We start from the raw sequence: 288,358 nt of genomic DNA, 5'->3' as shown, positions 1-288,358 counted from the left end.
TAACTTTTATCATTAATAAAATGTTAGTTATTGCATTATTGCATTTCACCCAAAAATGAAAATTACCCCATGATTTACTCACCCTCAAGCCATCCTTCTTTCAGACGAACACAATCAGAGTTATATTAAAAAATGTCCTGGCTCTTCCAAGCTTTACAATGGCAGTGAATAGAGTATGAGATTTTGAGCCCAAAAAAGTGATCCATCATAAAAGATAAAAAGGTTAATAAAGGCCTTCTAAAGCGACACAATGTGTTTGTGTAAGAAAAATATCCATATTTAAAACTTTAAGGGCCAGATTTACTAACAGCTTGCGCCAGCGCAAACCCTCTTTTGGTGTTAAAAAACTACTGTCGGAATTTACTAAAGACACGCAGTGCAAAATTAGCGCTGAAAAGGTGTGGACTGAGTTGTTTTTGCGGCTGACCTTATTGCATATGCATTTGTAGGAGTTTCTCTTTCAGGCGCAAAATTTATGGGAGGAGAGTATTTACATGAATCACGCAACGCGATTTACTAATGTTTGAGCTAGTCAATTTACTGGTATTTGCGGCATTATTTAACACCCAAAAAAGCATGTCTTAACCCATTTTGCGACGAACAGAGAGCATGTGGTAGAAGGGAGAAATATTTTCCACTTGTATTAATTTCTTTGGAATGCCAGAGGAAGACGTTTTCCGAACTTGGGAGATCTCTTGGGAGATCGCGTTGGTCATTATGTAAATAATTTGACTATGTTCTTTAATTTGCGCGTTAGCCGTAGATCACGCGCAAAACTTGCCACTCCCATCGGCGCATTTGTGCCGCATTAACGCTCTCACAATATTTTGCCCCATTTAGTAAATCTGGCCCTAAAAAGTAAAATAACTAGCTTATAGCAAACGACCGTAGACATGTCGACTTACGCCAAAAGAGTAACTCCTGACGCGATGTAGGAGTTAGTGTAAGCTTTTTGACGCCTCTCGCTGTTGTTACTGTACAACAAACTCAAGCTGCTCTTCTCTTATATCAAAATCCTCTGACATTTCTCTTTAAAAATTCTTGTTTTAGACTTCTAATTCATGACCAGTGTTTTGTTTTGCTCTAGCCTCTGTGCTTCCGTGTTCGTCAATATGTCATGAGTCGGGTCAGAGTTCACTCTTTCAATATAAATCGATGCGTACGGCCGTCTGTCGGAAGCTAGTTATTTTCGTTTTTAAAGTTTTAAATATGGGTATTTTTCTGACACAAATGGATCGCTTCACTTCAGGGGCTTTTATTAACCCCCCAGAGCCGTGTGGATATCTCTTATGATGGATGGTTGCACTTTATCGGGCTTCAAAATCTCCTCTATTTACTGCCATTATAAAGTTCGGAAGAGCCAGGACATTATTTAATATAACTCAGATTGTATTCGTCTGAAAGAAGAAAGTCATATACACCTAGGATGGCTTGAGGGTGAGTAAATCATGGAGTAATTTTCATTTTTGGGTGAACTATCCCTTTAACTAAAGATAAAGTATAGAACCTTATTGTAAAGTGACATTGCTTTCAGTATATTGTTGTTTTATCTCTATATCTTTGAACATAAGCATATCACTGGCGAACAGTCCGTTATACAAGTTGACAATCTGTCTGAGAATAAATTTATAAGCCATTTTTTGTAATTTTTGGTCTATGAACACGTCTTTGGCTGTTGCATTACATCTTGTTGCTTTTTTGGCACTCCATAAACGATACATAAGACATTGTCAATTTAAAATCATTTTTCGAGATTTTGTTTCATTCCGTTGCACTCCATCCAGCTGGTTTTGAATGAGAAAACACATCCAGCTGACAATTGACAGTCCTAATTTGTATATAATTTGCATATTACACATCACTACACATTATTAATTGTCTGGTTGTACATCATTTTTTATCATATGAATGTGAAATTTCATTAAAAAAGACAGTCTCAAAACAAAACTAGGCTGTAAGCCTGGAAGAGCAAAAAAAAAAAAAAAATTGTATCAAGAATTCATATTAAAAAATACGAGGGATGGTAATATCATAGCTTATTCTCACTTTTTTCTCATCTCTTTCTATATCCTTTGTGAGTGTGTCTGCAGGCTGTGGCAGGTGAGAATTGGGGGTGAGGGTTCTAAGAATTCATTATAGACAAATGATTACAAATCTCTCTCCAATGAGCTTTTTTAATCAGAGGTGGCAGCGGAGGGTGTTAATTCATTCTGTGGGAGGGAAAGAAGGAAGAGGAGATTGGAAGGGTAGTCTCTGTTCTCATGGGTTCCTCGTCTATAATTTAACCACCGCGTGCAGGAAGAGAGAAATCGCGCTCATCTCTCCCACAGCCCGCTGCACTTAAGTCCACCGCGTACAGGAGAGCGTTTATAGGCTGATTATGTTTTTGGATCAGAGGGAGAAACTAATTAGATTTGCTGTAGACTTTTCAAGGCCTGATTTGATCTCAGGTTGGAAGATCACCAGAGACTAAAGTGCATTTGTAAATCAGGATTTTGTTGATTTGTTGTGTAAGAAACTCAATCTCGTCACGCATCCTGTCGCAAAGCCCTTACGCTAAGTCCACATCTTATTTGTTGTTGCAAATGTAAATGTAAGATGTTAATGACACTCAAGCTGTTTACTTAAGCCGAAAATAAGCCCAAAAGACTCTTTCTCCCCCTTCCCGTCCCCGCGTTCCCTTTATTTCTCGGCTAAAATCTGGGCTTTGGAGCTCAGTGCTGGAATGAGCAGCTCCCAGATGCCATCCATGCTTAATAGTGTCTCTGAGCTCCCCTCACCACCCAGGTTGGCACCCACTACAAAGAGTGAGGTTGGCAGTAGCTGTGAGAGACTGGAGGAGATTACCACACATGCTGCTTAGACTCAGTCCATACTGCATTCATTGAGGATTAGTCCTCATCACAACCTACAGCCCTGGTTCATGGCCCGCAGCGGCACTCTGTAAAAGCCGGCTGCCTACCTGGTGCCATCCGTCTGCCTGGTCCATTTATCTGGCTTTATCTGATACGCATGGCCCACTGTTTAGGCCCCAGGGGTGGAAGACACATTAGCAGATAAAAGACGAAGGGTATTGCTTTCATATACGGCTATGGGAGGGGCCGGCCTGTTTAGTGGAAATGGATTTCGAATGGACGTGTATATATTGTTTTTCTTTTTCACATAGCAAGATTGGATTATAAATGAGAGCGACTTTATGGTCATTCTCTTGCATTAAGTTGTTAAACGTTTCCATCTGCAGCGAGCAGGTCACATTGCCATTATGATCATGTGCTGTTACGCTCCACAGATTCCATACAAAGCCGGTTACCTCTTTAGTTATAGGGATAGTTCACCCAAAAATGAAACTTCTCGTCATTATTTACTTTTTTAAAACCTGCATGACTTACTTATTTCTGTGGATCATATCTAACTATCCATCCATCTATCTGGCTTTTAAAACTACTAAACTAAAACTTTCAAACTGCTAAAACACACTAGCAACATGCTAATTCATGCTAACAACATGCTAATTAATGCTAACAACATGCAAAACATCATGACTGTAGCAATTTTTTTACTTTATCTGAGTAAAACCTTCAAACATCAAGCTGTTCAAAGTTATTTTAAATTTTCAGACCTGGCTTTGTCAAGCCAACGATCCCAGCTGAGAAATAATGGTTGGAAAAGTCACGTATCACATAGGCGGAAGTACCGCGGTAGGGCGAAAAAACTCCATCTCATTTCTCCTCCAACTTCAAAATCGTCCAACATCGTTGTTTTACTTTTTTTTTGTAAAGTCCGTTTGACTTAGTCTTTGTTGTTCACTTTGTAAACACTTGCTTGGTACTTCCGCCTATGTCACGTGTGACTTTTCCAGTGTCATTATTACATATCGCATTGCTGAGCAGTGCAAGACAAGCATTTGTGGTTAAAAAGTATATACATTTTTTTTTTTTTTTTTTTTTAGAAAATGACAGATCGTTTCACTAGATAAGACCCTTATTCCTCGGCTGGGATCGTGTAGAGCCCTTTGAAGCTGCATTGAAACTGCAATTTGTACCTTTCAACTGAAGAAAGAAAGAAATAAACATCTTGGATGACATGGGGGTGAGTAAATAATCAGGAAATTTTAATTTTGAAGTGAACTAATCCTTTAATCCTTTAAAAGCATAAAGGTTTAGAACAACATGAGGGTGAGTAAATTAAAGTATTTTTATTTTTGGGTGTGCTATCCCTTTAATACACAAACAGAGTGCACCCTAATTCACTTTCCCTGCCATTTCGGGCTGAGTATATTTTAAAACTCCACTCTAGACAGAGTGCATTCTACCAAAACTTTCCAGTGCATCATTGTAATGTACCCCTCCTCTCTGTAAATAGCTTGCTTTAGACAGATTATTACGAGTGTTTAATGCCACGTGAATGGAGAGTTTAAAAAAACAGAAAACCGAGCCAGATGAAATGGTCCAGCGCGTGAATTGGCAGCCGTCCACGTTGTAAGTGTAAATATAAACAGCATTAAACTAGGGTTGCAAATATTGAGTCCCTTGATACTAATGAGAGTGCTTTGCAGAGAGTGGGCCAGGATTACTGAGAGGCCTTTCACTGGTCCGCTCACTAAATGCTACGTATTGTAACAGGGAATCTTGTTTTCATTCTGGATGAAGTCCGCCGCCCCCTTCAGCTGCCTTTCATTCTGACAGATGCAAGCAGATTTTTGCTGAAACTGGATCTGTGTCCAGCAGCATCCCAGTACGTTATTTTTCCTTTCATTTGGGAGCAAGGCCAGCCTCCTGTGGATAGGGGTCCTGCACTCACACTCTCAGGCCTGTTATTTCTATCTGTTGCGGTCTGTTCTAATGACCCCACCTACTCAATCTCGTGCTCGGGAGGGCAGCACGACCGTAAATGTGTTGATGTGAAATCATCATAGCGTGTCAGCATGTGGGCTGCGGTTCTGTCAGAGCGCACGGCTTCTGAAAGAGCCAGAGTTCACTACACATTAATTAATGGGCTGAACTTTCCAGTGAGATTGCACAATTTTCCCGGCAATGGCTATATTTGCATCTGCTGTGTGGGCTAAGGAGGGTATTTATAGCTAAAAAATATTAGCCGAGGTGTCATGCAACTGATTTTGATATCCAGTTACGTAAGTGTTAACAGAAGGTCAGGGAACTTTGAACTCCATTAACACATGTGCAACTGATTTTTTTAGGTTAACAGGGAGATGCATTTTCTGATTGCGAGTTGCAACTACATAACAATTACATCATCACTGCTTTTGTGTTGCTTAGAATAGAGTGCATTACACTCAAAAAAATAACTCATTGGATGAACTCAATTTAATTATAGTAAATTCATTTTAACTATAGTGTCCATCCACTTTTTCAGTGGTGTTGTTTTTTTTTCCAGTGGTATAGTTTTTTCAATTCATTTTTTTCAATAGGGTTTTTTTGAAAACTGTTCATTAAAGAGTTATAAGATATGAACCAAGCCAACCAGCTACAAGGTGAATCATAACATTACAAACTTTGATTTAATTCATAAAAGTATTTGAAAATCGGACAAAAAGACAAATGTACAAGACTGAGTACTTGACGGCTTTACTGTGGGAAAGAACTACAATCCCATGAAGCACTGCAAATGATGTAATCCTATAAAAAATTATGGTGAAACATAAAACAGTTCATTTAAAGTTGGTGATTATATGTATTGACGCAATATATTTTAAAGGGTTAGTTCAAAAATGAAATTTCTGTCATTAAGTACTGACCCTCGTGTCGTTCCAAACCCGTAATACCGTCCATCTTCAGAACACAAATTAAGATATTTTTGATGAAATCCGAGAGGTTTTTTTAACCGTCATTCAAGGTGCAGAAAGGTATTAAAGACAGTTAAAATAGTCCATGTGACTGCAGTGGTTCAAACTTAATGTTATGAAGCGACGAGAATACTTTTTGTGTACAAAAACAAAAATAACAACTTTATTCAACAATTTCTTCTCTACCCTGTCAGTCTTGTACACAGTTGACGTAGTGAACGCAGTTCAGCGCTTCCGTGTTTACGTCAGAACGCCGGCTCAGTATTGGCCGACGCTGTTCACATGAGCACAGGTTTGGAACGACATGAGGGTGAGTAATTAATGACAGAAATTTCATTTTTGGATGAACTAACCCAAAATATGGGTATCTGTCAAAAGTTCGTGTCATTTGTTATGATTTACCACATTCACTTTCTGAAGTTGACAAGGTCAGGCAAAGCGAATACTATAGTAAACTATACAGCACCTTTTGTTGGCCCATATACAGTAGAGACAGTCCCAAGTACTATCTGCTCATCTCTGTCTGCCATCGTATGAGTAATCGAGTTTTGCTGAGCTGTAGAGGGTGGCATGAGGACGAAGGGGCAGGGCTTGAGGGTGCTGAAAACCAAGCTCTCAGGGTACACGGGGAGTCCTTGTCTTTCACAGCAGGGCACTGTTGTCACCTCTTCTTCTCTCTCTCTTTCTGTGTGTGATAGCAGAGGACTCTGAGCAGCTGAAGTCAGTGCTGGTCATCAGCGAGGGGATTGTGTGTCTGCTCTGCCTGCCTGTGTGACCTGTAAAAGAAGCCTGCATTGGCAGGAACAGCTTTCACCCTTTATATTTAGGTAGCTGCCGCAAAAACGATTGCATAGACCTGTTTTGTCAACACATTTTAGATTTGGAAATATAAATGATTGTATAAGGAAAAGTGTATATTAGGTGCTGCTTTTTTTTTTTCTTCTTTTTTTTTGGAAGAAAAATTCAGCTTTGCTATTAATGGCATTTTAAATTGTTTATTTTAAATTGTAATAATATTTCACAATATTTCCTACTTTACTGTATTTTTGTATCAAATAAAGCAGTGTTGATGAGCATAAGAGTGTAAATAATGTATTTATAAAATATAAAACATTTTGAAGTTTATAATAAAAGGTGCAATATGTAAGAATTTTGCTGTAAAATATCCAAAAACCACTAGGCCAGTGTTAGATTTTGTTCACTTGAGTACTTACAACATCCCAAATGTTTGCAACTATTTGTAAATCGTGAGAAAATTGCAATTTTAACCAAGGCTCTGGGACGTGTGAGGAGTCGCCTGTCAATTGCGTCATACCCGCGTTACCCTCGGTTTCCGGTTTTATTTTGTAGAAACCATGGAAACCCCAAAGACGCTTTAATATTTACATGTTTTAATAGGAAAGGGAACAACTGTTTTGATATATTTATAGACAGAAAACTAATTATTGTTATATAGCTCAACACGTTTAGTCTTATTGTTTAAATCTAATTTTCTTGATTTTTTTTGCAAGTACCATGCTTTACCATGCCTCAGAGAAAAACACTATTTTGTCAAGTAGTTAACATAGCATAATCAGATGCAGCTTTATTTTTAGTAACAGTAATACAGAATTTTCTCCATCATACAATACGTTTTAAAATTAATTGCATGCCATTTATCAACACAAGCCATCCAGTATTTAATATGATATACTAAAATCGATCTATCTTACTGCAGTGTGCAATAGTGTCTCACAGCAGCCGCCGAGTGAACGCACAGAGTAACGTTATATTATAACATCATTTTCAACACTCTCAAATGTATCTAATATAATAAACAGAGCTGCGTTACCGCATGCTCATGACCGGAAAAGCGGAAGCGGCGCCGGCGACTGTGACATAATAAAAGTTCCGCTGCTAGTGAAGAGTGTGTTGCACAATCGCTCCAGCGGCCTCGTTCAGCTCCCACAGCACTCGGTCCTGCTCTGCTTCATACTACAGTAACGTTAATAATCGCATCCATGAACATGATTTCTTCCCGAGTCCTATCCCAATTCTTTTCCACCGGCCGTTGAGGTGAAGACAACATATCCCAAGATTCCGCGCTCGAACTTGGCGTCATCAAGCTACGCCTTTGTTTTGAAAAGGCCTCTAGCGGACAGGAAATATTACATCATGCACATAATTAATAAATAATATGCTTACAAGTAAGTATAAATTAATAATAAATATTTGAATAAAATACAAACTAACATTAATAATGAAAAATCGTGAATTAACAATAAACAATAGTATATAAAGAATATAAATAAAAAAGAAATTGGTTCATGAGAGCTAGTTCATTAACTAATATTAACATGTAAAGTGTTATTAAAAGTATAATTTAAAAAAACTTTTTCTTAGAATTACATATATTCTACTTTGACTCTGATGTCATGAAAACAGCTCAATGATTTACTTTTAATAATTATAATTTTAGATGGAGTATAGCAGGTCACATGTCGGACATGTCAACACTGTTTTTAGCTTGCAGTTCTAAATGTTTGCTTTAGTGAACGTTTCAGCTTCACAATGATTCCGTTCCTCTTTGATTTGTGACCGCATTTAAAAAGGCAACACTCGATATTACAAACTTCTTGAAAATGCCAACACGCGAATATGTAAGTAGCTTTAGAGCTAAGCGTTTTTTCGCCCCCCTCCCTTGTGGTCCAGAGCAGTGTTTGTGTATTTTAAGTGCCTCTGAGAGTATAAAACTAGCAGCCGTTCTAGCAGGCCAGGGCAGACTGCGGGTGTCTGGTATCATGTTGAATTAAAGCACTGTCAACACATTGAGAATGGCAGGGTCACATTTCGTCTCGCTCCCAGCCTGCAGTTATGTGGGCAGATGAACATAGCTGCCTACTGCACATTAGACACACACAATTAGAACCCTGTGATCTGCAGTGGGATTGCACTATTCTTTTTACTTGTCGTTTGCTTTTGTACAGTTTTGTACAGTTCGGTTCAATACACGACAACCGGACATGATTTTCGATCCAAATTCCCCTTGTCACCGACTGTCAAGCTTTGTTTACCGAATATTCCCCGTAAAGACGTAAAGTAGGATTGAATGCCATTTCTTATTGATGACATCAAATGAGAAAGGATGACATCTTTTGTCCCGCTGCATTACCGTCAGTATGAATTATTAAGGATCTGGGGGGGTGGTTGGCGGCTGTTGCACTGTGGTGCAGCGTTTTAGTATTGATGTATTACGACACCATGTCATGTCTATAAAGGGGTGTTTCTGCTTCAAGGGCGAGAAGAGCGGCCCTCCCCTTCTCTCTCTCACTGTCTTCCACTGTTTCCATATCTCTCTCGAGCACTCTGGGTACCATTCCTCTTTATCGCTTTACTGCAGGGGTGTGCTTAGAGGAGCAACTATGGAAGATTGTTTCACCACGGAATTTAAAAAAAAGAAAAGTAATCACAACTTTTTCTCTCACAATTCAGATGTTTTGTCCTCACAATTGCGAGTTTATTTGTTGCAATTGCAAATAATAAACTTGTAATTGCTAGTTTACATCTAGCAATTCTGACTTTTTTCTCAGAATTCTAAGTTTACATTTTGCAATTCTGGCTTTTTTTTTTCTTGGAATTCTGAGTTTACATTTTACAGTTCTAATAATAACAGTAATCGCAACTTTTTATATCACAATTCAGACGTTTTTCCTCACGATTGTGCTTTTATTTCTTGAAATTGAAATTATAAACTCGTTATTGCGAGTTTACATCTTAGAATTTCTGAGAGAAAAAAGTCAGAACTGTGAAATGTAAACTTAGAATTTCCAAGAAAAAAGTCGGAATTGCTAGTTTACATTTCGCAGTTCTGACTTTTTTCTCGGAATTCTAACCTTACATTTCACAGTTCTGACTTTTTTTCTTTCGGAATTCTGAGTTTACATTTTGCAGTTCTGTTTTTTTGTGCATGTGTCCCCCATGGAATCTCACAATTCAGATGTTTTTCCTCATGATTGCAAGTTTATATCTTGCAATTGCAAATTATAAACTCGTATTTGCGAATTTACATCTAGCAATTCTGACTTTTTTCTCAGAATTCTAAGTTTACATTTTGCAGTTCTGTTTTTTGTGTGTGTCTGCCATAAAATAAAAAAAATAATAATAATAGAAATCGCAACTTTTTATCTCATAATTGCATGTTTATATCTCACAATTCAAAAGTTTTTCCTCACGATTGTGAGTTTATATCTTGCAATTGCAAATTATAAACTCCTCATTGCTAGTTTACATTTCGCAATTCTGACATTTTTTCTCGGAATTCTGAGTTTACATTTTACAGTTCTGTTTTTTTTCTCAGAATTCTGAGTTTACATTTTGCAGTTCTGTTTTGTGTGTGTGTGTGTGTGTGTGTGTGTCTGCCATGGAATATACAAAATGAAAAGTAATCACAACTTTTTATCTCACAATTGCAAGTTTATATCTCACAATTCAAAAGTTTTTCCTCACGATTGTGAGTTTATATCTTGCAATTGCAAATTATAAACTCATCATTGCAAGTTTACATTTTGCAATTCTGATTTTTTTTCTTGGAATTCTGAGTTACATTTTGCAGTTCTATTTTTTTGTGTGTGTGTGTCTGCTATGGAATAAAAAAATGAAAAGTAATCACAACTTTATACCTCACACTTGCGAGTTTATATCTTGCCATTGCAAATTATAAACTCATGATTGCAAGTTTTTTATTTCTCTGAATTCTGAGTTTACATTTCACAATTCAGTTTTTTTGTATGCGTGTGTGTCCGCCATGGAATAAGAAAATAAAAGTAATCGCAACTTTATCTCACAATTGCGAGTTTATATCTCATGATTCTGACTTTTTTCTAAAAAAAGCGTGAAAAAAAAGTCAGAATTGTGATGTATAAAGTCACAATTACCTTTTTTATTCTTTTATTCTGTGGTGTCAATAAGCTTGCATACACAACAGCACAAGAGTTAGTGAAAATCACTCCCAGAGCCCCCACCCCCCTTCCCCTGTGTGGATGGATAAATTTCAGCCTTCATCTTATTAAGCCTGACAGCTCTACCACTGTCCCCGGTCACTCATACATTATAAACAAAAAAAATCTCTCACTGGAGAGAGAACCGCTGGCCTTAAAGCATCCATGCGTGTTTATCTGAGCCTTACAGGCACAATCAAGCTGAATTATATGTGGGTTGAATTAGTTCTCACGTTCTGATTTGTTTGTTGTCTGCACAATCTGCAGTTTGCTGGTGAGCTGTATATGTGCACACGTTGTTTTTTCCCCCTGGAGATTGTTGCTTGAAGGTGACATCTGTCTGCAGCTCTGTCAGTGCACTATAAATATGCCTGTGCAGTAGGTGTGTGTGAAAGTGCACGCGTTTGTGTATGTGTGTGACAGAAAGCACAGTTGATCAGATGGTTTGGGCTGAGTTCAACTGCATACCTGCTACCCATTCTGTCACCTCCATAGAGCTCTTCATTATTCCGCTGTGGTGGCTCCCTCCTGTATGCAGGTCCAGACATGGCTGAGCCCCAGGCAAAACACAATATACACACAGGCACACACAGGGGAAGAAACAAACTTTGGCCCGTGTAAGCAAATAAAGTGACTGTATTTGGTTGGCTGGATGTGGAACAAATGGCACACTTCAATTGCAGTGAAAATCATATATCATCTGGCAGCTTTATTTGACAACGTACAAAATCTTAAAGAGTTAGTTCAACCAAAAATGAAAATTCTGTCATTAATTACTCACCCTCATGTCGTTCCAAACCCGTAAGACCTTCATTCATTTTCAGAACACAAATTAAGATATTTTTGATGAAATCCGTGAGCTCCTCCATAGACAGCAATTTAATGAGCACTGTCAAGGCCCAGAGTAGAAAAGACATTGTTACAAACAGTCCATGTGACTACAGTGGTTCAACCTTAATTTTATGAAGCGACCAGAATGCTTTTTATGTGCAAAAACAAAACAAAAATAACGACTTTATTCAGTCACTTCATAAAATTAATGTTGAACCACTGTAGTCACGTTGACTATTTTAATAATGTCTTTACTACTTTCTTGGCCTTGAAAGTGGTAATTAAATAGCTGTCTATGGAGGAGTCAAAAACTTCTCGGATTTCATCAAAAAGGTCTTAATTTGTGTTCTGAAGATGAACAAAGGTCTTACGGGTGTGGAACGGCATGAGGGTGAGTAATTAATGACAGAGTTTTCATTTATGGGTAAACAAACCATTTAAGCATTTGTTGATTTGTCTGCCAAGTACTAGAAGTACTAGACTTGTTACAGAGCAACATTCTTACAGCTTCAGCATATTATTATTTTCATCATCACACTGAATTTTATCATCATGAATACATTCCTTAGACTGCATCGTTTGGCTTCCCAGACGTCTTTACTGGCCCTGTGAGGAATGTGAGGACAACCACAATGGCTGTTTTGTCTGTCAGAAAGAACTGTTTGGGGTTAAGATGTGGTCTGTTAGGTCTTGTTGACTGGGTAATGTTTGTACTATCTGAAATGAGGCTGTTTCAGTATGTTCAGCATATGTATTTGTACGTGTGTGGCAGAGTAAAAAGACATTGAGACAAATTGCATGTTTCCATTAAGTAAGTCAAGAGTGTGAGTGAAATGAATGCACTGAGGTTCTCTTCTAAAGAGGGCCGCACTTTCAATCTACAGTATGTTTGTCAGCAGGTTGCTATACTTATGACCCTCACAATGTGTGTCAGTGTGGCTTTTGCCCCAGCTCGACTTTATACGGAAGAAAAAAAAGGGCTTTCTTCATGTAAACATTTTCATTGGAAAGATTTCTCCAACCACCTAAGGCCTGCTGTGGTTTTTGGCACAAGAGCTGGGCTCTTGGCATTTTTAGGATATGAGAGGTTTGTCTTGGCTAACTTGACTGGTCTTATGTCTACAAATGTTCTCTCTGTCTCATTGAGTGAAAGATTAATGTTGATGTTTCGGCCCAGCGTCGAGGGGAAAAGGTAAATTTACCATACGTCTCCAGGGAGGACACATGTTTATACTGCCATCTCTGCATAAACAAAAGTGGCACATGCGTCACAGGTGTCAAGCACTCACGGAGATCACAGCGGGCTTGACTCTGTTTGATGGGCAGGCCTATTAAACCAGCGCTGTGCAATTTCCATCCAGATTTCTTTTTTTATTTACACTTCAACCGATTTTTATGTCATGTTTATGGTGGGGTTTTTTATGCGTAATAGCTCTAATTCAGAGGAACTGTTTAAAGTGTTGCTGTTCATGTATGAATAACTGTTTATAGTCTACTTACTTTTTGGTTGGTCTTATGAAAATATTGTGTCTAAAAATCTTGCAAGAAGAGGGGCAAATAGTATGATTTAATGGATTAACACAACCCTGGGTCTGCCTTTTATCAAATAGCCTTATTTATTTTTTAAAAATACGCTGATGAGGGTGCCCTGCTTTTGGGGTCATGAGCCCTGCTCAGGGTTGAAGGAAATGAAAACAATCCCATAGTCTCTAAAAAAAAAATGATGCATTTGAACATCCTGAGTTTCTAAAGGCCCTTCTTAAGAGAATAAATGTCCTCACTCCAGATATTTTTGATTCCTTTAGTCATTGAAGGGAGAGAATGAGGTAATTTAAGGGCAGGTGTTGGGTTTTGCACTCACGGGCAAATAAAAATCTGAAATTGTGTGGCCATCAAAGGCCCTCGCTCTCTCCCAGTTCCCCAGATTCCACATGGATGTGGGCATGACATTTATCACTAACATCAAAGCAGAGTAGCTGAATACCAGTCAGTAAAATAGAGGAACAATTTCCCATCTAATCCCCGTCTTCATATTCTTCATCATTTTCAACCTTGACACATCATACTCACAGAGAACCATTGAGCAGTCAAATATTTTTTTCTGCGTTCGAGTTTTTTCCCGCTCTCTCAGAGTCCTTTGATACTTCTGTGGCAGTGCAATATCTTTTATGTTTGTAAATTAGATTCAGAAGGTCACCGTGCCTCATGTCTCTGTCAGTGAGACTGCGTGGAAAACGGCGAACCTTTCTTTAATCTCTTTTATCTGGAATCATTTATGTCGCATGTTGGCTTCTCTAAACTGATGCTTAGATATGGATGAAGGCCTTTGGCTCTTTGGCATATACAATGATGTCTCTAATGGCTCTCACTTCCTGGTGAAAGAGAACTGCTGTCACACTGGATTTAAATGCAAGTCTCTGTTTCAGTATTTTTATAGCAGTAAATGCAACTGAGAAAATATTGTTTTTCTGGTATTTATATTTTCAGTGTGTGTAATTGGTTTGAATTGCAGGTGTCACAGAAAGAGAGCTTTATATCAATGCAAACTTATACTGTACATGTCTAAAAATATATCATGCATGTAGATAAATTGCCGATGTATAAAAACTTTGAATTATTGAATGAACATCTAATTCCACTGTTGTCTGTACTTTTTATATATGGGTCACTGACAAATTTAGTTTTTAAAAGTGTAAAAAAAACAAAAAAACATAATGGAGATATGATTAATTTTAAAGTTTTATTAAGTGTTAACAATGAGATTATGTGTTTTTTATAATCAATTAACACTGCTTTTGTCATTTTTTACAAGATGGACAAAATTTGTCACCAAAAAAGTCATTCGGTTTAATCAAAAATTCGGTTTTACCGAATGACACTTTTGGTTATACCGAATGACGATATTTTCAAACAATGCTAACAGGCTGATATCTAGATAGCTAGCAAAAGGGCAATCAAACATTTTATATTTAGTACAAGTTTTTAAAATATTACAACATTTTCCATGTTTTATAGCGGTTGTACCAAATGACCTGATGTTTCGGGACATGCGTATGAGCAAGTGAAAACATGAATTTTTCAAATAATTAAAAGAGAGTGGTCTCTTTCATGTGGTCCTGTGCAGGTGTCTGAATGATGTCACATCCTGTCACATGATATTAACAGCATGACTTGATCCAAAATGGTCCCTTTATATTAGTTACTCCGATGACATCAATGAAATTCATTTTTCCAGACATTCTTTCTCATAACAAAGCAACGACTTCTACACATAATTTTTAATACAATTTTGCACTATGTTGATATATGATGTTATAAAATCATGCTAGAATAAAAAAAATATACATTTATTTCATTTTAAGACACAAATGAAATGGATGTATTGGCCTTTGGACAGTTAAACCGAATGACCTTGTGAAACTTCAAAATCTTTAAAATACCTTTATATGTAGCAAAATACAATTAAAACCTTTTGGATTCAATAAAAGAGATATAGTTGTACTTCCTTACATAATTTGGATGTCATATCTTTGTTTTTTATTATTATTAAGGCCTTTGGACAAAAAAATGACCCGTCACGTCATTGACCCATATACTGTTTTAATATATATATACATATATTATATAAAAGAGATGTTATATATATAATGTTTGTGGAAGTCATCACTGTCAGTGCAGTGTTGTAATGCTGGTGTGTACGCAGGTATAATATTTATGTTTTTGTTCAACTCATCTGTGACACGCAGACCCCGCTCAAGACTCACTGATTAGATGCCATGCTCCAGACACTTGGAGGACTTGTTTTGTTTACTGATGAAGATTTTGTTTACTTTAGTACAGTCAATTTGCTCTTGAAAGCTAGTTTTATTTGTATGGTATGTGTTTGAGCAGTCTAATTAAAAGATTGCACATGGGAAAACACTAAAAAGTGAGCAAAGAAAAAAATAAGTGCTACATGCTAATAATAAAATATCATCCATCACAGCATAAGCATTATGCCCTTTCAAAATTGCATCCTCAGGTTTAATTTCAAATTACAAAATGCACAAAAATAAATAATTTTTATCTTTGAAAATTAAGTTGCACGTTTATTATAGGTAAAAAAAAAAAAAAATAGGTTTATGTGTCTGAAATGCTGTGGCAAAATGTCACACAGAAAATACATAATGATCAAAGTCAAAGACACACTTTCACTGTTTATAACGGCAGATTGTTTTAACTAACAGTTGCCAGCACTGTGAGCCCAAAGGAGAATAACATGGCCATCATGCTGACTGTCAGCTCTGGAAGATGACCAACAAACCATAGCTGTGTGTGTGTGTGTGTGTGTGTGTGTGTGTGTGTGTGTGTGTGTGTGTGTGCGTGTGTGCGTGTGTGCACGAGTGCGAGAAAGAACGAGGGCACATGAAAAATAGAGTGAGCAATGGCATTGGATAGATGACCAAATATGGCCTGACCATGTGATTAGACCCCAGGGTCGCTGGCTAAGTCACTTCAAGTTCTATGTCTGGCCTTTTAATTATTCATCAAGGTATTGCTTGGGATGTAACCTCATTTAGAGCAGGCTCCAGGGCCAGGCCATGTGTTGTTAACACTGCACTGTGATCAGATTAACCACAGAGATGACTGCCAAGGGGAAGCGATACTGCTCGGCCTGGCGCAGGTCTGGAGACTTCAATTGGCTCGCATTAGCAGGGCTTCAAGTGTGCTTTGGATGTCTATTTGATGTTGAGGGACTGCGGTTAAGGCTGCAGGGGCTTGGGGCCATTTTAACTGCGCTTCACTATTCGCTCCTGTCATCGGACTGAGCTAAGCACAGGTATTTGGAGGAGAGAAAGCAGGAGTTGTAGAGAAAGAGGGTAACAGACGAGTGCTTTAATGAGCTTAAAGAAAGAATGGAGCGTGATGTACCCGCCTGGGACGGATTGGCTGCACTCCCACATTCTCTGACCTCTGAGGTGGCAGCAGTAAATAACAGGTGAGCTGTCACTGAAACAGATCCAAGATCAGCAGAGAACTATAATTTCCTCTCTCATCAATTCAATAACAACAATGGAGATGTCAAAATGTACAGAAATGGCAAACAGCTACATGCCAATTGTGATTTGCTAACAAATGATTCTACAGTGGAAGGAAAAATGGGAGATAAAAGTAGATAAATTCTCACAAGGTCGTTATGCTGCTCTGCCTCGCTGCCAAAGTCACCTGCTGGGAGTACATTCACCGGTGGGTTAACATGAACTCAGACTAATTAAAGCTGACTGACACTAACGTGATGCTAGCAGAAGGTGCTCTGGCAAAATGCAGCGCCTCCCCGCTAGTATTTGTCCAACACGGACTGTTGAGCTGATGCCCCTGCGTATGAACTCCTGCGAGTTGGTGGATGTTGATATTTTTGGTAATCAACAATCGCTCTCTTCTGCCCCCATCTGATACCTTAAAGGGTTAGTTCACACAAAAATGAAATTTCTATCATTAATTACTCACCCTCATGTCGTTCCAAACCCGTAAGACCTTCGTTCATCTTCAGAACACAGATTAAGATGTTTTTGATAAAATCCAATGTATCTTTGTTTTTTGTTTTTTTATCCAAGAAAGCAACATAATTACCGTCATTCAAGGTCCAGAAAGGTATTGAAGACATCGTTAAAATAGTTAATGTGACTACAGTGATTCAACCCTTAAATTTTATGACGCGACGAGAATACTTTTTGTGCACAAAAAAAAAATAATAATAATAATGACTTTATTCAACAATTTCTTCTCTACCCTGTCAGACTCGTACGCAGTTGACGCAGTTCAGAGCTTCTGTTTACGTCCAAACGCTGGCACAGTATTGGCCGACTCCTGCATCAACATCACACAGGCGTTGGCCAATACTTAGTCGGCATTCTGGTGTGGAACCTGAAAGTGCTGCAACAAAAATAGCCTTGGAGAATGACAGGGGAGAGACAAATTAAAAATAATTTTGTTTTTGTTTTTGCGCACAAAAAGTATTCTCGTCGCTTCGTAACTTTAAGTGTAGTCACGTTGACTATTTTAACAATGTTTTTACTACTTTTTTGGACATTGAATGTGGTAATTTCATTGCTTTCTATTTAGGATTAAAAAAATCCAACTCTTGGATTTCATCAAAAATATCTTAATTTGTTTTCTGAAGATGAACGAAGGTCTTACGGGTTTGGAACGATATGAGGGTGAGTGAGTAATGACAGAAATTTAATTTTTGGGTGAACTTACCCTTTAATCACTGATCCGAGGGATAATTCATCCAAAGATTAAAATTCAGTCATTATTTACTCATCCTCTTGTCGCTCCAAAACAATGTTGTTGTTTTTTCTTCTTCTTCTTCTTCTTTTAAACACAAAATTTCTGAAGAGTTTTAATGCAGCTGATTTGTCGTTAAGCCCAAAAAATGACTTGAAAAACAAAAAACGTAGACGTACACTACCGTTTAAAAGTTTGGGATAGTTATGATTTTTTAATATGTTTTTTTTTTTTAAAGTCTCTTATATTCACCAAGGCTGCATTTATTTGATCAAAAATACAGTTCAAATAATATTGTGAAATATTATTACAGTTTAAATAAGTGTTTTCCATTTTAATATATATTAAAATGTAATTTATTTCGTGAAGGCAAAGCTGAATTTTCAGCATCATTACTCCAGTCTTCAGAGTCACATGATCCTTCAGAAATCATTCTAATATGCTGATTTGCTGCTCAAGAAACATTTCTTATTATTATCAGTGCTGAAAACAGTTGCTGCTTAATATTTTTTATGGAAACCATGGTACATTTTTTTTCAGGATTCTTTGATGAATAGAAAGTTCAAAAGAACAGCAATTATTTGAAATAGAAATCTTTGATAACATTATAAATGTCTTTACTGTCATTTTTTTTTTATCAATTGAATGCATCGTTGCTGAAATGAAATGAAAGGATATGTGGGTATTAGGTTTTGAGCAACAATGGGTAATTTAATAGGGTAAGTAAAAAATAATAACTTTCAATGGTTAATTATGTAAATAATGGTTTTCGAGGAAAAACTATTTTTAAGAGGATTCCATTTTCTGACAGACGGAAGGATTTGGTGTTGGAGTGTTAGTCTGAGATGAAAACACATTCAAACTCAAAGCACGTAGACAGGATGTTTACCTTTCACTTCTTTGTCCAGCTTATCTTACCACTTCTTGTTCTTTATCCTTATCTTAGTGTGTGTGTGTGTGTGTCTCTGTCTCTTTGTGTTTGTGCATTCCTGCTTTAACAAAATCCTTGTTTTACCGCCTTCAGATGGATGATGTTTGTCATGGTTGGACAAACCCAATGCACAAGTGGAATTCTAAAAATTGAGTGTATCTTCCTATAATACCAGCCTTATAATATAAAATGAATGCTATGTCTATGTTGACACAGTATCCTCCCCTCTGTCCATCACTTGGTATGTTCCCAATGACGCATATATGTCCCCTGTTCCCTGTTCGCCCATCAACCCCTATCATGCATATCCAGGTAATGCTAATGAGCGACGCTGCCATGGAAATGTGTGACGAATGGTGCTTTCACGCTGCCTTAGATCTGGCCCTCGGCCGTGCCATTTCCTGTTCCCTGAGCTACTCGCCACTCAAAGCCTGACACTGATATCCACCATCTGCTCCACAACGACGGGACAAATCGCACACAGAGCCCTTCAATTTCCCCCTGCTGCCATTAAAGACAACTGATTCAATAGAGACCGAGAGTGCAGGCATGTGGGACTAATCTGTGAGGCAGTGCAGGAAAAACAACTCCTGCCCTGTAATTGACAAATGTCAGCCCCCAGCACTTATGCGCATTCATTAAAAGAAGGAAACCTTGTGATCCAGAATTTCGTTGTGTCCGTTGAATGAATTGTGTCTGCTGATAGAGCCATTTATTTGCACACATTGTCTGTGTTGTTTTAGCAGCCAATTTACTGAAAGAATGATGCAAATCCGCTTTTGCTGCACCATGGAACTGTATATACGTACCGGATTATGATACTCATCTCCAGCACTCGATGAATTACTGCTTCCATAAACTGTACAACCCCCACCCCCAAAAATTATATAAAATGTAATTGCAAAAAAATTTAATTTTATAAAATGCAGGCTGATTTCTGTGCAAGAAGTCAGTATTTTATGAAAGTGATATTTTAGTTCACCCAAAAATTAAAATTCTGTCATTAATCACTCACCCTCATGTCGTTCCACACCCGTAAGACCTTCATTCATCTTTGGAACACAAATTAAGATATTTTGAATAAATCCGAGAGGTTTTTTTTTTATCATCCATTGAAAGCAACGAAATTACCACATTCAATGTCCAGAAAAGGTGTAAAAACATTGTTAAATTGTCAATGTGACTACAGTGGTTCAACCTTAATGTCATGAAGCGACGAGAATACTTTTTGGGCGCAAAAATAAAATAACGACTTTATTCAACATTTTCTCCTCCCTGTCAGTCTGTTACGCAGTTCGCGCAGTGCTGCGTTTCCATGTTTACGTCCGAACGCAGGCTCATTATTGGCTGGCTCCTGTGTCAGCATCACACGCGTGCCTCGTGCTGCTCACATGACGGCCAATTCTGAGCCGCCGATTTGGACGTAGAACCTGGAAGCGCTGAATGAAAATAGCATAGCAGAATGACAGGGGAGAGACGAATTTGTTGAATAAAGTCATTATGTTTGTTTTGTTTTTGCGCACAATATGTATTCTCGTCGCTTCATAATATTAAGGTTGAACCACTGTAGTCACATGGACTATTTTAAAAATGTTTTTACTACTTTTCTGGACCTTGAATGTGGTAATTTCATTGCTTTCAATGGAAGGTCAAAAAAACCCTCTTGGATTTCATCAAAAATATCTTAATTTGTGTTCCAAAGATGAATGAAGGTCTTGCGGATGTGGAACGACATGAGGGTGAGTAATTAATGACACTAACCCTTTAATGCAATTGGCTGATGCTTTTATCCGAAGCAACTTGCCAGAATTTTCATCCATTTCTCATTCATTATGCTGGAGCTATAACTAGAACTTTATTCGGAGTATATGAGTCTTTGATTACACACCTCACTAAGAAAAAAACATCAGTGAGAGCCAAATGTAAACCTAAACAGACAATTACCATGTTATTGAAAGCTCTCACGCAGCATAAGGGGGGGTGGGAGAGTGTAGGGAGACTGTCAACAGACTCTCCAGCATATAAATATAATGGGGAAAGCAGAAGCCCCTTTGAGCTCAGGAAGAGGTTCCGTATTACACCCAGAAGTGCCTTACAGATGTCCCAGAGAAGTGTAAGCAGATCCAGGGAGCACATCCTGAAAGAGCCCTTACAGGAAACACGGCCAGATGGAACATCCTGTGTCATAAATAGTGAGTGAACTGTGAGGACAATAAAGCTCCTCATACACCACGTCAGATGACTAGTTTTTCTTTAATTCATGACAACAATGATTAGGGCGTGGACTGTGAAAATAGCTACATCCTGTTCGTGACTTTTTTTGGAGATGAGCTGTGTAGACAGAAACGTCTTCCTGTGAAACGCTAAAGGATTTATTATAGCGAACACATCAATTATGGAAAGGCCAAAAAAATCAAGAGGGGCATAGATACAAGTGGAAAAAATATCAGAAATGTACTCTTCTACAGTCAAACAGTTCATCAGAAGGGTCATAACTAGGCCCTGAATTCTGCACCAGCAGAATATATAAGAAAACTTCAGAATTGGAACGCCGGTCGTTCATAAAATCCTACATATTCATTGTCCCATGTTTTCTCTAATTTGATAGTGCTTGCATTATCAAATGTTAGTTGATATTACAGAATTTTTAAATTATTGAATACATTATTGTATTTTATTAGATAGGGTGAATTCAGGTTGATTTGGAACACTTTTTCCAAGTCATCTCAATGACAAAAAGTGTCCCAATCACCCTGAATTCACCCTATTTAATTATGCATAATCAAAATCTGAACCTCATGAGTCAAATGTCCCAAATGTATTTATAATTAATCACTACTTGTGTTAATGTTCTGTTCTCTGTTAAATCACAACAGTGTATAAAAGCAAGTTACACTTTTTTCTTTTTTTGAAAAATAATAATTTTATTCAGCAAAGATGAAAAGTAACAGTAAAAACACTTTTTTTTATATAAAAGATTTCTATTTCAAATGTATGGTTTTTTTTTTTTTTTCTATTCATCAAAGAATCCTGAAAAAAATTAGTTTCCACAAACATATTAAGCAGCGCAAGCGTTTTCAACATTGATAATAATAATAAATGCTTCTTGAGCGGCAAATCAGCATATTAGAATGATTTCTGAAGGATCATGTGACACTGAAGACTGGAGTAATTGCTGCTGAAAATTCAACTTTGCTGTCACAGGAAATTACATTTATTTTAAATTTTGATAAAATAAATCTAGCCTTGGAGAGCATACGGGACTGAAAACTTTTGAGCGATAGTGTAAGTGTAAACTATCATATATTGTGGCCCTCGGGTAAATTTTAAATGGTAAGAGACAGTAGTTTGACCCCATGAATGTGAAAATGAAAAAGTAGACATCCAAATTGTATTGTAATTTAAATTTGTGACTGGATATCTGAAAGTGTGTTTAATTGCTTACAGAGAGCATTTGGTGTTCTGCAGCAGCGGAGTTTGGCATAGCTGTGCAGTGCTCAGTGGTTGGTTCAAACATTGGCCTCTTTTCCAAAGGAGAACTAATTTAGTGCAGGCAGGCTTCACAGCCAGCAGTGCTTCACTTCTAACAAGAGCAGGGTGCCTGCAGTGCTCTGATACAACCATGTGCTTAGCTAAAACAGGAATGGCCATGAAGGTCTTTTAAACTGCAGCAGCCTGTCAGAGATGTATTGAAAATGCGGTAAGGGAAATTATGTCATTATAACAGCATACCTAACTTTATATGTACAGAAATATCTCAGTACCGTGGAATACATGCTATGCAGTGAATTACCTGACACAAAACTGTATTATACAGACCTAATAATTATCATGCAGTGATGTCATTAAAAATGTAAACTGAGATGCTTTAGACAAATTAAAGGGTTAGTTCACCCAAAAATGAAAATAATGTCATTTATTACTCACCCTCATGTCGTTCCACACCTATAAGACCTTCGTTCATCTTTGGAACACAAATTAAGATATTTTTGATAAAATCTGATGGCTCAGTGAGGCCTGCATTGCCAGCAAGATCATTTCCTTTTTCAATGCCCAGAAAGCTACTAAAAACATATTTAAACCAGTTCATGTGACTACAGTAGTTCAACCTTAATGTTATGAAGCGACGAGAATACTTTTTGTGCACCAAAAAAACAAAATAACGACTTTATTCAACAATATCTAGTGATGGGCGATTTCAAAACACTGCTTCATGAAGCTTCGAAGCTTTACGAATCTTTTGTTTCGAATCAGTGGTTCGGAGCGCGTATCAAACTGCCAAAGTCACGCCCCTCAGTGATGAACCATTGAAATTTCGAAACACTTATGACGTAACGAAGCCTCATTTACTGAAATCACGTGACTTTGGCAGTTTGATATGCGCTCCGAACCACTGATTCGAAACAAAAGATTTGTAAAGCTTTGAAGCTTCATGAAGTCACATGAACTGTTTTAAAATACGTCTTTAGTAGCTTTCTGGGCATCTGAAAGTGTTAATCATCTTGCTGTCAATGGAGGCCTCACTGAGCCATAGGATTTTATCAAAAATATCTTAATTTGTGTTCCGAAGATGAACGAAGGTCTTACAGGTTTGAAACGACATGAGTAATTAATGACAGAATTTTCATTTTTGGGTGAACTAACCCTTTAAGATTAAGAGTTTGTGTCCAGTCCCCTCCAAACCTCCCTGGTTAGCATGGTTAATTAAGTAGCTTCGGGTTCTGCTTTCTATCCACATCCCTGCGCAGCGGCTGCTTGTCTTTGTATGGGCATATTTTATCTCCTCCACTGCAACGCTGTAATATTCCCTTTATTGAGTGCATATCGCTTTTGTTCAGAAATATGAAGGTAAGTCGTGCCTTTGTCTGAGAGAGCCGATGATGAATAACTCCCAGGACCCATTTGGGGCCTGGCTTGTGTTAACGGCTTGTACGCCTGGATTTTCAGGGCGGCGCTGCTCTTTTCAATTGACGCTCGCCGCAATAAAGGAACGAACATTATAATAACCCAGCTGAAAGAGACGTCGGGTTAGCCGTGCGACAGCACTGGCAGCTATGCGCGGGCAGAGTGCCGTGATCCGGCAGGATTATCTGCGGCGGTGGTGTGGCAGGCGCTAAGGGAGAGGGGCTTTTATTATGGAGTGTTTTATTGCTGACGGGGGTAAGACTGGCAGGGGAGGAGATGCAATAAAAGGCAGCTGTAAAATATTGCGCCCTGAGCTTCTAGTTGTCCTGTCGCTTGGTGGAAGAATTACAGTGTGGTTGTGGGGGTGATTGAAGGAGGGTATGTGTATCTTGTCTATGAGTTTAATGTGCATATACAAACAAGTGGGGCTATATATGTGTGTGTGTGCTGGGTGTCAGGCAGAAAGCTGAAGTAGGTGTTAATATTGGAGTTAGGCCTCTGGAATATAATAACAATCCTGAAATATCTTTACCTGTGGCGTTACGAGATATGTGGCAATGACCTAAACCTAATTTCACTTTCACCTCAGACACACACACACAATATCCCTCACTGTATGTGTGAAAGATACTGAGCTCTGCTGGAAAATAGCTACATCTTTAGCTCATAATTTTAGCGCTTTTTTAGTGTTTTAGTATAAGGTGGCAGATTTGTAGCTGGCTGACCCGCTTGGACCAGCTAAAGACCTGCTTAGACCACCTAGAAACCAGCTGCTATATTCCAAAACACAGTTACCACTTTAAGCTGGGTTTTCCAGCAGGGCGAACTGGCTGGCATTTTAACACGCTGTCACCTCTGTTTTAGGACTTAAAAAAGGTCTGGCTATAATTAAGTGACCCAAATATCTCGCATCAATCTGCAGTGCGAAAGGGCATTAGTGGACCCATGCGTGAAATGTAAGAGCGCAATAAATCAGTCTTATGCTTGTTACATTGAGTTTAAAGCACTGTGACTGAGTAAATCAAAATAATAGTGACACATTTGCTTGCTGGTTAGTTCAAGCTCATCACTGCCAGTCACACTATTGTGTATGTGTGTGTGTACTTGTACAACTATCTTTGTGAGGACCAATTTGAGTTTTACACCATCAGAGTGAGGACAAAGAGAGTAAAGTGAGGACATTTTGGCCTTTTGACATTTGACATTTCTGAGACCCGTTTTAAGGCCTGTTTCAGGGTCGAGACTTTGTTTTAGGGTGTGTGTGTGTGTGTTTGTGTGTGTGTGTAACTTGGAACTTTTCTAGCTTATAAATATTAATTAGGTGAAGTGATTGGGCAATCGAGTAAAATTATCTTATAGAGTACAACAGTCAGGTTCTGGAAGAAAAAATGACATTCATTTTCTCCATAGGGGAATTGATTTTTAAAGATAAACCATTAAAGACAGACATACTATGAGCTCAGAGGTTGTTAATTGATGGTATGGTATATGCTTTTATTGAAGCCATCTGCCCACATTATTTCAACTTATTTTTTAAATATTCGTTTTCAACAGCGGAATTCCAGGTGTAAAACTACATTACCCATGATTCTGCAAAGAAATCTCCACCAATCAGAGAATCACAACAAACAAGCAAATCACGCCATAAGAACCACCCACTCCCACGAAGCACCGCAAATTATGTAATTGAGTCAGTCTCCCTACACTATATATATATATATATATATATATATACACACATATATACATACATGGCATTTAACTTTTAATATAGGCACAATATGTAAGATTTTTTTATTAAAATATCCAAAAACCACTGGAACAGGGTTATATATTTTGTTGACTTGTGTACTTACATAATCCCAAATGTTTCCAAGAATGAGAAAGAAGTAACAGGACACAGGACACGGACTGTGTCCGTGTGTCGCCTATCAATGACATCATACCCGCGTTACCCTCAATTTCTGTGAGCAACTGTTTGGAAACTAATCATGTTATATAGCTCAACACAGTAAGTCTTATTGTTTAAATGTCATTTTCTTGATTTACAGTGAGTACCATGTTTTACCATGCCTAATATTGATCTAGCTTACTGTAGTGTGCAACAAGTGTCTCATACTAGCCGCCGAGTGAACGCAGAGTAGCACTATAACAACTTTCAACACACAAATGTATCTAATATGATAAAACCCCACATACACATGACCAGAAGAAGCGGAAGCGGCGACTGCGGCATAATAAAAGTTTCACTGTCTCTCATTAGCAATCACTCCAGCGGCCTCGTTTCTGCTTGCACAGCACTAAAGTAACATTAATAATCTCATCCATGAACATGAGTCCCATCCCGATTCTTTTCCACCAGCTGTAGACGTGAAGACAACACCTCCCTTGCCTCAAAAATGTACATATTGTGCCTTTAAACAATGACTTTTTTTAAATCTCTATGGGAAAAATGAATGGGAAAAATACTTCAACGTCGCTGAAAAGCATGTGGGCACTGTCACATTCTATAACATCACTCTAAGATAATTAATATTAATGAGCTCAATATTTACCATATAGTGACATAATTACCAGTCCATCTTTGCTGGCCACAAACACTTTTCCAACACCTTACACTAACCGACGAATGTATAACACGGTATTTCTTCTATCATGAGAGCATAAAAATGAATAGGTAGATTATGGCTGGGATTCTGTCTGTGTGTGTGGCATGGTGTGTGATAGTGAGTTTGCTAGAGAGGGCATGTTTGCCGCTCGCTCTCTCTCTTTCTGTGTCTCTTATTACTGCTGTTTTGGCAGCTGACTGTGGGTAATGGACGCCGAGCTGTCAGGGAAATTTGTAGCTGTCTGCTTTACAGGGGCTCTCCATTCCAATCAGCAGCTGTCAGCCTGGGCCCGGGTGGATATTAATGACGGCCACTAACTGCCTCGCAAATTCTCCACACTATTTGGGAGCTGGCATGAAATAGGGTTGTGCTTTCTCAGTGCGCTGCGGTAGACTAATGGAGAGGGCTCAGATATCTCACTGCACCAGAGACACAAGCTCTAAAAACTCCAGCCAGCCACAGTCTCGCTCTTTCTGAAGGATTAGCACTGCCGTTGAAGGCTAAGGTGCCTCTTTAGCGGGTATTTACAGGTGAGTCCTGTTGCCCCCATAATTCTGCCCTCATTAATTGTCATGTACGACACAGTATGTAATAGCTATAATTGGGTAATGATCATAAATAAAGCTCGGCTGACTGGGACGTAGGAGGTTGAACTAATAGAAATGTTCAGGCGAGGCAATAAATGTGCGCCTGACGAAGAGAGCATGTGTGGGCTGACTGGAGAACATGGAGCACATTTGCTTTTAAAGGGACTTTTGGGAGCAGCTGACCAATAAATCCTTCAGGCCAGAAGGGTAAGGGTGGGCAGAGGCCGCAGCTCATGTGCTCGGCCACAGCGTGTGGGAAAAAAATGGCTGGAAGATGGATCGAGCATGTGATGGGACACCTGAGAATCTACTGATGACGACCAGATATCCCCTGTCTGTCCGAGTCACTTCCTGTTTGGAACTGGCTTGTCACAATTACAAGGAACTACTGAGTTAAGCTATGTCTTTTTTAGTTATCGCAATGTGAAGGTGAAACCCTACATAATCTTTTGAGACCACAAAGGAAAATTATAGGTCACATCAAAATGCAAACCTGTTTCATCTTGCCATAGCATCTCTGTTTTGATTTCATACAACCTCATTTTAACTGTGTTTTCATAAGAGTTTTCAGTTTTTATTGATTGATCTGCTGTGTGTGTTGTTCAGCTTTGTTCTGCTTTATCTTTCATCTCTAGTCTGTCAGTTTTCACTCATCCGATGCCTTGCGGTGTAATTAAGACTAATGCCAGTGGCCATTACACATTCCTGACCTGTGACAGCCACTTATTATACACTTACAAGGTGTAACAAACCGTTGTCTTAAGATTTATTTCCCAGTCTCCCTCTGGGGGAAATGCCAGAAGACGTCTTTGACTTTCTTTAGACTAAGAGCAAGCCAAATATGTAAACTGTAAGCTTTATTTGCAGGCTGTTAGTGTATGTTTAAGCAGTATTACACAAACAAGAGTTGTATGCTGTTGTATGGAACACAGTTATGATTTGGCCATAGGTAATTCAGCACTACAACACACTTGCTTTTATACAGTTATATAAAAAGTTCTATAAAAAAAAAAAAAACGTTAATATTGAGTACATTACATTTAAGACAAAATTTGGCCAGTTCATTTGTATAATTTTTCTCCACCAAAGAAAAGTTACGAAAAAGCCATAGTGTTTATAACACTCTGGTTGTCTTTGCTTGTGTGTTCCAAACAGGTTGTCAGTTTGTGTGTGAAATTATTAGTAATCATTCAACTGATTCGTTCAAAAACACTGATTCTTTCAGGAAACGAAACAAATGACCGGCTGCATCTGAAATTACATACTCAAAGAGTAGGTACTTATTTTGAGTAAGTACTTTGCGACTGTTACAAAAGAATGTTCTGTATATGAATGTGTGTGGTATGAATGTAATCCAGACATACTACATTCGTCATGTCATTGTCATGTGACTTATGGTGTCAGTTGTGTTTTTTTTCACTGCCATTTACATATCCTCCCTTGTGGGATAGTAAAGTGTCCATCAGATGCACATTTCAGAATCTCGTCAGAAGTAGTACACTGTAAAAAAAAAAATTGTTGGTTACCTGGTTGCCTCAAAATTTTGAGTTCATTGAAATTAAAAATTTGAGTTAATACAATTAAGGCGATTGGTTTAATCAACAGAAACTCAAAATATTATGTTATCTGAACCACATTAATTATTGAAGTTGATTTGACAAAAGAAAAAAATGTGGTGATAACAAATCATGAAAATAGTTTTTTACAGTGTAGGTCATCTGGGTACTTATTTTACTTTAGTTTATGCTGTGAATTCAGGTAAGTATAGTAGGGAAGTATGCTTATTCGGATGCAGCCACCATCTTTATTAGTGAGTCATTGACTCATTGATTAAAAAACACAGTTTCAAGTCATTCACTGTGGTGATATCGAATACTTTCCTACTATATAGTATTCAAAAAACAGTTGGTGAAAAGTCCCCGCATGACCTACTATTTCCGCCGAGATTCTGCAGTTTGCATTCGAAGGAGACTTTACTATCCCATGAGGCCACGGGAGTGGATTTATGAATGGAAGTGACTCAAATGATGCTGGTAGGTCACATGACAGTAACAACATGGCAGTTGTAGTACATCCAAATTTCATTCATACTACCCATATTCATACTATATAGAGCATACTTTTTTAATGGTCGCAAAGTAAATTCAAATTCAAATGTAGAACCTACGCGATTTCAGATGCAGCGACTATCTTTGAGTGAGTCATTGAATTATCCAATTTGTTGATCTCTCAACAGATTCGTTCAAAAGAATCATTAATGCCACTGCTGTTTTGCACAGATACACACATCGGTAAATTGTGCTGTAGCACTAGCTTAATTTGGTACGGTTTTTGATGGTGGAGCAAAAAAAGACAAAGAAACTTGATATATGTGACTCTGGACCACAAAACCAGTCATAAGTAGCACGGATATATTTGTAGCAATAGCCAACAATACATTGTATGGGTCAAAATTATCGATTTTTCTTTTATGCCAAAAATCATTAGGGTATTACGTAAAGATCATGTTCCATGAAGATATTTTGTAAATTTCCTACCCTTAATATATGAAAAATGTATTTTTGTGAGTAGATGTGCATTGCTAAGGACTTCATTTGGACAACTTTAAAGGCGTTTTTCTAAATATTTTGATTTTTTTGCTCCCTCAGATTCCAGATTTTCAAATAGTTGTATCTCAGCCAAATATTGTCCTATCCTAACAAACCATACATCAATGTTAAGCTTATTTATTCAGCTTTATTCATGTATAAATCTCAGTTTCAAAAAATTGACCCTTGACTGGTTTTGTGGTCCAGGGTCACATATTGTATCTAAAATGTAAGTTACTCAATAATAAATTCTTGTTAATTGAACTTCTTATAAAAAGCAATATCGATATCACAAATGTTATAATAGGAAACAACATCACTCTTGCTCATGTGATATTGCTCAAATTGTTATTCTGGCATACACTGACAATTAAATCAGGTTAAGCTTTAAACAGGAAAAACAGTAAGTTATTAAAGCTTGTAAAATGATACAAAAACAGCCCCAAGCAAATTAATCAGATTATATCTATAGATCTGCTTCCCAATACATCTAACCAGTGCAAGAGCAGATAAACACGCATGACGCATGTCAGTTTTTGCATGCACGGTAATAGGAGATTTAAAAGAAACTTTTTCTTGGCACAGATCTAGTGATGGGGAGAAAGATATAAGCTGGTGTTTATGAGAGCTACTGAAATGTGGTAAAGCAGGTGAGGTGAATTACTTGTGTTTTTACACAAGGTTTAAATGAAGGGTAGAGAGGTGAAGCCATTCAGCCTGGAGGCTTCCTACACCCTTTCTCTACAACACTAGAGTACACACACCCAACCCTGTCAGACAAGCACTTCATGTAACTGCACATTCGCACGCACACACACACACACAAAGATACACAGAATGTGGGCCTGGATGGATATCTCATCATAGACTTGTTGGTTGTTTTGGCAACAGCCAGAAAAGAAACGCAAAGACAACACACTTGATAACAGACAACAGTTCACAAAGAGACTTGTCATAATGATAAATCTTAGCATAGTGATTTGGCCTCTGCTTCCGACAGCCTCTTGTGTTTGTGTGTGTATCTGTCTGTCTGTCTGAAACGGCTCATTAAGAACTAGACCACATATGAGACACTGCAGAGATGCATTCCATCACACCTGGAGATGGGCAGCACTGAGTTATGAGTTTGTCTGATTATTCAAGCGGTCACAAAAGAGAGTACCGACTGCCCTTGCCTCAATTGGCTTTCTTCAAGAGTGCACTGGAGCGTATCCGAGCCCGTCCCTGGCACTATATTTAGTAAACTGACTACTTATTGTGACGCATGCATTCGTTTATAAAAGATCTGTGTAGCAGTACTGATTGTGCAAGTGGAGTTATGAGCCAAAGAGTTGTTTTGAAGGTATTTATTACACACCTGAGGCATCAGGTGTGTGTGAGAGCTTGAAGTCTCAGTGCTGAGGTTGAGCCAAAGGTCTCCTGAGGAGCTACATGTAGAATATTGAATTTCCGTGTTTTATAAAGTATTTGGCTCTGTCCTAATGATGTTTATGGGTCACTGACTTTTCTGTCTATATATATATATATATATATACACAGAGGCAAGAAAGGCAGTGTCTCCTAAAAAAAAAAATGGATGAGAAAATTATTGATATTACAAAAAATAAAATGCAAATATTAAGAAATGTGACATTAAAAAGTGCAAAAGTCATTTGTTTTTATAAAATAACAGTGTCCAACAGCGACACCCGCAGGTGAAGTTACAGCAGGAGGCTTGCCTCCTGTGTCCTCATTGAGTTAAAACAGAACCCCTAAAGCATGCGGTGGGTTTAGTGGGGGGTAATTACGAATGAATGGGGGAAAGTCACGAGAGGAAACAGTGCCTCCTTCGTGCTTTGATTGGATTATGATTGGATATGATTGGTTCACGCGATAAATCCCGCCTCTTGTTTTCGTGCGCGTTTTCATCAGCCTGAATGAAGATGATGGTGTTATAGGGTTAGTTCACCCAAAAATGAAAGTTCTGTCATTAATTACTCACCCTCATGTCATCCCAAACCCATAAGACCTTCGTTCATCTTCAGAACACAAATTAAGATATTTTTGATGAAATCCGAGGGTATCTGAACCACACATAGGCAGCAACATCATTGCACCTAATAGGGCTTTTCACACTTGAAATAGTTAACCCTGGGTCATTCTGAACCCCTGGTAAACAGAATCCTGGGTTATCTTTATTCACGTTTAACTCGGGGTTAACAGTTAAGCCTGGGTATTCATAAGCTGCCGTTTCTCACTGCGCATTCCTAAACCCCGGGTTAAATCCTCATTTGAATAATCGCAGTGTCAGTGTTACTGATTGGACAAACGCAGCACGTGACCTGTTTACATAAATGCTCTAGCCTTGCGTGTCCTCATATTACCCATTGTGGTAACACTTTATTTTAGGGTATTTTAACTAGTTGCTTATTAGCATGCATATCACTAGAATATTAGCTGCTTATTAGTAATTAATAAGAACATATTAATGCCTTATTCTGCATGACCTTATTCTACATTATTAATTCTACCCAATACCTAAACTTAACAACTAACTTACTAACTAATAATAAGCAGTAAATTAGGAGTTTATTGAGGGAAAAGTTGTAGTTAATAGTGAATACATGTTCCCTATACTAAAGTGTTACCCACATTGTTGACTGTAATATAAAGTTTTTCTAAATTAACTTTTCGAACTATAAAGGTAAGAATGAAACAGTCTCTTCTTCACTCCAATTGTTGCGTTTTCCATCGCCGTTTGACATTTTTCCTATCATACGCAGAAACGACTGTAGGCCTATACATCGCGCAGTGTTTCCGTGTCTGCCCAAAGCGCGTGAATATAAGGCATGCGATTGGTTGTCGGTTGCTAAGCATCAAGCTGTAACATTCTAACACCGCATCATTTCACACTGTACAAGTTTGGCACCACAAAAGCGGTGCTAACCCCGCATCTAAATTACAAGTGTTACCCGGGGTTAAAAGCGGTGTTTAGAATGACGATAACCCGGGGTTAAGCGCAGTGTGAAAAGCCATTTGAGGTCCAGAAAGGTATTAAAGACATTGTTAAAATAGTTCATGTGACTACAGTGGTTCAACATTAATGTTATGAAGCGACAAGAATACTTTTTGCGTGCAAAAACAAAACAAAAATAATGACTTTATTTAACAATTTGAACTGTTGTCTTACGCAGTTGACATAGTGTTTATGTGTTTACATCCGAACGGCGGCTCAGTATTGGCCGATGCTGTACACATGAGCAGCAAGACGAATGCGTGTGATGCTGATGCAGGAGCCGTTCGGTATTTTTTCTTCACTCATATTTTTTTCCCACCACCATGTCCTCTTAGGGGCTCCGTAACATTTACTAATACATTATTAAAATCACGGTTGTATCTGTTAATAATATTTAATGTATCTGAGCTAACATAAACTAACAACAATTTTGCATTTTTATTAATTAATGTTAACAAAGAAGATTTATAAATACTGTTATAATGTTAACAATGGAAACTTATAGTAAAATATCACCCTGTCCAGATATCATTAGGATGAGAAAAGCCTCATTAAAAGGGTAGTTTGGCATAATCTTTTTGTTGTTATTTTATATATATATCTTATTTATGATTGACCCTTAATCTTTGGAGATAATAGATGCAGACATATTAAAAAGATCTCTATAGATTTTATGGGGGGGAAAATGTGTCAGAGGCCCTTGGGTGTATAACAGTCCTGTAATACAGAGGAATAATAGGGCCGGAGGGACAGAGAACAGAGCTAATGGGCGGGCGTTGATCTGTTGGCCCCAACAAACCTGCATTTAGTGACGTGTGAGCTACGTGACTGAACAGAACATTGCGACCCAGCTGTACCACGGCATCATTAGTGAGGTATGTAATCTTAGATTTCATCAGATAGCATCGTCTATCTCTCAATAACAGTGTGCCTCTCACACCTGTTTTCCCAGTACACATTGAGTGAGCAGGCCTGTAAATCACTTATCTAAAGGCTTTCATTTGTTCAGGAGTTTAAATGTTTCTGTTTTCTTCTGACTAAGCTGGTGGCTGTCATAATGAAGTTAGTATACATAGCTTTTAGCATGACTTGATGGTTATGTTGTCCTTCAACCATGGTAGAGATATATAGCAATTTTTATGGTGGAAGTGTGGCTGTGATTGTCAGGTGAGAAGGTTGTTCCTGTACCAGACATGTTTTCGCAATGCTGTGGGATTTTTCATGCCTGAATGGCAGAGAAGTGATTTAATCTAATCCTCATTCCAAAGCGAAGTCGTTTTATTGTTTGGAAACTATGCAGAACCATTCTGGGTTCCTGTTAGTTCAGTGAAATTAATGCTCTGTGTCATCCTGCTTTACGCTTTCAAGTTTGCAAGTTACAGCCGAAGTGGTTTGGTTTATTCTAGGCCACAAGCACTAATTCTTATTTGGAAGTAATAAATGTGTCACTTCCTTTTTTTTTTATAGCCGTTTATCATCCATCTGTGGTGAGGATGATGATGCACACATACACAAATCCACCCAGAACGCTGTTATTTCACACAAACACATTTCACAGGAATCATATTTTGTTGGAGGAGACATTTTAACACTTGTATTTAGCCAACAGATCTAATTTCATAAATATGTTTGCCAAATCATATATCGTTTTGCAGGTAACATGCAAAAAATAGTGCCATTTTTCCCACAAACGCCTCTTTATTTCACAGTGGGTCTTTTAATAAACCACCTTGTACAATGATAATGCTGTTTAGATTATTCAGAATAAATTGCACTGTAAAAAATATTTTCATGATTTGTTATCACATTTTTTCTTTTGTCTAAACAACTTAATGTGGCTTATAAAACGGTTAGTTCCTGTCCTTGATTCTGATTGGTCAATAGGTGTGTTTTATTCAAGATAAAACATGGCTATAACCGCTTCACCCAACGGTTCTGTGTATCACTGCACAACACCCTTAGCAACCACTCTTAGCAACATAAACTGTTTGTTCTCAATTGATATTGTTCATTGAAGCTTTCTGTATTATGTAGAAGAGTATTGTGAGAAAGAGATTATTACCTGCATTCAGATTTTGCATTATCCTTCAGGTCAGTCCTATGTTCATAATAAAAAATCTGTTTAAATGTCCGATGTATTATCTTGTCCTTTTAACATTTAAGGGGTTTTCCCATGACTGACAGCGCTAGTCAAAGCATTTGTCAGTTGCATCTTGTTCAGTGTTCACAACAATTCAGTCTTTTTTTAATGTAAAAGTCTTCACTACTGACTGACACACTCATAAAGACAGTCTTTGCCGCCATCTAATGGCGTAATAATGTAACTTCTGTTGCTGTTCACGGTCAGGGACTATTTTTTCCTGATACAGCAAAGCCTCTCGTACCTATTGGTTACTTGGATAACATAATATTTTGAGTTTCTGTTGATTAAACCAATCGCCTTCATTGTATTAATTCAAAATTTTAATTTCAGTGAACTCAAAATTTTAAGGCAACATAACTTACTTTTTTAAGTTAAACCAACAATTCTTTTTTACAGTACATGAACGAGGATGCACTGTCACCTATACAAATTCTGTAGGGTGCTGTTGATTACCACAGAAAATAATTTAGACTCAAATAAACAAACGAAAATGTGTTATGCACTAACACATTTTATAACTTTTTATAAAATGGGTTACAAGTTATTTAGAAAAAAATACTTTCTGTAAATATTTTAATTTATCGATATAATTTAGTGCCTAAGTGCTGCTATGTTCATCTATTGTGTCCTGGTGGAATATTTCTTTGAGAAGAATAGTAATATGATCTTGACATCTTAAAAAAAAACATTTCATTCCAGAACAAGAAGCATTTGATACGTCTACTCAAAGATCAAAAGTAATAGCTGATTTAAATTTCCATTGAAACATGAACGTTGGCTCTTTCGTTTCTCACACCACAACACTTAAGAATCAGATGGCACTGTAATTACAGGTACAGTCTTTTCCATTTAAACATATCAAACTTGGAAACCATCAAGCGTGAGAGAACAGCCGTTGTTCTCTCAGATTGTGTTGAAGATTAGATTAAAAAACTCTGTTGTCTAGTTTGACATTAGAGAATAAGTTGTGGAGAGTCATATTGGCTCATGGTCAGTGTAAATCCAACCCTGTTTTTCCTTCTTAGTGATGTTCCATTGCTTTGAAGAGGTAGAGAAACATATTATTCATAGGTTTGCCCAGCCACACCATCTGCCAGCCCACATCCTGCATATTACCTCTCCATGGAGCAAATCAGTTTGCTTACCCCACTACAGTCTCCTCACACTTAAATTAGTCCTTTGGACATTATTGTACTGTCATAATTCATTGTAATAATTTGTTGAGTTGGCTCGTGCGAAAGCGTAGCTTAATTTGTTATTCAGATGCTTCACCACCTGTTTGCGAGCCTGTGATTCTTGGTGCACTGCCATGCAAGAAAGGCATTTTAGAACACAAAGGGACCTTTCGTCTGTCACAGAGAGCTAGTTATTAGCGTCTCAGGATGGGAACAGACTGAGAGAGGTCTGAGAGGAGGCCAAAGCTAACCGTTTTACCAGGCTGGAAAATATTGTAAACATCAGACACCCGCAGCCAAAAACCATGGTGGCCTATTACTGTATGTGGGCAAGTAATTGACCAAAATAGTGCCCATCCACAGACAAAACAAGAGAAGGTATGGTATGAATCAAATTATTTAAGATATTTAAGGAACAATTTGCCATTCAAAGGTTTTAAGACAGTAAGAAAGAAATTAGAATTGTTTTGTTTTAAAAGCAAGGATGCATTAAAGGATTAGTTCACTTCTGAATTAAAATTTCCTGATAATTTACTCACCCCCATGTCATCCAAGATGTTCATGTCTTTCTTTCTTCAGTCGAAAAGAAATTAAGGTTTTTGAGGAAAACATTCCAGGATTTTTCTCCATATAGTGGACTTCAACGAGTTGAAAGTCCAAATTGCCATTTCAATGCAGCTTCAAAGGGCTCTACATGATCGTCTTATCTAGCATAACAATCAGTCATTTTCTAAAAAAAAAAATTAAAATTGATATACTTTTTAACCACAAATGCTCATCTCGCACTACCTCTGTAATGCGCCACGCATTACGTACTCACACGTGACGTAGGCAAAAGTACCGATCCAGTGACTACAAAGCAAACGTGCAAAGACTAAGTCAAATGCCCTTTACATAAAAAAAGGTAAAACAACGATATCGGACGATTTTGACGAGTTTTTCGCCCTAAGACGAGCATTTGTTGTTAAAAAGCATATTTTTTTTTTTTTTTTTTTTTTTTTAGAAAATGACAGATAATTTCACTAGATAAGACCCTTATTCCTCGGCTGTGATTGTTTGAGCCCTTTGAAGCTGCATTGAAACTGCAATTTGGACCTTCAACCCGTTGGTAACTGTTGAAGTCCACTATATGGAGAAAAATCCTGGAATGTTTTCCTTAAAAACCTTCATATCTTTTCGACTGAAGAAAGAAAGATAAACATCTTGGATGACATGGAGGTGAGTGAACTAGTGAACTAATTCTGAAGTGAACTAATCCTTTAAATTGATCAGAAGTGACAGTAAAGACTTTTAAATTGGTATATATATATATACATATTTAAAAAATGCTGTTCTTTTCAACTTTCTATTCATCAAAGAATCTTGAAAACAAAAATGAATTCACAAATAAAAATTCACAAATAAAAATGTTGAATGTTAGTTTATGCAGCTCGAGTGCTGCTGCCATTAAAGCAAAAGGGAAATTGTGAAATTCATTATCATTTTTTTAAATTAAATTAAACTTTTTAACTCAAATTGTTATAATAATAATATTTATAAAGGAAAAAAATGATATAACATTTTTTTAAAAATGCAAAGCAGAAGCATTATCAACTCAGACTCTACAAAAGTAATGTATGTAATTTCTCAGGATCAGAAATCATCCTGCCCACACAAGCCTTGTTGGTCTCAAACATTCGGTCTCGGTTTGAGGCGAGCCTGTATGTCTGAGGAAGTGGAGCGGATCTATCTGTCCCATCAAAACAAAACACTCAGACAAAAAGCCCTTAAGCATCCGAGCCAGGTATGGCATGGAATTCAAGTTCAACCGCAATGCCACCCACTCGCTTTACCAGCGCAAAGACTACGGATCAAATGAATTCGGAAATGCGCAGTTTTGTGGCTGAGCTATTAGTGGCTTTCGGAGCTGGCAGTTGTGGAGATAGATGGATTAGCTGACTTTAATAGCTGGCACAGCAGCATTAGAGCCGAGCTGAAGCAGGAGAAGAGGAACAATACGGCACATTAGAGAGCCAGCCAGCAAACACGAAGCTAGTTCTAATTAGCATTCATTAACTGTAGGGGAAAGAGCGATTATGGTCTTTAAGAAGTGCATTAGCTAATGTTGCTTTTTCACATGTCAGCAGATCTGAATTGGGGCCGTGTTGCTACATCAAAAGGTATTTGTGTTACGCTCTCGAGATCGGTTTAGGGGTGTTATCTCAAACAATGCTCAGCATTTGTTTGTTTGCTTCGTATGCAACTCAAGCTCAACCGGAGCTTTAGGCCTGACCCTCAACTTAAACGTTACGCCTGCTTATCCATATCAAATGACCCAAACCAAACACACATGCAGGGAAAACGAAAGCGAGAGTCTTTTCAGTACCTGTAATATTCCACATGTCGCACAGCCGAGCCAATTATTTGCTCAAATTAGCCAGTCTGACTTATGCATATCAGCGCAAATTGTTCGCAGTTCGCCCCATGGCAAGAAAATATATTTTCTTTTGCCATCATGTTGACAGTTTCCCAGAGCCTTGAGGAAATTGCTTTGGGTGTATGTGTTGCTGAGTGAGGCCTATTCCCAGACGGTCAATATTTGTCTGTTTGTTTGCCAGCGAGGCCTATAGATTAAATGGGACAGGTTAGCAAGCCTCATCTAAACAGTGAGACACTGTCATTTGAGAAGTTAATCTTTTCCCCTTATTCGCATTCTCTAATGGGACGCAAGTCAAACATTAGTCAGCCGCTTGTTGTTATTAGCGCATTCACCTGCACAATCACTTCTATGTTAGATTATGATTCATGCGGAAAGCTTTCGGTGCGTTTAGGGTCACATGACAGCCACTGTTGATTCTACCAAACCAACTGTTTGCACAGCTCTCAGGGCATAAAAGTGTCTGTGATTACTGAGCAGACGTGTTGATACGGCCATAGGTGGGGTGGGCGTGGAGCTTATGATTCAGTTACCTTTGTAAAGACAGACAAAGAGCTGACCTTGGGTCTGTTGTTTGTGTCCTTTGACAAATTGACCTTCCCCTGCAACCCTGAGAAGACACAGCCCTCATTAATCCCACAGCGCGCTTATAATAGGTTGTAAATATGTGCGATGCGGATGGAACGACGGGAATCTCTGACCGATCTTTGTTGGATCACCGGCTCCTTCAGCAAGAGCCAGGAGCAAAAGAAGGAGAAGAATGCTTTGTTAAATTCCTGTCATCTCTTTATCCCATGCTTTGTTGCCTCTGTTGTGAACGGTCAAGGTTCACCAAGAGCGCACACTAGGCCCCCTCACACACACACACACACACTTATAGACGGTGCACTCCCCTCCCCCACCTTCCTCTCGCCCTGTTTGCTCAGCTAATATTGACTCTCCTGGCTAACACTGCCTCTATTGAGCTGAGCCATTCACAATAATGTTTGACCAGCATTAGAACATCATTGAGATAACAGGGGAGGCGAAGACCAGGCCTCGCTAAGGTTACACGGCTAATGAAAACCAGAAGGAGAGTAAATGACAGGGGAACTGGGGAAAAACCACCTCAAGATGAACATGGCTTCCAAACCATACCGTATTTACAGTGTTATTTACTGTGCCATTTCATTGAACAATAATGAGGAGGAACAAACAGCTTAACAGCGCCTTTTCCATCCCATTCCAAGTACTTTGCAGTCGTGTATTCACTTGTATTCCATTACTCTCTTGGATGTATTTCAAAGGGTTTCTTATCTGTAATCTTGGATAATCATGCTATGTTTTTTGCTAAGAATTCCTAAATAGGATGTTTCATTTGGGATAAGTCACTTTAAGGATGATTAGTTCACTTGGTGGCCATCTTAGTAACGTCTACAGGCAGCTTTTTTTCTATGTAGGTAATAGCGTGGGAAAAAATTATTTTAGTATATTATTATATTATATTAATGTTATTTTAGTATTTTTAAATATACTATTATAGAATGGACTTTTGAATTATGAAATTGCTTTATTTTTATATATTTTTTAAAGTTTTATTTTAGTATAGATTATAGTAATTTAGTAATAAATGATGTGCTTCTGTAATTTTTGTAATTTCTATTTGGCTTTCATTTATATTTAATTCAGTTTTAGTACTTTAACTTATATATTTCAGCTAGTTGCCAAGACAGCATTGTTAATTTCTTTCAATATTTTTAAATTAGCTTTTTATCTAATCTTTATATTTTATTTCAGCTTTATTTCAATTAACAAGATTTTTAATATTTTTAATACATTTTATTATTTTAGTTTTAGTTAACAATAACAATCCTGGGATAATTGAATAAGGAAAGGACAAAATCTCCAAAACTATATGTCGTAATTACATTTCTGGTGGGTTCAGTTAATGCTAAAATAAAGTCTAACCAAAAAAAAAAGTTATCTTATAGCATACTACTATTTCTGTCATATGGTAATATGCTGAATTCAGCCTCCCATTCATTTTTATACAAGTGGTCCATCTCCTCCCTGACAATGTTTCTACCCAGCAGAGCGGAAATGAGGAGAGGAGATGGAGGAGATGCGGTGAGAGCGGAGGACAGTGCTGCCATCTTATGGTCGTATGCGGTCCTGCTCCTGACTGCTGCTGGGCCCCAGTTCATGCCTTGTTTGAATGGCTTCAGGTTATATTTCCACTCAGCCATGTAAGCTAAATGAAGCATATATAATGCAAATGAGAGACTGAGTGAGAGAAAGAAGGGGAAAGAAGGGAGGTGTGGAGGAGAGTGATAGCAGAACAGCCCTATAGTGCTGCTGGTTGAGTCAACAGAGGGAGATGAAAGCATGTTTGTGTGTGGAAATCTGCCAATTTTTAGGGGAAGAAAACAGAGAAAACTTTCATTAAAAACAAAAGATAATAAATAAATTTTATTAGGCCATATTAATTAGACTATAGAAGGTTTAACTATAATCTAGTCAATTCGGTAACACATTAATAATGTCTCATTTGTTAACATTAGTTAATGCATTAATGGTAACACTTCAGTATAGGGAACAATTCTTACTTATTTCATGATTTGTTATCACAACATTTTTTCTTTTGTCAAATCAACTTAGATAATTAATGTGGTTCAACATAATATTTTGAGTTTCTGTTGATTAAAACAATCACCTTCATTCAACTCAAATTTTTAATTTCAATGAACTCAAAATTTTAAGGCAACCAGGTAACTTATTTTTTTCAAGTTAAACCAACAATTCTTATTTACAGTGTAGTTGCTTTTTAGCTTGCATATATTGGCTGTTTATTAGTACTTATAAAGCACATATTAATGCCTTATTCTGAATGACCATTTTCAACACACATAAATCCTACCCCATACCTAAACTTAAACGCTACATACCTTACTAACTACTAATAAGCAGTAAATTAGGAGTTTATTGAGGCAAAAGTCATAGTTAATAGTGAATATGTGTTCCCCATACTAAAGTGTTACCACATTAACTAACATGAACTAACAATGAGCAATATATTGTTACAGCATTTATTAACTTTTGTAAATGATAATAAAAACATTCATGTTCATGTTAGTTCACAAAGCATTAACAAATGTTAACAGATGCAACTTTAATCTTAAAATGTATTAGTAAATCTTGACATTGACATTAAGATTAAATAAATTCTGAAGAAGTATTGTTCATTGTTAGTTCCTAACTAATGCTAACAAATGAAACCTTATTGTAAAGTGTTACCGTAAATTCTGATGTTGTTTGAGGGAGTTTTATATATGAATAGACAGCATGAAAATATGGGAATAATCTAAAATGGCTGCATGTCAGCGTAGGTGATTGTTATTTAACTTGACTTGGCAAGGCTGCCTCTGTGATATTTAGAATTAATTATTCTAAATGTCTATCAGCAGCGATGGCAGACCATATGCGTTCACATGACAGGTAGTATCTTGCATAACAGTGCAGATTTAACCTTTGTCAACAACCAAGTTTGTAAATTTTTGAGATTTAAGAACTGACTACAAGATTTTAACATGCGCCATATATAGTAAGTATAAGTAAGCTGAGCTCACTGAGCCTATATTCTCAAACTGATTTTATTATTTTGCAGTATATGTAGTAATACCTAGCAAATAGCTTGTACTAGCTATTTGGAATGTGTCCAGTGGACAAAAAAATCTGGTAGTGGCCTTATATTGGCTTTGACAGAGACGAGAGATAACAGAGAGACATTGGCTGTTCTTCATTAGATTCTCCTCTGCCCCTCAGCAAACAGAAGTAGCTCCGGCCAAACAAGCTCAATCAAAAGGTGGCTTCTCTGGACGATGTTAGCTCAGCAAATCCAGCTCTACACACACGGCTTCAAAGAATAGGCCCATCTCCACCTAACCTTTGATGTATTGTGTATTGATCACGAGGAGAGCCGGGAGAGAGTGATGCGATGGATGCCCTAAGAGGGATTAGTGGAGGCCTGGCCAGGCTCAAATACAAATGTTCCTAAAGAGCAGCTTGGTCTCTGGGGCTTGGCCAGCTGCCCTGTCCACAGAACAACACTATAGGAGTGGACGCTTTAAAAATGGCGGATTAAAAAAAAATTCACTTTTAATTAAAACAGACATGCTTTGGTGGAAAAGAACTAATTCCTTTTAAGTCGGTTGCTCTGAAGTAACTTCAAAATCACTCAAAGCACAAAATGACTCCATATTTCACACTATTTTGCTGGTCTACTCCAAAGGGCTTCATAGACTATCATGTATAAAAAGCTCTTGTGAAGTAAAGGCCCAGTGATGTAATCTAGCGCAGTCGTGCATGGACAGCGCAGCACTCATCTCCCTTCCCCAGATGTCTTTATACCTTATTTTTTTGCCACAACTGACAATTGGAACGGCCCGTCTTGGAACAGTGTGCTCACACCTGTAGCTGACAGCCAGTGTGACAGGTCTCTTCAAAGTCTGTGTTTACAGAACGGCTCCTCACGACTACATGAAAGAATGGAAGAGATGAAAATCCTCTTTGAAAGACAAGAGCTGGGTATCTAAGCAGCAGCCTACAACATTTCATTGAAATAATATTTTTATTGATAAATGCTCACGGGGTAAAGGCACAGTGCATGTCGCAGCCTGCCACCATTTGCTTTCATTTTAATGAAATCAAACAGATTTCAACAGGCAAAAAAAAGCAAGGCATGCAATGGCAATTATGCAGGACACTCAATGCCTAATTTTAAGGAATGAAATACTACGTGGTAGTGCGTACAGTTAGTATACACAGTGCATACTAGAGGTAGTGCATACAACTTTTGTAGTATGTTATAGAATGTTTATGATTTTTCAGGAGACTCAAGAGCTTTTTTGGACATATTACACCAGTACTAAACTTATTTTGATCAGTAAGTGTCCAATGGAAACATGGGGGTTAACATTTAGACTTTATTACACAGCGCTGTGGAATACTTGATTCTGATTGGTCAATCGCGCAATCCAGCAGTATGTTATTCCCTGATAACAACCGCTGAAAACAGATAAGGAACTTGCTAGGACCGGTTTTTCTTTGTTGAAGTTTGGCGTTTGATGAGCTGATAAAATATTAAAACTCAGTCAAATCAATATTCTGTGTACAGTTATTTAACTGTCATCCAGTATTGTGGACTCGCTCTCTTGTTTCATACAAGCGCAGCAGCTGCCATTTTGCGACTATTGTTTTGTACGCTACTATTGGATTATAAGATAACAAACAGGTACAATTTTAAAACAGTTTCATCTCAGATCAATATCCCTTATCCCCATAATTATTTATGTGGTGAAATGCTGTTTAACGAGTGGTGTGACTGTACTGTATCCCTTAAATGTCAGTCTAGTCGGGCTTCGCGTCGGGGTCCTGATCACCCTGTCGGAGTTTATTCTGAGATAACAACCGGCTGGATGTACATTATCCCTTACTTATAACAGTGATTCTCAACCAGGGGGCCTAAACAAACTTCCAAGGGGGCCTCAAGATGACTTAAAAATTATTTAAAATATGTCAAAACTAGCATTAAAATAAGGTAAAATTACTATATTTTTCTGTATTTTGTTATCTTTTATAGCGTTCTAGTTATGCCAAGCTTTGAGTAAGCAATAAGGTACGAGAGGCTGTGCTGTATCCGCTTCGCGTCGTGCCTAACAATGCCTTTCAGCCATGACTTATTCACGATACAGCACTAGCCTCGAGTAGCCTACCTTATTGCTTTTATAAAACGGTTACCACACAATAAAAATATTAAAGCCAAAAAATATGTATCAATGTAACTTTCATGAAGTAAAATCACTAAAAGCCTTCCTTCCGCCAGAAAAAAAATAGACCCTGACCGTGAACAGCAACAGAAGTTACATTATTACGCCATTAGATGCGGCAAAGACTGTCTTTATGAGTGTGTCAGTCAGTAGCGAAGACTTTTATATTGAAAAGACTGAATTGTTGTGAACACGGAACAAGATGCAACTGACAAATGCTTTGACTAGCGCTGTCAGTCACAGGAAAACCCCTTAACTGATAAAAGGACAAGATGTTGCAGCGGACATTTTTTTATAATGAACATAGGACTGACCTAAAGGAAAATGCTAAATCTGAATGCAGGTAATAAACTCGTTCAATCGATCTCTTCCTTACAACACTCTTCTACATAATACAGTAAGCATCAATGAACAATATCAATTGAGAACAAACAATTTACGCTGCTAAGGGTGGTTGCTGAGGGTGTTGTGTAGTGAAACAGAACCGTTGGATGAAGCGGTCATAGCCGTGTTTTATCTTAAATAAAACACAGCTATTGACCAATCAGAATCAAGGACAGGAGCTAACCATTTTATAAAATATTTTATTGTGTAGAAATTGAGTGTGTGTTGAGATCCACTGAATAACACACTCTTGCTCTCTAATAGCATTGAAAATTCTGATTAATTTTAGCCGAATTGGTTCATTTGAACAGTTTGTTTTGATGAATCATTTAAAAAACAAGATTCACTAATTTAATTGTCATCACTTCAAAGTAAAGTTCCTGTGTGGCATCTGAAATACACTTAAAGTCATGACGTAACAGAAGTAGCAATATTATTTTCTTTCAGATTGCTACATATACATCTAAGTGAAGCGGATTATCAAAAAATAAAAAAATGTAGAGCGGGGACTCAATCTATTGGTTGTTGATTGGAGGAAATGGGCAGGGTTTACGCACAATAAAAGATCTGAGAATTCCAGCATATGTCACCAGAGAGAGAAACTGTCATTTCACCGAAAAGATCGATAACATGAATTTAGAAAACAGATCAGACTTTATTATTTTTCTTTCCTTTTTGTATTTTGTGTAGCGGCTGTCACTTTAAGATCCTGATTGTTTGGGTCAGATAAATGAACACATTAATTAATTTTTTTTTTTTTTTTTTGTAGATAGCTTGCCTGCTACATTTTACAGGTCTCTTGCCCAACACTACACAACAATAACTGGATGAACCCAACAAGCCATGTAACCGTGCAGCTCTGTGAAGGACTCACTGTGGTCACAGCAAAAGTGAGTCAACGGAAATCAGTTCTGGCAGACTGTCACCGCTGCGAGGTCACAGCCTGTTAGAGTGTGGGCAGCACATGCACTAGACTTCAAGAATGAAAACAACTGACAGCTGCAGAGAGTTAAAGCACTGTCAGAAACAAAGACCCTGAGGGGAAAATAATGAACAGTTCATTCATCCTCATATTGTGATACACATGAAAGGATATTTATTCTGTGGAAACTACTTGTTTCTTATGCTGCTTATGCTGGAAGACTTCCATGTTTTTTATTATGAGTTTTTTGGCTTTTGCACTAGATCTGTTAATTGTAACATTCCTCTTCTTGGACAAATATCCTTTATAGAGAATCATTGTCTCATTTTTACAAAGATAATTACATTTCAAAATATAATGAAAGTTTCCAAACAGATGTCTGGCAGGCGTCCATTAACTCCATTAAAAAATATTTATCAGTATCTGTTTAAGGGATAGTTCGCCCAAAATGAAAATTCTGTTATCATTTATTCACCCTCATGTCATAAGTTATTTAAGAATATCCAAGCTGCTTTGTTCCCATCTTTTTAAGATGAATTTTAGCCTGTTCCTCACGCTATCACTTCCAAATACTTGAAATACGATGCATATGGACCTATTTTATGGTGTTTTTGTTGGAGCTTGACAGCCCCATGCCAAAAGAGCATCATCAACATTCTGTTAAACTTCTTCCACATAGGTTTGAGTAAATCAGGGCTGTAACCACCAAAGACATTAAAGGGCCAAATAATTAGAAATGGCCAAATTGTAATATTTGATTCTTTTGATTTGATTCTTTTGATTTGATTTGATTTGATTATTGATGCTGTTCACAGAAGATGAGTGCGAATTCCAACGTATGTAAAAATGTGTGGTAAGATGTAAGTAGCTAGACATTTAATATTTGACATCTGTTTTATGATAGAAATGTTCAATGACTGACAGAAATAGCCTATCCAATAATGCAAACTACTCAACTTTTTTATGAAATTTTGCCATTTTGAATTGAAAACATTTTACATGATTAATGTAATTCATAACTTAAGGTGACAAGACAAGAAACGTTTTGAGTTTTATATAAAACTATATGTTCATTGGTATGTTCATATTAGACATACCAATAATAGTGAATGTATTCCCTTTATTCCCTTAAATCCCTTTTAATCCCTTAAGGAATAATGGCCTTGCAAATAGAGTGGTGGAACTATGACGTCACTTTGTAGGCCACTCGCCAGTTAGCATCACGCTGGTTCCCTCGATAAAAACCCAATAGGATTTTCCCATAGGCTTTTGGATTATAGCAAAAACACAACACAACTTTTATGAATTTTGAAGCCTAAATGCAGTCGCCAGAAGCAAAAAGCTAAAGGTAGGCTATAAGCGAACTACATCACGGTCACATGATTTCAACGTCACCACCGCTAAGCTTCCGAGAACTTTTTAAGTCTTTATCTAAAGACATTTTCCCTGAAAGTTTGAATTAGAATAGTTTGTCAGAGCGCAGTTATAAGCATAACGAGGCTGTAAAAGCGGACTGAGCTTATGTTTAATGTTCCCGACAGCCTCTGTAGTCCGATTTAGCCACTTGTTAGCAACCATCATTTTCAAGACATGTAACAGCTTAAAAAATCATGGGTAGGTTAATACTGATGTATTTTATGAAGTAAAAAAAAACCCATGAAAGTATCTTGAGCTTGTATTAACCACGGACCTTATTTTAGCTATTTAACCAAAAACCCACTGACTTTGGGACGATAGAACCGGAAGTGCTAAAATGCTAACTCGCTTCCGGGTTTTGGCCTACAAAAATGCGTCACAGTTCCACCACTCTATAATGACAATTTTAATTTTTTGGTGAACTATCCCTTTATTAATCAGTAAAAGGAGTAATCACCAAGGAGGTAAAATGTGTTAAAATTACACCCTTTTTGTTTCATGAGAAACAAGAAATACAGAGCATTTTAGATGGTCACATGCAGCAGCGGCAGCTCAGGCGATACAGAACACATTTTCAGTCAGTGCTCTGAACACGCCTCAGGACAAGGCAAAATAGACTAACCCCGGTGTATTAAAATGCAGCTCATATCTCAATTTACCCTGCGTATTGGTATGCGTGATGATGAGCAGAAGCCAAAGAGGAGTGAAGCACCACAGTAAAGCGAGATGAGACCCCAGGGAGGGCACGAGACACGCTGAATGACAATTGCACCCGACTGTCAACACTCATCTGCATTTTAACCTCCCTTTGGACTGACATACTGGCTCACAGACAGCCACGATCCTGACATATCAAGATGTAGAGCGGGAACCCTGCTCTGGGCCTTCATTAGCAAAGCGCCGGGCTCATGCAGTATTTACAGAGTCGTCCACTAATTGAGTTTTAATGTCAGTGACTGCTCCCCAGGACACATCTAGATAGGTATATGGGCCTTTAAAGGGCAGGCTCATCTGCGGTTCAACCGCCACCAACACCAACATGCCCTTCTAAACCTCATCGCCCCTGAGGGGATCCTGCCATCATGATATGCAAGAGGAAAAACTCCCCCCTCATCTAATTCAGCTAAAAGGCTGGTAGAAAGCATCCTTAGCTGACCACCATAACCAGCCTTTGTCCCAGTGGTTAAATGATTAATAGAGTCGGCATGGCAGCCTTGTTTACAGCATCTGAAGGAAGGTTTCCACTGCATAATGCCAAACACTAAGTGTTGACAATCCACTCCCTGAGCGTCTACATAATACATAACATCAGCCAAACATGGGAAAATAGCAACAGCCCGTGCGCCGGAGACGAATCCACTGACATGACCTGACAGGCCGTGAAGCTCAAGGACACCTGGTTTACATGTCAGATCAAAACGCCGATCAAGTCAACAGGCTACACACAGACTATGATGAAAATCTTCCATTTTACCTGCATCTGTGGTGTCGGTTGAAATGGGAGTGGAATGATTAATGGCAAACTGAATATTGATATTATATTAATGAGAAAATGCACCTGTGCACAGGTTGATTACATACACACATGAAATAAACATGGAGAAATTTGCATCTGTAATGGTATGGTGTGGTGGGGAAATGCGGTGAGAAGCTCATTAGACGGTCTGCCTTGCTCCAAATTATTTTGTGTCCGTTTCTCCAGCGGCAAGCGATAGACTAACAGAGGACAAAAAAGGAGACTATTTGCAGGAATTAATCATCCAAATAGCAGATAAACCATGCAATCATTTATTTTGAAAAGCCAAGCTGACTAATTAGTGTGAATTCAAGCAGGCAGTTCTCCAGTATTTTCTCTCTAATTCTTTATTGTGTATTCTGGAGGTTAAGCACTTAAATGGAGAATTACTTTCACTTTGTTAAAAGAACTTCCTTCCTTAGAAAAGAGCCAAAAGACTACTGATGCATTCTGGTAAGCGGTTCTCCCCTGGCTTAGAGAATGTAATTGCTAAATGACTTTCATTTCCTTTTTTGAAGTCAACATAAAAATAATTTTTTACTTTCTTTTTTCAATTTTAATTCATTTGTGCACATTATTGCCAACTTTTTTTGTGCTTGCAGTCGACCATGTTTACTTTCTATTTTCTATTGTAAATATTGCAAATAACTGTTTTGTCCATGTAATCTTTAATCAAAATATAATAACTTGCTCCTTTCTGAAATTACTTTTCTTTTCTGCTAAAGTCACTTATTTCTAAAAAAAAAAAAAAAAAGTCACTAAAAATTATTTCTGCATTGTTTTAATAGCGGCACATTCAGGTCTTAAGGCCAGTTCACACCAAGAACTATAACTATAAAGATAACGAAAGATATAGTTCTAAAAATCGTTCTAAATATAAAAGAATAGCACTGTCCACACCACAGCTATAACAATAATGATATAGAGAAACGATATTGTTGGGATCACTTTCAGAACGATTTTATTCCAACGATAAACACTGGACAGCCAATCAGAATCCGTTGTAATGCATTTAAAATGGCAGATGACATTGCGGAGAAGTTACCAAGGTCTAGAAAAATTCATCACTGTTTGACAAATCAAATCCCCTTTTCAAAGATACTTTAAAGAAAATGGATTTATGGAAAACAAATACCCTATTTTTTTTACAGTCTATGGTCGTAAAAAAATGGTGAGAGAAGTATAATTAACGGAGATGAGATCATTAAGCCAGGCTAGCAAACACATAAAATTACCTCAGGTATCCAGCGCTAGTTTCGACAATACTGTCTTAATGTTACTTCCTTTGAAGTTGCAGTGGAAAACACTAGGCGTTTTTATTCCACTATATTGACTTCATCAGCTAAATTCACTGTTAGATTAGATCGATTACACTAGCTATTCACTCAAAACATAGCATGCTGAGGACATCTGCTGTTTAAAGCCATGTAAATGCAACAAGAACAGCAAAAACATGTTGTACACATTTTGAAAATGCAGCGTGTGAACTTAGAATAAACAGACTATTATAATTCGTTGGTGTGGACGCAAATAGTTGTTGGTGTGAACGGGCCTTATTCTATTCTGGTATATGTAAAGGCCACTTTTAACCATAAAATGAAAAAAAAGCATCACTATACAGAGGTAAACTAACAGGATTTCATGTTGACTATAAATAAATTAGTAATATTTTTTTTCTTTTTTAACAGTGGAATTCCATTCAATTCCATACATTAGCTTAAAAGCTACGAAATTCTAAGTTTTGCTTTTACTGTGGTAAATCTGTCAGATCAAAAAACCCTTTCAGCAAGGTGAAACAACAACAAAAAATATGCAGTCAAAAAATATTTGCAGTCAGCCATGTATTTAATGAAAGTAGCTGGTAACGGGGGTTAATGAGATAACGCGAGTAGTACTTCACTCATCATGTGATCTCAACACATCATCTCCCATGAGGGAACCCGCTTCATTTAAAATACATTGTTTCCTAATGTGTACATTTTTTAATGAAGGAAAAATTACAATGCAACTGCCCTAAAATTGCTTTTCAAAACTATTACAACATACATAAATAAATAAGCTCACCATAACAGTGAAGACTTTTACAGTGCTAGCAGTGCTTTTCACCTCAGATCTGCTAGCATAAGTGAGTGATATATGCTTATTAGTTTGAAATTGCTATATTTTCAAGTGAGGAGCTCTCTTAGTGGTAGTTGCTCATGTGTCTCTCTCTTTTTCTTTTTCTCACTTCATTGGATCATAATCCTAATGCAGTAATCTAAAGCTCTATCATAGCATAACATTCTCGCTAGCTCCAGAGCCATTGCCAGCCGAGCCAAATGATTATATTGTAGTGTGGCTCATCAAGCTGTGTATGGTCAAAAAGCAGAGCACTTGATGGCTTGCACAAGTGAGTTTAATGTCTGCTCGTTGCTTGGAGCCCTTGACCCTCTCTTGGAGGCGCTCCATGTTAGTCACTCTCTAGTGCCTCCAAATTGAAATCGAGTCAGAGAAGCAGATGAGATATCCACCATCAGGCTTTGGCTGTGGAGGTAATAGAGAGATAGATACAGGGCCTATAGCTGCTTTCCTTACACGACTGAGACTGAGATGTCACAAAGGACAATTATTGTGCAATCCATGGTTGTAGATAGTTTAAAGTGCCCTTATTATGCTTTTTTGGATATTACCTATCATGTAATGTGTTGTATAGCTGTTTGTGAAAGGAACTCTTCTCTGACTCATTTCGTCTGTTTGAGTTTGTCGAGGTAAGATCTCTGCGTTATGAAAACGTGAACAGACTGGATAGCCACTTTATAGTACAAAATGAAGTTGTGCTTCCGATGAAATTAGGCACTGACAATTTGATACTGTAACGCTGCCTGCTTTTAAGCGATCATTTGAATAAAATGGCATACAAGTAAACGTGACGTGACTTTACTGGAGTGCTAATTTGCAGAGCTCGTGCTAACATACCCATGTTATTATGATCAAATGCTTTCTATAAAAAATGCTTGCTGTTTTCTCATTTTTGTTGTGTTTATTTTGTTATTGAGAGGAAAGCGCGCAGCACATATTTGCATATTCATCTAAATGTCGCTCTCAGCAGTGTGGGCTGCCTCAGATGTTCGATAACAGTATATTGCTGGTCACGTATTTTAAACTTCGTTTCACCCCTAAACGAAGAATGAAAAAGAAATTCGCTGGCAGGGTTCTCAACAAAACCCTCCCAACTGCTACTCAAAACTAGCCCAATTGCATTTCAGGGAGGGGGTACCCCGGTAAAAATCGTGTTCTGGGGGTAAAATCTGCTTTTCTGGAGGGGTTCCCCTGGTAAAATATGCATTCCAGAAAGTAAATATCATGTTATTTGGGGTCGCTTCAACCCGCGGCAACAGTGTTAAAGAAGCCCAATTCCGCGGGAAAACCACGGACTTGGCAACACTGTTAGCCAGGGCCTTTACTTCCTCCACAAACCACATGTAGGTTTGAAACAAATTTGCATAATCCCCGCCTACATTGGCTGCCCGTGAATAACAACTACTTTGACCTCCCCTCAAACACTGACGTTGTAGCTGAGACCTGGAAGAGGTTCGTTAAGACTTTTTTTGCGCTGCGAAAGCAAATCCACACTGCATGCACTTCCCTCATGCTGGAATTGAGAAGGTAAAACCAATGCCATCGTTACGGTTTGTATCACTGTGTAGCAAGCGCTGAGGAAGCCTCTGGAGCTGAAATTCAAATATGGTAATGGGCGTTTCGTTTTCAACATGCGCTGTAAGCAGTAGACCAATCAGAACAGACTAGACCAGCTGACCAATCAGAGCAGAGTAAACTCTGAAAGGAGGGGTTTATAGAGACCGGATCCTTGATCTAACCATTTCAGACACTGTGAGCAGTGATGATGCTGCAGTGTATATAACGAAAAAAAAAGTGTTTGTTTTTGACCTTGGATGCATAAACCTATTGTAGCAGACCTTCAAAACAAAATTAGAAACCTTTAAATTAGCATAATAGGGGCACTTTAATCTTGTGAGAACACAACTGTGGTTTTATTCTAAGCTGAAGGAGAAATCCCAAACACTTCAGAAAGTAAAGGCGGATTCAGTTACAAAAACATTTTTTCTCAGAGCAGGAAAACCTTTGCATAATGTCCACAAACCTCATTTCAGCTTGCTGTGGGAAAGAGTGGTAGAATACGAAATTCTTTCGAAATTAAATTTGCAGTTTGGGCCTTGTAAACAATCTTTTTAATCAAAAGGTAAATCCAGGAAGGAAGCTGAAATATTGGGAAAGTATTTTGGAGGAAGTTTGGCTCATTTGAAATGGAATGTCTGGGCTCCAAACTCTTTAGACATGGTCCACTTCAGGTACTTGAGCAGAATTGCTACTGCTCTGATCCTCTTGACCTGTACACACTTTTTTTTATCCTGATACAAAATTGCTTCCACTCAAAGCAGCAAACGCTCAATCGCCTGTTAACATCTTAATTCTGACCAACCGTAACCCACCAAAAAATACAATTACAAACATGCAGGATGACTGTATAGTCTTACATTTTGGAAAGAAAAGCAAGGAAAGCCCTAAACTTTCCAGACCCAATAAGCAAATGACCCATTTTAATAACAATTTACAACAACCTAATGTAATAGATACTGTGCTAAGCACGAAGACAGCAATTTCTGCAGTATAATACATCGGTCAGTCCTGGTGTATAAAGTAAACCGTTGAACTCAGGAAAAACAACTGATGGTCATAAAGACGTGTACAAAGGTTTGTGTTCATACCACATGTGGGAGATGTGTGAACAGTTTCAGATTATATGAAGGTAAGTCTCATTCAAATCCAATATCTTTGTAAGCCTGAGACTGTATTAAATATTTAATTGAAAAGAGAATCATGACACCATACAAACACAGAGAGTTCAATGACTCAATATTCCAGCCAAAAAAAAAAAAAAAGCACTAATGTTTTTCTTCGTTACTGCCAAAATTGAAGAAAAGGTCCAAATCAAGTGTTTCAACACAGCTAAGCTTTTGTAACCTGTTTTGTTCTTCTGTTATACTCACGTCACTTGTAATGTACAAACAACAGCAGTGCATAATTTCAGTAAGATGCATGACATTGGCACATTTACTTCCGCCCTGTGTGAATAGAAGCTTTTAACACATTTCATTGAGGCTAAATCAGATTGACGTTTATTAGATTATGAAATTGTTTTTTACTAATCTAGTTCATAATCAATTCTTTTAGACTGGATTAGAAATGTGTAATAAGGCGACTAAAAGATATTTTGTGAGCAGAATAAGCTAACAAAGGCATTCAATAAAATGTCCATCGATATTCTAATGTATTTATCTTTTTTATGCTTATATTCTTCTTAATGTGATAATCAGAACAACAAGAGAATACAAAGGCCTAATGTGTTAAGCATGGGTTCCTGTAGGCCAAAGTAATTCTGTTGCCTTTTTAATTAGCTTTCTCTTAACTATGGCCTGTGAACATTTAAAATATAAACAGCTCTTAAAACACTCATTTGTCTCAGTCTCTACACAAACATGCATGACTAGAAAAATGTCCATTCTTGTATTGTTTTATAATATTGTTATTGAAATATTTATGAATGAATATCTGATGAAATTGAGATACTCAAGTAGTCTTTCATAATCTGAAAAATACATATACACACACACACACATATATTATATATATATATATATATATATATATATATATATAGTTTTTTTATTATTATTCTCATATACTTCATCTTAAAGTATCCATTGACAACATGAAAAATACTACTGATGACAGCCTTAGTGTAGGAATTCAAACAGCTGACCTCAATAGTTTAAACACTGCTGCCATCTACTGATTTCTTATAGAACCATATCAAATGCTCTTCATGGCTGAGAGAAAATTGCAAACAGACCTAAAAGGTAAAAGGAATAGTGTGTTAAAATTAACCACTATGAATCAAATGAGTATATCATATGCTGTTTATTAACTGTTTTGACCGCAGCAATATCATACAAATGAAATTACATGGAAACAGTGCATTTCCAAGGGGCTGCCTACTGAAGTCATGAGAATGACTCTTACTAAAGGACTTTTAAAGAAACACCAACAAATGCTTTGATTGTCCTAACTGCCCAATTTCAAAAGAGTATACATTGACAAAATATATATATATATATATAAAATACACGCAAATAGCTAATGTGCTTGAGACAGTTAGAAAATAAAACATTTGTAACTTTTTTTTTTTGTTTGTTTTGAAAACCACCCACAGTTACACTAAATGTGAATTTTTACATTTACAACACCCAGGTAGAAAATGCAGTACAAAAACAGCTTTGGTGAACTTGTGTAGAGATCTATATATTAAAAAAAAAAAAAAAAAAAAAAAAAAAAAAAAAAGTACACATAAAAAGCATTAAAAAGAGTTAAATATTATAAAGTGAATTTGCTATTGCACACAGTGAGGAGAGGCTTCGAGAGGAAAGGACTCGTCTGTGATGGCAATGCGAGAGCAGCATCAAGGCTTTCTGCGTCTAGAAAACAAAATGGGGGGAGGGAAATCCTCAGTTTTTAAAGTTACTTTTTACCTGTGTGACTAAAGATGAATGAAACGACATGCAGATAAAAAGCTTACTTTGGATATCCGTGATGCTGGTATCCAGGTCCCAGGTTTGAGCCAGCTCTCATCTCCACAGCCACAGAGCACTAGAGTAAAGACCACAGATGGATTAGGATTTATTTTTTAGTTATTTAAACACACTTAAAAAAGGATCCATTAAAAATCAATCAAAAGTGACAGTAAAGACATTTATGTAACAAGATTTCCATATTAAATAAATGCTGTTCTTTTAAGTGTTCTATTTACCCAAAAATTACATTTCTGTCAATAATTACTCACCTTCATGTCTTTCCAACCTCTTAAGACCTTCGTTCATCTTTGGAACACAAATTAAGGTTTTTTTTGTTTTGTTTTGTTTTGTTTTTTTAAATCTCCCACAGAAAGCAGTGAAACTATCACATTCAAGGTCCAGAAAAGTACTAAAGACATTGTTAAAATAGTCCATGTGACTACAGTGGTTCAACCTTAATGTTATGAAGCGATGAGAATACTTTGTGCGCAAAAACAACTTAACAATTTCCTCTCTACCCTGTCATTCTTCTACGCAGTTTACGTTAAAGACACATTGCAGAGCTTCGTTTACACCAGAATGCCGACTCTGTATTGGCCGGCTCCTGCGTTAGCGTCACACACATGCGTTGTGCTGCTCATGTGAACAGCGTCGGCCAATACCGAGTCAGCGTTCAGATGCAAACACAGAAGCGCTGCACTGCATTCACTGCGTCAAGTGCGTAGGAGAATGACAGGGTAGAGAAGAAATTGTTGAATGAAGTCGTTATTTTTGCGCACAAAAAGTATTCTTGTCGCTTCATAACATTAAGGTTGAACCACTGTAGTCACGTTGACTATTTTAATGCCTTTACTACTTTTCTGGACCTTGAATGTGGTAATTCTGTTGCATTGTATGGGAGATAAAAATAAAATAAACTCTGAAGATGTGTTCTGAAGATGAACAAAGGTCTTAAGGGTTTGGAACAACATGAGGTCGAGTAATGACAAATTTTATTTTTGGGTGAACTAACCCCTTAAGCAGCACAACTGTTTTAAATATTGATGAGAAGTGTCTTCAGCATATTGGAATTATTTCTGAAGGATAATGTGACACTGAAGGCTGAAGTAATGATGCTGAAAATTCAGCTTTGCCATCACAGAAATAAATTACTTTTTTTAAATTGAATTTATTGTAAATTGTAATATTTCACAAGGTTACCGTTTTTACTGGATTTGATTGTGAGCTTGACCAAAAAACAAAAAAAAACAAAAAAAAAAACCCACACATCTTTTGAACAGTACTTTATATACACACTTAAAAGTAGGCAATATTTATAAAAAAGGGGTTTTAAATACCAAAAAGTAATTGTTGACCTTTAAATGTGGGCATTTAAGTGTTAGTGTACATATTTAGCTAGTTGACAACGTTTTTTACCCTTGTCTCCACATCAGTCCAGTCTCCTTCCATAGGTTCAGCGTCTGGGTCAGCCTCTGATGATCGCCTCTTACGGCTACTATTTATATATAAAAAAAAAAATAAAAATAAATAAATAAATAAATAAATATAATAATTAATGAGCATTCAACAACGAGACCTAGAAGTTATGCATCCATGACCGGAGCATTCAAATTTGGCAACAATCACCTGGCTGCAACAGGGTTTTCCTGCTTGAGCGTTTCAATATCCGTGAATTGAACAGACTGTCCTCCACCTCTAGTTTTGAAAACTTCACCCTAAGGAGCAAAAGGATTTTAATTTCAACTGACAAACAAAACCAGACTGGAGCAAGACCACCCAAAAAAAAAAAAAAAAAAGGAAGCTACCTTGATTAGCTTGGTCTGAATCTCTCCATCCGAGGCCACTTCCTGGTGCGTCAAAACGTACTTGTCACACTTGGACAGAGCTTTCTCATTGGGGGCATTTACTTTGATGGCATTGGGGATGTTTGGCTGGAGAACTGTATCCAGGTCCACATTACTGGTGGGTTTATGATCAACCCACCTCTCCCCACCTGCGGAGTGCGAGCGTCTGTGTAGAGGCCGAACCGGCGGCCCAGTCTATGCAATTAAAACACAAACACAGTAAGATGGGCCTCAAACATGCTGAAGCGTTAGTGTGTTAGTGAATTTCTAAGCACAAACTAAACGTACCAAGCTGTTAGGAGGGGGGGGGAAGCTGGACATTATGAGTGGGACACTTTATCTTCAAAAAAAAAAAAAAAAAAAAAAATAATAATAATCTGCTTTTCAGTCTGCAGATATTAAAGCCTAAAAAGTTTAAGCTTCTATACAACTTATACGCATAATTTGTCTCAAGTGCATGAAGAGCACCTAAACAGCGTTATGAGTAACGGATGACATTGAGAAGATGAAAACTCAAATTTATTCATCTAAAAGTGCAAAACAAAGCCATTACATGGTTAAAATAAGCAGCACATAATACCTTATAATTTTACATACAGACGTTCTGGATCATATTTGGTGCAGCTTAGAAACAGATCAAAAGGGCTACATTAGGCTACATGTCTATATTAGTGTCTTGTTGAAGCTTTACCTACAACTACAGCAAGATACTCCACTGACCCAGTGAGCTGTTTCCTCTAGGTCTACATCTGCTGGCTGGACAGGCACCTCTCTGGCCCAACACCTGCCTCTCCTCCTGCTAAGACTGTCGGGAAGGCCCTGAGCTCTCTTCCTACTGTCTGGAGGCGACTGGCTACCCTGCCTGTGAGACTGTGGGACTCCCTGCTCCCACTCAGAGATGCAGGAAGCCACTGACACACTGCCTGGTCTGGGGAAGTGAGGATCTGACCTGACCGTCTGAGAGAAGTTATATATAGGCTCCAGGGAGGAGAGGGATGACTGCGAGCCATTGTAAGGAGACTGCAAGCGACATGAGATTAGTTCACACATGGTTTGCATGCAACACACACCAGTACATTAAAAACATTTACAGCATTAAAAAGAGGTGGGAAATCGTTGAAAAAGTGCACAGGATAATTATACACACATATACTGCACAGCAGACCATGCATGGACAGATAAAAATGAGGCTTGTGGATTAAGTTAGGCAAAAATGTCAGGTGAGGCGGTCTAGAAACGCAAGTCAGTTAAACGTACAGGAACGGGTGACGGGGATGCAGATCTCTTAGGGGGCACTTTGTCCTTTTCTCTGGAGGGCCGCTGTGGCTGCCGATTCTCCGTCTTCCCCTCGGTCACAATGGCTTTGAGCTGTTTGAGTTTCTCATCCTTCACCCACAGCTTATTCTGCATCTCCAGCTGCTTGGCGTTAACCCGCCTCTCCTGCAGAGAACAGTCAAACCCTCCATGCATTACACCAACAAACGAAATTGTACAGAAATGAAAGATACAGTCTTTCCAAAAGTGATCTCGTTTCAAATACATGATCTATGGAAAGACACTCACACATTCCTTCTCCCACTTGAGCTTGGCATCAGTGACCATGCCCTGCATACGTGATTCCATGCGTCTCTTTTCAGACAGTTCCCTTTGAAGCCTCTGTTCTCTGCTCTCCAGTTCCTGCTGTAGAGATCGCTTGTCCTCTTCATAGATGTTGGTAGTTTTCTGCAGGATGTCAATCTGTATGCAAATAAAAGTATTGCAGATGCATTAAAGTAGCCATATTCAACACTTCTGTTAGTCAAGGTTTGTTGCAACAATTACTTCAACCATAATTATCATAGATACAGTTCAAATGTTTGGGATCACAAAATTTAAACTTTGACAAAGAACTTATTGCTCACTAAAGGCCAATTCACACTGACACATGACAGACGGCAACAGACACTTTGTCGTGTTTTTACGGATCAGTGTGTTACCCGTTGGAGTCTGTTGGCGTCTGTCAGAGCTTGTTTTCTCCGATTTAACATGCTGAATCGGATCTGAGAAGTGACGTGCTGTAATATGGTGACTGTCGGCTTTGGTCTGCGTCTGTCAGTGCAGTGTGAATTGACCTTAAAACTACATTTATTTGATCAAAAATATATTTCAAAATATTGTTTTTATAATTTCATTACTCCAGTGTCACATGATCCTTTGGAAATCATTCTAATACAATTCCGTACATAAGCACTTACTATCAATGTTGAAAACAGTTGTGCTGCTTATTTTCAGGATTCTTTGCTGAATAGAAAGTTCAGAAGAACAGCATTCGTTTGAAATAGAATTTTGTACCAAAGGTCTTCACTGTCATTGAATGAATCAATGACAAATTCATTTTTTAGACAGTCATTTTGTTGCCATCTGGTGGTGTAATCGATGTAGTTTGAAGTGCAAATTCATTTTCAAAAGGTGATTTGCACTATTTTGATAGCTTTAGGCCCGTCCACACGGAGACAAGTTTAGCTGTATACGCAAAAATTTTGTATCGTATAGGCGTTTCGTCCAGACGGATCCAGCGTTTTCAGAAGGTGAAACCGCTATTTTTTGAAACTGGGTCCCAGAGTGGATAAATCTGAAAACGCCACCCTTGCGTTTTCGTGTGTACAGCCAATCCGTGTATTTTGTGAAACGATGATGTCATCACCCCACGTGTCGACCCTAGTCAGACACCACTAACAGCACAAAACAGCAACAACAACAACAGCGGACTACATGCTTGTTCGTTCTGCAGAAGCTACCGAGGCTAAAGCTTCATTTCTAAGCTTTACTAAAGTTTGTATACAGCGTGCAAGGCTTATGCGCACGCTCCAAGTCTTATTAGTTTTGAGTTGTTTCAGTGGTTTCGTGTGTACGCAGATTTCTTAAGAGGGGAAAAAAAATTAAAAAAAAAATTAAAAAAATTGAATCGGGAAAGCTCTGGCATCGTGTGGATGTAGCCTTAGACAGTGTACAAACATTTATCCCAGTTCTTCTGTAATAGGAATATTTGTAACAGAAATAATGATACTGTGTGGCTGAAAAGACTGTTTGTAAAACCTATACATCATAACTTCTCTCTCTAACTCAGCAGCAAAGCAAACACAGATTTGAATGTTCCAGTGCGATTATCAAAGGTTTAATAAACAGGCGAATTGTTGTCATTTAGGAAGGAGATTGCGTAGGTGTTTGATTCAAGATTGCAAACTTGCAAACGTTGTTTTTTATCCTGACTCAATAATGGTGCAAATACCTTGTACTCCAGCATCTTGGATTTCTTTTCCAGACGATCAATCTCGTTCTTCTGGTTCTGTATCATTTTATCCTTTTCCCCTAGCTTGCCACGCTGCTCTTGGATAAAATTCTCCTTGGAGAGAATGTTGCTGTCCTGCTCTTGAAGCACAGACTTCAGCATGTTGGCTGAAACAGAATAAAGGCCAGAAATTGAGGGGGGGAGGGGAGGAGCTTGTGCTTGGACAATTTAAACCGCTCTGAATGATGATTTTACCAGTTTTATTGTACTCCTCAATCATCATCTGTCGAATCTTGTGTCTCTTCTCCAGGGCCTCAATGAGTCTGGGTAGAGTGACGTCATCGTTAGGGCCAGAAATCTCACAAGGAGGAAGTGGAGGAAAGGACTGAAGCAGCTGGTTCAATACTGTTGGAAACTCTGTAAAAGCACACATTACATATTGTAACATTAACAGTATGAGACATTAGCTTGCATGTATCTCTGCATATAGGAAAAACTGCCCATTTTTGAAGATGTTAACATCTCACAGAGTATGTGCAAGTTCACACACACACAAAAAAAAAAAAAAATACCTCCATCTACAGGACCACCACGTTCCTCCAGTCTGCGGGTCAGCTCCTCTTTGAAGGCTTGGTTCCTCTGTCGGCGACCAGCAGCGAAGCCGCAGATGGGCCTGTCAACAGGCCGGGCCACTTCCACCTCCTGAGTCATCTCAGCAAAGCGCATCACCAGCTGCACACAGATGAGAAACACAAATGTCACAGTACAAGTAGTATAAATCAAAAGAGGAACAGTCCATATTTTGACTTGTTGATATTGCTTACCAATGTCTCCTCATAATCATCAGCTTTTGGATTTACACACACGACCATCCTCACTTTGCCTTCACCATCAAAGTAGTTTTTGAATAGATGGGTCACTTTGGAGTCTCTGTATGGAACCATCTGAGGACAGAAGTCAAAAGTGCCTTGATGTTGCTAAACTTAAATTTTTAATCAAATGGTCAATCTCCCACATACCTTGTTTGTGCCACACATCTGGTTCTCCCTCAGTACCTCAATGCATGTGCGCAGAGTCATTAAAGATTGATTTATGTTGCCTGCAAGAGGAAAAAGAAAACCATATGGTCTTCATATTAAAAAAACCCTTGAAAATCCTGACTCCAATAATCTTTAGAACTTTGTGCCATAGCAGACCTGCTTCACGGAGACGACTGCCCTCTGCCCGGGTTCTGCTAGTGCGTTCACTGCCAGCCAGATCCACCAGACACAACTGGCTCACATTCACCTGATTCTTATCCTGAAAAAGGGAAGATCATAAGTTAAATTCAGACCCCAAACAAATATATTTTTAACAAAACCAGAGACATTTCCATCCCTCCATTCCACCAAAGTTGACGCAAAAAGTTAAAGACATTGTAAAAGAAATCCATACGAATCAAGCAGTTTAATCCAAGTCTTCCGCAAAGAGACAATCACTTTTTTAGACTTATTCATACATGAACATTAACACACAGAGCACATCAAATATGGTAAACAAAAGCTGATGGAATGGAAACCAATCTTGTGCATCACAAACATGTTTGAGCTTCTGCAAGAACTAATGAGGATTGGACAGAAATTACTCTGGTTTCAATAAAAATCTCTTCATTTATCTTTAAAGATAAGTCTTACAGGTTTTTTTTCTGTGAACTATCCCTTTAATATTTTCATGATCCATTTAAAAGCTTTATCTTGTCTCAGCTTTGACAATGTGAAATTATGCAAAAATATAAGATTCTCAGAGGGTTGTATCAAAGACAGACTTATGGTTTAAATTGAAGGTGAAATTGCTGAATCATATATGAACACTAGGGGGTGCCAAAATACCTACAGATGTCACATTCATTAAACCTGAATAAAGGTCACTAACACTACAATTGTTTAGCCGTGCATATTAAGAATGCAGTAAAAAGTAGGTTTGCCTGACAATTATATGAATAACACCAAACTCCAGAGGAGAAAATGTTTAAGGCATTATAATTAAACTGACCTGAAGCACATTGTCTCCATCTGCATCCAGAGGTGCTTGTGCTAATTTAACAATGAACACACTGTGAGAGCGGCTGGACTCGCGATTCAATTGCGTGTTTGCAATCCTGCGCTTCTTCTGACCTGTGTTCAGAAAACAAAAGTTATAAAACAATAGCTCTGCATGATAACCACAAACAAATCCCCTAAAAAGAGTTAACATCTACATCAGTTTACCTCTCCAAAAGACTTCAAAAGCTTCCTCTGTTGACTTGACCTCAACCTCAGTGCATCCAGCCACGTACATGTTGTGATTTTGATCTTCTCGCAGTATTTTAGATTGGGGTGGTCTGAAATGTGAAATACAGCATGAGATCACTTCTATAACCACAGAGTGGGAAAACAAATTATTCAGCCACGTTGCAATAAAGCGCAATCTCTGCATGGGTGTCTACCGGCAAGTAAAACAAAAGCACAAAACTGGCAGCCAAGACAAAAGCTGACACAGAGACCCTAAAAGCACTTGAAAGCAAAAGACAGGACACGCAGAACAGCTACACAAAGGAAAGAAAAATCACTAAAGGCAGCAAGTCCATCTATGAATGGATTTCACTGGCCACGTACATGAACTCAGTGTTGTTTCTCAGAGGTGTGCCTGCACCATTCCACCTAATGAAAAAACAAAATACAATCGTCTATAAACTAAGCTCATAGAAATTACCAACTATAACTTTTTTTTTTTTAAATAAATCTAATAAGACTAAGACCCTGTTTACACTAGTGTATTTTTGTTATAAAATAGCGTTTTAAAATTAAAACAATCCTCGTCTATACTGGCGTTTCCGAAACTATCTCCATCTACACTACTCGATCGAAAACACGTTCATGCATACGGGACATGTGCACAAGCATAAACCGTTGCCTCTTGCGCATGTAAATGCACAATGGCTGCTATATATTTTAAAAAAAAAAAAAAAAAAAAAAAAAACAGCAAAGCATGCAGTTCCGTCTCCATGTTATTTACACGGCCATCAAGGCTGGTATATTACAGAGCCATTGAGAGAGGCGGCTCTGGGCTGCGTTTCCCAAAAGCATTGTAAGTTGACCGTATAGCCATCCAATGGTCTCTTGAGCAATTTAGGCTTACAATGCTTTTGGGAAACAGCCCTGGTCTATTATTGTCATGCAACGTTTTTGAAAGTCTCCGTTTTCGAGAGTCGAAAACTTCAGAGTAGTGTAAACGACAGCCGTAACCGTAGCAAAAGTTATGCATTTTAAAACAAAAATGCACTAGTGTAAAGAGGGCCTAAACCGAAACTAGCTTGGGGTCGGTTACAAAATCTACCAAAAGCGGTCAACGAAATATTTCAATTTTGAGTAAATATTGCCTAAAATGATTGTATTATACCAGCAACCTAGTTCTGTAAGCCTAGAGAAAATAATAATATTGATACTACAGACAAATATACAATGAAGTCATAATATTGTGAAATATTACTAGTTTAAAAATGTAAAAAATTCAGCAGCCATTCTCCAGTCTTCAGTCACGAGGCAACAATACTTAAATAAAATTCAAAAGAAAGGCATTTTTGAAATGGCAAACTTTTGCAACATTATAACTGCCTGTACTGTCACTTGATAATTAATGCATGCTGAATAAATGTATTAATTTCTTTAAAAAAAAAAAAAAAAAAAAAAACACCTGACTCCAAACTTGTGAACAGTACTGCATAAAATACGAGTTTCAAAAAGCATACAGAGAACATATATACCGCACGATGACAGTGAATGCGAAATAGTCACTTATTTCAATGTCAAGTCAACACTTAATAACAAACTTAGCAAGCATACTTGGGCTTAATTGGATCAAAAGGAGTCTCTTCCAGGAGATCATAGATGTAATTGTTGTAAATCTCAATGTAAGAGACAAAAACGCTGTAGCTGCTGTCCTCATCCACCCCATCTGCTTTACAAGCCTCCTCTGGGCTGATCATGTCAGCAAACTCTGGGTCAATTCGCCTACAAAACAAGAACAGCAGATGAACTTACAGTTTCGTTTAAATCAGGCACTTTTGTAACTTAGATTTCAAATGGAATAACCTTGTAGTTGGAGTCTTCGGTACAGTTGTCTGACTGTCTCGCTTCTGTCGGTCTAGGAGTGCGTCGACCTGATTCTGCACCTCCATGCCATTTTTATCATCAGGCTTGAAAACCTGATGAGGAAAAGATCAAGATAGCTCAAGGACAGAAAACATACTTATGCTCTTTTATTCTGTTATGCAAGAATAAAAGTCAAGTAAATTGATGAATTTGCTCACATATCTCTTGGCCTGGTAGGGGCCAATGCTGTTGAAGATCATGTCAAGTGAACGTGGAAGCAGCCCACCTTGACCCGGTGAGCCAGTCATTGTGTAAGTTTTACCACTGCCGGTGACACCGTAGGTGAACAACAGGCCTAGTTTAAAAAGAAGAAAACTGCTGTCAGCCTGAGTGTTTTTAAAATAACAATAATAAAGAAATGTCTACAGAAGAGCATATTTACCATTTTTACAGTGAATGAGGTCTTCCACTAGAGGTTTAGCAACATCTTCAAATAATTCTCTCTGCGATGTTTTAATTCCAAACACCTTTTTGAAGGAATATTGTGTCTGAAACAGAAATAATTATAGTTAATTTCAGCAGTCCAACAAAGCCTGACTAGTGCCAAGCTTCAAAAGAATAGTTTAATGAAGAAGAGCAGTTCATTGAAAAGATATGACTCAAAAGACTTGAAAAAAAATAAGTTGTATGGACCACATTTATGGTGCTTTAACGGTCTTTTTTTTTTTTTTCTTCTTCTTCTTTCAAGCTTGACAATCCTAGTACTCATTCACTTTAATTATATAGAAAAATGCAACCATTACATGCTTCAAAATCCCTGTGTTGCACAGAAGGAAAAAGTCATACAGTATTGGAGAGAAATGGAGGGGAGTAAATTTTCATTTTTTTTTATGGTAAACTAATCCTAATTCACAAAAAGATAAGATAAATGTATGTTAAATAGTTCTTGTGGCCACCCACCTCTTTGAATTCACCATTCCTGTTGGCTTTGAGCCCATCAGGGGCATGTAACTGAATGGTGGTGTTGCTTATAACCTCAATACAGCATTCCTCATCATCTGCACCCAGTGGGCGCACACGACAATACACCTGCCAAATGCACATCGCAGATTAATGCGTTTATCGTGATTTTGATTATTTTAATGTGAGCAACAAATTACAACATACTCCAACAGGGTCCTTTTGGTTGTTGGAAGGCTTTTTTGGAGGAGGGCGGCGGGGGGTCTTGCCCTTCCTGTTACAAAAGCAAAAATTCAGACGTCATTCAGTCAGCAAATACGTATAGATCAAGCAAAAAGTCTGACTATGGTTGAAAGAGTCCTAACCAGCTGTAAACGATATTTTTGGAGTTGCAAAAAAAGATGCAATCAGCTGATTAACTTAACTGATTTTAATGTGAAAAACCAAGTATGTTGCTTAGCGTACACGTTGATAATAATATGTATAGCAAACAATCAAACTACTAACATAAATAGAAAACATGAGAAATGAAGCGTGATTATGAACTGATCCTAAAGTAAAAACGGTGGTAATAACGCTAAACGGACGCTAAAGTAAACTCAACGGGCGGCGAATGAGTTACGCTAGTTAACTAATGTCTGCTAAGACCCACTTAACGTCTTTCCTTTGAGACCATAAACTCACTTATATGTTAATAAACAGACCTTTAATAATTCATTGTGGGTTAAATTCAACTAAAGCACAAAATAAGTATAAAATACTTACGCTTGCCTAATCATGTTGAGGTGTTTTAGTTTAATTCCGCGACGCCGTTGCCTTGTTCTTGTCCGTATACAAAATTCGAAGTTCAAACGTTCCCTCTACTGCGTCAGAAGCTGATTTTTCAAATGTGACCAATCAGCGAGCTCAGCCGCGCCTCAGAAAAGCGGATGTCCCGCCTTAAGCCCACCCGATTTGCCATTGACAACATCCGGTTTTATCCAGAATCTAATAAACTAGGAAAAATATAACGCGTAGCTTTTCTGCCGAAAAACAACTAATATCTGCTTGTGTTGAACTATATATATATATATATATATATATATATATATATGAAAATATAAAAAAACATATAGGCTAATGGGATAAATAGTATAAAGTAATATAATAAAGTAATATTTAGTAAAAACTATAATATATATATATAAAATATACAAAGACATAAAATAGGTTATCAGTTTTATTTTGTAAAAATAAATTTTTTTACATATTAACAGGATTTATTTATAAGAAATATAAAGATTTTAGTGTTCAAAAAGGCTGATTATAAAAAGGCACTTGTATGTAAATTATGATAATAAGTCTGATTCATGTGCTTCAACAACATGATTTAAATTGTGCAAATGGTAGGCATGCAATTGAAGTAAAGAAAAAACAACATTGCAAAAACACTGATCAAACATACAACCTAGTCATAAATTATACAGTCTTATACTCTTTCAGATTAAATAAAATCTTCTCAGGCTGTTCATAAAATTGCTTCCATTGAACACATGGCTACAATATACAATATATACATTTTTTTCTCAGTTTTAGGGGAAACTAACTTGGCTGCCCTGAGTAACCTTATCAAATGTCACATTTCAAACGAATTAGTTCTTCACACCTCTGGTGGAGAAAAGTGCCAAACTGAAAACATACACTATACAAAGCCCGCTGACCACACTAAAGAATGCAGCTCCTGCAGTGTCTGAAAGGGTGATTGGTGGCAAATGAGCATGAAGCCACTGCTTCCGTGCAGTCATGTCCAGTTCAATAGCAGTCATCTGGAAATACGTGCCAATAATGGCAAACACGTGGAAGAGCTGATGACTGTGACCTGTGAAGGATGCATAAAATTACCAAAGTTTATAATTAATAGAGTTTACTGTAGTTTAAAAGCATCGCCACTAGCATTATACCATCTGAATTCATGACGCTTCGTTTAAAGGGAATATAAGGATCTGTAATTGTACCTATGTAGTCAAAACTACCAGGAGCCAACCGTTCAGGTAGGTGTGTGGCAAAAAGAAATCCAGTGAAGAGAGCCAATGACATGTGCTGATAGTGAACCATATTGGCCTCATTAACAGTGCAACCCTCACCAGCACACACAAAGATCTACAAAAGAAGGCCAAAAGTACTTTAAATAAATTCATTTTGTTCAATTTCACATTCAATTGAGCCTAAACACTTACTCTATAAAAGAGAGGGATGTTGTCAAAGAGATATGGATAGACAAAGGCGATTATTCTTAAATGTTTACAGAGCTTCTGATCTAATTTCCCAGAAAACCTAAAAGAGAATAACAAGTTTATTTAGTGAATATTATTTTTTACAATCAAATATGTCAAGGTAAGAATGGAAAAGAGGACTTACCTTTTAATGCTGTGATAATTATACTGAAAAAATGGTAAACCAAGTCTAAAAACAGAGAAAAAAAGCATTTTAGCACAATATGTACTTTTAGGAAAAAGTAAATTTGTAAAATCTAAATTCACAAAGTAATATTAGGAAATATTACCAGCTTTTACTGGAATTATAGGTTTTATTGATTATCCTACCTTGAGTAGCAGGCCAGTGCAGTAGAGATCACAGAGTTGACAACAGCTATGGGAACATAGTATTTGTGAAATGTGCTATTAACCCATTTATCTGGAAATGAGTAAGAAGAGTAAGTGATGGCCGAACCTGTTGATGATCAAATACACAAAAAAAGTTAAGGAAAGATAATCAAGACAAAAATATTATAGAAGCTACATTTTACTGTTGTATTTTCTGCATACCAAGGCTGTAGAAGCTGAGTGCTCCATAATCAAAGAAGAAGCAGATGTGCCTGGCCCGTTCTGACATGGTACTGAAGGTATGAGCACAGCTGGAAGCGAGTGGGTACACACAGCATGACAGCAGGAACACCAGTAAGGGCCAGGTGAAGGGATCCTGCCAGTCGTCCTGCACCAGCACTACTGTCAGCAGTTTCCATAAGAAAAACCTTGCAAAACAAAAACATCTATTATTTGACAATCTAAAATTGCAAGCATGCATCAAAACCCGTGGTGTAGAAGTAGACTGAATGCTCGTGCAATAAAAACGCAAAATGCCCCAAATATGCATTGAATGTTAAAATAAACAAAATTACATTGGAGGTATTTTTTAAAATGTTTTTAAATATTCAGTAATCTCTCTAATGTTTTACTGCATAAAGTAGAGTTCAGTCCCAATTTGCTCATGACAAAAGTTCCTGTTTGCACCTGTATAAAAATGACCATAAATTGAATTTTTATAATGCATATATATATATATATATATATATATATATATATATATATATATATATATGAATGCACCTGTATAAAATATGATCATAAATTGATGTATATAAATATATGAATTTTGAATTTTTGAATATGAATTTTTAAAAGTCTCTTATGCTCACCAAGACTGCATTTGCTTCATCAAAAATACAGTAATATTTTGAAATATTACAATTTAATTTTTTTTATAAATCTAAAAATGTTATTTATTCCTGTGATGGCAAATCTGAATTTCAGAGCTCCAGTTTTCAGTGTCACATGATCATGCAGAAATCATTCTAATATGCTTATTTGCTGCCCAAGAAAAATTTCTTATTATTATTATTATTATCATCATCAATGTTGAGCTGCTTAACTTTTTTTTTTTTTTTTTTTGGAAATTGTGATACTTTTTTCAGGATGAATAGAAAGTTCAATTAACAGCATTTATTACATTTATTTATTACATTTATTAAAGCATTTATTAAATATAAGTATTTTGTAACATTATAAATGTCTTACTTTTGATCAATTTAATGCATCCCTTATGAATAAAAGTATTAATTTCACTCTCTTTTTTAATCTTACCACAAATCTTTGAATGGTATCGTTTCCATAAAAATGTTAAGCATCAAAAGCTGTTTTCAAAATTGATAATAATAATAATAAATGTTTCTTGAGCAGCAAATCAGCATATTAGTATGATTTCTGAATGATTTCTGTGACACACTGAAGACTTTAGTTATGATGCTGAAAATTCAGCTGTCATCACAGGAGTAAATTACATTTTTAAATTTATTAAAATAGAAAACAATTATTTTAAATTTAAATAATATTTCACAATATTACTGTTTTTATTGTATTTTTATTAAATAAATGCAGCCTTGGTGAGCATGATATAAATGAATGTGGCAACAATTAAGTTGATCTTACAGGAAGCGCAAATAAAATTCTCAATTTTGTAAATGTAATCCTATACAAAAAGATGAATGCTGAAACTGAATTTACCATGTAGGCAGAAAATGAGTCCAAATATTGAGAGTTTCATTTGTTAGCTGGAAAAGACTAAGCACACAGTCTTTGGCAGAGCTGCATGGGTGGCGGTACCCTGTAATGATGCCATCCTCATGGAAGACCTATAATGAAACAAATATTTAACTGAAAAATTGTATTTATCAAGTTAATTTATCTGCTATAAAAATTCATGACTGACATGAATAAAGTGCCAACCAGAGTACAACACATTCAACAGTGCTATACAATGATATTTCTTGCAAATTAACATCAGCATTGAGAAAATTACTTTTGGAACTTGGTTGATGGTGAACACTTGGGGTAGCTTGATGAGATTGAGCATAGTAGAGGACGACTCCAGCAATCACAAGGTAGAGAGACCATCTGCCATCTACAGAGCTTCTTCTTGATTCCCTATGATTGCTTTGGAAGTCTTCTCTTTAGTGTTCCCCTTGATTATAGTAACTCACAGTCCAGTCACCAACTCAGGATGTTTCTATAAAACCCCTCCCTAAGTGCACCTATGGGAGTTAACAATTTCAAGATGACATTTTCAACCCATAAATCTTTTATACATAAAGCTGTTTATCTGGAAAAAACACACCAAAACAACAAATCACATATTAACAAGTAAAAATGTGTTGCTGTTTAACCAATCACTAGTGTTTTAGGACACAGAAAAACTAAATGTCTCCAATAGCCTTTCACAAAGCTGTTATGAGCAGCAGTGCGATAGATATGGTTATCCAACTCTAGTCATAAAACTTGTGGCCGCAATTTTACCTGCCTGAATAAACACCAATTTAATCATTAAACTCCTTTTATTCTCATATTTATTCTCACTGAAAAACGGCTACCTGAAGATCACCATCTCTACTTCAAGTACAAAAAGGTTAGTAGATCATTAACTTAAAGACTAGAAAGGGGAACTGAGGAGAAAAAAAAAAAAAAATCACTTATGTCTTTGCCCTCTGAATGTACAGTAACTTGACACTTTTATTGTTAGGTAGCAAAATCATCAATTGATTAATCATTGTTCAACATACATTAGAGGAATGTGTAAAATCCTAAAAATAACATATATGACTGGTGTATCAGAGCTCACATTTTGGGAGAATATATATAGCGTAGAATACACATAGGCTATATAAATACACCTCATATTGGGTCCTAAATCTTTGTTGTATGCAACAACAACAACAAAAAATCACTAAAATACTTAAATGAAAAGTAACTCATCATTTGCATTGTGCAATATCATTAAATGGTGAACAATGAGGTACATTTTTTGTACTTGACACAAAAAAAAAGTCAACACAGGTTCACCTGAGGGGGAAAAAACTGCTAAACATGCACTTAATAATTAGGTGGAATTATTATTAAGGAATTAAGGTGGAAGTAATGATTGTTTTTAGCATGCTGATTTCAAATACTGATTTGATCAGTGTATACACCAAAAATATGAGGACATTTTAATCCAGAACATCACATTAAAGCTGATTTAATATAAGAATATTATTTGTGTGCACACAACCGATTGTCCAGTTTAAAGTGAAGCTCATCACTCATAATGAACAACACGTGGCCCAAGTTCACACTGAAAATGCTAGGCAGAATTAATTATTTGTCCTACACAGCGGTTGTTAAATATAAAGACTGCAAAGGAATGAAATACTTTACCTCATTATATATTGTTCATAAAATACCTCACGTTTTATTTCTCAAAAGACAGTAGCTTTCATTAATATATGCAGCTCAAGTCTGTTCTTTGTCACGCTTACCTTCAGATGTAGATGTGTTTTCGACGTTCAGTGTGTGAACTGAAATAACAACAAACAGTGAATGTTTGATTTTTCCCTCCTGACAATGAGTGGCGAGTGGGAGGAAAACATGCCTTTCTTTGTTTTCGTTGTCAGCTGTAGGTCCCTGGGCTTCTGTGATTGGCCAACACACACACGCGTCGTGAACGCGCCGTATCCAAGACGCTGAAATCTCCCACTGCCAAGCACAACGCGACGCCCACCGAAGTGGTCTAGTTTTGCAGATGTTAGTATCTGATTTTTTTATTTTTCTATTTTATTGTAAATTAATGTAAGATTTTATTTTTTTTTGCTCTCATATAAGAATTAATAAAAAAATTATATTTTTGTATTAAATTGTTTCTATATTATAATTATATAGTATTATAAGAAGCTCATATATTATTTGGTTTGAACAGAGACTGCGATCAATTTCCTATGAAGTTTAAGCACCTCTTAGTACCCTAAATAGCAAAGGCGCAATGTTTTAATGAATATTTCTAGTTAAGTACATTTGAATATATTTAAAAATGGATAATTGAACAGAAATATAATCATAAAAATGCTTTAAAAAGCATGTACCTGATTTACTCATGCCTGTGAATACTTGCCAACATTTAGTGCCATCTAGTGGATAAATTCTGTATCGCGCTCAACGATTACAAAACAATCGGCCTCATACGTCACTGAATGTAGTCAAAATGCGTGTCTGTGCACGTGTAGAGGTGTTGAGCCGAGAGGGTTTGCCAATGTAATGTAGACCGCTTTATATTTGCAGGTAAGAAATAAAGTGCGTGATTCTAGTCGATCGGATCGTATCTACGACTTATCTTTATGTGTAACTCATAACTGACATGCAATGTCTCTTTGTTGACCTTTTTCAAGTAGAAAGTAGACTTTAAATGGCGCGAGGAAGGGCTCAGACAGACTCAACTGCTTCGAAGCAGGCGAAGAATGTCAATTCAAAGAAAAGACCGAATGAAGAACCTCCTCAAACACTCTCCAAAAAGCTCAAAGCCAAACAGCAAGGCAAGACAGCATCAAAAACGGGTGAGGAAAGTTATAAGTTATGTCTTACAAGTGCACAGTTTGGTTTAAATATACAAAAAGTTTAATTTAATGGCTTGAATGCAATAAAATAACTAACCAACCAATCACTAATCTAGATTTTCTGGTGAGCTAAACTGGATTTGTGTAATGTAACAGACACCTACATACAAGCAAGTGTGAAATGGACTGGAAGTCAAAAGAAAGTGGGCCAAACAAGTATCCTTCACTACATTTACAAAAGCTCCTTGGGACAGAGCATCCATGCTCAACTGCGCCAGGTGATGACATGCATATATAATATGTATTATTATGGTGTGGCCTATTGCCTATAACCGTGCACTTCAACAACAATATTACAGTACTATGTATACTCTCTCTTGTGTTATAGTGTCTGCAAGAGCCTTTCGTACGCTCACTTGGAACCTACAAACTTCACCGCACAGCCAGTCCCTTCGATCGGAGAGTCACTTGTCTGGAATGGCATCCCACCCATCCCACTACTGTTGCAGTGGGTTCCAAGGGTGGAGACATCATCCTGTGGGATTACGATGTGCTGAATAAGAGAACTTTCATACAGGGGGTGAGGTGAAGCTGGATTGTGAAGTGAAGAATACACTGTTCAAAGTAAAGACAAAAAGTATTTGGACAGTTTCTAGTGTCTATAGCACCATTTGTTTGCAGATTTGATTTTTCAAATCCAATGACATTCATACATCAAGTGTCACTTAAGTGTCCGAATACTTTTGGGGTCCCAGTAAAATCAAATTATTGTGAAATTTATACTGTGTTCCTCACCAATGTATTGTACTCATATAAATGGTTGTCACTTAAAATTAATGTGTAAATAGCTAAATAGTGTTCTATAAACTATTAAACATTTTAAAGGTGCAGTAGGTGATCTGGGAAATGCTAACATTAGCCTGCTAGCATTGAAAGCATACGATCCCACCCTCCCTGCAAATTGCTGTCCAAAGCCACGCCTCCTCCAAAACACATGAAGGCGCACACACAGCTGCCCTCAGCAAAGCGTCACAAGAGACAGCGTTAAACTACCTCATGTCTCAAAGCATATAACATTAAAATAATAATGAACGTAAACAACTTGGAGAGCTTGTACCTGACTGCTAGATTCATTTCGGTGTTGATACTGTTGACAGCTCCAGTTAGAATGGTTAAACTCTGCATAGCATAAAAACCAGCTTATGATGTCTGCGCAAACGGTGCGCGAGGTGTGTACGATGTACGTTGACAGACAGGTAGGACATTGTATTATTTCATTCAGACCAATTATAATAATTGGAAGAACATTTTATGATCCTACGCCTTCCACAGATGATATATATTCATAAAAACATATTTAGACCGTTTAATATAGTGATTGCTATCAGGATATGAGGAGACTTTCAACCAGTATAACAAAAAATGTTTCTGTAGAGAATCACCTATTGCACCTTTTAAAGGATTTGTTCACTTTAAAATGAAAATTACCCCAAGCTTTACTCACTCTCAAGCCATCCTAGGTGTATATGACTTTCTTCTTTCTGATTAATCGGAGATATATTAATAAATATCCTGACGCATCCAAGCTTTATAATGGCAGTGAACAGGACCAGCGAGTATGAAGCTGAAGAAAGCGCATCCATCCATCATAAACGTACTCCACACGGCACCGGGGGGTTAATAAAGGCCTTCTGAAGTGAAGCAATGCGTTTGTGTAAGAAAAATATCCATATTTAACAAAGTAAAATATCTAGCTTCCGCCAGACCGTCTTTCGTATTCAACTTGAAGAATGTGTAACGCCTATCGCAGTTCAAAACGCTTACGCTACGTCCAACGCCGCGTCAGCTAGATAAGCTAGATATTTTACTTTATAACTTGTTAAATATGGATATTTTGGTTACACAAATGGATCGCTTCACTTCAGAAGGCCTTTATTAACCCCTGGAGTCATGTGGAGTACATTTATGATGGATGGATGCACTTTCTTGAGCTTCATACTCGTTGGTCCTGTTCACTGCCATTATAAAGCTTGTATGTATCAGGATATTTATTAATATAACTCAGATTGTGTTCATCAGAAAGAAGAAAGTCATATACACCTAGGATGGAATTGAGGGTGAGTAAAGCTTGGGGTAATTTTCATTTTTAAAGTGAACTAATCCTTTAAGCAAGAGTACAGTTTCAGATTTGAACAGATTACGGTAGATAATTGTGAAAGATGCAGTTTTGGAGACTGCTGAGATTTTCTCCTCTGTTCTTTATCCTAGATGGGTCCTGGAGATGCAATAACAGGCATGAAGTTTAACCAATTCAATACCAATCAGCTGTTCATCTCATCTATTTGGGGTGCTACCACCCTTCGGGATTTCAGTGGATCGGTTATACAAGTCTTTGCCAAAACAGATTCATGGGAGTAAGCTCCTTTATTATTATTATTATTATTATTATTAGCAGTTGTAGCTGTTCTCCCATTTGCTTTCAAAGAAACAGACCACACAGAGATTTACAATACTCGAAACGGGCACTTTTCTTGATTTGAGGTTTAAGCTGATACTTTGTCCTGTTGATGGACACTTTTGTTCATTTAGTTGAATTATAGTATAGCAAGTGTGCGACATCAGTTATCGGTTTTTGATTCAGTTGGCTCTTAAACATGCTTGTGTTTGAAGTTTCACAAGTTTCAATGACATCAAGATATAAAATTCAGTTCTATAGATAAAGTGGGTATATTTTGGTCTTCTGATTGGTATGAAGTTGGATAAACCTTGTGATAGATCAGAGGATGGTCTCTTTTTTGCAGTTAGTTATGCTATATATGATAGTATGTTCATCGTCTCCATGTCTTGATCATTTTTTAAGTTGCTTTTGTGTTATATATGTTCTGTTGCCAAGCTAATAGGCTTTAGGTCCAATCCTGCTCCTGGAGATCCACTGTCCTGCGAAGTTGAGCTCCAGCCTCAGTTAAACACACCTAAACCAGCTAATCAAGGTCTTACTAGGCATACCAGAAACTTCCAGGCATGTGTGTTGAGGCAAGTTGGAGCTAAACTCTGCAGGACAGTGGCCCTCCAGGACCGAGTTTTGACACCCCTGCTTTAGGCCATTTAAGCGTAATCCATTTTGTCAATAACATTGTCATTCATCATATGTAGTATGTATATTTGAACGTTAGCATGTTATCAACGAACATGAAGAACATTATTTGTTCGTGCCTTCCTCATGTTGTTGTGCTGGTTTAGTTGCGATATAAATTTGTAAACATTTTCAACCCCTAGTCCTCCTTCCTGACCATTAAGTCCTCCCTCGTCATGGCCATACTTGGTTTTGCAGTTGTATCTAGACCTTACAAGCTTGTGTTTGTCTATTGTGTCCATGCAGAAGGGAGCTGGTGACTTTATTGGGGAGATGAAGTTCTGCCCCACAGATGTGTCCAAAATCTTTGTCGCTTCTGGTGATGGCACAATCAGCGTGCAGAGTTTTGAGGGCCTCCAAAGTCAGATATTGTCTCGAACCCCAGACTGTGGCCATGACCACCATGATCTTTGGTGAGGACAGTGTTTGTGTGAATTGTTCAGCAGTGTTGGGAAATATTTTTAGGTCGTTTATATCTATTTTATATTTATGTTGTTTAGTATTCCATATTGCTATAAGAACTGCCCTAAAACTTTTCAGTATAGATGGGATGTTGATTTGTCTGCGATTACTTGACATACTTGTCTCACATAAAGCCTCGTTCTTTCACTTTTTCAAGACCATCCACTCCACTGTCATATATTATTAGGTATAAATTGGATATTACGTGAATATGTATATTTCTGTATATGGTTTTAATGCCACAAATGTCACTCTCCCAGTTACTGGTACTGCTGTGTGGACGTGTCCGTTAGCCGTCAGATGCTTGCGACTGGGGACAGCACTGGAAGACTTCTCCTGCTTGGCCTGGATGGACATGAGGTAATTGAGGGAAATATCTAAATCAGTTCTCATTGCCAAAATCAAGAATAAAGCTGTCTGATATACGTATTTTTGAAAACATATTAAGATTTTCAAAGAGAAGCTGCACAAAGCCAAGGTGACCCATGCAGAATTCAACCCTCGCTGTGACTGGCTGATGGCAACATCCTCTGTTGATGCTACGGTCAAGCTGTGGGACCTACGAAATATTAAAGACAAAAGCAGTTATATCGCTGAAATGCCTCATGAGAAACCTGTCAATTCTGGTAAGAGACCAAATTATCAGAAAAGTGAGGAGGGGAACAAGTAATAATACAACTGTACAAAAGGTTTAAATGCAAATAAATTGAAATTAATGTTCTTTTTTTCAGCGTATTTTAATCTGACAGACAGCACCAAGCTCCTTACTACAGACCAGAGGAACGAGATCAGAGTATATTGTTCATATGACTGGTCTAAACCTGATCAAATAATTCTTCATCCTCATCGGCAGTTCCAGCACTTAACGCCCATCAAGGTCAGAGTTCCTTTAGTCTAAACTGCATGTTTTATCTGCTTGCATTTTCCAAATGTAATGTATGTATGTGGTAATCATGTTTATAGGCATCTTAGGCCCTGTTTACACCTGGTATTAAGCATTTTGGTCGATCGGGTCACAAGTGGACGATGTTACAGGGTCTAAAACATTTTGAGCTTGTCCACTTTCAACCACTTCCAGAGGTAGTCGAAAACACATTCGACAAGATTGCTTTCGTAGTGTAGACGATCATGTGGTCGAATGCGTTCGAACAGCCACAAAACACTGCCTTCTCTCCGCCTACTGACCTAAATGCGTAAACATTATAGGAAGCACATTAGTCAGACGGGATTTAAACTTTGTTGGCTGAAGGCCCAAGTTTGGTTTGAAGACGAAAAATGTACCAAGCACAATGTTCTCTCACCATTCCTGATCTCTAACACAGACGTTAGGCGTGGTGTTTACTATCAGAGCAGAAGCGAAAGCTGCTGCTCTCTGTTTGTTTTTCTGTCGTCTCTGGTCACATTCATATCGAAATTGTATGAGCTTTTTTCATCCATTACATCGAAAGATCTAGAAAAGCCTATACATTTACCCACCCATAGACCCTCCACTCAAAGAAATCAGGACAGAAGTGGTTGAAAATGGACAAGAGACTGATTAAAAAAACACCAGATGTAAATGGGAATGTGTCCCTCATCTACAGGGCCTTAGTGATTCAAGACTATTGGTGTCATAAAGTTTAATTTTTGTCTTTTTTTTTTCTTTTTTTTTCTCTCAGGCAACCTGGCATCCCATGTATGACCTCATTGTGGCTGGCCGTTACCCAGATGATCAAGTATTAGTCAATGACAAGAGAACTATTGACATTTATGATGCCAACAGTGGTGATCTTGTGCACCAGCTGAGAGACCCCAATGCTGCTGGTATCATATCTGTAAGCATGTTTTTTTCCTTTTAAATATTTTACAATATTTAACATTATAATGTTAATTAAGATTAATAATGTATACACTATCATTGAAAACTTTGGGTTCAGTAAGATTTTTTTGGAAAGAAATTAGCACTTAGGACACATTTAAATTGATCAAAAGTGACCATAAAGACATTTATAATATTACAAAAGATTTCTATTTCAAATAAATGCTGTTCTTTTCATAAAATAAAATAATCCTGAAGGAAAAAAATGATCATCTCCACAAAAATATTAAGGAACAGAACTGTTTTTAAAGGATTAGTTTATTTTAAAATGAAAATTACCCCAAGATTTACTCACCCTCAAGCCATCCTAGGTGTATATGACTTTCTTCTTTCTGATGAACACAGTCGGAAAAATATTAATATTCGTTTCCAAGCTTTATAATGGCAATAAATGGGACCAATGAGTATGAAGCTCAAGAGAGTGCATCCATCCATTATAAATGTACTCCACACGGCTCTGGGGGGTTAATAAAGGCCTTCTGAAGCGAAGCGATGAGTTTGTGTAAGAAAAATATCCATATTTAACAAGTTATAAAGTAAAATATCTAGCTTCTGCCAGACCACCTTCTGTATTCAACTTACGAAGAAAGTGTAATGCCTCTCACAGTTCAAAACGCTTACACTACGTTCTATGCTTACGCAACATCAGTTATGCTTTTTTCGTAAGTTGAATATGGAAGGCGGTCTGGCGGAAGCTAGATATTTTACTTGTTAAATGTGTTTTCTTACACAAACACATCACTGCTTCAGAAGGCCTTTATTAACCCCCCGGAACCATGTGGAGTATGTTTATGATGGATGGATGCACTTTCTTCAGCTTCATACTCGTTGGTCCCGTTCACTGCCATTATAAAGCTCAGATGCGTCAGGATATTTATTAATATAACTCAGATTGTGTTCATCAGAAAGAAGAAAGTCATATACACTTAGGATGGCTTGGGGGTGAGTAAGTCTTGGGGTAATTGTCATTTTAAAGTGAACTAATGCTTTAACATTCATGTCAAAATGTTTCTTTAGCTGCAAATCAGAATATTAGAATGATTTCTGAAGGATCATGTGACACTGAAGACTGGATTAATGATGCTGAAAATTCAGCTTTGCCATCACAGGAATAAATAACATTTTTAAAATATATTAAAACAGAAAACGGTTATTTTAAATAAATAAAAAAATCTTTTTATATTATTTTTCGTCAAGTAAATGCAGCCCTCTTTGAAAAAAGACAAATCTTACTGACCCTAAACTTTTGAATGGTAGTGTGTGTATATAATCATAGGTTTATACAGGTATATTTACTTGTTTACTGATACACATTGCAGGTGCCACTATCTTAATATCTCACTTTATTGTATTTCAGCTCAACAAGTTCAGTTCAAATGGGGATGTGCTGGCTTCTGGAATGGGTACAATATAGTTTCTTTTTTTATAATCGTAGTATAATCAGGAGTGCTACATGATTTTATTAATTTGAATAGTTGTACACTTTAATTACAGGCTATAACATTTTAATCTGGAACCGAGAGGACACGCTGAACAGTATTAGTCGTAAACAGACAGCGGAGAGAGTGGAGGAGAGTGGAGGCAGAGCTGGAACCTCCAGATCCCAGCGCAGCACCCAGCAGCGCACGAACAGAGGCGGAAGAGCAGCTGCTGATGATGCCAAGCTCAAGAAAAAGCTGGCGTCATTGTCTTCAACAGAGGCCAAGTCCAAGACCAAGACCAAGAGCAAGACCGAATGCAAGACATCAAAATTGAAGAAAAAGTGAGAAAGAATATACTGAGCTTTAAGACTAGATATTTAGTGGATCAGGTCTCATTTGTTCTGTTCGTTTCAATATATAAATCCTGTAACGATAAAAATTAAAATAAGGACTCGTTACCTTTTATAGGACCTAAAATATGTATATTCTGTTCAAAATAAACTTTTGTACTTTTTTACGTTAAAAAAATGTTGTGTGTCTTTGTGTGTGTATTAAAATATTGCTCAAAATATTGGATTTTATTTGCAGAACCAAAAAATAAGCTTTGGTTGAAGGTGAAGAAAATCAAAGCAATTCAAACTGACAACAAAGACATCTGAATTTATTACAAACTGTACTTTAATGAGTCATATAAGCCAGATACAAATGATCAGGATGTTACATTAATAACTGGTATGTTTATTGTTAGTTAAGACTTGCGTAGCTGAACGAAAGTAACATTTGCAAGACGACCAAGAATATCAGTCCAGGCCTGCTGTTCTGACTCCAGTCTCTGGTTTTGGACCTGGTAGGCTGAATAGATAGTCCCGAGGATGAGGGTCTCAAAATGTGCCTGAGTGAAAGAGTTGTCTTGCTCTTCCAGCGTAGCCAGTAACTTCTCCATTGCAGACACAGTTTTTGGAATACTGTCGTTTATAAGAGATAAGAAAGCTCGCCCTTGTCGCATGGATGCTATTTCTTGATCCCGCATGACAACATTACTGTCGACATCAATCTCCAGTCCCCTCCATAAGAACTAGGATTTAAAAAAAAAAATGGGAATGTAAAAAATATGTTGTGAACTCATCTGTATGGAGCCCCTACAGGGACATGGTGATGGGGGAAAATTGCAATTTGCAATTTGTTCACCATGTTCATTTAAATGAGAAACCTGAAATATAGTTTTACCTTCCAACTCATATAAGTTTTTTCTTTCTTTCTTTCTTTATTTATTTATTTATTTTTTTAGAAAATAATGCAAAGTTTTGCAAGCAAATGCAAAGTTTCTCTGGGGAATGCAAAAGCATTGAAATATCAAATATAATCTCATTTTTTTCCAGCACCATGTCCCCTTAGGGGCTCCATAGATTTGTTTATTCAGTATTTGTCTATACCTGTAGTTCAATCAAAAATTTAGATAATCATAGTATGTATTTTTATTTAGCTGTAGTGTGAGAACTTTTTAAATATATATAATATATATACATACAGTGGCAAGAAAAAGTATGTGAACCACTTGCAGAATCTGTGAAATATGTTAATAATTTTAACAAAATAAGGGAGATAATACAAAATGCATGTTATTTTTTATTTAGTACTGTCCTGACTAAGATATTTTACATAAAAGATGTTTACATATAATCCATAAGACAAAAAAATAGCTGAATTTATTAAAATAACCCCATTCATAAGTATGTGAACCACTGATTCTTAATACTGTGTGGTTACCTGGATGATCTACGACTGTTTTTTTGTTGTGTGATGGTTGTTCATGAGTCCCTTGTTTGTTCTGAGCAGTTAAACTGAGCTCTGTTCTTCAGAAAAAATCTCCAGGTCCTGCAGATTCTTCAGTTTTCCAGCATTTTTTGCATATTTGAACCCTTTCCAGCAGTGACTGAATGATTTTAAGATCTGTCTTTTCACACTGAGGACAACTGAGGGATTCAAACACAACTTTTAAAAAAGGTTCAAACATTCACTGATGCTCCAGAAAAAAACATGATGCATTAACAGATGGGGGGTGAAAACATTTGGAATTTGAAGATCAAGGTAAATTGTATTTAATTTGTCTTCCGGGAAACATGCGAGTATCTTCTCTTGCTTCCGAAGGGCAGTACTAAATGAAAAAAAAAATGATATTCAAGCGAAATAAGAAAAATTTGGACCTCTTCATCCTGTTCAAAAGTTTTCACCCCCGGACTCTTAATGCATCGTGTTTCCTTCTGAAGCATCAGTGAATGTTTGAACCTTTATTAATAGTTGTGTTTGAGTCCCTCAGTTGTCCTCCATCTGAAAAGATGGATCTCAAAATCATTCAGTCACTGTTGTAAAGGGTTTAAATATGCAAAAGATAGTGGAAAACTGAAGAATTTTTGGGACCTGGAGATTTTTTCTGAAGAACAGAGCTCAGTTTAACTGCTCAGAATAAATAAGAGACTCACAAACAACCATCACACAACAAAAAAACAGTCGTAGGTCATCCAGGTAACCACACACAGTATTAAGAATCAATGGTTCACAAACTTTTGAACTGGGTCATTTTAATAAATTCAGCTTTTTTTTTTGTCTTATGGATTATATGTAAGCATCTTTTATGTAAAATCTCTTACTCAGGACAGTGCTAAATAAAAAATAACATGCATTTTGTATGATCTCTCTTATTTTGTTAAAATTTTGCACATTTTCACAGATTCTGCAAGTGGTTCACATACTTTTTCTTGCCACTATATATATATAAAGAGAGAGAGAGAGAGAGAGAGAGAGAATTTTTGAATTCCATGTAGTCTTTTAATACAGTGTCATAAAAACTAGATGCATAATATGTGTAGACCAATTAGAAATGTTTAAAATATTTTTAGATTAACTATAGAATATAATTCTGCTTCTGTGAACTAATAAACGCTTTTAAACTTTTTAACAAATGGTCATCATCATGTCAGAATGAATTTAAGAAGAAGTTTATCATTCTAGTGACATAAATCAATGTTTTAAAGGGATAGTTTACCCAAAAATGAAAATTCTGTCATCATTTACTTACCCTCAAGTTGATCCAAACCTGTATGAATTTATTTCTTCTCCTGAACACAAAAGAAGATATTCTGAAGAATGTCGGTAACCAAACATTTGATGAACCCCGTTGACTTCCACAGTATTTTTTTCCCCATACTGTAGAAGACAATGGGCCCATCAACTGTTTGGTTACCCATATCCTTAAAAATATCTTCTTTTGTGTTCAGCAGAAGAAATTCATACAGGTTTGGAACAACTTGAGGGTGAGTAAATGACAGAATTTTCATTTTTGGGTGAACGATCCCTTTAACAACAAGTGAATTCGATTAATGTACTTTAATATATGGTGAAATTGTGACTTTGAGTGCTTTGTGTAATGTATGGTTATATTTTCTTACCTCAAACATCAAGTTAGCATCACTTTCAGATCTGACAAAACCCTGGGTTGCCAGTCCTCCGTGCAGAACCGCTGAAACATCTGCATGACACAGACTCACGAGTTACATGGAAAGAATTACTGAACTGTACGACAAACAAGCCTGAGCTGTTTAAGAATTGTTGTGCTATGTGAGCAATGACATGGCAAAGTGAGTATAATTAATATAAAACGAAAGATTTCAGCATTAAACAGTGCTCGCGGAATTTAAAGTAGGAAAATATTCGATTCTGGCGTCATGATTGGCACAAATCACGTCCAGCATGCCACAGTGCCAGTGCCTCATTCCAACAGCACTGGAACAGCTAATAAAATCAAATAGCCTAGTACGACTATGATCATAAGGAAAACCAAAAGCATATATGATTAAAATCAAAATAAAACTGTATAGCAACAAGATTTACTGCACATGTCGTCTCGTCAAGTTCAAAAGTCTTTACCTGAGCTATTCCAGGGCTCCCTGAAGCCAATGAGACCCAGGACAACACATACCACTTTGATCTGAGTCAACAACATAGCCACAAAAATATAATTGCTCTTGATTCACGCAGCTTTCAGTCGTCATCCGTTTAGCTCCACAAAAAAACAAATTCCTGAGCGCGTCGCATTTTTCCACCTGCGGAAAAAGACAATCTGAGCCAAACTGGGAGAGAAAAATTATGTGACTACAAAAGATAGTGACTTATATCATTTAATTTTTATTTTAAATACTATATAGATGACGTTATATAATTAATCTTAATGAAAAGCAAAGCCTACTTTTTTAAATAAATATTTTTTTATATGCAGTGCAATGACAGTCCTCCAACACACGGTGGCAGCAGAGAGTCACGTAAACGCGCGGTGACGTCAATACGAAGAAATGTGCTGTTTACTTCCTAGGGCTGACTTTTACAAGCAGTCTTCTGGTATGGCAAAGATTTAACACATGCTAACATTTATGAATAATATTATCTGAATGCGCATGTGCTCTCTACTGCTGCGTTTGATTGTGGACTCATTAGGATGTTAAAAGTTAAATAGGCCCTAATCTAGATGGCTTATGTTAGCATTAGCTACATAGCTGGCCAGTTTACCATAGATGGAAATAGTTTGGGTAGCAAATTGCTCAGTCAAATTTAACGCTTATTTGAATACCAAGCCGCTCAGTTTCATGTTTTGAACTGGTGGAACCGTATAAATGCAAAATCACCTATGAACGTCTTCTTAATCTGCACGAAATATTGTTTGTGTAGATAGCAAGCAGCAGATTCCTTCATAAAGAATGCTACATATGGCTTTACATCAGTTATTCTAGAGCCCGGTGAGTGTTATATCCCAAGGTAAATCCCAGCCTGCCAGTCAACAATTAAAGCTACATGAATGCAACCATCTGAGAGACAGCTGACACAGTAAGTCATTCATCTAGTATTCAGGTGAAGCTGCTTTAGATTTAAGGTGCCATGGAGTCTGGTGAGGACGGGGGTTACAGTGTTGGAGGTCCATCAGGGGATGAAAACTACTTCCAGGGCTACACCTTCACCGATCGCTCCCATTCCAGCCGGGTTGTGAAGAGCATCATGGACTTGTGTCTTGAGGATGGTCTGTTTGCAGATGTCATCGTCACTGTGGATAGCAAACAGTTTCAGCTTCACCGCCTGGTGCTCTCGGCACAAAGCAGCTTCTTCAGATCCATGTTCACCTCTAACCTTAGAGAAGCTTATGATCGTAATATTGAGCTGAAGGACGTCAGTGCACCTGTCTTCCAGTCACTGGTGGACTACATCTACCATGGAACGATAAAACTAAAGGTTGAAGACCTGCAGGACACCTATGAAATGGCTGATATGTATCAGCTCACTGCCCTCTTTGAGGAGTGCTCTCGTTTCCTATCTCGAACTGTGGATGTTAAGAATTGCCTGCAGGTGAAACCTTCAGTTTTTATTAATAATGATTTGTAGTGTACACAAAAACGCTTTGATAAAGGTCAGCTGAATCAGTAGGAAACGTTTGACCACTCTTTCTTTCAGATTATGTGGTTGGCGGATAGACACAGTGACCAGGAGTTGTATACAGCTGCCAAGCACTGTGCAAAGATTCACTTGGTTCAGCTGCACCAGACAGATGAGTTCCTGAACATGCCTTTGTGTCTTCTCATAGACATCATTAAAGGTGAAAGAATAGTGTAAACAGCAAATTGGTTTCACTTTATATGAGAGATTGTGATTAGAAAGAAGTTAACTTGTGTCTGTAATTTGCAGATGGTGTGCCAAGCTCACAAAATCCAACTGCAGCTATCGGATCTTGGATAAATCACAACAAAGTCGAGCGAGAGGAGTATTCTGATATGCTTCTAGACAGCCTAAAGGTTAGTGGTGATTAGGAGTTGAAAAAAATATATAAAATTTCACAGTATTTATGCAATATTTTACCTCAAAAGTTTCATATTGATTTTCTATATTCTTCAGATGAAAATATATCCAGGGCTCAACTGTAAGTTTTATTTATTTGTAATTTTTTTGCTGGCTCAGTCAGTAAGTTAAGATTGCTACTTACCTTCCAAAAATTTACACTGACCCTAACAAAAAACAATAATAAATTCAATTGAAATTCATTTAAATTGATTATTTTATATTTACAGAGCATTTTAAATGTATATTATTTGCATGTTTAATAAATATGCAAAATTATTATTTTTTAATATTTAAAAAAATATAAGTTCAAGTTTATCTATAAAGCACATTTAAAAACAACACATGTTGTACCAAAGTGCTGTACAATCAAGAATAAATACAGTATAAAACCAGGATTAAAAAAAATGAGCAGGCTATAGATAAAAAATGTGTCTTCAAATTAGATTTAAATATGGTCAGTGTGGAGGAAGACCTAACAAAAAACAGAAGTGCATTCCACAACCTGGGGGCCGCAACTACAAACGCCCGATCACCCCTGTTTTCAAGCAGGAACAAGGAACAGACAGAATTAAATGATTTGAAGAACAAAGAGACCTAGGTACAAATGGAGATCAGCAATGTACTGTGGGGCTAGACCATACAGCAAAACCTTAAATTTAACAATAGATAGCTGGTAGTCAATGTAGGGAAGTGAGAACAGGTGATGTACCTAACTGATTTTCAAGGTCAGTGATCCACAACGAAGAACCAAAGGCAATGGCCTCAGTTCTATCCTCATTAAAGGATTTGTTCACTTTAAAATGAAAATTACCCCAAGCTTTACTCACCCTCAAGCCATCCTAGATGTATATGACTTTTTTCTTTCTGATGAACACAATCGGAGGTATATTAATAAATATCCTGACGCATCCAAGCTTTATAATGGCAGTGAGCGGGATCAACAAGTATGAAGCTGAAGAAAGTGCCTTCATCCACATCTATCCATCATAAACGTGTGCTCCACACGGCTCCGGGGGGTTAATAAAGGCCTTCTGAAGCGAAGCAATGTGTTTGTGTAAAAAAAAAAAAATCCATATTTAACAAGTTATATTGTAAAATATCTAGCTTCCGCCAGACCGCCTTCCGTATTCAGCTTACGAAAAATCGGAACTGGCGTCACGTTAGTTAAGCTTTTTCCGTAAGTTGAATACGGAAGGCGCAGGACATAGTGTAAGCGTTTTGAACTGCGAGAGTTTTACACTTTCTTCGTAAGTTGAATACGGAAGGCGGTCTGGCGGAAGCTAGATATTTTACTTTATAACTTGTTAAATATGGATATTTTTTTTACACAAATGCATCGCTTCGCTTCAGAAGGCCTTTATTAAAGGGTTATTTCACCCAAACATTAAAATAATGTAATTTATTACTCACCCTCATGTCGTTCTACACCCGTAAGACCTTCGTTCATCTGCACAGCACAAATTAAGATATTTTTGATGAAATCCGATGGCTCAGTGAGGCCTGCATTGAGAGCAAAGCCACCGAACCTCTCAAGATCCATAAAGGTACTAAAAACATATTTAAATCAGTTCATGTGAGTTTAGTGGTTCTACCTTAATAATACAAAGCGACGAGAATACTTTTTGTGCACCAAAAAAACTAAATAACGACTTTTCAACAATATCTCGTGATGGCCGATTTCAAAACACTGCTTCTGAGCTTTACGAATCTTTTGTTTCGAATCAGTGATTTGGATCTCCTATCAAACGGCTAAACTGCTGAAATTACGTGACTTTGGCGCTCCGAACCACTGATTCGATTCGTAAAGCTCCGAAGCAGTGTTTTGAAATCGCCCATCACTAGATATTGTTAAAGTCACTATTTTGTTTTTGTTTTTGGCGCACAAAAAGTATTTTCATCGCTTTATAATATTAAGGTAGATTGACTGTAGTCACATGAACTGTTTTAAACATGTTTTTAGTACCTTTATGGTCCTTGAGAGGTTCAGTGGCTTTGCTCTCAATAGAGGCCTCACTGAGCCATCAGATTTCATCAAAAATATCCTAATTTGTGTTCCGAAGATGAATGAAGGTCTTAGGGGTGTGGAACGACATGAGGGTGAGTAATTAATGACAGAATTTTCATTTTTGGGTGAACTAACTCTTTAACCCCCGGAGCCGTGTGGAGTATGTTTATGATGGATGGATGCACTTTCTTCATGGAAACACTTTCTTTTGATCTGACAGGAAGGTAAAGTTGTGTATCGTTAGCATAACAATGATAAACTACACTGTACTTCTGAAAGACAGAGCCTAGAGGAAGCATATACAGAGGAAAAAAGCAGAGGACCCAAAATGGAGCCTTGTGAGACGCCACATGTAATCAGTGTAGAAGATGAGGAGTGATTATCAAAACTGATAGAAAAAGTTCTGTCATTAAGATATGAGGAAAACCAACTTAATGCAACCCCCTGGATTTTTATTATATATATATATATATATATATATATACACAATTATTTATTTTTTTTATATCATTTTTTTTTCTTTGCAAAGAGAATTTGCAATTATAGGTGGAAATTATACAGTTATTATAATAATAAAGGAAACTTTCTAAGCACTTTTGCTGGAAATGTATGGCATAGATGGCCATTGGTTTGTATTTTTTGAAGTTTTAATACATTTTCCTACTTATGCTACTATCAGAAGTCATTCTTGCAATGTCCAGAAAACCTCATCTATGTTAACCAGCTAGATCTGACCAGTTTAAAATGTTGACAAGCAGAATTCACAACCAACTGTTGTTTATTAGTACTGTATTGATGCATGCTCATTGTTGGCTTTGTTACGATTTAGGAGATTGGTGAAAAGGTGCACATATACCTAATTGGGAAAGAAGACACACGCACACACTCATTGGCGGTGTCTCTTCATTGTGATGAGGACGACGCCATCAGTGTGAGCGGCCAGAACAGCCTGTGTCACCAGATCACGGCTGCCTGCAAGCATGGGGCCGATCTATATGTTGTAGGGGGCTCCATACCACGTCGCATGTGGAAATGCAACATGCACACTATGGACTGGGAGCGCTGCGCCCCTCTGCCTCGGGACCGCCTCCACCACACATTAGTTTCTGTGTCCACAGAGGATGCCATATACTCGTTGGGAGGCAAGACCCTTCAGGACACTCTCTCCAACGCTGTCATTTGCTATACAGTACAAGACAACATATGGAAGGAGACCACTCAACTAGACACAGCCGTGTCGGGTGCAGCCGGAGTCAATTTGGGAGGCACCATTTACCTTTTGGGTGGGGAGGAAAATGACATGGACTTCTTTACCAAACCTTCTCGCCTTATCCAGTGCTTCGACACAGCCACACAGAGGTGTCAAACCAAGCCCTACATGCTGCCTTTTGCCGGATGCATGCATGCCACCGCTCATAAGGACCTTATATTTGTGGTGGCAGAGGGCGACTCTCTGGTGTGCTATAACCCACTGCTGGACAGCTTCACCCGGCTGCGCTTCCCTGAAGTGTGGAGCTGCGTGCCGTCTCTATGGAAAGTGGCCAGCTGCAATGGCTGCATTTACGTTTTTAGAGATAAATGCAAGAAAGGTGACGCAAACACGTTGAAATTGAACCCTGCCACGTCGGTGGTCTCGGTAATCAAGGGAATCAAAATCCTTCTTACAAACTGGCAGTTTGTTTTGGCCTGAGATGTTTTATGTAATGCATAGGACTATGATAAAAATGTACTATGGTAATTTAATAGACAGCAGTCATGTAAAAATTGTTACTGTGATACCGTGGTACATGCTTTATAATGTCATGTGAAGTGTCACACAGTAGGACACCTTAAAGTGTTAATGAAGGCCAAATGTAACGTGATGTTTGTCAGTACTTGCAGTGTCATTTGCAGTTGACCATCATAGTTTGTCAAGCTTTAGTGAAACCTTCCAACAAGCTCAGTTTATTTCATTTGGATTTCAAAAGAAATTTATATTTGAATTTCTTTTTAAACCATTAACATTCCAAAACACATTTCTTTAATCTAACGCCACAAGAACTAAATTGTACACAGCACTTACTGAATTAGTAGAATACATATGTATACCGCTGTGAATTGGATATCATAACTACCCCTAAATGAGTGATAGTGTGCAATATATATGCTGTCTTTCAGATGTCTGCCAAGGTATGCTGAATGCAAGGAAATGTTCTCAGATTAACAATGCAAAACATCCTCAAGTATTTTAGTACCACTGTCAAGGGGCATTTAAATAATGTTCATAATAATAATTTCTCCATTGTCACCTCAGATCCCCTTTTCTCAGTGGTTTATGACTGTACAGGAACTTTAAATTGGGTCGGGTTCCACCTTAACTGTTTACATTTTACTACATTCTCTTCATGCAGTATATGAAGATGCAGTCCATTTTATATCTGCCAGAGACATAGGTTAGCATATTCTTGTTGACCTTTTGGGGTTGGTTCAGAGTATTGTTACTAAAAATGACTGATTTGACTTTTGAAGTCATAGTTAATCTGTGTTGTTCAACTCTGTACTTTTGGTCAACCTTTCTCTTGAATTAAAAGGCAAAAATAAGTTACGTGTTTCATGTTTTCCCCCTTTGCCTAACAGTTATGATATCACCCTCACCTTTGTGATCTTCCAAACCTGTATGACTATTTCTTCTGCAGAACAGAAAAGAAGATATTTTGAAGAATGTCTTAGGCTATGTTCAGACTGTCAGCAAAAATCAGACTTTTGTATATGCAAATGGTTTTTTGAAAGTCTGGACAGCAAAAACACATGAAATCTGATTTTTTTTTTGTTTTTTATATATATATATATTTTTTAAATCTGATTCAAACCACATTTGGAGATTTTTTTGCAGATTTTTACAGATGCATCTCAGTCTGTACTCTCTGTATTCTATGGAAAGTGGCCAGCTGCAATGGCAGCAATTATGTTCAAAGATTTCGGCTGTGACTACAGCACAGAACATCACAATATGTACCAGTCTCCTCCATTCCTGAGTTTTTCTTGTGTGACAGAGCAGTTCTGCACTGCAACTGGACAGGGTGCTTATTTGGAGAGGGAGATGATGCACCTCCATTTTTCCTGCATCAGTTTTGAAAGCCTCGTCACATACATGGGTACGCCTACGTCCTTACCAAAGCAACATAGGATGCAGATAGGTTGGTCATGTGTGGAGTATGGACACACCAATCTTATTTAATCACTTACAAGAGTGCAGACAGTCTGCCTGAAAAGATCAGATTTGAGGAAAAAATCTGATTTGCCTGCAGTCTGAACATAGTCTTTTTTGGCCATATAGTGAAAGTCAGTGGGGTCCAAAGCGGTTTTGAAATGTTCTTCAAAATATCTTATTTTGTGTTTCACAGAAGAAAGAAAGTCATACAGGTTTGACAGAATTTTTATTTTTGGGTTAACTATTTCTTTAAAGGGGGCCTATAATAAGTCTCTGGTGTCCCCAGAATGTGTTTGTGAAGTTTCAGCTCAAAATACCCCACAGAACATTTATTATAGCTTGTCAAATTTGCCTCATTTGGTTGTGAGCAAAAACACGCCATTTTGTGTGTGTCCCTTTAAATGCAAATGAGCTGCTGCTCCCGGCCCCCTTTCCAGAGGAGGGCGGAGCTTTAACAGCTCGCGCTTCAGTTGCTCAACAACAACAACAAAGCTGGAGAATCTCACGCAGCCAAAATGACAATTGTCAGTAACAGTGTTCAGCCTTACATTGTTCAAACCGGAGTCGGACACTGTTGGAGAGACTCAGGAAGAAGTTACAACGTTTAGAACGCAACTGGGCATTTCTGAATGGTTAGTGGATAAATTTGTGTAGTTGCTGTGGAGTTGATTCAACTCATCGACTAGCATGTGCCGTCATGTTAATCTTTTGTGCAAATCCAGCGTCGAATTCACCCTCGTTTGTGAAGCAGTCCGGTGTAAAATGACAGCATGGTAACAACACTCTACTACAGCAACTCTTCCTCTTCTCTAAAGTAGCCCAACATGGCCTCACCCCCTTTGTTGCATATTCTCGGGGACAGGGTTTGTGTAAATTTTAGAGTAAGTGATGTCACCAACCCAGGAAGAAGCTCGTTGTAGTCCTTAAAAAGCGATTTCTATAAAAGAAAATATCTCCCTTTGCATTGAACTTTGAGCGTCGTAACTTTGCAGATGTTGTTTATGCTCAAACAGCAACATTACACACTAACTACAATTACAAAAGTGAAATCATAATCAAGGACCCCTTTAAGGAGATATTAACACCAAAACCTTTTTTCTTCGCCGTTTTAAAACAGACTTGTATCGCTTGAAATAAATACTTGTGTTGCTGTGCTTTCTAACTTATATTTCAGTTGACTAATATAAATTCTACACATTACGTTCCCCAAAACATGCTAAGGCAGTGTGTTAGCATTTCAGGAATTGTGTTATAACAAAGACGTGACTTACAACCACCAGACAGTTATCTTTGGAAAGATAACCATCTTGTGAATGGCAAAGTAGTAAATACTCCCAATTTGTCTCCATGAAGCTGGGTGTAAAGGGGGAAGGAAGGGCCGAAGAAAGCCAGGTTCAGTTGAGAACCCAACAATTCGATCCCATTGATGTTTTTCAAGAAGCAGCGGTACTGTAACTTAAGACAAATACCATGTCAGACTTTGTGAACTATTCTAAGCATCAGTTGCTGACACCAAGGCTGGGGGGCTGGGAGGTGGCACACCAAGCGGCTTAACAAGGCCCACCCACAGGAACTGCCACTCTCTATGAGGAGCATTTGACTCGCTCTGCTTCACCGTTGTGAAATATCTGGCTGTTTTTAGACTTGTTCACATGATGTCCAAACCTCTGCAGTAGCTCGGGACTGAATGTTTCTGTAAGTTGTTTTTTTTCTTAAGGGTCATTCATAGTTGTGGTGCTTGAGCCTCTTAAGGGTGTGTGGATGTGGAGGTGAACAGCACTACTCTTGGTATGAAGATCGGCGGATAAGCGTCTTTTGTGACCTTGGCTCTTTTCAGAGGCTGAAGCTGGATTCCACCAGGGACACATGGTCCGGAGTGACAAGGCCATCTGTTGTAGCGCCAGCACTGCAGTGGGAGGGAGGAGAAAGATGAAGGGGTGGTTTGTAGGGGGTGAGGGTACACAGAATTCCTCCTCCTCGGGTGTGGAGGGACTAGATATTCTGGGAGATCGTTGCCAGCACCTTGGATTGAGACTTATTTCTTTAGCGTCACATTTTTTCCTTCAACTTTCTTTCCAAAGGGACTGAGGTTGGGTATTAAACGTCAAAAGAAATCATGATTTTGTGGTTCATATGAAGTGTTTTCAAAGTGATGAGCAATGGGGATCTGTACTCTGAAGACCTTGCAAGCTGTGGATCCAGTTTCTTCAACATCTCTTTGCACCCAAAGCTGAGAGTTGTGGATCAGCGAAGCAAGTGGGTGCAGATCTCTGGGGTGGATTTGACGGGTGGAAGACAAAAAATTGCACGCTTGCACTTCCCCAGACGGCCGGAGAGCCAAACGGATGGTTATTTTTATGAGGGACTTTGTAGCAGAAATGGGTCAGGACCAAACCAAACAACAGATTGAGAAGGGACTGAAGCTCTACCAGTCAAATGACACAGAAAAGGCTTTATATGTCTGGATGAAAGTGTTAAGGAAGACATCTGACCCTGGGGGGAAGTTTCGAGTTTTAGGGTGTCTGATCACAGCACATTCGGAAATGGGGAAATACAAAGAGATGCTACAGGTAAGAGCCACTTTTACAACCGTCGTCCTGCTCTCTTGATATTCTGTTTGCCAAAAAAGTTGATTCAGATGTATTCCATCTGCTGTCATGTGGAGTAAACCGTTAAATGGATAATTTAAATTAAGGTATTGTTCATTTAAATTGACCTGTGTGACTTTATTTCTTCTGTGGAACACAAAATAAGACTTTTTTTTTCCCATATAATGAAACTCAGATGGGGTCAAAAACAACATTGGACACCATTGACTTTCATTGTATGGATAAAAAAGCACTTTTTTGTGTTCCACAGAAGAAATAAAATTTGGAACATCATCAGGGTGAGTAAATGAACTATGCCTTAAAACATTGATAATTGATAAATACACACACTGAGAGATGATTTGCACTAATTTTCTTGTAACCTGATTTCTGACATACTGATATATATATACCAATGCGGAACATGCATATAATATATAACTTCCATAGTTACATGGAAGGTAAGGAGAGCCACATGCAATATGATCCTCAGCACCGAGCATCTTGTTGACATAAACCTCCTTGTAGAGGGACCTGCTTTCCCAAGTTCAGCAAAGACTTCATTTGCACTATGATGTGTTTAAACAACTGTAGCTCTCACATAATAGCATTAAAGTATGCTTGATATGTACTATTGATGTGTTGTGGTATGAAGACCATTTTAACAAGAGTACATTGTCTTGTCTAGCACTATATCTGGTTGCAACAGGTTTAATTTTGCCCTATGAGGAACACCTGAACGGGCTTTTATTTGTATGCTAACTATCTGTAATTTTTAGACTCCTATAAAATAATTTTATTAATTAACTATTTTCTATTGTTTTCTGTCCCCATGTACATGCAACAATCGATCAGTACTCCCTAGCTCAGATAAACACAGCCAGAGAAATGGAGGACCCGGACTACCTGACGGAGGGCTACCTGAACCTGGCACGCAGCAATGAGAAGCTTTGTGAATTCCAGAAGACAGTCTCATACTGTGAGACCTGCTTAAACATGCAGGGCACCACAGTTAGCCTACAGCTCAATGGGCAAGTGTGTTTGAGCATGGGCAATGCCTACCTGGGCCTTAGTGTTTTCCAAAAGGCCTTAGTGAGCTACGAGAAGGCCCTGCGATACGCTCACAACAACGATGACAAGATGCTGGAGTGCAGGGTCTGCTGCAGTTTGGGCAACTTCTACATTCAGCTTAAGGTATCACTACTAAATCCTTCCCTTTTATCACTCTTTTCTCCTTGTGACACATCTACTTATTTTTATTATTACTATTTTACACATGCTTTTAAACCGTGTTGAAGGAGTTCACAAGACTGCTGGACACGTGTTGGCTATTTTTCCTTCACTACACACTTATCAATTAAAACTAAATCTATTTAAATAAATAATGTATAGAAAATCATTAATATCACCCATAATCTAGCCTTTAGATCAGGTTTTTGAGATCATGAGAGACATAAATTCATTCAAGTGTCTAAATGTTTGACTGGTAGTGTATACTACTGTCCAAAAGTTTGTGTTTTGTCCAAAAGTTTCTTATGCTCAACAAGGCTGCAATTATTTGATCAAAAAATACAGTAGAACAGTAATATTGTGAAATATTACAATTTAACAAGATGGTAAAGCTGAATTTTCAGCATCACTACTCTTCAGTGTCACATGATCCTTCAGAAATCATTCTAATATGCTGATTTGGAGCTCAAAATGGAAACTGCATTTTTTTTTTTCCCAGGAATATATCATGAATAGAAAGTTCAGCATTTATTCAAAATAGAAATCTTTTGTAACAATGTAAATGTCTTTAACACATTCTTGCTGAATAAAAGTATTAATTTCTTTTAAAAAACAACAACTTTTGAATAGTAGTGTATGTATGTTAACTGAGGAAAACCCTCAGTATGATCACTGTCTACCAGCATCACTGTATAATGTAAGTTCTATTTCACTGACAGAGTAGTAAGCATGACTAACAAACTGCCTACATGTTATGTACAATGTATCCAATTGCAAGTCAGACAAAGTAGGTTTGGCTAGATATAGGCATTTGTACTCACCTTGACACCAGAGATTTAAAGAGAGCAAATCCCCTGGATTCCCAGGAAGGCCTGCTGTAATATGTATGTGATGAAGAGGCATGCAGAGAATGTAAGCGCTACTAGTAGCAATAATAAGACGGCTCCTTTTAGCTGTGGCAGAGTTCAGTCTCCCTGCCACAGGGGAAATGATCAGCTTTGAGTGGTTGCTTGCTTTGAGCATTCTCATTTACACACATTTTGATAATCATATTTATTTAAATGTATTTATGTATTGACTTGAAATATCTAATTTTAAGCTTATCAGTCAGTAATTTGCAGAAGTTTTCTTTACTAGTATTTGGTTGTTATTTTGAATCAACATTCTTTTAAATGTTATAAGCTGATTATAATTGATATAAGTTCCTAATAATTATGTACAACTTGTTTTATGCTTCTAATAAGTGTCCATATCTGCATATTTTGTGCTGTTGCAGGATTATGAGAAAGCACTCTTCTTTCCTTGCAAAGCAGCTGAACTGGTGAATGACTACGGTAAAGGATGGAGTCTAAAGTACCGTGCCATGAGCCAGTACCATATGTCAGTGGCCTACAGGAAGCTGATGCGCTTACCGGATGCAATGGAATGCTGTGAGGTACAAAGATTTATTATGATTTTATGATACATCAACCATTTCTAAATTAATAATGTATGTGCAGGCTTTTTTATCACACATACTGTAAAAAAAATCATTGTAATTTTAACTGTAAAAGACTGTTAATTGGTAAACAGTAAGTTCCCATACTATATAGGGGTAAAAACTGTAATAGATTTTATATTTTGTGTCATTTTACAGTAAAATACTGTTAAATGTACCCTTTTTGGAGGTAAAAAGAACAAATCATCTTAGAATTTACAGTGAAAAGGCGTAAATTGACTTGACCAGAATTCCCTGTGTGACACTTCACATTTGAAGGTTTTTAATTTGAATAATTATATTTCTTCTTCTTCTTTTATCAGTTATGTAGGGTTTTATGTTACATCTTGGTGCTCTTCGCTTGGTGGTCAAAAATTACCTTTTTTTAATTTAAATGAAATGAATATACTATATTTTAGTTTGACAATGTTTTTTATTTAATATTTTGTATTTTTAGTGGATTTTATGGTACTAAATTATATTTATACAGTAGTTATAAATAATCCATAAACTTTTTTGAGCATAGACCTGAAAATGAAATTTTAAATCTTGAATGCTTTGGGGCACAGACTTAAGTTTGATCTCTTTTTAAAGGCAACGCTTGGCAGATTATTGCTGAAGTGAAAAAAGCTTAAAAAATGAACTTAAAATAGTATTTTACGTTTATTGTTATGAAAAACGCACAAAAATACTATTTTCAATTTTTATATGAAATACCTGTTTTCCAAAACACCTTTTACTCTGTAACTGAGAGAAAATCAAAGACATAAATCTAAACAAGTTGTGTTCCAAATTTGAGCTTGAAATCTCAAAAAATAAGCTTTCAGTAAGATTTTGTTTGGGCGCAGTACCAAAAGTTTCCACTAGATGAAATTCGTTTCCCATTAATTTACCCCCAGTCTTATGGTGAATGTCTGTTCATGTAAAAAGTACAAAACAGTAGCAGCATGACCTTGCTAATTCAGCAGAAAAGGCTGTTGGATTTACCTATTTATTTATTTGTAAATTACAGCTTTAAATTGTGAAATGTACAAGTTGTTCAGTAAATATCTTTACATTTTTTTGTGTATTCATTACATAATTATTTTGGCAACCACAGCTACCAGATTTATTCTGTAAAAATGACATTTTTATTTTATTAAATTGAATTATTTTGACACTTTGCTCTTAAAATATACATTTAGCATGTGTATTTATGTTGTATTGCATCATAATCTTACAAATATGGCTGCTTGTGTCAATGGTCACCTGGACGAATTTAAGGCAGCATCTTAATCCCCCAGGATGCCGCATGTTGATCATATTTATCAGTCCCCTTGGCGTAACCCTGGCCTCTGAATTTCTGCTGCTCGGGCCACAGCACAACTGACAGGTGCAGCTATTTGTAGGACAAGTTGTGCCAGCCCCCTTTACTATGGCTGATAAAAATACGCCAGTCGAGAGTCCATCCTGCTGAGGTGCCGTCTGAAAGGAGTGTTAATGAAGAGCAGAGCTTACACTTAGCCCCTCGCTAATGACGAGGAGAGAAATATCACAGCCAGTCATTGCTTTGGACTGTGAGCGTCACAATGTGCTCTCTGCAGCAGTGATTTACTGACGTCTAACAGTGGGGATTAATGCAGGCTCTGTTCCAGCTGTCACGCAACTTTTCGATTGTGTATGAGGTCTGTTGGTACATACACTACTGGTCAAAAGTTTGGAATAATTTTTGAAATAAGTCTCTTATGTTCACCAAGGTTGCATTTATTTAATCAAAAATACAGTAAAAACAATTTAAATTGTGTGACTATAACTATATGCGCGTTTTATAAACAAGGCCCAACGTGATTACATAATTTCTAGGTAATATGTGAAGCCAAAGAACATCTGATGATGGGACATTTGAGCCACCTGGGGGAATGTCTGAGGGAGCATATATATTGTCTGTCGTAAATGGAAGTGACAGCAAGATTAACTTTATGCTTACTTAAACTGTATACTGTATGTGCAATGTGGAGCTGTTCTTATTATAGGTTAAAAAAAAATGTAAAGGAAATATACTTAAATTATAATGGAGAAAGCAGTAAAAACAAGCATGCAAAAGCAAAATATAACCCTACATTCTACAGTATTTGTGAAACTGTGGAGAACAACACGGATACATGATTCCTTAATATTGTAAAAAATCTTATGTCTCTCAGGAATCAATGAAGATCGCATTGCAGCATGGAGATCGACCTCTTCAGGCATTGTGTCTGCTTAACTTTGCGGATATTCATCGCTGTCAGAAAGATGTTGATGTAAGTTTAATGCAAACCCCAATATCTTTTGACTTAAGCTTTCTTTCCAGTATATTGCTAGCATTTTTGTTTTTTTTATTCTTAATATCACATTGGATATCATTGCTAGGGATCCTACTGAAACTTACTAGTGCATTTAGCACATAATTTTTATACAAACAATTTTTTCACTATCCCACAAATTATTAGAGTATTGTTCTTTACAGTTATGACTAAAATCATAATTGTCATTTATTTCCTTTTATATTATAATTAGGATTGTTAAATGTTGATTAATGGAATTTACATTAAAGCGTTAGTTCACCCAAAAATGAAAATTCTGTCATTAATTACTCACCCTCATGTCGTCCCTGACCCGTAAGACCTTCGTTCATCTTCGAACACAAATTAAGATATTTTTGATGAAATCTGAGAGCTCTCTGACCCTCCATAGACAGCAATTTAATTACCACTTTCAAGGTCCAGAAAGGTACTAAAGACATCGTTAAAATAGACCATGTGACTACAGTGGTTCAACCTTAATGTTATGAAGCGACGAGAATACTTTTTGTGCACAAAAACAAAACAAAAATAACGACTTTATTCAACAAATTCGTCTTATCCCTGTCAGTTTTCCACGCTGTTTACGTTGTATAGACAGTTTAGCGCTTCCGGGTTACGCCGACTCCGTATTGGCCAGCTCATCACACACATGCGTCGTGGTGCTCACGTGTACAGCATCGGCCAATACTGAGCCGGCGTTCTGACGTAGAACCTGGAAGCGCCGAACCTAAAACAGTGTAGGAGAATGACACAGAAGAGAAGAAATTGTTGAATAAAGTCATTATTTTTGTTTTGTTTTTGTGCACAAAAAGTATTCTCGTCGCTTCATAACATTAAGGTTGAACCACTGTAGTCACATGAACTGTTTTAAATATGTCTTTAGTACCTTTCTAGACCTTGAAAGTGGTCATTAAATTGTTGTCTATGGAGGAGTCAGAGAGCTCTCGGATTTCATCAAAAATATCTTAATTTGTGTTCCGAAGATGAATGAAGGTCTTACGGGTGTGGGACATCATGAGGGTAGTACTTAATGACAGAATTTTCATTTTTGGGTAAACTAACCCTTTAATATACAACATTCTTGCAACTAGCTGCAATGTTCAATGCAAAATCGCAGGAATAATCGCAGCTATTCTTGATTATTTTTGCATTCCTGTTGCAGAATACTCAACCAAGTGTGTTGTAAATGTTACTTTTCTTCATGTGCTCACCTTCAATACAGAAAGCATTCCCTCGCTACGAGTCCTCCATGTGCATAATGTCAGAGATTGGCAACCGCCTTGGACAAGCATCCATCTACGTCGGGGTGGGAAAGTGCTGGATTCTGCAGAAGGAATATGATAAGGTCAAGAAACTGATTTGATTGTGTAGTTTTCATAATAGATGTCCATTTGTGATCGACTCATCTGGAATATCTCAAATGGCCAATTTGTTAATGATTATTTCTTTATAATTTTATGGCTTTCACAGGCTCTGGACTCAATGCAAAGAGCACATGATCTGGCCGAGGCGATTGGAAACAAGGTGATGCATCTACAAGAGACTAGCATCTCATTTTCAACGCTGCTTCAGAAGCAGTGGAGCTTTGATGACATAGCATTAGGCCAGTGGTCTCAAACTCAATTCCTGGAGGGCCACAGCTACCAGCTCCATGCAGCTCACACCTGTTTGGAAGTTTCTAGTAATCCTGAAGACCTTGATTAGCTGGATCAGGTGTGTTTGATTAGGGTTGGAGCAAAACTGTGCAGAGCTGTGGCCCTCCAGGAATTGAGTTTGAGACCACTGCATTAGGCATTATTATAGCTATACCTATTAGCATTAGCATAGTATTTGACTATCCATCTCTGTGTTCTTCTCTTCCAGCTGTGTATCCTGAAGGTACACAGCCTGTGTGAAGGCATCTACCGCTGTAAGGAGCAGCAGGATGAGTTGAGAGAGCAGGTGGTGAAGTTCCTGCAGTGCGTGGAAGAGCTGGAGCTCTACTGTGGCATGTGTGGGGAGTCTATCGGAGAGAGGAACCAGCAGTTGCAGGCCTTGCCCTGCTCTCACATTTTCCACCTCAAGTATGTATTGTTTATTACTCTCTGTAGCCACCAAGCTCATAGCTACGCAACTCACTATGTTCTGTTCACACAGGTGTCTGCAGACAAATGGCACAAAGGGCTGCCCAAAATGTCATCGTTCATCAATGAAGCTGGGTTTTGTATGAAATCGCACTCCTGCCTTGGATAAAACGGCTGAATCCCATCACAGTGACTCGACTGGGAGCAAAAGTTCCAGGGCCTTCTTCCAGGAAGCTTTCTAACTGGACAAAAGGAGGTTTTCCAGTGTTTCCATCCTGTCTTTATGGCAGCTGGGAATAATGTGGAACTGACAGGACATGGATTAATAGTTCAAAGCAAAGACAGAAGATATTTCTTTGAACTGACCTTATAATGCTGCATTGGTTAAGAAACATTAAAAACTGCCTTTGATTGGACCATGCAGCGTTGCTGTCCTCTCAGTGAGGATATTCATCAAAGAGGTGAGAGCTTTACATATCACGTGGTTTCATAGTGGACATTATTGTTATATTATCACAGCTAAACTGAACAAAACATGTATTTATAACTTTCTAAGCAAGTTTCAAGACCTTATCAGTTTCTTCAGATTGTGTAAATAATTCATGAATGCTATGATCAGTGTAATTTGAAAAAGATAAAGGTGTTAGACATGCTGTTCTGTTTGAGTTTGTTTGAGGTTTGTTTTGAGCTTGTAGTAAACTCAAATGTCTCTAACTGCCTCCTGAAACTGTAATATTCTGAAGTAACAGGGGCGTGTGTTCAACTTATTAACTTGACCAATTATGCATTTTGTTAATTATTTATATGACAATTATTTATGTCTTTTAATAAGAAACTTATACAGTACAGACAACATTACTTCATTGTTTCTGATAATATTTGAATTAATTTCTTTTACTTTGAATCAACAAAATGTGAAAAGTAGTCTTTATTCAGTTCTTTATTTCTTTATTCAATGCATTTATAGGATGGGAGGTTCGAAGGATAGTTTTCTAATATCACCTTATATTTCATCTCCATTATTTTCTACAACCTTCAGAGATTTACAAAGTAATATGTGCTCTGTATTTAATCAACAAATGGTTTACACCTTTTTCCAACCAGTATAGCACTAAAGTATTTGAGTATGTTTAATCAGAATGGCCCAAAATTTGTTTTTATCCTTATTTCTTTGTGGGCACTTTAATTGAAATTTCAACCAAAAATAAATAAGCAAATTGTTATGTATATTATCAATTTAAAATATAATGATTATGCTTACACATTACAAGCGCTATATATAATGGCAGATTTTCATTTAAACAATCTCTTTGATCATCTGACAAATGTTCATATTCTTTTATTAATGATTAACTAACAGATCTCTAACCTGATTTCTCATTATTTTACTTTGTAAGGATTTCAGGTGCATGTTTCTTTTGACTCTTATTTTTATAAGTGGATCTTCTTTCTTTGCCACTTTAATTATTCCATAACTAAATAATAAAATACAAATAAAACACATCCCAAGACATATATTTAATAAAATATAACACATTTTGCTTATGCTCACCACCCCAAGTATAAGCATTTGCAATGTAAGTGTTGGTTATGATCAGACATATTCTTACAAATACATAAAACATGACATGGAGATTTATGTTGAATTGATTAATATATGGGAGCAATATGTAAAAATGCTGCTTATTTATTTCTCTTTTACCTTACTTTCATTTTTATAGTAACTTTTTCTTTCTTATCCTAAGGTAATCTCCCTGCATGCTGTGTAAAGCTGTTTCACTTCCTGGTTACATACAGGTCATAACTACCTCTCCACATTTTTCCCTCACGATACTTGCATGTTTATGCAGCAGAATCTTCTGAAATGAGACTGGACATATTGTTTTATTAAGAGAAGTCCTGTATATATACATATTCAATAAAAGACATTTTTTGCAGCTTTTTTGATGAATTATGTCTTTTTAATCAGACCACAGCATGACTCATGAACAAAAGACCTAAGCTATATTTAGCCAAGGAAATACTTGTCTTCAGAGTAACACAGCGACATTTCTGACATGTTAAAAAATCAGGTCGAACCAGTCTGTCCCAGTCGCACTACTCACTACTTTCAGATTTTCAGAAAACACCCGTCAAAGACCGTCAAAGGATTTGGAAATTCACCACCGATGGCTGAAGACTGTCCATTCACTGTGGAGGAGCTACACTGTCCTGTGTGCTGTAAGGTCTTCGATGTCCCCGTCACACTGAGTTGCAAACATAGCTTCTGCAAAACCTGCGTTCAGACGCACTGGAACTGTAGAGGAACACTGCAATGTCCTCTGTGCCGCCGTACAGAGCGCTCATCCAGGCCTCCAGTCAATCAGGCTCTAAAGATGGCCTCGGATGTCTTTAAAAAGAAGCCGGAGCTGTTCATGGTTAAATCGGTGGAGCTTTGCTCAATACACAACGAGGAACTGAAGCTTTTTTGTCGGAAAGATGCAGAACTTATCTGTGTTGTTTGTACGTCCTCAAGGGGACACAGAAATCATGATTACTGCCCGATAGCAGAGGCAACAAAGGAAATAATGGTAAGAAAACGTATGTTAACCTGTATGAAGAAGATGAGTCTTATGTTTTTTTTTTGTAGCTAGATATTAGCATTTTATATAAACTAAAGTGTGGGCTATACAGTATGGAAGGCCATTTCTGCCACACAAGAAAAAACATGCTTTTGAAAATCATAATTATTACATAAAATGTGTAAACATTGACATACTAAGTCATAATTATGAGATGAAAAGCCGAAATTATGACTTAAAAAGTAATAATTATGGCATAGAAAGTCAGTTTTAACTTCTATCTCAATTTCGACATTTTAAACTCATAATTATGATTTAGCATGTAATAATTCCTATTTTATCATAATTTCATAATTTTGATTTCATTTACACCTAAAAATATAAATCTTTTTATGCATTTTGGCTGTGTTTTGGGGGCCTGAAAACTCATTCAAAGTACAAGTTTTTGAAAATGATACAGTTATCATCTCTGTGTAAACTACAAAAATGATAGCATGCATATTACATATTCAGTCTAAGCCGAGAGTCTAAGACACATAGTGTTTTTTACAAAGTGACATCGCCACCTACTGGCCTGGCATGCATAACAGCATTTTTAGTCATTTTCATCGTTTTGACAATGTTGTCGTCTGAACGCGAAAAACGCAATGGAAACATTTTTCTGTTTTTAGTACATCGTTGTCGTGTAAATGTACCCTTAGTATGTCTAAAGCCGTGTTTCCAGCCAAGTTTCCACCCAGAACAATTTGTCCCAGGAACTTTTTTCCCACAGACCTATTGCTGTCTGCATTTCCATCATGGTCTAAAGTACTGTGAAGATTAGACAAATTAGTCCAGTGACGTAGGACTCCGCTGGATTTCGTCCTCCTCATTTAAGCTTAATAAAGCCTGAACCTCGTCGTCGGTCCATCGGTCGTATTTTTTAAACTCCATTGTTTATTCGAATAGCAAACAACTCTTACTGCACACACCGCAACAGACTTTTAAAAATTGTGGTTGAAATAAAATGCTGTGTGGAGTCAACCAATCAAAATGCTGCATGAACTCATCCAATCAGCATGTACAGAACCCAAGTCGCCCCCCGAAAGTTCCTGAACTTTGAGAATGTACTACCTCGTGAGCAGGGACTTTCTGAGGGGGAAATTGTTAAACGGAACTTCATTTAGACCCTGGTTCCTGCGGTCAAAACACACTGAGTACCACCCAAAAGTCCATAGTTCCTGGGGAAAGTTCCTGTGGTGGAAACACAGCTATAATTTTTTTCTATGTGGCAGAAATGGGCTTCCATATACAGCAAGTGTCAAAGGTCTCAAGTTCTCTTGGATTGGTTTATAATTGCCCTTTCTATACACTTACCCAACAGAAAGAGCTCACAACTAGGTACAATCCTTTGAAGAAACAACTAATCGACTTTGAAAAATTAAAGGTGAGCTTGGAGGAACTGGAAGCATACATACAGGTAAACTATATACAAACCTACAGTCCCTCAACATAAACTTCCTCATGAATCATCCAGTCCAATTCATTGTCGTTCTAATTTACAGAAACAAGCAGCTGAAACTGCTGCAGAAGTAAAACAAGAGTATGAAAAGTTATATACAATGCTGAGGGAGGAGGAGGCAGCTCGACTCATGGTGCTTCAAAATGAGAGAGACAGTAAGACCAAGGTGGTGAGAGAGAAACTGGAGGAGGTCAATAAGAGCATTGAAGAGCTCTCTGACATTGTCAACTACATTGAACCCATCATAATAGCGGATAATCTGACATTTTTAAAGGTGAGTATGCTTTTAAACCATTATTTTTACTAAAAGGTGTTGTGAGCAATGTTATAGATATTCCTGCACTTCCTCCTTTAATTAAATACATGATGATACTATGGTATCAATACTTGTCACTTTCAGCTCCTGTGGGCGATGAAAAGCTTATGGTCTTCTTATTTTCCTCTGTCTTTGTATATCTTTATGATGTTTGGCTGTGTAAGAGCTGGTTTACACAGAACGCTTTTTTTAATTGGCCTGCTTTTTAATTGCTTTTCGACATAAACATGCGCTTGAGGAATGTCTTTGTCATGAGCGCCTCATTTTTAGGCAGTGTCAAGTTGAAGGAAGTTCATTAGCGCTGCATCTCAAGATTTTAAAGGCTAGAACCCATTCTGTGTGAACAGACCATAAGCCATTGTTGATATGAGAAACTGTGAATATTTCACATCCTACAAAATCATGAAATTCGCTCTCACGTTCATAGTTGCCCATATAGAGTAGTGCAGGCATGACGTCAAAAAACTTTTACGTTTTGTTCTATAACATAAACTGCCCACACTCACACCCCAAACTGTCTTATCTAGTTACTTATTAGAAACATATATTTTCAAAAATAAACATAACTGCTTCAAAATTCATGTTTTTCAGTATGGGTGAATGTAATTTACATTGTAGAACAAAATGTCAAAGTGTCGCCAAGATGTGTACCACAGGCTTTATTTTACTCATAAACTGAAAAACCTCATTATAAAAAAATTTCAAGGAAAAACTCTTACAGGAAAATCCTATAGTAAAATCTCGAGTTTTGTCTTCCGAGTTTTGCTGATATAATTGACAGGTAGAAAGCTCATCAAAAGCCTTCTAATTGGCTAAACAAAGAATCCAATTTTATTTTACTTCTCACAAAAATGATTGACTGTTGGCTGTTACAGAGATCGGCGCAATATCTCAGTAGTTTTTCAGTGACATCTTTCGGGCACTTTTCTGCATAATATTCCATCAAAATATCATTCACAAAACCTTTAATTTAGGTTCCTTATTTGTTTTTTTCTGATGCAAAAAATAAAGTATTGTTCAAAGGATTAAAATTATGCTAATACCTTTACATTTTCTCTACCTACAGGAATGTAAGGAGGCAATAAGACGGTACTGTTAGCAATAGCTTTTAATTTAATAAGTCTGTTTTCTCTTATCACACTGAAATCAACAAATAATGCATTTATTATAGGACTAGCTCCACTGTACCTGAACCAGAATATCCAGCAAGGGCACTTATAGATGTGCCTCAGTACCTGGGATCATTAAAGCATGTGGTCTGGAAAAGAATGGAAAGAGATGTCAGCTACTGTAAGTACACATCAAATGTCTTCCGAGTACTTTAAACGCAGCATGAAATGAGAGTTGAGATATTCTTTTCTTCCTTATTGATACTTATATCCGAATGAAATGGCTTCTTGGACAAGAAAAAAATGTAGGATGAAACCCTGACTTTGTCCATCAGGAATTGATTGGATCATTGGATCGTTGTCATTTGCGCAATCTCATGTGAGTGACAGATTGTCCCACCCTCATGCCAGTAAACATGCCTTCAGAGAAGAGAATTTGTTGCAAGGGAAAGAGGAAACAAATGATGTGCACAGATAAATCATTTACAATAAATACTGCAATATTCAATTAAAAATATAAATGGTCGATTTTGATATTTATGTTGACCTTAAAGGGAATGTTCTTCCCAAATTGCAATTCTGACATCATTTATTAACTCTAGTGTTGTTTCAATATGAATTTTCTTTTTCTTAGGTGGAACACAAAATAAGGCATTTAGCATTTAGCTTAATAGTCCAAACTGACCAGTTCTGTAAAAAAAGTATACAGTGAGTGAACAGGGGCTGAAAAAAATCCAATAGTAACTACTTCTCTTCATTTAAATCCTTCTGAAACTAATGTCTTTGTGTCATAGCTCTCAAATTTCATTTGTACCTCAAGACGTACACATATTGCGCAGTGTTTGAATGTTTAGGGTTAGGGTTAGTTTTACAAAATGTGTCCTCCAATATCTGAAAAAATATCTACTAAAATAAATTGGTAACCACTACACTGCTACAGTAGGCCTATGCAAAATCATGAAAAGACAATCTGTTTTCTTCCTACTATCTCTCCAGGCTCTGTCAATTTTGATCCAAACACAGCACATCCTAACTTGATCATCAGTGATGAACTCACCACCATCAGCTATGGGAAAAAGCAGCAGCTTCCGGATAACCCTGAGCGCTTCACGGGCCGCATGGCAGTACTCGCTGCTAGCGGCTTCAATTCAGGAAAGCAGCGCTGGGATGTAGAGGTGGCACACAGCAAAGAGTGGTACATTGGAGTGGCACGAGTGTCCATAAAGAGGAAAACTGCAGTTTTCCTCAACCCGACAGGTGGTTTCTGGGTAATTGCAAATAATGAGGAATCCTATTGGGCTCAGACCTCTCCCCGCACTCGACTGACTCTAAAAAATAAACCACAGATAATCACAGTTGAACTGGACTACGACAAAGGAAAGGTTTCTTTTTCTAACGCTGCAGATGGTTCCAGTATTTACACCTTTAAAGATAAGTTTTCTGAGAGAATCTTTCCTTATTTTGCCACTGGGATAAATGAAGGGAACACACTTAGAATCTGTTCAATTTAATGTGTCTGTAATGGGGGAAAAATATGTAAACATATGGCCACGTTCACACAGCAGCAGAATATGGTTGTCAGTCCAGTATTTGAGTCCTTAACACGGTTACGTTCACACACAGTACGGTTATTTACGGGAGAGACAACCGCATCCTATAACCGAACTCACACCCGTAAATTTTCAGGACTCACAACCGCATTCTCAGAAAATCCGCGCTGTGTTAACGAACAGGACTGGGCAACTAGTTGGCTGTCACATCAATCAGTGCGAGAGCCGCTTATCTATTTGTGTGTGGTTTCGCTTTCGGTAACTTACAGCGTCATCTTAAGGTGTTAGATCCAGTCACTGTTCTCCACCGGAGCGGCTCTTGTCAGTTTTTGTGTTTCTTTTCCAAATTCAAATGCCTTGCCTAGACGTCGCAAAGGACGTGACACGCGAGTGCAACGGTTAAAGACTCCAGCTAGCGTGTGCTGCTGTTGGTTAATTAAGTTTTGATGGATGAATGGATGAACTCGCGGTTCAATTAGTCTCTTATGTCAAAAGTGCTAAGACTTTTCAGTTTTATGGACGTCGCCATCTTTAATATTACGTTGGTCACTGTCGTTATGGTTACTAGTAAGAGAATATGGGCTTCACTCTCGTCGTTGCACGTTCATACAAGTTGCTGTGTGAAAGGGACATTTCGAGACTCACACCCATAAGTAAATGCGTTGTCAATCCCCAAAACGTACAGTGTGAACGTGGCTTATTACCACACAACAACTATAAAATAATTTCTGGTGAATTTCATACGAAAATTTCAAGGTCACATTTCACCCAAAATCTGAGATAAAAAAAAAAGTTTTTCATAAAGAAATGAAGCGTATTTTAGGATCATTAAGAGTTTGTGCATTGTGCCATTTTTTTTTATAAAAAAAAAAAAATTACCTTTATTTTCATAGGTCATTATCATTTAAATTCGATTAGTGTAATAAAGCAGTTTTTACTATCAGCTTAAATCAGCATGCACTGTTTATGTTCTAGTTTTTAGTAATGAAAAGCTTATCTGTTTTTGCCAGTATTTGAGTTTGTGACTAGAGTTTATACTATAATGAAGTTGTATGCTGGATCTCATTCAGATATATTTTGATTCCATGTTAATGCAGTTATACAATAAACATACTGAACTTAAGCTAAGCATGTTCTTTTCATTATTGAACCACTTTTTTGTGACATGATTATGATGTGAAATAATGATTAAAAAGTGCAGTAGCACAGTATGCTTCATATTCCTTTAAGGATATTTCTATTTTGTAACTATTTACTTGAGCTAAATGGTTATTCCTGATTCAGAACATTGCAGAGCTATTTTTAGGGCTAAGCATTTCAAGCGCAGAGTATCATCTACCTGATTCATCTACAAGTCACACAGGACAGCCAAAGACGACTACTACTACTGTACTTACAGTATTACAAAAATGTTTCAAACCATGCTCTTAAATTGACACAAAAAAACCTTTTATAACATATTAAAATGCATTTTGACACCACTTTGAACTGTACAAGGAAGGCCAGCCATTACAAGAACCTCAGTAAAGCAGTGGTAGAGAAAAGGTATATGCAAATAAAGCAAACAATTCTGCTTATCTTCTACATAGCATATTAGGATCTTTAACCACTGACTTATGTTACCATGGTGCTCTAAGAAAGACTCCTTTCCTACTGTAATCATTTGATTATGTTTATGTATGAGTGATTGTGTTTAGTAAAAACTACTATTCATATTGCAGTTCTTCATCAGAAAACCTTTTGTTTGCTATTTCTTTTCAGTTCATTCAGTTTTGTCCCATTCATAGGCCAACATCTGTAATAAAAAAGACAAACCAAATAAAATATGATCATATTGTTCAAGTTTCTGAACAAGAAGTTCATACATCCATTGCAATTATATCACACACAAACTAGTGCAAACCAGACCAAGTTTGAGGCAAACCAAGTGGCTTGAGGGAACTTTTAAAAGCATTTTAAGTAGTGCACATAATTTCTTGTGTCTATTAGAAATACAGACCCTTGTAGTGCTCCTTCTAATGTGTTCAGAAAGCAAATCCTCCACTAACTGCCTCCATGGATCTCACAATGCCACCTCAGTCTCTTATGTCCTCTTGTGGACAGATATACTGTACACACAGACACCGAGCTGTGTGAGTAGTAGACTAAATATATTAAATGGAGTATTAAATGGACCCGATCCAAAGCTTTGCTTAGCCTGTGCTCTTCATAGCTTAATGGGATAACAGAGATTACATCTGACATCAATAATCAATGCATCAATCACTGAGAGAGAAAGTGGAGCAACTACCTAAGCTCCCAACAACAATTCTGCAAGACATAAATCTTGTAAAGGGATTTCAGACTAGCATTAGGACTGGTATTTCAAGCTCAACCCTAGTCATTCATAAACCCATTTTTCATTGTCAGTACCAGTTGGGAGTATTAGATATGTCTGGTCTTTATGTTTTATCTTTATTTTTGTATTTTTGCTTACCATTTAGACATGCCAGTGTGGATCTGCAATAAATAGCAGCTGTTCTCAGCCTTATTTGGGAACTTTCAGAATCACCTACTGGTTGAAGATCAAACTTAAAGCATAGAAATCTTTCTATACATATTTTTAAAGTAAATAACCAACACATTTAAATTAAACAGCATTAGATTGATAAAGTGTCTTCTAGAATGTCAGTTCTCTTTGTCTTTGGCTTTAGTTTTTCTTTGAGATGCCATATCTTTAAGTTTAGAGTCTAGTTTTCTCTGCAGATATGCTTTTTTATTCGGATCCATTGATTTGTCCTTCTGTCCACTTCCTGCGTAGAGCACGCCTTCTTTACTTATCCTCATTCTAGCCTGAGCTTTTGCTTTGTCTCCACATCCATGAACCTAAAAAAGACAATATATTATTTACAACACATCTTGCATCAAAAATGTCTTTAGTGTAAATGTTTTACATGTTTTAAAGAGGTCATATAATACATTTTTTATGATTTCATTTTAATGACTCTTTTCAACCCCCTCTCTCTGGCATATTTATTGTATGACATGGTTACAAATTTTATGCCGCACAAAATCGCCCTTTGGGCTTATAATAAACTTTGAACTTGAAACTTGAGGTTTCTAATGTCAGCACCCTTTTGCTTGTAAAATAAGAAGCAGCACTTAAAATGATCAGGAAAAGAACTTCAGGCACTCGTTTCTAACATTGAGTGTTTTGTGTTTACAAAATAATAGCATCTAACCAGCTTCCTCAGTATTAAATCATCTTGACTGTAATGGCCATATTTCTGATTGCTGAATACAATGAATTCAATAAACGATTTATATAGACTAGGAACAAAGTTTCAGTCTGTTTTCACATTACAATGAACACATTTATCAAAAGATGAAGGAAAATGTAGCTCCTCATGATATGACCCCTTTAATATAAAAAATAAAGCAAGTTGTACCTCAGGTATATGGTGACTTAGACAGTATTGTCTGTTACAGTAGAGGCAGAGCTGCCCTAGTGTGAGGACGCTGGCTTTGCACTTCACAAAACTACACACGCTGTCAGCTTTAACCACAGCATCGATGAGAGCGTCAAAATCGCCATCAGCTGAGGCAGCTGCAGCTATAGCTGTGACTCCTGCTTTTATCTTAGTGTTTCCTATGAAAGAAAGACCATGATGTGTAAAACAGAGAATAAAAGTATTGAAAGAATTCAGATACTGGAATAGAGATCACAAACCTTTGGAAGTTCCTTTGGGTTTCTTAACAGACTGGTTTTTACTAGCATTGAAATCTGGTTCCAGTCTCAAACTCTGCTGTTTTTGCTGTTTTTTCTCCTCTCGTTTCTTCTGCTCCCGGCGCATTCGCTCCAAATGTAGGCTTTTCAGATCAACAGCTGACTCTGAGGAGGCTTTTTGTGATTCTTCTTGTAGCTTTGCTGTTGTACATCCGGTCACGTCTGGTTGTTCAGGCTCTTTTACAGGCTTTTCTGGTACTGATGGAGGCCGGGACACAGTTACGCGACGGTTTTTCCCTTCTCCCTGGCTTACATGCCTCAATCCCATTTCTTCAGAGAGCTCATGGACCAGCAGACGCTCATGGGAATTTAGCGTGGAAGGAAACTGTAGTTCTGTCTTGTTTGGGTCTTTCAGAAAGTTCAGAAGCTCCTCCTGTATCTCTTTTCTCTTGTATTGCGTCTGATCTGCATCTTTGGGTTTAGAATGGAGTGAATTGGTGTTTTTATGTTGATCGGGCTGAACACTGGACTGACTCGCTCCACTGCTTTTGTTGTTTGCACTTTTCTTGTGTTCTTGCTCTGCTTTCTTGCCTTGGTTTTTGATCTTCTGTTTTGCAGACACTGTGTCTTTGGCTTTGACCTGTTTGTACTTTTCATCACGGGTGTAATTCTGTGCCACACAGTCTTCCAGGTACTCAAAGCCAGTACGAACTTCTCCGTATTCAGACATATAGTCCACTAGGGATTTGAGGAAATCATGGTTTCGAACAGTCTGAGAATCACACACTACCGTGAGCTGGCGTCTGGCACGAGTCACAGCCACATTGATCCTTCTATCTTCAGCAAGAAATCCAACCTCACCTTTGGGGTAAATGTAAGACGATTAATTTCTCAAGTATTCCTTATGTTGAAAAAGCTGATGCATGTTATATGTCATACAGATTTGGAATGTCAGTCATGTATGTAGTCATGAATGTAGTCATCATTTAGATCTGGCATACCCTTCCTGTTGGATCTGACCAATGACAACACCACTGCCTCCTTCTCCCTGCCCTGGAAGCCATCAACAGACTTGATCTCCAGCTCTGTATATTTATGGGACAGTTTCTGTCTCAAAAGATCCACCTGAAATAGATAAAATCCTGTTTTTTTAAATGCGTGAATGATATTCATACTGAAACAGCAGTGTAATACTAATGAACGCATTGCTTTGCAGACATAAAAAGAAAGCATGTGTTTTTTTTACACTTTGAAAAGTATCTCACCTGAAGATTATAGGGCGCAATAATTGCAATGTCTTTGACTTGAACTCCAGCCTCAGCAAGAGCTTTGATATGAAGAGCCACAATGTCTACTTCTCCTGTTAAGAGAATAAAGACAAAAGCTTTTTCAAGCACTAAAATAATATGGCGCTACTATATATCAGTATATTATATTAGATATATTAAGTGATATAAGGAGGAGGTTGTATTTGGAGCTGATATCAACCTTGATTGCCTTTGGACTGCTCATCTGTGTCCTCCATCTCATTCAGGCCACAGCCTGCAGTGTCAATGAGCAGAAGGGGAATACTGGTTTCCTCAACATCAGCAACACCAGCCAGGTCCCTGTTCAAGATACAATCAGTTATCTTCATATTTATCTTCCTCCGTATTACCTCAACACAAGTTAGCTAGCAAACTTAAAATATACATTAAAAAATAAAATGCTAATAAGCAACTAGTTAATAGTGAGAATTGGACCCTTAACTAAAGTCGTAACACTTCATTTTATGGTTCAATTCTCACTAAAGGGATAGTTCACCCAAAAATGAAAATTTGATGTTTATCTGCTTACCCCCAGGGCATCCAAGATATAGGTGACTTTGTGAACTATCCCTTTAAGTAGTTGCTTATTAGCTTGCATATTACTAGTATATTGGTTGTTTATTAGTACTTATAAAGCACTTATTAATGCCTTATTCTGCATGACCATATTGTACATCCCTTAATCCTACCCAATACCTAAACTTAACAACTACCTTACTAACTATTAATAAGCAGTAAATTAGGAGTTAACCGAGGCAAAAGTTGTAGTCAATAGTGAATACGTGTTTCCTATAATGAAGTGTTACCACTAAAGGGTTAGCAAAAGTTTTTATAAAGCTATTATAACCTACCTTTAAAATTATTAATATTAAAATTATTTTTATATTTATATTTAAAATTATTATTAATTTCAGTATTTTTTAAATAATCTTAAAGGAAATGTTTGTCTAATACAACAATAAAACATTGTACATGACCAACAGTGCCAAATAAAATGTTTTCCCCAGAAACCTCTAACATATTTTACACACCTAAGCAAGTGTTTCTCCACTGAAGGGTGTGCAATCAGCATTCCCTGATACATCTGCTCTGAAGCCCACTGCATGATGGCACTGTTCATACGGTACTGAGTGGTCAGCATTCGAACCACTGAGTCTCCGTATTTCTTTATTAGCCTCTCCATTAAGCTGACAGACAGGCCTTTAGATGCAGCACTGTGAAAGATAAAGATAAATAACATTTATAAAATGGACATATAACATGGGAGTACATTTTCAACTAAATGTTATTCATACTTAAAGGCTTGGTTTCACAGACAGGGCTTAGATTAAGGCAGGAGTAGGCCTTAATTAAATTAGGACTTTTAAGTAGCTTTTATAAACGTGCCTTAGAAAAAAACATTACTGGTGTGCATCTTGAGACAAAATAATGGCAAGATATTCCAGTGGAAGTTGCTTTCAGTTAAAACAGCTCAAACATGCATTTTAGTCAGGGACTAGGCTTAAGTCTTGTTTGTGAATCTGGGCAAGTTACATAAAGTTAATCAGAAACATCAACCAAAAATATTGATTAAGTATTTTTTAAATAGTTATATCCTGAAATTTTAACGTTAGAGCTCATCAAGAATGGATACCATAAACCAAATAATTCACAATCTTAAGATACATTTCCTTTTCCTTCATACCTCTGTGATTTGATCGTGGGCGGCAGCTGTTTGTAATCCCCAGCCAGTATGCATTTGCGTGCTTTGAGCAGAGCGATCCAACAGCTGCTCTCAAGAGCCTGAGCACACTCATCTATCACCACCAGGTCAAAATGATCTTTAGGAAGATGCTTGAGAGGACCATCATCAGAGGCTCCTATATTACAAATCAATCACATTTGAGTTTAAATTAGGCATTAACAAACAAACAAACAAACAAACATTTCCTGACATAAAATTCATGACTGCTAGGGAAGGTTTACTAACCAGTGTTAGTTGCCAGAATAACATCGGCTCTCTTCAATATCTGAGTGATAGCCGTTTCCTCCCTGGTCCTCAGCTCTCGCCGCAGATCCTTGATTTCCCGTTTCAGATTGCTCCGTTGGCCTTTGTCACGAGTCTTCTTCATTTCATTCTGTCAATGCATTTGATGTTTTTTATTATGACTGTTATAAAACACAGTTTGACAGATGGCCCTAAATCATATTTGAACACTTAAGCCGCATTTTAAAAAGGGTCGAACTTCATTGTATAATATATTGCAGTATTTATTATTGAGAAATCAAAATCTTACAAAAGCTTTGTCCATGTCCTTGCGAATATCAGAAATGATGTTGGTGTTGTCACTGTGTGCAAGGACCGCATCCAGCGAGTGCTTCTGAATCGACTCGAGCAGACGGGCTGGGTGACCCAATCTTAAAACCTTGACCTTGCTCTTCACCAGGCGCTCCACCAAGTTATCAACAGCCACATTGGAAGGAGCACAGCAAAGGATCTGTTAAGATTTACAAAGATGTTCATCACAATACTGCATATATACACTACATCAAATAATTTATACCTTAATTATCCAAATTTAGAGTTTGATATCTTGCTCACCTTTTGTTCTTGTTTTACTGTCTGCAGGATTACTTCAACCACTGTAGTGGTTTTGCCAGTCCCTGGTGGACCATGTATGATTGCCACATCTTTTTGAGATATTGCAAAGGATACAGCCTCTTTTTGAGAAGTATCCAACCCAGTGTTGCTAAATTCCAAAACATCTGCAATAAAAGAAATACAAACAGACTTAGGACCCCATTGAACTAGGCAGCGTGATTTTTTCTAGAACAATACTGTATTTTAGATCTCTTTCACGTGTCACTCCATGTATATGCTTACTTTGATGTGATAATATCCCTGGTTCTGAGTAACCAAAGAGGACACTGATGAGGTGAGATGCAGGACCACTGCTATATCCATTTAAAGACTTTAAGGCACTGCAAGTAGGAAATACATTACATATGCATCAACAATTTCATGTGGAAAAACATAACAAAACGAATAAACCTGAGCATGCAGAGCATATTTCATCAGCACAACTGATTTTGTGTACTACTGTAACAGCTCTAAAAAATATGACTTGATTTTGAGGAAACAAGAATAAGCAATAGTATTTAATGATACGAGCTGTATGAACTGATAATTGCACATACTTTGACAGTCGTCTATAGGTCACATCATTTGCCAGCTTCATTAGATTGTAGAGTCCATCTCTGTCCAAGTTAATACTGTCCTGCGTATCATCAAAAGCCACCGTCAGGGACGCCTGGGTAACACGTGTCACCACACCTGAGCCCAATTGAGATGGCTCACCCTCTGACTGATACAAACCTATAATATCACCTATAAACATAATACAAAAGAGAACAAGTAAATAATATTTGAGTTAAAATGTGAAGTGGCTCACTGGTCAGAGGCTTCGTTATTGTATGTATTAGGTTTCATTAGCAGTATTGTGTGAAATTGTGTACTCCAATGGATAGAAGTTTTTGCACAGAACGTCTCACCAGGTCCAAACGTATTGCTGGGAAGAACCGAGGGTCCTATACTTTTCCTGGGTTCAAAAACTACTAGTCGTCTGCCATACATGCCAGTATGTTGGCTTCCGATCTGAAGTTTCATCAGAAACACTCCTTTGTGCTGTAGATTCTTGTGAGATAAATTCTCCTGCCATGTTCTGAAAATACAAACAATCTTTCACAGTTCACGAATACATTTGGGTAATACAAATGGCTACATAAATACACGTCTAGAACATGTGTAGAACAGCAAGACGTATGTCATTTACCGTGTTTCTTCTAATTCAGCCTCTCTCTCTTCTTGCAGGAGCTCGAGGGTCTTGGAAACGAAGTTTTCAACCTCCATAGTTGTCAAATCAGCTCGAAGAGTAACTAAAAGGATAAGCTTGAAATTTTTACTCTGGTTATTTACAAATTATCTATTAAATATTTAGAGGTTTATAATGTCAAAAAATAATTTTGCTAAGTGACACAAGTGTGTGTGTATATGAGGCTGTCATGTCTGTTTGTATATTACAGCGCATGCACTGGAATGGGTCCGTCTCTAAATTCAATCCCACTCTGTACAGAAGATCCAGTCAGTATAATTCCGTCACGAACAGAAATAGTATCCAACTATTAAAACATAGATCGGCTACAGAACAATTTCAGGCATATAAATGAACTTTTATTACAGATATAAAATTATAAAATGTTAACATTTTACGACAAAATTGATGCGGAACGGATATTTTCCTTGAGGAGGTATATTGTTGTTGCACCGGTCATGCTTTGGGAGAACGATGGAATGTCAACGGTGAAGATCTATATTCAGTCCTACTCGTTTTGCCGTGCAATAGTGTACCTTCAGTGGGATATCTAGAAAGTCAGTATATAGAGAATAATGGCTCGGGTGGTGAAAGTGTTTCGGACTTTAAGAAATCACTGGAAAAAGTCCACATTTGCTGTATGTGTGCTGTCATATGGAGGACACTGGTTGTATGGAAAGCACTGGTTTGTATTATCAGATATATGACTGTCCGTCTCTCTGTCTATCTATAAACCCTTTAACTCATGTGACGTACTTATTAATTTTAATACTTTTTCACAGTGACAGTGTGCTGCGACGAGAAGCATGTATAGAGGCCAGGGTAAGGAATATTTAGTTTGAAAAAACAAATAAATAAAAAAACTCTCACTATTTTTTCCATTTAATTTATTTCAAGTAACAATTTTGTTTATGGTTTTAGCTTATGTCAACTATAATAACCTTGATACCCAGAACCCCAAGGGTCCCTACATTAAAATATATTGTATCTGATGGTTTCACAGGAGTTTGGTCATCAGTTAATTGGACCTCAGGAGCATCTGAAGAAAGCCACAATCATTCTCAACCCTGCTGCCTGTAAAGGGTACGATTATAAATACTGGTTTATGTCCCTCACTGTGTCATAGCCGTGTCGGTTTGTTTGTGTTATTATAGTTACCTTTTTTTTTTTTTGCAGAAAAGCCAATAATTTGTTTGAGAAGAATGCAGCTCCCATTTTACACTTGGCTGGTATGGAGGTTAAAATTGTGAAGGTATTATTCTGTGCTATGTCCTATTTTACACTTTTTTTTGTATGCATTTTTGAACTTGAACTTTTAGCAATTTGTTGTTCTATCCTGTTACAGACTGATTATGAAGGCCAGGCAAAAAAGCTCATGGAATTGATGGAGCAAACAGATATGCTGATCATTGCTGGTGGTGATGGGACATTACAGGAGGTACAAAAGTATCTTCATAAAGTGGTTTCTGACAACTTGAGCATATTTAAATGTTTTCATGCGTTGTATTTCACACAGGTGATAACTGGCCTACTGCGCAGGGCAGATGAGGTAGTTACTAATAATAAATCTGTTTTAAGACTTTAAGTTATGTTGAACATTCCAATGTTTTCTGAATTTGAACTACTATAATAACCACAGGAGACCTTCAGTAAAATACCAATCGGTTTCATTCCTCTGGGTTCCAGTAACTCTCTAAGTCAGAGTCTGCATCTAGTTTCAGACAACAAAGTACAGTAAGTCTCATGACTTCACTTTTCAAGAAAATTCTTTGCCCAAATGTTTGTTGTGATCAAATGTAATTAGATGTTTCTGGTTTTTCAGACACATTACCTCAGCAACCCTGTCAATACTGAAAGGAGAAACTGTTCCACTGGATGTTCTGCAGATAAAAGTGAATTTGACAGGCATTTTGAAAAAGAACTTGACAGCATCGACTATTTTCATTCTTTCACACAGAGTTGATTGTGTAATTCTGTTCTTAGGGTGAGAAGGAGCAGCCAGTGTTTGCTTTGTTAGGCTTACGTTGGGGTGCATTCAGAGATGTCGCTTCTTCTATAAGCAAGTATGCTTCTGCTTAATTTTTATTCACATATATAAATACAAAATGCAAATGTGTATTTCTAACATGATTTAATTGGATTCTTCCTTGTCAAGATATTGGTATCTTGGCCCCTTGAAAACGAGAGCAGCACATTGGTTTAGTAGCCTTAAGGTTAGGGTAGTCTTTTACTGACAGTGATCATATTTCAGTTACATCATATATGAGGTCTTGGATTAATCAGACTGTCTCCTCTCCTACAGCAGTGGCCACAGAGTCACCAGGCATCCCTCTCCTATCTGGGTCCTGTTCCTCGTCCACCTGACCTGCCCACTGAAATACCACCCCGGCCGAACCTCCTCTACCGCATCTACCGCAGACTCCAGAACTACTGGAACCCTCCTATAGAAGGTCTTTTATCATTTTTACAAATATATCTTTATATAGAATATAGCAGATGAATTAGGACTGGGCACTGACACAAATTCCTCAATTCAGTTTGCTTTGGATTCAATTCAGTTTGATTAGATATCGATTTTGATATTTGCTGTAAACTATACAGGGAATCCTGTCAGTTGTGTACATAACTATAATATTGAAGGTTAATATTAACAACTGATTTGTGTACGGACATTTAAATTACATTAATAATAACATTATAATAACTTTTTAATGACATAATTATGGTTCAACTCCAATTAGTTTTTGAAATATAAATGTTTAAACAGTGGCTGTCATACAAAATTGTTTGCATGACGGATTTACTAAACATTAAATATTGAAAAACATAAAATGTAATATTGTCCATATATTTAGCAAAATTCTCCTCTCTAGAACACTGATTGTGTGATTACATGAGACATGATACATTTCAGTACTGTTTCCTTTTCAACGTACCTTCTGATGATCATTCATGTTTATTTCGAATTATAAGTAGTAGTAAAGAAGAGGAAGAGATGATTGGTTCATTTGCAGCTTGAACTGAGGCAGTTTCAGTGATCTGTCACACCACATTAAAGAGCGCTAAAATCACATTTATTATTTAAATTTGTTATAAAATGATAATTGACAGAATTTGAAAGCTGAAACATTGTTTCATATCAAAAGTAAAAAAGCAGAAAGCTTTCTGTGATTTATGAAAACCAACTCAAAAATTGATTCTTGGGAATTAAAGGTAGGGTAGGCAATTTTGGATAGGCTAGCAATAGCAAGCTAGCTATGAAAGCATGAGATCCCACCCTCCCTTCAGAGCGCTCTCTCCAAAGCCACGCCTCCTCCAAAACACATGAATGCACACAGGCAGAGCAGAATCTGTAAAGTGTCATGAGAGACAGTGTTAAATTACCTCATGTCTCAAAACACGCAACATTACAATAATAACGAATGTAAACAACTTAAAGAGCTCTTACTTATACCACCTGACTGCTGCAGATTCATGTCAGCATTGATAGTTTTGCCATAGAAGTGCATAAATCCGAGTCTGAGGATGTGAACAGCTCCGGGTAAAACGTCACGGGTTGCCATCTCGTAATTACGGTTATGACATGGTGTAAACGCAGCATAAGCTCATTATTTTTGTTCAGGAGGAACTGTAAAAGCTTCGGACCGAATGCAGTGATTGGACATTTTTGGTCCTGAGAATTCCACAGAAGATATATGTATAAAAAAAATAATAATAATATTTAGACCACTTCTATTATTGCTATCAGGATCTGAGGTGACTTTCAACCAGTATAACTGATTGAAATGAGAATCGATTAAGATCAATGTTTTCAACCCAGCCCTAATATGAATAATGTTACTTTAACTCTCAAAGCAGGTTTAGACTTATTACTAAGCAAATCAGGGAAATTCTTGTGTATCTGTATATCTAGCATTTAATTCTTGTTTAAATCTGTTTGTGTTGGTAGAGCCACTGAAAGAGCCCGAGCCAGAGCGATGGGAGAGCAGAGACGTGTCCACATTGGAGCTCTCAGTTAGCACACACAATAAGAACCCTGTGAAGAGAGTGAGTACTGACATAGTACTCTTTATTGGAATATTTTGTATCTAATTGTATTTTGTATCTAAATGTAATATAGTCTTGAGATTTTGTTCTGATTGGTATTGTCTACTGTCTTCAGCGTGTGGACGATTCTATGCTGATATCTCTGGACCCAGACTCCCTTACAGTCAGGTCAGTTCATCACTGAGGGGTGAGTGTTGTTCACAAGACTGCTTGTGAAAAGAGAAATGGAAAATAAAGCAAACTTTATCTCATATTCGTCTGCTGAACTTCTATAACTTTTATTTAAAAATCGCCATGAAACGGATGTTGCGATAGTGTTTTCTTCCCTATTGTGACGTATATATCTGAGTGAAATGGCTTTTTGAACACGGAAAAATGTAGGGCGGGGCTTGATTTTGTCCGTTGGGAATTAATTGGATGGATGTGGTTTGCTTATGCTGTGATCTCATGTGAGTGATAGGACACTGCAATATTCCATAAAAACATAAGAATTGTCTTTTTTGATTTCATGGTAAATTTAAATAAATAATAGTACATTTTAAATTATTATTATTTCCAATAATTACATATTAATTTAATTTGCAATCTGAACTTTTATAACATCTCTCAAACCCCTAAAGAATATATTTGTGGACATGAATGAATATTGATTTATGTCATGCAGGACTAAGAAAGCAGTGAACCCAATGGAGTCCATAGAAGATACTTTGCAGATAGAAGCCAGTGCTGCTTGTCTTAAACTCCCAGAGGTCAGTATGTTTTGGAAGTTTTTGGAACAGATTTCCCCTTTGTTCTAAGCTGTGATACAGCGTTTCTCATCGATTGCTTTTCTTCTCCTGTCCACAGGAGGGCGCTGGATTTTATGACATTGACAATGAGGAATATGAGGCAATGTCTGTGGAAGTAAGACTGTTGCCACGGAAACTGAGATTCTTTTGCAATGCAGAGCGCAGAGAGCAGCTTGCAGAGGCTCAGTGATGACAGTGGTTATGTAACAAATTGTGGAGAGGACTGCTGATTTTTTGAGACGTTTTCCTAAAACTGGAAAACAAACCAGTGGAGTCAAATGAACTTTGAGTTGTCATAAAAAGTCACCATACTCTAACTGAACAATTTGTGTTCTGTGGACCTTAAAGGGTTAGTTCAACCAAAAAATGAAAAACTTGTCATCATTTACTCACCCTCATGTCATTCCAAACCCTGTTCATCTTCGAAACACAAATAAAGATGTTTTAAATGAAATCTGAGAGATTTTTCTCCCTCCATAGCTACGCAACTGACACAAAAGTTCATAAAGAGATCGTAAAACTAATCCATATGAATCGAGCGGTTTAGTCCAAATTTTCTGAAGAGACTCGATCGCTTTATATGATGAACAGATTGAATTTAGGCTTTTATTCACATATAAACATTCAACACACATCATTTATGGTAAAAAGAAGCTCAAGCATGTTCGCTTGACGTTCGAGAACCAATGAAGTTCAGTTGAACTTCTATTTATGTTCGCTGATCAATATTTATATGTAAAAAAAATTAATTAAATCTGTTCATCATAAAGCGATTGTGTCTCTTCAGAAAATTGGGACTAAACCACTCAATTCATATGGATTTGTTTTACAATCTCTCACTATCTCTACCAACTCTTTGAAGCACCGAAGTGGTAGTTGCGTGGACTGTCAATGGAGGGATAGAAATTCCTCAGATTTCATTTAAAATATCTTCATTTGTGTTTTGAAAATGAACGAATGTCTTACAGGTTTGTAACGACATGAGGGTGAGTAAATGAAGACAAGTTTATCATTTTTGGTTGAACTATCCCTTTAAATGAAAAGGCAGTTTTATGTGTTAAAGTAAGTTTATGTCTCATTAATGGTGTCATTTTGATGGATTTTTTAACAGCATGGATGAGGTTGTCATACTGTTATTAACTTATTACAGTCCCTACTGGTTTATTTTGAGAGAATGTTTTTGAGAGAGTGCAAACATGGCTCTAGAACTTGCTTAAGAAACAATACATGATACTGTAAATATCCAACCAGATAAGGACCAAGAAATAAAGACATTATCAATCTCTTATTTTTAAAGACTTTTCCATGAATTTAGGTTATCTGGTGTTTTGTCTTAAAACTACCCCAAAATACTGTGCAGACAAAGCATGTGCTAGAAAAGAAAGCTGTTTATTTCAAAATGGCAGTGAATAAGAATCACTGGCTTTAAAACAACAGACACATGCTGTTTGTATTACTGTATAGGTAGTGTGTAAGACAGAGGCATTACACTAGTGCTTTGTGATACCAGTAGAGTAAAACTCAACATTCATTTAGCTTGTTATTATGACAAAGACTTGTGTAACACTTGGATAACGCACAAAAAATATCTCACATACACAATACTAGACAATTCAACCTGTACAATTATGTTACATGGCTGCTTACTTTACATTCTCCATTCATTTACAATCAGACACTAAATAACCAACCAACATCCTACAAGAGGATTTAAAATACAGAAGTTCTCTCTTAATTTCTCTAATAGATAAATGTAAAAATCAATTCACATTTAAGCAAATCTAGATTATAAGCAACAGTATTATTTATTAATTTAAATATTTTATTTAATGCAATTTAAGAACCATCAAACTGTTACAAACCTGAGTGCCTGCACTCATTCTCAGAAATCAAATGTCACTGTGTTATTTCGTTAGCAGGTTGAAATTTAGATGGATAGAGACTTTAAAATGTAAACTGAATAGATCAAGTAAATACTTTTCCATTTAAATTTTCTTTTAAATTTCACCTATATTAATGCAGCTCTACAAATAATTTGAATAATTAAGTAACTAGTTTGGGTTTTCACAGGATAAACATATAAACACACAAATTCACAATCAATCAGCCTTTTTAAGGCCAGTCTGCTGCTGTTATTCTGAAAAGATCGACCCAAATACATTTAAATAAGAAACCCCAAATATATACAGTCTTTCACAAGTAATAATCATGAGCATTCACTAATGACAAAGACAGGAATAGAATCACAATCATTTCTTCAGAGCAAGTTAAGCTGAATGTCACATTTCTGTGTCAATTTGCATCATATGTGTATCAGCTGGTGCATTAAATGTACAATTTACATTCAATGACAAGGGTGATAGTGATTAAAGGCCTGTCCAGCAACAAAAACACATAACTCCATTTCATCAGTTTTTAGTACAATGATACCCGTTCAGTGGGTGTAATAACAGCAAATGGGAGGCATTGAAATGACAAATCACATTCATCAGCTAACATTTGGGGAGTGAAATAAGAATGACTGAGAACCTTCTACAGTGTCGTTCATTCCCATTCATATACATGAATAAGTTCTGTGCCAAACTACAGTAGCAAAACTGATTTGTCTCTTTGTTCATGCACAATAGATCACAAATAACACAACAAACACACTGACAGATGACAGTTTTTCCCCAAAACGAAATGATTGTTCACATATACATGATTAAGTTCAAAAAAATGTGGCAGAGATTGTGAAAATCTTCACCATCACAGTAGTGTGTAATATGCAACAACCATAAAACTTTTAGAAATACAGATATGACATTCAAAGCAGACTTTACCAAACCGTTGTTACCAGCAAAAAACAGGAGGATCCAGGGAGTGAGAGTTGCTTTTCCGATTCTCTGGTGTCCAAGTGAAGCAGATTTATATCCACTGGGGACGTCACATCAGTTCCCCCAGACAGCACTGGCTAGAAGAACAAAGTCACAACTGAAGACCACAGATTGAAAAGCAGTAGAGAGAGGCACAGAGATCATGTTTTGGAAACAAGCTTAGGCAGAGTCGAGAAGAAATCCAAGATGGCTGGAAGGATACTAAGCACACAAACAGACAGACAAACAAGCAGAAAGATGTCACTGGATTGACTGGCCGCAAAGTGCACAAAAAGCCTGCAGTCGGATTGCACCTTGTTGGTGTTGGCAGTATCAGTGTGGTCCAGAGGTGTCAGGAATGGCTCCTGAGATAGCCAAGCCAGAGAAAGAGAGAAAAGAAAGCAGGTAATCAGTAGGCAGTGTGTTGTAGCCCTAATAGAAAATGGGCTCCAGAGAGAGCGGCAGAGACAGAGAGTCTTACGGGCAGCAGGGGTTGTCGATAACCAGCATGACGTCGATGCCGTAGATTTCCAGCAGGTCGACGAGAAAACCGCGGTCGCCCTGAGGATCCAGCCCCATGGCTCTCATGTGCTCAGCAGTCAGGGTAGGATCGGCGCTCCCCGCCAACTCAGATAGGGTCTGGAAGATTCTGTTGTTCTGTTCCATGAAGAACCTGGATTACAAACAGTGGGAAATTCCATACAGATTAATTACAGCAACATAACTGTTATTTTTCTATTGTTTTTCACAAAAAAAAAAAAATTAAACATGTCAGAAAAACTGTGCTTCCACAGCTTTAGATTTATAATATTTCACACACTCAAGAAATAGTTGCTTCATTTTACTAACATAAAATAAGGCTATTTTACATACTCAATGCAAAGCATAATGCAATTTATTTCTATGAAATGTACATCAAATATACTACCATTCAAAATCCTAGGGTCAATAAAGTTTTTTTTTTTTTTAAACAACTTGATTTTATTTAGCAAGGATGCATTAAATTAATCAAAAGTAACAGTTAGGGATGCACCGATATGAAAATTTTGGCCGATACCGATAATTCTTTATATTTGAGAGCTGAGCATTTTTTTTTTTTTTTTTTTTGGGAAGTGATTTAAATCATATTTCAAGCAAATCAAAACCATCATGGCGGACAGTGTGCATCTGAAGTGTCTCAGCTAAAGGAAATAATCCATTATTTATCAGCTTTAATATATCGGCCAAATTTTCTTATCGGGCTGATAATGATAAAATTAAAAATTAACATATACTGGCCGATACCAATATGGTGGCCGATATATCGTGCAACCCTAGTAACAGACATTTATAATGTTACAAAAAATGTATATTCTAAATAAATTGATGTTCTTTTGGACTTTCATGGTTTCCTGAAAAAAATTAAACGTTTAATTAAAAAATTAAATGTTTTTGAGCAGCAAATCAGCATATTAGAATGATTTCTGAAGGATCATGTGACACTGAAGACTGGAGTAATGATGCAGAAAACTCAGCTTTGGTCACAGGAATAAATTACTTCAATTTTATTTTTTAAAATATATTAAAATAGAAACAGTCATTTTAAATTGTAATAATATTTCACAATATTGCTGTTTGTACTGTATATTTAGTCAAATAAATGCAGTCTTGGTACATATCAGAGACTTCTTTCAAAAAAACATAAAAAACTCTTACCAACCCCAAACTTTTGAACTGTGGTGTAGAAAGAGAAATGGATTTAATCAAACTATCCACAATTCAAAGTATGAAAATATAGTATTGCATTTTTGCATTTTCCATCAATTTCCAAACAATATATGTAACTCTGGACCACAAAACCGGTCATAAAGGTCAAATTTTTTAAATTGAAATTTGAATAAAGCTGAATAAATAAGCTTGGCATTGATGTACGGTTTGTTAGGACAGGATAATATTTGGCCAAGATACAACTATTTGAAAATCTGGAATCCGAGGGTGCAAAAAAAAAAATCAAAATATTGAGAAAATCGCCTTTAAAGTTGTCCACTCACAAAAAATACATTTTTGATATATTTACTGTAGGAAATTTACAAAATATCTCCATGGAACATGATCTTTACTTAATATCCTAATGATTTTTGGCATAAAAGAAAAATCGGTAATTTCACCGATAATTTTTTAAATCGATAATTTTGACAATGTATTGTTGGCTATTGCTACAAATATACCCGTGTGACTTATGACTAGTTTTGTGGTCCAGGGTCACATATATGGTTTCTTCGAGCTTAAAGCTTAAACTATTTTCATTAAAAGTGTATTGAGCTGTTCTTCCATTTCCAAATGCTCTTTCTGTCTCACTAAAAACCACTGATGTGATAAACTTAGGTGTGTATTTCCATCACGTACAAAATGAAGAGGTCTTCCTCACTGGATGCGCAGTCCCCATCCACCTCCTGAGAGTACAGCAGCATCTGCCTGCAACAACAGCAACATCATCATTCATATGCGTGTGGAATTATGTTTTCATGTGTTTTTTCTTCTCATATGCCTTTCAGATTTTAAAAAGCTGATGTACCTCTGCTCACAGAGCTTGCGATACTTCTCTCTGTCTGCACTGTTGAGTCTGAGCAGAGGCTGGAGGCTCTCTCTGTGTGTCTTTACATTCTGATTGTCAATGTAGACATCATACAGCTCCTTCTTTTCCTCAAAGATCTTCTCTGTTGTACCTGAGAACCCAAATAAATAAAAATCTAAAATGCAAATCACACTGATTTATTCTTACTAATACTAAGTTACTGTACATTCTTCTTTCTTGAATTTACCAACTAATACTGATGTTGGAGGAAATGGTTCTTGTTTTTTGAGGACCAAACAATAACTACACTCACTCTGGACTTAAATGTTATTTACATCCACTGTTTACAATGGTTAAAATATTTTGTGCCTGTGGAATTATGAATTTTGCCAACTTCAGTCCTTCTCTTGACTGAGACACTTACAGGCCACATAAGACGGCTCAGCCTCAAGAGCAGTGATGTCAGCAACATTGATGTAAAAGAAGGGCCGGAACTCCGGAACAGACATGCCCATCCCAGGAATGGACACATTAGCAAGGCAGCAGCAACAGTATACTAATGGATGCAAAACATTACATAGCAAAATAATCATGAGTTAAACGTAAAAACACACATATTTTTATAGTATAGTTACAGATTAAAAGAAATGCACAAATCATTAGCTATGTTTCCATTCGTACTTCATAAATGACTTGCGCCTTTTTATGTGATATCCCAAAATTCGCATAAAAAAAAAGGTGGATGGAAACATAGCTAATGACAATGCCAAGACATTGGCAAGTGTATGTAGATAATCTATAACACTGGATTCTCAAGATATTTTAATTTGTTATGTAAAATAAGCAGACACGTTATGGCAGCCATGTGTCAATGTGCATGTAAGTGGGTTTCCTTTCTCACCTCGATAGCAGACCACACCGACAGGGGGAGGAGAGAAAATAAGGATGCGTTTCCTGAGCAAAGCAAACTTCCACAGCACCATGATCTGCTCTCCAAAGAAGCGGATGAACTGGGACATGCAGCCAGCCGGGTGTGTAATCTAATCAGTGTACAGAGATGAGAAAACTGCCATGATTTGTTGCTTCAGACTCCACTTATCGACACACCACATACACTGCCCAGCCAAAAAAAATCTCGCTGTTTGGATTTTAATAGGCAAATACTTAAGAATCTATGAATCATTATCATTATGATCATTATTACAGTGAGTGATTATTACGTTTCTAGCATGTTATGTGTTTGGCAACGGTTCTTTTAACCCTTAAAGATGGAGTGTGTAGCTTTTCATTTCTTAAACAACCATGTAGGAAGACACACCATGCCCATATTCCAGGATGACAATGTCAAGATTCACCAGAGTTAAAATTGTGAAAGAAAAGTTCAGAGAGCATGAATTGGCAACTCTGAGTCCAGACCTTAATTTCATTGAAAGTCTTTGGGTTGTGCTGGAGTAGACTTTACAGAGTGCTCACCTCTTGCATTGTCAATACAACATCTTGACCGAAAATTGATGCACCTCTTGATGGAAATAACATCACAACATTTATTACCATCAAGAGATGCATCATTTTTTGGTGAATCTTGACATTGTCATCCTGGAATATGGCCATGATACATCTTAATACATGGTTGTTTAAGAAATGAAAAGCTACACACTCCATCTTTTAGGGTTAAAAGAACCATTGCCAGACATATAACATGCTAGAAAAATAATAATCACTGTAATAATGATCCATCCATAGACTCTTAAGTATTTGCCTATTAAAATCCAAACAGCAACTTTTTTTTGGCAGGGCAGTGTATATTAAACATGCCCTTACAGATAATATTTGGTTCTGGAAGTTATTAAAATTATGTGATCTAGGACCTTTATTCAGTGCGCGCCATTGTAAACACTGTAAACCCCTGCTTGCCCTGGGGTAAGCAGATAAACATCAAATTTTCATTTTTGGGTGAACTATCCCTTTAATTCAATATGCCATCTACCCTGACTAAGGTCTATTTAGCCAATAATCATGGCCGTTTAGCAGATTGATAGAAGTGGTCATTCTATCTAGTATTGTTTTTAAAATCCTCTGAGAGGCTTATCAGTACATATTGCAATGATTAAAAGTTCAAAGAGCATTTTCTTTTCAATAACTTTTTATATATAATTTGATGTACTTTTTGTGTACTTCATACATTTACCAGGAATTTTATGTAACTATAAAAAACATAAACATGGATTTAGAAAGTACATATTCAAGACTGAACAAGGCCTTATTCAACAAACAGCATAACCAAATCTAGTTCTGAGTTTAAGTATACATCAGCATATTTTTCAACAAGAGTATCTCCTCATGTGGAATTCTTCTTTAACAATAGAGGATCTTGTGGTTTTTACACAGGGAAATTTGTCTCAATAGTTCTTTTTTTCTTTTCACGAAACTAAACTCTCCCATGCTTATTGCTGCCAGGAGGTGCAGAAGTAATGCACCCTGATTAATCAGTAACACGAAACTCCCTGAGTGGCCTGGCCTAGATTTCTTCAGAAACTAAAAAAATAACTTTGAAAAAAAATGTAATTGTCTAAAACTACTTTCATAAAAACATATTTAATAGAGTTTTGATTAGTGACAGATAATACTGGGTTATATCTTCAAACCTTCATCTCTGGATGCATGCAGCGGTTGACTATGGGTCCAAGAGCACTGGTCGGGCAGGCTGTGACCAAACCGTTCCCTCCTGGGGGCAACACTGCCTTTTTATCCTCGTAGAAAGCTTCCAGTGGAGAGTACTGGCCTGGACACTGCAACTGGTGCCTGTAAGAATGCATTTGCAGAATTAAAGGTAGGGTAGGCAATGTTTTTTATAAACACTTTTAGTTATACTGGTTGAAACTCTCTTCACATCCTGATAGCAATCAATAATTCATTCATTCATTAACCATTTCAGGTGTACCCAACTCTTGGTGATTCTATGGGCCATCTCATGCCATACACAAAAGACTGTCCATGAATACCCAACCCTCCCCATCACATGGCTTGGGACTACGGACAATTTTTAGCATCTCCAATTCACCTTTACTGGATGTTTTTGGATTGTGAGGGAAACCCACGCAGACACAGGCAACTCCACACAGAAAGGCCTCATGGCTTAGCTGGGACTCAAACCGTGGACCTCCTTGCTTGAGGAGACAGTGCTACCCACTGAGCCAATGTGCCACCCTCAGCAATCAATTAAAAAATGTACATATCTTATGTGGAAGTCTCAGGACCAAAAAATGTTCGTCCAATCATTGCATTCGGTCCTACTGCAATGATTGGACGATGTTATGTGTTTTGAGACATGAGGTAATTTCACGCCGTCTCTCATGACGCTTTGCAGACTCTGCTCTGGCTGTGTGCGTTCATGTGTTTTGGAGGAGGCGTGGCTTTGGAGAGCGCTCTGAAGGGAGGGTGGGATCTTATATCAAAGCTAGCTTGCTATTGTTAGCCTCTCTGAATTTACCTACCCTACCTTTAAATGGTGTTGTTATGAAATGCATTGCACTTAACAGGGACTTATTTAGAGTAAGAAATTAGACAGCAGACATTATAAAAAGGATTGAGAAACATGGATTTACATTGCAGTTTTAGCATGCTGCATTTTAACTGATTGAAGAGATGAAAAGGGAATCAAAATTACACAAATTCCATCTATCTAAAACTTAAAACTATTTCAAACTTAAAACCTTTTAACTTTCTAGCTAACTTTTTAATCCATACTGATCTCTCTAAAAAAAAAAAAAAAAAAAAACATTTTACCTGTCCCACTCTTTCTGTGGAATAAAGTCCTGGTATTACAGTAGATGCTTTCTGTCTAAACCAAAAGAAACTTAAACTAATGGTTCCTGCAATAATGTGTTTAATTACCAACCATATTCCTGCTAAAAATTAACATCTGCACTGGACAAAATATTTAGCACTGCATTTTATGCTTAACTTGAACAAGAAAATAATTATTCATCCTAAAATATGAAATAAATGTCATAGAAACCATTAAATTTAATTTTCTCATACATATCAACACATTGTTACAACACTAATTTTATGTTTTACAACAAATTATAAGTAAACTGTTTGTGTTTCTTGAAAAATATTGCTTCAATTAATGTTTTGCAAGATAGAACCTTATAATTCCAAGTGAAAAATTATTTTTTAGAATCAGAAGGTTCTATCTGCAGCTGTTCCAAAAATCACCATTTAAAATTTGATAGGATTCTGATATTGTACATTTAGAATACATTTAGGGTCTCTGTCATTTTCATGTATGAAAGAGACTTGTTCCCCATATCATTTTTGCTATATGGAATGCAAAAACTTTGAAGCTCAATATCTCAAAACTGCTCAGAATGCAGATAGAACCTTATAATTCCAAGGTGGCAACTGACATCACATGCAACTCAAGAGTTTATGTTTAATGCATAACAACATCTTAAAATAGTAATGATGCGTGCAAAAGAGTGAGAGAAGGGGACATAACAATGTTAAACTTGACACAAGAAAACACTCACCGGACTTGGTTCTCCAGGAAGTGCATGTAACGGTATAGCAGTGTGTAAGAAGGAGACAAAATCCCTACAGATTTCATCCGAGCTCCTCGTTCCAGCTCACTTTCCACAGGCATGTTTGCAAAGCACGCTAGTCCAAAATAACAGCCTTTACGGAAATATCTACAAAAAGAGACAAGCACATTTAATCTGGATTAATCGACATACACGTGTACAAAATTAACCTGTTTGAATGCAAGTATGAAAATACTACTAATCAAACAATTTAACCGTTTGCATCGTGATTACAAATTCTCTTGATGAATGTGACAAACACATTACAAAGCAAAACAATTAGTCAAACCTTATGTAACAGGACGGGATGGAGAAGAACAACAACACACAATTCACTTTTTTAATGGCCAATATTTGGATTCAAAACATTTATTCCATTTCTAGGTTGCTGGTTAAAATGTAACATGAAATAAAGGATTTTATAATGTAAGGTCCAGGGCAAATGTAACACTAGATATGAAATAGAAATCGCATGACCACATTTAATCTGAATTATTAATGTATTTCAATAAAAGATTTACTTAAAAAATAAGTCATACTTACTTAAACTTTATTTAAACTGTGCAGAAAATTATTGTAGTGTGTTTTACTAATTTTAGCGCAGTTAAATCAAATGTTTATTATAGGAAGGTAGGTTTGCAGTAGTGCGTTATGTAGGAAAAGGTTAAAAATGTTACAATTGCCCTCGGCTCCTTATAGACGCAAAGGGATTTAAGAAAGAGATTCCCACATGAAGTCACTTGAGATCCGATGAGAGCCGCTGGCCATTGACTTGAACTCTACTCCCTCCAGATTCACATCTTGAGGTAGGCACCATTCTATCATATTTCCTGTGAGAGACACAATGAGGGCCTATGTAAACAAATGTAAAGTTGTTGGACCAGGTTTTAGTCAAATAGTGTTTGCAGAAGAACACAAAAACTCTCCAAATGCCTTTCTCTGCAAAACTAGACGCAAAAGAGGAAGTTGGCTAAGAACAGTACAGTAGTCAGCCGGATGACTTATACAACTCTCACTTCATATTCTGTTCATTTCCTTACATATGATATTACTAAACATCCTCCCATGTGGGAAAAACAGGGATGCCTCTGTCACACACACACTTCTATGATGAACTATGAAGTTTTCAGTTTCATAATTAAAAGCCATTTTGATATGTTTTGATATGCTTGCAGTCAAAAATAAGTGGTGTAACTGTTTGGAGACTGCAATAAAGAAACAAAGTCTCTTAAAAAGTATATCATTTTTTGAAAAAAATGAATATAGACATAAGTAGTTCAACATAATATTTAATTATTATTAAAGAATAAACAGCAGAGACAAAAATATGAAACCTTTTTTTTTTTTTTTAAAAAACTAGATATTTTAAAGATTTCTCCTCTTCATCATCATCTCGGACATTCTTGTCTGTGACTGCCACATATACAATTTTTATCTCAGTCAGTCATTTTACAGTATTTGATGATTAACCTCACCCGATCTGGTGTCGAAAGTCACAACGAACACAGCAACAATCTGATCTTTTTCTTCCCATCCAGACCCCGTGATCCTCCGATCCCTGACTGACAGTCCATGAAAGGCGCAGTCTCCCTCCTCATCAGTGGCAGAAGCATCTCCTCCCGGGCCGCTGTACTGCTTATAGGGAGAATGTGCACTTTCGCCTGGAACAGCTGTTACACTATTCGGTCTCGCTGGGCTTCTGTTTAAGGAGATATCTGCTCCTACACTGCCCTCGGCCGGGTAACTCGATAGACCGGATTGTATTGAATCCCCAGTCTCCGGTGATGGAACCGATGGGGCAAGTTCGGCCGGGGGAACCTCCTCCCAGTCCAGCAGCGGAGCGCGATCCGATTGTTCAACCATAGCGTTTTTCGATATTGGCTATCGAAGAAATAAACAAAGTCGCCGCACTCGGTACAGAGCGGTCAGTCGGAGCGACCAACGCCACGCGTGAAATGGAACATAGCGCGTGGAATTCAAACAATCCCTAAATCTAGTAATACAGACAGGGTAACAGACGCTACCCAGGCGTACACTGTTTTGATGATGTCACACACTTCCGCTCACGTGGTGCAAAAGGGTCATTGTTATCAACCTCCTCCCACCCGAAAAATAAATACACAGTATGATGTCTGTGTGCGCAGTCCCCTAAAATAAATATGCTGACGACTTTGATGACCATAATTAGCTTTCCTTAACAGTCAGAATTCATGTTTTATAAACCACAAATTTAACTTTTAAAAAAATGTTTTCTATTTAAATAAAGAAATAATTTAAATAATAATAATTTTTAGTCTTGATACTTTTTGTAGTCTATATGTTTGATGATTAGTTGTGGTGGTTTCGAATGAATCTTTTCTAAAGCGCGTGACACCTTTACTGCCTTCAAAGACTGACTACACCACTAGTGAACATATACGCCCTGTTTACAGTAGTTCACAAGGAGAGAAAATGGAGTAAAATCATTATGAATTTGTGAAGATGACTGGTGACTATAAAGTGGTGTAAGAGCGATATTGAAATTCATACTTAATTTAGGCTTATTATATTTTATGTACTTAGCCATGCTTAGCCCAGTCACCTGAAGAAAACACTCATGATGGAAATAAAGGAAATACTTGTGATGATTCTGTGATTCTTTTCACACATACACACACACACGCGCGCGCACGCGCGCGCTAGCAATAGCACATAAAAAACGCTTGATACTAGTTAGCGGAGTTAATTAAAAATGGCGGAGCCTCTCCGCCATAGTTAAAGGACCTCATTAACTTTGACGCGCGTGGTGGCTGTTGAGCTCGTCTCAGGGTAAGTTGGAATTGCATTTATGTTGTTCAAAATAGCATAATAAGACCATGGAAGCGATATTTATTTTGAGAGAATCTGTGAATATTTAGCTCCACTCACAATAAACGTATGAGATCATTGAGGCCTAGTTAAGGAGACATGCTCTCATACAACTCTCATATAACATCAAATAACATAATTCTGATTATGTTTTCCAGTCATCTCTTTATTTCAAATACATATTGTGTAAACATAAAACTTCAGCCGATATCAATTGCTATGATTAATTTTAATAAACCCATATACACCATATGTGACCCTGGACCATAAAATCAGTCATAAGGGTCATTTTTTTTTTTTTTTTTTTTTTTTTAAATTGAGATTTATACATAATGAAAGCTGAAATAAATAAGCTGTTCTATTGTATGGTTTGTTAGGATAGGACAATATTTGGCCTAGATACAACTATTTGAAAAACTGGAATCTGAGGGTGCAAAAAAATCAAAATATTGAGAAAATCGCTTTTAAAGTTGTCCAAATGAAGTCCTTAGCAATGCATATCCACTCACAAAAATACACTTGACATATTTACGCTAGGAAATTTACAATATCTTCATGGAACATGATCTTAATATCCTAATGACCCATACAATGAATTGTTGACTATTGCCCATATTGGTTGACGGCTAATTTACAGTATTGTGGTTGCCATTCCAAACCCCTTTTTTCCTTATATCTGTGACTCTTACTTCTGATTGCAGTGGTCTGAAATGGCCTCTGTGAATGCAGTGCAGCAGCATCTGAACTTCTCCAGCAGTGGAGAGGAGGACAGCAGTGACAATAGCTTTGATGAATGGGCACACAGAAGTGTTCCTCTCAGAAGCCCCTGTCGGACACCCCGGGTACAGCGCCACCGCACCAGGAGTATCACAGTTTCCCCTTCCATCCCTACTTCTCCCATACCATATGCTGCCTGGAAAAAACTCCGGCTTTGTGACTCGCCCAGTACACCAAAGGTAATCGTCCAGCACTTTAGTTTCATGTGAACTTTGATGCAATGACAGTCTACTCTATGCTTTTGTATGAGCAGTACATTATACATTTGTACCTAAAGATTTTAAATCATCGAACTTCCTCCGCTTACAGAGTTTGCTATCTAAATCGACCCTCCCTTGCTCTAGCAGCAAGCCGTGTCGGAGTCAAAGATTCCTTCGTCCGCCTCCTGCTTTTGACCATGTGCCCTCAGTGAACATTAACCCTTTCACACCAGACACGGTGCGCAGGAACAGTAAACGCCACCACAAGAGGAAGAGCCAAAGGAGTGATGATTATGAGGATGATGCACAAAGGTAACACAGCTCTTGCATAGATGCATATATAAGCAATGCCCACTGGTTTTGAAGTACCTTTATTTCACTAGATCTACAGACACTCAGAACTCCTCAGAGGATGAAAATTTCTTCCTCCCCTCAAAGGTACAATTTCAAACACATTAGTTCATCCTTGTCTTTTATGTAGTAGGTTTAATGGACTTCATAATCCCGCTGGAAGCTTTGGCAAATCTGTGTTCTCTCACATGGTCTCCCATCTGTTGGCCTTTAGAGGCCAGCAGTGTCATCCCGCATGCTGTCACGTTACGAGAGTGAGTTTCTAGAGCTGAGCTGCATTGGCGTGGGCGAGTTTGGTTCCGTGTATCGATGTGTGAAGAGGCTGGATGGTTGCATGTACGCCATCAAGCGCTCACGCAGGCCTATTGCAGGCTCCGCCAATGAGTGAGTCAGCACTGCCACGGTGCTTAATGCTCTTCTATTTTCAAATGGACCCTTTTCACTTTTCTGGTATTCTCAGAAGCAGAAGTCGTCATAGTCTGTAAAAAGGGGCCATTTTAAAACATCTTATTTGTATCAGTAAACAATTCTGTCCCTCGGTTTCACAGATGAAGCTTAAGCCTAGTCCCAGACTAAAATGCATATTTGAGCAGTTTCAGGCCCTGTCCACACAAACACGGGTGTTTTCAAAACCGCAGGTTTTTCTATGCGATTTGTCCACACGCAAACGCAGTGTCCAGTCACTGAAACTGAACTTTTTGAAAATTCCTGCCGGGGTGAAGATTTTTAGAAACTCCGGTTGCAGTGTTGTCGTGTAGACGGTGAAACCGGAAATTTTTGGCTTGTGATGTTGGAACCGGAACTGGTAATAACCTTCTTTCAAGGCTTCTGATAGGCCAACATTGCTTTACAATTAGGGCTATATCGCCACCTGTTGGTTTGGCATGCTCTTGACAGTGCTTCATAGCGTGTTTTTGCATTTTCACGTGGATACTTTTTTTAAAAACGGAGAAATCTTTTCATAAAAATACCCGTGTATGTGTGGACTAGGCCTTAGTTGAAAGCAACTTGCACTGACATATCTTAAAATATGTCAGTGCCATTGTTTTGACTACAGATGCAGTTTTTTTTTTTTTTTTTTTCATATTACTTAAATGTCCTAATTGAACTAAGGCCTAATCCTGGTTTAACCTAAGCCTTAATCTTGCCTTAATCTAAACCATGTCTGTGAAACCAGGCCGCTGCCTCTTTTTTTTTTTTTTTTTTTTTTTTTTTTTTTTTTTGTGACTCCTTGATGAATCTTAGACCTTATTAATGTAAAACAAGTTCCTTTATTCAGGCAGTTGGCCTTAAAGGAAGTGTATGCCCATGCAGTGTTGGGTCATCACCCTCATGTTGTCCGATACTACTCTGCCTGGGCTGAAGATGACCACATGATTATACAAAATGAGTACTGTGATGGTAGGATGGAAAAAATCACAATACAACATAGATGGTTATGTGTTTGTATTGGTGTTGGGTTAGATTTAACTTGCAGGTCTTTTTGGTCTTGTAGGTGGTAGTCTCCATGATGCTATAACTGAAAAGGGAGAGCAAGGGGAGTACTTTAGAGTTCCTGAGCTAAGGGATCTGCTCCTACAGGTCTCCATGGGGCTCAAGTACATCCACAGCTCAGGCCTAGTGCACCTCGACATTAAACCCAGTGAGTCTATTTTGTTGTTTTTCACAAGCCTCTACCACTTAATGAGAAGTTGGACTTTTTGACTGAAACATGCTTAAATTTCCATCCTTTTCAGGCAATATTTTCATCTGCCATCGACCCAGTTCTAGTGCTGGTGGAGAGGGAGAGAGTGAAGAAGAGGATGAAAGCCCCTCCTCTGGTGTTGTGTATAAAATTGGTATCTTCTTACCTGTCCATGTTTTTAAATCCTTAAATGCATAAATGTTTTAATGCATAAATATTCAAGCCTTTATTGATCCGAGAGGTTTATACAGTATAACACGAATAGATCTCTAAACTGCCCCAGTAGTATAAAACTGTACTGCTATAATTACTGATGCACCATAAAGTGTTTTTCTTTTTGCGAAGATCTAATTTAGGTTTTTCATTTAGGCGAAAACTTAACTTAAATTTGGGTACGGTGTTGGGTAGATTACTTACAAATTGTAGTCCATTACTGATTCCAAAGTACATGACAAAAAATGTAATTAACATTTTTAGGTAATATAATCTGACTACTTTAGATTACTTTTGACCCAACTCGTTTATCACATTAAATTGAATAGGATAATATTGTACCATATAGATATAAAAATAGAATTTGAAAAAATATATTCCATTCTTTATCAACATGATGTGCATTAAACATTATATTGTCAGGGTTTCTCAGACTGGGGTTCATGAAGGAACTGCAGGGGGTTTGTGAGTATTTTAAAACGTTCAATCCAATTACAAGTATTTAATTTTTGGAATCTGATTTCATAATCCAGATTACATGTAATTAGTTACTACCCAGCACTGCTCAGGTGATAAATTAAACTAGTCTCAGTAAAGTTCTTCGGCATTAAGCTGCCTCGTGATTATTTCAGCCAAGCAAATTTTGCATATTGCTATTCTAGCATAATTTTTGATCATGGTTAAGATCTTGGTTTCACAATGTCATCTGTATGGAGTCAATGTTTTGACATTTTATCTATTGTTAATAGCTGATGATATGGCTCCCTTGTTCTTTAGGTGACTTGGGTCATGTAACCTCCATCTCAAGCCCTCAGGTAGAGGAAGGGGATAGTCGTTTCCTGGCCTATGAGGTCCTGCGAGAGGTACAATATCTGTTTGAGCTTTCTCAGGGTGTTCAGTTTGCTGCAGAGGTTAAATGATAGTGTTCTTATCCAGAAAACTGCACTGGTCTTATATACAGTCAGTGACTATGAATGTCAAAACAAGGTAATTGTGGATGTAACCAACTTTTTTTTTTTCTTTTTTTTTTTTTTTTATGGCTGGCTGCATTTTTGCTTTTTTTTGTTCACAGGACTACACTCATCTTCCTAAAGCAGATATTTTTGCACTGGGCCTGACCATGTTATTAGCTGCTGGAGCTCCACCACTTCCTCAGAATGGAGACAACTGGCATAGCCTCAGACAGGGTGAGCTACCCAGCCTGCCCCAGGAGTTAACAGCACCCTTTAAAGACCTTTTAAAGGTACTGTTTGAGTGCGCACATCTGAGTGGTTTATTGTATTCCCTGTAATGGTTTGATCTTTTTCTAGAGAAAGTTAAGTACCAAATAATCAGTTTACTTCATATTTGGTTTTACACCTCAGAGACGGAATATATGAATCCACTGTAAACAAAAACAAAAATCCCCTTTAAAACCACCAACACATTCATGAGAATTCTTCAGAATGGCAGAGGACTGAACCAAAACTAAATGAATCAGCATTTTAAACTTCATGATATAGAGACCTTAAATAGTTGTACCAATAACATTCAGTGGTGTCTAATTCCATTTAAATGACAGTGGTGTGTATTTCTCATATATTGTATTAGTCTTGAGTGGTTTATAAAAAACACTTCCTTTCATTCCACCACCAGAGGGCATAAAACCAACTATCATGTAATGCTGATAAATGCTTCCAGTTCAGTCCTCTGCTATTCTGAAGAATTCTCACAATTAATGTGCTGGTGGCTTTGAAGTTTTGTTTACCATGGATTCATACATTCAGTCTCTGAGGTCAAGTTTGAAAACCTAATATGGACAATACATTTGTATTTGATAGACTATGTTAGATCCCGACCCTACTACAAGGCCATCTGCATCTGCGTTGTGTCGGCATGATGTACTGCGCAAGGAGAGAGCCGGCAAACTGGCTGAACAGCTTCGCAAGGAGCTAAATGTGGAGAAGTTCAGAACAGCTATGCTGGAAAGGCAAGTTTCTGGCATTGCGCTATTCTCCAAGTACTTTATTTCATAAGGTAGCACTACTTGTATTGTTTACCTCCTTGTAATCGTATTAATCGCAATACCTTCTGTTTCTACTTAGAGAACTCAAGGAAGCCAGACTTGCTGCTACCTCACCACAACAGTCATCTCAACCAGGGTCTCTTCCGAAAGCTGGGAGGAAGCTTGTGGGTAGAAGCGCAGCCCGTTCCATGAGCTTTGGTTTCCCTGGATACTAGCACTGACTCTGCACTGAATTTGTCATGTACTGCATGTCAACATGCCTACAGACTGTAGTTCTGGTATACTTTTGCATGATTCGGCATGTCACTGGTAAAATGGGAACTTCAGATCTGCTTCAGTGACTCATGTCAAAATGAACATTGCCACCGCTGTTTTATTTGGTGTGTGTGAATCAGCGCATATTTAAGGTTTATTGTTGAATGCCAAATTCATCTTGTCACATAACCAGTGCATTTTAATTGTAAATAAAGTTTTTAAATGTTTTTCTGAGTGATGCTGTTTGATTGTACCTTCAACTCTTATCTGCTGTGGTGATACAGACACTTACCAAGAAAAGATGGCAAACCTGGTATGCATTTTAGTATTGACCTCCTAGAACAGTAGATGTAATCTTAATATCCTAATATCTTTTCCCCACCCCCCTTTTTTTTTTTGTTTTTTTTTTTTTAAAAATATGAAGTTTATTACAAAGGGGGGAAGGGGACCAGATAAAAATCTAATTTTAGGTTGATTTTGAATATTGTCTCTCTTGTCATAGTCCATGGTGCACGTGGTGTAAAAGTTAATTTCTAAGCCAAATCTTCCTCAGAATTCCTTATCTGGCAAGTGCAGTCTAACAGAAGGGGGAAATTCGTTTTCAAAAGCCCCTTTTGGAATTTTTTTCCAAAAGTGCAGATCAGTTGAAAGTACATCATAAACTCAGACTTTCAAGTCAAGTCTGTTTACCTTTGCCTTCTCGGCGATTGCCATGTTCAAAAAACGCCAAATTTTATGCTTTAAAACTTTAAACAAACAGCGAGAATAAGCTCTATCATGTTTTGAGACGTTTCACTGCTAATAGGGGAATTCCGTCAGCCATTGGCCACGCCCTCGTAAGTGACGTGTTATTGATGTAGAGGAAGGCGGGGATTGAATGTTCATTCCACAGCACTTTAGCGTTTGTTTGTTTGTTTGTTTTTGGGGGATAATGCTTCACCGGTTTTGACTGAAAGTTTAACGTAAGTAACGAATGTTTATTTTTTCCACTCGAAAGCAAGTACAGTTGACCGATATATACACGATTTTGAACATTTGCTTTAAATAATATTTAATGTAGATTTAATTAGTACACTTTCCCGGTACTTTTGCTAGTCTATCGTAGCCCTATCATGGTTTGTGTCAATAATGATACGACAGTTCATGCAGTTTCTTTAAATATAATCATTCACGTGTGTCTACTCTATTTGATTTAGATGGACCAATATTTTACGCTTCCATCAGTTTGATTAAACTTTCTTGTTAGTTCAGAACGGCACGTGATATTAATGTTCAGAAATGTGCTGCATCTGGCTGGTATTTTTATTTTTTTTTAACTTCATTAATCATTTCGCTTCATCTTGGTGTCGTTTGTGTGGTCCCTAGAGAGAAATTTCGACTTCAGTTTTGATCTTACTTTGTTTTGATCTGAAAATCTTTCTTTTGAAACTGTGCTTCGGCAAAAAAAAAAAAAAATCAGCTAAACTCGCTGTATACAATTAAATTTGTAATCTAAACGTCAGTAAGACATGTAGAACATTAGCCCAAATCCTCAGTAACAGACCGAATAATGTTAGCTAGCTTAGCCACTAATAAACAGGCTAATATTTTCAGCTGCTTGCTAGAATTGGTTTGAACTTGGATTTCATAATCTTGTTACAAGCCAACCGTTGCAACTACATGTTTGCGTTTATTTAGCCATAAATAGCTGTCTATAGACTTATGTTTTTATATACAATTCATTATATTATATATAATACACAGATGTTCCTGTATGGGTTCGATTCCCAGGGAATGCATGAACTGATAAAATGTGTACGTTGAATGCAATCGCTTTGGATAAAACAATCTGCCAAATGCACAGAAAGTACTATGTCCTAACAGAAAACGTTATGAAGTTTTACAGTTAAAAAAAAAGTCTTTATTTACTTAATTTTTATGTTGTTTTTACAAAGGATGTCAGGTTTAGTCAGGTTTTTAGTACATATTTGTCCCTAACGACGCACGCGCGCACACACACACACACACACACACATACATATATATGTATGTATATATAGTAAAATGTTAAATACATTGAAATTATACAGTAATACAGTATATCGATCAGCCTTGAAAACATTGCCATGTCTTTTGTTTTTGTCCTAATCAAACTAACTGCCTTTGTGTTTTTCTTTAATTGCAGAGCACCTTTATGAGGCATTGCATGGGTTTGTGCAATGGACTGCAATAGAAACTTTAACAATTTTCAGCACACTTCCCTGCTGCTCCTTTCCTTCCTGGAGCAAAAAGGCTGCCAAAATAGTGAGCTTCCTGAACAGCTAAAGCTGCCTACCAATCACAATTATATTGAAATTGACGAAGAATTACAAACCGACGGTCACAGTTGCTCAGTCACCTACAGAGAAATTCTGCATGATCTTCAGAATCAAGTTCAGCCTCAACTGCCAGGTATTTTCACTGTTATTTTTTTCTGATCTTAAGGCTGCACCTTAATTGATACTAGTAAGCCAATGATTATTTTCATGTAATGGCTGATAACTAGGGAAGCTTGTTTCCACAATGGAATTAAAAATGAAACAAGGAAATTGCAACTTTTTTCTCGCAATTGCGAGCCATGCCGCTCTCACACCACACATGTTCTCACGCAGTGAAAAATTCATTGCGGAGCAAAGAGGACACTGACAACGCATCGACAGACAAGACAGAGCAGGTTACTTTTGATATGAAACAAGGTCTCAAATTTCAAATTGTGTCGTTTTTAAGAAAATTTAATCAATAAATACAGTTTTGTGGCTCTTTAATGTGTCATGACAGATCGCTGTAGCGCCTCAGTTCAAGCGGCTCATTAACTAATCATCTATTCCTACTAGTTAATTTATAGCATCAAATACACATGAATGAACATCATAAAGAATGTTGTTTCAACCGCGGAAAGATGTCAGTACACACCATTTTTCAAGTTCAAGTCCACCAACGTTAATCTACTAACTCCCCTGACTGCAAAATGGCGGATTCGGCGTTATGATTGGTTAGATCGCCTGTCAGTCAAACTCCTGGCGAAGATTCCGACTTTCAATTTTGATTTTTTTTTTTCTTGAATTGTGAGTTTATATATGGCAATTCTTTTTTTTTTTCTTTCAGAATTGTGAGATATAAACTCGAATTCAGAGAAAAACCTTTCCATGCAATTGCAAGTTGATATCTCTTTAAAACTCGCAATTCTGACTATATCTCACCGTTCGTTCTGACTTTTTTCTCTCAAAATTGAGATATAAACTTGAATTCTGAGGAAAAAAAGTCACAATTCTGACTTTTTTCATCGCAATTACAAGTTTATATCTCACAATTCAGACTCAGAAAAAAAGTTGCAAGATTGACTTTTCTCGCAATCGCGAGTTAATATCTCGCAATTCTGACTTTATTACTTGCGATTGGGAGTTGTAAACTTGTGATTGCGAGAAAAAAAGTTGAGATAAAAAGTTATTTTTGTTTTATTTTTTATTCAGTGGTGGAAACAAGCGTCAATAGATAACTGATGATAGACAATATTTTATTTAATGAAAATATACCTTACAATTTTTTTTTTCTCAATCTCAAGTCAATGATATTGTTGATATGCATTATTTTGAGGTGGGACCTCCATTAGAGTAAAGCACTTCAAATAACAGTGCAAAATATTTGCCTTAATCTAGTGTCATCTCTTTAAATTAGGGCTATAATGATAGCAAAAATTCTAATAAATGATAAAATATAAAAATTGCAAATGAGTGGCCACAATTAAATATGCAAAATTGACTGATACTGGTTAGTTTTTTTGGATGATTCATTTTGCACCCCTAATTTTTAGTTATATTAAAACTACTATATAATTTTTGCTGTTGTTTGTGTCTACTAACACCGCTGTAATGTATCTCCATCTCAGTTGATGAGGAAGAGGCTCAGGCAGCAAGGGAATTGGCTGCAGAATTGATCAGAATTGCAGACCTGCTTGAGCAGAGAGTCCTGTTTCAAGCTGCGGAAACTTTGACCAAGAAACTGGACACATGCCCCACACAAGTAAGACAAATGAATCTGAGCAGTTTATTTATAAAAATCTGCTTAAAAATCGAATAAATTTACACTAATGGATCCTCCTTAAAACTGGCATCGTTTAACACCCATATCTCACAATATTCCTTAAACATTTGCAGTTTTGGGCTGGACATCTATCTGATGGAGTGCAGGGCTTGCTTCGCCAGGTGGCAGGAGCCAAAGAGTTTAAGAAGGAACTTGTTGAGATGGCCTTCACTTTTGTGCTCATGAAGACTGTGTGTGAGCATGTGCCCCAGTTTCTGTTCAGTCTTTATGGCTCAGTGGTCCAGTATTTTGGATCCCGCTGATCCGTGTACAAGTTATACAATTATAAGGTTTAGAATGTGAATGTTTGTATAAATAAAAGATATATTTGAATGTCTTTGCCTTCTGTAAAAAAAAAAAAAAAAGTTGTAAAGATTGTAAAAAATGAATATCCCTCTCAATTGTTCATGATTATTAGAACTTGAAGTCATGGTCAAGACTGAAACCCTAGTGACACCTTATGGGAATATATATTTTGTTGGTTTCCTTTTTTTTAATTTTTTTTCGTTACTCTGTTTTAATACTGTGTGAAACAAGCAATAAACATGCATTTGTGCAGTTTGGTCATGTTAAGTTTTGTTTTCTTGTTAGGCATTAGATTGTTACTTTAATTACCATGGGAAAATAATATCCTGATTAATGAAGAAATTGTATATTAAACCAAATTAAAGGGGGGAAAAATTGTGCATTATTCATCTCTCCTTTGATAACTTTGTTCTGATGTCCCTTTATAAAACTGTTACTGAGCCTGTAAGGGAAATCACATGATTACCCGTTCTTTTTTCATATAACAAATCTGAGTCATATCTGTACAAAATAGAGGAACCAAACTTAAGTTTCTGTCAGTTTGCATGGTCTTTTTTATTTATTTTAATTTCATTATAATAAAATTCATGCTTAAATCAGGACACAAAACACCAGGTTCACCCTTGATTGAAGTTTTATTTCACAGCTTTTGTCCATCTATGATACAAAAAAACCTCACTTGCAAAAAAAATAGCACTTTTTTTTTTTCTCTGACGTGGTTGCCAACCACTGACACAACAGGTGTCTGCCTGTAGATGTGACTTATGTTTTTTTGTTTTGACAAAGGTCTCTATTGGATAGGCACACAACAGGGAAAGGGGGGTCACAAGGCTGTGCCGTGCAGGCCTTTTCAGCTTTTAAAAATCAAACAACAGCACAAGATACAGGCCAGGTGTAAATCAGAGGCTGAAGACAGACAATACTTTGTGTGAGGAGACAAAGAAAAACAGGACTGATGACTCAATTGTGTGGTTCAGAAGACATTTAAGAGACATTCTGGTCCCCCAAACCTGAAGTCAGCACTTGATTTGAGCAACACAGTTAAAGGTAGGGTAGGCAATGTTTTTCTTAAACACATTTTATTATACTGGTTGAAACTCTCTTCACACCCTGATAGCAATCGATAATAGAAGTAGTCCAAATATTTAAAAATATACATATATCTTCTGTGAAAGTCTCAGGACCAACAAAAAATGTTTGTCCAATCATTGCATTCGCTCGCGCATGTTTCATGAGTCTATGCAGAGTTGTAGACAGACAAGTCACCGAGCACCACAAACAGCAGCCGCCATTTACAGCTCCTCCTGAACCAAAATAACTAGCATTCACACCATAACTTCACGTCAACTTAACATTCACGTCCTCGGACTCGGATTTATGCATTTCTTTGTCAACACTATCAACGACGAAATGAATCTGCAGCAGTCAGGTGGTACAACTAGAGTTCTGCAAGTTGTTTACGTTCCTTGTTATTGTAATATGTACTTCAGACATGAGGTAATTTAACGGCGTCTCTTGTGGCGCTTTGCAGACTCTGCTCTGGCTGTGCGTGTTCATGTGTTCTGGAGGAGGCGTGGCTTTGGAGAACGCTCTGATGCTTTAAAAGCTTGCTTGCTATTTGTAGCCTTTCCGAAATTGCCTACCCTACCATTAATGTTATCTAACACAGCAAATCATTTTTTTACTCTAGAATTACAAAATCCATTTGGATGTTTCTGGAACATGTTGGTTTAAGATTAAACCACCTGTGTAATGTTTCATCATATTGTCATATCAATATTTCACAAAAAGATTTTATTGAAATTGTTTCTGACCCAGAATTAGGAACATTTAATTACAAAATGCATTCTTGGAAACATCATATTAGAAAACTAAATATGACTTCTCTCGTGTAGCATTATCTTCAGATTCCTGATGCTGAGATAAATTCAGTCAACTCAAAATTGACTGTGCTGGTGTAGAATTTTCACATGAGCCCTAAAGAAACATGTTTTAGTTCCTTAATGAACAAATGTTCACGTTAAAGCAAACTGACAATGACAATCCCTAAACAAAATGTAACGGACAAAGTGGAGGGGTTTCCCATTTCAGGCTGTGACCTAGGATTCTACTTTTAGTTTAAAAGGGGGAATTCAAACAAAAGCATTCATGCAAGCCTTATCAGGCCCAATTTATTCTAATTTTACACTAACGATGGTTAATATGAATGCCCAAATGATGTGTAAAGGAATCAAGGATGCGTGAAGACTTTGCTTTTTGATTATCGTGAGTAATCTTGTGCAAATATTCATATATTTTAGAAGAGTATCACACAATCCATCTAAAGGGCGCGGCCCTTAAAGGTTTGCGATTTAATATTTAATAAGATAAAATCATAATCATGCACTCACACGAGCTAGTGCTTTAAAATCCAACTTAAGGTCATTAAATCAACTATATATTAGAATAAACATGCTTAACTAACAAAAACGAACTTTCTATAGATCTGAAGGAACCAGGCAAAACCTAGGTCACAGCCTAATGAACGGATAACTACCATGTTCACGAGTACAGCACAAAAGAAACCTGAATTTACACCTGCAAGTTCCCGTCCAGTCATAAAGCTGGTTTAAAGAACTTAACCAACAAATTAATGCAAGGAGAACAGAAAACAAAATGGTATGACACATCAGAGGAGTACTTTTCCCATAAAGTGCAGCTTGTGGCGGCACGGTGAGCCACAGGGCTCCATTAGGGCAAGAGATACAGTGGACATTCACAGACTTTCTACTTCTTCCTGTAGGCCAGCGCTCCAAAGGCCAATACTGCAGCAATGGCCACCAGGGCAGCACCGCTGTATAGCAGCACAGGGAGGTCAGTGGACTTGGGTTGTGGCTCTGTCTTTGTCTGCAGAACCTCAGAAGGGGCCGGGACAGGGAAGTCGTAGGCCGGGGACATGGCCTTCAGCCCAACCTCTGGTAGTATCTCTTGCTCCAGGATTGCTTCTGGTTCTAGATCGGGTGGGGATGATGACTGTGGCTCCACAGGAGCTGGAACAGGCTGAGATTGAAGTTCAGGCTCAGGCACGGGCAATGAGGCGGTAGCAGCGGCATGGGTGGTCTCTTGCTCTACTGAGGCTGGAGGTGGAGGGATCTCCATCACTATCGGTTCCACAATTGGCTCTGGTGCAGTTGGTGTCGGCTCTGCGTTTGACGCTTCTTCTCGGACTGCAGCGAGTTCGCTTTCGCTGCCCAGTACGCTGAGTACGCTACTCTGCAGCTCTCCTTCCTCCACCGTCTCCCCACCTTCTTCAAGCAGTTCAGCGTCTTCACGCTCCACATGGACAATGTCAGAGTTTGAGGAGTTGTTCTCGCTTTGCTCTTCAGCTAACGCCACTCCTTCGGCGCTGTCCAAACTCTTGACATCTTCTGGGTCCATCATACCCACCTGCGCCCAAGACTCGTGTCCTGTCAGAGACACAGGAAGACTCTCTGTCTGCCAGGAAGCCGGCCCACTACTATCTCCAAGAGTCAGTAGTGAAGCAGGAGGGCTTAGCTGATCTGAGGCCTGTTCACCTGACAAGATGTAGATGTCGTTACTGTCCTCAGCTATGATCACACCCGGGTCCTCAGCTTCATCCAGGCTGAACACAGTGCTCTGTAATGTAAAGAGAGGAAATATCAATCAGTTGGTTCATTATTGTTTTTTTTTTTGTTTTTTTCAAACACCAGAAAACCTCTATACCTAAAAACTGATGCGTTTATAGAAAAATGTGTATACATATTTCATGGTCTGTCTGAATACTCAATTCTGATTGGCTGGAAGGTTTGCAATAAAACTGTTTAATACAGTTAGTAAGTTCAATCACCATTCTATATTAATGTGCTGCTTTCATTGACACACACACACACTATTCGAACGCAGAAATCGGAGATTGCGCTGCACGCACAGAAGATTCAGGAGCCCAAAAACATGTTGCCAGCGCTGCCCTACACCTTTTATTGATAACATAGCTTCGCTACTGAATCGCTATATTACATTTCTCAGCAACGAGGTTAATGTTGCTGTTGAAGTTTCTGAAACCTACAGCTGGGAATACCGTTTCCATTAAAATTGTGTGTACATGGTCTGCAACAATGCTTAGGTAGGTGGTACGTGTCAAAGTAGCATCCACATGGATGGCAGGACCCAAGGTTTCTGAGCAGAACATTGCCCAAAGCATTGCCTCCACCAGCTTGCCTTCTTCCCTGATTCATCATACCAGGCCGCCTTCTTCCATTGCTCCGTGGTCCAGTTCTGATGCTCACGTGCCCACTGTTGGCACTTCTGGCGGTGGACAGGGGTCAGCATTGGCACCCTGACTGATCTCCAGCTATGCAGCCCCATACACAACAAACTGAGATGCACTGTGTATTCTGACACCTTTCTATCAGAACCAGCATTAACTTCTTGAGCAATCTGAGCTACAGTAGCTCGTCTGTTGGATCGGACCTCACGGGCCAGCCTTCGCTCCCCATGTGCATCAATAAGCCTTGGCCGCCCATGACCCTGTCGCCGGTTCACTACTGTTCCTTCCTTGGACCACTTTTGATAGATACTGACCACTGCAGAACAGGAACACCCCACAGTTTTGGAGATGCCCTGACCCAGTCGTCTAGCCATCACAATTTGGCCCTTGTCGAACTTGCTCAAATCCTTACGCTTGCCCAATTTTCCTGCTTCTAACACATCAACTTTGAGGACAAAATGTTCACTTGCTGCCTAATATATCCCACCCACTAACAGGTGCCGAGATGAAGAGATAATCAGTGTTGTTCACTTCACCTGTCAGTGGTCATAATGTTATGCCTGATCGGTGTATACAGAATGCATATGCCTATTTACACACACTTACATTGTAGTACATCAAGAAATTGAAACATGACTGTTGGTCAGTGTTTCAAGAAAGACTACCACGTGATAAATAAAACTAAGGGTAAGATATAATACAGATTCATTTACAAGCTTTTCATCAAGATGAGCTTCTTAGCAAACAGAGTCATAATTACTGTATGTTTACGATTCTTTTCTTTTTTTCCAAACTGTGGTTAAAAAGCAATGTACGCATTTCCTTTGTGGATTGTCTCATCTCATAAACCTTATGCCACAGTAAGACACACACCGTTTATTTCCTTTTATGGTAAGCCTGATCATGCAAACCATTCTCATGTAGATTAGTGTGGCTCATTCACAGAAAATTTACAAGGAAATGTGAGGTACACAGAAGACTTAATAAAGACTTAAAATGAATTGAAAAAAAGGAACCTGTTCTCATACAATTAACAGAAATTCTTTGTTCGACATCTTGTTTTATTAATATTATTATACTCCACGTATAGTCATTATAATATCAACATTTATTTGCAAAATTCATTTTTAATACAATTTTTATTTTTATTTTCAAAAAGCACACTACTATTCAAATGTTTATGATCAGTAAGATACATTTTTAAAGAAATACTTTTTTGATCTTACCAACCCAAAACTTGTGAATGGTAGTCTAGCTTCTTAAAATAAAAAGTATTTTTTTTACTTTTTTTAAATACATACCAAAAAAAAAATGTTTTTAGATCAGCAAGTGGAATTCACCAAAACAGGGAGCATTTGTCATTTAATTTCACCCAGTATGCCACCCAGTGGAGTGTGAGAGTAATACATCTATAATAATGAATTCTCTAACTAAACAAAATCAGCTTTAAAAAGACTTTACATAACTAAAATTATGTAACTAGAATAAAGGAAGAGCTCTATACGAGCTCTAGAATAAAGGAAGAGCTCTATACGAAGTGTGTTAATGCACTCTCCTCATTTTCAGCCTGTATTCACTGCACTGAGAGTCAGGGTCCTTTCTTTTTATAGTCATGTCTTTATCTTTTCCATCTACACAATGACGTCACCATACAGCTGTGGTGTCTGTCTGCATATGCTGCAGGTTTCTGCACGTCTACCCACAACTAGGTCAAGCATGCAAAACAAATCAATTTGAACTTGAACTCATTGTCCGTTTCTGCTCATTTGCATTAAACAAACGGGAGATATTGCCCTAAACGACTCATCATAAAGGACACTCTTCTGCTCGCTGTGCAGGCCTTTCTGGCCTTTTCAGTGATCAACCACTGTGCACAAGCATCTAGTATCATATGTAATCCTGCCTCACAGAGATGCTTTCAAAAGCACATTAGATCCCAGCATCTGGCTTAACATCTGATTGCTATCAGAGAGAGAATCATAAGGACACAACCAGTGGAATGTGACAGCGCATTATATATTATGTAGAATATCTCACATGGATAACCATCACGTGTAAGTAGTGGTCTCCACAACCCTATAAATGAATTAGTCATGATTTTAGACAGTTTCCAAAGAAACCAGCTGACCTTTATGCAGTTTAATAACCAAACATGCAGACTGGTGTTCAGTTTTCTATAGTCTGCATGGTAAACACAACAAGGAAGAAAGGAAGTCTCTTATGCTCACCAAGGCTGCATCAATTTGATCAAAAGCACAGCAAAAAGCAGTATTACAGCTAGTATTATTATTATAACAATTTATATATTTGAATATTTTTTTAAATGTAATTTATTCCTGTGAAGGCAAAGCTGAACTTTCAGCATCATTACTCCAGTCTTTAGAGTCACATGATCCTTCAGAAATCATTCTAATTTGCTGATTTGGTGCTTAAAAGGATAGTTTACCCAAAAAGAAAATTATGTAATTGATTACTTACCCTTATGTCATTCTACACCCGTAAGACCTTCATTCATCTTCAGAACACAAATTAAGATATTTTTGATGAAATCCGATGGCTCAGTGAGGCCTCTATTTACAGCAAGTTAATTTACAATTTCAGTGCCCAAATCAGTGGTTCGAAACAAAGGATTCGAAACAGTGTTTTGAAATTGCCCATCACTAGAAATTGTTGAAAAGTCATTATTTTGTTTTTTTGGTGCACAAAAAGTATTTGTGCATTATACATGAGGGTGAGAAATTAATGACATTTCCATTTTTGGGTGAACTAACCCTTTAAGAAACATTTAACTTTTGATCAATGTAATGTAACAAAAACCACATGCACAAAGTCTAATCTGACAACAGCTTTTTGAAATGGTGGAGCAAGACAGATGTCTTCTGCAAAATTAGGCTTGCTGTCCTATCCAGAGACTGTCCTAAAATAAAGTTATGTTGTTAGGCGTTTCCTCTTAGGTGAGCCACAGGTGCCTATGCAAAACTCCACCCAAGATACATGTACCCACCCTCGCCTAAAGACAAAAACTAACGCATGCCTGCCAAACTCAACGCTTTCACATTTATATGATGGTGCAATATTGAAGATTTTATTGTAATATATTAAAAATGTAATTTATTCCTGTGATGGCAAAGCTGAATTTTCAGCATCATTACTCCAGTCTCCAGTCTTCAGTCTCACATGATCCCTCAAAAATCACTCTAATGTGCTGATTTGCTGCTCAAGAAACATTTCTTCTTTTTATCAGTGTTAAAAACAGTTGTGCTGCGTAAAATTTTTGTGGAAACCGTGAAACCATTTTTTTCAGGATTTTTTTTTTTCTGCATCAGGCAGCCTATATGGAGGGAACTCTTTGCAAAAGCCTGCTCAGAGATTTAGCATTCCTCATAGACTTGACCCATAGTGGGCTACATTTCTCCTCAAAGCATCTGAACATATCCTAAATGTATTGTACATAAGTGAATATTTAATATTGTTAAAGTAAATCTATACCAACTTTGGTAATAGATTTGTCTAAAACTCTCAGAGTATGCCAAGCATACAGGTCACCATCTCAACTAGCACAGCGAGTTGTTTTGAGTCAGTCAAACTGGGACAGCCCTGCTCAAGCTGAATTCATATGAGGATTTATCAGATTTATTTCTGTTCTTCATCTGGAGCGTGTGGGGGTGGTGTATAGCCTCTGTCTGTGTGATGAGAGCAGCACATCGCCTGTAAAATGCAGTTACGCAAGAGGCCGGACTGAGCGATGCACAGGGTGATGCGACCTGACGTGGTTTGAGCTCTGCTCTCAGCACCTGCTGATATACGGACAGGGCGCTCTGGTAGCAGTTTGACTGTACCACACAACTGGAATCAAATTACATCACATCATGCCGTCTCAAGAATCTTTGCTGGGCAATGTGACACAGACACACTGAAGGTCACCTCTGTGTTGCGTACGTTACAGACAGAGGGACAGGAAGGTGTTACTCACAAGACAAAATGTCACACACACACATCCCACATATTGGGTATCTGTAACCCCTTCGGTGGGGTGTACTGAACAGTTTCCCTTGACCTACAGGAGTTTATCATGATCAGACCAGGCGGCATGATTCAGCGGAGCATGTCATTGATGCTGCGTTTTAGTTTTCAAAATGGCTTCTTGCTGCTTTGCCCTGGGTTTTGCAGAATAGACACACACATGTTAGGTTTCCATGATTTATGGGGACTTATAGACATAGTTCCCATAGACATAATGATTTTTATACTGTGCAAACTGTATATGCTATCCTCTAACCCTAACCCTACCCATCACAGAAAAAGTTCTGCATTTTTACATTTTCAAAAAACATCACTTAGTATGATTTATAAGATGTTTTCCTCATGAGGACCAAAAAATGTCCCCACAGGGACAGAGTTTTTGGATAATGCCATCTTTGTGGGGAGATCTGTCCCCATAACTTAGGGTTTACCTGAACCACACATATGCACACCCATACAAAGAGAGAGATCCCTTCTCATTCACATCACTGGCATTAAATCTCATTAATACAACAATATTCTGCATAAATCATCCATCAAAACAACTCGTACATGAATTGTCACAGTGAATTCATGCTATAATTTACACAAAAGCGCAAGAGCAAACGATATACTCAGAAATTTATTCTCGCATGTCACGAGAACTGAGCAAACAAAGTAATTCCAACTGCAGTCATTTCTACGCTAAAACAAGTTAAACGTTAAATTCAGTATTTATTGACTGGCCTATTTAATGGAGAACTAAATGTAGAATTAAACCTTCTGAGAGTGTCCTTGCTAAGATAAAGTGTTTGCTATTTTATCAAAGTGATGGAGAGCAAGCGGGTGGACAAAAAGACCTAAATCGCAAAATTCTGTTTCGCAAATGGACCATGAAAGTATAATCTCATCTGGTCCAGCGCTCCAGAAAAAAGCAGCTGTCCTACCTGCCTGTGTTCAGCTCCTAAGTGCGAAGAACTCCAGCAGTGACCACAAGGAATAAAGTGAATAAATGACGGAGAGAAAGTATATACAGGATAAAGGTTGCTGTCAGAATAATAGGGCTGGGAGTGCTGAGCAGGAGGTCTGGTTTGTTTGCACACGGTCTCCTCCTCCTTGTCAGACTCCTCCCTCTTCCCTCTCACAGACGCTTATCCAGTATCATCTATGCCAAAGCTCTCACTCCATCACTGGAATGTGGTCCTATACCAAGCTGAAGTATAAAACAATGGTCTACCCTCCTCCCTGTGTAAGTGTCAGTGCTCTAATTAAATTATTCCTTCTGACTGAGTTCAGCTCCCACACAGAACACATCAACTGAGTCTTTCATAAAAAACGGCCCTCCTCTGAGATACAGTGTGACCCAAATAGGATGTCATAAACAAACAAGACTTTATATTCCTTTACAACATCATCTGACAGAAGTGAAGAACTGTTCTCATAAAACATTTGCATGAGGGAAAGATAGCCTTCCGAAATTAACAATCTTCAGTTTGAACTGTCAAATTACATACATTTTGATAAGCTAAATGGGAATGAGTGTGTATATTATGCAAAACATTAAGTTAAAGAGGAATTCTTTATTTTGCAGTTAATATGATGTAGCGAAGATCTAAACAAATATGCTCTTAATTGCAATGAAGTGACAGAAGCACCATGAAATTTGCATCGTCCATAAAAGTGAGAGGAAGGTGAAAGTGTAGATGAAACACTAAATAAAGTTATCTTGCTCCTAACATACACTGTAGCAGCATAATGCGTTTAACCAACACATAGCCCTTTGTATCCAAAGGGCATACTTTGTGCAAAAATTTGGAAGCAAAGTATTGTTTGTCAACACACAATGTGTTGGTAACATTAGACTAGCATTATCCACCAGCAGCTGACTGAGATGTATGTAAAAAAAAAAGAAAAGAAAAAAGGAGCACAGCTCTGGCTCCCTCTCCTGACAGAAGTCTTGAAAAACACTGTGTATTACAGTTCTGTAAAGCAACCCGTTTTGCCTTTGGTAACTGACCGTAACCTCTTAAAGTCAGTGGTTCTCAGCCAGGAGGCTTAAACTAGAGGTCTTCACAGGTCCGCTTGGATCTAAAAACAAAAACCGAGGTCCGACCCAAGCAGGTTCGGGTCCAAAACTTTGACAAGTGCCTTGGACATGGGCCCAGTCTAATACAAACAAATTAGAAAGATGGGCAGACTTTTAAATCTACACCTGCTGTGATATTTCTCATTTGTTGTCTCTAATTTTGGTCTGTCACACCGGTTGAAAAAGTCCCTACTCGCTACTGGCATGCAGGTCTGCAGGCATTGCTGCTTTTTACATTGGTCACATTTGGTACATTCTGGTCCAGTCGGGTTTGAAAAAAATTCCTGTCAGCTCGGGTACAGATTTTAGGACCCGAGGAGACCTCTAGCTGGAACTCAATAGGAGGCCTCAGCAAACTTTTGCAGGATGACTTAACATTATTCAAATTAATATATTATTCTTAAAGGTCGGGTAAGTATATTTTGAAAAACGCTGTTGATATTTGAAATCAACCCAAACAAACCCACCCCTCTCTTTATTGCTCCCCCTCCAAAACTCACACTCCAATCCTAACCACCCTGCTCCGAGTCGGTCTCGAACCCCAGCCCGTTCGCTGCTGGCATGTGAGGCGAATGACTATCAATGAAGTAGTTTAACTGCACAACTCTCATAAGCTGGCCTCTGTTACACACGCAATGCGAGAGTGGATGTCTGCTTATCATAGCTGACGTGCAACAAAATTCTTTACGAAAAATAAAGCACAGATGACGAATGAACGAAAAGCTCGTCCCTCTTGCTCGTTCTTTCTCCTCAACCGTCATACGCCCCCTAATGTTGATTGGTTACACGTTTGTTGTTGGTGTCGGTCCGACTAACTTCCAAACAGTGTTTTTGAAATTCTACTTACTCCACCTTTAATACAATTACTATTAATATTATTATACTTAAATTAAAATAATTAATTAATTAAATGCTAAAAAAAAAAAAAAAAAAAAAAAAAAATACATGAAATCAAGAAATTATTTTATTTTCCCTTCTGTTTCCCAGTTTCTGTTTATAAAAAAAAAAAAAGATTAAAAAGAAACAACTTTGTCATAATTTATGGAAGCTTGTTTCCACCACAGAATAAAAAAAAAGAAAAAGATAATTGTGACTTATCTCCCAATTCAGACTTTTTTTCTCGCAATTGCGAGTTTATATCTTGCGATTCTGACTTTTTTCTTGGAATTCTGACTTTTTTTCCTCGTAATTGTGAGTTTACATCTCACAATTCAGACTTTTTTTCTCGCAATTGTGAGTTTATATCTTGCGATTCTGACTTTTTTCTTGGAATTCTGACTTTTTTTCCTCGCAATTCGGACTTTTTTCTCGGAATTCTGACTTTATATCTCACAATTCTGACTTTTTTTTCTTTCAATTCTGAGTTTATAATTTGCAATTTGGACTTTTTTTCATGCAATTGCAAATTTATAAACTTTATAACTCGCTATTGCAAGTTTATATCTCACAATTCTGAGAAAAGAAGTCAGAATTACAAGATATAAACTCGCAATAGCGAGTAATAAAGTCCAATGTTGATGGAAAAAAAGAAAGACATTTTTTCTCAGAATTGCGAGTTTATAATCACGCAATTCTGAGGAAAAAAGTCAGAAATGTAAACTCGCAATTGCGAGAAAAACAGTCAGAATTGCGAGATAAAAAGTCGCAATTACCTTTTTTATATTTTATTCAGTCGTGGAAACGAGCTTCCATAATAATTATATCAGAAATACTAGAGGAAATATCTTGCCTCCAGATTTGTGTTGGACAATGGGGGGAGGGGGCCTTTGAGTCAAAAAGTTTGAGAGCCACTGCTTTAAGGTACAACAGTTTAGACTATCAAACATTTTGTAAGTTGCTAACAAGTTGCAGAGATGTTCAGTTGTCATTGTGAGTGATCCAAGTTTATTTGGAGAACAACACACTACTGCACCAGAAAGAGAGGCATGAAAATGTGCATTTTATGCTTAATTCATTTTCATGGATTATAATGTGTTTGGAATTTCAATTTAACTATGATCGCAATTATTAAATATTATCAAATAATCAGTAATAATTATGCAATAATCGCAACAGGCCTAGCATTATTGATGAAAATAAACTTTTGATATGGTTAAATGATCCAGCTCGAACTAGACAGTAGATTACCACTCTACTAAGTCACTCACCCATCCTCCCTGCATAATGATGAAGTCTGCTAGTGATTCCTCAAGGTATTGCAAACCATAATGTAGCAGAGTTTCCAGCGGCTGCCCCTCAGTCTGCAGGGTCTGTAACAATACTAAGGGTACCAACACCTAAACAGAGTGACACAATGGTATGAGAAAATGAAAGACAGAGACATTAACAAATAAGTGAAAACATCCCAAAGGGCTTTGTGTGCTCCTATGTGGTGAATGTTTTAAATTACCTTGCTCCATCCTCCTTGAGCGTGAGAGGACACCTCCTCCACCGCTGCTCTGAAGTGCTCAAAGCTCAAATCACTGCACAAGAGACACATTCATATAATCACTGTTCAGAACATTTCTCTGCATTTATTTGAATTTGCTAGTTGTTCCGAAAAACATCAAGATAATATACGTTGAAAGCTTTCAGTCAATATTTAAGTGAAATGTCAAGAATAGTCATTTAAACTCCCTTTCCAAGACAGCTTATAATAACTGTGTGTGCAGGCTGTTTACACAATACATTTTTCTAGCATAGACCTCTGCCAAGAACGTTTCAGTTACTAGAGCTTTTTTCCAGCTACTAAAAATTGTCCAGGAATTCTCCCTGGACCTTTAAAAGGACCTGCACAGAAGCGTGTGAGTGGCGGAGGACAGGTGTATGTCCAGGTCCCGAGAGATACGGTCCCCCAGCACTGCCAGACTGTCCTCTATGGAGCTCTCTGGATTGGCTGGACTGAACACAGGGGATGTGTGCTGATCAAAACCAGTCCTGGAAAAAGCTGAGCGGAAAAAAAGGCAGACGACTTTAAACCATGATCCAGACTTCAGATTTATTTAATCATGAAATTACAGTTATAACAAAAAACATCTTACAGGCCGCAATTTCCTCTTCCAGCTGCTTCATCTCATTCTCAATCTGTTTCTTCAGGCTGCTATTCCGCTCTCTTTCCACTTCCTGTGTAGAATGCCTCTCTCCTGCACAGAATCATAACACAGATTTATTTATTACAAAAAAAGTTTATTGAGAATAACATTATTGCTTTCATATTTTATTAAAAAATAATCTTGGAAAACAAACCAACATCGGGTGTAAAGAAAACATGCAACAAAGCATTATTAAATTTTCATCAGCTATTTTGCTAATCTTAAGTACTTAATTTTTTAAAAACAATCTTGATTATTTGAATCTTGACCTAAACATATTATGCAAGCGAGCATAAAACAAGCCTGGAAACTCCAAGTATTAAAATATTCAGCTGAATAATTTTCTGCATGACTGATGAAGCTAAAAAAGGTGAAGTGGAAAGAAACTAAAGGGGAAACTGAACCAAAAATACTGGACTATAACACAAATGCACTCATTTTCTTCAAATACTAACATTCTAACGTCTAAACAATCCAAAAGCTGTGCATTTTATCAGTGGAGATCATATCAACTTTTGCAAACTCAGCACTTTTAACATAATGTCATAACATATCATGTGCTCCAAATAATACATGTGCAGGCATTTTAATTTAAAGGTGGACTCAGTAGTATTTCAAATACACTGTTTGGAAGTTAGTCGGGCGGATTCCAACAACAAACGTCTAACCAATCAGCATTAGGGGGCATATGACGGTCGAGGAGAGAGAACGAGCAAGAACGAAAAATGGGACAAAGGAGCTCAAAAGAATATCACTGGAATGAAGGTTTATGCCTTTAGGACCTGCGTTTATATTAGAAAAACTTTCCAGCGCTGGAGAGAGCGAAGTGGGAAGGCCTGAAAACAGATGCGGAGGCTGCTTTGATCCCGCTTATGTGAGTAACACTGGGTTTTGATTGTCTGGAGCTGCTGTGCGAACACTCTTGTGTACTGTATGTTAATTTTTTGTGCTTCCTTGTCGTTAGTTCATCAACTGTGATTTATTTTTCGTGAAGCATTTTGAAAAGACATCCACTCGGATTGCGTGTATAACAGTGGCCAGATAGTGAGAGCTGTGCAGGTAAACCACTGCACGCTGACAACCGCTAGAGAAGGCGGTGCTTAGCGTCACTGATAGTCATTCGCCTCACATGCCAGCAGCGATCGGGCCGGGGTTCGAGACCGACTCGGAGCAGGGTGGTTAGGATTGGAGTGTGAGTTTTGGAGGCGGAGCAATGAAGAGAGGGGTGGGTTTGTTTGGGTTGATTTCAAATATCAACAATGTCCAACAGCGTTGTTCAAATTCTACTTACAGCACCTTTAAGCTCCTTTTTTAAATTAATTTCCATTGTCCTCAACATTGATTCTCATTACTTTTACTACATTTTAATACTGTATTAAAAACCATTCTGTAATACAGTGGCTGTAATACAACTGGCTTTTCTGTGGTGCCGTTGCTTGGCTTGTTCATTCACACATGGTGAATTATTTAGTGCTCTACAGCCCAGGCTTACAGGGACCAGCAGATTCAACATTCAGCTCTCTCAACTACTCAGACTCCAGTGACTGACTATGAAAAGAGGAAGTGTTAGAGACAGAGAGAAAGTCAGACAGACTATAAGAGAGAGCAAGAAAGTGTGTATAAAGACTGTGAAGTGGACAATAAAGCCTTTAACAACATTACAAAGGTTGATGGGAGCTCACTTTGACTTTTCCCAGGCCAGGCCGGTCTTTGGTCAGATTTGAGAGGGCTGCGCTTCACTCTGAACCAGCGGCATGTGAACAAGCCAACGCTGATCGCACATGACAGTCTGTCAGAGTGCAGACCGGGTCGAGTGGAAAGAGGGATCAGAAGCTACTTTCAAAGCTGACTGATTGAAAACCAGAGCAGGACACAGGACATTCCTCATTGAACCGCTGATGTGCCCAAGGCTCCAAAATCTCCAGCAGGCAGCTTAAGCCCATACCATCCCCTGTGTCAACCAGATTAACTGTCAATGACATACTGTGTGTGCGCTTTGCATCTTCTTCAGAAATCCACAAGAACTAAATAAAAGGACATATGCTAAGTCAATATTCATGAGAGGCAGTCCTACAATGACTCCAAGCAAAATGCCAGGGCTTGAAGCGAGAATTGGTCAAACGACATCAGAAGACTAAAAAATATCAGTGTGGGACCAAATTTGCCAACCATATACGGACTGCCACATAAGTATAGACAACACATGCACTCTGAAGGATTTGTTAATGCATTACTTGAAATACCTGCAGGCATTTTTCAATCAAATTACACTAGTTACAGCAGTCTGTATACAGCACTTAGAGTTACAGCCCATGTTCAAGGGCAAAATGGAGATTCCTGGAAGAGGAATGTGACCTCAGTAACTGTGGACAAACCCTTCTAGCGACTGAAACTGTAATGGTGGAATTAGCAACCCAGATCCTTAGCAAAGCAGCTCTATGGATAGTACGAACAGTCCTAGGGCAGGGTACTTTTAGCCTGTAGAGGGAAAACTCAACTGCATAAATCATTTTTGGAAGTTCTAAGGTACATCCCAATTTGCATACTTATACTACAAAATAGTGCATAAATTATGAGTAGTTTGTTCACACTTAAAATTTCCAACAATAAGTGGACTTCAAGAACCTGGATGATGTACTTATTTAACTGAAAAAAGTGAAAATGTGGACACTAATTATTGTAAACACAAATTTCCTAATCAGAAACTGGACATGAACAGCCTCTCTCCAGTCATAATTATGACTGCGAAACTTATTTGTGTTTTATGATACCTGAGTTCGGCGAGCCATAAACTTTAAACATTGTAAAGAAGAGAACTATTGCTATATTGACTTAAGTTTTATTCATTTTTTCCCACACCTACATAGCTTTCTCTTGCTATTACAAGTCATGTATATTTTTTGTATATAAACAAACATTTGCTGAATATTTTATTATATTTATATTAATACTTTACACATTGAAAAAGCATTTATTTGACCGAAATTCCAGAATCTAGATAACAAGGTGAATGTATACAATGGGGCAGGTATGTTTATATGGTTGTCAATGAATGGCACGCTACATTTTATTCAAATTCCATTGGATATTGACTCATAATAATTACGACTTCAGAATTGGGAAGTAGGAAATTTCCAACAGGACATGAAGGCAGCATTTGTTCACTGTGGTATGTGATTTTGTGATCTCATGCATTTTTGTAATCTGAATATTTTGTGTCTTAATGCTAAGCCCTTAAAGGTACAATATGTAATTTTCGCCGCTAGGGGTCGCTTATTAAAAACAAAGGCGTAGCTTGGTGAAGCCGTGAATGAGAGTGGAATAATTGTAGGTGTCGTCTTCACCTCCACAGCTAGCTGATAAAAAGCAATCCGACAGGACTCAGGCAGAATTCACGTTCATGGATAAGCTAATGTATTAAAGTTATATTAACATTACTGTGGTATGAAGCAGGGTGGGGCTGAGAGCCTGGGACATTTTACGTTGCTGTTTTTATTATGCTTATATGCTGCAGTCGGCTGCTGCCACTCCTTTCATTTTGTTTATGGTTTTTTTTATGATTAAGGGTATGATTATAGCTATGTTTAATGTCCGCCTCCTTTTTCCCTGAACTTGAACTTTGTTACAGTTAAGTTTGATCACTTAAATTAACGTTATTTTATTTCATTCTAATGAAATAGCTGCAAGTGCTGAATTACTGCTCATACAGGTGACTTTACTTGACGAATTAAAATTGTGGGGTAAACAGAGTACTGTTTTAATTGGTCAAAACAATCATACTAAAAAGATTTAATTATATAATATAATTAATTATATAATAATTATATAATTAAATATTTAATTATATTTAAAATATATTATATGATGGAGAAAATGCTGTATTACTGTTACTGTGGCTATGTTAGCCACTTGACAAAATAGCATTGTCTGAGGCAGGGTATAAACGTGTTATACTCACGGTAAATCAAGAAAACAAGAGATTCAAACAATAAGACTAACTGTGTTGAGCTATATAACACTGATTAGTTTTCTGTCTGTAAATGTATCCAAACACCTGTCTAATAAAACACATAATATATTAAAGCATCTTTGGTGTTTCCATGGTTTCCACAGAAGTAAAACCGGAAATCGAGGGTAACGCAGATATTATGTCATTGACAGGTGACGCAATGACACGGCCCATTGCACTGGTTAAAATAACTGATTTCTCTGGATTTTAACATTGTTGGAAACATTTGGGATAATGTAAGTACACAAGTCAACAAAACCTATAACATTGTTCTAGTGGTTTTTGGATATTTTAATCCAAATATCTTACATAATGTGCCTTTAATAAAAGAGTCTATTAGTTCAAACCACTGAATATTGTTAAATAAGACTTTCCCAAGGTTACACCATTTTAATTTTACAGGTATTTGTATTGCATAAAGCATGTACACAGAAAATGCCTCACTACAATATACATACACTACAATATACACAATATGCCTCCCATTTTCTTGAATTTGGGACCACTGAAAGTTGTCATTGTTTTGAGATTGAAATTAAACATTAATTGCCAGGCAGGAAATTTGTACATGCTGATTTGCGGATGTGATCTCTTACCCTCCGCTGTCTCTGAGGGTCTTGATCTTGATGGTGGGAGCAGGCTGAGGTAGCTGAGAATGACATACTTGGTCTCATAGTGAAATCCTTCAGGCACTGTGGTGGAGGAGCCAGAGGCAGCCATTTAAGAGAAACGTCAGGCTCTCAGTGACATGCACGACCAAATGACAGTTTTCACAAGTCCTATAACAAACAAACAACCAAAAAAAAACACTTAAGGCATTTATAAGCACTAAGAGTACAATTTGGGAATGTCTGAACTTCTGGCATTCGTTACACAAAGAAAAAAAGCTGTTTTTTCTGTTAAGTACGTGAACATAATCTGTTATTATGACCTAAAGAGAATGACTTTAACCTATGGAGCACAAAGGAGATGTTAGCAGAATGTTAATGACTGACTGACTGAAAACCATTCACGTTTAGTTCAATTTTTTCTATACATTGAAAGTGACTGAGGTTGTCATTCAGCCAAACCTGTTGTGTTCAACATAAGCAGACATTTTAATGTAGTGGTGGACTATTTAATGACAACTAAACTGCTTTTGTGTGAAACAAAAATACAGATGTTCCTAACACGGATACGACTTTAAAAACGCTTGACTGCTTGATATGAATTCTTTCCATGCATGCAACAGTAAGACACCCAAATCCAAAGTTGCTCAAGTTTGTCTCACACAGACCACTTAAAAACTGAACAGTTGTTATAATACAGCAACGCACATTTTTGATAGCAAAAGTCCCGAGAGTGAGTGGTATTTTTGCATTAACGATGTCCACCACATTTATTAGAACACTGTGTACAATGTAACGCACGCGGACACCCACTGAACCTCTCTGCGTGCACGCCACACCTACTCGCATGCCCGAGCAATCATCAGCTAGCCGCTAAAGTTTAAACATAACCTCTTTAGTGCCACTCATAACATAACATGCTATCTGTTTAAAGTGAACATGCTGCGACTTAGCTTGAATATGTCGTACCTCTGCGCCAGTGATAATTTTGTTCACTCAGAGGGGGTGACTAACCGGTGTCCCTCAGTTACTATTTTACTGCTTCGACTGTGGGATAGCTAACTGTTCAGACATGCGCGTGAGTGGTGTCCATGTTGCGCGTGTGCGAGAGGATGAAGCCACGCTCGCTGCTCCGCCTTTGATTGTATCCCTGCTACTATGACGCGGGACGCACACGGACGTGGAAACGAGAAGGTCAAGGATAGAGAGGGGAACAGAGAACGGATTCGTTTTCAGCACATGTTCCATTTTTAGCAAAACATTTTCATTTTACATTCAGCTCCGTTAAAAGTTCTCGACGAGCAGAAATGAATCTTATGAGTCGGTTCATTTTAGTGAATCATGGCGCGCGACCCGTTTAGTTCGATTCACGAACGAATGACTCTTCAACACACGTAGCGTATGAATTGCTTGGATTAAATTTACTTATAAAATCTCAAGTTAATAATTTCATCACTTCCAACCAGTGACAGTAACTGCTGCTGTTATATGACAACGTGAACATACACAATATGAGTTTTACTGTAATCAAATTTTATAAATATGAATGAATGCAATGTTATTACATTTTTTATCTACTATAAAGTACCAAAACTGAATTTCACTCTGTAAAAAAACAAAAACAAAAAAACAAACATGAAAGGTCAGTCTGTCCAAATACACCTTTGCAAGAATTTTATTATGTCTGTTCTGTTGCAAGTTTATGACCTTTATAATCTGAGTTTCCTGTCTGCCCTGAGTTCAGATACAGATAAGATGCATGGATATGAAATCTAATATGTGCTCCACATGCAACCATAAAGCAATCCAACAAGTCATGTGCTCACATGGCCTTTAACTTGTATTTGCTTTTGCTGCCCTCAAATGGTGTAAGGCCTGCACATGAATTTCTTTTTTTTTTTTTAATCCAAAGTAACATGGAAAACGTTCATATTCTTGAAAATGTATCACCATATCTAGTTCACAAAAACATTCCATACCAATCAGAACAGAGCGTAAAAAGAATACAATATATTAGGTATGTGTATATATATATATAGTATATATATATATATACCTTGTATATATATATATATATATATATATATATACCTATAGTATATATATATATATACTACTATATATATATAGTAGTATATGCAGTTGAGGGTAATGTGAATTATGTAATCAGATTACTTTTTTTCAAGTAACTAGTAAAGTAATGCATTACTTTCACATTTACAACAAAATATCTGTTACTTTTTCAAATAAGTAACACAAGTTACTTTGTTTTCCATGTATTGACTGACACTTCTCCTGTCCCCATGTTGAGAGAAAGCTGGAGTAAGTGCAGAGGTGTTGTGTGCGCTGAGTGAACATGATTATTGTAGTTCTGGACTAAATTTGTGCATCCATTTACTCATCTCACTTGCACAAAAACAGATTTTGTATTCCTCAAAATGATAAAAACAGTGAAATGAAAACTCAATATTATGCAAACCTGTAATAATTAAATGTTAAATTACACAAATATACTTATTTATTTAATCAGAATTTTTGTTTTGGACACTGTTGGGGCAGAATTCATTAACGTCCTTTGAGGTTTCAATCAACGGAGTCATTATTGTTAAAGGTTTAAAAATTACAAAGAGTTTTCTTTTTATAAAATGCTTTCTGTTATTACTTAAGGTTAGGGAAAGACCATATATTTGAGATGTCCTGAGGGTGTCAGCACTGAGGCTTTTTGAGGGCTTATTTTTGTCAGACAGTTTTTCTTTCATTCCTCTTGCACAATAATAATGTCTAATATCATCTGGGTATTATTTAGAGCCACTAAATGAATGAATCATAGGGGAAAGGTTTTCTAGCCTTTATACAGACTGAATAGGCTATACTTCAGACAAAAATGTGTTTTCCAATTGTTTATATCACATTTGACATGAAAAATTAACAATTTCAGCAAGCAAATGTTTATAGTTTTTACTGCAAAACAGGACAACAAACATTTGATGACTATTTGATGTAACATAGATGTAAGTTTTATTTTAAATTACATAGAGTTTGTATTTACATTTCAAAATATGAAATACATTAAAGATAAACATTCTTATGCTCCAAAGCAGTAATAAATATTTGTATTATGGGGGGGAGGGGGGGACACAGTAAGTAAAGATGATAAAACTAGATAAGACTTCAAAATCAGTTGTGATAAAACAAATATGCATTGTTTTTTAAAAGGTACACTATGTAACTTTTTTTTGGTTAAAATTGTCAAAATTTAAATGATTCAATAAATCATCAATCCTTCTTCCAAAACGTGTTTTTGTCTTACACTCATTCACTAGCCTATTATAAGTGTTGATATTTTAGATGGGGCGGGATGGTTTTCATGGGAAATAGCATACATACGTCACTTGCCCATGTGTGTCTCGTAAATAAAGAAAAGTTGCTCCGGCTACTTCTACTAAATCTCAAACCTCCAGTGGACCACCCGTTTTTAAAAAACACTGAACAGAGGAGAGTCTGCTGGCAAAAAGAGAATGCGACAGAGCTCGTAATAACACAAGAATCAACATTGGCTTCGCTTTTCTGAGATGGCGAGAACTGAGGGATTTTAAATGTTGTAAAAGGAGATATTTATAATTCTAATGGGGCGTTCACACCAGACGCGACTTGCACAAATAAATCGCGCTACTCGTGCGTAGTTGGACGCTTGAAAATTTTAGTTTACTCGCTTCATTCGGGCGTGAAATTCATTTCACAACAGACGCAAATTCGCATCATGAGAGGGGCTTCAGCCAGGCGGCTCACCGCCTCATTCCCGCGAATCATGCCGCAGGATGTCTATTTGCGTCTTTGCGTTGACTTAACATGTAAATCACTCACGCTTAACGCTTCATTTCTGTCTGGTGTGAACGCACCATAAGGGGTGAGTATTTTAGGTATTTTCAAGGTATTTTATTGAACAGATAAATTGCCATAAGTAGTTCTCTTACAGAGTTCATTGTAAAGCATTATCTATTGTGAAGGGTCGTTTCATTATGGTTGTTGTAGTGCGCTGGATTTATTTTCAAGGAAGAACCATGTCTATAAATGGGAATAGCTACAGTAGGGGAGCTAGTCAGCTAGAGATCCTTTCTATCTAAACTGGTTCTCTTATGTCTAATAGTGTATGTTTTATGAGCAGTAGGATAATCTCTCTTTTTAGTTATGAGAAAGAACCATATTCATCCGCACAGTCACGCAGTGCCAAAGCACAACCAAAACAATGTTCTTCCACAAAATGCAAAAGTTACATAGTGTACCTTTAAGTTTCTGTTCATTTGTGTAAGCCATGCTGCAATGTCTGGTCTACTTTTATCTAACTTGCCAGAGAAAAGCACTGTACAAGGTCAAAGGTTTGAGGTGGGATCCTGAAGTGCAGGGGTGGTGGGGTCATGACTGGGTTTTGCAGGTATGCACATCTACCTCCTCTTCACAGTCCCTGCAGTGAACAGCACAACACCAGTGGAATTTGCACTCACACTTGGTGGTGCGGCTCACGCGTGATGTGTCATAGCCCCGCCCACAACACATGACCTCACAGCTGTCAGCCCCACGGGACGTACGGTTGCATACTCGCCCACCAGTGCCCACAGATCCTGCAGTAAGACAAAAAGGAAATGAGACATCATTGGTTTTAATGAGAGAAACTAAATGGCTACATCAAAAATGTTCAAGGTATAGGTACTCAAATAACCATGTTTTTATGCCCTGGGCAAATGAGTGTACATACAGTAGATGAGGTTTGGTCAAAACTGCAAAAATGACTTGCAATAATCTTGAAAGCATCAATAAGAATATGTTGAAAACTACAAACCAATCTGTAATGTTTCACATTGTATTCCCATCGTTTTTAACAAGTGTTTATGAAACTTTCCATTATAACTGTATAATTTTATAATTTCAGTTTCAATTCCTTATGTATATATATATATATATATATACACTGATCAGGCATAACATTATGACCACTGACAGGTGAAGTGAATAACACTGATTATCTCTTCATCTCGGCACCTGTTAGTGGGTGGGATATATTAGGAGGCAAGTGAACATTTTGTCCTCAAAGTTGATGTGTTAGAAGTAGGAAAAATGGGCAAGCGTAAGGATTTGAGCGGGTTTGACAGGGGCCAAATTGTGATGGCTACTGGGTCAGGGCATCTCCAAAACTGCAGCTCTTGTGGGGTGTTCCCGGTCTGCAGTGGTCAGTATCTATCAAAAGTGGTCCAAGGAAGGAACAGTGGTGAACCGGCGACAGGGTCATGGGTGGCCAAGGCTCATTGATACACGTGGGGAGCGAAGGCTGGCCTGTGAGGTCCGATCCAACAGACGAGCTACTGTAGCTCAAATTGCTCAAGAAGTTAATGCTGGTTCTGATAGAAAGGTGTCAGAATACACAGTGCATCACAGTTTGTTGTATATGGGGCTGCATAGCTGCAGACCAGTCAGGGTGCCCATGCTGACCCCTGTCCACTGCTGAAAGTGCCAACAGTGGGCACGTGAGCATCAGAACTGGACCACGGAGCAATGGAAGAAGGTGGCCGGGTGCGTGTGCGTCGCTTACCTGGGGAACACATGGCACCAGGATGCACTATGGGAAGAAGGCAAGCCGGCGGAGGCAGTGTGATGCTTTGGGCAATGTTCTGCTGGGAAACCTTGGGTCCTGCCATCCATGTGGATGTTACTTTGACACGTACCACCTACCTAAGCATTGTTGCAGACCATGTACATCCTTTCATGGAAATGGTATTCCCTGGTGGCTGTGGCCTCTTTCAGCAGGATAATGTGCCCTGCCACAAAGCAAAAATGGTTCAGGAATGGTTTGAGGAGCACAACAACAAGTCTGAAGTGTTGACTTGGCTTCCAAATTCCCCAGATCTCAATCCAATCGAGCATCTGTGGGATGTGCTGAACAAACAAGTCCGATCCATGGAGGCTCCACCTCGAAACTTACAGGACTTTAAGGATCTGCTGCTAACATCTTAGTGCCAGATACCACAGCACACCTTCAGGGGTCTAGTGGAGTCCATGCCTCGACGGGTCAGGGCTGTTTTGGCAACAAAAGAGGAACCAACACAATATTAGGAAGGTGGTCATAATGTTATGCCTGATCGGTGTACACACACACACACACACACATATATACATACCCATATATATAAATATATATATATATATATATATATATATATATATATATACCAACATATGTAAATAAAATTAAAAAAAACAGGTAACGGTAAGGGGCAGGTAAAATTGTTATTGCTGGTCTGAAATAGTCCAACCTATTAATTAAAAGGGGTCATCAACATACTTTTATCTATTAATATTGATACATTGTACTGCTGGAATCTATTAATGCAGTGAATATTTGAACAAATTCCTGAAGCAAGCAGACCTCGACTGAATAGTCATGTGTAGTGCCTGGCAGATGTCTGATAGTGTCCAGACAGTGCTGTCTTGAAGAGGCTGGGTTTGTCGGCACCATGTAAAAGGATGACCGCTTGGTCCTTGGTCAGATGAGGGACTGATGATAGAAGCTATCAACCATTGCTCTGGGTCTTCATCACATACTCATTTCAACAGCTCTAATCTCAACAACCCCACCCTCTATGAGGCTGACGCGTCGCTGATTGTTTCTGATACAGAAATTGCTAAAGACCTTGTATAAACCCTTGCTTTAATGCTCCGTCTGAGTGACAATCTACAGTCTTTGTTTATAAAGATCCTTTCAACGCCAATCAACACTCAGAACTATACAAACAACCATTTTTCTTTGTGGTTTAACCCATTTAACCAATAATGTTTTAAGGTGAGAACAATCCTACAGAGAAGGCCAGAACTGCAAAACACTTCAGTAGCGCCAGCATTGGTATGTCACCGCTGCTCTATTGAACTCAATTGCAAGTAGGCAGGCATGTGTCTGGGCATGACACAGCCACTCCCCCCCCACCACCCCACCACCCCACAGCAGTTCATCAGGCTGGTATGCTGGGCGGATATCGTTTACATCATGGGCAGCCTTTACCTGAGCATGGATCTGCTTATTGAATTAAGATGAGGGGGTGCCAAGAGATGAGTTTAACATGTGTGACCATGGTGAGAGCTAGTAATTGATTTCACACTTATGCAGGAGAGGTATAGTATATGTCTCCTAAAACTGACATCAAACAGACTGCCCGGCTGAGAGTTTCTCACAAACCACCATGCTAGAGAGGCCAGCACTAAAATATGGTCCTCATGATTTTTTAAAAATGTACCTTCAGAGCTAATGAGAAAAAAATATGCAAGATTTAAAAACATTACATTAATAAACGTCATATCTTCAAACAAAAACAAAAATTCTGTCATTATCATGTCATTTTAAACCTGTATGATTTTATTATATTTTTATTATTTATTATATTTTATTATATATAATGTCTGCATCCGAAATCGCATACTTACTTCCCTACTATATAGTAGGCGAAAAAAAGTATGTGAAAAGTACCTGGATGACCTACTTCTTTTGGCGAGATTTTGAAGTGGGCATCTGATTTTACTATCCCATAAGTCCAAAGGAGAGGATTTGTGAATGACAGTAAAGCGATGCAACTGACACCGAAAGTCACATGACAATGATAACATGACGGATATAGTATGCAGTGTTGCCAAGTCTACAGTTTTCAGGCTACTTTTAAGGTGTTGCCGTGGGTAAAAATGTTTTCCGTGGGTTGATTTCCACCCCGGTACGTACGATTTTCAGAGCTCCAACACCCCCCAGACGTACAAATTCAGTGGAGAATTCAGCCACATGATGGAGAAAATCGCCATTGGGCTACTTTTGTTGCACAGACCTGGCAACCCTGATAGTATATCCAGATTATATTCACACTACATATATTCATACTACATAGAACATACTTTTTTAATGTCACAAAATAATTACTCATTCAAAATAAGCACCTATTTAGAGTATGCAATTTCGGGTGCATCCATATAATTTTTTTGTCCATCCATATAATGAAAGTCACTGAAGTCCAATGTTGTTTTGAACCCCATTGACTTCCATTGTATTGACAAAAATATGTTTTGTGTAAGAGGTACAATAAAAAAAAAAAAAAGTCGCATAAGTTTGGAACGACATTTTTGGATGAACTAGCCTTTTAATTGTATTTCCAATTTTTATGATCATACAAAATTTATATGATTATAAATGAGCAGTTATACTGACATACAATAAATAATAAATACCTAAAGTGGGTTCAACCTTCATCTCAGGGCACTTAAAAGAGACATGACCTACCTCTCTAAATATTTCTGCCAGTTTTAGGCAGAAAATATAGAGGTGCCGCCGTGGAAGGCAGTGATTTATAGCATTTGCGCGTAGGGATTAAATTTCAGCTCCCGTTCTGCCCACAAAACTGTGGTAATGTGTCTAAACACAGCGTCACCTGATAGCAGGGATCATCTGCAGTCTGACAGGCACCCCCTCCCTTACTGCTTCCCACATAGGTACACCTGGTGTTATTCAGTATGTACACACACACACACACACACACACACACACACACACAGAAAGGTAAAAAGAGATAAACCTCAGCCTTAGGGAGGGAATCTTTACCGGCATTCGGGTTACAGGATTGGGTTATGACTATTGTGTATGTAATAACCAGCTAAATAGCTCCCGTCCTCTGATTACAACGGTGTTTGGGGGCAAAGACTAATGCCTTGCTGATTTTGAGCAGAGTGTGGGAGTCTTGCAGGGTGGAGACACAAACAATGTGTTATGAAACATGTTGGAACACTACAGATTTGATATAACAACATAATTCACCTCTTGAGGAAATAATTAAAAGGATTGTTCACCAAAAATGAAAATTCTGTTATTTACTAATTTACATGACTTTCTTTCTGATGCAGCACAAAAGACAGTATTTTGGAAAAAAAAAAAAAAAAATTGTTCATACAATGAAAGTCAATGGGATTCAGTGTTGGTTTGTATGGAAGCTTGTTTCCACCACGGAACAAAACAATTTGCGACTTTTTATCTCACAATTTTGACTTTTTCTCACAACTGCAAGTTTACATCTCGCAATTCTGACTTTTTTTTCTTATAAACTCACAGTTCTGACTTCTTTCTCACAATTACGAGTTTATATCTTACATTTCTGACTTTTTTCTCCAAATTGAGTTTACATCTCGCACTTCTGTCTTTTTTCTTATAAACTCGTAATTATGACTTTTCTCACAAATGCAAGTTTATATCTCTCAATTCTGACTTTTTTCTCGCAATTGCGAGTTTATATCTCTCAATTCTGACTTTTTTCTCGCAATTGAGTTTATATCTCGCAATTCTGACTTTTTTCTTATAAACTCGTAATTCTGACTTTTCTCTAAAATGCAAGTTTATCACTCACAATTCTTACTTTTTCTTGCAACTGCAAGTTTATATCTCGCAATTCTGACTTTTTTCTCACAATTTTAAGTTTACATCTCGCAATTCTGAGTTTTTTTCTTATAAACACGTAATTCTGACTTTTCTCACAGATGCGAGCTTATATCTCGCAATTCTGACTTTTTTCTCACAATTCCGAGTTTATATCTCGCAATTCTGACTTTTTTCTTATAAACTTGTAATTCTGACTTTTCTCACAAATGCAAGTTTATCTCTTACAATTCTTATTTTTTTCTTGCAACTGCAAGTTTATATCTCGCAATTCTGACTTTTCCTCACAATTTTAAATTTACATCTCGCAATTCTGACTTTTTTTCTTATAAACACGTAATTCTGACTTTTCTCGCAGATGCGAGTTTATATCTCACAATTCTGACTTTTTTATCGCAATTGTGAGTTCATACCTCGCAATTCTGACTTCTTTTCTAAGAATTGTAAGATATACATAAACTCGTAATTGCGAGTTATAAAGTCCAATTCCGAGGGAAAAAAATACTGACTTTTTTTCTCAGAATTGGAAGTTTATATCTTGCAATTCTGACTTTATAACAAGCAATTGCAACTTTATATCATGCAATTCTGACTTTATAAATCGCAACTGCGATTTCATATCCTGGAATTCTGACTTTATAACTTGAAATTGCAGTTCTGAGAAAAAAAGTCAGAATTGCGAGATGTAAACTTGCAATTGAGAGAAAAAAGTCAAGAATTGTGAGACAAAAAGTTTTTTTTTTTTTTAATTCAGTGGTGGAAACAAGCTTCCATAGGTTTGGACCCCACTGACTTTCACTGAATAGACAAAAAAAAAAAAAATACAGTCATCCTTTTTTGGGTAAACCATCTTTTTAAGGGTTATGGTTTTGCCCCAGCACACTTACCAGACTCATGGTCCCATATACAGTAGTCAGGCGAGTCTTCAAAGTAGACAAGGTCATTTTTGGTAGGCCTCTTAAACATCCTGTAGGCACTGGTGAAGCCTGTTCCATACTGGTTCATCACCACCTGAATGGCATTGTTGTACTTTTTGCGGAGATAGTCACCAGTCTGCCTGAAGTCTGCCATGGCTAACCAGCAGGTACGTACATTGCATGAGCCACTGACACCATGACACTTACACTCTAGGTTCATAAAGCGCTTCACTGCCTGTAAATAAAAAAGAAGACAATGTCTGTAGTAAACCTCTGACTGCTCCGTCTCTGATTGCATGAGAATATGGTCATGGATTATTATTTGTCAAGATTTCATTTCTCAATATGTGTCTCAACAGCTGTTTGCAAGAACACAGCATTGTTACCTTCCTCCCTGCACGGTTGTTGTGTAAGTTCATGAGCGCTCGTGCATCTCTCTCCTTCCTCTCTTTGGCGTCAATGAAGACCTGAGTGAACTTGATTGCATGGTCAACATGATCGCTGCACCCACCCCAGTCGAAAGCTCCCTTGGCATCACGAGATGAGCCCTTTTTTCCAGGGTCGCAAGAGCAGTTTTCTAGTTCTCCCTGACTGCACGCCCTGGTCAAGGTGTAGACCATACCTGCTGAGGAGATGGCATAGACAAAGGCGGCCTCACGACTGCCTAAAAAAAATAAAATAATAATAATAATAAATGGCATCAGAACCGTACAACCCAATAAACCAATATTTACAAGAATTTACAAGAACAAGAACAAAGTATGTACAAATAAACAACCAAAATACAATCTCAAACACAGAGCAAAATCGAAATAAACGAAAACATACTGTAACCTAGAGAGGAGATGGTAATTATTTAAACTTAAAAAAATATTTTAAAAATGTAATTATATAATTTTATGTTTTGTGTGTAGTGTATACACAGATATATATATATATATATATACTGTTAAATATATTATTAATATTTATTATATAAATTATAAAAAATATTAAAATGTTATAATTAAGATATACAAGTGGGTAATTATTTAAACTAAAAAATATAATACACAAATTTTTGTGTGTATATCTATATATTTATATACTGTATACACACACATAAAATTTACATTATACATATTTAATTTGATGTAAAACTCATTTAAATTATTTTATTTTACTTACAATTTAATTACTTTACTTTTGTATAATTGTCACAGACATGCATAATTATTTTAAATGTATGTTATATATATTTAATTTTATATGTTATATTATATAAGTATTATAAATATAATCATAATTAAGGTAATAAAAACATAAATTATTACTCATAATTTATATATTTCTGTTTAGTCATTACATTTACAGGTCAAGTCGATTCCTAAAATAAATGCTGGCTTTATATATTTTCAAACTGAAAACATACTAATCTCATAATCCATTATAGAAACACAAGGTTTACTTCAGAAAGATATATGTCTGAGAGAAAAACTATGTCTGAGTTTGAGCATATGTGTGAAGGTTATCAGGGTGGAAAGCAGTCTGCTATGAGCGTATAAAGAGAAGGAAGAAAGAACAACAGCAACAAGCGACCGCCTAAACAAAAGTTCTAAGCTGCAGCTCTTCACATGTGTACCAAAGATGTTTCCGTTCGGCAGCTTTGTCAGACAGAAGGAGAATGCCTGCCATGAAATCCCTGCAATTGTTTTAAATTAGTGAGCTGACATTGACAATAAGTAGATTCTCACAGTGTCACAGAGAAGTTAGGAGTCTTTCTGGGAGGTCTGAATACCTTAAAGCAAGAAGATTAAAGCCAGAGGTTTAACCTAACTTTAATGTGCAGAGCAGCTTAGAGGCCTGGGACACAGAGTTACTTTGCGGATGTTCCCATTAATATGATTTTACACGGGATGAGAAAACAGAGACAGAGACACTTACAGTCGCAAACCTAAAGTCACAAAACTGCCAATTACACCTAGTTAAAGCATCAAGCTGCTGAGCAGTTCTGAATTAACTTACCAGACACAATAATCCAGCCTTTGTTCCCTAAACTGACATAAATCTTGAACACAATGAAAAGTAAAGGATACACTTGCATGCTAAGTGAGACTTTTGTGAAGTATCGATTCAAATTACATCTAGACATCTTGAGATGATCACAGAACAGTACTGTGTTGTGTTGTTTATGGGTCAATGACATGACATTTTTTTTTCAGATATGTATTTAGTTATTTAAATATAAAGCCTACCTAAAATGCAATACATACAGACAATGACTAGAATACACATTTTCTATTATAAACATGTTTGTGTTAAATTTATAAATGTACACTCTGAAAATGCTGGGTTGTTTCAACCCATGTTTGGGTCAAATATGAACAAACCCAACCGCTGGGTTTAAGGCTGGGTTTGAATATATTTGACCCAAATATGGGCTGAAAAATATTTTTTATAGTGTAAATCATTTTGATATTTCTTATGGGGATTAAAGTCACAGTCCATGTGTCAACTTTACCAGATGGTGTAAAATCGTATTATTTCTTTTAAAAATATAAGGACACAAAGTTATTTCAGTATAAAATTTTCAAAGTCAGTGTGGTATAACCAACATGAAGGGAATTTTGCTGTCAACATGTTGACAACATTTTGTTGTCTTGTGAAAAACTCCTTTTTACTTGGTTACACTGCTTTTTCAAGAGTCAATAAATCAACACCGTTTTGTAGAAAATGGCGTAACTGTTTAAAAAATGTATGCTAACATGAATAGGATTACATTTCTAAGTACTTTCCACACGTTTTAAACTTTTAAATTTTTTTTCTCCTTTTTCATAATCTCAGATATCCTTGTGTGTCATTTCTTTTTATATATCTGATAAGAATCAAACCACATCAAAACAGTGCTGCACACACAGATGAGCAAAGAAGGGTCAAAAGCACACCCAGTTCATCAAGTTTTACTTTCTGTAATAGGATCTGATATCAGATAAGGAATTTCACTGCAGGTTGAGTGCAGAGAACACACTGTATGTACAGCCCTTATACTTGAAACAATACACTTAAGCCTTACTCACTTCGATGCAAAAGCCTCCCAAAAAGATTGTGCTCGCGCGCCATGGTATTGCAATTCCATCGGTGGTTCCTGAACTGGTGCTGACATTCTCCAATCCAGTTTTTAATTCCAGCTCCTATAGCCTGCATCACCTTGGGATGCTGGCGGCACAACTGGCGTTGTTTGTTAATTAACCCCGGGATGTTGTCGCACATCACTTGCGATCCAAGAGTGCCCATGTACCTGCATAAAAGATGAAAGCACAGGGAATGAGCGATGGGAATCTCTGAAAGTCATCATGTTTCAACACACAACCGCACATTCATTTCATTTCATAAAAATACAATTCTGTGTAGTTTCATTTTTCAGTGCAAAATCCAACCCAAACATTACTTTTTTAACCACATCGTAGTCTAAAACTATTTTAATTTATTAACTTAAAAGCCTTACTAAAACATATTTAGAAGAAAACAAAAACTGTACCCACCACCACGATGCGTCGACCCTTGATGTGAACCAGCAAATTGCCACGGACAGATAAAAACATATTCCACTTGGCAAAAAGTTCATATTATAAAATTAAGTATTGATACACTCATTCGTTCAGGCACTTGTCTGCAGTTTAACAACAAATAAATGAAACACAGAGTGCATCGAATGCTGAGGCGGTCGCAGCAAATTGGTTATTTACTCTCCCAGATCAAAAATCACTGAAGTGACGCGACACAAGTGAGCTGAGCGTCAAAGCATCGTGAAGTGTGATGTGTGGAGCTGCAGACACAGCCTGATGCTCGTCCTCGGGCTGAAGTGGCTGCAGATAGCTGATGATCTCCTATCAGGTTTAAATTGCTTACACAAGGGGTGGGCGCAGTCCTGCCTCAGGAATGAAGTGAAGAAATTAGATGTCTGAAAGTATCTGTTCAGGCTAGCTTGACACCAGCCACAGGTTTTGGCTTATTTCCAAAGCAGCGAAAGTGTAGAATGTGGTCCAACGTGAAATGCCTATCCATATCCTTCTCCTGAGACCCAGAACTATATTATTAGGCCTATTATCTTTATTTATAGCCTATTATTCATTTTAAATATCATTAAATTGATCACTCAGTCCATAGCTATTTAATTATTATTAAATTGGGGATCATATTTGAAAAACCTGATAAATATCTAAGTGGTCTTTTCTCAGAGAATAAGTTTTAATTGGCTGAAAGCACAAATGCTTCTCATCCTATCTTCTCAACAAACATGTTCAGCTCTTGATGATGTGCATTGAAATTGGATTATCACATTCTTTTGAACTTTTCACGAACTGTTCAATTGTCGCACAGAATTTCCTCTATCTTTGATCACCAGTTATGTGAAAGAATTTATTTGTCCTTCTTCCTTGTATTGTGAGGTCCTTTCTACCGATGGGAACCAAGGAAAACCGGATTCTTCTTGTGATCTCCGTGAAAAAGGCGCGGTCGCGAGAGCGTGGAGAAGACTTGTCATCGGTAATATGATGGAATTTAAATTGGCCTAATTTCATCCTTTTCAAGTCAATACGATTCAGAAGTCATTCCCTCTCAGTGGTTTTGAAATATCACTATCCCTAAAAAATACATAGGCTATATAATTAGTCAAGAGATTGTCTAATGAGCCTGGCCGCTCTGATTTATTTTATTAGAAATTTTAGGCCTTCAAAATTGGATAACCAGTGAGCAACTTATTCAATGACTCTCAGGGCAACCAACTTAAAAAATCCTTCTGTAATTGTCTGGGTGCAAAAAAATCGTCTAAAACAGTACACTAATTATTTTTCTGTTACATGTGTAAAACTATAATAATCTGACAATTATCGTTTTTAAGTTTTGAGTATTTTTTCCCCTGCTAGTGTAAGCCAGTATGGGTGCGTTCAAGTCATGTCGAAAAGATCATATTTACGAGTTGAATGCACATGAACGCCACCACAAAGTCGTAAATACCAGTGGGAAGCTCAGGATTTTCTTCTAATGAAAATTAACCATGTTTTTTTGGCGTATTGACTACCATTTCTATAACCACAACAAAACCATAGTTAAACTAGCAAAACCATGGTTATTCATGGTTACCATGGGATAACTACAAGAACCATGGTTTTTTGGTTTTATTCGTAGTAAAACCATGGTTATTTAAGCCCCGATCTTTACGAGTTGGGGTCGTGTCAGTGAGAAACATGGCGGAATAACAATTTTTAGACATGACATTGTCAGGCTTTTTTATTTACAACAAAATAGGCTAATTCCCTGCACAAAATATAATAGCATTGTAATAACAATGTAGTATGTACCAATAAAGTTTACTGTGGCTTTATAAATTAATTAAAAACATCAAAAAGCAAAACACAGCTGATACACATTCATTCTTTATTTTCTACAAGTAGATTTCAAAAACCTTGCTGTGCAGTAAAATAAGAAGGTACACCGCCATCTTGCTCCGACAAGAGCGACTTGAACACACCTGACGTCGTAAACAAAACTTCCCACCTGGTAAATACGAACTTCCCAGGAGGACTTGAAACTTGTAATCGTTTAAAAACGTTTTCATAAACTCTGTAGAAATGCAAGCATGCTTACACATAAAGAATACATTTATAAACTCAACAGCAGAAAACCTCCAGAACAGTGCTGGAAAATTGTCCAAAAAAATAAGTTCTCTACAAGATCAAATTGCTAGATTTTTAGCTTGTAAAAACTGTTTAACACTGCCTTTCCCACAAGCAATGCCAACATTATTGTGAAAAAGGTTTAAACTCATACCCAACGCCACATACATGACATTGTTACAGCACCTTGGAGAACGGGTTCAACTCACTTTTTTCCCCAGTGAGAGTCAGATGTCAAGTGTTTCTTTTAAATGCATATTATTTGGCATAACCTCTGCTTACACACACAAATTTACAATGCATGCAACTAAAAGAAATCGCCTAATAAAAGAGCTGCCATAGACAAGTCTTATGTTATACTCAGAATGGGGCTTTCAGGAAACTGTATGCACATGCTATATTACATTTCACTGTCAAACAATGAACATGTGACAAGTAATTGTTCAATATATCTGAACAAGATTGCTCAAGCAATGAGCTTTCATCATGTGTAAGGGGGTCCTGCACCCCAGTTGGACTCACTAAGCACCCAGAAATGACATTTCAGCACCACAGACAGCGACTGGAAATGACTTTTTTTGGGCCACCCAGCAAAATCAAAACAGGATTTCCAAAACACCCTAGCCTCCAGCTCTGACTGACAGATGCTGCTGAAATAGAAGTTGACAACCTGACACAAAGCAATAAGAATGATAACACACTGGGTTGGGAAATGTTTTAATATGTTGGAAGTGCACTATCTGCAAAACCAAAAGAACACTTAATAGATTTACTTAAACAACAGTCTAGAATAGCACCACAAACAAGTTAATCATAACATACCGATAACGTAAATGCAGAACAAATGATGATTAATAAAATACTGAGATAACTTAAAATGCATACGTCACAGCAATACGTAACCTCAAAAACAGTTTAATTTTTTGGATTGTGACAACACAAATAGCAGCCCTGCTCCAAACATTCCAAGTCCAAGCACAGCAGCAAACCTCTTGCGGGCCTTTCCTCGCTGACCAATTCTGGAGTTTGGTTGAAGAGGCTGAAAGGTATATTCTGTGTGATCCGTCTAAGGGAAAATTAATGGTTAAAATAGAATAAATCATTTTGGAATTCATTTTAACATGTTATGCTAATATTATTGTTTTGTTAAACAAAACTAATTACTGATTGTCTCTAGATTTCAGTGAAAAACCATCCAAAAACCCAGTATTTCACAACATCAGTATCCATTATATGGTGTAGTGGAATGTTGTTTATGACTAAAGACAACACACTATCTAACAAAGTGTTGTATTTAGGCATTTCTATTTTGATAGTCTGGCACAATAAAATGCTGAATGCTTTGAGAACACCAGGAGCAACAAGCAGCTGCAAACAAGTTTCACTAAACTAATTCCACAGTGGAGATTGATGAGTTGTGGAAATTCCCTGGAAAGTTCTGGCGGATAAGTTGATTCTCAATTAATCAACCGATTACCCTTCATCCTCATGAAAGAGACTATGGCGACATCTGAATGGGATGCAATGGCTGCCCCTGTTGGTCTCTAAACTATTGTAAATAGAAGCGTTAGAGAAGATGAAAGATGAGGACATACAGGAATGTGGACATGACTGACCTTGCTGAGCAGGGTCTTTAGACAGAGTATCTCTTTCTGAAGGTCTCCTGTCTGAGTTACTAGCTCAGTGCAAAGGGCTTGAGCTTCTTTCTTGGGATCACATGTGAGAACAACCTGTCAAACAAAGGCGTCACAAACAAGCAGACACGGAACACGAGATACAATGGCTGTCTACAGTTGAAAATGCTGAAAATGACTTGAAGGTTTAAAATACACTTGAACTCATTTGTTCACATCTATTCAAGGCTGTACTCATGGATAAATTCAGGCACTTAGGACAGTCACTCTCAAAAGTGCCGTGCACATTTAAACCGTGGCGGCACTTGGCCCATGTTTTTTAGCAAGTGAAGTGATTTTGACATGTCAACTAACTAACTATACTAAGTATTAGTAGACTGTCTGCTTAATATCTGCTAACATTTTATTTTGATGGTCCCCCAACAGACATTCTACTGACTACAAGTAACTACATGTCAACTTGTTTTACTAAGCCTAACCCCAAACCCTAACCTAACAGTCTACCAATTCATAGTTTGTCACGTGACTGGCACGGAGACCGGGCAGGAAAAACATCCATATAACTGCATTACAGGCCTGTCAAGCTTCTATCTCAAAAGAAGAAAAAGAAAAATATGTGAATAAAATGCAAATTTTGGTCCATGATCCATATCCAGCACCTGCTGCAGTTTCAATCACTAAAAACAGTGAGACGTTCCAAAACGCTCATCGTGAAAAACACTTAAAGTGCCTTAATGTACAAAAACAGTGATATTAAAAGAACAAATTCAGTAAACACCTTATTGATGATAAATACTACATACAGGCGAGATGAGCCCAGAATATGAACGCAATGTGTTAAATGGTTAAGTGTTTTCTTTATAATGGTTTTCTATGGAAAAACGCTTAACGAAAAACAGCGTGTTCCGTTTATATTCTGGGTTCATCTGCTTTCCTGTACATTAGTATTCATCAATAAGGTGTCTACTGAATTTGGTCTTTTAATATTAATGTCTTACTTCATTAGTACTACAAACCTGATAAAAATCAAGCCTTGTTTTGCTCTCCAGGTGGGCATTCCTATAAGTGTGTGATATCATGTGAAAACTATGAATACTCTGAGAGTTAGTTGACACGTAGAATGTCATCATCGAAATAAAGTGTTACCCAAGCAATGTGTTCCAGACGGCCACAAGACTAAAGAAACTGACATGAATACTTGTTATTGGACTTGTTTTACAAAAGGATGCAGATACAGTACACAACGAACCTCAGAGGGGCTACGTGGGAACCTGCTGATGACATCCTGTAAGGTTTCTGTCAAGTAACAGCACTGCTGTTTCAGGCTGATCAGAAAGTTAAGGAAATCTTCACTCCTGAGGAAAAGACGACATTTCACAAATGACACCCTTTGTTTAAAAACTTATGAAGTAGTTAAATAAACATTCCACTTCCTCTATGCTTAGCCTTTTTATAATGGAGTGCTGCATGGATGATGCATTTTTATAGACCAAAAGCTGGAAAAGAGTTAACATTTTAGCACTTCCGGTTGCATATTCCTGAATTCAATGGGTTTTTGGTTAAATCCCTGAAATAAGGTCTGTAGTTAACACAAGCTCAGGATATTTTCACTTTTTATTCTACAACATAAAATACATCAGTAATGCCCCTTTTGACTTTTTTAAAGCTTTTACTTGTTACTACAGTTGCTAACAAGTGGCTAAATGGGACTACAGAGGTTTTCGGGAACATAAAACGTCGTCAGCCGAACAGGTAAACTCATCTACTCACTAGTTCGCTTTTACAGCCTCATTGTGTTTATAGACAAACTCTTGCAAACTAATCAAACTTTAGGGAAAACGTTTTTAAATAAAGACTTGTCGGATGGTGACGTTCAAGTAACGCGACCATGGTGAAGTTCGTTTATGGCCTATGTTTGGCTTTTTACCTCCAGCAATTGTATTGAGGATTCAAATTTCATAAAGTTATTTTCATTTGTGAAGACTATCATGATGAACAAAACATTTAAGAATCATTAACTTTTGTTTGTCACAGAGCAATTTTAAAAGCCAACGGAAAAATCCTATTGGGTTCTTAATCGAGGGAACCAGGGTGATGCTAACTTCCTACAAAATTACGTCATCACTGCAACACACTATATTCAAGATGATCACCATGTTTCATTTTTTAGCAAAAAAGTATATAAAATCTTTTCTGTTTTTCCCCAATGACAAACATTGAAAACTGAATCAAGTATTTCTTAAACGACCAATGGTATCACTTAATTTGTCGACAGCATTCTTGGCGCACTTTTGCCATCACTTACAATTTCAAACTCCTGTAATGGCTCACACATACCATGCAATGTTGATAGTGTTATCTTAACAGAGCATTTCCCCAAGCAGCCGTTTTCTTCTCCTAACACTCTGTCAGAGCCCGTGGTAAACACTGTCAGACGCTGTGGAGTTACTATCTTCTCCAGGACAGAGAGATGGGCTCTGAGCGTCACTTTGTTAGTTTTTCTATGACTGAATGAGTGATAGGCTCTTGTGGGACGACTAAGTGCTGGGTTAATGCCACCGTCCCAACAGGCACCATGAGCAGATCCATCAAATTATATCAGGGCATGTATGCTGGTAATTAATTGTATTTTAAATAATTTAACCTCTCAAAATAAATAATTGCAGTTTAATCTATTAATAATATTTGTAAATCTTTTTCATCCTAAAAATAACATCAGTATCAAAGCTACACATTATTACAGTTATCTGCCGGAAACAACTTTTGAACTCTTGTGAAAGCGGCAGTGCTTATGTTTACATACATCCCATTAGCCAGGAAATCATCTGTGGCAATGAATTTCACTGTAACTCTATATCCTTTTAATGTGTGTTTACGGAGGACCTATCAGAAGAGGATTTAACCGCACAATTTACTGTGTGTCCGTCTGCCCTCTCTGTACCTCCCCGACTTTGAATAAAGAAATTACAGATTGATTAGATTCATTAAGCGTGTACTTTAAAGCTAAAATGGCCACCATGCCGCCAACTCACCATCATCCGTCAGAGCCCGGAGCGTGCAGAAATGGCACTAGTTCATTTCTCACCTTACAAATCATTACTAGAGCTTAAACCATTAAGACAGGCTTACATGGAAGACTTGTCAAGACACCGTTGTCTTGCTATTAGTTTTGCAGCTCATAGCTGCACTGCAGACTGTTACCAGCATACGACACCATTCATATGACTACATAACTGATGATGAATGAATAAATATGGTTTGGATTTGATGTGGATACATAAACATACAATAAAGTTTAGTTTAGCTTGAGGCTAGATGAGCTTTACCCGCTGTCTATGTTATTAAGAGGCGTCAGGGTGTCCAGATCTACTTTATCAAGGTGCATCTGCTCCATGGCACTGAGAATCTTCTTTTGATCCTCAGGATCAGTTACTCCAATCTACAAAGAGAAAGAGAGATGATTTATCAATGTAAACAACATTTTATGGGATGGATGTGTGCATGTGTGTGTAAACAAAATAAAAATATACATATTTCTGTTTGAATATAATTGTAATTGATCTTTCTTATATCTTGTCTCTCTTGCTTATATTGCATTATTATACTACACAGTGACTGTCAATGAATTCTTGAGCATAACTGGAAAAAATACACAAATAAGCAAAGCTGCTCATATGTGACATAACCAAAGCCTAAAATCCAGTCTTACTTAAAACTGTGCAGTATTCTTTCACTGCCTTACAAGAACTTTTCTCCATTCAGTACAGTTCTATCCACTAGCTTTCCAAGTGATTGTTTTGCACAAAATATGTTTTCTCTTGCTATGCTTAATCTACATACCTTTTCTAAATCTCCCTTCTCCATGATCAGTAAGTCACTCCAAGTGACATCATGATCCTGCCAGTGTAAAAAATAAAAAGGTGTAAGAGACATAAGAGAAATGAAACTTAAATTGAACAGAGACAATACTGATTACCTCTGAGTCTGAATTACAATGTTGGTTACCTGTATTTTCTTTTACAATGCAGGTCTATAGGGTGACTGCAGTATAGCAGTATAATTTAAAAAAACATCACAAATCAAATAATAAATATGCAAACAAAATATAAGCTTAATACGTCTGGAACACCAGCCCTATAGAATTTGACTGAAAATGCATTACTGCAAACATTTGTTTTAGCATAACAAAATAAATCAACTGGCTCACCACCATGATGTCTGAGAGATAATCCAGATTCAGACCATGCAGCAGCAGTTCAATATCACTCAGCTTAGAACAACTGTAAGATTAAACCCAAAGAATAAACCCTCATTTACAATATCAATATCCGAGCCCAACTGTTTCTATATTGATTTGTAAAGCTATTAAATTTATAGTGAGGACCAGAATATGACTTATGTTCTTCTGCTACCCATCTGTATATTTACCAAGGTTGCATAAAAATAGAGTAGAACTGTTAAATAGTATTACAATTTAAAATAACAGTTTTCTAATTTGTTTTTTTTTTTTTTTTTACACCATGATAGCATCATAGCTATTTACATGGCAAACACAAAAGGTCATTATCAATCCATAAAATTTACATTATTATATAATATATTTCAACTTCAGTTTTCTATTTTAATAAATGTTCTTCCTGTGATGGCAAAGCTGAATTTTCAGCATCATTACTCCAGTCTTCAGTGTCAAATGTTTCTTCAGAAATAATTATAATATACTGATTTGCTGCTCAAGAACCATTTCTCATGATTATCAATGTTGTAAACAGTTTTTTCAGGATTTTTTTGATGAACAAGGTTCAAATGAGCAGGATTTATTTGAAATAGACATCTTTTGTAACATTAAAATGCCTTTTTCTTTAAATAAATAAAAAATAAAAATCTCACTGACCCTAAACTTACAGTAGTGAATAAGAGTTCAAAGCATTTCTTTTCATTTTTAGGCACCACTAGAGGGTGTTACAAGCCAAGTCACAGACACAGAGGCTCACCTCTCTTTGCAGGCAGAGTGAGAATGAGGGTTTTGTTTGAGAAATTTAAACAGTGCCTCAGCTTTGGACTGTGCATTGGCATTTGCAGTAGAGAGCTCTGGAGAATCAAAGATCCTGGAGATCTGAAAGAGCACAACTGTAATATTCCTCAAGAGCAAGAGTCATGCATTTTTTTTTTTTTAAAGTGCCCCCATTATGTTTTTTCAAATATTACCTTTCATGTAATATAGCTGTTTGTGAATGTAAAAGGTCTGCAAAGTGTTAAAGATCAAAGTGTATGACAAATAAAGTGATAGTCTCCTAAAAGAAAGAATCAATTCTGAACAGCTGAAAACAAGTCTTAAGCAACTCCAGTCTCACTTCCTGTTACATACCTACGTAATAATGCAACACATTTGCATAACGGCGTTCGACATGGTGTCGAGAAGACACTATTTTCAGTGTTGCGAATCCTTTGCATACACTTCAAAAGGATGAGGACTTGAGCTGGAATTGATATGGGGAAAACCGTATAACTGTATACAAGTGCTGAGGAAGCCTCCGGAGCTGAAATTCAGATGTGGTAATAGGGGTTTTGTTTCCGACACGCGCTGTAAGCAGATACATGATAATGTCACATGATAATGACAACATGGCAGATGATGTACGTTCAGATTACATTCATACTATACATATAGGACACACTTTTTTAGGGGTCGTGAAGTAATTACTTATTCAAAATAAGTACCTGCTCAAGAAAGTATGCAATTTTGGATGCAGCCTCTATCTTCGAACAAACCGTTTTCAGACTCTTTGAGAAACGAGGTGATGTGCAATGTATATTATGAGAAAATTAAAGTTGTTTTTTTTTACCTTGGGATGCATGTAAACCTATTGTAGGAGACCTCCAAAACAAAATTAGGAAATAACATAATAGAAGCACTTTAACTGTAGTCTAAAAATGTCTATGATTTCTGACATTAGAGATCACAGCAGGGCAAAAGGTGACCCACCTCAGGGTAATTGAAAACTTTGGCCATGTCAGCTGGCGTCTTCCCTGTTTTGGTTTTGATGGACTTATCCGCTCCTAGTTGAAGCAGTTTCAACACGGCTCCTTGGTGTCCGTACTGCACTGCTATTATGAGGGCCTGCTCCATCAGAACAATATTACAGTGGATTCCAGAAGATAACGAAACAATATTAGATGCTCAGTTATATTGAGCTTTTAAGAACACCTGCTAAAAGAAGCCTGCTAAAATTGATTATGATAGAGTGCAGGAGGAAAAAAGTTATATGTACTCTAAGGATTTTTTTTTTTTTTTTTTTTAACGACATGACTTACGATTATCACAGCCTTTATTGATGATCTTACCGTATGTCCATTTTCGTTCTGAAAGTTCAGCTCTGCTCCATGTGACACCAGCAAATTAATCAGCTGACAATAGCCATCTCTGGCAGCCAGCATCAGACACGTCATACTGCTCCTGAGCAAGGGCAAACAACCAAGACACAACAGAACTGCCAGATGTTACTGTGATCTTGTTGCTGGGTACAAATCACACATACGGGGGGATATGTTCTCTGCCACATTTAGATTTAACACGAGTCATTTATTGCAATAAACTGAGATGGAATTGTTAGAAGCAATGTGTAATAGTGATAAACTGTTTAGTTTAAAACACTGAATCAGAACAAAGATAATCTATACAACAAAAGTACATGTGTGCTTGTCATTATTTATTTATTTATTTATTTATTTTAAATGTCCATATAGTTTTCAATTTTAGGTTTAGTTATTTTAGTACATCAAGTTAAACTAAATTAAAATGAAAAATTCCCTTTCATTTAATTTTATTTCAGTTCATGTGTATTTTATTTCAAGTAACAAATGTTTTTTTATGGTTTAAGTTAACGTAATAACCCTAACTGTAGATTTAAAAAAAAAAAAAAAAAACACTAAAACACTGAATCAGAACAAAGCTAATATATACAAAAAGTGCATGTTGAGTGCTTGTCATTTATTTTATTTTTATTAAAATGTACCTCTAGGCTAACACATCTGAGTGTTCTTAAACTACTAAAATGCAAGTCATCATGTCTGATCTTGCTTAGGGCACCAAGTGAGTAATGAATATACACTGAACCACTGAAACCCCCCTCATAAAACACGTGCATGACGCCCGTGTTTGTAAATCACCCCTTAAACGAAACCTCCATTTAATCAAATCACCATAAAGAGTACTACTGTGCCAAAGTAAACAAAGACAAAAATATTTTACACCTAGCTTAGGACAATCCATTACCTGCAAAAAGCACAAAAGAGGAACTTTCTAGTCATCTGTGCTTAGAGCTTGCGTCACTGTGATCTTTAGATAAAACTGTATATTTACAACAGTGTCAAACATCACACCTCAAGTCTATGGGAAAATCCTGAGGCTATTAATCAACATGGGTGGCATTTCCCAGAGAAGGTGATGGCGAACTGAACTCTACAGTGTGGGGCACAGGTGAGCAAGGGCGCCATCATTCTTCATCTTGACATTATCTCCTCGCTATCTACGCATTTCCCCTTCAGTGACTGTATTTGTGACAAATGTGTACAAGTCTTAAAAGCATTTTCCCAGGCTGTCCTTTTACTAGAACCAATGGAGCATGAAGAAAAGTTATTGAGTCAATAAAACAAGATGCTAATTGCTGTAAACCTATGAGTAAGATCATAATTAAGCATCTACATAACTGGGAGTGGTAAGAAGCAGTTATAAATGCTTCCCGTATACCAAACTGATGTTTGAAATTAGAATAATTTGTAACAGCACATGCTTGTCAAAATGGATGCTCAAAAGCCTCACTGGGCACATCATCAAATAAACTACATGAATGAAAGGAAGAGGCACTTGCAGAAGTCTTGTATAACCAGCCAGCAAAATATGCTTTCTGTAAGGCCACCCGGGCCCAGTGAATTTTAGATTGCACTCTCTTCACAATTAAAGCCTGAAACATACTGTACTCTATGGAAGGACTTGAATCCAAATGCTTCACAATTAACTACACAAGCTCAATATTATATGTTGTTGCATTTCAAAATGTCGGCAATTCACAACAGACCTTTGCAGGTGTGAATAGCATTTATTTTTGAGAGCTGGTTGGTGAAGAGTAGTGCTGTCAAACGATTTATTGCATCAAAAATAAAAAAGTTTGTTTACACATATGTGTGGAATATCTGTGTATATTTATTATGTACATATAAATACACATATTTTTTAGAAATATTTGTGTGTGTGTGCGCGTGTGTTTTTGTGACATATCAGGACACAAATTTGTATGACATGGGTATGACAAGGAGAGGGTGACTTATGAGGACATTACCCCATGTCCCCATTTTTCAAAAGGCTTATAAATCATACAGAATGAGTTTTTGTGAGAAAGTAAATGTGCACAGTTTTCTGTGATGGGTAGGTTTAGGGGTAGTGTAAGGCAATAGAAAATACAGGTTTGTACAGTATAAAAACCATTTCGCCTATGGAATGTCCCCACAATTCACATAACAAACCTGTGTGTGTGTGTGTGTGTCTGTCTTTTTTTGTTAAATATATACATGCATGTGTGTATTTATATATACATAAATATACACAGTACAACACACATTATGTAAACAAAGCTTTTATTTTGGATGCGATTAATCACAATTAATCTTTTAGTCATCAGCACTAAGTTAGCGTTATCAACTCAAGTGGTTACACCTTATGGTACACTTTTTTTATTTTTTTTATTTATCATGTAATCAGAGACATAATGTGTGCAAATTAAAACCACTCACCCCAATACCATGATCACAATGTTACATAAGGTGATGCATTTAAACATCTATTCTATGCCTGTGATTTCACATGTTGAAGAGAATGGTAACCAAATGCAAAATTTAAGTCTCAGCAATTTTCAAATAATGAATCTCAACTAATCTGAAACAGACCTCCTTCCCAAATTATGTCTGGCTTAGTCTAAGCATGCTGTATTTGTTAACAAAAAGATTTAGGGAAATGCAGCTGCTGCACATTGTAAGTTATGTGCGGAGCACTGAGAGGGCAGAGGAAGAGGATGAATGTTTGACAGGTCCATCATTTGCCAATGTCTCCCTGTAGCTTGTTACTGAACTTTAAATATTTTGTCTGGATGAGACACAATCACTTTCTCACCAGTCAAGTGAGCAACATGCTTGTTAAGCAGCTGAAGGCTGCCCTGAAAAATGAGTCAATACACTATTGAGTACACATCACCTCTCAGAGTTGTTACAAAGACTTGTTTAAAACACTGTCTGGACAGTGTTTTGAAGCTGGTGGGAGCATTTTTTCACATACTCTCAAACAACAGAGCTAGACAGTGCTTGTGACTATCTGTTGCTAGATCTGGATGCATGTGGATGAGATTAGGGATCATAGGGCGTGTTTACACCTGGGTCACTTCATTTTTACTGATCAGATAGCTATATGATTTATCAAAATTCCATTTACACTTGGCCACATAAATGTCTCTCCGCAAAACGGATATACAGTAAATCCGATCTTCAATTCCCACGCAATATGCAGATTTAATTGAGTTCACGTCACCAAAAGCAACAAATATGAGCTGCATTTTATTGATCATCAGCTAATTTCAAAATCAAAGACCGCAATAGGAGAACGAGCAGCATCAGCTCTGGCAAGATCATTTAGTCTCATTACTTTTAATGAAGATGACTGTGTGTTGAGCGTCTGTGACTTACTGTACTTTTAGTTTAATTTGAAGCAGTTTGTGCATCGGCTTGCTGAAGAGATACTCAGCTGCAGTGATGCAGTAGAGCTGTCATATATCTGGCTATAATATAATGTTATTTATAAGCCTATAACACGCTCTCATGCATTTATTTTTTTAGCATTTCTGGAAGGAGTAAAATTTACATATGTTGTTTCCACAACCAGATGCATTTAGACTTGTTCAGTTTTGACTGGAATGCGTCCCAGACCACCTCCTGAAGTGGTTTGAGTGATCGGATTTAAATCCATCTTAAACGCATTTCGGAGGGCATTTAGACCTGGTCTTTTCACGATCGGATACCTATTCGATCAGAGAAAACGCATGACCAGGTGTAAACAGGCTCATAGTACACAGTGAGGTCTTTCTAAATTGAATAACTAAATCTGTAGTTCCAGGGCTCGCAAAATCGCTAGCCCGACGTCCCGGTGCTAATGTGTTTTCCAGTCGGGCCACCAAAATGTATCACTGCCCTGCCCGACAGGCTATCTTAAATAGTGAAATAAAATTCCTTTCTTGATTTGCGTTGTTCACTCTCTTGACTTGTTATTTGAAGGAAAAATACAAATCGCAGAAGTTTTTGATCATGCTGATTTGTCCGCAGTGAAGTTTAGCTGATGCACGTTACTTGGCGCGAGCGTGTGTGTTAGTGATGCACGGTTCGCAGTCATATCCACCGATTGGCCGGGCCAAGTAATACAAAAATAACATTACAAAATACTGTAACTTTGCGGGTGGATTACAGATAAATCATTAATGTGTTTGATAAAGACAAATTCTCATTTCATGGTAAAACGCAACGAACGTGCATTACTTTTTCAACTCTTCAGGGAAAACCAATCAAGGAAAACATACGCCTAGAACACCTCCTAGTGGTCATTATATAAAACACAAAGGAACCTACATGAAATATTGTTTAATAACTTAACAGCTTTAGGTAAAAATATACACATGCTTAACTAACAAGTTATTCTGATAAAAGTTTTCCAACACAATGATTAGAAATATTAATATGTTTAAAGCTTCATTTTTCTTCAGGCACTAATTTGCAGACTCTCATTAAGCTACAGAGTTGCGGCCTTCACTTGTTTAGGCAGCAATGAGGCAAAACAGATCCAAAAGAAATTTAAAAAGCTGTGGAACTCTGTGAAGCACTGTGTGTATAAGACGGTAAACTAATAAAGCCTATATCCAGCAGCTAGGGTTCAACATATTTAGTGTTTTGTGTGTTCGGGAAGTTGCAGTGACGTCAACAGTGACAATTTAAGATTGTATTTAGACTTAAGGAAATGTAATTTTGACTTTTACTTTAAATAAATGTTAATTTAAAAGCAGTTGGTGCTGCCAACCCCTATAGACGTGTCTCGCTCTTAATTTTTTGTTACTAAGTGATAGAGACTGTATGTGCATTTGAAAGAAAAAAAAAAAAAAATTGTGAAAAATCGATGACGTGTGTGCGTGAAAATGCGCATGGATTTACACTAGTATTTCAGTTCTACTTAGTCAAAAAACACAGGTCAGGATAGAAATTCATATAAATTTCAGTTCAGTTAAAACCAAATGCACATTTGCGTTTTTGTTTTTGATATTTCGACTCCTGTGCAATTAAAAAAAAAAAAAAAAAATTTTTATTTATTTATTTTTTTTTTTATTCGGGCTAGTTATATTCTTTTTGGGCTACCAAAAGCTCAAGAGTGCCTGCCTGAAGGGTTACCAGGGATTTTGAAATTTTTACTCACAATTTCTACCCGAAAAATCATTTTAGAGCTTGGCATAACAACAAAAGTGTATACTGTGGGAACCCTGATTCTTCGAAGAAGGAAAAAAAAAAAAAAAAAAAAAAAAGTTTAGGAGGTGAATTACAATATGTAAATAAATATTGATTTTTAGTTTTATTTATTTTATTTGAATGTTTAATTTATTCTTATTTTAATGCTTGTTTTACCTTGAGGCCCCCGGTTGAGAACTACTGAACAAAGTGTGCACTTGTAATTCTAGTATATCAAGCAATAGAGAAATGAACAAAACTGACAATCACCAAGGCAAATAATGTGACCTGAGAGATCACTGTAGTCAACATGAATATTTTTCTAAAATGCCAAAGAATAAACTACAGAACCAAGGTACTGTCAGAAAACATTTTAAAAAGATTGTAAGACTATTTCTTATTTAAACTCTTTTTTTTTTTTTTTTTACTCTAAAGCCCAAAGTATAGTTCACTTTTTACACGTATGCGAGGGTCAGCGTACAGTACCTGTGACGCGAATTTCATCATCAGAAGAGTACGCGCACATGCGCATTTAATTTTTTTTGCGCAGTAATTAGTTTATCCACAAGGTGTCAACCATGCCCTGGGGGCGTCGATTCACAATGTATTCAAAGAAAAACTGCATAAACAAAACAGACCGGATCTCATGCAAGCTACACTGACAATGGAGGCCTACATAGAAGAGAGATTGTGAGAAGAGGTTAGAAAGTACCCTCATTTAAACAACTCTAGCATGAAAGAATACAAAGATGTTTACATAGGTTGTAACTCGTGGCGAGAGATTGCTCAAAACTGTGCATGCGTCGAACACCTGTGTATGCGTACGAGTCAAATAAAGTATACTTTCTAAGGCTGTGCGTTCGACTGTGTGAAAACAAAGCAGCAAACCCAGGGCTTGAGACTGAAAAAGGCATTCCAAAATATCCAAACTATAAAGGTTGACATAAGATTTAAAAGAACTTAACTATTTTACTCCATGTCATTCAGCAAAAATAAATGAATAACATTTGGCTAGCAAAATTCCACAGTAGTATTTATCATAATCTGAACCCCAGCTGGATGCTATGCATGAGCGGTCACACCTGCAAAATAACTTTCCTACCTGTTGCAGACATTCGGGTCAGCGTTGCGACTGAGCAGCAGAGCCACACACCTGCAGATCATCTCTTCTGAGGCAGACATTGCTGTGCAAGCAGCCATCAGAACTGTATAGTGGTCTATGTATGGAAGTTAGGGAAAAACAGACATATTTCATAATCAAATCATAATTCACAAAAATATTCTGCAATGGTAATTGTTCATACCACAGGATAAACATGCTTGTACATACATCATGTGAGTCTCACATGGCCTAATGTTGTTGGACAAAGACGCTGTTAGTGCTTCGGTCAAGTATCCGACCAGGAGCAGTTCTAGTGTTGTGTTGATGCAAAAAGGAGACCCATCTATGTTAGGGGTTTGTGTGTTGTGATGATAGCCGCGTTTAGACTACAGGAGCAGGTCTGCTTTGGAGTAGGATGCAGACACAGTTTAGTTGCGTCTGCGGTGGAGCAGGAAAATAAATAAAGCTCCGGTGTTGGGCCAACGCAATGACGCCAGCACCACGCTCTGTATACCGCCATTATCAATCACTTCTACATTCTTCCCCTTCTGTGCGGAACACAGACCAGGAAGTGGCAGCTGCATTCACATTTAATTATTTCCTGTCTAAGCCTGCAGCTTCAGTTGCTCGAGACCCCCTCTGGAACTCCCCCTCCATTTCTTCCCAGTGGAAGTGTCTACATCGCTTCAGTCGCTCATGTGCCGACATTTCACCATGACCAACAGATGCATTCAATTTTGAAAAAAAAAATTAAGAGACAATGTGTAAACGAAAAACACACCAGCAGATTAATTACATGTTACAATAGTTCGGCATGTGCGTCACAAACATTAAGTAATGGCAGATGAAGGACAATAAGGCAAACTCTAATTGGTTTCCATCCTCACTAGCACGTGGGTTGAAATCAAAAGAATGTAACCTACTTCAATGTTAAGCGTATTAATGAAAACCAAACCATTCCCCCTGAAGGATTAAGTCTAGCCATGCTCTTTTGATTTGATATCATTGGGTTCCTTCCCTGTGGCTGATGCAAAACCCCATCCTCTCCAATAAAAACCCACAAGAGTCAAAGGAAGGCCATGTGGTGCAATGCCAGATTGACAGTACATGCTCTCACCTTGTCAAACTAAACCTTAAATGTTCACCAAGTGTAGTGCACCTTTATGCATCTGATAAGTTACTGATGCCATTGTAGAAATGCTCAAAACGGTAAAACATAACAGAAAAAGGGCCTATATCAATAGACACACATGTGGTTTTGCCACTTCAAAGCGTGCGCATGCAATAGAAAGTAAGCGTACAAGACTTTCCCAGGTCTGAAAAATGCTGGAGCTCAGTGCCCTTAACACACACTAAATCCACACTCTCTCTAAGGCCCTGTTTGTTTACACCTAGTATTAAGATGCATTTTGGTCAATCGGATCACAAGTGGATGACACTAAGGTGTAAACGGGTTCTAAAATGTTTTGAGCTTGTCCACTTTTGACCACTTTCAGAGGTAGCCGAAAATGCATTCAACCGTATTGCTTTCATAGTGTAAACACTCATGCTGCCAAATGTGTTCGAACAGCAACAAAATACCATCTACTCTCTGCCTACAGACTTCATGAGTAAACATTACGGGAAGCGTGCTAGCCAGACGGGGTTTAAACTTTGTCGGCTGAAGACAAACCAAGTTTGGTTTGAAAAAAAAAAAAAAAAAAAAAAAAACACGTACCAAGCACAATGTTCTCTCACCATTGCTGATTTCTAATGCGCTGACAGCGTTCTGCGTGGTCTTGTAGCTGTCAGAGCGCGTTCATATATAAATTACACAAGCTTATTTTGTCCATTAGATCGAAAGATATGGAAAAGCCCATACATTTACCCACCCCTCGAAGAAATCAGGACAGAAGTGGTTGAAAGTGGACAAAAGAGTAGGATTAAAACACCAGGTGTAAACAGGCATGTGTCCACCTAGTCTACTTGTGATCCGATCGACCAAAACGCATCTTAATGTCAGGTGTAAAGAGGGTCTAAAACTGCTTTGGACAATATCCCATCATTCATCATGTTCAGGAACTCATGTGCCCCAAAATCTTGATTGATGAAATATTTCCAGCCTAAGTTAATTTAATTAGATAATACATATAATTTGGTGGTAACATGTAAAGTGTTGCACATTTTATTGGTGCAGAGATGAGCACAGGTATGTCTACTTTGTGAAACATTGGCAAATACTTTTAATCACTTTCGCAGAAGCACCACAATTGAATTGTTTTGTGTTAAATACTACTGAACAGACATTCAGAGAAGTGTATTTTAAAGTATTGAAATGTAAAAAGCTTAAAAATTTGAACACTTGGACCAAACAATGGGAATACGTCATGTAAGTAGACAAGTGGTCAAGTGCAAAGTATGGGTCCCCTTATCTCATGCGAGTTTACATGTTAGTAATATTAATTTCTTTAAGTATAAACGTTTCTAATGAGGATAAAGTGCTAATTTAAAGACAACCTTAAAGTTAAAAGTGACACGCAGAAATATCTTAATATCTCATTTAATCTTGCAATATAAAGCTCTGATACATGCATTAATGATTTTATGAGTGCCTTGGATTAAGTGTACTGGATTAAGGAGAAACTCTCCATTTACCTCTGCTGAAGTTTGCGCTTGCGCCATGATCCAGCAGCAGCTCAGCGAGCTCATAGTGGGCCACATGGACAGCGCACATGAGAGGAGTCCAACCAAAGCCAAGCCGCGTCTCAACGTCCAGACCTGTTAATAGACGATGACATGGACGTATTTTTCTAAGTTTTGTAGCTTGTGTCGCCATAATAAAAACTTTAAATACAAGCACATACCCCCGTCCAAGAGCTCGCGCACCAGGTCGACATTTCCTGCAGTAATGGCTCTTTTCAAGGTGGACACTTTATCTTCTCCATTCAAATGCGCTTGACCTGAGAACTGCCAGCCAGATAAAAATTGTTGTTTTTTTAATCATGCAAATAATTTGTGTACATAACTAGCTATAACTTAGTGGCCGAATGATAGCTAAAATATAACATGGGACGAGACGAGTGTTGGAGGTGTTTAAGAATCTTTTCGTTAAGTTTACCTCAGCGCACGTTTTTTTGTTATTATCAGAATATCCAATGTCCCACTCGTCGTTACTCCCATCACTTTCATCCCCAGCAGGAAAGGCATAGCCAATCTCGTTTAACATAATTATGGCGGACTATTAGAAGTTCCTGTTCACCTGATTGCGTTCTCATTAATGTCCGGCGTAATGACGTATGCGGCAGCCACGCACAGATCTGTATATTAATAAAGCGACCAATAGAGAGGCGCGTTCTTCTAATGCAAATTCTTCTAAAACATCTATTTTATTTTTTACTATGTAATATTTTGCTGCTTCTCATATATCTAAACTTTGCCAGAGGATACATAAGGATGCATATGGGCACAAGTATAGTTAGATAGATAAATAGTTACTGCATATTTGATAATATCATTCTAATCTAACTGGCTAATTTTGTTAAAATATATGATTTAAATCCATATATGAGCTCTGTGATGGACTGGCCATCTGTCCAAGGTGTTTCCCCTGCCTGCAGCCCAAGATGGTGGACAAGCGGTTTGGATGATGGATATATATATATAAGATTAAATTATAAACTTCATTTGCAACATTTACAGTCAGTAGTCTTAAGATTGTCAATTTGCTATTGCACCTTTCATGTAGAATGAGCCCCGGTGTTTATTTGTTTTGTTTTTGTACATTATGTGTTGTTACAGATATGTGATGTACATTGTTGTGTAAGTGTTCAAGAAAATGCAATAAAAAAATGGTATTTAAGATTGTCAATTTACTAAATTAGTCTGCTCTTGTGACTTGCATGCTGTGGCTTATCTGAAACTTTCTCAGTTGAAACAAAATTGCTAGCTGAGTAGGAACATTGAATAGACTTCATGTGATCTTCTTTCTCATTGCAACATGATAAACTGCATTACAGATCTTGGACTTATCAAAATAAATTATATAATTTAGCCCACTTGGTTCTACAAAGGCAGCCCTGGGACTAGCTTTTATTAAAGGGATAGTTAATCCAAAAATTAAAATTTTGCAATAATTTACTCACCCTTATGTTGTTCCAAACCTGTAAGAGTTTCTGTTGAACACAAAAGAAGATATTTTGAACAATGCTGGTACCAGACAGTTGATGGACCCCATTGACTTCCATAGAATTTTTTTTCCTACTATGGAAGTCAATGGGGTCCATCAACTGTTTGATTACCAACATTCTTCAAAATATCTTCTTGCAGAAAAAAGAAACTCTGACAGGTTTGGAACAACTTGAGAGTGAGTAAATGAAGACAAAGTTTCCATTTTTGGGAGAACTATCCCTTTAACAAATAGCCTCAAGATGTCACTCTGCTGAGGTACATAGTCTTTTTACAGAATCATGAATCAAAATGTTTGGGAAAATTTAAGTGAAAAGAAAATGAGAAAAAAAAAAATCGATAAGCTATTTAATAAGTCCCCTTTTGCTGTAATGGCAGCAGTTCTCAGTCTGCTTGAACTCCACAAGTGAAACCTGATGATCATGTTATCATCCAAAGAGCATCTTGTGCTTGACCTTTTGCACAATGGAATTAAAATGGTCAAAGTCATAAATATGCTCATTTGATTAGTGACCTAAACAGTGCTGCATCTTAAATATTTCTTCCTTTTTCTGACAAGTGTTTTATTTTTTTTTATTATTATTTTTGTTGTTGTTGTTGTTACAATAGGACTATTAGTCTCAAATTCAAATTCAGATTTCTTTCAACTAGTTTAAAAATGTATTAATGTAGGCTACATTTATTTTCCCATTTCAAATATTATGAAATCAGGAAAGGTGCGAAATTAAACAATAGCTGCAATAGACTTTCATGCGTTAAAAGTACTATTAACGTTCTTTTTCGAACACACGAGAATTCTCTGATGATGACACGCCACTTGTTCTTGTAAAGCAACACGTGAGCATCTCTGTAAAAGACTGACAGTTTGAGGATGACATGCCCAAAGGATCTGTGGCATTTGGGGTTGAGAGAGCGCACTTTTCTCACTGAATCACAGCGCTGCTGTCAGCATGGGCTCTTTATAAGCGCGTTACTTCTCATTAACGATTTGAGATACGAGAAATTTTCCTCATCTTCTAAGTACTGGCAGCGAATATCGACAATATCAGCGCTCGACTGTGCGCGCGGTGGCGGACAGCGCTCGCGAGCTTCATTCAACGGTGAGGCGTTAAGCTGACACCCGATGTAAGCGGTGTCACCCCCGGGGTACTTTTAGGATGCAGCGTTCACCTGTGGAGGATGTCAGCTGCCTCTCAAGATACTTCTTTTGGTAAGACGAAAGCAGAATTTCAAACTTAGGGTACATTTAGATGTTTTGTGTGTTTACTTTTGGACTAGCAAACCTCAAAACCAAATGTTGTGTTTCAGGACACGTGTGTTTAAATACCATTTTTCTATTTACCATAGACATTTTTCTAGTTTATTTACATTTATTCGTCTCTACTGGATGGCTTCTCAGACTGCACCTGATGACTAAAACATCCATTCAACACTTTAATTACAGCCAGTTTATTTACAAACCAAGTTCTAGAACTCTAACCCCCCTAAATATTTTTTTTTGTTTTACACATACAAGTGTGTGTATATATTCACGTTTCAGTGTTTTCGAAAAAACTTTATACAACCTCAAATGTTTCATTAATACAATTTAATCAGAGTGCGATAAGTACAGTAGACGCTTACAAACACAAGTTGGGTTCGCCTGAGGAGGTAACCATAGCAACAGCACGCCGCTCGAGCGCTTTTCTTTAAGATCAATATTGGATGATATTACGATACTTTATTATTTAGATTTACATAACAGTGATAGCAAAATGTTTAAGGGCCCTTAAAGAAAAATGTTGTTTGCTCTAGAACGATATTACATCAAAAGATTCCGCCCTGTAAGTTACTGGAACAATCTGATCGTGACTCCAGCGTGTTTTTGTAGAACTGTCCATAATCATAGACTAGAAAATAACTACACTTTCTTGTACATATCCTTAGAAAATAACCTAAGTTCACTTTAATTAAAATAATCACAATATTAGAGTTTTCAACATCTGTTCTGGCTGTTTACAGGTGGACAAACCCTTTAATGAGAAAGGGTTTTAGGGAGAAACTGAGGCCATCTGATGTTTATCAAGCTCCCAGTCAAGATGCAGCAGATACTCTTGCAGAGCGTTTGGAAAAGTTAGTATTTGCATTCTTACCTTTTCTTGACATATTTAATTTGTGATTTAAATATGTTATTTACAACTGATTTGTTCATACAGCTCCAAATAGAAAAGACTTATCCTGGCAAATCTGAAGTGTTTCTTGCTCTGTTATTTCCAATTACACTAAATTTTTAATTTGCATCAGGATATCATTTATTTATTTTTAACCATTTTATTAAATATTAAAGACAAATCACTATATTCAAAAATGATATATTGATATTTCCCTTGTATTTTGATGTTAATTACTGAGAATATTTTTCTCAGGGTCTAAAGAAACAGAACTGAAAGACTCGTGTTTTTGTGAAGTGAGCAATTTTACATCATGAAGTGACCCAAACAGAACTCTTGGTTTCTATTGTGACTTTCAGCTCACCTCCTGTTACTCACCAAAGCCAAATATCACACCTTTAGGTGTTTGTGTGCTGTTTTTGACAAAAGAAGGGAGAAAAGAAGAATAAAATAGGCAACCCCCTTTAAATGTCACCCTGCCCATTCCAGTAAAGTTCCTCTCATGCCACATAAACCACAATACATTAATGCCAGTGCCCTGCTAATGGGCATCAAATGCAACCTTTTAAATGGCCAGGCCCCTGGTGAGTGATAGATGATGAGCATTTTTGTTATTCCTCTAAGCACTGCTGGGAATTTGAACTTTTTATTCAATTAACATGTTGGAGCAGTCTCCCCTGTTTCCCCAAGCTTGTCAAGGTTTCTTTGCTCTGTTTAATAAGTTCGCTAAATCACCTTGGTTATACAGGGGTGCACCAAACAATGTGGACAAACCCATTTAATTGTGGGTGGGTGGGTGGGTTGGATGCTGTTTAACTGTTCCATTCAGTTTTCTCTCTCTACCTAAACAGAGAATGGGACAGAGAAGTTGCATCTGGAAGGAAAAAACCCAGTCTACTGCGAGCCTTGGCACGATGCTTCATAAAACCTTTTCTGTTATTTGGCTTCCTCCTATATATAGGCGTAAGTGTTCAAATAGTTTGTGTCTTGTTTTTTGTTCTGGGATTGGAGTGTTGATCTCTTAAATCAGCAGTTTGACGATTTAATTAAGAAATCTACAAAAGGGTTCAAACGCACATGTATATTTGCTAATTGTTTGCACATGGGTGGATATTGCTGGCTCATTGGTATGAAGTTATGTGATTCCTAGCTGTGTACTGCAGGTAACAGTGCAGTGTGACTGTCCCAGTGAAGAAGTTTACAGCATCTAACCTATTGCTAGATGTTGTTTCACTTGTCACTTTATTATTTTGTTGTTATCATACTTTGGACATCAATTTAGATTGTAAATAGCAATTATAAGTTTGTTAAATGGAAGGTGTTTTGTCTTTTTCTAGTAATTTCTGTTACTATTTTTCAGGAGGCTACAAAAACAGTGCAGCCACAGCTTTTAGGGCGGGTCATTGCGTCATTTGACCCGGCCCATGAACCGGAGCGAGCCAATGGTTACTTTCTTGCCTTTGGTCTTGGCTTGCTATTCACTGCCCGCTTTCTCTTGCTCCAGCCTGCCATGTTTGGGCTGCACCGCCTGGGCATGCAGATCAGAATTGCACTCTTTAGCATAATCTATAAAAAGGTTTGTTATCTATGTCTGCTATCATCTTTCTCTGATATCAGTATCTTTCCCAATAGTATATTAAGTGTATGAATTTCTCTGATTCTTGACCCTTAGACCTTGAAACTTTCTAGCCGAGTCTTGGACAAGATCAGCACAGGTCAGCTGGTCAGTCTGATGTCAGCTAACCTGGGAAAATTTGACCAGGCAAGTATTAAAAAGAGCAAATCACTTCAGTTTTCCCTCATATTTGCTGGATGATAGGTCACCAAGTCGAAGGGATATTTTTATTCTAGAGAACATTAAATTGTACAAAATTCTGTGCAGTGCACATTATATATATATTACTACTACGGACTATATATATATATATATATATATATGTTCATCCATGCTGCGTTCACGCCATGTTGTAATTACCGAAATTATGGGATGGCAACCCATGACATTCTACTCTGTTCTGGTCCACGGAATAACTCGGAATAATGTGTTTCTACGGCAATATCGAAATGAATCTGCAGCAGTCAGGTGGTTCAAGTCAGAGCTTGAGACAGAGTTGTTTATGTTCATTATTATTGTAATGTTATGTGTTCTGAGACATATATATATATAAAACGGAGGACAGCTAGAAGTCGCTGTGCGAGTAAACCTCACTCCTCTGATCAGAAGAGATGCTCTAGCGACTGATGCTAGAGGTTGCAACCTTTAGCCTCCTTGTTAGAGGGTCCGACTCCCATGCCGGAGACCCGGGTTCAAGACCCGTGCAGAGCGGGGCGAGTAGGACCTGGGTAGAGGGGTTACATATATATAGTCTGTAGAAAAAAACAAAAAGATAATGGTACTCTTTTTTTGTCAGGACATTTTCTTTTAAAAGTAGGGTAGAGTTTTTCATAAACACTTTTTGTTAAAAGTGGTCTAAATATTGAAAAAATATACATATATCTTTTGTGGAAGTGTCAGGACCAAAAAATGTTCATTCATGCTGTGTTCACGCCATGTTGTAATTACTGAAATTATGGGACGGCAACCCGTGACATTCTACTCGGAGCTGTTCTGGTCCTCGGAATAACTCGGAATAATGTGTTTCTATGGCAATGCGAAATGAATCTGCAGCAGTCAGGTGGTTCAAGTCAGAGCTCTTTAAGTTGTTTATGTTCATTATTATTGTAATGTTATGTGTTCTGAGACATGAGGTGATTTAACGCCATCAATGTCAATGCTTGACAGAGAGCATATCTGAAGCTTGGTGCTGCGCTAGGGTATTTGCATATGCATTTGATCTGATTGGCTGACGCCTGCTTTGGTGCTTGAAAAGTTGAGAAATTTTCAACTTCTGCCACGAGCAATGCGATAGAATCGACGCAACGGAACTCACAACTCAGTTCGGCAACGCATGACATCACCCATTCAAAGTAAATGAGAAGCGTTAACACAGACACCTTGTGTGTATGCACTGTAAGTTTCTGAACATTTCCTTTAACTGTAAAACGACACAATGCAATGTGTAATTCAAAATACAGGGAAAACACCTGTGAAAAATTTATATGAATTTTTCTATTTTTTTCAAATTTTTCAGTTTATACAATGCTCAGCGTAAATGAGTACACCCCCTTTGAAAAGTAACATTTTAAACAATATCTCAATGAACACAAAAACAATTTTCAAAATGTTGACAAGACTAAGTTTTATATAATATCTGTTTAACTTATATCATGAAAGTAAGGTTAATAATATAACTTAGATTACACATTTTTCAGTTTTACTCAAAAATGATGCAAAAAGTGATGCAAAAATGAGTACACCCCACTGAAAGTCTCTGGAGCAAAGCTACATTTTAGACTACAAATATCTAATTTAACAAGAATTCAACCACAGGTGAGTCTAATTATTCATTACACAGGCGTACAGCAGACAGTTGACTATAAAAGGGTGTTAAAACCCCTTCCCATTTCATGCTGTCAGCAATGGCATCACATGGAAGAGAAATGTCTCAAGACCCGAGAAAGAAAATAATTTCTTTACACCAGAAAGGTGAAGGCTACAAGAAGCTCAGCAAAGCTTTACTTATCAGTCAGAATACTGTAGCAAAAGTGGTACAAAAATTTAAAAAAGATGGAACTGCAACCATCTCACAGAGACGTCCAGGTCGTCCACGGAAGTTAACACCTCAACAGGAGCGTCTTCTGATGAGAAGGGTTGAGGAAAATCGGCATGCAAGTTCACTGCAGTTATCTTAAGAAGTAGAAAGCCAAACTTGGGTGACTATTTCCCGTGACTTAATACGGCGTACACTGCAGAGGAATGGCATGCATGGGTGCCGTCCATGAAAGAAGCCTCACCTAAAGCCTAGGCACAAAAAAGCCTGCCTAGAGTTTGCCAGGGCCTATGCTGACAAAGATGAAGACTACTGGGACTCTATACTCTGGAGTGATGAGACCAAGATAAATGTTTTTGGAACTGATGGCTTCAAAACTGTATGGCGTCGCAAAGGTGAGGAATACAAAGAAAAATGCATGGTGCCTACAGTGAAACATGGTAGTGGCAGTGTCCTTATCTGGGGCTGCATGAGTGCTGCTGGTGTCGGGGAGCTGCATTTCATTGATGGCATCATGAATTCACAGATGTAATGCTCTATACTGAAAGAGAAGATGCTACCATCACTCCGTGCCATTGTTCATCGTGCACTTTTCCAACATGATAATGATCCTAAACACACATCTAAGGCCACTGTTGGATTTCTGAAGAAGAACAGGGTGAAAGTGATTCAGTGGCTCTTGATCTGAACCCAATCGAACACCTATGGGGAATTCTGAAGAGACAAGTTGAGCATCACTCTCCATCCAGCATCCAGTCTCTAAAAGAGGTCATTCTTGAAGAATGGAAAAAGATAGATGTTGCAAAATGCAAAATGCCAACTTATTCATTCCATGCCTAGAAGACTTGGTGCTGTCATTAAAAATCATGGAGGCCAGACAAAGTACTAGATGTAGTAGTTTTTGTTGTGGGGTGTACTCATTTTTGCATCACCCTAATTTGAGTAAAACTGAAAAATGTGTAATCTAAGTTATATTATTAACCTTACTTTCATGTTATAAGTTAAACAGATATTATATAAAACTTAGTCTTGTCAACATTTTGGAAATTGTTTTTGTGTTCATTGAGATATTGTTTAAAATGTTACTATTCAAAGGGGGTGTACTCATTTACGCTGAGCACTGTATATATGCATCCTTGCTGAATAAAACAATTAATTTCTTTCAAAAAATAAATCATACTGACAGCAAATTTTTGAACGTTAGTGTGTATATAGCCAATTTGAAGAAGAAAAAAAAATGAAAAAAAGAGAGAGTTTGCATCTAGCACAGAGGCTGAACATTTGAAATAAATACACTGCTGCCAACCTGTTGGTTGAGCATTAAATTTGGCATAAAGCTTCAGAGGGGAGCGTAGCTGAACTCCAGAACGTCCTATGAAGGTAGAGCCAATGTGCTGAATATTGATACACTCTGTAAATGGTCTAAAGCAATTAGCACCTGTGTTTAATGTGGGTTCTTCGAGTGTCCTTTCTTTGGAATGTATGAGATGGTTTTGTTATGTTTTGTAGCCATTGCAAATGTGCTGAAGTGAACAAAATTTTCTAAATGGTTTCAAAAGTGTTCTTAGATATGGTTCAGCATGCCTGGTATAGCAGGACATGGGTGGCACAACTATGCAAAAACACTCTGGCATTTAGCTAACACATAAGGTATAAACATAAAGAATGGCCATAGAACAGGAGAATGATAAAGAAGAGTCTAAATTTAATATCTGGCTCTTTAAAAGTTATTAAAAATGCTAGCTTATGAAAAAAAAAAAACTTAAATAAAGCTTTTAATTTTAATTAACCACTAAGATTTAATCCCCAATCTTGTATTTACTGTACCATGATGCATTTCTTTCTTTTTTCTTTTTCTTTTTTTGGAACAGAGCCTGGGTATGGCCCATTTTGTATGGATATCACCATTGCAATGCATCCTGTGTACAGGGCTTATCTGGGAACTCATTGATGTCAATAGCTTCTGTGCACTTGCCGCCATCTCTTTACTGGGTGTCTTGCAGGCCTTTCTCTCACATAAAATGGGTCCCTACAAGTAAGTCTCAAATGTACTGTTAGCCTACATCGAAACCAAAAAGTTTGCTCCCATTGACAAACTCAAATTGGCACATATTTGTTTAAGAAATATCTCTCCAAGTATCCTTTATGCTCCCACAGAAACATTCCATTTGTATTTCATGCTGGTTAAAGGCTTTGAAGAGTTTGGACAGGTAGTTCAGTTCTGCTCCTGTAATCAGGAGGCTGGTTAGCCTTGTGCCTTGGAGAAATGTAAACATGTTGGTCAGAACTGCTACTAAGGCGGTATCACATACACACAAACTTACAATCAAGTTTATTTCAGTCTGTATATTGTCTGTATTTAGTGCCTTCACTACAAGCACCATTGTTAGACATTCCAGACATTAAAACTATGCTTAGTCAGATGTATTAAACACCCACACTGGAGTGTTTATTATGTACAGGACATGAAGTTCTGTAAGCACAATTTTCTGTCTTTTTCTGTTTTCCATCAGAGCACAAAAAGTGCTATTGACCAACAAACGGTTGGCTCTGACCTCAGAGATCATGGAGAACCTGCATTCGGTGAAGGCCTACGGCTGGGAGGAGATAATGGAGACCCTCATTAAGAACATCAGACAGTAAGACCCAAACAGTTTAGTGGGTGTTCTCCACTTTTTATTAAAAACAAGTCATGAATGTTGCTTTTATCCAGTTAATAGCCTCACATAGCCAGACCTTTGTCAAACTTGAAGAGACCATCTGACTGACATGAAAAGCAACCAATTTTAGATGCCATTTTACATGCCATATTATTAAGATTCAGTGCTCAAGAAACATTTCTTATTATTATTATCAATGCTGAAACAGTTGTGCTGCATAATATTTTTGTGGAAACTGTAATCTTTGATAGATAGAAAGTTAAAAAAACGTCACTTTCGAAATCAACATACATTTTTTTGTAACAATGTAAAAGTCTTAACTGTCACTTTTGATTAATTTAATGCATTCTTTCTGAATTAAAGTATTAATTTCATTAATAGTTGTGTGTATATACTTTGGCGAATTCAGTGATTATTTCACGTTCAAAGGCACTTGTTGTATCAACCCAGTACTTTGTAAACACAAATTTGTTTCCAGGCGGATTGATAAACAAATGCAACTTCCCAAATTGGGAAGAGCTTTCCGTTTTTGTGTGCGAAACAAACTAGGTGGATGTGCTGTCTGAAACTGAGACTAAATGAGAGTGATTTAATTAAAGTAAACAGTTTAACAGTTAATATTTCAGTTAATTACATTTCTGTACTACACATTCTTTAATTCCGATTCCTTTAATATTAAGTGAGGTTCTTTCATAAGAGATTATGGATCAGAAGAGTGGGCCTGGATCAGAGAAACTTGAAGCCACAGTCTCTATTTCTCTGTAGTATTACATTTATGGCAGCACACGGCGTGCCTTTGTGTTTTTGTTATCAGCTCAGTCTCGGAGAATCAATGTGCCGTTGTTTTAGCTATTTGATATCTCATGACACAGTCTCCAAATATCCTACCCATCTGGCATTCCCTTTCAGTTTGTCATTCTTTCTTCCCGTAAACTGTTTTTAGGGATGAGGTGAAGTTGACCAGGAAGATTGGCTCCCTGCGCTACTTCTACAGCTCTGCATACTTTTTCTCAGCTATCTTTGTGATTGTGGCTGCAGTGGTGCCCCATGCCCTCAGTCGTGGTATCAACCTGCGTCGCATATTCACCACTCTCTCCTACTGTATGGTGCTGCGGATGACTGTTACTCGACAACTGCCCGGCTCCATCCAGATGTGGTACGACACCATGCGGCTTATTTGGAAGATTGAAGTGAGTCCACACACTCTATAAGTGACACAAGTGTAGCCCATTCTCACAGCACCCTGTCAGGGCTGTCAGATGATTAAAATAACTGAGTTCCATTTTAAAATTAACTGGAAAACATTATTTAAAAATAAAATAAATTTGTCAACTTTTGTGGTCGTCATTTGTAGTGGAACATATGCATATAATGTACAAACTATATGCAAATCTGTATTTTTTTGTATTAAAAGGAAGATACTCTGTGAAACAGAGTTTTCTAACAACTGAATCATTTGTGAATCTTTGTAATAATACAATTTTAGTAATATTAATGATAATGCTAAATGATATCTGGTATAATATGAGTAAGAAGGAAAACATCTCTGGTTTGGTGTTGATAAAAAGGAAACACTGCTCTACACTCTAAAAAATGCTGGGTTAAAAACAACCCAAGTTGCGTTGAAAATGGACAAACCCAGAGATTGGGTTGTTTTAACCCAGCGGTTGGGTTGTTTTAACTCAGTGAATTGGGTTGTTTTAACCCAGCAAATTGGACTGTTTTAACCAAGCGAACTGGATTGTTTTAACCCAGCGAATTGGTTGTTTTAACCTAGCAGTTGGGTTAAATGTTTGCCCAACCTGTTGGGTAGTCTTATTTAACTCAACTGTTGTTTAAAAATGACTGTATTACTTGCTTAAAGTATGTTGGAAATTAACATGTACTAATATGTTTAATAAATGAACATTTGTTAACGAGTTTAATGAATAATAATTAAACAATAAACATTTATTAAATAGCTTATTTATAAATGTTCACATTTTGATTATTATTGTTGCCTCTAGTAATTATTTGTCTGATTTTGGGTTCATTTTAAGCCAGCCATATAGTAATTTTTAAACAATATCTGGGTAAATAAAACTGCCCAGCACGTATAGGGCAAACATTTAACCCAACCGCTGAGTTAAAACAACCCAATTGCTTTAGAGTGCATTTTTTAGAGTGTATACTACTGTATTTCTGAAGACCACTATTCTTGGCATCAGTATATTATTGTGTAATGCTGTGAACTGTACTGAACTTCAAGATAATGTTGTTGTTACTGTGATCTCTGTATCCAAAGTTTAATTTATCTACTTCCTCTAGGAATTTCTTAGCAAGGAAGAATACAAGTTAATGGAGTACGATCTCAGCATCACAGAGCTGGAACTTAAAGATGTGACTGCTTCTTGGGATGAGGTACATTTATGCATTCACAGTCTTTTGGATTAAGCACACCTCTTCTTCAATTTTGTACCACCCTTTGTTGGCTGTTTTTTTTATTTGAATAGAATTGAATGCTCAGTTGAGTGACCCATGAAGCCTAACTGAGGTCAACGATTAACTTTAAATTACTTGAACCACATTAGGTGATATTCCAAATTAAAACAAATGACTTTGCTTTTGCTTTTCACCACTCAGAGAGAACAGAACAAAAGGAAGAACCAATCAATGTTTGAATGCATTTATTGTGTATGTGTAAATACCCTCTATCTGTGTTTCTTCAGGGTCCTGGTGAACTTCTAGAAAGGATAAAACAGGAGAACAAAGCTAATGGCCATCACAATGGAGATGCAGGCCTCTTCTTCACCAACCTTTATGTGACTCCTGTACTGAAAGACATCAGCTTGAACCTGAAGAAAGGAGAGATGTTGGCTGTTACCGGTTCTATGGGATCTGGGAAGGTAGGAGTGGTTGACATTTTTATTCTGCTGTAATCTGTCCATGAAATAATGAATTCCATAAAATTGTGATAAAATAATATGGAAAAGGTACTGGCTTATTTTATTTATTTATTCGAAGCAAAAGTATAAGCGCTAATTTTCAAAAATTAATGTAGGACAAGAGACTAAGCAATTCTAACAAATAATTCACAATTATAACAATTAACAGTGTGAAACCTTCTAAAATACAAAAGGATGAGTAAAGCTAGCTGTTTAAGAGAAACCAAACATTTGCTAAAAGGAAACGGTAAGATTGTCATTGTTCAGACATAATGCCTATATTTATAGAGCTCATTGTTGATGACCATCCTCGGGGAGCTGGTTCCCTCCTCTGGGAAGATCCGTCACAGCGGCCGAATCTCCTACTCCTCCCAAACAGCCTGGATCATGCCTGGAACCATCCGAGACAACATCCTTTTTGGCCTGACCTATGATGAGTATCGTTACAAGAGTGTGGTCAAAGCATGCCAGCTCGAGGAGGTACTGACACATTGATGCCCTTCAGTCCACTCTTTGTGTCTGTCATTTCCTTAGTCTTACTCCCATCTCCAATTCCTCTCATTTATATTTCAATCCCTCTGTCTACAGTATATTGCCTGACGTCACTCATCTCTTTGCTCAACCTAACAAGTCCTCCTCTTTGTCCTGTCTCAAGTTCCTGCTTTGCTTCTGTTTCTGTCTTTCCCCTCTCTCTCACTCTCTCTACATGGAATGTTCACCTGGCAATGGAACTGAGAACCTTTGTTAGATGTAGAACTGTGTCATATTACCCTGCTCATGGTTTTCTCCCTTCACTCTCAATCTTTTGATACCAAAGCAGCCAATCGTCTGCAACTATCAGCAGCCAAAGTGTTGAGTGACAGGGCCCTTGTTTAACCGAGTCTTACATGAAAGAACGGTCAGAAGGGAGATCTGATGAGAATACATTCATGTCCAAGCATTAGGCTCCAGTGTGAGATTTATCCATGCTAGTGGATGATATTCGTCTAGTGATAATCATATTGTGAAGCTTTTTCTTACATTGCAAAAATAAATAAGTAAATTAAAATCTTAAAACAAACCTAATTTATCTTCACAAAGATAAATTTGCTTCACGTGATATTTATACTTGTTTTCAGAGAATATACTGAAACATTTTTCCACCGAATTGGTAAATATATATATATATATATACACACATACACATTATGACTACTGACAGGTGAAGTGAATAACACTGATTATCTCTTCATCTCAGCACCTGTTAGTGGGTGGGATATATTAGGCAACAAGTGAACATTTTGTCCTCAAAGTTGATGTGTTAGAAGTAGGAAAAATGGGCAAGCGTAAGGATTTGAGCGAGTTTAACAAGGGCCAAATTGTGATGGCTAGACAACTGGGTCAGGGCATCTCCAAAACTGCAGCTCTTGTGGGGTGTTCCCGGTCTGCAGTGGTCAGTATCTATCAAAAGTGGTCCGATGAAGGAACAGTGGTGAACCGGCGACAGGGTAATGGGCGGCCAAGGCTCATTGATACACGTGGGGAGCGAAGGCTGGCCCATGTGGTCCGATCCAACAGATGAGCTACTGTAGCTCAAATTGCTCAAGAAGTTAATGTTGGTTCTGATAGAAAGGTGTCAGAATACACAGTGCATCACAGTTTGTTGTATATGGGGCTGCATAGCTGCAGACCAGTCAGGGTGCCCATGCTGACCCCTGTCCACTGCTGAAAGCGCCAACAGTGGGCACGTGAGCATCAGAACTGGACCGCGGAGCAATGGAAGAAGGTCACATGGATGGCCGGGTGCGTCGCTTACCTGGGGAACACATGCCACCAGGATGCACTATGGGAAGAAGGCAAGTCGGCGGAGGCAGTGTGATGCTTTGGGCAATGTTCTGCTGGGAAACCTTGGGTTCTGCCATCCATGTGGATGTTACTTTGACACGTACCATCTACCTATGCTTTGTTGCAGACCATGTACACCCTTTTGTGCAAACGGTATTCTCTGGTGGCTGTGGCCTCTTTCAGCAGGATAATGCGCCCTGCCACAAAGCAAAATTGGTTCAGGAATGGTTTGAGGAGCACAACAACGAGTTTGAGGTGTTGACTTGGCCTCCACATTCCCCAGATCTCAATCCAATCGAGCATCTGTGGGATGTGCTGAACAAACAAGTCAGATCCATGGAGGCTCCACCTCGAAACTTCTGCTGCTAACATCTTGGCGCCAGATACCACAGCACACCTTCAGGGGTCTAGTGGAGTCCATGCCTTGACGGGTCAGGGCTGTTTTGTTTTGTATTAGATGGTGGTCATAATGTTATGCATGATCAGTGTGTGTATATATATAAATATATATATATATATATATATATATTCTTGAATGGTTTACAGATGTTCAATCACAGTTAAATGGCGTAGTGTGTTTCTGAATGGTGAACCTGTGATGTTTACAGTCTGTCAGTCCCCATGTTTCCCATAGGGAGAAAAGTTAACATGTTTCCTCTTAAACAAAGCATGTTTTACAGTAAATGGTTATTACAAGCGTAATTTATGACTGTTTGTTGCGAAACATTCAGACTCTAACAACAGTAGATCTTTAAGAGCAGTGTGAGGTGGCTATTGTCATCACAATGGTTGGCAAGGCCATAACAACAGAGTGTGAGACGTTAGTCTTTTGTGTGCTAACTAGCAATAAGTTATTTTTATTGTACATAATGAGTCTATTCAGTGTATGCTGACAGATCAAGATGCAGACACTTAGACTTTCGCAGCATACTTAATCTTTTGAGTCACGCACTCGAAACAAGCTCTCAATGCAAACGGCAAGAATAGCAGGATCTAATAAATGGATTTGTTGAGTCTTTAAAATGTAAAGTGGAAACGCCCAAGTTTAGTGGGCTTGTGTTATCCATGCATTTACTTTTGTAGCATTGATATATTAGGATTTCAGTCCTCATTCATGTTGTGTCTGAGCAGTAAACCTCAGCATTTCCATCTTTAAGACATCAGTGCTCTAGTGCTCACCACTGATTTGTTTGTGTAGTGTTGTGTAGTCTTTCTCACTGCATCACTTAATTTAATTATTATTTTTAATGCTCCTAAAATGGACAAACAGAGTTGATGACAAGGTAAGAGCCTTCTACATGAGAATCATTCATCTCAAGTTGCATGTGGTCTAAACAACAACCTTAAACCAGCCTAACATTGCAGCTGCTGGTATTAGAGGAGTTTTGGGAACTGACAAAACTAACTGAAGAATACCTGAAACCATCTTAGACTGGTTTAGGTTTTGAGTTTTCCCATTCATTTTTGTTACAAATGTTTTTAAGCACCAAATATACACAGTTTAACAACTATTTCTGCTGTGAGTGTGTTGTCCTGTGTGTGTATGTGTACTTCAGAGTCATATAAAATTGCATGTGGTGTTTTCCCTAAATTTCTCACAATGTCTTACTTTCTCTTGCTCTGTGTGATGACATTGTCTGTTTTATTGTTAGGATCTGGCTGCTCTTCCTGAGAAGGATAAGACACCTATGGCAGAGGGGGGTTTAAACTTGAGTGGGGGTCAGAAGGCACGTGTAGCTCTGGCGAGGTATGTCACACATTTCCCCACCTACACTTAGACATCTCTCAACTCCTCAGATGTACACCAGCACCTGTAGTTTAGTCCTCACCTGCCTCATGGCTGCTCTTTCCCACAAAACTTTAGGGAAGAATGTAATTCATGTAAGTATGGCATTTTAATAACTGCCACAACACATTGTTACATCACATCAGGAAGTTTGTGCTTGCATCTCTCTTAGATTTACATGGCCATAAACTCAATATTAAATCTTACAATTGAATACAATCATGTAGCCATAAAATGAGAGTTTGACAACTTTTTATTGTTTGTTTGTATGAAAGCGTCCCTGTGTCCCTGGGCTTGTGTGACTTTTTTTTTTTTTTGTATGTATGTATGTATGTATTGTTTTATAGTCTTATTATAGTGTGAATTTAACGAATTAAAATATTCCTTAAAATAAACTATTCTTAATAAACTTGATTTGTATTTAAATTATCAAATTCTCAGTAGTTAAACTTAATTTTTATCTGCACAGGGCTGTTTACAGAGATGCTGATGTTTACCTGCTTGACGCACCATTTACTCACCTGGATATTGCAACAGAAAAAGAAATATTTGACAAGTATGTATATCACATTCTTTTTTGGCATGGTAAGAATTATGCTCTTCAGAATTCTGCATGGATTCACTCGACTAAATAATGAACTTATTCATTTCTTGAATAATGAAATAATTATATCATGTAGCATTTTGACTTTCATTAATTCTAAGATTACTTTTATAGAAAATGATTTATGACATCTTACCAATGGAAAAGAGATGACAGCACATACTATACTGTTAATTATAGCTTAATTGCGAGTAATATTGATGTATAGTCTCATTTTTATGTCTTTACCCAGATGTCTGTGTAAGCTGATGGCCTCCAAGACACGCATCTTGGTAACAAATAAGATTGAGCATTTGAAGCGGGCAGATAAGATCATACTGCTCCACAATGGTGAAAGTTTTTTCTACGGCACATTTTCAGAGCTTCAATCAGAGCGTCCTGATTTTAGCTCTTTGCTTCTGGGTTTGGAGGCCTATGACAATATCAGCGCAGAGCGCCGCTGCTCTATCCTCACAGAGACTCTCCACCGCGTCTCGGTGGATGAGAGCGCAGGCATGCGACCTGAACGCTCTTCTTATCGCCAGGTGGCCCCGCCCATGCCCAAGTACATAGATGAGAGAAAAGCTTCAGTGATCGTCAACCCTCTTGGAGCAGCTCGTAAGGCATCTTTCATTCAGGTACCAGAGGAAGAGGTCCGGAGGACATTACCTGAGCGGAAGTTTTCCCTGGTACCCGAGAACGAGCTAGTAGACGAATCCTTCATGGGAAGCGACGTGTATCATAACCACGGGGTGCATATGGCTGGTCAGAGAAGGCAGTCAGTGTTAGCCTTCATGACCAATGCACAAGGCCAGGGCCGTCGTGACCACCTTCAGTCCTCTTTCCGTAGACGGCTGTCCGTCGTGCCTCAGAGCGAACTGGCTTCTGAGCTGGACATCTACACTCGCCGCCTGTCGGACAGCACGTATGACATCCCCGGGGTCCTAGAAGAGGAGAACATTGAGGTGTGGAAAATTCCTGCACTTACTGCAACATATTAATTTACATACTAGACTTTAACATGATCTGATTTGCTTCTCTTTGCAGGCATGTTTAGTTGATGAAATTGATGAAATAGAGGAGGCATTTGAAACGACAAAGTGGAACACATATGTCAGATATGTGTCAAATAATAAAAGTCTTCTTTATGTACTGATCTTCATCCTCATTGTTGCTGCAGCTGAGGTAATCTGAATATTTTCTATGTTTATCTCTATGTATTGTCTACTGTATGTGTACTGCATAAGAGATGTCTTTAAAAAACATAAAAAAATCTTACCAAAAAAACTTTAGAACAGAAGTATACATCTAGATTTACTAATCATAATTATTTCTTATGTGTTTTAGGTTGCAGGATCTGTAGCAGGGATCTTTCTGATAACTGAGTAAGTGTTTTTCCTTTCCTCATTTACTAGTTAACAAAACATCTTTAGTTGTCAAGCATTCTTCAGAATTTAATTTTAATCAATCCACAAAATACTGTGTTTTAACTTTTTTGCTGCAGTGAACTTTGGAGAGAAGAGCATCAGCGATTTGACCCAAACATGACAAAGCACTCCAACATTTCTTCACCTGGACAAAACTATGCAGTCATTGTGACCCCCACTAGCAGCTATTACATTCTCTACATCTATGTGGCCACATCAGAGAGCCTCCTCGCAATGGGATTTTTCCGGGGTCTTCCATTTGTGCACACTATGATCACAATCTCCAAGAAACTGCACCAGAAGATGCTGCGTGCTGTTCTCAGTGCACCCATGTCTGTGCTCAATACCATGAAGACAGGTCAGTGTTATGTAAGGCTGAAAAAATCTTATTTCCACAGGTCCAGTTTCTGACCTAATACTTTACCGTTTGTGTCCTAATATCATTTTTTGCAGGCCGAATCATGAATAGGTTCACCAAAGACATGGCCACAATAGATGACATGCTTCCTCTCCTCATGTTTGACTTTGTCCAGGTTTGTGAATATTTTAGTCAAAAGCATTGAATTGATGGGTAGATGGGTTTCTGTTTAGTGCAGTGTTGCTCAGTCTTGCTTTTGGAGATCTACCATTCTGCAGAGTTCAGTTTCAACCAGGGTTGGCAGGTCTGCACAACAAAACCCGCCTGTGGTAGTGATGGTTAACCGGAGTGGAGGTCGCATCAACCCGCAGACTACAAAAACTACCCCACGGCAACAGTGTAAAAGTAGCCCAATTCCGCAGGAAAACCGCAGCCTTGCCAACACTGGTTTCAACTCTGACGAATTCACACTCTATCAGTACTATTTAGCCAAACAATAACATGCTCTAAAATAATTTGTCAAATGGACTAGAATGTTTTCCTATAGGCTCTATAGGAATTTCTAACACATTTATGCTTTTTGGGACAATATTGCCCACACTGTCCTGCAGTATGGAAGAGGTTTGACAGTTCTGTTTAGACAAATGTGATGTGTTCAAAGGGTTAGTTCACCCAAAAATGAAAATTCTGTAATTAATTACTCACCCTAATGTTGTTCCACACCCGTAAGACCTTCGCTGATCTTCAGAACACAAATTAAGATATCTTTGATAAAATCCAATGGCTCAGTAAGGCCTCCATTGACAGCAAGAAAATTAACACTTTCAAATGCCCAGAAAGCTACTAAAGACATATTTGAAACAGTCCATGTGACTACAGTGGTTTAACCTTAATGTTATGAAGTGACGAGAATACTTTTTGTGCAACAAAAAAACAAAATAACAACTTTATTCAACAATATCTAGTGATGGGCGATTTCAAAACACTGCTTCATGAAGCTTCGAAGCTTAACGAATCTTTTGTTTCGAATCAGTGGTTTGGAGCGCGTATCAAACTGCCAAAGTCATGCCCCCCAGTGGTGAACCACTGAAATTTTGAAATACTTATGACATAACGAAGCCTCGTTTACTGAAATCACATGACTTTGGCAGTTTGATACACGGTCCGAACCACTGATTCGAAACAAAAGATTCGTAAAGTTTCAAAGCTTCATGAAGCAGTGTTTTGAAATCGCCCATCACTAGATATTGTTGAATAATGTCGTTATTTTGTTTTTATGGTGCACAAAAAGTATTCTTGTCACTTCATAACATTAAGGTTGAACCACTGTAGTCACATGAACTGTTTTAAATACGTCTTTAGTAGCTTTCTGGGCATTTTTAATTGTCTTGCTGGCAATGCAGGCCTCACTGAGCCATCAGATTTTATCAAAAATATCTTAGTTTGTGTTCCGAAGATGAACGAAGGTATTACGGGTGTGGAACGACATGAGGGTGAGTAATTATTGGCATTTTCATTTTTGGGTGAACTAACCCTTTACATTTTTTCAAATATAAAAAAAGATTTCACCAAGGCTGCATATTTGATCAAAAACACAGTAAAAACAGTGGTGTTGTGGAATGTTATTACATTTTTCTATTCTAATATATTTTTAAAAGTTTATTCCTGTGATGGCAAAGCTGAATTTTCAGCATCATTTCTCCAGTCTTCAGTGTCACATGTTTCTAATATGCTGAATTGGTGCTCATTTATCAAACATTTATTACTATCAATGTTGAAAATAGTTGTGCTGCTTAATATTTTTATGAAAACCATTTTTTTTTTTCAGAATTCTTTGATGAAAAGAAAGTTCAAAAGAACAGCATTTATTTGAAATAGAAATCATTTGTAACATTATAAATGTCCTTACTTTCACTTTTGATCAATTTAGTGCATCCTTGCTGAATAAAAGTATTAATTTCTTTAAAAAAAAAAATACAGAACATAGAGTCTTTGCATTTTTGCTTTTCTTCCAACAGTTGACTCTGGTGGTGGTTGGATGTATTCTTGTGGTGTCCATCGTGCGGCCGTACATATTCCTTGCGGCTACTCCCCTGGCCATTATTTTCATTGTGTTGAGGAAGTACTTTCTCCGTACTGGTCAACAGCTTAAACAGCTGGAGACAGAAGGTAAGGCCAGATAGTGTGTGCATTCTTTGCATGCAGTTGTTAGATACGTCTTTGCAGTTGGCAAAGGGATTCCTGACGCACTCTGCATGCTGGCGTGTGGCTTGTTGCCAGGGACAAGAAGGCCAGTTTGACAGAGCCCTGATGGGAGGTCAGTGCTAGGTCCGAAAACAGGGGAGGAGCAGAGGATGGATGAGTCAACCAGAAAGGGAGAGGATATCTCAGAGGAAGTGGCATGGGCGGGAGGTCAGAGCTTGGTCTCTCAACCAATTATCTATGGTCTATTGCCTCTCTGAATAAGGCAGACCATTTCTGTTGGTTTCTCTGTAACTCAGTTGTCGAGACTCTTCCCACTGTCAGTCTGTCCAGGGCCACAGAGAAAGCAACTAGGGCTTTCCGTACTTTGTAATACTGGGCTGGCAAAACCCGACCAGGGATTTCCTCTGCTGCTATCCTGATATCATTCACTCATCATCCACAAGCGATGAGCAACAAGCTTTATGGCGGGGATCCCAGAAAACTGCGCAACTCTATTGTTTTTCAGACAAGAGAAACTAAGGCATTGTCTTGCCTATAGAAAGAGAAAGGAATGCTGCAAGGAAAGCAGTGATGAATGAGAAAAATGTGATGATTTAGTGATATCATGGGTAGCTGAACTTGTGGATTAGTTCATTTTGTTTATGAGGTCGCCTGGAGGCCAAAGGACAGAGGGCAGGACTTTTATTTCTTCCTTCCTGTTCCTGACGCCTTCTGTTATTAGAAATGTATGGCATAAATGATGTTGAAATTCAATAAGTACTTGAGATTGACAGTTGAAGGAGTAGTTGACCCAAAAGATAGAAAATTCTGATCCGTTCTAAACCGTTAAGCATTTAGAATTGAATTAAGGATGCGCTTTAAATTTTAGTTCTATTCCTGGATTTACATTGAATTTGAATTGAGGTAGCAAACAGGATGCAGAATTGCAATTCAAAATTTTAAATGAAAGTAGTATCAAAATTAATTGAAATTCATGTGGATTGTAATGGACTTAACTGGAAACATACATATCAGTACAAACATATTGCACTGAAATTTTTAACTAGAAACAAAGAAAACAAGGTGGAAGGGGTGGAAAAACATAATTTCCCGGAATGCATGAATTTCTGTGGTCAATTCAATTAAATTCAGTTCAGGAATTTGCGGTCAATAAGATTTTTGTAATGTTTTTAAAAGAAGTCTCTTATGTTCACCAAGGCTGCGTTTGTTTGTTTTTTTGTTTTATTTTTTGGAAAAAATTTAAAATACAGTAAAAACAGTAACATTGTGAAATAAAATTAAAATTTAAAACTGTTTTTATTTTAATACTATTTAATATATTTTAAAATATAATTTTTTGATCCTTCAAAAATCATTAATATGCTGATTAGGAGCTCAAGAAACATCTTATTATCAATGTTGAGAACAGTTGTGCTGCTTCATATTTTTGTGGGAACCATGATACTTCTTTTATGTAAGGTTCATTTGATGAATATTAAATTCACAAGAACTGCATCTATTTGAAACAGAACTCTTTTGTAACATTATAAATGTCTTTACTGGTGTCACGTACTGGCTTGACTTGTTAATCAAGATTCAAGAGGCTTGACGCAGATGAACGATGAAATCACATTTAATAAACACAAGAAACAGTAACGAGAAACCCCAGCCCGAAACGTTAACACAAAAAAATGAACGGACAATGACTGAGGGTTTAAAAGGTAACAAGAGGCTAAATGAAGGACAGGTGATTAATCAACATAGTAACAAACAAGGGTATCTATGGAAGCTAACAAGATGGCAATAGAAGCAAGGAAACAGGAACTAAACCACAGGAAGAGAACACAGGCACAGCAAGACAACAGAAAATCAAAGTAAGAGTCCATGAAACAGAGACATGGGAATCTTGACAAATGGGACTTTTGGTCAATTTAATGTGACCTTGCTGAATAAATGTATATTTAAAAATCATACTTTTACTGTAGTGTATTTCATACAAATCCCTATTAACTCATTCTTCTGTTGAGCACAAAAGGTGAAAAAGTGAAGAATATTCTGGACGCTCAAAAGAGATCGGTGCAGTCAATCTCCAATATGGCAAAAATTAGGTTTGATTTGAGCGTTACAGTGGAGAACAAGATTTCCACCAAATGACTTGCTGTGCACTGAGCAACACATTGTATTGCTTCAGAGGACTTGGAATTAAATGAATATACACTACCCGGCCAAAAAATATTGCCAATACAAGATCTTGACCAAAAATTGATGCACCTCTTGATGGAAATAAATGTTGTGATGTTATTTCCATCAAGAGGTGCAGCATTTTTTGGTCAAGATCTTGTACTGACAATGCAAGAGTCGAGCACTCTATAAAGTCTACTCCAGCACATACCAAAGACTTTCAATGAATTTAAGGTCTGGACTCAGAGGTGCCAATTCATATGTGAAAATGATTCTCCATGCTCCCTCCCAACCATTCTTTCACAATTTGAGGCTGATGAATCTTGACATTGTCATCCTGGAATATGGCCATGATGTGTACCTACATGTTGTTTAAGAAATAAAAAGCTACACACTCCATCAATTAGGATTAGAAGAACTGTTGCCAAACATATAACATGCCAAAAAAACATAATAATCACTGCAATAATGATCCAGTTTAAATTCAAACAGCAAATTTTTTAGGCTGGGCATTGTCCATTGTTGACATGTTTTATTCTTCTCTCATCACAGCTCGGAGCCCCATTTTCTCCCACCTCATCATCTCGCTCAAGGGTTTGTGGACAATCAGGGCCTTTGAGCGGCAAGGTTACTTTGAGAACCTGTTCCACAAGACCCTCAACACCCACACTGCCACCTGGTTCCTCTATCTGTCGACCCTACGATGGTTTCTCTTCCGCGCCGACATCATCTTCGTGTTCTTTTTCACGTTGGCCGCCTGGATTGCGGTAGGAACCAACCGTAAGAGCCCTCTTCCATCTGTATCTAGGCAAGATATGTGAGAGTGACCCAAGCAAGCAGTAGAGCATGTTGAGTCAGCGGATGCCACTGTTTATTTGATGGTTCTCGGTGGGTCCAAAAAGCCAATGAACGCTTGATTTAGTAGGTTTTACAGACAATTGGTTGTATAAAGAGATAATTGCGAACAGTGCTTGGAAAATGCCTTTGAAGTGTAGAAGTGAGGTCATTGTGAGCACCCTTGTACTTGATGTTTATACTTGCTTGTTGGTGCACGTTAATGCATGTGCGTTATTCCACAGAGGATAAACCGGGTGAGATTGGTATCGTCATATGCCTGGCAATGCTCATTCTAGGCACCTTCCAGTGGTGTGTTGCCACCAGCATTGCGGTAGATGGAATGGTACGTGCCTTTTAGTTTTTCCTCCCTGAAAACAGCATGTTTTTCCATTGTTCTAGAGTGCAGAAATTGTCCTGTTCTGTAATGCTGTTGAAAATATTGCCTGAGTGAGTTTAAGCAACATTGACTGGGTTTATCAAGGTGCAGGACGTTTTGTTTTCCCTCACTATGGCCCTATCAGGAGAATAGTTACAATAATACTGATACACATATATACAGTAGTGGTGCTTTATTTTTGCCACATGGTGTAACTGTTTGCGTACTCATGCTGCCTTCCCAAGCACACGCAAACACAGAGGCTAAGCATCATTTAAAGGCTAAACAAACCACATGCAGCTTGGACCTCAGTGGACCTGATTACATCATAGCTCTTCTAATCCTTCTTCCTCCAGATGCGTTCTGTTGACCGGGTGTTTAAGTTCATCGACCTACCGTCCGAGACACCCAAACCAGACAAAAGCAAAGGCTCGGATCTGATTATAGAGAATACCGATGCACAGGCTGACTCAAGCTGGCCTAACCGAGGTCAGATTGATGTGAGGAATTTAACAGTCAAATACACAGAAGGGGGTCACGCTGTTCTTAAGAACCTCTCCTTCGCTGTGGAGGGTGGACAGAGGGTATGTACAAGCAATTCCCAGGTTTAAACTCCTCTTTAAACATTATAGCTTGAATTTTGCTTTGATTTTATATAGTGGGGACGAAAAGTCAAAGATTACTAGTGGAAATGCTTGATTTTTTTGTATTTAGTCTAATTTTTTTTTTTTTTTTTTTTTTTTTTTACAATTTTTCATTACAAATTATATTCTCAGAATTACATCTGAGCTTTGTGTAAAGAAGTTCAGAAATTCAGTGGCACAAATTTGCTTATTTGTTTAGTGGCCTATAAATAATCTAGAATTAGAAATATTTCTTACACATTTTTAGTCTTAAAATTTCTGTTTTATGTTTTTCAGAATCTATACTTTGAATATAAAATACGATATTAAATTATATTTTGAATCCCAGATTTTCAATTCGTAGAATTTTGGATTGTACTGCCCTGCAAAGGCGAAATGTGGTAATTACACCAGCGCTGGAGCTGAGAAAAATGGATTCAAAGTTCTTTGATTTTCATATTGGTTTTCATGTATCTTTTTCTTTAAATCTGAGCACAGTTGAGTCACAGGACTTGATTTTGATCATATTTCTGTTTTGACAAAGTTACTGCATTTTGCCTTTGTAACAATGTCGGTGATAAGCAACATATAGCAGATTAGCTAAAGGCTAAAATTCACTTTTTGCATAAGAGTCTCATGTGTTTAGCCTTATATTTGTCAGATTCTTTTGTACACTGATTTCTGTGAGTTTTGTGATGTATATTGTAAGAAATCCATGTGGGAAGGGCATAAACACAAGCATCCATTATAACAGAATGTGCACTTTTGTATTTCCATAGCATTTTTCAGAAATATTTAGGTCTGCACAACAAAACCCACCCAATTGATAATCAAAACTTGCCCAATCATGGCCAAAACTAGCCCAATTGTGTTCCAGGGGGGTCCCCCGGTAAAAATCTCACTCCAGGGGGTAAAAATCATGTTCGGGGGTGGGGGGACTACAAAAACTACCTATGGCAACAGTGTAAAAGTAGTCCAATTCTTGCCAGCACTGCTCAGATTGATCATATGCTCTTTTTCAGGTGGGCATCTTGGGCCGAACAGGTTCTGGGAAGAGTTCTCTGTTCAATGCTCTTCTGAAGCTGGTTTACACAGATGGAGAAATCTCCATTGACGGGGTCAACTGGAACAAAATGCCACTTCAGAAGTGGAGGAAAGCCTTTGGCGTGGTGCCTCAGGTAACAGCGGTTCTGGGAACAGCTTCCATCCTCTCTCTTGATCATTTTTCAAGTTATATTTTTGTAAATGTCTCCTTCTACACCACACAGAAAGTCTTCATCTTTACGGGACCATTCCGCACGAACCTAGACCCTTATGGCTGCCATAGTGATGAGGAGCTGTGGCGGGTCACAGAAGAGGTGGGTGTCTTTGCCGCAGGGGTCCAGAGCAAATGATCAATGACTGTGAGGTCAAGTGCTTTGATGACCCTTTTTTCTAGAGCAGTTCAAAGACACTGGAAAAGCATTGTCTTTACAGCCTTTACTATGGCAACACTTTATTTGCCATTGAGCATGAAGGGTGAAGGGTGTAATTCATACAACTTCCAAACACCCCATCTGTCATTGAGCAAACTGATAGCTCTGCTTCAAACTCACACCATTGGTTAAGCCAACGTTGTAACGTTGTTTTGTAAAATAAAATTATTTGTAAAAAAAAAAAAAAAAAAGAAGACCACCAGAGATAGTATAGACAGCAAATAGGATTTTAATACAGTCAAATCCCGATAAAGTAACACTTTACAATAAGGTTTCATTGGTTAACTACATTAGTTAACATGAATTAACGATAAACAATACTTATACAGCATTTATTAATTTTAGGTAATGTTAATTTCTACAGTTACTAATACACTATTAATGTCAAAAGTCTGTCAACATTAGTTACTGCACAGTGAACTAATCTGAATAAACATTGAACAATTTTATTTTTATTAACTTACATCAACAAAGGTTAATAGATGCTGTAAAAATATATTGTTCATAGTTAATGTTAACTAAATAAAAACAATTACAATACTCCATATGCAAAAATGTTACCTTTCTTAGCTAGCTATATAATTTAATTACCTAATTACCTAACAATTTTACAAAAGGACATATCAAGGTTTCCCAAGAAGTGATTAAAAAATGACAATTTTTTTCTTTTACTAAAATAAATGTATTATATTTAGTGCAACATTTCAGTCATGTGATCTTCGTCAGGCACAAAAAAAAAAATGTAATGCTTGACGAAGGTCAGACTGAAACGTTGAATTATATTTATTGCATGTTTTGCAAGCTGTGGTGGTGTGTGGGCTTATTTTTCCTTCTCTGATTAGTTGTTATCTTACACACATACCAATTTTTCGGGTGTTTGAGGTTTCCTATTTATTGTTTATAAAATAAGTGACCTTTTCAAAAGCAAAGCATGAGGTCATTTGGTTTATTCATCGAGAAAGCCCAGGACTTTTATGTGAACCAGCGATTACATGCTTAACCTCCAAATGTTGTCATGTCGGGCCCAGAAATAACACACTTCATCTTGTTACAGTACCTTTTTCTTTATTTAGTTTTAATATAGGTGAAATTTTTTAAAAGACAACAGTATTTAAATTCGATGTCATTTTTAATTTGTCATCAAAATTCAGTTGACCATTTTATGAAGGCAGAACATTAGATCTAAAATAGGGTGAATGCTAGTTGTAATATCTAAGTGAACATACAATATGAGTGTTATTTAAAGGGTTAGTTCACCCAAAAATGAGAATTCTGTCATTTATTACTCACCTTTATGTCGTTCCACATCCGTAAGACCTTTGTTCATCTTCGCAACACAAATTAAGATATTTTTGATAAAATCCGATGGCTCAGTGAGGCCTGCATTGACAGCAAGATAATTACTTTCAGAAGGACAGAAATCTACTAAAGACATATTTAAAACAGTTCATGTGAGTACAGTGATTCAATCTTAATGTTATGAAGCGACCAGAATACTTTTTGTGCGCCGAAAAAAACAAAATAACGACTTTATTCAACAATATCTAGTGATGGATGATTTACAAAACACGTGAAAGTCACGTGATTTCAGTAAACGAGGCTTTGTTATGTCATAAGTGTTTCGACATTTCAATGGTTCACCACTGGGGGGCGTGACTTTGGCAGTTTGATACACGCTCCGAACCACTGATTCGAAACAAAAGATTCGTAAAGCTTCGAAGCTTCATGAAGCAGTGTTTTGAAATCGCCCATCACTAGATATTGTTGAATAAAGTCGTTATTTTGTTTTTTTGGCGCACAAAAAGTATTCTTGTCACTTCATAACATTAAGGTTGAACCGCTGTAGTCACATGAACTGTTTTAAATACGTCTTTAGTAGCTTTCTGGTCATCTGAGAGTAATTATTTTGCTGGCAATGAAGGCCTCACTGAGCCATCGGATTTTATCAAAAATATCTTAATTTGTGTTTCAAAGATGAATGAAGGTCTTACGGGTGTGGAACGACATGAGGGTGAGTAATAAATGACAGAATTTTCATTTTTGGATGAACTAACCCTTTAAGATTAACAGAGTATTCCTTAATGAACTGTAAGTGTGCCCTGTTCCCTTCTTGTAAAAAGCATAGATGATTTGCTGGAAGGCTTGAGTGAGCAGTTATTTCTGTGTTTGTGTGCAAAGGTCGGACTCAAGACACTGATTGAGCAGTTTCCAGACAAACTGGACTTCCAGCTGGAATACGGAGGTTATGTACTGAGTAACGGCCACAAACAGCTCATATGTCTGGCTCGCTCCATCCTCAGCAGAGCGCGGATCCTCCTCCTGGACGAGCCTAGTGCCCATCTTGATCCAATGTGAGTCCCAACAACACTGTTGCACAGATAACACCACTGGCTAAGTCCAAAGTACAATGTGTCCATGTCATGGTAAATAATGGTAGCTGTGCTTTGTCTTTGTTTTCAGAACAATAAAGGTGTTAAAGAAGACATTGCGACAGTCTTTTTCCACATGCACTATATTACTGTCCGAGCACAAAGTGGAACCGCTGCTCGAGTGCCAGTCTTTCTTGGTAAAGCTCTTGCACTACCTCTTTCAAACCAAATTAAATGTCATATTTTCTTTTCTTTTTTTTTTTTTTTTGACAATTATTATTCACATTTTTACTGTTATTTTTACTGGTGACAAAAAGGTCCCATAACTAAAGAAGCTATAAGCATCTTTTGTGTCACTAGCAACAAAAAAAAATGATTAAAAAATGAGTGCTTCTTACATTTATAGTAATTTCTGTCAGGCAGTAGGGACAATTTATCTGTGGCATTCAAAAAAACGCAAACATACACTACCGTTCACAAGTTTGTGGTCAGTAAGAATTTTTTTTTTTAAAGAAATTAATACTTTTATTCAGCAAAGATGTATTAAACTGATAAAAACGCAGTAAAACATTTATAATGTTACAAAAGACTTAATATTTCAATAAATGCTGTTCTTTTGAACTTTCTATTCATCAAAGAATTCTGATAAACATCTATTACAGTTTTCTATAAAAATATTAAGCAGCATGTTTTCAACATTGATAATAACAGAAGAAATGTTTCTTGAGCAGCAAATTAGCATATTAGAATGATTTCTTAAGGATCATGTGACTAAAGTCTGATGGCTTTGCCATCTCAGGAATATATTACATTTAAAAATATATTATAATACTTTTAAATTGTAATAATATATCACAATATTACTGTTTTTACTGTATTTTTGATCAAATAAATGCAGCCTTGGTAAACATACTGTTTAAAAACTAGTTTTAGCAGAAAATAGATTTTTAAAAGTTTGTCCTCGATCTCTGTTGCAGATGATGGACAAGGGTCAGGTGAAGACCTACGATTCCATTCAGAAGCTGCTGAATGAAACCAGTCATCTAAAGCAGGCCATAAGTCCAGCCGAGCGCCTCAAACTCTTCCCTCGTCGGAATTCTAGCATGCGCACCCCTCAATCCAAACTAAGCTCTGTTACGCAGACACTACAGGAGGAGGCAGAGGACAATATCCAAGACACTCGTCTCTGAGCGTCTCAAACTGGACTTCATACGGACGCTTCCCCATCATCATGCTTTCTAAAGGTCTCCAAATGGTACATTATATTGGATGACCTATCTTCAGAACACATCTGACATTTGTTATGAAAAAGATATGTATTTTTCCTTAATGTCACAGGAGGTACTCAATATCCACTCACAATGAGACATTGTGAGGCCAGGAATAATTGAACACTGTAAAAAAAAATTTGTATAATGCAACTTTTGTGATTCATCTCTGTTTTGTTTTTTTTATCATATCAATTGTATTCTTTTCATATTTCTCTCTGAACGCTTAATTTATTAAATTATCCTGAGACCATCCCTTAAATGTGCAGCAAAATGGGATCATATGAATCATGTAAATGGCAAAACAATTACTCTATTTTCTCATTTCTTTAGGCATGTCTTGGAACTAGGAAAGGCACAAACAAAAACATTGATTATTTTAACTTGTAAATATACACAGCCCGGCCCCCCAAAAAAGTGAGTTTGGATTTAAATAGGCAAATCCTTAAGAGTCTATGACTGGATCATTATTGCAGTGATTATTATGTTTCTAGCATGTTATATGTTTGGCAACACTTCTTCTAACCCTAATTGATGGAGTGCTTAAACAACCATGTAGGAAGATGTATCATGGCCATATTCCAGGATGACAATGTCAAGATTCATCAGGCTCAAACTGTGAAAGAATGGTTGGGAGGGAGCATGAAGAATCATTTTCACACATAAATTGGCACTTCTGAGTCCAGACCTTAAATTCATTGAAAGTCTTTGGGATGTGCTGGAGTAGACTTTACAGAGTGCTCGACTCGGCATTGTCAATACAAGATCTTGACCGAAAATTGATGCACCTCTTGATTGAAATAAATGTTGTGATGTTATTTCCATCAAGAGGAGCAAAAAGCTGCACACTTCATCAATTAGGGTTAATTGAACTGTTCCCAAACATATAACATGCTAGAAACATGATAATCACTGCAATAATGATCCAGTCATAGACTCTTTAGTATTTGCCTATTAAAATCCAAACAGAGGCTCTTTTTTTTTTTTTTTTTTTTGGCCGGGCGGTGTATATAAAGGACTTTTCTGTGAAATAAATATATTTTTCAAGACTACGTTTCTCTTGTTTTTCTGACACCAGAATGACCTCATGCCTCTTATCTTGTGTTACAGTGGGAAGCATCAGGAGAGAGGACACAAATACTTAGCTGATTATAAATGCAGACCTGCCAAACTTGGATTTTTTTTTGAGTATTACAGTATAGTATACTATAAGCGGTATGGAAAATGGATGAATGGAGGCCTATAATCAATGTTATAATAAACATTCAGTATAAGTTGTTTTTAGGTTATTTAAAAATAACCACTCTGCAACGTTCTGAGAACATTATTTTATGTTTGCAAAATAACCTAATAATAACCATTAGGGAACGTTCTGTATAAGTTATTTTTTAGGTTATTTAAAAATAACCTCCCTGCAACGTTCTGGGAACATTATTTTATCGCTGCAAAAAATAAAGCCTAAAAAGAATGTTCCCGGAGTATTATTTGGTTATCAAAAAAAGACTCAAACAGGAACTAACTACTAAAGTTAGGGGAACGTTCTGTGTTTCCTGGGCCCAACTAACAATTTTTGGTTCCCAGAACGTTAGTTTTTGGTTAGCCAGGAAAGTTTTCTTAACGGAAATAGAACGTTAGTTTTTGGTTTGAAGAACGTTATTCTAACATTCCCCTAATGTTATTATAACATTATTTTAGCGTTTGTGTAACGTTATTCTAACATTATTTTAACGTTCCTATAACATTATTCTAATGTTCTCCTAACGTTAGTCTAACATCCCCCTAACATTATTATGACGTTATTCTAACAGGCCCCTAACATTACTCTAACGTTCCCTAACCTCTTTGCTCCAGTATCATTACCCTGCTGTACGTCAGTAATCAATTTTCGCAATAATCACATTTGTCAATCTGATTTTTAATCATCCAGCACACCCGCGACCCATATAAGTGCTATGGAAAATGGATGTATGGAGGCCTATAATCAATGTTATAATAAACGTTCTATACAAGTTATTTTGAGGTTATTTAAAATTAACCACCCTGCAACATTCTGGGAACGTTATTTTATGGTTGCAAAATAATAACCTAAAATTAACCATTAGGGAATGTTCTATATAAGTTATTTTTTAGGTTATTTAAAAATAACCTCCCTGCAGCGTTCTGGGAACGTTATTTTATGGCTGCAAAAAATAAAACCTAAAAAGAATGTTCCTGTTTAAGGTTTGTTTTTGGTTAGCCAGGAAATTTTTCTCAATGGAAATAGAACGTTAGTTTTTGGTTTGTAGAACGTTATTCTAACATTCCCCTAATGTTATTATAACGTTATTTCAATGTTCCCCTAACGTAATTATAACATTATTTTAACGTTCCTGTAACATTATTCTAACGTTATTCTAATGTTCCTCTGACTTTATTTTAATGTTCCCCTACCGTTATTCTAACGTTGCTATAACGTTTTCCCCTAATGTTATTATAACATTATTTTAACGTTCATGTAACATTATTATAATGTTCTAACGTTCCTGTAATGTTATTCTAATGTTCCGATAACATTATTCTAACGTTCTCCTAACGTTATTATACAATTATTTTACTGTTCCCCTAACGCAATTATAACGTTCCTGTATCATTATTCTAATGATATTTTAACGTTTCTATAACATTATTCTAACGTTATTCTAACATTCCCCTACCGTTATTATAACATTATTTTACTGTTCTTCTAAGGTTATTCTAACATGCCCCTAACGTTACTCTAACGTACCCAGAATGTTCCCTAACCTCTTTGCTCCAATATACAGGAACATTATTTTATAGCTGCAAAAAATAAAACCTAAAAAGAACGTTCCCAGAACGTTCTTTTTCAAGGTTTGTTTTTGGTTACCCAGGAAAGTTTTCTCAACGGAAGTAGAACGTTAGATTTTGGTTTGTAGAACGTTATTATAACATACCTGTATTGTTATTCTAATGTTCCTATAACATTATTTTAACGTTCTCCTAATGTTATTATAAAATTATTTTACTGTTCCTCTAACGTTATTCTAATGTTCCTCTGACGTTATTTTAACGTTCCCCTACCGTTATTCTAATGGTATTCTAACATTCCCCTACCATTATTATAACATTATTTTACTGTTCCTCTAATGTTATTCTAATGTTCCTCTGACGTTATTTTAACGTTCCCCTACCCTTATTCTAACGTTGCTATAACGTTTTTCTAACATGCCCCTAACGTTACTCTAACATTCCCAGAACGTTCCATAACCACTTTGCTCCAATAACTGGGAACATTATTTTATGGCTGCAAAAAAAAAAAACCTAAAAAGAACCAAATACTAAAGTTGGGGGAACGTTCTATGCTTGTTGGGGCCCAGCTAACAATTTTTGGTTCCCAGAACATTCCCAGAATGTTAGTTTTTGGTTCCCAGAACGTTCTTTTTTAAGGTTTGTTTTTGGTTAGCCAGGAAAGTTTTCTTAATGGAAACAGAACATTAGTTTTTGGTTTGTAGAATGTTATTCTAACATTTAAAATTTTTTAAAAAAAATAATAATATTTTAACGTTCCTCTAACGTTATTTTAACATTCCTCTAATGTTATTACAACTTGAACAGTATAAGAGACTGACAGGGAAGAGAAGAAATTGTTGAATAAAGTCATTATTTTTGTTTTGTTTTTGTGCACAAAGTTAGAAGTTAGAAGTACCTGTACTACTGTACTGTCCTCGCTTAAGAAATCAGTCAGACGGTGGGAGTGAAAGGGGGATCAAGTGGGATTTTGTGTTGCAGTCTCCTTTTAAAGATAGGCCTTACGCATTTGTCAGTCATCCCCGCTTGGTATTAGGGGAATGAACCAAGCGCTATGATTGGTCGAACTCTTCTTCTTTTGCCATTGCTTGATTAGAGTACTGCGTGTGCGCAGAGGCGTCACCAGGTTTTTGCATAGTTTACAGTGACAAAACAATCTGCAAATGATTCCAGCTGAATGATTTGTTTTCAAACATACACAATGTTAGCATTAGCTGTGTGTAGAAAGAAAACACAAGAGCTGTCTAGGATAGTGCATTTTTAATTGTTGTGCTTGGAGGAAACAGGAGAATTTCTCTGAACCTCATCCGACAACTATAATACAGTTAAACATCAGAGGTCGACTATAATCTCTTCTGTACATATGAACAATACTGACTCTAAAAGAATACTTGTTTATCCTAAATGTTCAATACAGAAGACAAATGAAAGTTAATGCGCACCCTTCCAATTTCAAAGGTGGGTTTCACACAAGTAGGGGTCAAAGTTCAAGCCAGTCACTGAGCACGCATGAGAGTAATTGAAAATACTAATTATGGCTTAACAAAGAAAAAAAAATCCTGTGTTCACAATGGCGGTACTTATTGCCACATTCAGTTTGTTTGGAAACGAGTGAAAAAATATGAACCAAAATTTAATATTACAAACAATATATACAGTTCTCATATTCCCTTCAAAAGTCCTCCAATGTACAGTACAAGCGCTATATCACACACGCACGCACGCACGCACACACACACACACTAATCTATACAACATTTAAGTTCCCAGTTATTATTTACACATATTTGGTAAAACCCTGATTTCAACAGTTTTAAAAACTCACCTTTCACTTATTTAAACATAAAACACGATTGATTGAAAATACTAAAGAGCAAAAAGACTACCAGCTCTTACTTTGATCCAAAACATTTGACCTAAAAGGCAAACTGTAAAGTGTTCAAGCAGTCTTTCTCATGTTAGTTTATCTTACTTTTTTCTCCCTCAAAGTTCTTTACTTAAACAGTTGAATATATTAAAACTATGGTCCCAAAGTACACAATGTAATATATTGTAACAAGTATGGACAACATGTACAAATACTAAAATGCTGCCAGTAACCTAACTTCACAAAATAGTGGGCAATAACAGACTGAGGGCAAAGGGAGGGCAGTGGGAGGTGTCTATCCATGGTTACTGTAGTTTTCATTACAGTTGGGGTCCAGGAACCAGATCTGGCCTTGTGGGAAGTTGTTTGTGTTGCTGTGGGGCGGAAGCTGCCTTGCTCTGCTGCTCGTGGAGGCTCTGCTAGGGTTGCTGCTGCTGCTGCTGCTGGTGGTGTTCACCTGCGGAGACCCTCTGCTGCTGGGGACGGGCAGATGCGACCTGGGCCTCGTCACTCGCCGAGGAGAAGAGTGACCACTGTCAGTCTTTTCACAGACAAAGAAAAAAAAAACATATTTGAACAAAAATAAAAGGGAGAATGTACCTTAAACATGTGCTTTGTTCCAAAAACTAGCAAGCGACCTACAGAGGTAAAATGAGGTATAACTGTTTTAAAAATATAACTGTATTAAAAAACCCGATATTTGAGGGTGCTACATTTTTGTGTTTATTATAGCATCACACTTTTAGCTTAACAACATACTAACGTTTTCAGCGGCCTTGGTTCCAGAAGTATTTTTCCCATAGAGATTTTTTTAAAAAAATGTTTTCATTAAAAGGTTAGTTCAACCAAAAATGAAATTTCTGTCATCATTTACTCACCCTCATGTCTTTCCAAAACCGTAAGACTTTCGTTCATCTTCGAAACACAAATGATGATATTTTTATTCTGTCCCTCCATTGACAGTCCACGCAACAACCAATTTGTTGCTTCAAAAAGTTAATAAAGAGATCGTAAAACTAATCCATATGAATTGAGCGGTTTAGTCTGAATTTTCTGAATTAATTTAGGATTAATTTAGGCATTTTATTCATACCTTGAGTTAAAAGCAGGGTTTAGAATGATGATAACCCGGGGTTAAAAGACTAGTTCACCCAAAAATGAAAATTTGCTGTTAATTTACTCACTCTCAGGCCATCTAAGATGTAGGTGACTTTTTTCTCTTCAGTAGAACAGTAAATAAGATTTTTAGCTGAAACCGTGGTCCTTGGTGATTCATATAATGGAAGTCAATAGGTGCCGTCACTTTGAAATTCAAAAAAACATATGCAGACAAAACAAAATTAAAACCCGTGGCTCCTGACGATACACTGAGGTCTTAAGAAGCGAAATGATCGGTCTATACAAGAAACTGAACATTATTTACAGCATTATTACCTGTAATCCACAGCCTCGGCAAACAGTCCTGAGCGCATTCACGACTGTCTGAAGCGCGAGTTTCCTGTCACATAATGACGTATTCGCGGGAGTTCAAACGTTGGGAACCTGTAAAATGTCAATCTTCCTATATATATAGGTTGCGGCATCCAGGATAAGCACAAGGATGTACGATTTTAATAAACAATACAAAATGCGCGTCTTCCCTCTCTGTTTTAAACAAACACAGCATCAGCTCACGTGTGAGTTTGCTCCAGACTGCCATGAATGTGTCACGACTGTTTGCCAAGGCTGTGGATTAGAGGTAAAAATATTGTAAATAATGTCTCTAATAATGTTTCTTGCACGTTTCGCTTCTTAAGACCTCAATGTATAGTCAGGAGCCATGGCTATTAATTTTGTGACGGCACTCATTGACTACCTGTCAGGGAATGAACACAGACAGAGGATCCAAGTGCAAGAATAACAATATTTATTGACAGGAAAATGCTGTACAATAACTTCACTCCAAGGGTCAGTCGAGGCAGAGGCTGTGGCGTGCAGAGTGGCGAGGCACTGGGTGGCGCAGGGCTACAGCGGGTATCAGAGAACAAGGATAATCCAACCCAGAAAACAGGGCACACGACGAAAGTCCAGAATCCAAAAACCAGGAAGAAACACACAGAGAACACGACACCGGGAACAGCCTGCAACGAACTGACAAAGACACATAAAGACATGCACAATATATAACAACCACTAACAAGACACGGCTGGCAACAGATCGCAATCAGACCATAATGGGTGACGCCCACACAATCATTCACTCACACCCAACACACACACACACACACACACACACACACACACACACACAACAACACACGAGGGTGAGTAAGTGAATCCATGAACCGTGACAGTACCCCCTCTCCTATGAGCGCCTCCTGGCGCTCCCAGGAGAGCCTACCTGTTGATAGTAATCATCAATAAGAGAGTGATCCAGGATGTCCCTGGCAGGAACCCAACTCCTCTCCTCCGGACCGTAACCCTCCCAGTCCACCAAGTACTGGAATCCGCGTCCCCTTCGCCTAGCGTCCAAAATACGACGAACCGAATAAACGGGTTCCCCATCTACGAGACGCGGCGGGGGGGGAACCGGAACCGGCGGATTAATGTTAGCATGAAAAACAGGTTTGATTTTAGATACGTGGAATACGGGGTGAATTCTACGGTACGCTGGGGGGAATTTGAGGCGGACTGTCACCGGACTAAGAATCTTGGTGACAGTAAACGGGCCAATGAATTTAGGTGCCAACTTATTACATACGGAGCGGAGCGGAATGTTCCTGGAAGAAAGCCACACTTTTTGTCCGACGACGTATACGGGAGGCTTCAGCCGGTGGCGATCGGCCTGGGCCTTGGTGCGCGCTCCCACCTGAATAAGAGTCTCTCGGGCTCTTCTCCACGTGTGACGACACCTCTGGACGAAGGCGTGAGCGGAGGGGACCGCGACTTCGGATTCCAGACTAGGAAAGATAGGTGGCTGGTAACCTAGACTACACTGGAAAGGCGACAGGCCCGTAGCCGACACTGGTAACGAGTTGTGCGCGTACTCCACCCAAGGAAGCTGCTGACTCCAGGATGAAGGATTCTGAGCTACCCGACATCGCAACGTTCTCCCCAAATCCTGGTTGGCTCTCTCAGCTTGCCCGTTACTCTGGGGATGAAACCCAGATGACAAACTAACAGTCGCTCCCAGTAATCTGCAAAACTCCTTCCAGAATCTGGAGGTAAACTGGGATCCCCTGTCAGAAACCACGTCTACCGGGAGGCCATGAATACGAAAGACGTGATTAATGACAGTAACCGCTGTCTCCTTGGCAGAGGGTAATTTGGGCAAGGGGATGAAATGTGCCGCCTTCGAGAACCGGTCCACTACGGTCAAAATCACCGTATTGCCCTGTGAAGGAGGGAGGCCTGTTACGAAATCTAGCGCTATGTGGGACCAGGGTCTTGAAGGGACAGACAGCGGTTGAAGAAGCCCATCTGGGGAACGATTAGAAATCTTACCACGAGCGCAGACAGAGCAAGCCAAAACAAAATTGCGAACATCGCGAGCCATGCAGGGCCACCAGAATCGTTGCTTAACCAAAAACATGGTACGACTAACCCCTGGATGACAAGCCAGATTGGAATCATGGCCCCATCGGATAACGTCTGGACGTAACCTCTTAGGTACAAATAATCGACTCGGTGGGCACCCGGGCGGAGGCGTTACCCCTTCTAAGGCCGTGTGGACCTTCGACTCGACCTCCCATGTGAGTGAAGAGACAATGAGTCTCTCAGGTAAAATACACTCGGGAGTGGACGGGCGCTCGGAACGATCAAAAATACGAGATAAAGCATCGGGCTTGATGTTCTTAGACCCGGGACGATATGATAGAGAAAAATCGAAACGACCGAAAAACAGAGCCCACCGAGCCTGCCTAGAGTTTAGTCTTTTAGCGGATCTGATGTATTCTAAATTCTTATGATCGGTCCAGACGATGAAAGGTACCCCCGACCCCTCCAACCAGTGACGCCATTCTTCCAAAGCTAATTTGACCGCCAGCAGCTCCCTGTTACCAATGTCGTAATTCCGTTCGGCGGCGGATAAGCGATGAGAAAAAAACGCGCAAGGATGCATCTTATCGTCCGTGGCGGCGCGCTGGGAAAGAACTGCCCCTACCCCCACCTCTGAAGCATCAACCTCCACCACAAACTGACGTGAAGGATCAGGGGCGACAAGAATGGGAGCCGAAACAAAGCGGCTCTTCAGATTGGAAAATGCAGCCTCAGCTGTATTAGACCACCTGAACGCCGTTGCGGTGGAGGTTAAGGCGGTCAGAGGAGCGGCTAGTTGGCTGAAGTTGCGAATAAAACGCCGGTAAAAATTGGCGAATCCCAAAAACCTCTGCAGGGCCTTACGGGAATCTGGGATTGGCCAATCCACCACAGCCTTAACCTTGTCAGGATCCATGCGCACCCCCTCAGACGACACGATATACCCTAAAAATGGAACTGACTGTGCATGAAAAACGCACTTCTCCGCCTTGACAAAAAGCCCATTCTCTAGCAGCCTCTGGAGCACTCGTCTGACGTGTTGCACATGTTCCTGGAGAGAAGAAGAAAATATCAATATGTCGTCCAGGTAGACATAAATGAACTGATCGATCATGTCTCTCAACACGTCATTAACGAGTGCTTGAAACACGGCGGGCGAGTTGGAAAGGCCGAAAGGCATAACCAAGTATTCAAAGTGCCCTCTAGGGGTGTTAAATGCCGTCTTCCACTCATCCCCCTCCCTAATGCGAACCAAATGATAAGCGTTGCGCAGGTCCAATTTCGTGAAAAGAGACGCGCCCTGCAGCCGTTCAAAGGCAGAAGACATCAACGGCAAAGGATAAGTATTCTTTACCGTGATGTTGTTCAGTCCTCTGTAATCAATGCACGGCCGCAGCGACCCGTCCTTCTTACCCACGAAAAAAAAACCCGCCCCCGCGGGAGACGAGGAAGGGCGGATGATCCCAGCTGCCAGAGAATCAGAAATGTATTTCTCCATGACCTCCCTTTCAGGATTAGAAAGTGAATATAACTTGCCTTTAGGCGGAGAAGACCCTGGTACTAAGTCTATGGCACAGTCGTAGGGACGATGCGGAGGAAGAGAAGCAGCCCGGGACTTACTGAACACTTCCTTCAGGTCAAGGTACTCCTCTGGCACGTTTGACAGATTCACCGACGACTCCTGTAACACAGAACGAGACACAGAAGAACAGGCAGACAACAAACAAGACGCATGACACTGGTTGCTCCATTCTGCCACGGACCCCTGACCCCACTCGATCCTGGGCTTGTGTTTGAGCAACCACGGATGACCCAAGACGACCGGATGAGTAGTAGATCTAGAAATAAAAAATGGCAACTGTTCAGTGTGATTACCGGAAGTGATGACGGTTAAGGGCTCCGTGGCGTGTGTGATGGTGGGTAGCTTCTGTCCATTAAGGGCGATGACAGTTATGGCATGTTCCAAAGGGTGAATGGGTATGTGCAAACGCGTGACCAGATCATAGTCCATGATGCTGCCCTCCGCCCCCGAGTCGACCAGAGCCTGGCAGGTGTGATGCCCCGATACCCACTGTAGTCTCACCGGGAGGAGTGTCGCAGATGAGGATTTATCCAAGGAAAGACCACCCGACAATAACCTCGGTACTACTGTCGGGCTCTGCCTTTTACGGGACACTCCCTAAGAAAATGCCCCGCCCCTCCACAGTACAAACACAGTCCCATCTCTCTCCGGTGTAATCTCTCCTCCCGGGAGAGCCGAGCTCTACCCACCTGCATGGGTTCAGGATCGAACGGGGGACCGACCGTGTTAACTCCGCTGGCACCGCTCTCCTCCATTTCCTCGAAGCGCGCTACGGGCCTCTTACGCGCCGCGCGTTCTTGCAAGCGAGCGTCCACCCGCAGCGCGAGCTCAATGAGACCGTCGAGACTGGTGGGTAGATCCAGCTGGTAAATCTCCTGCTGAACACGGTCGGCCAACCCATGCAGGAACATATCCCACTGCGCCTCCTCGTTCCACTTGCATTCCGCTGCCAGGGTGCGGAATTTGATGGCGTAATCAGACACTGGTTGGATTCCCTGCCGCAGATCCGCGAGTTTGCGCGCGGCCTCCCGTCCCGCCACCGAACGGTCGAAGACCCGTCTCATCTCCTGCGACAGGGTGTGGAATGAGGAGCAGCACTGATGTTTGTTCTCCCACACCGCTGTTCCCCACAACGCTGCGCGTCCCGTCAGAAGCGTCATGACCAACGCGACTTTAGATTCCTCAGAAGAAAACGTGTTAGGTTGCAAAGAGAAATAAATAGAGCACTTCGTTAGAAAGGCTCTACAAACATCTGGTTCTCCAGCATACCTCTCTGGTGCAGGAATACGCGGCTCTTGTTGACTGCTGACGTTGGCGGATGGGTGGGGAACAGACGGTGGAGCTGGCGCAGTGGGAGATGAAAGATGTTGAACCTGGGTAGATAACTCAGCCACCTGCGCCACCAACGCCTGAACGGCACGAGCAGTGGCCACCACTTGCTCGTCCTGATGATCCATCCGTTGAGCACTCCTGCTCAAATACTCCTGAAGATCCGACGACCTTGCTGGATCCATAAGTGGTCAGTTCGTTCTGTCAGGGAATGAACACAGACAGAGGATCCAAGTGCAAGAATAACAATATTTATTGACAGGAAAATGCTGTACAATAACTTCACTCCAAGGGTCAGTCGAGGCAGAGGCTGTGGCGTGCAGAGTGGCGAGGCACTGGGTGGCGCAGGGCTACAGCGGGTATCAGAGAACAAGGATAATCCAACCCAGAAAACAGGGCACACGACGAAAGTCCAGAATCCAAAAACCAGGAAGAAACACACAGAGAACACGACACCGGGAACAGCCTGCAACGAACTGACAAAGACACATAAAGACATGCACAATATATAACAACCACTAACAAGACACGGCTGGCAACAGATCGCAATCAGACCATAATGGGTGACGCCCACACAATCATTCACTCACACCCAACACACACACACACACACACACACACACACACACACACACACACACAACAACACACGAGGGTGAGTAAGTGAATCCATGAACCGTGACACTACCATTATTTGAATCACAGAGGACCACAGCTTCAGCTAAAAATCTTCTTTACTGTTCTACTGAAGAAAAAAAAGTAATCTTGGATGGCCTAAAGGGTGAGTAAATTAACAGCAAATTTTTATTTTTGGCTGAACTATCCCTTTAAGCGCAGCGTGAAAAGCCCTTATCTGTGCACTATATGTAGAGCGTCCGAATTGGTTATTTATAATGTTCAGTGACAGTTCGGATGATGCCTTAGAAGGATGCTACGCAACCTATGTAGGTGTCTCAGTAGGCTTTGGATCAGAGCCATGGTGTTTTATCAAAGCTTGCCTTCTGTGGTGGAGGATGGGTCATATCCACGGCACTCTCTGTTGTAACAGGGAGTGTTTGGGGCTGCGTGACCTCACCGTCACTCCTCTGAGGAGTGGGCGGACTGGAGTCTGGAAGCATGATGAAGTCCTCTTTAAAGAGAGCAATCTGTACCAGGTAAAAGAGGAAATAAACACAGCTTGTCAATTCCTAAAAACTGCAAGGCCGTGTGCTTTACAGTGCCGGACTGTTTGTGTAGCTTGAACAGAAAGTCTCTGAGAGTAGCACAAGCTGTTTTTTTGTTTTTTTTGACACAGACTAAAACTCAAACCACTGCTTTGTAATGTGTATGTAAAATTAACAAATAAATACCAATAGTAACACACTATATTTTTATGTTTTCTGAAGGAATGGGTGGTGCTTGTACATGCAAAATTCACAACCACAATGCTACAGTAGGGTGTTGTTCTAATGTTGTTTAGCTCATTGCTACACAGTTCTGGGTTGTTTCTTGCTGGCCCAAAAGTATATGATATACTGGTCCTCATATATGGCTTCAGTTCCTCCTTTAATGCAAGTCAGTTGGATTTTTTGGACCATTTACATGTACTATAATTAATGCAAAATTGAGTTTCTTTCTACTCATCAAGAATCATAAAAAATCTAGCAGTTTCCACAAAAATATTAAGCAGAACAGCTGTTTTCAACAATAAGAAATGTTTCTTGAGCACCAAATCAGCATATTAGAATAATTTCTGAAGGATCATGTGACACTGATGACTGGAGTAATGGCTGATGAAAATGTAACTTTCCCATCAAAGGAATAAATTACATTAAAATATATTTAATTAGAAAACATTTCTTTTAAATTGTAATAATAGTTCACATTATTTCTGTTTTTACTTAACTTTTAATCAAATAAATTTAGCTATGGTGAGCATAAGAGACTTCTTTCAAAATATGTTAAAAATCTTACGACCCCAAACTTTTGAACAGTGCATATTAATGTCTATTACCTTGCTTATGTCTGGCTCAGATTTGCTGGAGCACATGGTCTGGAGTTCTCTGATGAGATCTGTCTCATCATCAGAGCAGAGAGACAGACCCACAGCAACTCCGTCACTGAGTCTGCAGGAACATACACACATAATCATTGAGTCACACTGCCATCTGCTGGTAGTACAAACACAAATGCGCACACACAGAGAAAACCAACCTTGCATGATTGACATTTGTCATTGGGTGAGTGCTTGAATTGGCCAGAGATCCTATATTATAAGAATAAAAGAATATGGATTATTTAATAGAAACAAAATGGCAAAAGTGGCTTGTTACTGTAGCCAAGGTGAATTTACTCCAAAATCAAAGCCATCAGTTACACCTCACCCTCTCTTAAGGAACAGCTAGAGCTCCTCCCAGAGGCGGGGCTCCCTTTCTTCCGTGGACTGGTATTGGCTCGTCTCCAAGCGCCATTATCGCGTCCTTTTCGGCCACCTTTCCTGTAGGCGGAGCCAATGGTGGAAAGAGGGAAACATCCTCCCTGGAACTCTGGTAAAAGCCTGTCAATCTCTAACCACACAAACAGAAAAACAGTAAAATGTGTTTAACGTGAGCACCAATAACTACTGCACTGAAAGATTTAAAGGGGCTATATGTAAAATTCAAAAACCCTTGACATTAATGACACCGGTGACCATTAAGTGAATTGACAACCTAGAAAGTCAGGGAAGGTCTCGTTTTTTAAGTTTCTTTACAAGCTATTTACATATAATAATAAAAAAGCGATTAATGCATGAAAGTCTTACATATAGCCCCTTTAATAGCTGATGTTAGTTGTTAAAGGGTTAGTTCACCCAAAAATGAAAATTCTGTCATTAATTACTCACCCTCGTGCCGTTTTACACCCGTAAGAACTTCGTTAATCTTCGGAACGCAAATTGAGATATTTTTGTTGAAATCCGATGGCTCCGTGAGGCCTACATAGGGAGCAATGACATTTCCTCTCTCAAGATCCATAAAGGTACTAAAAACATATTTAAACGCTGATTCATTATGCTCCGAATCTTCCTGAAGCAGTGTTTTGAAATCGGCCATCACTAAATAAGTCGTTATTTTGTTTTTTTGGCACACCAAAAATATTCTTGTCGCTTTATAATATTAATATTGAACCACTGTACTCACATGAACTGATTTAAATATGTTTTTAGTACCTTTATGGATCTTGAGTGAGGAAATGTCATTGCTCCCTATGTAGGCCTCACGGAGCTATCGGATTTAAACAAAAATATCTTAATTTGTGTTCCGAAGATGAATGAAGGTCTTACGGGTGTAAAACGGCACGAGGGTGAGTAATTAATGACAGAATTTTCATTTTTGGGTGAACTAACCCTTTAATAAACTTACTTTGAATGTGACTGGGAAAATTATCTTAGTACTGAAATAGCTGCATCAAAGACTACAGATATAGAAAGACATTCAGTCCTATTAGTTATGAATGGGAGAAACTGCAATGCGCAATATGGGCAAAATATGCCCTGCCTTCTAAATAAAAGAGCCAATCGCTGATTGATAAAGTCATTGCATCACTGCAGCTGCCAGAAGCTCCAGTTCCCATAGAAACACGCTTAGGACTGCACATATGCATTGACTTGTCTAGCTTGTCTAGCTTTTTTAACGCTATTTGAGCATAATAAACAACATTTATGGCACAGTTCATGTCAGATTTTGTTGCTGATTTGAAATATGTTATTTAATTGTGAGTTCGCCAAGCAGTTTTTGAGATTTCAGGATTCCCCCATTCAAATATATAGGACTTGGTCTTGGATGCCGGAAATAGCTGTCCGGAGGCATTGCAAATATGGCCGCTGAGTGAACAGACTTTCCTTGAAAAGCTACTTTCAAAGCTACTGTGAAGCTACTGATAAATAGTTATTAGACTCAATCTTTTTGTTGAGCCTGTTCCCCAACACATTTGCTGGTGCTGTACCTGGTCTGGACAGTGGGCAGCCTTGCAGCACAGCCTTACTCAGAAGAATATTGAGAGCTGCTTTGACAACCGCTCTCTGACCTGGGCTCAGACCTTTGTTGTTGGGAGACCGTCGTTGGGAGGGAGAGCGCTTGGCTGTTACTCTAGATATAACAGCGTCCTCGACCCGTGGAACTATCACTGCATTCCAAAGCCTCACTAACCACCTAAACACAAACACACATGGACCAATTTTAACACAAAAAATTCCTGTCATAGGAAATATTACAAAAAAATGGCATGAATAGTTACATTTCATTTCAATTGACCTAGTGAAAAATATAAATTTTTCGATACATATTCATTCTGAATATTTGAAACTGTAAATATTCATTTTCTGCAGTATCGATACACTATACCAGCTCTGCTTTACTTGTTTTGAAATATTTTATTTTACAGGGCAGTTGTATTACAATTGTCTTAGAAATAAGATTAATATTAATTCCAGTATCGTGACAACACTAGGTTGACCTACTTTGGAATGGCCTGGGTCTGTTCTGGATTCACAGGGCAGGAAAGGAAGATATAGGGTCCCAACAAGGCCTCTGAGGTCCCCAGACGCGACAGACAGGCATTGAGCTGGTGCCACACTGAGCACACCCAAGACAGCGCTTTGTGTACGGGATCATCAGATGTCCAGCACTGGCCCTGAGTCTACAGAAACACAGAAAAACTAAGTTAAAGGGATAGTTCACTCAAAAATGACGATTATTTTTTTTTATGCTTAAAAGTCTCCATTGTAACTGCAACAACAACAACAGCAAAAACTATTTATGTGCCCCCAAAAAATAAAAAAACATACTAAATATACTAAACCAGTGTTTCTCAACCAGTGGGTCACGACCCAAAAGTGGGTCACAAGATCGTTTTAAAAGGGTCACAGATTATGTAGTCAAAAAGAAACAAAAACAATAACAACAAAATGTAATTGTAAATGTTTTTCTGATTTCTGATTTTTATTTTGAAAGATGTGCGTGAAGGCAAATGCAGTGCCTGAAAAAAACATGTTCTAATTCAGTATCTGCTGTCAGATGAGGTGTTGTCAGGCTATATGTCAGTGTCATTATTCAAACGTTATTTTCGTAATGAAATGAAAAGTCTCTCACCTCAGCAAAATGAACTTCCTGTCCTGTGAAACATTATACTGTGCTTACGGCGCACACTGTTCCATCGCACTTGCAAATGTGGAGGCATGCGCTATATATCTCTTCACTATATATATAAAGAGCAAATTAATCAAATAAATTAGCTTGGTTCAAATTCCTAAAAATTTGGGTTACGGCATCATGACCATGGGGAACTGTGAGTCCCAATGCAAAACCACTGTACCAAACAATCTCGACTAAATTTAGAGCTGAATAGCTATTCTGGTGGTCTTCCCTGCAGCTCATTAGATAATGAGTAGGGCTGACCTTGTGGAGGAGTTTTCTGCGGAGATGACGTCCCAGCATGCCATTGAGGGGCTCGATGTCCCAGCGCAGCTGAACCCAGCGGAAGTGCTGCTGTAATCGTAGCTCAGCACCCTGCAGGCGAGGCTTAGCCAGAGTGCCAATCAAAAAACTCCCTTCACGGAAATAGTAAAGCCCATTGTGACCTGCCCATCAACATGAGGAGAAAAGAGTTGCTATTTTAGGTACATTGACTGTTCCTGCTCTGCTACATCTGTATGAATGCATCTCACCATGGTTGAGGGAGAGGGAATAGACAGATCCTCGGTTCTCCAGGGCTTCGCACAGATCTCCCAGGATGTGGCTGAGAGAGTGAGCTCTCTCCAGACCCTCAAGAATGGCCACAACACAACGCCCAGCGCTGCCTTCATGCAAAGACACCAGGAAACCTGATACACAACACAAATCAATCAATACCAGACATAACACTAAATTCAAAGATGTAATTATTCAAGGAATATTCTGGGTTCAATACAAGTCAAACTCCTCGATCAACAGCATTTGTAGTGCAATTCTGATTACCACAAAAAATACAAGTCAAGATTATAATGTAAGTGAATGGGGCCAATTTTTGGAGGATTTAAAAGCAAAAATTTGAAGCTCATAATTTGATAAAAGCAGTTACATTAATTATTTTGTTAAAACGTGTATTATTTCAGCTGTAAAGTATATTTTTATGGTTGTTTTATGACCATGGCAACAAAGATGTAAAATTTGATATACGTAACTTTACACAGTAAAGGTTAGTGAGTGATTTTTCACAATCATGTTAACAGACATTTTGTTCACATTTTGTGGCTATACTATTGAAACTGTGAGTATTCATATTTACAAATGTACTCCATTCACTTAACCTAAGCCGTTTTGCACCTGGTATTAAGATGCGTTTTTGACGATCAGATCACAAGTGGACGATGCTAATACAGGTGTAAATGGGGTCTAAAACATTTTGAGCTTGTCCACTTTTGACCACTTCCAGAGGTAGTTGAAAACGTATTCGATCGGATTGCTTTCGTGGTGTAAACGCTTATGTGGTCAAATGCGTTCGAACAGCCACAAAAGACCACCTACTCTCCGCCTACAGACCTAATGTATAAACATTATGGGAAGCACGCTAGCCAGACGGGATTTAAACTTTGTCGGCTGAAGACCCAAGTTTGGTTTGAAGATGAAAAATGTACCAAGCACAATGTTCTCTCACTATTCTTGATTTCTAACACACACTCAAAGCGTTCAGTGTGATCTTGTGTCTATCTGAGCAGAAACGAAAGCTGCTGTTCTCCGTATGTTTTTCCATCGTCTCCTTTCACGTAAATTGCATGAGCTTATTTCGTACATTAGATCAAAAGATCTGAAAAAGCCCATACGTTTACCCACCCATAGAACCTCCCCTCAAAGAAATCAGGACAGAAGTGGTTAAAAGTGGACAAAAGAGTCGGATTAAAACATCAGGTGTAAACGGGAATGTGTCTCCCTCATCTACTTGTGATCTAAACGACCAAAACGCATCTTAATTCCCGGTGTAAACAGGGCCCTAGATTTGTAAAAAAAAAAAAAAAAAAAGATTTTGACAAGGTACAGGCCAAAATCATCAGTCGCCAAAAATCATCATACAGAGTTTTGTACAATAACAATTCAACAGCATTTCAGATTGAACACAGGATAAACCTCATGGAAACTCAAGATTTTTGTTCATTTTGATCTTGTTTCTAGGGGTCTGATATCTTCTTCCTCTGCTCCTTTGCCTACATCATCGCCTGAGATATGTGACTCCTCGATACCGCGCTGCTTGATGGAAGAGGCTCTTACCACAGTTGATGAAGATCTCCAGCAGGTGCTCTTTTGATAGACTCTCATCTATCTCCACCCTGACGACATCACAGCCAATCCCCTGGGCCTCCTGTCTGTACTGCGAACACACACAAACACAGGTGCATCATAAACATCACGACTAGTACAGATGGATGTCCACAATACATGCGACAAACTGAGGTTCAGAAATTATTCAGAGATTTACCTCATGTTTATTTTTTACTTGATGGTTATAAATATGTAACACTCTTAAGTCAACATGAGATCAAAATGGACACTATTTACTTTGTTAATACACTTTCCTGCCCATCCTACATTTTTAACATGATTTGCACTATGATACATTATGGAAATAAGATTGTAGATTTAGGATTGTACTCTGTTTTGCCATTTCTTATATACTACTGTTCAAAAGTTTGGGGTTGGTATGCTTTTATGTTGTTTTTGAAAGAAGTCTTATGCTCACCAAGATGCATTTTTTTTTTATCAAAAACAGTAAAAACAGTAATATTGTGAAATATCTTTAGTGTCACATGATCGTTCAGAAATCTTTCTAATATGATGATTTGGTGCTCAAGAAATATTTCTCATTATCAATGCTGAAAACAGTTTTGCTGCTTCATATTTTTTTTTCAGGATTCTTTGATGAATAGAAAAATTATAAATGTCACTTTTTATGAATTTAATGTAGTGTATGTATTTGAATACATGTCTTAAATTTATCAATGGACTTTTTAATGATTATCCTTTTTGGATTTAGGCCTCCTCATATAATCAGTGCTTAACTGTTCAAAATAAAAATGTTTATATTAACAAAAATGCCTTTACTTATTAATTTTTGAAACTCCTTGAATGAAATGTAAAATATGAATATTTAAAACAATTGATAATAATTACCTTGATATAATGAGAGATCTGGTTGGCGATGTACTCCTGAAAGCTGCCCTCCAGCCCATGGAAGATGACATTATGGTACTGTTCCACCTGACCATGAACAAAAACACAATTGAGTTTATCAACACTGTTAAATATCATAAACAACAGCACATGTATTATTCATCTAAACCAGCTTCATTTCATCATCCATGCCAAATATTTTATTTATGTCTGCCTTAGTGCAGGCTTGATTACTCAAGTGTGTCTTGGAGGGTGTTTTGCTGTCTTAAATTGCTGCTTGTTACACTGCATGTATCTTCTATTACAACATTTTAAAACACAAATAGTATCTGTTGCCCCAAGGTGCCGAAAAGGTGGTGGAGGCTCAAAGAATTTTGTTTTGGTCCCAAGGTATTATAAAGACTTTACTAACTCTCAGCACTCTTCATCCAAACTTTAAAGATCATCCAGTTTAACTCAGACATGTTAAAAAAACTCTCTTTGACGTGGAGAGTGAGTCAGCGTACCAGGCGGACATAGTTCTGCAGCAGCTGTAGAGGGATCAGGGAGTCGTACGTCATCTCATCCAGAGTGCACTCTGACAGGCCTGACAGAAAGCAAAATTATAGCAGCCGTGAGACATAAATCAAACCTACACGGTATATCAAAGAGCACAACACACAATGGACATGGGAGACTAGGAGATCTGTGTGAAATGGATTTGAGCGAGGGCTTCACTGAGTTGTTTTTATGTGCCGTTGCATGAGATGGAATATTCTGGAGCCCAGCTAAACATCATGGTCATGTGATGACAGGGAGCACAGCATGGCTATTCATTAAAGTGTGGAAGCCCAAGAGATCTGCTGATTCTTTCTATCATAGGCATAGTATATCTTTCTGCTTTACCAAGAGAATCTCCTAAACACAATCTGATAATTTTACAAAATATGTGGCAACATTTTACAATGAGGTTCAATTTGTTTACATTAGTTAATGCATACATATGAACTATGAACATTAAATAACTATGAACAATATTTTTAATCTAAGTTAATGTTAATTTCTTAATTGTTAATTAACCATATACAAGTTATACCATGTAGAATGTAATGCATGTAATACAATACCGTTCAAATGTTTGGGGTCAGTATGATTTTTTAAAAAAAGGACGATTTTAAAATTTTTTTTTTTTTTTTTTTTTTAATTTATTTAATAAATTTTAATTTGTAATTAATTAATTAATTTTAAATATTTTTTAAAATAACTATTTTCTATTTTTTTTATTTTTAAATGTTATTTATTCCTGTGATGGCATAGCTGAATTTTCAGTGTAACCTGTTAATATGGGTGCCAAATTTAATATGGACTGTTTATGCGAGGTGCAAAACAGGCCTTATTTTTAAAGAGACTAAATGAAACGACTGCAAAGCTCACCTTTAAGATGTATGGTAATACGTTGACTCAGGCGTTTTCGAATGAGGTCCCAAGGAGACTGGGCCAGTTCCTGCCCCGGCAGCCAGACAGCATCACCTGAACAAGAAAATTCATTTAGGAAAGAGGGATAGATTTTCTAGATGTATGTATCCGCTTATGGTGAAAGACACGGATGTGTAATCTTTACTGACATGGGAGCAGTTTTCATCTAGTGTTTTTCAAACTTGAGAGGCATGATAAATGAGCTTTTATCCTCCTGTCTCTCTTTCCTGTCTGTCAGTCCCCTCATGTTTTCTGTCTGGAATAGTAGATAGTCATCAAGTTGCTCTCTGTAGGCCAAATCGCTTCATTTTGACATCTGCTCTTGGTGTTTGGAAACATCTTGTCTTAAGGGAGGAGTTGAGTGTAAACAAAAAAAAAGAAGTGGTGAGAGAAAGAGTGCAAAAGAGACAGAGAGAAGGCCAGAGGGGTGTGAAAGAGATAGGTGAGAACTTGGAGAAGGCTAGTTTATTTTCAGCAGCCCTGCATGACAACCCTTGGGTCGAGCCAAGCGGAGTTAGACCCCTGTCCCACGTCCTTCCCTACTTGGCCCAGTGAGGTGTTGGACAACACCCAAGACAAGAGCCACATAAAAATCATGCTCACTAGAGTTAGTTTCAGAATAGAGGGTACACAATTAAATAATAGCACATTTGTGTGAATGTGTGTGTGGTGTTAAGTTCTATATTCAGAAGTTTTATATCACAAATCATACTAGTGACAGACATATTTGATATATATATAACACATATTGGGCTCTTTGGCCGTCTCTTTTTTCTTGCATCTATGACAACAAGAGTTTAAATTCGCTGAGGTGGGGAAATTAAAACTTGAACAGTAACCAAGGGCAATTCAGGAAGCGCAGCAGCTGTTCAGAAGGCTGGGGTCATCCGAGAATAGCCATCGCAAACGTGTCTCTACGCTACAGGTTGCATTTCAAAGCAATCGTGAAACGATCATGGCTGCTTCTGCACTGTGCATTCAAACATGTCAGTGAAGGGGTAAAAACAAAAAAACAAAAAAAACAAATGAATAAATAATAAGTAAAAACAAAATATTATATATATAGTTGCAATCAAAATTATTCAACCCCCTTAACCTGCAAGACATTTTGCTGCTGAGAACAAAATTTTATGAAAACAATTAATCAAAGGCATCAGTAAACTATTATACAAAGTTTATTAATACACATTTGTGTGATTCCGAGAATGTAAAGTTGATAAAAAAAAAAAAAAAAACTGACTCTAAACATACATGTACAAAATTCAACCCCCAAAAGTGCAGAATCTTTTATTCTTTATAACCTCCAAAAAACGCTGCCTGTAAGTGCTTAGAAGCTTCTGGTGTTCTTCTGCTCATAAGCTTTGCCTTTTTTGCACCAGACGTACCGCTGATCCATGGGTCCAAAAAGTTCCAGTTTGGTCACATGCCTCCATACAACATTTTTCCACAACTCCACAGATATCCAAATGAATTTAAGCATATTCAAGTCAGCCTTTTATGTTCTTCTTGGTCAAGAGTGACATTCAGCAAAGCTGCAAAGCTTATGAGCAGAAGAACACCATCTCCATGGTCAAACATGGAGGTGGTCCAGTCTTGTTATGGGGGTTCTTTGCTGTTGCAGGAAGTAGAAATCTTGACTGTATGAAGGACATCATGAATTCTTTGAAGTATCAAGCCATTTTGGCAAAGATGGTGATGCCTTCGGTGCGGAGACTGAAGTCTGATGATCAATGGACTTTCCTGCAGGACAGCCGTCCCAAAGTATACATCCAAATCTACTTAAGTTTGGTTCAGGGATCAGACGTAGATTGTTCTTGAGTGGCCTGTACAGTCTTCAGATTGAAATCTCATTGAAAATATTCGGTGGAATTTGTAGGAAAGCAGTGGTAACATGGAAACCAAAGACTATCAGTGATCTGGAAGCTTTTTCAAGCGAGGAATGGGCCAAGATAGCAGTAGAGAGGTGACAGAAGCTTCTGAGCACTTACAGGCAGCGTTTGAGTTATAAAGAATAAATGATTCTGCACAAAATGTGACTTTTGGGCGTTGAATAATTTTGTACATGAATGTTTAGAGCCAGTTTAACTTTTTCATTTTTCATCAACTTTACATTATCGGAATCACTCAAATGTGTATTAATAAACTTTGTATAATAGTTTACTGATGCCTTTGATGAATTGTTTTCATAAAATTTTGTTCTCAGCAGCAAAATGTCTTGCAGTTAAGGGGGTTGAATAATTTTGATTGCAACTGTATATATATACATATATATATATATATATATGTGTGTGTGTGTGTGTGTGTATAGATTTCACTAATGAAAACTAGATTTTTTTTTATGTAGGGGGATTTATAAATTATATAGACTACCGTTCAAAAATTTGAGGTCAGTTACATTTTTCTTTTTAAAGAAATAATAAGAAATATTTCAAATGTTGAAAAATCAGCATATTAGGATGATTTCTGAAGAATCATATGACTCTGAAACAGGATTTGGCACCCCTGTTATAAATAGAATCAAATTAAATGGGCACAAATTAATCTAAATTTCTTTGGCAAGTAGCTAGTTACACTGTAAGATGTATATGTGTTTACCTATAATCACAGAGGCCATGCTGTTAGTAGAGAGGCCCAAAGTGTCCGCTCTACCCAGAACTTCCTGCAGTTCCCACCTCCCACAAATTAGCTGGAGGTGATTGGTCAGCAGGTAACTCAAGCTTCCTGTTAACTCTTCCCAGCTAATATTGCGCTGAATTGTAACTTTGCCAACAGTGCATCCATCCTCCAGGAGATCCACAGGGCAAAGACGCTCCGGTGAGCCCATAAGCACCTGTACAACTACTGTGTACAAATCTAAAGTAGGGCAGAAAACAAAAGTTAAGGCTGTGGTCACTTAAGCCAACTATCACATAGTGGCTAAACCTGCCAAACTATCACATTTGTACAAAGTTCTATAGCTTAAATTATACTCACCCAGGTTCTCTAATAGATCTTTGCAGTCATCTGTGGCAACATCATGTATGGTGCGATTGCATTTGTCCCTCTTCTCCATGTCCTGTTGACTGTGGCTACACAAGACCTCCAGGCATTTCTGCAAAGCAGGAGACATGTAAGCATTCAAGGCACCATATGTGTTATCAGCCACTTCTAACTCTTCTTTTCTGGTGTGAAATAGTCTACTTAGCATCAAACTCAAACATGTCACCTTGTAGCCCCTGGATGCAGCAATATGGGCAGCAGTCCAGCCATCCTGGTTACTGTGGTTGAGGATGTGACTGGCTTTGGTTATGCCAGGGTGTTGGAGCTCCTGATTGGAGTCTGAAGGAGATGCAGGGAGACCCAGGTCTGGTTCAGGTGATGGGTGGTATAGCAGGAGCTTCAGAGGGCCCACATGACCTGAACTGACTGCAGCGTGCAGAGCGGTGCAGTTGTCCTGAAAATAACAAACACTTAAGTGCAAGTGCAAGAGGTCTTTTTGAGAAGTCTACAAACTTACTTATGTACAGATATACACATACTTACAACAAAACAGATCAAAAAATACAATCACAGCAAATATAAAAACAGAAAACCACCTTAATTTAGACCTTAAGAATTTCCCAGGATATTTTGGGGATTTTTTCAGACCAGTAAATTAGAGCAAACTGAGAAAACATCCAGGGCATAATTAAGTGTTTCTAAAATAGGAACCGTAATTACATTCTGAGCAACACATTGACAGCAAAATACCCACGCTCAACTGTTAAGGTAACCATGGAGATGAACAGAGGGGCAGTATTTCCTAACGTGTTTAAGAACACAGAATGTAATTGACATTTGAGAGACACTGGTGTCAGTGCGGAACTGAAAACTCACAGTCGTGACATGTGAACGGTCTGCTCCTGCATCTAGCAAGACTTTCACGCACTCCACATGTCCCTGTTCGCAGGCCAGGTACAGAGGGGTCCTTCCCTGCGAACACTCCTTCTCCAAATCAGCTCCACATTTTACAAGAGCTTTCACACACCTGTCGATGAAAGATCAGCTGAGATTGGTATCATTGCATAGAGAAAAACTTCAGAGAAAAAATTTTCTAGATATCGTAAACCCTGGTTACACCCGGCACTACCATCCGATTTAGTTGACTTGATCACAACCAGGCAGCACTAAATACACATGCAAAAGACGTTTTGTCATCTGATTAATCAAACCCCTTGCTGCAGTAGTCATGTGACTACATCACATTTTATTTAAAACGCTAATCCGTCTTGGATGCATCCTGGACAACAGTGACACAGTACCACCTACTCACCAGTCAATCATTCACTGCATCAAAGCAAAGGTTTTAAAACATGCCAAGAAAAGAACTGTCCAATCTAAAATTTCAGAAAAAAAAATCGTAGTCTGTCTTGTGATCAGATCATCCGATATGAAATTTAATAACAGTGCCATAAGATGTGCAAATGTGTCACTGTTCTTGAAAACACAATAAAAGAGCTAAAACACTATAATAGCAAAGGAAAGGAGAACAGAGGACCCACCCATGGTGACCATTTTCAGCAGCGGCATGTAGCGGCGTAAATCCTGTTTTATCGGCAGCTTCAGCAGATGCCCCTGAAGTCAGCAGCAGATTTAAGCAGTCTATAGAATAGACATAAACACATTATTTACACACACATATATATATATACAAAAGCGAAAAATGCAAGCAAAATTCAATCATTTTTATGCATACTGTACACATGCTAATCTCACCAGCACATACCTGTGTGTCCATTAAGAGCAGCAGAGATCAAGGCAGAGGTTAATTCATGATGACGATGATGAATATCCAATAGTGGATCTTGGTTAAGCAGCATAGACAATAAAGTGACATTTCCCTGGGAAGCAGCTTGGAGGAGAAGGGTTTGCCCGTCATCCAGGGGGACGGGGTCACCGCAGGTTAGCGTGGGGACTATGGAGGGACACCAGCCTGGGAGGGTTCAAGCAACAGCAGTAACTAGTGAGGCAGGGTGCTTGTGTTGTGTCAAAATGTGTTCCCTGAACCAAAACATTACCCAGAAGAACGACTCCATTTGTCATTCAGAAATAATTTAAGGCCACTGGCGCAGTGAGTATTTTGTAGTTCAGTAAACAAATTACCCTACCGAAAGATACAAAATGTGTGTTCGAGAGGAAATGAGAAGTAAGCCAAATTCGGTTAAAACAAAGGATAAATGTTTATGTGACGTACACATTTTGGCACAACATTGGAAATGTATTATTCTAGAGAGTGTATCTGCAAACCACACCCTCTATCCTACAAATCAGATTATTTTTCAAATGCTCAAGTCAACTTCATCTGTTTTTAGGTCAGGCATAAAACAAATCAAATAAAAGACATAACTCAACTGGATAAATCAAATCAGGCAGCAGGCGGTTTATGGTTTATTAATGAAAGTCACGCATCATAAATTATGTCAGTCAAACTGAAACATTCTAAACATGGTGCTGATTGTGTGAGACATGTCAATTAGACAGCGTTAGAAATATGGAAAGTACAGCAGAGAAACAGATGAAATTTGAAAGCACAAAGCACAGGAATACTACTGGCAAATTGGTACTTTGTATGTGAAAACAGAATTCAAATAACTCATTTTGCAGTGTGGATGTAACTAGTCTAGTATCTGAGTGCTAATGCTAAGCATGTTTGTAAATAGCTTTGTCTCTAGGGATTCTCTGTGTTTATCTTGGTTAGTGGAGGGAGTTGGGAGAGAGAGATAGAGATAGGCTGTTTCATTGAGGTCCAGTGGAAAGCATAAGATTATTGGCTCTTTTCTGGGTTAAAATGGGCGGCAAAGAGAGCAGAGGAGCCTCAGAGAACTGCCATGGCTGAGTGGCTGCAGAGAGAGGAAGAAAAGTGCTAATTTTTAGCATTTAGCGATGACAGCTAGCTACCGACATCTTTCCGAGCTACCCTGTGGATTAGTCTCTAGTGACATTAAAGAAAAAGACTCTGTTGGAATACTTGCTCTGCCTTCAATGGTGTTACAACTGTCTTTCTTTGGTGTTCTCAGAGAGCTATGGAGAGGCCTGCAGAGACAGGGTGGTATTTCAAAATATGAGAGAACTCTAAAGCTTCTGACACTGTTTCCAAAGGGGAAAATCTAACTGCAATTGGAGCTGTCTCATATATTTGGCTTACAGACCAATGCATGACTCCACCTAACTGACATCTCTGTCAAAGCAAGAACTACCCTGCTGAAAAGACCAGCATATGTTGTGTCTTTGATGTTGGTCCTCAGTCTAGGATGTTGTTGTACTGGTGTCTCCACTAGGCTTCTTAATTAGCTTAACCAGCAAGACTTTACAAGAAAGACCATACTGGTTGACCAGCAACTAACACCAAATCGACACTAACCAGCCGGATCAGCAAGGACATTCCTGCTTATCTAGGTGGTCTTTTAGGAGGGTAGCATTTTATTCTACGACAGGGGTGTCCAACCCTGCTCTGGGAGGGCTAAACTGTAGAGTTTAGCTCCAACCGTATTCAAAAACACCTGAATCAGCTACGTCTTAAGGATAACTACAAACTTTCAGACAGGTGTGTTGGAGCTAAACTTTGCAGGACATTGGCACTCCAGGAGAAGGATTGGACACCTCTGCTCTAAGATACGAATTTACACTTCTCAAACAAAGACATCAATGGTATATCTTAAATGCAGAAGTAATTGCTATTGTGCAGAACCAATGCATAGAGACATATTTATGAATATTCAAGTGCAAGTCACGACATATACAATTGGATTAGTTGTCCAGAAACGTCTATGAAACCATTGAACGAAACGTTTAAAAATGCAGGGATCAACACCACATTCACAAGCTGCTTTACAGTAGGTCAAACAAAGAACAGATGGCAGCATGGACACGGTGGTGTGGTTAGTTTAAGACATTGTGGAATATGGTTAGTGATGGAACACAGGAGAGGCAGAACCATGCTGTAGGTCAATGGGAGGAAAGGGGAAAGAGCAGCCTCTGGCATCAGCTTCAGAATGGGTTACAGGAAAGACCCCTAGAGACCTGCATCATCAAGAGAGGGTCAACCTGAGCTATTCATATCTATGAGTGCTTTGGTCAAGAAACTGTCCAGACATGAATAGGTGCCCTCAAGAATCGTAAAAATGCTCTTTTCTTGGTTATGTTGAAGTACTGTGTTTCAACCAGCAGGTAACCCTAGTAGAGTATGAATACTCCTCTCTTGGTTACTCCAAGTCTATGTCCTCCTCTGCTAGGTCTTACTGAGGAATACATCAAGAATGGAAAAGGAGGGGAGTAGAAAGGAGAAGCAGTGAAAGTAAGGGTGAAACACAGAGCACCCTTTTACCTGATGCTGCTGCCAGGGTGCTGCCCGGGTGCTGGGGACTATGGGACGGAAGACTAGGTGGGTTTATGGAGGGACTAATGACAATGGTAGCTGTGGAGGAGGTGGTGACAGGGGGACACTCCACACATGCTGCTGTCGGCTGCTGCCCCCATGGCCAGCCAGTACAGGAAGCACCCACCTGTGACGCAGTCAAGGCTGGGACTGTACCGCCCAAATCTAAGGAGGGCTTTGGAGGAAGCTGAGGGGTGGCAGTTGATTTGGCAAGGCCCACCCCCAGTCCTGTTCCTGGGGACCTGCTGGCTTCACCTACTACTTTGATTGGTGGGTGTGGAGGGGATGGTGTCTGGGACAGTCCTGGTTTTTTTGGTGGGATGGGGGGTGGGTTACCCCTGTCAATGCGGGCCACAGTTGGTGATTTAAGGCCTATCTGGGGGTGGCCTAAACGCCCTGCGAAGGGTCCCCCCTCAGATGTGGAGTGTGGCAAACCAGGCCGAAGGGCTGCAGGGGGTCCCCCTGCTGGAGGGCTTGTGAAGCGGGAGAGAACCTGTGTGACCGTGTGGCGAGCCTGCTGTTTGGCTGCAAAGTTATCTCGATTTGTGGGGGACAGGTCGCGGGAAGGGGGACTCTGGTTTGCGGTTCCATTTTGGTCCTGCTCTGAGGCAGAGGGTTGGAATTTGTAACGGGCCGCCTGGACGCGGGGACTGACCCCAGTCGGCAAGGTAGCGGACACACCAGGTGAATGTGAGCCATGTGGATGCGTTTGGCCCTCTCCTCCATTTTCTGCCTGAGAGCTCCCGTGGTGTAACCCCCGTCCAGCACTGGAAGTCTTAGGTAGGTTCATGCTAACATAGGTAGAACTTGTAGGCTTGACTGGGATGGAGAGTGGCACCTTCTTAGCTGCTTCATTTTCATCTGTCTGAGAGGAAGCAGTCTTGTAGACGGTTGCCTCAGTGCCCACAGCCACGGATGCCATAGTCTTGGGTTTAACTGGGGCAGTTGCTGGGGTGACAGAAGGAAGTGGTGGGGCATCTTTGCATCGCTCAGTTTTTAGCTGCTCCACCTGCTGGCGGAGATTCTCACTTTCAGCCCGCAGCTCCGCAGCCCGCGTCTCCTCGCGGCTAAGCCTGGCACGTAGCTGCTCTCGTTCTGTGTCAAACTCGGCCAGCTGTTTCTCCATCTCCGCTTCCATCTGTTGGCTACGACGTCGCTCAGATGCCAGTTCTTCCTCCAGTCGTCCCACAGAACGGCTGTCCTGCTCAGTACGGGATGAGAGCTCCTCAAAACGCTGGTTCTCTTCAACCACACGAGCGGCTAGCTGCTTGCATTCATGCACCAGTGACATCACCACGTGTTTGTTTTTCTCTCGCTCATCCTTCAGCTGAGCCGACAGCTTCCTGTGTTCCTGCTCCAGGCTCTGCAGCTGCAGTTTCTCCATTTCAAGCTAGACAGCAGCAGCAGGGCAAATGTGAGAATCGCAGAGAGCAGATAATACACACAAAAAGCAAGACACTAATTATTAAACAATTAAAGATACATCGGTCTTTCAGACTAAACTTTGTAAACATGCCTTGAAAATTACTTTAAAATCAAGTACAATTAAACTTGGAGAAAAATCCTCAAATCAGAAGTTACTCTTAAGTTAACCTTACAGTACATAATTATCTGTTTATGTCTAAGCTCCACCAATTAAGGTTTTTCATTAATATATCAGTGTTTTTCTACATTTTTTCTGAGCCAGACAATTAAAAAATTACCCCAAATCTATTTTGGAGACTGTGTGTAAAGTATGTTTACACACTTTGTAAAGTATGTTAAGGGATCAGTACTCGTGTTAAGTTGAGCTGAGCTGATCACTTCACTCATGTGTGATAGCAGTTTGACCTTTGAGGTATCAGTTGCTTTTAATTTGATAATCAACAGGGAACTGAATGTCAAAAAGGGGGACACACTACTAACATCAACTTCTGAAATACTACCATCAACTGTTGAGCAATACAATACATGCAAGAAAAAAACTTTTTGACACTACAAGTTATAGATAGAGGAGTTATAGGAGTACAAGCTTTATTTGCAGATTTACGCTGCTTAGCCTATGAATAAATGAACACTTCCAGAAATAATGAGATAACAAAAGAAAACACTTAAGCACAGTGGCCAGACAGAAATCACTATGATAAAAGACTATGTTTATACTATTCGTAAACATCTATACTGTATACTATATGAGGTGTTGTATTTAACTACAGTACCAATGCAATAAGAGAACTGTCACCATAACAACCAAGCACAAGTGTTTATTATTGGAACAGGGAGCTCAGTTCACTCTGTCACTGTAACATGTAAATATGCATGCTATGTACCTATATATAAACTGTATCTTATAATACATAATAGGCTTATCCTAAAATAAAACTGAAGCCACTGAGATGGTGAACACAGCTGATATCTGGTCTGCAGGAGTGGTGTACAGTGAAGGGTCAGGGGTCACTTGGAAGAAGCACGCCTGTGTGTGTGTTTTTAAAGTTCAAGGCCTGCATTGATACCATGTAGCTTGTATTCTTTGTAGCACTATCTCAAATAGTGAGATATAGATTTACGGATGTGTTTGGCAGAGTGTTTTAGAGCTTAGCATCCATTTCTCTCCTTCTCTGACACCTCCTCCTCTTCTTCTGAGATACCATTATTGCTCGCTTTGTCTGGAGCTCTCTTTCTTACTCTTCTTTTATGACATGTACTATCCTTTCATGGAGGTTAGAAAAAGTGGATTTTTTTCATCAATTGTGCCAGAACAGTATCAGCATAGACTGTGTAGACACCCCCCCCTCCTTAAAAAGACACACACAGGTGCACACATTGCATACTAAAGTATATTCCGAGAATAACTAGGAACACCTCAGCAAACCTCTGACAGCAAACTTAATCATGTCAACATAATCCTACAGAAAAGGATGACTTGTTTCAGATAGAATATGTAAATACTCTTGGAATAATTCACACACAATCCTTCCTGTAGTCTTGTCCTGTTAAACATACAGAAAACACACAATTATCACACAGATCTTACCCTTTTCTGTCTGCTCTCAGCAGCTGAGAGCTGGGCAGACATCCTCTCCTGCATTTTGCGGCAGTGGGCCATAACAGCTTCCAGCACAGTGATGGGGCTCGCGCTAACAGGCCTACGGTCCTTTGGTCCTGTTCCTGACTCAAAGTCCCTCTGCAAGGCGAGGAATGGGTCCGTCAGACTGAACTGTCCATATCGCTCCTGCAGGAATACTTCTTTTCTTCGAGCCTATTAAGGAAAATTTTGAAGTTTTAAAAGATAGTTTTTTTTCAATAGCTTTGCATTTTCACAACTGTCTGTATCTAATATTACTCAAAATTACCCTTGTTTGGACACTCACATATATAAATATTTAGTTAAGGTAGATTAAGGTGTGTATATGAGACAAAATTCTGATACAGGAACACAGTATGCAAGCTGTCTTTTTCAGATTTCCAGAAACAGGAATATTGGCTTAATTTGGTTATGGCAGTCAGGCTATTTTTTTTTTTTATACATAGTGTTTACATAAAATAGGAATGAGGCCAAATTCTAATCAATGTCTGAGTAATCTTGTGCATGTAAAGGCAATAAAAAACAAAACTTCTAGAGATCAAGAGGTAAATACGACTCCTAGCATCATTATGGTGCCAATGTGGTACATGTGGGATGCTGGCAAATCATTGTCAAATAACACAGAGTAATTATTACACATTATGTTTCCTCTGTGATGCATGTACAGTGGTGTGTAAGTAAAAAGGTCTTCATGACTTAATGTGCTTTGGCCACAAGACGAACCTCCAACCTTGCTCGTGATCGTGTGGGTATATGCTTTGGGAATTGTTTGAGTGTGGGATCTTATTAGTGCACAAACAATTGTGTACTACTAACTAAGGCAAACTTTAATAACAAAAGAAGCATTTAAACTCTTCTACTTTCCAATGCAAAGACACACACAAACCTCTTAATACATCCTGACATGTTGCATGCAAACATACATGCTCACAAAGAGTAGGTCAGCACTTTTTCAGGTGTGATCATTAAGCGTGACATTTATTTAGGCTGTGTCAAGACCAGCTGGCCATCTCAGCAGGGTCAGCAAAGGGCCAACCCTGTCACCCCACGGCAAACAACGAAATACAAATGTGATGTTTTCTTTGACACAAATCAACATGAATGACTGACTGTATTTCAGTCAAAGAAGGAGATGCTACACAGATTCAGGAGTGAAGCAACCATGTTAACTGTAACTTGGGTTAAGAGGCTAACTGGTTGCATCTGTATCACAATGCAAGAATTCGGTAAAAAATTCAGTAAAAAAATATAATTTTAAAGGTAAAAGACTGTAAAAAAAAAATATTGCTATGGTAAAAACCTGTTAGTTGGTAACAGTGAGTTACCTTACTATATACAATGGAAAAACTGTAATAGATACAGTATAACAGGACAATTCATGTAATTTCACATTAAAATACTGTTAAAGGTTAAAAGGTACAGTTTTTAGAAAGTGAAAAAGAATAAGTCATTTTATAATTTACTGTGAAAAAAAATCACATTTGATGGTTTTTCATTTAAAAAATTATGTTTATTCTTAGTTTTTTGTTGTCAGTTATGTATATTAGGGTTTTATTTTGCATCTTACATTGTTAAGATTGATGAGATTGGTGTCATTTGATAAGGCAGAAATATATTATTTGTAGCTTTTCATAATTCAGTGGAAAATGAATAGAAATTATGATACAGTCTAAAAAATATGAAGTTAACATGTGAAAACAGCAATATTTCTCCAAATGTGTACACTTTTGGACTAAATGCCCTATTGTGTCATTAAGTCCTGTGAATGCAAATGAACCAGAGCAGACGTGATTGAGTATGGATGTGTCTTGTTATCCTATTCTAATTATGAAATTACTGTCACTGTAACCATTTTTATCACAAACAGTGGTCGAATATCGAAGTCCTAAATCCCTCTAATGATACACAGTTTGCCAGGACTGAATACGAATGTCATGTATAGCATGCAGTTGATGTAAATAACAGTAATCTGAGGCAGCCTGCGATCTTTGTGTGATAAGTGGTTAATGTTTAATTATGTTAAATTAATGTTACATTACAATAATGTTTAGAATGTTTTTTATTTTAGTGTGGTGCATGAATGGTGTTTTGTATTTGCTTGTATGACACTGTGAAGCTTCTATATAGTATGTGTGTTCTATATAAGTATTTGTGGAAAAGCTACATCTGATGACCTTTGATTCATCATGTGGCTTTCTCTGTACCACCTGACACTATATTATAAAGAGTACAAAACAGATTTTAGTACTTTGGTATATTAACATTATATATGTTAGTGATATTTTTTACTGTAAATTTGTAAAGCTTAAAATGTTGCTACCGTACTTTTTTTTTCCCTGTAGAGTTCTGGCAACCACAGCTGCCATTTTTTATCGTAAATTTCACAGATTTTTTTCATAGTGTAAGACACAGATGCAGTTAAATGACTCGAAGAACATTATAGGGGACTCAGTGTCACAAAACATGCTCAGTGTCAGGGAACCCACTGGGCTGATCTACACTACCCATCTGTCCAGGATAAGTAATGCTATAAAATGAACAAGCAGATCAAATGGGAGAGTTTTTCTCTCTACAGGGTGTCCCTATTTAGTCTGTGTACTGAAAGCAGGAACCATGCAAAGAGCACAAAGCATCCTGGAGGCTAATGCCCAGCTACTGCTTCACCAAAGAAGGAAATAATCAACATACAGATGTACAAACACACACACACGCGAACTGGATGACTCTCATTGCAAGTGTCAAGATCGGTTTACTTCTGCTGTGTATCATGGCTTTCAAGGGCATAAAAGTTCACTAAGTGAGTTGCTTTCAGTCCACTTAACACGAACAGACAAACCAGTGCTGGACTAGGCTTATTTCATTATGAGTGCAGTCTGCCATATAAGTGGAAAACAAAAGGAAGTAGGTGAGAAAAATTGGAGCCAGCTTCAAATCAAAGGAATGTACATGGACGGATGATGTTTCAAACAGACTGAGCATTAGACCATGGTCTACAACAGAATATTGATCAAGTGGAAAGGAATGATTTATCTTTTTCACAGTCCTTTTCGTGGTCATTCCTATTATGCAGTACAACTCTTTAACCTTGCATTTTACCCGCTTATGTTGTAATTTAAGGCAGTATTTTTATATATATAAACGGTATGCTACAAATATGCTCTGGTCAACCTAAGGCACTTTATTTTTATTTTTTATACTACAAATTTCTGTAATATTATCAGACTGGATGGAAGCTAATGTCACAAAACATTGCAGAATTCATCAGATTCATTGATAATACTTACTTATATTTATGCTGTTGCTCTCAATGATGTCACTTTGAGGATGATCATGTCATTAAAGGGATAGTTCACCCAAAAATTTAAATTCTGTCATAATTTACTCACCCTCAAGTAGTTCCAACCCTGTATGAATTTCTTTGTCCTACTGACCAAGTAGGACGTCAGTAACCGAACAGATCTCGCCCCCCATTACCATTTTTCCTACTATGGTAGCAAATAGGGGGTGAGATCTGTTTGGTTACTGACATTCTTCCACATATCTTCCTTTGTGTTCAGCAGAACAAAGAAATTCATACAGGAACTACTTGAGGGTGAATAAATTATGACAGAATTTAAATTTTTGGGTGAACTATCCCTTTAAGGAGATGACTTTTGTAAGTTAAAGGGATATGACAAAAGACTAATGAATAGAAAGTGATATTGACACAGGAAACTGATAATATATATATTGAAACAATTTAAAAAAATATATTTCATAGAGATATTAAAATGTACTTCAGAGTAGGAATGGCCCAGGAGCTGACAGAGAAACAGAGAGCAAATTAAAACATACTCCTGTCATTCTGACCAACAACTGTGAAGGACCTAGTAAACATTGCAAAGTCTTGAGGAAAAGAGAGCAGGGGAGCATGAGGAGGGGGTTGAGGGAGAGACTGAGAAAAAAAGAGAGAGAGATCTAAAGAGATGGGAGTCTGGAGGCGGGAGAATCGTCTGTGTGTCATGGCAGATAGAGAATGGAGGGCTTTGAGATTCTCAGCCATCTGGCACTTTCCTCTAGGCTTTCACAAATCTCTTCTATAATCACAGAGGCTGTGCCGTCCCTCCTCCTCCTTATGTACTACTTTATCTGTCCATCACAGGGGTCAGAAGCAACACACAACACGTTGCGTGGTATGAAGGGTAAAGATGATCAGAGATCAACATTCTTGTTCAAAGTAAAAGGTGGGGCTAAAGTGGAGGACATTAGCCACAAATCAACAAAGAAGAGTAATGGTCTGACTGTAGAGCTTGATATAATTATTGTTTGTGAAACATTAGAACAAAGCTGCTTTGTACAAAACACTTCTGTTAATACTAAAACTACTGCTTAGTTATAATGAGGCCATGATTTAGTTGTCACTTTCCATTATACTGTAGAAAGAGATTCAAGTCTTTTAGGACACCAGGCATAAATTTCTATTTTGCAGTTTATTATGACAGCTACTGGGTAAAACCCCTCACTTCAGGCCAAAATTTTACTTACCAAAATTACAAGAAGATTATTAAAATGGCCCTATCATAAATTTCTTTGAAGTCCACTTGTAATTTAAGTCAAAATTAAGCTTAACAAGACCATTTTTCACTCTCTCACTTTAATTTAAAGGGATAGTTCAGCCAAAAATGAAAATTCTGTCAACATTTACTCACCCTCATGTTTTTACAAACCTTTCTTCTGCAGAACACAAAATTGATTTGAAGAATGTTGATAACCAAACAACATTGGAGACTGTTCACTTAAAGGGTTAGTTTACCCAAAAATGAAAATTATCCCATGATTTACTCACCCTCAAGCCATCCTAGGTGTATATGACTATCTTCTTTCAGACGAACACAATCGGAGATATATTTAAAAATATCCTGGCTCTTCCAAGCTTTAAAATGGTTGTGAACGGGGGGCATGTTTTGAAGGCCAAAAAATGCACCCATCCATCATAAAAATAATCCATACGGCTCCAGGGTGTTAATAAAGGCCTTCTGAAGTGAAGAGATGGGTTTTTTTTAAGAAAAATATCCATATTTAAATCTTTATAAAGTAAAATATCTAGCTTCCAGCAGACAACCGTACACATTGATTTGCAGCGGAAGAGTAACCTCTGACCCCAACACATGACGCAATGACGAATGCGGAAGCGCAGAGGATAGAGCAAAGCAAAACACCGGTCACGAATTAGAAGTCTAAAACGAGAAATTTTAAAGAGAAATGTCAGAGGATTTTGATATAAGAGAAAAGGACCGTAAGTTTGTTGCCCAGCCCTATTTGTTTAAACCGCGAGAGGCGTCTAAGCTTACGCTACTCCTACATCCTGCGTCATTTATCGTGTCAGGGGTTACTCATTTGCCGCAAGTCAATCGTCTGGCAGAAGCTAGTTATTTTATTAATTATAAAGTTTTAAATATGGATATTTTTCTTACAAAAACCCATCGCTTCGCTTCAGAAATCCTTTATTAACCCCCTGGAGCCATATGGATTATATTTATGATAGATGGATGCATTTATTTTGAGCTTCAAAACACGCCCCCCGTTCACTACCATTATAAAGCTTGGAAGAGCCAGGATATTTTTAAATATATCTCCGATTGTGTTCATCTGAAAGAAGATAGTCATATACACCTAGGATGGCTTGAGGGTGAGTAAATCATAGGATAATTTTCATTTTTGGGTAAACTATCCTTTACATTTTTTTTATATAAAAAAAAAAAAAAAGAGACATTTCTCAAAATACCTTCTTTTATGTTCAACAGAAGAAAGAAAGTCATACAGGTTTTAGAATAACGTGAAGGTGAGTAAAATTATGACAGAATTGTCACAACTATCTTTTAATATGTATATTTGGGCACGCATATGCTAATATGTGTCAATTTCATAGCAATTTGTGAGTAACCCATTTATTTCATCCAAATGGTGGACTGGAGAGGAAGCAGGAAAAATCTTATTGCCCATTAAATGCCAGGCCAAGGTTATTTGTATAGCTATGTGTCCTAATCTGACTTGGTTTTTAGGGGATAAATAAGACGAGAAACCCTGTTGAAACTTCACATACACTTTCTGCCAGGTTGAGCTTAAGTTGTGTACACAGGACTCCTGGTGGAGTTCAGGCAGGTCTCTGGTATTATTAGCATTAACCTTTACAGGCACGCACTGGCTGAGTGAGGGGTCCAGGGCACACTGCCAAAGGGGAAGAGGCACTGAAAATGAACAGAGAGAGAGAGGGGAGGACAAAGACGGTTTGAGGGGAGTGACAGAAATGGTGGGAACCAAGGTGAGAAAGAACCAATATACTTTTTCCCTATGGAATCCACTCCATAACAAACCTATCATAGCTGTATAAGTTTATTTCAAATATCATGTGGAAAAGTATAATTATCCACCATTTGCAAATGATCTAAAGTACACATTTTTGCAACTTTCTTATTGGCAATTTCTGCTGAAAGCTGAAATATCGAGACACTTCCGCTTAATGTCATTGAACTGGACCAAGCTAAGGCCAATGCAAGTGATAAAGTAAGTCTCTATGGGAGCCACAAACCCCAAAAATCTGCCATGGATTTCCAGAGGTACCCTCAGACATATTACACTGACTACTAGAAGAGGTTAGCCCATGTGTAAGGCTTTTCTGTGAGAGAAAGTGCTTTTTCTGTGTCTCTTCTGTTTGAATGTGAGTGCATGTCCAAAGACTCTCACAAGGGGCCTTTCAATTAGATCAACACAGAGCTGGCTTTGTGGGCCAAGGACTTCCGCAGCTCTCCTAACCCAAATGCGAGATCAAAAGGCATCAGGCCGATGGAGGGGAAGAGAGGAATGGAGAAGAAATTTTTGTCTTGTGAAAGTCACATCGCAGTAAAACACAATATTAAAGGTAGAAGAGACTCTGAGTCAAACATTTTTACAGTAGTTTACTAGGACAGATTGAATGGCTCCATGCTGATGATCAGGCGGAATAACATATGGTATATGGACTGTGTATTGTTTGGTTTTGGTAGGAAATTAGGGCACTAAGGGTTTCTATTCAGGGGGTAAAGGGAGAGGACAGGGTCCACAGGGGGAGAGAGAATCTGGGCAACCGAGCGGTCCCTACAGACCAACCCACCCCCATCTGAAAACCTCCAATACCAACCACCATCTGTCATACCCTCTCATACAAGTACTAGCCCTAACCCATAAGTACAACTGTTAGTGCCTAAGGTCAAAAATTAATATGTAACACCATGTGTAATTTAAATTAAAGTATTTAAAATAATACTTATATTCAGCAAGGTTGCATTAAATTGTTCAAAAGTGACGTTAAAAACATTCTTAATGTTTCAAAAGATTTATATTTCAAATAAATGCTGTTCTTTTGAAATTTCTATTCATCAAAGAATCCTGAAAAATATATACTGTATCCATGTTGATAATAAGAGCACAAAAAGTTATATTGTCAACAATTTCATGGTCAGTAATATTGTCAGAACTGTATTTATGGCTGCTTAATTCACCTGCTCTTTGCTATTGGCAGGTGTTGTAAAAAAGTTAATTTTTGACCCCTGCTTATAACTTGTACCAGCACACTTGGCTGGTTTCTGCTGTCTCTTCAGTAGGTATACTGAAAATGTGATCAGCTTACCTCGGAGGACGTGATAGAAACATTATTCTCATGACATCTGTTCAAGCAAAATAGGGTAAATGCCATTGTGCCGTTTGTCAAATGTCTATTAAAAGTAGCAATCGAATTAATGAGACGCAGCTGAGTGAAGCAGAACTGACAGAGTTAGAGACAAAATCAATAGCAAACAATTCAAGCAATGAGAAAATCCTGTACATTTAATTGCAAACTGTCTATAAACACTATTCAGCAGGGAATGTCAAAACGAAAGAAAAAACTGTGACACAGACTTGATTTCTATTGAGAGGAATGAAATTCGGCATCAAAATAACAAGACACTGATGCTATATAGAGACATTACTACATATAGCACTGCTCATGAAGTAAAGAGGAGCTGTCATACTCCCACATGCATACTCACTTCTGGGTCAGATTCATATTAGGCTCACGACGCTGCTTTACTCTGATGTGAAACACTCACACACACAGAAATCGGCTTCCCTTTGGGATTCACTTATGGAAAGCCACTCATGCTTTTGCTGCATATATCCCAAATGCGGCATGACATCTTCTATATGGTTGAGCAGGAAAGACAGGGTTAGATTCAGCCATATTTAAAGATAAGGATAAATTCATTTGACCTGGATTAAACACTTTATACTCATACATACGCTCAAGCACACATAATGTTCCTGTACGTTACATAAATGTATACCACTTGGGGCATTTTTCCGTACTGTGAACAATGTGAAGCAATGAATCACGACAAACCCTGATTTTCCCTTCCTGCCAAAGTCGAAGCAACATGCCTCAAACATTCGAGTTCAGCCCCACAAGGAGCTCTTACATAAACAGATCAGAACAGTGGCTCACTGGCATTTACAGAAGAGAAAAACACCATAACAAGAAAAAAATTCTTTGGATTTTTTGAAGGAGCTCAGAAGTAGTTGCCACAAATGAGTGAATCATCAAGTCATAAGAGAAAGGCAAAGTTAGGTATCCCTAGTGTGCTATAGTGACAAGTGCCTGTTAAGCATACAGTGAGGTTTTCACACAAACAAAACCATACATTAATTTCCTCACAGGACGCACTTAGGAAGATTGAACCACATGCCACAGCCGCACACCACACATAAAGCAAGACACCTGCTGATTGGCTGAGAAAGCAAATTCCATTATTTACAGTGGAATTTACAGTGTACTCATGAGTAAAAGCGCATGATGCAACAGTAATGAATTCTCCTTTGCATTTAGAGACAGAGGCCCTAAAATGTGAAGACAAAACTGGAGTGTGTGTGTGTGTTTGTAAGATTTTTTTATGTTTTTGAAAGAAGTCTCTCATGCTCACCAAGGCTGCATTTATTTAATAAAAAATACAGTAAAACAGTAACATTGTGAATTATTATTACAATTTTAAACAAATATTTTCTATTTGAATATATTTTAAAATGAAATTTATTCCTGTGATGGCAGCCATTACACATCTTTAATTAAAAAATGGATCGTTACGGTTCTTGATGATGATTGGTCAATAGCTAAAAGTTTTATTTACAATAAAGTACGGCTATGGCCGCTTCACCGAACAGATCCGTGAAACCATGATACATTTTTCAGGATTCTTTGATGAATAGAAAGTTCAAAAGAACATAATTTATTTAAAAAAAAAAAAAAAAAAAATCTTTTGTAACATTATAAATGTCTTCACTGTCACTTTTGATCAATTTAATAAATCCTTGCTGCATAAAAGTAATTCCTTTAAATAACACTTTAGTAGTATTTATATTAGGGCTGTCAATCAATTAAAATTTTTAAGCTAATTAATTACATGATGTGTCGATTAATTAATTAATCGCAAATTAATCGCACATCAAATTTGGCTAAGAAATTACCCCCAAATGATTATTTGAAGTCATTATTGTGTAAAGCATCAAATAAACTTTACAAAAAGTAGATTCAGAAAGAAATATTTTATTTGATTCAACATAGAATTTATTACACAAACTTTTGGACCATGAGGTTGAGTAAATGACCACTGAATTTAATTTTTTTTGGGGTGAACTATATCTTTATTTATTTTTTATTAATATGGAAATATATATATATATATATTTTAATGATATTATACTCTAAATAAGAAACTAAAATTGCCAGTAGGTGGCAGTAAATGTCTAATTCATTCCATTCGTTCAAACAGCTGATTCATTCATGAGTGAAGTATTGTCTAAAATAACACAATATTAACTTAAAATTTGTGTCAATATTAACTTAAAATTCGCGTCAGTAACGTTTTTCCGTAAGTTGAATATGGAAGGCGTAGGACGTAGTGTAAGCGTTTTGAACTGCGAGAGGCATTACACTTTCTTCGTAAGTTGAATACGGAAGGCGGTCTGGCGGAAGCTAGATATTTTACTTTATAACTTGTTAAAACTAAAATTTTGAATTTTATGGACATTCTGACTGCATTCTATAGGCTCCATCATGCAGTGAGTTGTTGCCTCGCCTGCATCATATTCATCATCAATTGGATGAAATGTCAGATGACCTACATAGGTCTTGGGGTGGGGCAAGTGCGTTAAATGCGTTCCAAATTTTAACGCGCTATTTTTTCACGTAATTAATTAATCTAATTAACACATTAAATCGATAGCCCTAATTTATATACAAATAAACAATATAAATAATATTTATATAACATAGAATATAATTATATTATAATATATTATAAAAGTAAATAATATATTTATTCATAAACACACACATGCACACACAGTATGAGTGCGTATATATATCTCGACTACTATGTAGGGACCCATTTTCTCCACAACAGATGTCCCCCCCATATGATGAGTATTTATAGCAACGTCATTATATAAGAAAGCCATACATCCTTTAATTATTTAACACAGTTGAATGCATGAGGGTTTGGTGGGGAGGTTGGTTGGGGGATGGTGGGGTTTTTTTTCCCACCTAGTCATTTCCGCCTCTAGATCGACAGGCACTGCTGGAACACTAAAACTGGCCATGTCTCTCTAATGATGTTTGTGGCCTATTTTAATTACCCTCTCGAATGAACTACATTTCTGTGTATTGCTCCTTAGACCAATCTAAGAAAAGCCAATAAACATTTAAAACCCATAGCCTGCACACAACCTTACAGATTCAAAGACAGACATTTAGAAGCAACTTTAATGTAAAATGCAAGTTTCCTCAAGCAAAAAAGAAAAATGCATTCTTGTTTGTAATAAAGTTTTCATATAATCATTCAGTATGTAACCACACATAAAAACATGACCATATCTATGCTATTTTCAGTTGATAAGAAGCAAGAATTCTCAAGAGTCAGACCATGTATGCGTCACATAAAGAACGTCTTCTATCTGTACTGCACTTCATTACAGGCATGTAGGCAGCTCCATTTTGAGTGACACTATTTGTTTTCCTCAAGCAGCTAAAACAAGCTCAAAATGGATGACTAATTTTTCATAAATATGTCAGCTTATTTCAAACAGCCAATGAATAAAGGATTGCACCATACAGTATACTTGCAAATATGACTTGTTTCTATACTAGGACAGATTCTTGCACCAGTACAGGAAATTAATAACTGACTTGATGAAATATTTAGGGAAAAAAGATATTCATTGCTTTTAAGCAATATCCATGTGCCTGAGGAGTTACATCCTACATTATATATGTCTTCTTACCCTTCAGGGTAGTTTAGTAGTACAAACATATTTATTTTAAGGATGTACTTAGTGTAGTCTGAGAGGAAGTGCGAGTCTGTGCCACATTTTGGCTTGATAGTAAATTCTCTGACACAAACAGTTTAGAAATTCAAGAATGAAGAGAAAATCTCTTAAAGCCCCATGAAATCAAAATTTGAGTTCTGTGGCGTTTAGTCCATGTCTGTTAGCTCTGAAGCCATATATATGTTAGTTTACTCCTAACTCCAGTAGTAGGACAAATTTACAGTCTTTCACACAGAACACAATGAAGTGGAATGGAGTTTTTTTTAAAAAGTTGAACTTCTGTTAACTTGATGGTCGCGTCTGGAGTAGACACAGTGTTAAGGGTAAATTGACCAAAGACTGATGACTCATCCTGCACTACACAGATTTTTGACCAATCAAATACTCCCAAGAATGAAAATGTCCCTTCCACTAATACCATGCACCGGCAATTGACTAGGGCCCTGTCCCAAATGGCACCCTAAACCCTCACGGTCTTCCTCTGAGTCCTCACTTTCACGACGTAATGCCGCTTTGACTGCCGGGTAAAGTCCTCTGCGTAGCTCGCAGTCTTGCGGGCTCAGCAGAAGTGCGCATCGAGGGCGCGTAGCAGCCGCAAAGGGGGCGCTCACGAGCACCCTTCTTTAAGCTTAAGTGACGAATGGGACACACTACGGTCTTGTAGACTTAACGGACACGCACACGCAGCGGCCATTGTAAGTCCACAAGACCGAAAGTACACATGAAGTGTGCCATTTGGGACAGGGCCTAGCAGGTTGCAAATCATGGCTGACATACACTACCAGTCAAAAGTTTCCAGTCTCTTATGCTCATTAAGGCTGCATTTATTTCATAATAAATACAGAAAAAACAATAATATTGTGAAATATTTTTACAATTTAAAATTATGGTTTTCTATTTTAATATACTTTTAAATATAATTTATTTCTGTGATGCAAAGCTGAATTGTCAGCATCATTACTCCAGTCTTCAGTGTCACATGATCCTTCAGAAATCATTGTAATATACTGATTTATTATCAATGTTGGAAACAGTTGTGCTGCTTAGTATTATTTTATAACCTGTGATACATTTTCAGGATTCTTTGATGAATAAAAAGTTAAAAAATATCAGCATTTATTAAAAATAGAAATCTTTTGTAACAATATACACTACCGTTCAAAAGTTTGGGGTCAGTAATTTTTTTTCTTTCTTTTTTTGAAAGAAATTAATACTTATATTCAGCACGGATGTCTTAAATTGATAAAAAAAAAAGTGATAGTAAAGATTTATATTGTTAGAAAAGATTTATATTTTGAATAAATGCTGTTCTTTTTAACCTTTTATTCATCAATGAATCCTGAAAAAAGTATCACAGGTTCCAAAAAAATATTAAGCAACACAACTGTTCTCAACATTGATAATAACTGAGTATCAAATCAGCATAATAGAATGATTTCTGAAGGATCATGTGACACTGAAGACTGGAGTAATGATGCTGAAAATTCAGCTTTGCATCACAGAAATAAATTATATTTTAAAGTATATTAAAATAGAAAACCATAATTTTAAATTGTAATAATATTTCACAATATTATTGTTTTTTCTGTATTTATTATGAAATAAATGCAGCCTTAATGAGCATAAGAGACTTCGTTCGAAAACATTAAAAATAGTAATGTTTCCAAACTTTTGACTGGTAGTGTAAGTACAGCTTATTACTGGCTTTTTTTTAAAAAGGGACGATCCTTTTGACATGTCCCACTCAAACTTCCTGTTTCAAAAGCAAATAAGTCAACAGAAGAAAACAAAACCGCATTCTGCATGCAATTTCATGGGATAAGTATAAGAGGTCACAATTAGAAATCATGTTTTTACTTCATATTAGGCCATCTTCATAAGAATATAACTAAGTTGTCATAAAACCACGGCTCTGACAACAGCAGAGAGTTTGATGTTACTGGCAGCAGACCAGTAACTGGCACATGAAGTGACTAAACTGCCATTCAGCTCTCAGTGAGAAACAGCCTGGCCTCATCCACACTGACATTTTATTATAATACAACGAGTATTCAGCTCCTGGCTCATTTCGGTTTGGCTGTACAGTTTTGAGGAAGGAAAAACAAAGGTGGTGAGGCTGAGTGGTTAAAGAATCTGGGCTGGTAACCCAAAGGTTGTAGGTTTAAATCTCAGATAGGATGATTAGGGGCCCTTATAGACGATAGCGCAAGATACAACACGATGGCCAAAGAAGGCAGCCAGTTTTAAGGGTAAGCAAGGACACTTACCTTTCTGCTCTCCAAGGACTATGGACAGCAATTTGTATGCTAGCAGGATCTTGTCTCAGCCTAATTTCAGAACAGCGTCATATCTCCTCAGACAGTGGGAAGGACAAAACAGCCCCAGAAGGGCTACACATCGACAAAGACCTGCTTGTGCTGGATACCCCTGAAGTCTGTCACAATGTCTCTAACCGATCATGACTCCAATATAGAATAACAAAGAGATTGTAATGACCATGAAGAGATATTATAACCTCTGATTACCTATTTAAACTGGGCTCCAAAACCTCCAAACCTGTATGAATTCCTTTCTTCTGCCGACCACAAAAGAAGATATTTTGAAGAATGTTGGTAGCCAAACAGTTTCTGGTCCCCAATGACTTTCATAGTATTTTTTTATCCATACTATAGAAAGTCAATGGGGCCCATCAACTGTTTGGTTACCCATATTCTTCAAAATATCTTGAAAATTCATACAGGTTTGGAACAACTTGACAGTGAGTGAATGATGACAGAATGTTCATTTTTGGGTGAACTAACCTTTTAAGTCATTCACTTTACAAAACATAAAACTAATCTGCTATGCACACATACCAAAGTTTGGGGTCAATAGGAATTTTTAAAATGTTTCTGAGAGTTTTATGCTCACCAAGGGTTTATTTGATTAAAAATAGAGTAAAACTGTAATATTGTCAAATGTAATTACAATTTAAAGGAACTGTTTTCTATTGTAATATATTTTAAAATGTAATTTGCTCCTGGTAACAAAGCTGAAGAACAGCATTTATTTGAAATATAACATTCTTTGTTACAATGTATAAGCCTTAGCTGCCACGTTTGATTAATTTAATGCACCCTTGCTGAATAAAAGTATTAATTTCTTTTAAAAAATTACTTGCCCCAAACTTTTAAATAGTAGTTTAACTATAGATTGTTTAATTTTCTGCAAACAAAAACAAGACTGCGAGACGGCACTCAATTTGTTCGGTATGTGGTACTGTCAGCTGTCAAAACTAGACATAGCAGGATCATTTTTTTGGTACAAAACAAAATGACATATTCAACAGACTGTATTCTCAAGTCTCATAGTTTTCATTTGTGTCAAATTAAAAATGATTTCTCTACTGTAAGTAAATCTGTTTATCTGCCATCACAATTATGTATTAATTTTCCCTCCAGACTGAGGGCATTTCTGTACCATCTGATAAACGATTTAATATAAACTTTTGCAACATTACACGGTTCAAAAATACCCTAATCTAGTAAATCAGGCGCATTATGGAGCATCAGGACAATTCCAGTCCATTAGGAAACAATGTGATAGATTAATAATAGATAAAAAATGATATTGGAGCATCTGTGTGCTGTTAGGCTGTGAGGGTTAAGACAACATTTCCACATCATAACCCTAATCTCTCTCAAAGAGAGTGCGGTGGAGCGGCGGCTGTCACATCAACAGGCCTGGTCTTCATCTGGCCTCCAGCCAGAAATAACAGCGAGTTAACATGGTGCCCATGACCTGAGCGCTCACTCAAACAGCTAATCACCCAAATGGGATGCTCCCTGCCACCGTGCCATCACATTTAACAACATCATGTTCAAAACGACACAGCAAAGTATGTGCTGGCCTCCTTTAGCCTCGGCTAAACCAAATTCAAAATCAATTCTGACATTTTCCAAATCCTCAAATGATTCGTTTTCCTGAACTTTCTTTATTCTTGCCTGTTGGACACCCAGACCTCTCTATTGATTCCCACCTACTACATTTGATGACTCAGTTGACTTTATGAAATGGTGGTCACCCCCTTTTTTCACTTCTGCACACAACTGCACTAAAAAGCTTGAAGGATACTGGTTCAGTGCTCTTTTCTGGTAAATCCTGCTTAAATGTTCAGGCAAAAGGAAAGCCATTAGGGTAAAAGCACACAAAATGGCTGACTCAGATGCTTGCGGTGCTTGATTTATTCTGCTTATTTCGAATTTCCAGTATTTTGCAACGATTCTTTATCTTTCGTGTTTACCAGTGATTGAGAGTGCACTTCTAAATAAACGGAGGGTGTTGGAAAATACCTCAGATGGGGGTCTATAAATTCAATTGATTTTCAACTGTTTGGATAGTGTTCTCGTATTCTCATAACATGGGCTTCTGTCCATCCATCCAGCCACCCACACACACAAACACTCGGCTGACTGTCCTCTGCCTAGCCGAATGGGAACGTGAGGATCAGCTAAGCTGCTCTTACGGACACGTGCATGTGGAATTATGGTTCTGCTTCTTGCATTTGACAGATAGAATGTAAAATGTGATGGAAAGGGGGGTGGAGAGAGAGAGAGAGAGAGAGAGAGAGAGAGAGAGAGAGAGAGAGAGAAAATACTAACACAAACAGCTCCAAGCTGTTCTCTTTGATTTTCATGCTACATTCAGATACCAATATTTAGAGCTACAGATAGTGTCCAAAATTACCTGCTAATAATATAATATAATATAATAACTTATATATAATATATAAGTTATTAAAGGTGATAGAGGTGATATAAAAGTATAAAATTATTATTAAAATAAAATAAAAAATACAATATAATATAAAATTAAATATAATAAATATTCAGCCTAACTTATTGTGACATAAAAATATAAAATTATAACTAAAAAAATAATTAAACAAAAATATAGAACATACAAAATACTATATACAATTTTAGAAATATAATATTAATAAATATTCACACTATATTCAGACCTTTACATACTGCTAGAAGATAGTGTTCAAAATTACCAGCTATTGGTGATATAAAAATATAATAAATAAATATTTAATTAAAAGCTAAAATATTCTAAAATAATATTTAAAACTGATTTAAAACATTTAAATACAAAATATCATTTAATTTAGTTTAAGCCATTCACTGCTGCAGTTCCCTGTAAAGTTACCGGGCAGTGGTGATTTGGGGATTGGCGAGTGTTAATTTTGGCCCCTGTACACAGACAACAGTGCGTTTGTGTGCTATTTTTATCAGTGTCGCACAGGGAAATATCTCTTACCCTTCTACCACAAAAAGAATGTATCAAAATGTACGACGATCCCTGTAATAGCCACTTAGAAGTGAACTGGGGCAGCAGCTCCAGTAAATATGCATTCACATCAGAGGCTAAACATGTTCACTGTCACAAACAATCACTCATATGCATGCATAGGGCAGCACTGAACGGCCATCTCTGAACCTGTATCTAGTTTCGTTTAGCGATGATGACCTGACACTAGCTCACGTGGCAGTGCTAGAGGATGTGTTCAGAAGCTAAACGGCTCCATCTAATCATTGCAGGACAGGCAGAAAAGCAGCCAATCACATTAATAGTGCTGAAGCAAACAGATAGCCTACAAAACTCCAATCCATTTTTTCGAATATTCCAGGTCAACTTTTTGCCAAAGCTTACAAAACCTGGTTACACAAAGAAAGTAAGCTAAAAAGAAAAAGAAGAGTATCTGTAAACTTCTTGGCCCTAAAGGTACACACAGGCTCTGTTCCAAATCCTAAAGAGCTGCCTACGTAGGCAGCATTTTAAGGGGTCCAACCAATGTGAAGTCTGTCCCATAAGACTTCTTTTGTTGAAATTCCAATGCAGCATCACATGTATCCTTTGCAGAGAAGGCAATCCCATAATGCTTTGCTACAAGCTCAATGAAAAAAGCCATCCAAGATAGCGGAAGAAGCAAGATAAATTTAATAAAATATACCTATAATTCATTCATTACCAAAAAGTATAAATATAAAAAGTTTAATATAATTAAAATGGACTATTTAACCAAATATTAGTGTGCTACGCATTTTATGCTGATTGGAGTATTGTGGAGTCACCTTAGCAACATGCTAACACTAAACTATCTTGATTTTGTTTGTGAATCAGTCAAATATCATGTGCATTTCACATGAGGAACACTGTTTATGACACAAGGAATTGACCGTTCGCAAAGACTGTAGTTACTGTTGCTACGTCCGACAAGCCATGCCACTCTCACACCACACATGTTCTCACGCAGTGAAAAATACATCACGGAGCAAAGAGGACACTGACAACGCATCAACAGACAAGACAGAGCAGGTTACTTTTGATATGAAACTAAGTCTCAAATTTTAAATTTTGTCATTTTTAAAGAAATTTAATCAATAAATACCTTTTAATGTGTCGTGACTGATCGCTGTAGTGCCTCAGTTCAAGCGGCTTGTGAACCGATCATCTCTTCCTACAAATTTATTTACAGTATCAAATACACATGAATGAACATCATAAGGAATGTTGTTTCAACCGTGGAAAGATGTCAGTACAAACAGTTTTTCAAGTTCAAGTCCACCAACGTTAATGTACTAACTCTCCTGACTGCTTTGTCGGACAAAATGGCGGATTCGGCGTTATGATTGGTTAGATCACCTGTCAATCAAACCCCCGGTGAAGGGTCAATTGCTGCCTATGTAGAGCCTTCCAAAATCAGTCCCTGATGAGATTTTATTTGAAGAAGGCATTAAGACACGCTCACATCAGTAAAATATTGGCAAAATTCAAAGGCAAAAAAAAGTTCCACTGTCTAATGTCAATAGTATTGCAATGTTTCTTCAAAACCAAGTAGCTTTCTGTTGATCAACACAGCAAATCTGAGTGACCAACTTGATCCCGTTGCGAAATCCGTGTGAAAATCTTTCGCCTTCACGTGAAGTTCCCAATCGTGTGGATTTCTATTGAAATGACTGGATTTTGGGTGTGAAAATTCGCAGAACAATGGTAAATGTGACTACACCTTTAACCAAAAGCAACCTCAAGAGGTTTTGGAACAGAGACATACTGTGAGACATACAATGAAGAACTTATTAATCATCCAACAATATTTAAACATCTGACAAATGAGGCTTAGTGTTAAACATTCTGATTAGTACCCCAATGGTTGCAGGCTCAAATCATGAAAAGTTGATTCATAAGCACTACCAGCTTCACCAACTACAGGGATGTGAACAGTATGGCTATGACTAAACCAGCGCTAACACACCTAAACCAGCATAGACATTCATGCTAGTTTTAGCCTGTTTTTGAGAAATGAAGACTATCATAATGACTAACGTATTTGCACAGACCTGATTCGTCCATTACTCCACTCAACACTTTTGGGTTTATGAATGGAAATAAGCACACTTGAGATGTAATGGCTTGCGAGTATCAATATTCTATATCCAGAAGTCTAACTTATTCACGGCTTCAAATTGATCTGTCTTCACCAAAGACCACCCATTTGTCTTGGGATGAACTCTGCAATGCTTGATGACATTGGCCCAAAAACTGAGGTGTAGTGATGTGACTGGATATAATGGGCTGGCTATGAATGCAAGTCCGAAGGTTTGTAGGCATGTGACTTCACAGATAATCTGCTTATGTCCCTCTATTGTTTCTGATGAAAAACGATACATTGCACAGAGCTTTTTCAGCTCGCTAATTAATTGAACAGCTGACAGCTTCTTAATAATGCATAAGATTGCTGCTTTCATCTTCCATGTATACACTGCAGTATTTACAGTATGGCCTAGAAAACAAACAAAATGTCATTATTTGGCTTTTTTAAATTGATATGTCTAAAAGTCAGCATGGTGGTTGGCCCTATCACCATCTCCCTAAGGAAACAAACAAGACCATTGTGCTTGAGCTGGTTGCTGTGGATAGAGAACGAGGGATGAGGGTGGGAGAGAAAGAGATAGTATATCTGCAGGGGGAAAACCAGCTGGGAAATATTTGCAGCCAAGGGAACAGAATTACAAAGAGAGCAGCCTCTAAAATGCATGGAAACCACCCCAGAGTAAAGCGGAAGAGGGGGAATGACACAAGCGAACATCACAGACCTGCATAAACTAAGCAAAACAGAGACAGGAAGGGATATTGAGATGGAAACTGGAGACAGAAAATGTGCCCATCATTCTGCCAATACACTGGCCTAGAAATTCGTACAGACGCACAGAACTAGAACACCTGAAATTATAGTGACACTCCTGACCTCAATTTTGAAAGAATATCCTTTTTTAATCTTAATCAGATGTACTTGGCCTCTTACCCCATTGTGAACGTCTGACCTTAATGCTAAGATAAATAGGGACAAATTCTGGACCATGATCTTACAATCCCATTGACTCAGCCTCTCTGCCAAGTGTGCCTGGATTGTCAAAAACATATAGCACCTCTGTAAGTACACTACTGTTAAAGAGTTTGGGGTTAGTAAGATTTTTGAGAGAAGTCTCTTATGCTCACCAAGACTGCATTTATTTAATTAAAAATACAGCGAAAGCAGTAATATAGTGAAATATTATTACAATTTAAAGTAACTGTTTACTATTTTACTATTTTATTTATTCCTGTGATGGCAAAGCTAAATTTTCAGCATCATTACTTCAGTCTTCAGTGTCACATGATCCTTCAGAAATCATTCTAATATGCTGATTTAGTGTGTAAGAAACATTTCTTATTATTATTAAAGTTGTAAACAGTTGTGCTGCTTAATATTTTTGTGGGAACTGTGATACATTTATGTCAGGATCCTTTTAGAAATATTTTGTAACACAATATATATTTTAAATGTCCTTATTGTCTCTTTGATCAATTGAATGCATCCTTGCTGAATAAATATATTAATTAATTTATTTTTAAAAAACTTACTGCCCACAAACTTTTAAATGATAGTGAATTGGTGAGATCACAGCTAAAATGAGTAAAAAAAAGATATATATATGTGTACCAAAATATTCAGTGCTGAATGGAACCTAATTTTAGAATCAGTCATTGCAAAATCAATATTGATCTATGGTGGCTACAGCCCAAAATATAAACATCCAGTTGAGCAGAAACCAACTAAAGGCCATCAAATCCATATAATCTCAAAAGACAGAGGAAATGGACTACATATGCAAGCCTATGCAATAAATATAGGGTTTACTGATTTTTCATTTAAGTCGTCAGCAACTTTTTTTCTAATATTTATGGGCTTTTAGTCTTTACAACTTAAAGGAAAGCATATTGAGAGACAAGATTGGATAATGATATGGCATGGGCCCTGCATTCCCATGTACCTAACTGCTCTTACATGCCATGAGCACATGCAGTACCCACTGTGACAGCCTTCAGTATAATGAGAATGCTGTTATTTGATACAGTTATTCTGTATAAAAATAGGATGTACAGGTGTAGAGACTTCATACTCACCCTAAGAGCTTCAATGACCAGGTCTCTGGCCTCAAGTTCTCCCTCCATGATGCTCAGAAGGGTCAGGAGCTCTGGTTTGCTCAGGTTGTCGATGTTCAGCTCACATTTCTGAAAGACAGAGCAAGAAGACGAGCCTTGTTACAGGAAAATGACACTGCATATCTCAGATGGTCTACTAGATCCTTGGCAGAGAAGGTGTTGAGTGGGCACTGATCTCACTGCCTACCCACAGTATTACATTTTTTTTAATGAAATATTAACCAACTACTTTGGAAACTAGTCTAGTCTGAGCTCCCTTGGGTAGTAATTAGGGATGCAATGATCTGGACCATTTTGGCTGACACCAATAAAATAAATTACTTAAAAAAAAAATGTATTAAAATATGTATTTTGCCCCTAAAACATGTGGAATTATTTACATGTTTTTTTTTTAAACAAACAAGAGTTTTGTTGTTCTGCACACTTGTGTGATATTGATTAAACTGTTGAGTTTTATTATTATATAGTTAATTTTTTTCATGCTTGTGTCTGATATGCTGATGATTTTAATTTGATCAATAATCGGCAGATAAATATCAGTTTACAATACACTGGTGCATTTCTACAAGTAAAACTATAGGAAAAGACAAATGATGCATCTTTATCCTTAAAACAAGTACTGCATTTAACAAGACCTACCTATAAATGCATTCGATTTTTCACATTTTTAGAGCCTGTAACTAGAACCAGTATAGCTCTAGTGACCTTTCCATAAATTATGCGCTTCATAAAAGGTCTACCTTGTTAAAGACCAATTTCTAATGTTTCATTCCATAAGGACTCTACTGAGTCAGTCTCTTTGGGAAGGACTAACTAAGCACATGTGACTGATCTCTGTGTAATGAAAAATAACAGTAGTGAATGGTTAATCAAACTGTGTCCAGCCTTTCAGGTGTGATCCTAACTGCAACGCTGATCTTAGTATAGACTTTAGATCCACTTCTGAAACCGAAGGATTCTTGCACCTTAAACTAAAGAAGTTAGTCACAATGATCTTTGTTTTCCATTGTTTGTTCTTGAAGAAATTAATGAGAAATTAATGAGACTTGCAACCCCAGTCAATCGTGGGAATCCACAGATAAAGCAATACTGAGTGTGCTGAGTTTGAAGAAAAAAAGTCAATACTGGTCAGTAGGAGATGCTTTTGACCAGGCCTTGCACAATCCCTGTTTGAATGCAATGTAGAGCCATTAAGGCAATTCTTTTCTCTAGCAAAATTGGCTAGGAATAGGGTCAGACCACTTAAGTAATCTTGATAAACAAAACTCCCCACAAATAAACTATTCATGGGCCGTGCATACCTTTGTAAGGGTATGTAGCCCTTGAGAAAGGTGTCTGGGTAGATGCACAAGATTTATGACTTAACGCCAATGGGCAGCGCTGAAGCCTGCGCACCTGTTCAACCCAACTCTAAATGTAAAGGGGCCTCGAGCAGTTAAAGCAGCTCAAATCGGTTAGGTGACAGAGTACTCTGAACTATGCCAGCTGAGTCACTAAAATTCAGACCGATTTAGAAACATCTCCAGTGAACACCCCCCCACCCCACTCCCCAAAACGCCTCCGCTTCATTACATCTCTCTTTTCACTACATTTTTGTGCTACTCTGTGCATCGCAATAAACTATATGGCTGACTATAGCACTCTAAAGTGGTGTTTTTTTTCTGTCATGCAAATTAATTTAAAAAGATGGATGGTAAGATGATGACAGATCTTACTACTGAAACTAAAGACCACCCTTTACCGTAAGACACTGCATGCAGATCAATACATTTGAGAGCAAGAAGAACCTCCGAGACAACTGTACTGGAGGGCTCTATAGCATCTCTCCTGGGGGTAATATTGACTTTTTAAATTTTTTTTAAGGGTGGTAAGTGGGGTTCATCTATATATGTTGATAACTTGTCATCAGAATGTGTGAAACTCAATTGCTGTAGCATTCACAATGTATTCTTTATAAATGAAAATGTCAGTATATTATCAGTATAATACATATATAAAGCATATTAAATTATTATCATTAAATAATGAAACGTATAATAATTTGTGTGTGTATATATTATTTATTTATTTTATTAGGTAAAGAATACGATGTATATTATTAATGATATTAAATATTACATTGTGTAATTAGGCTACTAAAAAGCAGTTGATAATAATACCTCGATTTCAATTACCATGGTAGCATCTTTCATAAATGCAACTGTTAAATATTCCAAACATTGTAAGGTAACGTTAACCATCTTCTAGGCTTACCATGGTATTATCAACTCGCGCGCAGCTGCACATTAAAGATACAATAAGAAAAAAATCTCGTACTTTAAACAATATTGTTTGTGCTCTGCCCCAAATAATAGAAGATCTAAATGTCAAAATCATAACAAAGTATCCCGTAAAAAAAAATATATATTTCAATCTCCTCCACATACAGACGGACCACCGTAACACATCCACTGATAGTTTTGATTCACAGCACTGGACGATTCCTATTCTATTAACACCATTAATTCCCTGTCATAATTAACATTCGCGGTAATGTTCATTGCGGTAGACAGATGTCATTTTATGCGTAAATGTATCTCACCGCCTCGACGCTTCCATGGCCAGTGGTTACCAGTGTTTGTAGCGGAGGTGGCTGCTCCCCTTTCGCTCCGTCCGACGCCATCTTCTCACTGTAGAGGACTGTTCAAGCTTAGGCACCACACACCACATCAAATAACGCATTCGGCACTGATTTAACTATTACACTGCTGCAAAAGAATCGCAGAGAGCCAATAATTCATCTTCCAGCTGTAAATGCGTTGTGTAGGGCTGTGGATGTACGGTGAGGACTAGATTTTGACGGGGCGCAGGTTGTGCAGCTCAGTCCAGATGTAAACCTGAAAAGAGGTGTGAACCTACAGCTTTTGAGGGAGTGACATGAACGCGATCCTATTTTTGCACTGCTTGGGTTAACCTCTCTGTCGCCAGTTGATATTGTATATAAAAATGTGGTAAAAAAGATTAGAAATATGAATGGAACTTAACGTTATGAGATGCCTTTGAGTCATGGACAAACATAAAGATGTCGTTCAAAATGTAGGCTCAATAAATGGCATGTTTGGATCCCCCTAGAAGAAATACGTAACACATTTCAAGGGAGAAATAATAGCTAGACCTTTTCGTTTAAAACGTTAAAAAAGGTATTAAAAGGACAGTGATGGTTAATCCCCATTCCCCACCTAGCCTAAATAGTGCAAATGTTATTACATTAGTGTTTGTGTGGAGCATGTGAACACAAATGTAAAGCGCACTGCACTTAATTATATAACTTTATGAATGCTGCCCACTCAGGGGACGAGAGAAAAGAACCACAAACAACTCAAAATGACACGATGAAATGAATAATGCCTCTCAGAGGTTGCTACATGTCTTTATTTGGACGCAGTGTGTCAAAGCATCTGTCAGCAATGGTCATTTCAAGATGAGAAAGTCATGACAGGACAGAAAGTCCAAATTGAGGCAAGATATAAAGAATAAAGTTAGTGCAATGATGCCCTGGTAAATATAACTTTAGGTAAACATTCAATTTTATCATAATGACAACATTTAAAAATAGGGGTAGGGAATCAATGTTTACATTGTTCTTGAAGATTCAAGAAGCATGTCTATCACACACACACACTTTGGGTTAAACCGTATATTCTATCCCCTAACCACCCCTAAACCAGGACCTGCCTAACAGACATTTCTTGCTGGATGAAGGACCATCATCTTCAACTCGACCTTGCCAAGACAGAACTGCTTGTGGTCCTAGCCAACCCAACACTTCATCACAAATTCTCCATCAGCTAGGCTCATCAACCACTAAACTTCACAGACCACATTGTTAGAACTGCCCGGTCCTGCAGATTTGCTTTACAGGAAGATCAGGCCTTTCCTATCGGAGCATGCTACACAACTCATTGTCCAAGCTCTTGTTCTATCCAGGCTGGACTATTGTAATAGTCTCTTGGCAGGCCTTCTAGCATGTACTGTCAAACTGAACCAGAATGCGGCAACAAGAGTGGTCTTTAACGAACCGAATAGAGGACGTCACACCTCTCTTCAATTTGCACTGGCTGCCGATAGCCGCTCACATCAAATTCAAGGCTCTGATGTTTACCTACAGAACAACCAGTGGCTCTGCACCACTATTCCTAAACTCACTGACCTATGTGCCCTCCAGAAGCTTGCATTCTGCAAGTGAACGGTGGCTTGTGGCGCCATCCCATATATATATACATATATATATATATATGGCGCCATCATATTTATATATATATATATATATATATATATATATATATATATAAACCTTGCTATGTACTATGCTAGACTAACTAGGACTTTTCACAGCACTTACATATTGTTGCTCTTTTGTTGATTCAACTGCTTCTATTGTTCTCATTTATAAATCGCTTTGGACAAAAGCGTCTGCTAAATGATTAAATGTAAATATAAACCATCACAGAAAACATTCTGCATTTTTACATTTTCAAAAAACACCACTCTGTATGATGTATAAGCTGTTTTCCTCACGGGGACCAAAAAACAAGGACAAGCATTTCGGATATTGTCATCTTTGTTGGGACGTTTTGTTTTCATAACATTGGGTATACCTGAACCACACACACATACACACACACACACACATATATATATATACATTTTAATATTTTTAACAAAATAAGAGGGATCATAGAAATCTAAAATGTCCTGAATAAGATATTTCACATAAAATATGTTTACTTAAATTCCACAAGACAAAATGACTGAATTTATAAAAATTGCCCCATTCAAAAATGTATACACCCTTGAATCTTTGTTTGTGAGTCCCTTGTAACTGTAAAAAATGGTAATTGCAACTTTTTATCTCCCAATTCTGACTTTTTTCCTTGCAATTGCGAGTTTGCATCTTACAGTTTTGAACTTTTTTCTCAGAATTGCGAGATTTAAACTCAGTTTTGTTTTATAAAGTCAGAATTGGGAGATATAAACTCGTAAATGCAAGTTATAAAGTCTCACAATCTCACAATTCTGACTTCTTTTCTTGCAATTCTGACTTTTTTTTCTGGGAAATTGCGAGTTTATATCTCAGAATTCTGACTTTATAACTCGCAATTGCAACTTCATATCATGCAATTCTGAGAAAAAAGTCAGAATTGTGAGAAAAACTTGTAATTACCTTTTTTTTGTGTGTGTTACATACTTATTAGTATTCCAAAGTATCCTAAAGTATTTAGATTAAGTTACAAAACTTGGGTAATCTAACGAAATACGTTACAAATTACTTTTTTAAAGCATGTATTTTGTAATCTGTAGTGAAATAAATTTTAAAAGTAACCTACCCAGCCCTGTATATATGTACACACACACATTCAACCTTGCAAGTGCAAAAGGGAAAAAAATGTAACGTGACCAAACTGAGAAGAACTTTTTGGAATGTAATTGTACAAAAACATAGTTCATAGTTCTCTCTGTGAAAACCAGTAGGGGTCATTTTTGTGATTTTTTATTTATTTATTTTATTTATACCTGGCTAGGGCCAAATGGACATTACCACCTTCTACATAACACCGACTTTCCCTCTTTCTCGGTACTAAATTGCACTAAATTGGAAAAAATGCATAACATCTTTAATGTTAGACTGGCTTTCATTACAATACCTTAGATATATTGCTCACTGTCCTTGAAGGCTTCAGTCCTGAATAAAAAATTAAGTGGTATCAAACACTCAAGACTATGCTACTCACACAAAGTAATTTGATTCCTTCCCTGCCTGGTGTTATTGCTTTCGTAAGTATGAAAACCTGTCTATAATGCATTGCATTCTGTCAGCTACTCACAACATAATGTGCGCTTATGATCATAATGTGAGTATGTTTATCTGAATAGATAACCATTTACAATAGATACACTCTGCAATGACTCAGACTGAGGTTTATTGTGGGGAAAACAATCCCATCAAAATCAATTTAATAATTGATTTAACCTGTAATTAAATCTGCAAAATAAAATCTGCTGCAGACATACACATTTACATGTGCAATTTCTCTTTATTCGTATGATAGAAATAAATGTGTCACTATGGTTAGGATACATTGTCCCTCTCGGTTGACAACTTTCTATAAAAATAATGAAGTTAATGCTCTAGAAATCTTATTCTACAGTATTAAAATAAAAACAAATATATAAGATCTTGAATTAGAATAACATGGGCAGTGGGGAATCACTGAGCTATTGCCACAATTCCCACTTCCATGATAAAAAAGACCTCTCGAAGTGGTCTCTAATCTCACTTTAGGATTATGGGTAGAGTTTCTCATCAGAAGCTACTGCAATTAAGCATTTTTAAGCAGTTTGTTTAAGTTAAAATCTTTTTAAGTAGGCCCTATCAGAAATTACAAACACTTTATCTTACATAAATGTAAGAATTTTACTGACACAAAAGGATAAAGAAGGTTTTATTTTTTGGCAAAATTCAATTCAGATATACTGAAATAATCAAAACATGCGGCATGAGTCGATTTTACGTTTAAATACAACAAGATACTTGAGAGTCACATGACCCACCCATGTGTAGGAGTCAACCAATCACAGCGTTTGTTTGGGTTTTCGTGATATTCGTTACTCGGTTGCTCAGCTCTACGTTCTAGTGTGCTTGAAAAGACCATTGCAGTCTTTTAAAAATTAAACTTAAGAAAGCTGATTATTAATAAAATGTCAGCTTATAAAATGACAGCTTTGATTTGCCCTCGCCATTAAAATGAGCCTGGCACCGCACAGCGGATCGTTTCGCGCACCACAGCAGAGCTGTCCTGTGACTGCGCTGGATGAATCGTATGTATCCATTTTCCTGGCGCAGTTAAAGAGATAGTTCACCCAAAAAGGCTAAATCTGTCCTCATTTACTCACCTTCATGTTGTTTAAAACCTGTCTGACTATTTCTGCAGTGGAAAACAAAAAAAGTTGTTAGAGACCGACAGTCTCAGTGACCATTTACTTTCAGTGCATCTCTTTGCCATGCAACCAAAGTAGGATGTTTATCAAAACCTTGTAAACTGCCTACCTGCACAGAACTGCTAAGTAGTCAGTTAATGATATTTTGAGACACAACCAAGCTTTTAAACTTTTACAGGTTCACCAGCTTCAACATGAGCAGCAGTTGCAGTTCAGGAGAATCCTTACAGGAAGCAGATTCAACAATAATCTCACAGAAAGAAGATGTGAAGAATTATAGTATGATGAATCCTGCAGAGAAACTGTCGCTTTGTGAGAGACGAGCTCAGTCTTTGGCTGATAGTGAAGAGGTACACATGGAATAATCTAATTTTATATTCTCCTACTGATTTATGTAACCTTATTAGTGACCTAACATTTCAAAATGATCCTTTATCATTATGTAAAGCAGGGGTTTTCAATCTTTTAGATGCCATGTGCCCCCATATATGCCCCCATATTTTTATGCGAAGGACCCCTCCATCCTAAAATTTAAAAGGCAGCTATACATTTTTATGAATAAAGACCCAATTTATACAGTGAAGAATAATTATTATAAATATGTGTAAAATCTTATTTGGAAAATGATTTTGTTTATTAGTTTTTTTTTTCTATTCACTATAGTACTGTTCTGTGTGTTACTTATTTGTTTATTTTAATCTAATATTTAATATTTATTTTAATGTATGTATTTATGTATTTTTATTTAACCTTTATAATTCATTTTAATCTTTTATTTATTTTATTTTTATTCTATTATTTATTTTATTAATTTATTACTATCAAATTTTTATTTTAATCTATTTGTTACTTGTTTATTTCATTTATATCAAATATATATTTTATATTTATTTTAATCTCCTTTTATTATTTATTTATTGTTACATTTTTTTCCCCACTGTTTTTCTGTAAACATATCACAGACCCCTTAGCACTTCCTTGCCCCGGACCCCAGTTTGGAAACCCCTAACATAAAGCACACCAGGCATATTCTTAATCTCCAGTACATCAACATTTACTGATTATTGTATTTATTGATTTTTTTTATTATTATTTCTCTAGTTTAATGTTTTATGATTGTTTGACCTTTGCAGCATGACCCCTGTATCCAAGAGCTTGTGCGTTGCCTTGCATTGACCAGACTGGTTTATGGAAATGAGCATTTTGCAGTGGCACAAGCCCAGTCAAAACTGGCTGAAGCTTACTTGCAATACAAAGGTAAAATCGTTCATTCTTTAATGCATTTACTCAGATAGAATAAAGAATAACGTACAGCGAGCTTTGCATCATGCAAATGGATTTCTTAAGCAGTCATATATAATACGTTAACCATCTCCTAACAGTATATGACCTCTTTTTTCCCAGGCTGGGCACAACAGGCACAAGAACATGCGTCCCAAGCACTTGAAGTACTCCGTTCCAGTCAGCAGGAGGAGAGAGTGAGCTGCCTAAACTGCTTTCTTACCATACATCAGACTCTTGGAAGTGCTGCTCTACTGCTTGGAAAATATCCTTGTTTACAAAAATCTAATGTCATCGTATTCATAGTCATCTTAAGTGTTCAAATCCTTTTTAGGGACACTATATATATTTGTGTGTGTGATATTATATAATTTTTTTTTTTTGTAAGTAGAAAAAATGTGTAATTCATCATACAGACCTTGTTGCTTTAAATAATGTACTAATGGCAGTAATATTCTAATTCACTACTGATGAGTTCTTAACTATATGAACCTTAGCAGAGGCTGAGTCAAACTTTCAGAAGGCAGAGATAGTCACGGGAGACATTGTAGCACAAGAAGCCATGGGGAAGGAGGACAGAGTGGACACTGAGTATGAAATATTTACAAATTTAGCAAGGTATGGGACCATTTTAATCTTAATTGTTGTAATGACTGACATAGCCGGACTAACAAGATACATAATCCAACTCTAGATGACTATTATATAAATTACTGCCCCTTTTTAGAGAAGTGCTGAGGTCTTTGCCTTCCTTTTCAATACAACCCTGCATAAATGTTAAAGTCTAGGACTAGGAGAAGAGATTCATTTTGTAATGACCCTTAGAAACATCTAAATCCATTTTCCCAGTGTTTATGGCATAATAAACACATGAAATTGTTTACAGGCCTGAAATATGACTTGGCAGCTGAGTCTGCATTGATATTCACACAAAGCACTACAGTGAATCACATGCTGTAGACTATTTAATTCTCCTGACTTCTGCAGTTTCAAATATCAGGTTCATGTTTAAATCCATGTTTTTCCTGGCATCACTCCAAGTTGACACTAGTGCACTTGTAACTCAGAAAACACTTTCATATATGCATCATAATTTGTTCTTATGCTACATTTATTTATATATTGTTCTCTTTAAGGGATTTGGCAAAGCAAATGAATGATTCTATGAACCTCCAGCACTTCATTAGGACCGCAAGCTAATATCAACAGTATAAAGTATCTTTTTCACCACAAGGTGGTGCTCTTCATCCACAAAACATCTTAACTTTGTTACAACAGAATTGAAGCTTTATGATAAATTCCACAAACTTCCCTGTTTTTGGCCACTGCTTGTTTTGAAGGACAAATAGAAACAGAAATTATGTTTTTATCTTTTATTATCAGACTTCGTGTCTGCGAAGCTCACACATATATGTGAATGTCTCCAGGTTTGTTTACATTCATAGCAGAGTAGAAAAGCATCTGTATCATGAGAGTTATCTTCATGAATATCTGCAAAGCAAAACTCAACATCACTTGCATCATTTTATTTATCATACATAAAGCATTAGATTTACTCTCCAGAAATGCAGAAGGTCTACTTTGTTCACATTAAATTATATTTATTTGGGAAATGATTTGTTTGGATGTAAAAGACAGCATTATTCAAAGATCTTTTGTTTCTCAGGGGAAATAGTTCCCACAGGAGGACTTGATTAACTTGTTCAATAGCTTGTATTGATCCTAGTGTTTATTATGGCTGGTCTCACCAGGCTTGACTGTGACAATGAACGACTGTGGTTTGTCTGCCAGCTGTGTTGTGAGAGCAGAGCGACAGTATCTCTCTGGGCCATCTCAGGTTTTATTATTGCTACTCTTTGTTATGTAAGTAAGGGCATCTGTATTAGAGAAGATAAACTGCTATGCAGTAAAGCTAATTTATTATGTATTTATATTCTTATGTCTGGAATTTTTTTACTACCCTTAGCAGGTTGTGTTTTCATCAGTTTGTCAGCTGGTTTCGTTGTCCCAGAAGAATGTGCATACACTCTAAAAATGCTGGGTTGTTTCAACCCTTGTTTGGGTCAAATAGAGACAAACCCAACCAACTGCTGATGTAAATATGTGCACTGATCTTCATTCGCTCTTTGTCTCCATCCGGATGAAAAAGCTGTAAACCTATTGTTTCTGGTTTTTGTGGTGGTATGTGTTGATAGCACAGTCTCACTCATTTCAAATATGTCAACACTAGCTTTACAGTCAAAGGCAGAAGAATTAGAAAGCTTTCATCACAACTCATACACTCTAAAAAATGCTGGGTTGTTTCAACCCATGTTTGGGTCAAATATGGACAAACCCAACCAGCCAAAGCTAGTGTTGACATATTTGAAATGAGCAAGCCTGCTCTATCAACACATACCACCACAAAACCCAGAAACAATGACACGCTTACAGCTTTTTCATCCGGATGGAGGCAAAGAGCGAACAAACATCAGAGTCAGCATATCATACTGACATGAATCTCTGCACATATTTACATCAGCCCTTGTTGACGGAACTCAAAAGTGAATTGTTTATTTCCTTATGTCTTTTCACACTCTAAGCCTGTGAACAAACAAAGCTTAAAAGGTCAAGTGTGTCATTTTTGTCAATGTTAAATCATCCATCCACTTAACATCCACTTGATGGCCGATAGAATATCTGTGTCCTAAAGAAAAAAAAGACAGTTTTAATGGGATAGTTCACCCTGTATTACTTTCTTTCTTCTACAGTTAACTAACAACTTAAATACTTTTGTTCACCTGAGAACAAGGCAGTTTATTGAATTTGAAGATTCTTGTCAAGTCAACGAGTTTAGCAATTCAAGGAGTCATACGCCTTGTTCTTTTACCTTTATGTTTGATTTCCAAAGCCCACTTTATCATATCAGCATTATTTGCCTCTTAAAGCTAAAGGCAAACACATTTCCCTAATAGGCAAATTTATTACATCCAACAGTTGCAATGAGATGCACATACACCTCAACGCACAAATATCAAACACAGTGATGATCAACACATGTTAATTCAACAAAAATATAAACAAAAAACGTGAAATATGAACCATATGACAACTAATTAACAATGACAACAGCAGCAGCCACATAAATTAAGCCAATAAAATAAAAAGCAATGATCATTTTTTTTAATAATAGTTACCACATTATTTTTTTCAAGCTGCAATGCATGCTGGGGACTTTTTCTGATAACTTAATTTGGAAATTTGGTTTCAACAATTTTTGCCCATAGAACAAAAGTGAATGGGGTCAAAAACACTTGACATTCATTGCATGGATGAAAAAAAAAATGAAAAGTATATTATTTTGTCATGCAGGTTTGGGACAACATGACTGTAAATTTTCATTTTTGAGTTAACTATTCCTTTAAACCACTGCTCTTTTTTTCTCTGACAGTTTCAGAGAGGCTAGCGATAGCAAGCTAACTTTGAAAGCATAAGATCCCACCCCCTCCCTTCAGAGTGCTTTCCAAAGCCATGCCTCC

The 288,358-nt window shown here is 37.7% G+C and overlaps 18 protein-coding genes across 33 annotated transcripts in view; 10 read left to right on the top strand and 8 right to left on the bottom strand.

Moving 5' to 3' along the window:
- Nucleotides 1-54,232: 54,232 nt before the first annotated feature.
- On the bottom strand, nt 54,233-66,007 carry kif23 (kinesin family member 23). Of its 3 annotated transcripts, XM_051870933.1 has the most exons (24): nt 65,844-66,007; nt 65,286-65,352; nt 65,079-65,207; nt 64,561-64,666; nt 64,337-64,473; nt 64,119-64,231; nt 63,870-64,037; nt 62,643-62,687; nt 62,256-62,368; nt 62,041-62,162; nt 61,206-61,308; nt 61,029-61,108; nt 60,834-60,953; nt 60,582-60,741; nt 60,265-60,426; nt 60,010-60,176; nt 58,305-58,478; nt 57,999-58,181; nt 57,462-57,761; nt 56,703-56,936; nt 56,524-56,612; nt 56,314-56,392; nt 54,903-54,973; nt 54,233-54,801 (listed from the first exon to the last, which is right to left on the bottom strand). In XM_051870933.1, the coding sequence occupies exons 1-24, from the start codon at nt 65,855-65,857 to the stop codon at nt 54,786-54,788; spliced, it is 2,952 nt and encodes a 983-aa protein (XP_051726893.1). In that variant the 5' UTR covers nt 65,858-66,007; the 3' UTR covers nt 54,233-54,785. The 3 variants fall into 3 exon arrangements, with proteins under 3 accessions (XP_051726893.1, XP_051726891.1, XP_051726892.1); XM_051870931.1 differs by lacking the exon at nt 57,462-57,761 and having other exon boundaries at nt 65,844-66,006; XM_051870932.1 differs by lacking the exons at nt 57,462-57,761; nt 62,643-62,687 and having other exon boundaries at nt 65,844-66,006.
- A 276-nt stretch (nt 66,008-66,283) lies between these two features.
- Nucleotides 66,284-71,429, bottom strand: paqr5a (progestin and adipoQ receptor family member Va). Its single transcript, XM_051871109.1, has 9 exons — nt 71,185-71,429; nt 69,693-69,924; nt 69,398-69,525; nt 67,883-68,088; nt 67,661-67,787; nt 67,476-67,520; nt 67,295-67,391; nt 67,073-67,217; nt 66,284-66,936 (listed from the first exon to the last, which is right to left on the bottom strand). Exons 2-9 carry the CDS (start codon nt 69,744-69,746, stop codon nt 66,710-66,712), a joined length of 1,029 nt encoding a protein of 342 aa, XP_051727069.1. The 5' UTR covers nt 69,747-69,924; nt 71,185-71,429; the 3' UTR covers nt 66,284-66,709.
- A 401-nt stretch (nt 71,430-71,830) lies between these two features.
- ddb2 (damage-specific DNA binding protein 2) lies at nt 71,831-79,654 on the top strand. Of its 4 annotated transcripts, none has more exons than XM_051871104.1 (11): nt 71,831-71,980; nt 72,091-72,252; nt 72,409-72,530; nt 72,641-72,832; nt 75,632-75,798; nt 76,108-76,207; nt 76,296-76,473; nt 76,579-76,724; nt 77,506-77,661; nt 79,063-79,108; nt 79,200-79,654. In XM_051871104.1, exons 2-11 carry the CDS (start codon nt 72,105-72,107, stop codon nt 79,469-79,471), a joined length of 1,527 nt encoding a protein of 508 aa, XP_051727064.1. In that variant the 5' UTR covers nt 71,831-71,980; nt 72,091-72,104; the 3' UTR covers nt 79,472-79,654. The 4 variants fall into 4 exon arrangements, with proteins under 4 accessions (XP_051727064.1, XP_051727066.1, XP_051727065.1 ...); XM_051871106.1 differs by lacking the exon at nt 75,632-75,798 and adding an exon at nt 74,521-74,666; XM_051871105.1 differs by having other exon boundaries at nt 71,895-71,980; nt 72,088-72,252.
- A 3,782-nt stretch (nt 79,655-83,436) lies between these two features.
- On the top strand, nt 83,437-89,588 carry kbtbd4 (kelch repeat and BTB (POZ) domain containing 4). 2 transcript variants are annotated; one of them, XM_051871103.1, is made up of 5 exons: nt 83,437-84,514; nt 84,620-84,761; nt 84,851-84,957; nt 85,058-85,082; nt 87,838-87,975. In XM_051871103.1, coding segments are annotated over exons 1-5 (738 nt in total). In that variant the 5' UTR covers nt 83,437-84,052; the 3' UTR covers nt 87,840-87,975. The 2 variants fall into 2 exon arrangements, with proteins under 2 accessions (XP_051727063.1, XP_051727062.1); XM_051871102.1 differs by lacking the exon at nt 85,058-85,082 and having other exon boundaries at nt 83,439-84,514; nt 87,838-89,588.
- Nucleotides 89,589-89,721: 133 nt separating this feature from the next.
- On the top strand, nt 89,722-101,814 carry rapsn (receptor-associated protein of the synapse, 43kD). Its single transcript, XM_051871108.1, has 8 exons — nt 89,722-92,768; nt 93,642-93,980; nt 95,293-95,451; nt 97,674-97,772; nt 99,037-99,159; nt 99,285-99,338; nt 99,678-99,877; nt 99,951-101,814. The coding sequence occupies exons 1-8, from the start codon at nt 92,544-92,546 to the stop codon at nt 100,021-100,023; spliced, it is 1,272 nt and encodes a 423-aa protein (XP_051727068.1). The 5' UTR covers nt 89,722-92,543; the 3' UTR covers nt 100,024-101,814.
- Nucleotides 101,815-101,934: 120 nt separating this feature from the next.
- Nucleotides 101,935-105,596, top strand: LOC127500158 (zinc-binding protein A33-like). Of its 2 annotated transcripts, XM_051871110.1 has the most exons (5): nt 101,935-102,447; nt 103,802-103,897; nt 103,983-104,213; nt 105,322-105,344; nt 105,427-105,596. In XM_051871110.1, exons 1-5 carry the CDS (start codon nt 101,935-101,937, stop codon nt 105,578-105,580), a joined length of 1,017 nt encoding a protein of 338 aa, XP_051727070.1. In that variant the 3' UTR covers nt 105,581-105,596. The 2 variants fall into 2 exon arrangements, with proteins under 2 accessions (XP_051727070.1, XP_051727071.1); XM_051871111.1 differs by having other exon boundaries at nt 105,322-105,561.
- Nucleotides 105,597-106,307: 711 nt separating this feature from the next.
- Nucleotides 106,308-107,783, top strand: LOC127500159 (zinc-binding protein A33-like). The gene has a single exon (XM_051871112.1). The coding sequence runs from the start codon at nt 106,312-106,314 to the stop codon at nt 106,873-106,875; it is 564 nt and encodes a 187-aa protein (XP_051727072.1). The 5' UTR covers nt 106,308-106,311; the 3' UTR covers nt 106,876-107,783.
- Nucleotides 107,784-108,732: 949 nt separating this feature from the next.
- On the bottom strand, nt 108,733-116,019 carry ighmbp2 (immunoglobulin mu DNA binding protein 2). The gene is made up of 15 exons (XM_051871101.1): nt 115,740-116,019; nt 115,459-115,628; nt 115,105-115,294; nt 114,791-114,888; nt 114,509-114,672; nt 114,204-114,404; nt 113,897-114,044; nt 113,612-113,786; nt 112,959-113,141; nt 112,109-112,227; nt 111,886-111,980; nt 111,622-111,745; nt 110,624-111,481; nt 110,343-110,542; nt 108,733-109,779 (listed from the first exon to the last, which is right to left on the bottom strand). Exons 1-15 carry the CDS (start codon nt 115,814-115,816, stop codon nt 109,582-109,584), a joined length of 3,000 nt encoding a protein of 999 aa, XP_051727061.1. The 5' UTR covers nt 115,817-116,019; the 3' UTR covers nt 108,733-109,581.
- A 190-nt stretch (nt 116,020-116,209) lies between these two features.
- On the top strand, nt 116,210-121,901 carry agk (acylglycerol kinase). The gene is given in 16 exon segments (XM_051871098.1): nt 116,210-116,463; nt 116,561-116,600; nt 116,782-116,861; nt 116,955-117,030; nt 117,124-117,216; nt 117,295-117,327; nt 117,418-117,512; nt 117,601-117,670; nt 117,762-117,841; nt 117,934-117,991; nt 118,081-118,228; nt 119,728-119,825; nt 119,941-119,991; nt 119,993-120,012; nt 120,490-120,574; nt 120,672-121,901. Coding segments are annotated over 16 exon segments (1,269 nt in total). The 5' UTR covers nt 116,210-116,353; the 3' UTR covers nt 120,804-121,901.
- An 82-nt stretch (nt 121,902-121,983) lies between these two features.
- dennd11 (DENN domain containing 11) lies at nt 121,984-132,675 on the bottom strand. Of its 5 annotated transcripts, XM_051871094.1 has the most exons (11): nt 132,084-132,675; nt 131,339-131,438; nt 130,558-130,716; nt 128,668-128,824; nt 126,924-127,062; nt 126,447-126,578; nt 126,023-126,173; nt 125,854-125,922; nt 123,950-124,141; nt 123,783-123,833; nt 121,984-123,566 (listed from the first exon to the last, which is right to left on the bottom strand). In XM_051871094.1, exons 1-10 carry the CDS (start codon nt 132,469-132,471, stop codon nt 123,821-123,823), a joined length of 1,500 nt encoding a protein of 499 aa, XP_051727054.1. In that variant the 5' UTR covers nt 132,472-132,675; the 3' UTR covers nt 121,984-123,566; nt 123,783-123,820. The 5 variants fall into 5 exon arrangements, with proteins under 5 accessions (XP_051727054.1, XP_051727051.1, XP_051727052.1 ...); XM_051871091.1 differs by lacking the exon at nt 123,783-123,833; XM_051871092.1 differs by lacking the exon at nt 123,783-123,833 and having other exon boundaries at nt 121,984-123,562.
- A 574-nt stretch (nt 132,676-133,249) lies between these two features.
- On the top strand, nt 133,250-139,167 carry wee2 (WEE2 oocyte meiosis inhibiting kinase). Of its 3 annotated transcripts, none has more exons than XM_051871089.1 (12): nt 133,250-133,416; nt 134,157-134,411; nt 134,542-134,744; nt 134,816-134,870; nt 134,998-135,167; nt 136,063-136,184; nt 136,279-136,425; nt 136,520-136,603; nt 137,458-137,543; nt 137,753-137,923; nt 138,501-138,649; nt 138,765-139,167. In XM_051871089.1, exons 2-12 carry the CDS (start codon nt 134,166-134,168, stop codon nt 138,898-138,900), a joined length of 1,569 nt encoding a protein of 522 aa, XP_051727049.1. In that variant the 5' UTR covers nt 133,250-133,416; nt 134,157-134,165; the 3' UTR covers nt 138,901-139,167. The 3 variants fall into 3 exon arrangements, with proteins under 3 accessions (XP_051727049.1, XP_051727048.1, XP_051727050.1); XM_051871088.1 differs by having other exon boundaries at nt 136,520-136,621; XM_051871090.1 differs by lacking the exons at nt 133,250-133,416; nt 134,157-134,411; nt 134,542-134,744; nt 134,816-134,870 and having other exon boundaries at nt 134,986-135,167; nt 136,520-136,621.
- A 593-nt stretch (nt 139,168-139,760) lies between these two features.
- Nucleotides 139,761-143,596, top strand: bida (BH3 interacting domain death agonist). The gene is made up of 4 exons (XM_051871099.1): nt 139,761-139,902; nt 141,105-141,370; nt 142,845-142,978; nt 143,113-143,596. Exons 2-4 carry the CDS (start codon nt 141,139-141,141, stop codon nt 143,299-143,301), a joined length of 555 nt encoding a protein of 184 aa, XP_051727059.1. The 5' UTR covers nt 139,761-139,902; nt 141,105-141,138; the 3' UTR covers nt 143,302-143,596.
- A 364-nt stretch (nt 143,597-143,960) lies between these two features.
- On the bottom strand, nt 143,961-162,544 carry bcl2l13 (BCL2 like 13). Of its 2 annotated transcripts, none has more exons than XM_051871097.1 (7): nt 162,342-162,544; nt 161,376-161,558; nt 156,720-156,821; nt 156,469-156,625; nt 156,089-156,161; nt 155,847-155,975; nt 143,961-146,980 (listed from the first exon to the last, which is right to left on the bottom strand). In XM_051871097.1, the coding sequence occupies exons 2-7, from the start codon at nt 161,497-161,499 to the stop codon at nt 146,111-146,113; spliced, it is 1,455 nt and encodes a 484-aa protein (XP_051727057.1). In that variant the 5' UTR covers nt 161,500-161,558; nt 162,342-162,544; the 3' UTR covers nt 143,961-146,110. The 2 variants fall into 2 exon arrangements, with proteins under 2 accessions (XP_051727057.1, XP_051727056.1); XM_051871096.1 differs by having other exon boundaries at nt 162,357-162,542.
- Nucleotides 162,545-163,677: 1,133 nt separating this feature from the next.
- Nucleotides 163,678-175,574, bottom strand: wnt2 (wingless-type MMTV integration site family member 2). The gene is made up of 5 exons (XM_051871147.1): nt 175,274-175,574; nt 174,809-175,029; nt 172,139-172,416; nt 171,723-171,987; nt 163,678-166,006 (listed from the first exon to the last, which is right to left on the bottom strand). Exons 1-5 carry the CDS (start codon nt 175,354-175,356, stop codon nt 165,801-165,803), a joined length of 1,053 nt encoding a protein of 350 aa, XP_051727107.1. The 5' UTR covers nt 175,357-175,574; the 3' UTR covers nt 163,678-165,800.
- Nucleotides 175,575-178,032: 2,458 nt separating this feature from the next.
- Nucleotides 178,033-194,941, bottom strand: asz1 (ankyrin repeat, SAM and basic leucine zipper domain containing 1). Its single transcript, XM_051871146.1, has 13 exons — nt 194,766-194,941; nt 194,512-194,614; nt 194,303-194,425; nt 191,669-191,783; nt 185,383-185,494; nt 185,024-185,158; nt 184,032-184,153; nt 183,248-183,320; nt 182,881-182,937; nt 182,367-182,479; nt 180,290-180,395; nt 179,023-179,136; nt 178,033-178,472 (listed from the first exon to the last, which is right to left on the bottom strand). Exons 1-13 carry the CDS (start codon nt 194,871-194,873, stop codon nt 178,311-178,313), a joined length of 1,443 nt encoding a protein of 480 aa, XP_051727106.1. The 5' UTR covers nt 194,874-194,941; the 3' UTR covers nt 178,033-178,310.
- Nucleotides 194,942-196,720: 1,779 nt separating this feature from the next.
- cftr (CF transmembrane conductance regulator) lies at nt 196,721-225,999 on the top strand. Its single transcript, XM_051871138.1, has 27 exons — nt 196,721-197,042; nt 197,834-197,944; nt 198,834-198,945; nt 199,343-199,558; nt 199,655-199,744; nt 203,504-203,667; nt 204,146-204,271; nt 205,236-205,482; nt 206,600-206,692; nt 207,001-207,177; nt 207,505-207,696; nt 210,693-210,787; nt 211,296-211,382; nt 211,663-212,374; nt 212,457-212,594; nt 212,757-212,794; nt 212,914-213,194; nt 213,290-213,369; nt 215,213-215,363; nt 218,112-218,339; nt 218,639-218,739; nt 219,129-219,356; nt 220,418-220,573; nt 220,664-220,753; nt 223,049-223,221; nt 223,331-223,436; nt 224,217-225,999. The coding sequence occupies exons 1-27, from the start codon at nt 196,990-196,992 to the stop codon at nt 224,427-224,429; spliced, it is 4,458 nt and encodes a 1,485-aa protein (XP_051727098.1). The 5' UTR covers nt 196,721-196,989; the 3' UTR covers nt 224,430-225,999.
- Nucleotides 226,000-228,557: 2,558 nt separating this feature from the next.
- On the bottom strand, nt 228,558-279,482 carry cttnbp2 (cortactin binding protein 2). Of its 2 annotated transcripts, XR_007926183.1 has the most exons (24): nt 279,163-279,482; nt 276,543-276,650; nt 255,627-255,851; nt 252,563-254,003; nt 249,965-250,171; nt 249,741-249,840; nt 249,076-249,226; nt 248,426-248,653; nt 248,194-248,311; nt 247,816-248,073; nt 245,179-245,274; nt 244,272-244,351; nt 243,766-243,852; nt 242,866-242,965; nt 241,290-241,445; nt 241,021-241,202; nt 240,084-240,262; nt 239,570-239,775; nt 237,970-238,152; nt 237,800-237,851; nt 237,600-237,711; nt 236,605-236,751; nt 234,571-236,082; nt 231,069-231,309 (listed from the first exon to the last, which is right to left on the bottom strand). XR_007926183.1 is itself a non-coding variant. In XM_051870254.1 (23 exons), exons 1-23 carry the CDS (start codon nt 279,241-279,243, stop codon nt 229,475-229,477), a joined length of 4,743 nt encoding a protein of 1,580 aa, XP_051726214.1. In that variant the 5' UTR covers nt 279,244-279,482; the 3' UTR covers nt 228,558-229,474. The 2 variants fall into 2 exon arrangements, 1 of the variants encoding a protein (XP_051726214.1); XM_051870254.1 differs by lacking the exons at nt 231,069-231,309; nt 234,571-236,082 and adding an exon at nt 228,558-229,720.
- A 3,720-nt stretch (nt 279,483-283,202) lies between these two features.
- The window catches only part of ttc23 (tetratricopeptide repeat domain 23), a 17,485-nt gene continuing 12,329 nt past the window's right edge, over nt 283,203-288,358 (top strand). The window contains exons 1-5 of the mRNA XM_051871463.1: nt 283,203-283,439; nt 283,738-283,909; nt 284,693-284,816; nt 284,964-285,105; nt 285,333-285,458. Coding sequence (XP_051727423.1) covers nt 283,366-283,439; nt 283,738-283,909; nt 284,693-284,816; nt 284,964-285,105; nt 285,333-285,458 — 638 coding nt within the window. The 5' untranslated portion in view covers nt 283,203-283,365. The remainder of the gene's footprint in view (nt 283,440-283,737; nt 283,910-284,692; nt 284,817-284,963; nt 285,106-285,332; nt 285,459-288,358) is intronic.

Source organism: Ctenopharyngodon idella, chromosome 18, assembly GCF_019924925.1.
Source record: "Ctenopharyngodon idella isolate HZGC_01 chromosome 18, HZGC01, whole genome shotgun sequence".
NCBI classification, from domain to species: Eukaryota; Metazoa; Chordata; class Actinopteri; order Cypriniformes; family Xenocyprididae; genus Ctenopharyngodon; species Ctenopharyngodon idella.
The sequence above is the reverse complement of the archived record's forward strand: the minus strand, read 5'-3'. Positions and strand labels throughout refer to the sequence as shown.

Bases quoted from the DNA above. Each gene is read 5' to 3' on its own strand.
- bcl2l13 (XM_051871097.1), bottom strand. From the start codon at position 161,499: ATGGCTGCCTCTGGCTCCTCCACCACAGTGCCTGAAGGATTTCACTAT. The intron at 156,626-156,719 runs GTAAGATGTTTT...TTTTCCGCTCAG, and splicing joins GGAAGAGGAAATTGCGGCCT to CTTTTTCCAGGACTGGTTTT. The intron at 155,976-156,088 runs GTAATTTAAAAC...CACTCTGTTTAG, and splicing joins CTCAAGGAGGATGGAGCAAG to GTGTTGGTACCCTTAGTATT.
- rapsn (XM_051871108.1), top strand. From the start codon at position 92,544: ATGGTTATTTTTATGAGGGACTTTGTAGCAGAAATGGGTCAGGACCAA. The intron at 93,981-95,292 runs GTATCACTACTA...GTGCTGTTGCAG, and splicing joins ACTTCTACATTCAGCTTAAG to GATTATGAGAAAGCACTCTT. The intron at 99,878-99,950 runs GTATGTATTGTT...CTGTTCACACAG, and splicing joins TCTCACATTTTCCACCTCAA to GTGTCTGCAGACAAATGGCA.
- bida (XM_051871099.1), top strand. From the start codon at position 141,139: ATGGACTGCAATAGAAACTTTAACAATTTTCAGCACACTTCCCTGCTG. The intron at 141,371-142,844 runs GTATTTTCACTG...TCTCCATCTCAG, and splicing joins AGTTCAGCCTCAACTGCCAG to TTGATGAGGAAGAGGCTCAG. The intron at 142,979-143,112 runs GTAAGACAAATG...AAACATTTGCAG, and splicing joins TGGACACATGCCCCACACAA to TTTTGGGCTGGACATCTATC.
- cttnbp2 (XM_051870254.1), bottom strand. From the start codon at position 279,243: ATGGCGTCGGACGGAGCGAAAGGGGAGCAGCCACCTCCGCTACAAACA. The intron at 237,852-237,969 runs GTGAGGTGTAAC...CTTATAATATAG, and splicing joins TAGCTGTTCCTTAAGAGAGG to GATCTCTGGCCAATTCAAGC. The intron at 236,752-237,599 runs GTAATAGACATT...TACCTGGTACAG, and splicing joins CTGAGCCAGACATAAGCAAG to ATTGCTCTCTTTAAAGAGGA.
- asz1 (XM_051871146.1), bottom strand. From the start codon at position 194,873: ATGTTAAACGAGATTGGCTATGCCTTTCCTGCTGGGGATGAAAGTGAT. The intron at 182,938-183,247 runs GTGAGCCAGTTG...TTACACTGGCAG, and splicing joins ATCTCTCAGACATCATGGTG to GATCATGATGTCACTTGGAG. The intron at 182,480-182,880 runs GTATGTAGATTA...TTCTCTTTGTAG, and splicing joins AGAAGGGAGATTTAGAAAAG to ATTGGAGTAACTGATCCTGA.
- kif23 (XM_051870933.1), bottom strand. The intron at 65,208-65,285 runs GTATGTTGTAAT...TGCATTTGGCAG, and splicing joins ACCAAAAGGACCCTGTTGGA to GTGTATTGTCGTGTGCGCCC. The intron at 62,369-62,642 runs GTACGTGGCCAG...TTCACATTTCAG, and splicing joins AGAAACAACACTGAGTTCAT to ACCACCCCAATCTAAAATAC.
- cftr (XM_051871138.1), top strand. From the start codon at position 196,990: ATGCAGCGTTCACCTGTGGAGGATGTCAGCTGCCTCTCAAGATACTTC. The intron at 218,340-218,638 runs GTAAGAGCCCTC...GTTATTCCACAG, and splicing joins GATTGCGGTAGGAACCAACC to AGGATAAACCGGGTGAGATT. The intron at 223,222-223,330 runs GTGAGTCCCAAC...CTTTGTTTTCAG, and splicing joins AGTGCCCATCTTGATCCAAT to AACAATAAAGGTGTTAAAGA.
- dennd11 (XM_051871091.1), bottom strand. From the start codon at position 132,471: ATGGTTGAACAATCGGATCGCGCTCCGCTGCTGGACTGGGAGGAGGTT. The intron at 128,825-130,557 runs GTGAGTGTTTTC...GCATTCTTACAG, and splicing joins TTCCTGGAGAACCAAGTCCG to GCACCAGTTGCAGTGTCCAG. The intron at 126,579-126,923 runs GTGAGAAAGGAA...TGCATCCATTAG, and splicing joins CGGTGTGGTCTGCTATCGAG to TATACTGTTGCTGCTGCCTT.
- wnt2 (XM_051871147.1), bottom strand. From the start codon at position 175,356: ATGAACTTTTTGCCAAGTGGAATATGTTTTTATCTGTCCGTGGCAATT. The intron at 175,030-175,273 runs GTGGGTACAGTT...TCTTTTATGCAG, and splicing joins AGGGTCGACGCATCGTGGTG to GTACATGGGCACTCTTGGAT. The intron at 171,988-172,138 runs GTAACAATGCTG...TTTTATTTACAG, and splicing joins ACAACCGTGCAGGGAGGAAG to GCAGTGAAGCGCTTTATGAA.
- ddb2 (XM_051871104.1), top strand. From the start codon at position 72,105: ATGGCGCGAGGAAGGGCTCAGACAGACTCAACTGCTTCGAAGCAGGCG. The intron at 72,531-72,640 runs GTGATGACATGC...CTTGTGTTATAG, and splicing joins TCCATGCTCAACTGCGCCAG to TGTCTGCAAGAGCCTTTCGT. The intron at 76,474-76,578 runs GTAAGAGACCAA...TCTTTTTTTCAG, and splicing joins TGAGAAACCTGTCAATTCTG to CGTATTTTAATCTGACAGAC.
- LOC127500159 (XM_051871112.1), top strand. From the start codon at position 106,312: ATGCAAAATCATGAAAAGACAATCTGTTTTCTTCCTACTATCTCTCCA.
- wee2 (XM_051871088.1), top strand. From the start codon at position 134,166: ATGGCCTCTGTGAATGCAGTGCAGCAGCATCTGAACTTCTCCAGCAGT. The intron at 135,168-136,062 runs GTGAGTCAGCAC...TCCTTTATTCAG, and splicing joins ATTGCAGGCTCCGCCAATGA to GCAGTTGGCCTTAAAGGAAG. The intron at 136,426-136,519 runs GTGAGTCTATTT...CATCCTTTTCAG, and splicing joins GCACCTCGACATTAAACCCA to GCAATATTTTCATCTGCCAT.
- ighmbp2 (XM_051871101.1), bottom strand. From the start codon at position 115,816: ATGGAGGTTGAAAACTTCGTTTCCAAGACCCTCGAGCTCCTGCAAGAA. The intron at 115,295-115,458 runs GTGAGACGTTCT...TTATGTTTATAG, and splicing joins CAGCAATACGTTTGGACCTG to GTGATATTATAGGTTTGTAT. The intron at 111,482-111,621 runs GTATGCCAGATC...TTTACCCCAAAG, and splicing joins GGTCAGATCCAACAGGAAGG to GTGAGGTTGGATTTCTTGCT.
- paqr5a (XM_051871109.1), bottom strand. From the start codon at position 69,746: ATGCTCAATCTCATCAAGCTACCCCAAGTGTTCACCATCAACCAAGTT. The intron at 67,521-67,660 runs GTAGGATAATCA...CTCTGTTTTTAG, and splicing joins GCACTGGCCTGCTACTCAAG to ACTTGGTTTACCATTTTTTC. The intron at 67,392-67,475 runs GTAAGTCCTCTT...ATTCTCTTTTAG, and splicing joins AATTATCACAGCATTAAAAG to GTTTTCTGGGAAATTAGATC.
- kbtbd4 (XM_051871102.1), top strand. From the start codon at position 84,053: ATGGAGTCTGGTGAGGACGGGGGTTACAGTGTTGGAGGTCCATCAGGG. The intron at 84,762-84,850 runs GTGAAAGAATAG...TGTAATTTGCAG, and splicing joins TCTCATAGACATCATTAAAG to ATGGTGTGCCAAGCTCACAA. The intron at 84,958-87,837 runs GTTAGTGGTGAT...GTTACGATTTAG, and splicing joins TGCTTCTAGACAGCCTAAAG to GAGATTGGTGAAAAGGTGCA.
- LOC127500158 (XM_051871110.1), top strand. From the start codon at position 101,935: ATGTTAAAAAATCAGGTCGAACCAGTCTGTCCCAGTCGCACTACTCAC. The intron at 103,898-103,982 runs GTAAACTATATA...TCTAATTTACAG, and splicing joins AACTGGAAGCATACATACAG to AAACAAGCAGCTGAAACTGC. The intron at 105,345-105,426 runs GTACTGTTAGCA...CATTTATTATAG, and splicing joins TGTAAGGAGGCAATAAGACG to GACTAGCTCCACTGTACCTG.